Below are 288358 nucleotides of genomic sequence, written 5' to 3'. Positions count from 1 at the left end.
CTGCATTGCTACACAGCAGCAGCAACCCATTGCCTTGTGGCAGCAGACGGTACAATAGGACTGGTAGCCGTCATCGTCGTGTCCGAGGTGCTCCTGGCCACATTGTCCAAGAGCGCCTGGGCAGACATGGGTGCAGGGACTACATTAGAAGTGACTTGACCAGGTCATTCTCTTTAGTCCTGCAGTCAGTCCTATTGAACTATCTTATGGTGAGCAGGCAGGCGATATGGATTGCTAGCAGTCCTATTGTACCATCTTCTGCCGAGCAGCCATGAGATGTGGATGGCTTGCAGTCCTTCTGCACCGTCTGCTGCCAGCCAAAGATGTAAAAGATAGATGGAGTGGATCAAAACAAGAAATAGACCAGCTTTGTTTTGTACTCATTTGCTTTCCCCCCCTCCCACGTCTAGGGGACTCCTTCCTCTAGGTCACACTGCAGTCACTCACAGAGAAGGTGCAGTGAGGTAAATCTAGCCATGTATCAATCAGAGGCCAGACCAACCTGCTTGTTCCAATAAGAACAATTACTTAGGTGCACCATTTCTTATTTGCCAGTATCTGTCAGGGTGCATCAGAGTCCTTTATGGATTTTACCAACAGATTGCAGGAGGCTATCCTCCGACAGGTGGATAACCCTGCGGCAGCTCAGGAGATTCTGTTTAAAATGGCGGTTGAAAAAACGAACGAGGATTGCCGCCGTGCTCTCCAGGCGGCACAAGCCGCTGGCATTCTAGAGCTGCCGGACATGCTGCGGGCGTGCCAAAACATTGGCACACAAGCACATAAAGCTGGGGTTCTGGCTGCCGCCCTATGGAAAAGCGGGAAGGAGGGGAAGCGTTATCGCTGTGGTAAGGAGGGTCACTTTCAGTGGGAGTGCCGCTCATCGACGGCGCCCGCCCGCCCCTCAAAGAAGTGCCCCAAGTGTCAGAAGGGCTATCACTGGGCTAATCAGTGTCATAGCGGGTCGGGAAACCGCACGACGGGTCCCCCCCGAACCCAGGACCAAACGGGGGTGTTCCCCACTCAGACAACTGTTCCTCTGCCTTAAAATCCATAGACTCTATGAGGGCGGCGACTGCCGGAAGTGCAGGGCTTGATTTGATTATGCAGGAGGACGCTGATTTTCAGTTGCCGGGGGAGGTTTGCGCCATACCTACACAGGTGACGGGACCTCTCCCTGCCGGATTTGTGGGTCTGGTTCTCCCTCGCTCACACGCTGGGAAACAGGGTTTTTTTGTCATCCCAGGGGTCATTGACGCCGATTACACCGGCGTTATTAAGGTTCACGTGTGGACCCATCTTCCGCAGTCGCTCCCACGTGGACGGTCAATTGCACAATTGATTTTAGTCCCCTATCAGGTGCCAGCCACAGAGGATCAAGCCCGGGGCGGAGGCGGCTTTGGATCGACGCAGTCTCAGTCGCAGCCTCACGACACGTCCTCTCAACTTGTTCCTCTAACAATGTCGCTCAGCCCCTCAAAACCTCAGTTAACACTTCTCTTAAATAATGTTCCTTTTACAGGGCTGGTGGACACTGGAGCTGACGTTATGGTGATTCGTGATCAGGACTGGCCGGTCAGTTGGCCAACAGTTCCTTCTAAAGAGTTGTGGGGGATCGGGGGTAGCAAACCCGGGCGCCAAAGTTTGTCTTGGGTCACGGTCTCTAAACCAGGAGGCCGTGCCCTTGCTACAATCCGCCCTTTTGTGCTCCCTGTCCACCTCAATATTTGGGGCCGTGACTTACTTGTAAAGCTGGACACCACCGTCGATATTAATATATAATGGCCCAAAACCCTCCCCCACCCACCTTGCCCTCCGCATTACCATTGGTATGGCAATCCTTAGAGCCCGTATGGATTGACCAGTGGCCCCTCCCCCTAGAAAAGCTGAAAGCGCTTCATTCACTTGTGCAACAACATTTGCATGCACAGCGCTTGGAGAGCTCCACTCGTCCTTAGAACACCCCGGTGTTCATTATTAAGAAAAAATCTGGTGCATGGCGGCTGTTACATGATTTAAGGGAAATAAATAAACGCATCCAACCCACGGGCCCCTTGCAGTTTGGGTTGCCAAACCCAAATTTAATTCTTCAAACCAATCAGCTTTGTGTGTTAGATTTAAAAGATTGTTTTTTCACAATCCCCCTTTGCCCACAAGATCGCAAAAAATTCGCATTTACGGTGCCAGAATATAATAATCAGCGACCCTCTCAAAGGTATCAGTGGAAGGTCTTGCCCCAGGGAATGCAAAATAATCCAACCTTGTGTCAATTTTTTGTGGATCGGGCCCTTGCCCCTTTTCGTGCCCAATACCCCACACTAAAGGTCTACCATTATATGGATGATATTTTGCTTAGCGGTCCCCAGGTTACAGCACAACAGCTTGAATATTTGTCTCAGATTCTCGGCCAAAATGGCCTGTTAGTGGCACCAGAAAAAATCCAACGCTCTTATTCCTACCAATATCTCGGGCATAAGGTTTTACAAACCTATGCTGCCCCTGTTCGCCCGGAAGTGGTCCTACCCCAACCCCTAACCCTCGTTAAATTACAGCAAATTTTGGGTCATTTAAATTGGATTCAACCCTACTTCCGTCTCCCCACATCAATGCTGCAGCCACTGTTCGAGCTCCTACGTGGAGCTCGGGCACCGGGCTCAGTTATTGCCATCACTGAGGAGCACATTGCCTGCATTCGACAGATCAATGCAGTGTTGAGTCAGCAGTTTGTGGATAGACTCACTGAGGTTCGTCCCCTGCAGTTGGTTCTCCTTGCCACCCCTCATACGCCTACTGTGGCTCTGTTTGTACCTTGTACAGACATAGCCGTCTCTATTATAGAGTGGATATATTTGTCTTCCACTCCTCCTCGGAACATTTATCCTTATTTAGACGCCCTCTCCGACCTTGTTCGTAAAGCCCGCCACCGTGCAGTGCAACTTACGGGCACTGATTTAGTTGCCATTGTTTTCCCCTTATTATGTAGTGAATTTGATTCCTTGTATCACACCTCCTTGGCCTGGCAGGTTGCTCTTTGTGATTATGTGGGAGAGATCTCTTATAATCCCCCAAAAGATCCTCGGTTGGTGATCACACAAAAGGTGCCACTAATCGTACATCGTCTTAGCCGCTCTCGACCTATTGTTTCAGCTATCACTCTTTTTACTGATGGCTCTCCACATCGTGGTGTTGTCGCCTATCAATTAGGTGACCCCCCTCGTTGGCATTCTCGTTTTACGCTGCCTCAGCGTTCCGCGCAGCGCTCGGAACTAGCTGCTGTTATTTTGGCCTTTCAACTTTTTGCTGATTGTCCCTTTAATTTAATTGTGGACATCCATTACATTTATCAGGTAATTGATCATTTACCCCTTGCCCTCATTACCCCTCAGGTCGATGCGGACCTTCTTCGCCTGTTTTTGTCCTTACAGTATCTCATCACCACTTGTAATTTCCCTTATTTTGTTGCTCATATTCGCAGTCATACCCCTCTGCCTGGGATACTCACTGAGGGCAATGCGCGCGCTGATCGTACATTATGTGGTCAGGTAAATTCCCTTTTTTCTGACCCCATCGAAAGCCATTCCTTTTTTCATCACTCTGCCTCTGTTTTGGCCAGACAGTTTCACATTCCTGCTGATCATGCACGTTCTATTGTTTGTTCCTGCCCCCACTGTGCCACTGCTGCCCCTACCTTTTCTTATGCCATTAACCCCAGAGGTACTGCAGCGAATCAGCTGTGGCAAATGGATGTCACTCACATGCCACAATTCCGCCCCTATTCGTTGTTACATGTTTCCATTGATACCAATTCAGGATTCCTCTGGGCGACCCCACAGCGTGGGGAAGCCACTCCCAAAGTTATTCACCATTTGCTAGCGTGTTTTGCTGTTATGGGTCGCCCGAGCCAGATAAAAACGGATAATGCCCCAGCCTATTGCTCCACAGCCCTCTCCACCTTTTGTGCCCAATGAGATGTCCGTCTCAAACACGGGATCCCTTATAATTCCACAGGCCAAGCTATTGTTGAACGTGCAAATCGCACGCTAAAAACCTTGCTTGACAAACAATTAAAACAAGGGGAGCTGTGTCTCCGAACCTTAGGAGACATTCAGCAACAATTGCATGTCCTTTTGTTTACTTTAAATAATTTAACACTGAATACAGATCAGCAGACCCCCCCGGATTGGCATTTTCATAAGTCCGAGGTACTGGAAAGACCGTGTGTCTATTACCGTCAGCTGCCCGATCCGCAATGGTTGGGCCCAGTACCTTTAATTACTTGGGGTCGGGGATATGCTGCTGTGTCTCTCCCTGCAGGACCGTTGTGGGTTCCGGCCCGGTGTGTGCGACCGGCACTGAAACAGCATGGCGTGGCACCAAGGGCTGTCGAACCCCATACCGGAGTTTCAGCTGACCTTGGAGGAGAACGCGGTGCCTCCCGGGTCGACAATGGCAGGTCGGAGACAGAGGAGACGTAGCATCCCAAGCCAGCCCGTGACATGGGGAGCAGTGAAAGCATTGGTCGCCGCGACTCAACGAAGACTGGCAGCAAACCAACAGACAGAGAATCCTGAGACTCTGTTTGTGGCCATTCTCGCCCAAATCACTGCTAATTTTGTATTGATTGTGTGCCTTATGTGCCTGCTATTTCCTGTAGGGGTTAACTCGGGAGCGCCTCCTCTGTTATGGGCCCGAATGACATATAACCTATGGGAAAGATTAGCTTCAATAGCAAATGTTACCCACTTTTGTTTATCTGATTTTGTAGCAGCTGAAGAATTGTTAGGTACGTGCCTTATTCCAGTATGTCATCACCCTGAGGAAATAGGGAATGAGATGATGCTCGCTGCTTACGCGAACCTCTCTTCCCAGTACTCTAGCATGGCTAATTGGGGCCCGGCCAATTACACTTTACCTTCTTGGGCTTATTTTTTGCTGTTACTGTGTGCAATATATTTCCTTTTTGTTAAGGCTTTGTCGAGTCCCGCCCTGGCAGGCTCCACGAGTTATGACCTTGTCTATCCGGGAGTTAATTAGCTTGCAAAAGCAAATTGATGGCTACCATGAGATGGCCGAGCACAAATAAACAAAAAAGGAGGGGATGTAGCATTCGTGCAAGGTTCATGCACTTGACAACATTCAGGGCACACCCAGAGCGTTGTGTAGGAGCAGTGCACACACGGCTCCTCTCAAGGGCATGAACCTTGGAATCTTGCCCAGATTACATGAACCGTGGGAAGCCTCCCAGGACTGGGCTCAAGGCCCTAGAGCAAGGAATGCGGTAGATAGATATTGGTAAATAAGAATATTATACAAAGCCAGTGTATTCCTTTTATCTGTTGGAGTATGTAATGCGCGGGGGGAGAGAGAGAAATAAAAGAGGGGGTGAAAAGCTGACAGGCGGACCAGCCCGTCGGCAGACCAGCCTGCTTGCTTGCTTAAAGCCTTGTTCTGTCTTGTATTTGAACCGCAACACTTGTCCGTTTCAAAAGCTGCAGGAAGGGACTTTATTCCCAGACCAGAAAATAACCATTGGGGATGTTGAAATGCCTATAGTTATCCTTGGGGACCCAGCCTATCCCTTAATGCCATGGCTCATGAAGCCGTACACAGGCAGCCTGGACAGTAGTGAGGAGCTGTTCAACTACAGGCTGAGCAAGTGCAGAATGGTGGTAGAATGTGCATTTGGACGTTTAAAGGCGCGCTGGTGCAGTTTACTGACTCGCTTAGACCTCAGTGAAACCAATATTCCCACTGTTATTACTGCTTGCTGTGCGCTCCACAATATCTGTGAGAGTAAGGGGGAGATGTTTATGGCGGGGTGGGAGGTTGAGGCAAATCGCCTGGCCGCTGGTTACACACAGCCAGACACCAGGGCAGTTAGAAGGGCACAGGAGGGCGCGGTGCACATCAGAGAAGCTTTGGAAACCAGTTTCATGACTGGCCAGGCTACAGTGTGAAAGTTCTGTTTGTTTCTCCTTGATGAAACACCCCGCCCCTTAGTTCACTCTATTTCCCTGTAAGCTAACCACCCTCCCCTCCTCCCTTCGATCACCGCTTGCAGAGGCAATAAAGTCATTGTTGCTTCACATTCATGCATTCTTTATTCATTCATCACACAAATAGGGGGATGACTACCAAGGTAGCCCAGGAGGGGTGGTGGAGGAGGGAAGGAAAATGCCTCACAGCACCTTAAAAGTTTACAACTTTAAAATTTATTGAATGCCAGCCTTCTGTTTTTTGGGCAATCCTCTGTAGTGGAGTGGCTGGTTGGCCGGAGGCCCCCCCACCGCGTTCTTGGGCATCTGGGTGTGGAGGCTATGGAACTTGGGGAGGAGGGCGGTTGGTTACACAGGGGCTGTAGTGGCAGTCTGTGCTCCAGCTGCCTTTGCTGCAGCTCAACCATACACTGGAGCATACTGGTTTGATCCTCCAGCAGCCTGAGCATTGAATCCTGCCTCCTCTCATCATGCTGCCGCCACATTTGAGCTTCAGCCCTGTCTTCAGCCCGCCACTTACTCTCTTCAGCCCGCCACCTCTCCTCCCGGTCATTTTGTGCTTTCCTGCACTCATTATTTGCCTCCACACATTCATCTATGCTCTGTCAGTGTGGGAGGACAGCATGAGCTCAGAGAACATTTCATCACGAGTGCGTTTTTTTTCTTTCTAATCTTCACTAACCTCTGGAGGCAGGATTCAATGCTGAGGCTGCTGGAGGATCAAACTAATATGCTCCAGCATATGGCTGAGCTGCAGGAAAGGCAGCTGGAGCACAGACCGCTGCTACAGTCCCTGTGTAATCAACCACCCTCCTTCCCAAGTCCATAGCCTCCTCACCCAGACACCCAAGAATGCAGTGGGGGGCCTCCGGCCACCCAGCCACTCCACCCCAGAGGATTGCCCAAGCAACAGAAAGCTGGCATTCAATAAGTTTTGAAGTTTTGAAGTTTTAAACTTTTAAAGTGCTGTGTGGCCTTGTCCTTCCCTCCTCCAACACCCGTCCTGGTGCTTCTCTCCTCCACCACCCCTTCTGGGCTACCTTGGTAGTCATCCCCCTATTTGATAGGGTTCCTATGGGTAGGGTACTTGGAGTTACGATTATTGTTCCTATGGGTAGAGCTCAAAGAGTGAAAAGGGACAGGAGGACCTGGGGGAGAGGAGCACTGAGCATCCCCCTATTTGTGTGATGAATTAATAAAGAATGCATGAATGTGAAGCAACAATGACTTTATTGCCTCTGCAAGCAGTGATCGAAAGGAGGTGCGGAGGGTGGTTAGCTTACAGGGAAGTAGAGTGAACCAAGGGGCGGGGGGTTACATCAAGGAGAAACAAACAGAACTTTCACACTGTAGCCTGGCCAGTCATGAAACTGGTTTTCAAAGCTTCTCTGATGTGCACCACGCCCTCCTGTGCTCTTCTAACCACCCTGGTGTCTGGCTGTGTGTAACCAGTGGCCAGGTAATTTGCCTCAACCTCCCACCTCCCCGTGACTCTCCCCCATAAACGTCTCCCCCTTACTCTCACAGATATTGTGGCGCACACAGCAAGCAGTAATAACAGTGGGAATATTGGTTTTGCTGAGATCTAAGAGAGTCAGTAAGCTGCACCAGCGTGCTTTTATACATCCAAATGCACATTCTACCACCATTCTGCACTTGCTCAGCCTGTAGTTGAACAGCTCCTCACTACTGTCCAGGTCTGCCTGTGTAAGGCTTCATGAGCCATGGCATTAAGGGATAGGCTGGGTCCCCAAGGATAACTATAGGCATTTCAACATCCCCAATGGTTATTTTCTGGTCTGGGAATAAAGTCCCTTCCTGCAGCTTTTGGAACAGACCAGAGTTCCTGAAGATGCGAGCGTCATGTGTCTTTCCCGGCCATCCATCATTGATGTTGGTGAAACGTCCCTTGTGATCCACCAGTGCTTGCAGCACTATTGAAAAGTACCCCTTGTGGTTTATGTACTCGCCAGCTTGGTGCTCTGGTGCCAAGATAGGGATATGGGTTCCGTCTATGGCCCCACCACAGTTAGGGAATCCCATTGCAGCAAAGCCATCCACTATGACCTGCACATTTCCCAGGGTCACTATCCTTGATATCAGCAGATCTTTGATTGCGCTGGCTACTTGCATCACAGCAGCCCCCACAGTAGATTTGCCTACTCCAAATTGATTCCCGACTGACTGGTAGCTGTCTGGCGTTGCAAGCTTCCACAGGGCTATTGCCACTCGCTTCTCAACTGTGAGGGCTGCTCTCATCTTGGTATTCTGGCACCTCAGGGCAGGGGAAAGCAAGTCACAAAGTTCCATGAAAGTGCCCTTATGCATGTGAAAGTTTCCCAAGCCCAGAATCAGCGTTCCACCGCATGAACCTGCCCCATTAGCACCATGATGCCCACTTTGCCAGGGCCCGTGCTTTGAGAGAAGTCTGTGTCCATGTCCTCATCACTCTCGTCACCGCGCTGACATCGCCTACTCACCCAGTTTCGCCTTGCCAGGTTCTGGTGCTGCATATACTGCTGGATAATGCGTGTGGTGTTTAATGTGCTCCTAATTGCCAAAGTGATCTGAGCGGGCTCCATGCTTGCCGTGGTATGGCATCTGCACAGAAAAAAGGTGCGGAACGATTGTCTGCTGTTGCTCTGACAGAGGGAGGGGCGACTGATGACATGGCTTACAGGGAATTAAAATCAACAAAGGGGGTGGCTTTGTGAGAAACAGAATGGCCCCCTCAAGGATAGAACTCAAAACCTCAAGGATAGAACTAAAAACTGGGTTTAGCAGGCTGTTGATTTCACAGAGGGAGCGAGGAGAAAATGAATACAAAACAAATCTGGTCTATTTCTTGTTTTGATCCACTTCATCTATCTTTATACATCTTGCTGGCAGCAGACTGTGCAGTACGACTGCTAGCCATTGTCATCTCCTGGGTGCTCGGCAGAAGACGGTGCAGTATGACCGCTGGCCATCGTCTTCTGCTGGCTGCAGATTAAAAGACAGTGCACTGCTGGTAGGACTGAATTGCCATGAAATGAAACTTAAAAGGGAAATGACTTGGCTGAATCACTCCCATGTTTGCCCAGGCGCCCCTGACCTCATCGAGGTCGATTAAAAGAGCACCCTGGACTATGTCAACGATGGCTACCAGTCATACTGCACTGTCCGCTGCCAAAAGGCAATAAACTGTTGCTGTGTAGCAATGCAGTACCGTGTCTGCCAGCACCCAGGAGACATACAGTGATGGTTAGTTGAGCGGGCTCCATGCTTGCCGTGGTATGGCGTCTGCACAGGTAACTCAAGAAAAAAGGTGCAAAACAATTGTCGGCCCTTGCTTTCATAGAGGGAGGGAGGGAGGGAAGGGGGGCCTGACAATATGTACCCAGAACCACCCATGACAATGTTTTAGCTCGATTAGGCATTGGGATTTCTACCCAGAATTCAAATTGGCGGCAGAGACTGCGGGAACTGTGGAATAGCTACCCACAGTGCAACACTCCGGAAGTCGATGGTTGCCTCAGTTCTGTGGACACACTCTGCCGACTACATGCACTTAGAGCATTTGTGGGGACACACACACAATCGACTGTATAAAAATGCTTTCTACAAAACCGACTTCTATAAATTCGACCTAATTTCATAGTGTAGACATACCCTTAAAGACTAACAAATATAAAGGTATCATCTAGCCTCTCATTTCATGTTTTTGTGGAAGGTTTTGTTGCCATCTGGAGTTTTCTGACTAATTTTGACCATTTCCAGTATGGCTTTAACCCAAGATGTGGTGCAAAGAATTTGCTATTTTAATTTATCTGGGTAATAATTTCCTATTCACATACAAAGGTCAAATGTCCATGATAGTTCGTTTAGATCCATCAAATATCTTTCATGCCATTGACAGCAAGGTTGTGTTCACCTGCATGTAGATCCTGAAAGGGGGAGATAGAACTGTATTTGTTATACTTTTCTTTTCCCTTGGCAGATGTCCCACAGGCTGAGTTTGGGCAATTGTTCCTCTAGCCATAAGTACCATTCCTACAAGGTTCCAAGGGCTCTTTTCTGTCAGTCCTCCTGTTTTATACATATATGAAGCCACTGGGGAGAAAAGGTGGGGCAATTTGGGCAGGTGTTAGTGATAACAGCAATTTGCATTTCTCCAGCATCTGAGGATCGCTGAAGTACTTTGCAGACATTAATTACAGGAGTTTAGCTTTCAGTAGCAGAGACAGATCATGTGTAGGGGTAACTGCACCACCCACTTTGAAATGCAGCTGTGGTGGAGACAAAATGAATCCTCCTTTTAAGGGCACTCAGCAGCATTGCACAAAGGTGGGGAACAGGCTCAGCTGTCAGGAAAGGTTATTCCAGTTTGTCAGGTTTCAGAGTAACAGCCGTGTTAGTCTGTATTCGCAAAAAGAAAAAGAGTACTTGTGGCACCTTAGAGACTAACCAATTTATTTGAGCATAAGCTTTTGTGAGCTTTTCGAAAGCTTATGCTCAAATAAATTGGTTAGTCTCTAAGGTGCCACAAGTACTCCTTTTCTTTTTCCAGTTTGTCAGGTGCTACAAACAATCAAGGTAAAAAAGGAAGAACTAAAAAGATAATTGACAGATTCCTTTGAGTGTTGCATGAATGGGTTTATTTTTAGATGTCTGAGGCTCTTCCTCTCCCCCCTTCTTTTTGGAACCTCTGAGGAGTATTTACTGATTTACAGGAACAATATACACAATGTCCTAATGCTGTTTACTTCCTGAGAGCGCAAACACATGGATTCCAAGAAATCAGCTTGTAAAGTTTCAGAAACCTCTTGATGGTGTCAAAACAGAAACTGTATTTGTGAATGTATTAAAGGGTAGCAAAGTAATATGTTCAAAGTACTTATCTGACATAATTTGCTTACCTAAAATATTCAAAAGTACAATTTTAAAATAATATCCTGGGACCAATATGGCTACAACATCACTGAATACGGCTTTAAAACAGTGAGTTGAAATTGTTAGACTTAAGCCCTTGAGGCTGTCTCAGTATTTCTGGGCTAGGAAATTATAGCGGGGCTAATTTTCAGTATATTAAGAAGATTATTTAATATTACTTTGACTTTTTTTGCAGCAGTGACTATTAGAAATATATCAGGTTTTAGTTGCTCTTTTGCATCTTTAAAATTCTGACAATGTCATCTTAAAATATATTTTCAATATTTAGATCACAATCTGATCAAATTGCTTGTAGGCATTTCATAGAATCATAGAATCATAGAATATCAGGGTTGGAAGGGACCCCTGAAGGTCATCTAGTCCAACCCCCTGCTCAAAGCAGGACCAATTCCCAGTTAAATCATCCCAGCCAGGGCTTTGTCAAGCCTGACCTTAAAAACCTCTAAGGAAGGAGATTCTACCACCTCCCTAGGTAACGCATTCCAGTGTTTCACCACCCTCTTAGTGAAAAAGTTTTTCCTAATATCCAATCTAAACCTTCCCCACTGCAACTTGAGACCATTACTCCTCGTTCTGTCATCTGCTACCATTGAGAACAGTCTAGAGCCATCCTCTTTGGAACCCCCTTTCAGGTAGTTGAAAGCAGCTATCAAATCCCTCCTCATTCTTCTCTTCTGCAGGCTAAACAATCCCAGCTCCCTCAGCCTCTCCTCATAACTCATGTGTTCCAGTCCCCTAATCATTTTTGTTGCCCTTCGCTGGACTCTCTCCAATTTATCCACATCCTTCTTGAAGTGTGGGGCCCAAAACTGGACACAGTACTCCAGATGAGGCCTCACCAATGTCGAATAGAGGGGAACGATCACGTCCCTCGATCTGCTCGCTATGCCCCTACTTATACATCCCAAAATGCCATTGGCCTTCTTGGCAACAAGGGCACACTGCTGACTCATATCCAGCTTCTCGTCCACTGTCACCCCTAGGTCCTTTTCCGCAGAACTGCTGCCTAGCCATTCGGTCCCTAGTCTGTAGCTGTGCATTGGGTTCTTCCGTCCTAAGTGCAGGACCCTGCACTTATCCTTATTGAACCTCATCAGATTTCTTTTGGCCCAATCCTCCAATTTGTCTAGGTCTTTCTGTATCCTATCCCTCCCCTCCAGCGTATCTACCACTCCTCCCAGTTTAGTATCATCCGCAAATTTGCTGAGAGTGCAATCCACACCATCCTCCAGATCATTTATGAAGATATTGAACAAAACCTGCCCCAGGACCGACCCTTGGGGTACTCCACTTGATACCGGCTGCCAACTAGATATGGAGCCATTGATCACTACCCGTTGAGCCCGACAATCTAGCCAGCTTTCTACCCACCTTGTAGTGCATTCATCCAGCCCATACTTCTTTAACTTGCTGACAAGAATACTGTGGGAGACCGTGTCAAAAGCTTTGCTAAAGTCAAGAAACAGTACATCCACTGCTTTCCCTTCATCCACAGAACCAGTAATCTCATCATAAAAGGCAAATTTCAAAACATAAATTGTTAAATGCTCAAGCTATTACACTTTTGAAAAGTGGCTATTATCCAGAGGCTTTCATTTTTTTCTCTTGGTTTGCTTTAATGCATGTATGCAGATTTTGACAATTAAGAGAACGGAATAAAATTAAGTGTAGAAGTGAAGCTAAAACAACCTGAAACTTTAGCATTTGTGAAACACTGCTCTGTTCTGTAACAGAGGTGGATCCCCTTATAGTGCTTGGGTGTAAGTGTACCCTGTAAGTAGTCCTTTGGTCAGAGACAGTGAGTGAGAATGCTCCTGACCACCAGGCTATAGAATCACTTACCTAGGAGGCAGGATAACTAAGTTTAAATCTCTGCTCCTGTGACTATTTATTTATAGAGAGACAAGATGAGGGAGGTAATATCTTTGATTGGACCAACTTCTGCTGGTGAGAGTCACTGAAGAAGAGCTCTGTGTAGCTTGAAAACTTGTCTCTCTCACCAACAGAAGCTCATCCAAATAAAAGATATTACCTCACCCATCTTGTCTCTCTGGTATAATGGGACCAACATGGCTGTAACAACACTGTATATTTATTTATATACAGTGAAATTTCTTCAACTGGAGATGCTTCTGGAGCCCTTTCCCAGACTTTCCTATGGCTCAGTGGTTAGGGCACTCTCCTGCAAAGTAACAGACTCAACCTCAAATCCTGTTCCACATGAGGCAAAAGGGGGAACTGAAGCCGGGTCTGCCACATCTCAGGTGAGGGTGCTAGTCACCGGGCTAAGTTGTAAGATGGGCTCCTGCTGCTGCCATTTTGTGCCACCTAAGTTGGGGGGGGGGGGAATTTGCGGCCCAATTTTATGTTAAATTTGCAGATAATTTCAGAGTGACCAAAACAGCATTTTTTGGTGAATAAACTATTTGTCCAAAAAGTTTTGTCCCGCTCCCATCCCCACTTCCATTTGTCCGTTTCAAACTGATCTAAACCAAACCTGTGAGCTCTGTTCAGTACATATTCGTACAGTACTTGGCACAATGAGTCCTGGATACTGCAGTGAAGCCTCCAGGCACTAAGAATATTTTAAATACTAAATAACTTGCCATCGCACCAGAGCCCTATAAGCCCCAATTCAGCAAAGGACTTGAGCAGATGCCTAAGTTTAAAAATTGAAATCCAGGTTTTGTTTATGGTTCTTCAGACCATCCGCAGTTCGTATAGAAACTTTCATGCAGAAGCTGATTTAAGATAAATTTTAGATTAGGTTTTCATGAGACATTGTGTCAGGAATCAGGGCCTGCAGCAGAGCCAGTCCCTGGGGAACCTAACAATGCAGCTGGCCTGTAGCAGGCTGCCTGATGGGCTATACCGTCTGACTGGCAGAAGAGTCAGCAGAGCAGCTCTTAAGACCAGCAACAGCAGTTCAGTGGCTGCTCAAAGCATTTGCCCATGGTTACAACAGCGCCTGTGCCTCTACAGGTAACCTAGACCTGGCCCTCGGCTCCAATTTCTAACTTCAGTCTGACATTTGGCTCAAATTCCTGACTACTGACTCCTGCTCTAGCCACTGGGCATGACTGCCCATGTTCCAGTCACTGACACTATATTAAATTAATTACTCCAATAAAAAAAACACCTACAAGATCTCTATCAAGCATTCTTATAACTACAGTACCCACCTGCGGAAGTGAAGAAACAGACTGACAGAGACTGAAGAGTACCCAGAAGTCACCTACTACAGGACAGGCCTAACAAAGAAAATAACAGAACGCCACTAGCCGTCACCTTGAGCCCCTAACTAAAACCCCTCCAACGCATTATCAAGGATCTACAACCTATCCTGAAGGATGACCCAACACTCTCACAAATCTTGGGAGACAGGCCAGTCCTTGCCTACAGACAGCCCCCCAACCTGAAGCGAATACTCACCAGCAACCACATACCACACAACAGAACCACTAACCCAGGAACCTATTCTTGCAACAAAGCCCATTGCCAATTGTGCACACATATCTATTCAGGGGACACCATCACAGGGCCTAATAACATCAGCCACACTATCAGAGGCTCGTTCACCTGCACATCTACCAATGTGATATATGCCATCATGTGCCAGCAATGCCCCTCTGCCATGTACACTGGGCAAACTGGACAGTCTCTACGTAAAAGAATAAATGGACATAAATCAGATGTCAAGAATTATAACATTCATAAACCAGTCGGAAAACACTTCAATCTCTCTGGTCACGCGATTACAGACATGAAATTTGCGATATTACAACAAAAAAACTTCAAAACCAGACTCCAGCGAGAGACTGCTGAATTGGAATTCATTTGCAAATTGGATACAATTAACTTAGGCTTGAATAGAGACTGGGAGTGGCTAAGTCATTATGCAAGGTAACCTATTTCCCCTTGTTTTTTCCTACCCCCCCCCCACTTCCTCAGACGTTCTTGTTAAACCCTGGATTTGTGCTGGAAATGGCCCACCTTGATTATCACACACATTGTAAGGAGGGTGATCACTTTAGATAAGCTATTACCAACAGGAGAGTGGGTTTGTTGGGGAGGGTGGGGAGAAAACCTGGATTTGTGCTGGAAATGGCCCACCTTGATTATCATACACATTGTAAGGAGAGGTTTCAGAGTAACAGCCGTGTTAGTCTGTATTCGCAAAAAGAAAAGGAGTACTTGTGGCACCTTAGAGACTAACCAATTTATTTGAGCATAAGCTTTCGTGAGCTACAGCTCAGACCTGTAGCTCACGAAAGCTTATGCTCAAATAAATTGGTTAGTCTCTAAGGTGCCACAAGTACTCCTTTTCTTATTGTAAGGAGAGTGATCACTTTAGATAAGCTATTACCAGCAGGAGAGTGGGGTGGCGGGAGAGAAAACCTTTTGTAGTGATAAACACCCATTTTTTCATGGTTTGTGTGTATAAAAACATCTTCTGTATCTTCCACAGTATGCATCCGATGAAGTGAGCTATAGCTCACGAAAGCTTATGCTCAAATAAATTGGTTAGTCTCTAAGATGCCACAAGTACTCCTTTTCTTTTTGCGAATACAGACTAACACGGCTGTTACTCTGAAACCAATCAAAAAATATTGCTCTGACCCTAAGAGCATCCCAGTGCCAGAAGGCAAGGGGCTAACGGCATCAGGTAGAGAGTTTCAGCAGGCCTGACTAGTTCAGTGAACCCCAATTCACTTGTGTCATAATCTGTATCCAATATGTGTCATGTAAGGTATCATTGGAAAACCAATAACACACCGATGATTAATATTTTTGCATGTGTATGTATGGTAAATGCCTAAAGGACTGTATAAATGTAAAAGATATATGAGACTAAAATGTATTTGAACCAGACAAGTCTGGTGAATGCGTTAGCTGGTTTTTCTAGGCAAAGGAAAGGCTATCATCTCCATGTAGGTACAATCACAGTCAAGAAGCCATTCATTGGCATATAAGAGGCTGCAGGGACAGATCAATTTGCATTGTAGAAAGCAGAAACCAGAAAGGAACCTTCTCTATCAGAGTCCATGGCACCTTTCCTCACCACAGGGGCACTGGAATTTGAAAAGGTACATATCAAAAGTTCACTGGACTACAAAAGAGATGGGCAAAGAACCCCACATCATCTTTCACCTAAGACAACAAAGGAACTCCTCCAATCCTTTGGACTTTGTGGGAGAGCCTGACCATGGGGTGGTCAGTAGGCTTGCCAATCCTCCAGGATTGTCCTGGAGTCTCCAGAAATTAAAGATCAATCTTTAATTAAAGATTGTGTCATATGATGAAACCTCCAAGAATATATTCAACCAAAACTGGCAACCCTAGTCAACAGCCATCTTGCTGGAAGGAGGTTTAGTAAGAATCTTACCTTGAACCAAGGCTGTAGTTATGTTATGTCTTAGTCACTAAAAAGCATTTTCACTTTTATTGTTTGTAATCATTTGGGACTTTATTCCTCACACTTGAACTCACTTAAACCTGCTCTTTTTGAGCGAATAAACCTTTTACTTTTATTCTAAATCAGCCCAGTACTGTGTTTGACTTGAAGTGATTATTAACTCCAGTTAAAGTCACAAGTTACTGTGCTTTTGTGTTTTTAAAGGAGCAACAGACCTTGTTACTCCTCTGAATGTTTTGGGAGTGAGCTGGACCTCCCTCTCCTCCAGACTGGTTGTCAAAAATACATGTGAAGAATTACATAATTTATGAGCAGTTACCATACTAGGCATGCAAGTTGGATAGCTGGATGTGCAAATGATCAATTAAGTGTCTTAACTTGCTATTGGCATTTGCAAACACAATAAATGGTTGCAAGAAATTAGGTGCACTATTGCCCATATTTTAAAAAAAGGGGGCCCTTAATATAAATGTACAAGTTAAATAAAAAGAAAAGGAGTACTTGTGGCACCTTACAGACTAACCAACTTATCTGAGCATAAGCTTTCGTGAGCTACAGCTCACTTCATCGGATGCATCGGAAGCTGTAGCTCACTAAAGCTTATGCTCAAATAAATTGGTTAGTCTCTAAGGTGCCACAAGTACTCCTTTTCTTTTTGCGACTATAGACTAACACGGCTGCTACTCAAGTTAAATAGGCATTAATAGCAAGGATATACTTTACAACATCAATTTTGTTGGCATTTTTAACGACAGTAAAAATAAATATAACCAATGTAAGGGCACAATACTGATATAATTAAAGAAATAATACTATCTTTGTGAACAGGAAATCACATTCCTTAGGAAAATACCAGATCACATATATGCCAGCAACCTGTAAAGGAAAAGGAAATACTCTTAAATCCTTTGCTTAGTTTGTCTGAGTGTTGTAAGATAGACAAAGCTGATGCCCCGAATTCTCTTTAATTATATTCCTTGTTCCTTTACATGATAAATTCTATTGTGCTGTTATATGAACACCTGCTGGTGTGAGTGTTTAGTTTCCCAGACATCCACAAATGTAACATTGCATTGTTTGGATACACAAGATTCCGGGTTCCCAACATTCAGAGCATGTACTTCAATGGCTTGTAATAATGGATTGCCAAATCTCAGTCCTCCCACCCTCTTTTTCCCTGGCAGCTTTAATAACAGTGAAACTTCCTAATCAAGTTGTTGCTGATCAACCAACTGTGTAGACCACTATCTCTGTCACTGAGATTCTAAATCAGGAAAATTCCCTTCATAACCTCCTGTTTCTGAAGCTATAAGGAAAACATCTACTCCTTTTCATCTAATCCCACAACAGAAGAAGACATTTGTATTTTTAAATTTGGTCAACAATGCCAAGAACCTTGACAATTTTTTAATATATTACTATAAACTAATATTAAAATTAGAGTATTATAGCTAGAACCAATAAAATGCAGTACTACTTATGGAATATATAGGTAGCCTCTGCAGTGTATTGCTGCCGGTAGTCAGGTCAAACACAGTAGCTGGATTTTATTTTGAAAAGGGCTACATAGTTTTATTACCATAAACTTCTATTTTATTAATTTGGCTTTGTAAAACTGTGCCTATCCAGTGCTCTGGGCATACCTGTAGACACTGACTGTATAACAGTTCTATGGGAATAGTGCAGCCCTGGCTGAACTCTCCCTTGAGGTCAGACACCAGCAGCGGCATATTAACGCCTAGGCCGACAAATTTGCAGGGGCGGCAAATTTATAACAACAGCCAGAGGCTGCTTCTCCTGGCACCGGTTCGCGCCCTCTGCCCCCGGCCCTGCCCCAACTCCTCCCCTTCCCCGCCCCCCCTTGGTCGCTTCCCCAAATCCCTGGCCCTGCCTCCTCTCCTGAGCATAGAATCATAGAATCATAGAATATCAGGGTTGGAAGGGACCCCTGAAGGTCATCTAGTCCAACCCCCTGTTCGAAGCAGGACCCATTCCCAGTTAAATCATCCCAGCCAGGGCTTTGTCAAGCCTGACCTTAAAAACCTCTAAGGAAGGAGATTCTACCACCTCCCTAGGTAACGCATTCCAGTGTTTCACCACCCTCTTAGTGAAAAAGTTTTTCCTAATATCCAATCTAAACCTCCCCCACTGCAACTTGAGACCATTACTCCTCGTTCTGTCATCTGCTACCATTAAGAACAGTCTAGAGCCATCCTCTTTGGAACCCCATTTCAGGTAGTTGAAAGCAGCTATCAAATCCCCCCTCATTCTTCTCTTCTGCAGGCTAAACAATCCCAGCTCCCTCAGCCTCTCTTCATAACTCATGTGTTCTAGACCCCTAATCATTTTTGTTGCCCTTCGCTGGACTCTCTCCAATTTATCCACATCCTTCTTGTAGTGAGGGGCCCAAAACTGGACACAGTACTCCAGATGAGGCCTCACCAATGTCGAATAGAGGAGAACGATCACATCCCTCGATCTGCTCGCTATGCCCCTACTTATACATCCCAAAATGCCATTGGCCTTCTTGGCAACAAGGGCACACTGTTGACTCATATCCAGCTTCTTGTCCACTGTCACCCCTAGGTCCTTTTCCGCAGAACTGCTGCCTAGCCATTCGGTCCCTAGTCTGTAGTGGTGCATTGGATTCTTCCATCCTAAGTGCAGGACCCTGCACTTATCCTTATTGAACCTCATCAGATTTCTTTTGGCCCAATCCTCCAATTTGTCTAGGTCCTTCTGTATCCTATCCCTCCCCTCCAGCGTATCTACCACTCCTCCCAGTTTAGTATCATCCGCAAATTTGCTGAGAGTGCAATCCACACCATCCTCCAGATCATTTATGAAGATATTGAACAAAACCGGCCCGAGGACCGACCCTTGGGGCACTCCACTTGATACCGGCTGCCAACTAGACATGGAGCCATTGATCACTACCCATTGAGCCCGACAATCTAGCCAGCTTTCTACCCACCTTATAGTGCATTCATACAGCCCATACTTCCTTAACTTGCTGACAAGAATACTGTGGGAGACCGTGTCAAAAGCTTTGCTAAAGTCAAGAAACAATACATCCACTGCTTTCCCTTCATCCACAGAACCAGTAATCTCATCATAAAAGGCGATTAGATTAGTCAGGCATGACCTTCCCTTGGTGAATCCATGCTGGCTGTTCCTGATCACCTTCCTCTCATGCAAGTGCTTCAGGATTGATTCTTTGAGGACCTGCTCCATGATTTTTCCAGGGACTGAGGTGAGGCTGACTGGCCTGTAGTTCCCAGGATCCTCCTTCTTCCCTTTTTTAAAGATTGGCACTACATTAGCCTTTTTCCAGTCATCCGGGACTTCCCCGGTTCGCCACGAGTTTTCAAAGATAATGGCCAATGGCTCTGCAATCACAGCCGCCAATTCCTTCAGCACTCTCAGATGCAACTCGTCCGGCCCCATGGACTTGTGCACATCCAGCTTTTCTAAATAGTCCCTAACCACCTCTATCTCCACAGAGGGCTGGCCATCTCTTCCCCATTTTGTGATGCCCAGCACAGCAGTCTGGGAGCTGACCTTGTTAGTGAAGACAGAGGCAAAAAAAGCATTGAGTACATGCCGCATTACCCCCTTTCCCCCCTCCTTCGCACAGCTGTTTCGCACACAAGCACTGCCAGGAAACGGGGAGAAGCAGGACCCGGCAGCTTGCTCAGGGGAGGAGGCAGAGGCGGCAGAGCAGAGGTGAGCTGGGGCAGGGTGGAGGGGTGGCAATTATTTCAGGGCATAGGGGCGGCAAAATCTTTAATCCACCACTGGACACCAGCCTACCGTATTGCATCCAACCCTGGGGTTTCATGTACATTTCAATCTACTGAGGCCTTGTCTACACTACAGGGAAAAGTGGATCTAAGCTACGCAATTTGAGTTATGTGAATAGCGTAACTCAAGTCGACGTAGCTTAGATCTACTTACCGCGGGATCCATACAACGTGATGTCGACGGGAGACGCTCTTCCATCCACTGCCCTTACTCTTCTCAATCCAGTGGAGTACAGGAGTTGACGGGAGAGCGATCTGCAGTCAATTCAGTGGATGTTCACTAGACCTGCTAAATCGACTGCTGATGCATCGATCGCTGCGCGTCGATCCCCTGATAAGTGTGGACAAGCCCTGAGTCTGAGCAACTTCCAGACATTATCTCATAGTCCTATCTCTAACACACTCCAGGGAGTAGATCCCCTTCTTGGGCTGTGGGATCCCACTGTCCAGCTGCCTTAGGCCCCAAGACCAGTGGTGATACTTCATCTCACCAGTAGTTTAAGCACACTCTGCCCCCAAGCTGCATTCTCATCGGTTTCCCCAGTTTAACCTTTGGGGACCTCATCACAATTAAAATATGGAAACACACAGACTTTGCAAAGGAACTTGTGAACCAGACACACTTCACTTGTAGACAAAGCACAAGAGTTACAGATCTAGGCAAAAATAATGAGCATCTGCTTCCATTCTATGTGCTACCACAGCTATATCATAGCAACGTGAATTTGCTGCAACTTCCAAACCCTTCCCCAAAGTGTCATCAATACTTTAAGAGCCTTCTGGCTTGGGTTACTGTTCTTTCATGGTCTCAGGACCTTCCTGCACTCCACCCCTCCTGCTCAGTCTTCCTGTTCATGGTGATGGATGGCCAAAAAGAGAGCTTTCCAAGCTCAAGACGATCTGACCTTTAGAGTTCTAGACTCCTCTAGCAGGTGATCACTAAGCATCTTGAAACCCCCCCTCGGGTGATCAGCTACTTACCTGTAGCCCCTTCTGGGGTCCCAGCTGGGAAATTTGATTCCCCTGAACTGCAATCAGCCTACACTTCTAGGGTGGACCCATTTGAATAGAAGACCACCAACGCTGATGACTCCTGATAGCTTTCCAACATTGTTAGCACCTCTGCCAGGTCTGAGGATTTTCCTTACACCTTCTGAGTATCCCAGCTCGGGATGGAGGCTCAGTGCAAAAGTGAGGAGTAGAGGACAGTTTATAATCAAAATGGCATTCACAAAACAGAATGGAGTTTGCAGATTGATAAAGACATATACAGACCTGCAGTGCCTGTGTGAAGGATTTCTTCCTTATATACTATACAAGATTGTACAATTGGTTACATTTTTTCATGGCTGTCACCCTCCTCTGAAGCAGCAGCTAATATTAACCTTGGTAGGATTGGATGGGATATCAGTAGAGCCTGTATTTGTATCTGCAGAAAGAGAGGTGGAAAACGGTATTCGATGAGAATGTTGCCTGTTGTTGTTTAGCCTGCATAGGTTTGCACTGATGATTATCACAAAAGGTCAGGCTCCACAGCCAGAAATTACATAACAGGACAGAGAGAGAGACTCGTCTTCACAGTACATTAATATGGGTTTAATGGGTAGGCAGTCTTGTCCAGTGGTTAGTGCACCAGACTGGGAGACCTGGGTCTACTCTGAGCTCTGTGTGATCCTCCCACAGGTTTTACTTCTCTATGTCTCTGTTTCCTCTCTGAGCTTTAGGCTATGTCTATATTACAAACTTTTGCTGGTAGAGCGATGTTGGTCATGCGGCGTGATTTGTGACTGACAGAGCTGTGCTGGCAAAAGCCCCTTGTGTAGATGCAGCGATAAACTGAAAAACTGTGTTTTTGCCAGTGTAGCTTAGTTTGCTGGAGGGGATGGGGGTTGCTGGGCTGGAATAAGCTATGCCAGCAAAAGCAGTTTTCCCAGGATCAGATGCATTCACAGTAGGAGCCCATAATATACTGGTATAGCTATTCTGGCAAAGCATTCCTAGTGGGCCTGGCTTTAGTCTGTCGTGTCTATTTAGATTGTAAGCCCTATGAGGTAGGGACTGTCCCTCGCTAGAAAATTATGTAGCACAATGGGCCCCAATCTTGGCTAGTTACTACCGTAACCTACTGGTGTGTGTGTTACAGGTCCCCTCACCCTTCTGCCTGATCCACAGAGGATATGAGTGTGTTACAGCCCCAGCTAGAGCACTCTACCTCAAGCTGTAGCAGCTTATGCTTTTAGCTCTGGAGGTCCCTGATTCAATCCTCAGTATGTTGGCCAAAATGGCAGCCATCAAATTACTGTAATACAAATAATAATTAAAATCAAGAGGGCATGGCTGGTAGCACAGGATGTAGCTTATCAGGCACATTTGTCAGCAATCAGCTTGTTAAAGTTAATCTTCAACATTTCTGAACACAACAAGCTGCAGCAAGTTGTTATAGGTGCAACACTTTTTTACCAGTCACAGTACCAGCTGCAACAAGTAGCAAAAATTCTCTCACTATCTGTGGGTGGGCAACTACTGTCGATCATGTTCTCTGCCATTCACATGACTCTTGGATTATCTGGCACAATTCTGGTGTAAATCTGTTTAAAACAATGATGCCACACAGCTGACTTCCGCAGGATATAATAAAAGAGTTGTTTAAAATCAGCCCTCACTGGTCAAACTTGCGGTGCTGCAATCAGTTTGCTTCTCCTAATTGGGTTCATTTATGCTTACTTAGGACAGCTTCTCTCATCATCAAGTTCAGCAGAAATGGGAAGCAATCCAACCCTTACTAAAATTATTTATATAAAAGCAACCATATTAACTAAACAGCATTTCCCCTGCACTTGACATAGGTAGCTAACCTGAACTACAACAACCAATTATCAGCTAAGGCCCTAAATGGTAAGTATCCCTTGGAAGCAGGTTTCAGAGTAACAGCCGTGTTAGTCTGTATTCGCAAAAAGAAAAGGAGGACTTGTGGCACCTTAGAGACTAACCAATTTATTTGAGCATGAGCTTTCGTGAGCTACAGCTCACTTCATCGGATGCATGCCGTGGAAACTGCAGCAGACTTTATTTATACACAGAGAATATGAAAAAATACCTCCTCCCACCCCACTGTCCTGCTGGTAATAGCTTATCTAAAGTGATCATCAGGTGGGCCATTTCCAGCACAAATCCAGGTTTTCTCACCCTCCACCCCCCCACACAAATTCACTCTCCTGCTGGTGATAGCCCATCCAAAGTGACAACTCTTTACACAATGTGCATGATAATAAAGTTGGGCCATTTCCTGCACAAATCCAGGTTCTCTCACCCCCTCCCAAAAACCACACACACAAACTCTCATCCAAAGTGACCATTCTCCCTACAATGTGCATAATTAAGGTGGGCCATTTCCAGCACAAATCCAGGTTTTCTCACATCCCCCCCACCCCCATACACACACTAACTCACTCTCCTGCTGGTAATAGCTCATCCAAACTGACCACTCTCCAAGTTTAAATCCAAGTTAAACCAGAACATCTGGGGGGGGGGGTAGGAAAAAACAAGAGGAAATAGGCTACCTTGCATAATGACTTAGCCACTCCCAGTCTCTATTTAAGCCTAAATTAATAGTATCCAATTTGCAAATGAATTCCAATTCAGCAGTTTCTCGCTGGAGTCTGGATTTGAAGTTTTTTTGTTTTAAGATAAGATTTTGTTTTAAGATAAGATTGGAAGCAGTGTTTAATTTGTGCAGGGCTGAGCTCCAGCACCTCTAGGCGTGGCAGTTCCTAGTCCTGGCACCTCTGCTGCATCAGATATGAATGTAAAAAAAATTGCTTGAGCCCTTTCACCTAATTACTTGAGTCTTGTCACCTCTTTCATTACAAATTAAGCACTGCTTGGAAGGCCCATGAGGCATTGTGTGTGACATATATGGCACCAAGGTGTGATATCCTTGACAGTCAATGGAATGAGGGAAGATGAGATCAGAGCTTTGTAAGACTGTTGGCACAAAGGGAGGCTAGCAAATTCTCAACTGCTTAGCAGCACCACGTGGGTGTAAAAATTAATCAGATTTCACTCAAATTTATATACCATAGAAAAAGAAGCTTTTCTGGTTAACTCATTTTCCACCTTGTATTAAAGTTAAATAGGTTTTTGTCCTGAACCAAAAAACATGCACCCAAAAAAACAACCACCTGTAAAAAATCCAACCCATCAACCTCCATGTGTCCTTCTCCTCTCTGGGTAATAATCTATCTCCTGAGCCCCGATGGTATGATGTCTGTAGGTTCTGTTATGACAAGGATGTGCCAGCCACGTTAAACTTATGTTCGGCAAGAAAAAATATTTTTGAGAAAGGCCTTTTGTTTGTGGGACTGTTGCCAAATTAGCTTTGAGAATTTTTACATGCGCCATGTGTTGAAATCAGACAAAGGCTGTCCTCATTGTGACCTGGAAGACATGGTTATTATTGCATTGTAAGAAAACAAAGTTTGTGATGTACTTTAAACTGTGCATATAACTGTCACTCTCTTTCTTCATCTTGTTCTGCTCTTGCTTTGTTTTTCAAGTTCACTCACATTCTGTACACTGTTTGTATTTTCCTTTTCCCCCTCTTGCGAAAGAAACCAGTGACCTACACTGTTTATAACATTGTCTGATAGCTGTGGCTTTCAAATACGAATACTGGTATTAAGCTGAGAAACAATGCTAATACTTCTGGGATGAAATCCTGCCTCTACTGAAGTCAATGGCAAAGCTCCCATTGGCTTCAATAGGGCCAGCATTTCACCCCCGAAGCCTCTCATGGACTAACTTTGCAGTCTCTTATAACTTCCTGGCATAGATGCTGAAAAAAAGAATGGAAGTCAGGGTACGTCTACGTCTACTCAGCAATTAAATGCCCATGGCTGGCCTGTGTCAACTGGCTCGGGCTGCAGGGCTATAAAATTGCTGTGTAGATGTTTGAACTCAGGCTGGAACCCGGATTCTGTGACTCTTCCCACCTTGCAAGATCCTAAAGCTCAGGCTCCAGCCCGAGCCTGGACATCTAAACCACAATTTCACAGCCTGCAAGCCTAAGCCTGAGTCAGCTGACCCGGGCCAGCCACGGGTGTTTCATTGCTGTGTCGACATACCCTCAGTGGCCTGAAGAATAGTCTGCCAACTGCAGTCATAGTTTGTATCTTGATGGATGCCTCAAAGAAGGAAATAGAGTCCTGGCAACCAATAAGCAGAGATAAACCTCACTGAAATATACCTTCATTTATTACTTTTGTTTGTCTTTGTCCCAAAACTAATTGTTGTAATTGTGGTTTGAATGAAGTATGATTTACTCTAATTAAATTGGGAGGGTTGAGTCAGCGCTTGGTATGCTGGTGTAAATCAGGCATGACTCCTGAAGTCAGTTGATTTATTAGTGTGGAATTGGTCAAAGCGGGATCAGAACCAGGCCAGGAAAGTTATCTACTTATGTTTTCAATGTCCCTTAATGAGCAAAGACTCAAGGGTTTTCTTGAAACCTCAATAAGCTGCATGGTTAGAGTAGAATATGCAGCCAATCAACACAACAGACCTGACTGATTAATCTGTGGGATAGCCTCCAGCGTCCTTCCAGCTCATAGCCTGCTAAAGCCAGGACTGCATAGCATAGTACAAATCATTATGATGCCCATCGGAGTGCTGCAGCCTCTATAAACTTTGTTTAAGTTAGTTTAAAAGGGTTTGAGGCAATGCTCAGGCTTTTTCAAGCAAAACCAAATCTCTTCGAAGCTTTGAAAAGCAGCTGCAGAGATCTGCTACCTAAATAGCTCCTATAGCATTGCATTGTCTTTATGGACCTTTGCATGCCAAATCCTTTCCTCCTTCTTGAGGCTACAAGTCTTGTTAAATTTGGAAATAACGTGTAACATAAATAGCAAATGATTCCATGGCTCCTTCCACATCTGTCGAGTGCCAGGCTTTGGGATACATTACACCCTAAACATGTACGGAGGGGATGATTTGAAACAGCCAGGAAAGGGGAAAGTAGCACTGGTATTTTATTAGCAAACAAATGCGAGGGAGTCCGCGAGGTTGTGGTCTGTGAAAGGTGACTATTTGGCTTGAACTGCTGAGCAAGATTTTATTTTTTTTTTATCGGTATTAACATTCAAATAGCGCTTTCTATGTTCAAAGCACTATGCAGGCGCTGACTAATTAATCCTCAACTGTACTTGAAGCAGGTGGGGAAAATACCATTATCCCAATCTTACATATGGGCCAACGGAGTCAGAAAGGTGAACTGACTTGACAGACCACACAGTCAGTGGCACAGCTGGAACTAGAATGCATTAGACCAGAAGCCACCCATGCCTGCCAATAGTGGAGGGGATGTGGGGGGAGACTGAGTGAGGGCAGCCGGCTTCAGCCATGTTACTCAGCATGCTCAGTACAATCCAAGCAGCAACCCTGCCCGCCCCCAGCCCCACATGTTCCCTCTGCATTAGACTTCCCAGTTCCACGTTCATCCCCCAAGATCACACTGTCTGTCTTTTGTGGGGCAGAGTCTCACACTAAGAATCATGAGCATGAAGGACTGAAGGATTACAGGTAACTTTTTTGGAGTATTTTAAAATGAAGCATACCTGGTTTTCCTCTTTTATAGTTTTCCAGTGTTCTTCTTCTCACAGAATTGAATCAACTTCTAAAAATAGAACAATTTATCTTAGTATAGGAGGAAAAGATGGAAAATAATTTCAAGCCATTATGTGACTTCCTTCCTCTTTCATATTGGAATATTAGACAAATGTGGCTTCAAGGTAACGTTTTCCGTCCTTTGAGTTTCAGATGTGTCAGCCTGCCTGAACAGGAGGATGGTTTGGATAAATTGTTGCCCAAAATGCCTCTCATCTTGGCTGGCTGGGTATTTTTGGTGAAAACCCTGCTGTGCACCAGGTCTTAATGGTGAACAGCGCGGATCCTCCTCAGCGAAAGGGTCACTTGACACACAGCAAATCACTATCCATGGGCCCACCCAGCAGGGTATTCTCCACAGGTTCATTTTGCATAACAAATGGGAGGCCGCTAAAGAGCTTGCAGCCCATCCACTGCCTTCCCCGGAATGCCCCAAATCAGACCGCAAAACTACTTCCACATTTTTTTTAACTTGTGTTTCTTTCTTTTTCAGCACTGGCTTTTTTTCCCTGGCAGCATGAGACATAAAAATACTTCTCCCCGCTCAGGGCCGTCCTTAGGCGTACACAGCACACGCAGCTGCCTAGGGCACCGTGACATTTGGGACACCAAATTGCCCGAAATGTCACGGTGCCCCAGGCAGCTGCGCGCTGCATACGCGGCAGCCCCAGCCCAGCGACCAGCCCTATCCCTCGGCCGGCCCCCGCGCGGGCTGCGGCCACGGCAAGGGGCAGGGCCGTCCCTGGGGGGGCCCCAGACAACTCCCTCCGCCCTGCCTCTTCCCCCTGCGACCCCGCACTCACCGGCAGCGGCGGGAAGCGGGGCGCTGCGGCGGGGAGCTGGCGGAGTGGAGCGGGCTGGGGCCGGGCTGCTCCGCTTCCCGCCGCCGCTGCCGGTGCGTGCGGGAGGGGGGATCCCTTCCCCCAGCGACGCGGCTGGGGCCGGGGCGAGGGAAGCGGAGCCGGCTGCTTCCCGGCCCCCCGCTAATCCCCCGGGCCACTCTGGGCCTGTGGGGCCCCCAAAAGTGGCACCCCGCAGCTCTTACCTCCCAGACCTGCCCCCACCCCGCGGGGGGGGAGGGGAGGCTGCGTAGGGCACCCAAATGGCTAGGGACGGCCCTGTCCCCGCTACATTTTCTTTAGGCAGGCGGTGTTTTTTTTTTACAACGCACTCTTCATAGCAATGAGCCATACTAAGGTGCGTGTTGTTGGGCTGTTTGGGCAACTCTATTGGTAACTGAAGGAATGAAGACACAACCCATTGGCCAAAGACACTTAACAAGGTCCTGGGGGACTGATCCCACTCTCCCGGAAGTCAATCAGAGTTGTGAATTATTGTTGAAATTTATAATGTTGTGCTGTGATTGCATTTATTGCATCTATAAAGTTACCTGGTTTGCAGTGGTACATAAACTCATTCTGTTTTTGAATATCACTGGATTAAGAGACCTCTAAATTACAAGATGAAATCCTGGATCTGTTGGGAGTTTTGCCATTAGATTTATTTCACCCTTACTCTTTAGTACTGATAAGTAGAAGTGTTGATCACAAAATGCAGTAGAGGTTGTTTGTGAAGACAATGTCAACCAGGCCCATTTCTGTTAAAGTAAGATGTACAAAAGAAAGAAAGATGTGCGTAGCCAGTGAACAAATGTCTTTTTTTTTTTTGCGTTGCTCAATCTCCTAACACAACAGCCAGAGGACCTAGTAACGCTGCCACTAAAGCATTCAATGTAACTGATTATTCTGCAAGTCCCAATGTGCTTCTGCCATTCTTCCTCATTTCATTTTCATTAGGAGTTGAGTTTAAATGTCATTAGGAGCTGAGATTACATTTTCTTTAGAGTATTCTTGAAGAGAAACAGGATGGCACTATTCAGTTTACTGTGTATCATTCAGAAAAACAAGGGGTTTAGAAAACAAGTATCCCTGTACACAAAGACTAACACATTTTGAGCATTGTGCTAACAGTGCATAGCGCCTGGCAGGAGGAATCACAAGAAGAAGAATGGAATCTAGCAGTCCAGTGCAGCTGGCACTTTCCACATCATTGGCACTGACATTATTTGAGTCATTTTGCCAAGGAAAGATGGGTCCTTCTGAGAGATGGCAGCATATTGTAATTTGTGAGAAACATGGTGTTAGGAGTGAAAGTACCGACAGGTTGGAAGGTAATTCCAGAAATGCCAAGCAGTCTTCCTTGCCTTAGCATTTTTGAAACGTTCTGTAGTTGCATGTCTCATTAGCTCAGAGTGAGAGTGTATGGTTGCATCACTTCGCTGTTGCACAAGGGACTCAGTCACTTATAATTTGGGGCTAATTACTCCAAACATTCATGGGCTGTTAAACTCAGCTGCAGGGTTTGCAAGGAGCCTCCCAAATTTTTTCCCTAATTGGGGAAAATATGCTTTAGTTTTATGCCCTCAAAGTCTATTAAGTGATAAGTGCAAGATAAAAATAGCATCTGTAAGAGCTTTATGGATGCCGGTGAGTCACAGAGCAGGGCACCTGATACAGTTTGCATACATGGGTAGGTACTAGCAGAAAGCTTTATACACTTTGAATATCATGTACAAATGGTGGGGCAAGAGGAGGTTCTGGAAAAGGCTTTTAGCAGCTGTACTTTTTCAGTTGTGAAAAAGTAATGACTTTGGAGGTTGTCATATTTGGTACTGCATGTATAGAAGTTACGTGGAAAACTCAGAGGAATGCTTACTGATCTTTTGCAGTGTTACTGGGAAGTTACTTCATTCATACTTCATTAGCCTCTTACGTCCAAGGGTCTGATCCAAAGCCCACTGAAGTCTCTGGAAAGGCTCACGTTGACGTAACTGGGGTTTAGATGTTGCTCTCAAGGAACATATAGCCGCACAGGAAAGAGCTGCCTGCTTTGGTCAGTACAAGAGAACAGTAGGTTTTCTTACATCAGTAATATACTGTACAGTGCCTCTGGATGTTTAATTTTTCTTTAATTTGCTCATGTTTTGGCATTACTGTACAAATTTTCCTTGCTTTTAAAATACAAAGGTATGTAAAGTATAAATAACTACTCAGTAATCTCATCTGAGACTCATCATAAGCCAGGCTTGTCTGCAGTTACCTAATGCTGATATTTAAATGAACTTCTTTTAACACTTATGTCATTGCACATCAAACTCCAGACAAATGGATGCAAACAGATGAAGGGGCAGCCTTCAGCAACCTAGCACTCAGTGTTAACCTTGAATGTCAAGGAAACTGGCCATGAAAAGGCAGCATAGGGTCTCAGAAGCGTATATGTGCTTTCCTTGTATTTCATATCACTTGCCATTATTTCTTGACTTTTAAGCAAAAGCTCTGAAAAGCTATCAAGAGAAAGCTAATTCTTTAAGGGATTTATTTATCAAATCCATACGTAGGAGGAAAGGCACACAGGAGTCAGAAAGCTGTGGATTGTAGTAAATAAGATGTCATGATATATTTAGCAAGTGATAATGCAAACCATAGAAAAATATGCACAGGTGGAAAAGACTGGGAAGTTATCACATTTTTAGAGCAGAGTGATGGGAGGGCATTGGTCTGTTTTCCCCTTGCAAAGTAGTCAAGGTTGCCCCTACTTTGTTTTTCAATTTTTACCAGCATCACCATTACCAAGGTGCAGTACCTTACAGTGAAGCCTTGGCAGCATGATGCAGTTTGAAGCTTTCCAGAACTAGTGATACTTGGATTATTCTCATTTCATCCAAACTTGGACAGCCCTATTTCTGCTGCTACAACAGTGCCAACTCCACTTGTGCAGCTTGGATGCTCTGGCTCTCAGGGAGCTTGCATTGGCTGCTAGCCTATAAACATAAAAACATACACTGAAGATGTGCCACTAGATGAATACCCATTACCACTGAGCAGTGGCAAAATTCATGGGAGACACAAATTACTCAAGTGATTTCATTGTTTCATCATTTCAGAATAAGCGATAGATAAACTTTATATGTGGGCAAGTTATTTCGCTTACAAAGCCTTTAAACACACATGCCTGATCCTGAGACGCATGGGCATCAGTTTTGCATAATTTTTGGTGGTGCCTAGAAGGGGTCCAAGTCTGCTCTGCCCCCAACCTGCCTTGTAAGCCGATTTTTATATATATATATAACTTTAACCCTAACATATCAATTTTAAAATGTTACATTCTGCTTATTGGGTCAGATCCTCAGCTGATGTAAATCAATGGAACGACATCAAAATCAATGATGTTATACCAATTTATACCTGTTTAGGATCTGGTTCATTGATTAATTTAGTTGAACTCTTCAAACCTCTGAACTAAAGTGTGTAGAGGTTTATGTGTATATGGTACGGCAGATTAAGCTGCTTCTTGTTTTGTTACTTCATTGCTCCAATGTTTCCATTCTTTAACCTGCCCTGAAGAATTCCCCTCCCCCAAGGAACATCTGTTTCTTAAATCTCACTAGACCATAGGGAAGAGGTCTTATCTAATATACAGGAAAGGTGGTGGTTTTAATAAATGTTTCTATTTTATTTTTTGCATGCTCCTGCTGTTACGTTCAACACTTCATTCACTCCTGTACAGGCGTCCTGTTTAGCAGCACCTTCTAGTTTCCCATGTACAGTTGGAAATCTGTTAAATGTCAAGCAAAGTGAGTTTCATCAGGTTTTAAAACACAGTTTAAATCAGTTTGGGCCCAGTCCCTCTCCCTTTGAGCACAATGGGAAAACTCCCACTAACAGGTTCCTCAGTAAGATCTATGTTTGCAGGTTCCTATTTGATCTGTCTACCTCTCAGCTTCTCTCATTTTAATCCCCCAACCCCTCATGTTCCACACAAGTTTGGTGTCCCCAGGCGCAGGGCCAGCAGCGGAGCCCTGGGCAGTAGCCAGGACTCCCAGGCATAGGACCGGCAGCAGAGCCCCAAACATTGGTGGAGCCGGGCCCACATTCTGGAATATTGGTGGCGCACAGGCACCATGGGCCCATATAACTCACCACCTATGCTGAGAGGTGCTGAGCGTTGACGTTAGTGGGTGGTGTGACAACACACTAAGGAATCAGGCTGTACTTTTATTTCAATACAAGTCATTGCTACAGCTAGCAGTAAATATTTGCAGGTTACCTGGCTGTTCTCTCACAGGGCAGCTAGCCCAGATTTTCAGGCACACCACTACTGGAAGAGGAGCTGAAAGAGAGACCTGGGCAGAGGCAAACAGTTTCTGATGAAATAAGAGGCTAAGTTGAACAAGTGCATTCAGAATTTTAGATGCAGTGTGGCTAAGAAGCGAATACCCTGAAACTGCTGGTGTGACCGGCTCAGGGTGAGTTTCATGTTGAGATTTTGCCTCCCTTCAGAAGAGGAAACTAATAGATATGAACCCATGAAAAACAGAACTGGAAAAACAGATTCATGCATGAAGCTCTGAAATAAAGGTGTCTAGTTTCACCTAGCCCTTGTGCATTGCTCACAAGGCAATGCACAGATCCAGGACATCTGCTATATGATATAACCCAGATGCTGAATTGACTGAAGTCTCAACAAGTTTTCTTGACAATGTTAAATTCCTAATTTTGTCACCCAAACAGACAAGGGTTCAGTTATGGCAAGCATAGGCCCCGACACCATGGGTGCTCCGGGGCTGGAGCACCCATGGGGAAAAATTAGTGGGTGCTCTGCAACCACTGGCAGCCAAGCTCCCCTCCCTACGTCACCTCCACCTCCTCCCCTGAGCGCGGCATGTCCCTGCTTCTCCGCCTACCTCCTAGTGCTTGCCGCTGCAAAACAGCTGTTTCAGGCATACCAAGCTCCAGAAGGGAGAGGGGAGGAGCGGGAACGTGGCGCGCTCAGGGGAGGAGGCAGGGAAGAGGCAGGGCTAGGGCGGGGATTTGGGCAAGGGGTTGGAATTGGGGCAGGGACTTTGGGGAAGGGGTTGGAATGGGGGCAGAAGGGAGTCAAGCACCCACTGGCGCCTGCAGAAGTTGGCGCCTATGATGGCAAGTGAGTAAAGCATGACTCTGGAGCCTGTGTGCTCCAGCTCCCACCAGCTGAGCACCTACCCCCTGGTGCAGATCAGCCCTGGACTATGTGGCATTGTCTTAATTGACTCCACACTGGAATTGGCCAGTCTAGAGATGCAGTGATCAAATGGGATTACATCACTGGCCCCAATACCTGTGGCTATAGCAGAGCACTTCAAAATATGAAGCATCTCCTGGTATGCCAGATGCTTGAGTATGGATGGTCTTCCACTGACCTGGCAGAGTGCAATGACCTGGCAATCGCACGTGCGTGAAGGTGGCAGGAAGCATTCTGAGGACATGACAAGGGGACAACCCTCCAGTCCCATCTCTGTATGATCCATTAAGTTCATCTTTGGATTCTTTCATTCCATTCAAAACTGAGCACAACTTGATTACAAACACTCATAAGGGTTATACATTTTTCTGAGTGGTAGCCGTGTTAGTCTGTATCAGCAAAACCAATGAGGAGTACTTTAGAGACTCTAAGGTGCCACAAGTACTCCTCATTCTTTGATAATTTTCTGTTACCTGTAACTTATGATTGAACATTGCAGAGTTTCTAAACTAAAAGCTGTGAACTTCTGAGGAAGAAAAGCCTCTAGACCAAAATGCATTCAGGTATATTATGATTTCAAAAGTCCCCCACAACTACTGTGCCATAAATATCAGCCTCTGGGGACGAGATGAGCCAACCTGCAGAACTGGGATCCAGATTTCTACGTGCCTCCCATCCAAGCTCAGCAGCATTTAATGTAGGATTTTGAATCTGGCCCATCTTTAGTTATTAACTTTTAAAAATAAAACCGTTGAAAGAGGTTCAAGAGAGCTTGAGTATGATTTACAACCATTAAAAGCTTGTCATTTTAGAGTTAAGGAAAATACTTCAGACTTACTTTGCCCTGTAACATTAAAATCCACAAAATGAGGTGCTCCTTGCATTGCATTCTACATGATTGTTCTGGACTCTGTCCGGAGACAAATCCAGGACGCCAAGACTGGAATATGGGATCGAATATTTAATTTGTTCAGCATTTCCTTTGATGCCAAGTTTAACAGTGAAGGGAACCATCTGAGGCTACATAAGAAATGCATCTATCTTACTTTCCACTTCTGTTCCTTAAATTATTTTCAGCCTTGGCTCCATGAATTTGTGCAGGCCCTTTGAAACTAACATACTATAACTGAAGAATTAAAATCCACCATGGCCTTGGTTTCTGCCATGAATAGCCTACGAACAACCACTGCCCTAACATTCAGCTTCCAAACCAATCTAACCTAGGATTGTATGAAATGTAATTAGGGCTCACTTCCAGTTTTCAAAGTTAACACACACAGGGGCATCCACCTTTCCATGTGCTACTTGGGGTCTGGTGAAGGAGCCCTAGCAACTGACTGCCTGTGCAGAGAAACTAGATAGAGGGACAAGGGGAGAAAGTAAATGTGGATAAAAGAGAAAAGAGTAAGTACCTCTTTTCCATTATCCCCAAACCTCCTGTCTTTTTTTCATACAAGACCTGATCCAACACCCATTTGAAGTAATGGTGTCTTTCCATAGACTTAAATGAGTATTGGATCAGGCCTTTAGTTCCCCATTAACTTTTTTACTTCTCAGCTCCCCTTCCTTCTTCTGACTTGAAAAGGATTTTTATTCCTTTCCTTATTTCTTTTTTTCTTCCCACATCAATATTTTTCTGATTTAACTCCTGCCCACTTGCTTCTTTTCAGCTACTGTCTGTCCCTTAATACAAATACATTTTGTTTTATGTTTCACATTAAATATTCAACCAAGCTTTAGAAGAATCCTGAGACGTTGCTTTAGAACAGAAGGCTATTTTACAATGGAAAAATGAGGGACAGACAAGGTAGGTGGCTCAGAGACATAGATTCATAGATTCCAAGGCCAGAAGGGACCATTGTGATCATCTAGTCTGACCTCCTTCCCCCAAATAATTCTTTTAGAAAAACATCTCATCTGGATTTAAAAATTGTCACTGGGGGAGAATCTACCATGACCCTTGGTAAATAGTTTCAACGGTTAATTACTCTCACCGATAAAAATGTACACATTTCCAGTCTGAATTTTTCTTGGTTTAGCTTCCAGCCATTGTATTGTGTTATACCAGTCATTCTCAAACGTTTGTACTGGTGACTCCTTTCACATAGCAAGCCTGAGTGTGACCCCCCCTTAAAAATTAAAAACACATTTTTATACATTTAACCCCATTATAAATGCTGGATGCAAAGCGGGGTTAGGGGTGGAGGCTGACAGCTCCTGACCCCCCCATGTAATAACCTCGTGACCCCTGAGGGGTCCCAACCCCCAGTTTGAGAACCCCGTATTATACCTTTGTCTGCTAGATTGAAGAGCCCATTAGTAAATATTTGTTCCTGATGTAAGTACTTATAGATTGTTACGAAGTCTCCCCTTAACCTTCTCTTTGTTAAATAGATTGAGCTCTTTGTATTTATCACTATATATCATATTTTCTAGTTCTTTAATCATTTTTGTGGCTCTTTTCTGAACCCTCTCCAATTTATCAACATCTTTCTTGATGTTGATGTGGGCACCAGAGTTGGACACAGTGTTCCAGCAACTATTACCACAGTGCCAAACACAGAGGAAAAATAAACTTCTCTACTCCTACTTGAGAGTCCCGTTTATGCATCTGTTATGTTCTGGGGTGCAATGCACCCCATAAGTTGTCACCACTTATGCTGCACTCTTGGGTGCCATAAAATGCTTTACTGCTGTAACTTCCTGGCTGGGATTTTCAGTCAGCAACAAGCAAGCAGGTCACACACTGATTGTGCATAACTGCAGCCCTGGTCCAGCAACTCTGACCCTGCATCCTACTAGAAACACACCAGTCACACTACCAGGTCTCTACCAGCCTTGGTTACTACTTGCAGGGTGACGGCAACACATTCCCCATCCTGAATTTTCCCCAAAATGTGTGGTTTGTAATGTCCAGCCCTCTCCTAGACAGTTCAGAAAAACAATGTTAGTTTGTTCCTCTAAAGACATAAAAGCACATCACAGCTTATTAGCTTAACGGGTAAGCACGCCCTTCCATTTAAACCCAGCATTGAGTTGGTTAATAGTAACAATAGAACAAATTTATTAGAATCATAGAATATCAGGGTTGGAAGGGACCTCAGGAGGTCATCTAGTCCAATCCCCTGCTCAAAGCAGGACAAAGCCCTGGCTGGGATGATTTAGTTGGGGATTGGTCAAGCCTGACCTTAAAAACTTCAAAGGAAGGAGATTCCACCACCTCCCTAGGTAACACATACCAGTGCTTCACCACACTCTTAGTGAAAAAGTTTTTCCTAATATCCAACCTAAACCTCCCCACTGCAACTTAAGACCATTGCTCCTCGTTCTGTCATCTGCTACCATGGAGAACAGTCTAGATCCATCCTCTTTGGAACCCCCTTTCAGGTAGTTGAAAGCAGCTATCAAATCCCCCCTCATTCTTCTGTTCCACAGACTAAACAATCCCAGTTCCCTCAGCCTCTCCTCAGAAGTCATGTGTTCCAGTCCCCTAATCATTTTTGTTGCCCTCTGCTGGACTCTCTCCAATTTTTCCACATCCTTCTTGTAGTGTGGGGCCCAAAACTGGACACAGTACTCCAGATGAGGTCTCACCAATGTCGAATAGAGGGGAACGGTCACATCCCTCGATCTGCTGGCAGTGCCCCTACTTATACATCCTAAAATGCCATTGGCCTTCTTGGCAACAAGGACATACTGTTGACCCAAATCCAGCTGCTCATCCACTGTAACCCCTAGGTCCTTTTCTGCAGAACTGCTGCAGAGCCATTCAGTCCCTAGTCTGTAGCGGTGCATGGGATTCTTCCATCCTAAGTGCAGGACTCTGCACTTGTCCTTGTTGAACCTCATCAGATTTCTTTTGGCCCAATCCTCTAATTTGTCTAGGGCCCTCTGTATCCTATCCCTACCCTCCAGTGTATATACCTCTCCTCCCAGTTTAGTGTCATCTGCAAACTTGCTGAGGGTGCAATCCACACCATCCTCCAGATCATTAATGAAGATATTGAACAAAACCGGCCCCAGGACTGACCCTTGGGGTACTCCACTTGATACCGGCTGCCAAATAGACATGGAGCCATTGATCACTACCCATTGAGCCTGATGATCTAGCCAGCTTTCTATCCACCTTATAGTCCATTCATCCAGCCCATACTTCTTTAACTTGCTGGCAAGAACACTGTGGGAGACCATGTCAAAAGCTTTTTTTAAAGTCAAGGAATAACACGTCCACCGCTTTCCCCTCATCCACAGAGCCAGTTCTCATCATACAAAGCAATTAGATTAGTCAGGCATGACTTGTCCTTGGTGAATCCATGTTGACTGTTCCTGACCACTTTCCTCTCCTCTAAGTGCTTCAGAATAGATTCCTTGAGGACCTGCCCCATGATTTTTCCAGGGACTGAGGTGAGACTGACTGGCCTATAGTTCCCCGGATCCTCCTCCTTCCCTTTTTTAAAGATGGGCACTACATCAGCCTTTTTCCAGTCATCCGGTACCTCCCCCGATCACCATGAGTTTTCAAAGATAATGGACAATGGCTCTGCAATCACATCCGCCAACTCCTTTAGCACTCTCGGGTGCAGCGCATCTGGCCCCATGGACTTGTGCTCATCCAGCTTTTCTAAATAGTAGCAAACCACTTCTTTCTCCACAGAGGGCTGGTCACCTCCTCCCCATGCTGTTCCGCCCAGTGCAGTAGTCTGGGAGCTGACCTTGTTTGTGAAGACCGAGGCAAAAAAGCATTGAGTACTTCAGCTTTTTCCACATCCTCTGTCACTGGGTTGCCTCCCCCATTCAGTAAGGGGCCCACACTTTCCTTGACTTTCTTCTTGTTGCTAACATACCTGAAGAAACGCTTCTTGTTACTCTTAACATCTCTTGCTAGCTGCAACTCCAAGTGTTGTTTGGCCTTCCTGATTTCACTCCTGCATGCCTGAGCAATATTTTTATACTCTTCCCTGGTCATTTATCCGTTCTTTTTTGTGTTTAAGATCAGAACACATTGCTTATTAGCAGTAAGACATAAGTTAAGTGATGCCAGGTAAAAGGAATAAAGTTAGAAAGCGGTACAAGCAAATAAAAGTGAAAACACACATCTAAAAGTCTAAAACTTAATCTAGCAAAGTACAGGCTTTGTTCAATATGGTTTCTCACCAGTCATTATTCTTCCCAGCCATGGCTGACTTTCCCTCAGTCAGGACCTTCCACAGAAGTACAAAATGCTAGTTCCCTGTCTTAGGTGAAAGTTCTTTACCTAAGCAGGTTTCTCACCTGTATTCAGTTTCTAGAGACTTCAAATTCCCCACCACTACCCCTTGGTTGAAAGACCCATCTTTCTCAGCTTGCAAGAGTTCTGTTCCATTGTGTCTGTCTAGTGATGGGTGGCAAAGACGAGGTCTTTTCTGAAAAATAACGACACACTGGTGATTAATGTCATTGTGACATTATGTATTATTTCTATATGGGAAAACATAGATACTTAATATGATGCTTTAAAATCTGTGACCCAACTGGGAAGAAGCAGACAGAGGCAACCCCAAAGACTAGTTCTTTCATTTACTGGACATATTTAATTAATGTCATACATATGTGAAAGATTAATTTCTATCCAGAATCCATTTTAAAATTTGTGTAAAAACAGTTCAGTAGAAAGGTAGATCAATTTGATATTACAAATATGGATTTTAAAATAATTAACTTTTATGGCTATTAGTATAAATTAGTGCTTGGCTCATAAGAATGTATAAACATTAAAATATAATTTTTTATAAATGTATGACTTTTTTCAAGGCAAACAAAATGAATCCCTTTGTTAGTATCTAGAGTTAATTAAAAAAAGTGACAAGGTATGGGTTTTGGTTTTTGTTTTTTTACAAAAAAACGAATTTCAGAATTTTGACTAGCTCTATTAAGAGCATTCAGTACAATTTCTTTAACTACTACAAAATTAGAGGAACAGGGTTTGTTGCAGGGGGAGGGGAAATGAGAGAAACATACAGCCATATTGGTGGTTTAATACTGTGGCAGCAGCTCTTGTCAGCCCTGACATACTCACTATACAACACACTATTTCATAATCTATATCTAAAAGATGTCATGTAAGATATTGGAAAACTAATAATTCACTGATCATTAACATTCTTGCATTAGGTATATATGAGTTGTGTTCAAAGTTGTGAATGTGTGCTAGAATTATGTTCTTAAAATATGTGTGGCAGACAATGCACAAGTCCTGTCTGCCTTAGATAAAGGAATGTGTATTCATTTGTCTGACCAGTCTGGGCATCAGGCAGAGAAAAATGAAGGTACATTTATGTAAAAGGTAAACAAAGCCATCAACCTCGCAAGTGGGGAAGACAGCCTCTTGTGGGATCTGAACCTCCAGTGACAAGCAACTGAATCAACTGATTGTATATAATATTACTGTATTATAAAAGTGTCTCAATTAGGGTCTTTTATGAAAGTTAATGACACACTGGTGATTGATATCATTGTGAAATGTGTGTATTAACACTACTTGAGGAATTAGGTATACTTATTGATATTCTGCTTTAAAGTTTGCGACTAAACACAGGAAGAAACTGGTTTTTCCCCCAGACAGGAGAGAAGTCTCCAGTGAAATTAAGCAAGGTGTGACCAAAAACAATGGAAGCCCTATTTACATACAAATCATCAGAAGAATGGAAATCCCAGAGAAAGTGAAGAACAACATGACGTCATCCTGAGTCTGGGGAAAAAACAGTGGGTTTCAGAAGATAAAAGGAAGGAGAAGAAGCCATCTTGGCATCCATCACTGGACAGACAAGGGGCCACAGCTCCTGAAAGCTGAGAAAGATGGGCCCTTTAACCCAGGGGGCTGAAGTCTCTGGGAACTGACTAGGAGTGAAAAACTTGCTTAGGCAAAGATATTTTATCTAGGAAGACACAGAGAAACCAAAACCTTTACTTCTGTGGAAGGTCATACTGAGAGAAAGTCAGCCATGGCTTGTAAAGAAAAGGATTAGTAAGAAATCTACCTTGAACCAAGGCTATAGCTTGTTAAGTCTTAGCCACTAGAAAGCATATTTTACTTTTATCTGCTTGTAACCATTTGTCTTTATCCCTTGCACTTGAATTTACTTAAAACCTCTATCCTTTTTTTAAATTAACTTGTTTTAATCTAATCCAACACAGTGATGTGTTTCAACGGAAGTGATAGAAGGCTAACAAGCTCCTCTGGGTCTGTTCCTGGCTAACGAGGCACACCTGCAAGGCTTGCTCAGCTTGGAGGGAGAGGAGCTTAAAAGGGGGAAACTTACCCCAGGAAGGAGTGGTGAACAGGAAGAAGGTTGCTATGCTTGTGGCTGCTGGGAACAGAGTGAGTCCAACTGATGAGGAGACAGCTGGGGGGCACACCACACTTAACACTGCCCTGACCTATGGTAGAATAACACACCCCAGGAAGAGAGGTAGAATGTAAACCCCATAAAAGGGCAATAGACTCTGTTAAACTGAATCCTTAGAGCTAACTCTCTAGGGGCTGCCTGAAAGACTGGTCCTTGTTCCAGCTGGATCTTCCCTCTCTTGCGAAGAGGAAGGAGGAACAAGAGCCAAACCCTGTCCTGTGGGAGGTTGTCCATACAGAGATCCCACCCAAAGACTGCCAACTGGGGAAGAAAGGGTGGAGGGCAAATGAAGAACAGTGGAAACTGGGGGGCAGGCAGGTGTCCAGGGAGCCCATAATCCCCATATGTCCCCCTTCTGACAGTTGGTCACACTGCATTCCCCCTTGCTCTCCAGGATTTATGGTGCTCTATCTTTGCAACTTAACCCTTCAGCCTGCTCACTGTATAGTCCTCCCCTTCCAGGGTAGAAGAATCCCACGGGACCAGCAATCCACATGATGTTCCAGACAGTCTTCCACTCCCATAACAGATCCTGCACCAATTTCCTAGCAACTGGTAGGGGAACTTGGGTCAGCCCACTATTCTGGGTTCCAGCTGAGGACCCTATGCCCAATGATTACAGTCAGTTTGCTCCCAGATCCTGTTGCTATTTCCCTGGACTCCTTCCTATACCCATCTCTATCTTCTATCTCCTTTCCTCCCCTCGGTTTACCAGCGCAAACTTCCTCTTCCCAGGGAGTAATTGTAGACTACCTCACCTTTTTGACTTCTTGCCAGACTCTGTAGTCCCATACAAACCTCACTTCTCCCAGGGAGTGACAGACTACTTACCCTGCAGCCCTCTTCTGTTCTCCACTTCATCCCTTTACACCAGCCCAGCTCTGCTCCTTCCTATCTGAACTTCCTCCTCCATTAAGCTTTGTTGAGCCCAGATTCTCCTCCAGGTGCAGAATATAAGGTTAATTGACCTAATTTAACCAGCTCTGCCTTGTGTGGGGTGGATATGCCATTACACCATAAACAAAATATTTACTCAAAAATCATTTGGGGGCTGAGTAATTCCAAACCACTATTTACATAAATACTTTAAATCAAGAGCTCACATATGTAGATTTTCATGTAAACATAGAATATCAGCTGGAAATGCAGGAACAGTGCATTAGTTCAGTCAGAACACAGGTGTTTTGTCAGTGCTGATGTTGTGCAAGATAACTACATTTCTTTTTCACTAATCAAATATTTGCTTCTAAAGAGCATTTACGGCAACAAATAAAACCACTGTGATGGCCTAATGCCATGTCATTTGGATAAAATGAACATCTATCAAGTGATCTATGTTTCCAATGTTTCTGAAAACACCCTGCACTGTATGTGTGTGTGTGGTGGGGGGAACAAGATGGCACAGGAGAAATCTTGACATGAATGTGAAAGGTGTAGAACACCTCCTAGTGGGGCTATGAGAGATCTCAACACTGAAGCCAATGGGTTCTGAGGTTTCTCAGCACCACCAGGAAGTGTTTAGCCCCTTGTGGGATTGGGTTTATAATTTTCACCCGCTGCCCGTTCATACCATTCATTAAAGGCCTAATTCAAACCCCGCTGAAATTAATGGTAAGACTCCCACTGACTTCTCTGGGCTTTTGATCAGAACCTGAAGTATGTGCTACAGTTGCTCCTCTTAGAACTAAATAAGGCTTGAGAATGGGGGTTGTTAACAACTTGTTCGCATTTCGATTAGGTCAATGCTTCCTTGTTTGGAATCATTCTACTGTATTTAGATTGCAATTCTATCTCTTTGTACAAGACCTTAAATTGTGTCATGAAATATGTACTAGTTGACTGCAAACACACTGATCATAGAGATGCGTTATTTTACAAGTCTCAAGACTACCTTGGATTAGGCATAATTGGATTGTTCTAGAAAAAAGTAATGCTTTTACAATGCTAGCTAGGAAAGGGTAAAGCAAAATAGAGGCAAAATTATAGGAACAAATTCAACCTGTGCATAAGCAAGTACAATGAACTAATGGGATTTGTATCTATGTATGCCAAGATTCAATTTGTCCCATTCACCATAATCTTGGAAGCCAACATTATGTCTGGACGGGACTGTGTAACTTCTGGCCCTAAGTTTCAGAGAACCTTCAGTTTTTGTCTTCACTGCTAAAAAGTGTTGCTTTTTTTTTTTTTTTTTTAAAACAGTGAGATAAACAACACACTATACTTTTGCTGTGAAATCCAAGTGAAGACAAGGCACCTGTTTTTCCCACCTAGACCTCTCCTAGTTTACCTTGGGGTAAAACTATAGTGCCTTGTCGCCTCTAGAATTTTACAGCAAGAGAACTAGTCTGCTTCAGTTAGCTCACAATAAAAACATCCTTTTTAGCAGCAAAGACAAAGCCTCGGTGGCAAAAGGTAAAAATTAAAGCAAAACACAGTCCTCCTAACTTCTAAACTATTTGGTGTACATTCTGCATTTCCTCAAATATTTTCACATACCTTACTCAGACATGAATGCACATCATTTTAAGTAGCTATGAAATAAGGCAGCTGACATTTAAGAAGAACAGAATAAGAATGTATTAAATAAGAAATCTGGTATGTTAGGGTTATGCTGAGATAGCATCCACCTAATGTGTGATGGTAGGTACATTGGGAACCACAGGCTACAGTATATTGCAACCTATACTAACTTGGTAGCATTTTACATTGACTTTGTATTCACCTTATACAAGTGTCAATAACTATACAAGGTGTAACACAATGGGCATTCAGGCCCAAGTCTGTATAATTGGTGACAGGAAGTGTTATGAGATGCTCCAACTTCTCTTTTCAACTGGAACAGTGTGACCCAGGGACCTCTTGGTGCCAACTGGCAGAGAGGTATATTAGGGTTACAAGCACCACCACCCCGAGTCTGGTATCGACATATTAGTTTGCCAAAGAGTGCCATGTAAGGACTGTACTGAAAGACTGTCACACTGGTCATCATAATCATTGTTAAATGAATGTATGTGTGTATATACTGAAAATTATGTTCCTATGGCCTGTAACACGGGGCTGGTCCCCAGAAAGTGTTAAACAAGCTTCTTTTAGACAGGAGACGCTTGTCTACCTGGCTGGTACATACAGGTTGCATACTGAATACGTCACAATGAATGTCTATTTACAACTGGCTCTAACTGCTAATCAAGTGATTGCAAAATCTCCAGGAGAGATTCTAGACAGGGGGGAAAAAAACAAGCTGCAGGGCTTATGGGGGTTACCCTTTTTATAAGTGAAGACTATGGATTAGGGGAACTATATCTGGGGTGTGCAGTTATCTTTCACTTAGGGGACAAGCTGCCAGCATGTTTGCCCTATGAAGGGATGATCACAGCTGTTCTGACTGTCTGATGCTGGGAGAGACACTCTAGGTGAGCTCACCTTTGTGACAGAAGAATGTCTCGTTAGTGAAGTTTAGGCTCTTATATTGGGTGTAATGATTTTATTTTATATGTAACCCCTTGTTTCAATGTTTCTGCTTGCTATCATTCAAATCTCTGTTCTTTTGTTAAATAAACTTCTTGTTTGTACTCTAAACATACCTATGTGCTGTGTGTTAAGCAGAGCTATGTCCTGTGGTGTAACTAGTAAGCTGTGGTGTCCTGTTCCTTTCAGGATGAGAATCTGGAGGAGTCCCCTGGACCAGAGGCTGGACACTGCAGGCAGACGCTTGGAGGGCTCAAGGATTGGAGGGTCTCTGTTGCTAACTGGCTAGCTGAGCCTGCATAGACCGAGAGGAGGATGTTGTGCTGCCTGTTAGTGTCAGGGAGATGGCCCCAGGCAGGCAGAGAGGAGGCTTCCTCATGCTAAGGGCAGGTGGTAGTGAGGTGCCTCACTATCCTGGTCACAGGTAGTGAGGATATGGCATCCCAACCTACCCCCAACCGACTGTCACTACTGCCCCATGGCATCTGTTCCTGTAAAACACAGCTGTCACAACTCATTGAAGGTAACAAAGGCAGATAACACCAGCTACTTGTGTTAGGCTTGGGAGGGGAAAAAAAATCAAGACTTTAGCAAAGACTATCAGGACACATTGGCAGCGGCTCAAAAAGTGTCTGTCAGTTTTTGCAACTTTTAACGAAAGATTCAAATGGATTTTTAGTGGAATCTTTTAAGAGCCAATTCATTTTAGACCTACAAAATGGTGTTTTATAAGCCAGGAGCATTTGTTTAGGTCCTTAAAACTTTGCATAATTAACTGTATTTGCATTTATTTTAAACAGCTTGCTCAACACCACTTGTGTCGCTCTAATTATTTTTTTTACCCAGATTGCATTCCCTACATGTACATTTGGAGGCAGCCAAGTTCAGATGTAAACCCCTTATTTCCTTTTACTGATTTTGACTAAATTGTCCACAGTCATATGATTGCCCTACAGTTCTGGGGTTGGTCCTGTTTTGAGCAGGGGGGTGGTCTAGATGACTTCCTGAGGTCTCTTCCAACCCTAATCTTCTATGATTCAAATCAGATTTCTCTCTGCCTATAGCAGTTATTTACAACTGATTTACAGACTACTCCTTTGGGGAAATAGCCCATTTTCCTTCAGAGTGGCTGTAAAGATTTCTGGGGACAAAAGCATAATGGTGATACTCAGGAGCTGCAAAAGGCCCTTAAAAGGGGGAGAGGGCCACTGGCGCCAGACCCTCACGCCGCGGGCTCCCTTGATGCCTCTTCCCCCCAGACCTCGCCTCCCACTTGCACCTTTTTGCCCTCTCCCCTCATCCACTCACCCTTAGGGCCCGAAAAGCGTGTTCCTTGGTCCCTGGTGGTACTTGTCACCACTTGACTTCCCCTTGCATAATTTGTTTGCCTATCAGGGTTCCACTGGACTGCACTGAGTTCTACTGACATAACCAGATTTTATTATCAAACCAAGCACTTCTGTCCCCTCCCACTTCTTATTCGATGTGACACTGAATACTTTTACTACACTCGCCTGCTTAATCTTTTCAGCGGTCTGTAAAGTTTTTAACATCTGCATAAATGCTCCTTTTAACTCCTCACTCTGTTTCCTTAATTCACTTATCTCTCAAAGTGACACATTTCTCAGCTGATTTTTTCCCTCCATGTCTGAGCTTATCTTTATACTCATTCTTTAGTTACAATTACTGTTCTCTCCATGATCACCCATGGGTCTTCTTCTTTAAAGTTTCAGTGGTATTCAACAGACCTTTTCTGAGCTCTGCCTAACATTCTTTTACATAGGTATCCAAAGTACCTCCCTGTATTTTCCCTGCTACTGAACTTCTGTTTAGGAGAGACTTCTAGGGTATAATTTTAATAACATAGTTTTCTGTTTCTTTTTCTTGCAATTTTTGTCTAACACTATTTGCTGGATTTCCTTTTCCAACCGGTTCCAGTCTCTCCCCTTCCTCCCTCCCCCCATCATTTCCCAGGAGAGTACATAGGGACCTTCTTTAGATCTAACCCACTCCTCTACCACCCTGGAAACCTCCCCAAATTTAAGCCCTTCCAATGCCATTGCTAAAATGCTGGGTTGCAATCCTTGGCAGTTTATTATGCATATAGCTTTACTATGTGTTACCTGCTCCAGATAAATGGATCCGGGTCAAGTCACATCACCACTAATGTTGACATTCCCTTGGAGACCTTGGTTTATCCAGAACGCCTTTTCCAGTTCTGGGAGAGAGCTTCAGCCAGTTCCCTGGGATCCAAAAAACTCAGGTTGATTCCAGATTTCATCACTCAGGTTCCTTTATTTGGCATACAGCAAAGCTACACTGGGCTGAAAGGATGCAAGCCTCTGGAGGGGTATAGGGCAGCATACCACACATGCAAAGTTCTACAGAAAACCTCTTCCTTCATATACACTTACATTGCATCACCTGTTTTTGGATTGGATTGGTTACTTTGCAGGAACCAATCCCTGGGCAGCATGCTCTGTCCATGATTGCTTATGACAGTCTTTACCTCCTCTCTACATTCCTAATGTAACTTGTCCATTGTCAATAAGTGGTTCCCTGGGTGTTCTCTCTCTTATCTTAGCTGGCTCAGACATTCTGTCTTTTTAGCCTACTGACCTATTTACTTATCTTAATTAGCACAAACGTTCTGTTTTTAGCCTAATTATCTGTTTACCTCCCTAATTCTGTCCTCCAAGATATGAGGCCTCCCTACAGGTGTTAATTACTCATGTCAGGGCAGGCCTCAGCTACAACTTTGACAGGACGATATGCTGAAGGTGCGATTAAAGAGGTAGGAGAAGAACCAGGAGAGGACAGTGTCATGGAAGCCAAGGGAGGACAGTATTTCAAGAAGAGCATGGTCAAATGGGTCAAAGGTGGCTGACAGGTCAAGAAGGATGAGGATGGAGTACTAACTTTGGCTAAGAAGAGGTTATTAGAAACTTTGGCAGCAATAGTTTTGGTTGAGTGCAAGGGGTGGAAGTGGACTGGGGAGGGTCTAGGATGGAGTTGGAAGAGAGCAGCTCCAGACAACGATTGTGAATAGTGCATTCAAAGAGCTTAGAGATGAAAGGGAGAAGAGAAAGGAATATGAAAGTGCCAAATTGATCTAGGTCAAGAAGTGTTGCCAGAAAGATCTGAGTGCCTTCTTCACTATAATTAAATAAAAACACTGACAAGGCTTTACAATGGCTGGTATGCTGTGCTATGGGAAAATAGTTTATACTTGGCGAAGCGAGGGCTTGGAAGCAATTTCTAAAGGGATTGCTGACAGAGGTGAAGCAGTCTGGAGTAGGTATTTGTCAGGCCTACTGGTCCGAGTCCAAATTCCAGAGCCAAGGTTTGAGTCAGGAGTCAGAACCAAGGGTTGGAACCGGATTACCAGAAGTCAGGAGAGGCAGGAGCAGGGCTGGAACAGGATGGGAACGAGACTGGGTGCAGGGCAGGTTGGAGTGGTGGAGGAGCCGGGCTTGGAGATATGAACACAGACAGGCAGAGCGTCTCTGGGCATGTGTGTTGAGCAGCCAGTGAGATGCTGCTGCTAGGGTTAAGAACCAACTTGTTGACTTCCTCAGTCAATCAGGCAGGGTGGTCCATCAAGCAGCCTAACTGGCTCGTTAGGACATTAGACTATTGAGCAGGTGCAGCTGAGGGCCTTACTCCTGACAGTATCAAATACAGTTGTGGTTCTCAAATGCTATGCTAAAGCTAAGTTTTCTACACCAAAAAAGTGACACTAGAAGCCATTCCCCCATAGTTCATAATTGCAGTCGAGCTCTAAAGCCTGAGAACCAGATTTCACTTATTCTCTGTGATCATGAAATATTAATGAAAAACAAAGAGCCATGTCCTGCCTTTTGATATTTTTGCAGAGCTCATATTGACATCACTGGGAGTTTTATTTCAGATCAAGACAAAGGTAGAGCTCCATGGTCTGTGTTCCAAGAGGAGCCAAAAGGCTAATGTGACATGGCATATTCCTATACCAGCAAACTGAATCTTTAAACAAGTTGTCACAATATCTGCTATATCCTGATAAAGTAATGCTCAAACCTGAGCTACAATTGCCATGGCGTCCCTCCCTCTGTTTGCCAGAAGCTGGGAATGGGTGACAGGGGATGGATCACTTGATGATTCCCTGTTCTGTTCATTCCCTCTGAAGCACCTGGCATTGGCCACTGTTGGAAGACAGGATACTGGGATAGATGGACCTTTGGTCTGACCCAGTATGGCCGTTCTTATGCTATGTTATAACATTCTTGAAATTACCTGCAAATCATTTTCAGTCCGGTTTTGCAGGTATATTATAAAACTGACCCAGAATTTTTACAAAAGCATACTCTTAGACTGGGACCTGATCCTCCTCCACTGAACTCAGTGGGAGCTTAGCCATTGATTTGTGCATGATCAAGTTCTTAGTGATTAACTGCTTTTTTGGAGGTACTTAGCTTTCTGTCAACCCATTGTCTATATTTCCCTAAGCATTTGTAGTTTATAGATTACGGGATGTAATGGAATTCTAAATGGATGGCTAAATGAGTTAATCAAAGTGCTCTCTGCTGACCAAAGTTTCCCAGAAACTAGCTTATTATTCTACCATTACTTATTATTAGTCCAAAAAAGTAAAGGCTTAATTTCTCTTTAAACTTTCTCTCTCTTGCAGTTGTAAATAACATTTCAAAGTATCTGGAAGAGTGCTATTAGTTTTTCTTCCCAGAATCTCCAAGAGGAGTTGTGGATAACCACAAAAGTATCATCCACATTCCATCATGGTAGTACATGGGGATATGATTTATTCAAAATCAAAGAACTTTAAACACATGCCAGGTCTAAGTGTGCATATATCCAAAATGTTCCCCGGGAGATTCCACCTAGACTGTTTACAAACCCGAATCTGAAAAGCAACATTTGTGCAGTCCAAGATTAACAGAGTATATAACAGTGCTGTAAAATACCTACAATGCTAATGTGCAAAAGAGACCATCTGGGGATGTTTAACTGTTCTGACTGCGTGATACTATAACTTGGCCCAGAGAACTGGGGCCTCTTGAACAAAATCAAACATAACCAAATCTGCTAAACTCAGTCATAAATAATAATTATTCTGTTGCAATGAAGCAGAAATTATCCATGATAGCATCTGTGACAACAGTTTGAAATGTTGTGAGGTCTGCTGACCAGCAATGATTTTTTAATATCAAGCATATTGGGTTGTGTTACTGAAGACAGGCATTCTGAGGAAAAATAGCCTCCATGGGCCCCATTGCATTTAAAGCTAATGTACAGCAATAGGGTTGCCAACTTTCTAATGTCTGAAAACCGGACTCACTCTGCCCCACCTCTTCCCCCCCCAGGGCTCAGCCTTTGTCTCGCCTCTTCCCCCAAGGCCCCGCCCCCCACTCACTCCTCTCCCCTCCCCCCTCAACTCCAGCATGAACGGCCCCAAGGGACTTGCAAACCTCAGCTCCAGCAGGCTGCCTGGGAGTGCAGGTCACAAGAGAGCTGTGGCCACAGGGGAGCAGCCAGGCAGCCCTGCTGGAGAGCTAGGACATGGCCCTCCTGCCCAACAACCCCCTGCCTCCCTTTGCACTGCCTGCCCGGCAACCCCCTTCCCTGCCTGCTCAAGCCCTCCCTGTCCCGGAGCTGCTTGAGTGCACGGCCAGGGGAAGCGCTGGCAGCTAGGGCAGTTCATGTTCCATGCCCTCTGGGAGCCTCTTACCCTGCTTGGCATGGGCCCCCACACTGTCCTCCACCGCAGCCCTGAAAACCGTGCTCCTCAAAGGGTCCACCCGCTGCCCAAGCTGGTGCATGTGTGCTGCCGCGGGAGCTGCCATGTAAGGGCTGGGCAGCAGGCTACCATTCGCCCCTCCCCCCACCCCCCAGGATAACCAGACTTTTAATGTCTGGCTCATGTTTGCAGATGGGGTCATATATCGCTAGTAACAATGTTCTTGTTATACAGAATCTGATATTGAATGAGTGATCAGCAACTGTGTTCTTAGGGCTTGATCCTGCATATTTTGAAGTCAATGGTAAAATTGTCATCAAGGTCAATGGTATTCGAGAGGGCTGTCAAGCAGGAGGGCCCTGGAGGCTATCTTTAGATATAGGCAGCCCCAAACAGGTCTAATCTTTCCAGAGCTCACGCTACTGCAGAAGAAGCTGGCAAAAATGAGAATTTGCCCTGTGAAACAAAACTCACATGCACTCCAGCTAGGCATGACTTTCTGGTGCTAGCATAAAGGATCCATAATACGCAATATCCCCTAAGAATGAACTTTCCTGCGCTATAGCTATGTCCAAGTTATTAACTGAGCAACCTAGGTGGGCATCTTGCATAATTGTTTCTACATTAATTTCTTTTGTAATCCATTCTTAATAAATGGTATAGTTTAAGAGTGTACAACCTTAAGACGTTACTTGGAAACAGGTTACCAGAAAAAATTTTCACATTAGGCGCAAATCTTGGCTCTCTTTGGGGAAGTTCAAATCTAGGGCCTGATTCTTCTTGTACCTTATGGAGTCACTTATACCTGTTCACAGTGGTATAATGATAACATTCTGATTTGGGAGCATTTTGCATCCACTGTACACAGGCGTCAATGACTGCAGAACATGCAATTCAATGAAGAATCAAGCTCATTAATTTTGCATCAGGCTTCTAATGGAACAAACCAAACCTCCAGATCCAAATATGCCTAAACTTTGAGAAAGTTCAAATCTTGATTCAAACTTTGTGGCTTGGAACCATCTCTAGTTCCAAAAAGAGGAAACCGTGAGAAAACAAGCCAGTAAGAAAACAATCCAGTGACTATATCACTGTGCGCGGGTGTGCGCACACACAGATCCTAAACCCCGTGTACACACAAATTTGCACAGAAGCACAAAAATTTGCACAAAAGAAATTTTTTGCGCACACGGCCTGTCAAAAATTAGAGGGAACATTGATCACGGGTACAGTTCAGGCAGCATAACATGGGAACTGACCCTATATTAGAAGGCCTATGGGAAAAGTACATGACATGCTTCTGTGATTGTGTATCTTCAGAGTTATGATCAACCAAAATCATTTACTGTTTTACATTTCTAAACAGAAATAGATTAAAATCTAGTTTGTTCCTTCAAATCCATTAGATGAGCTGTTTGAAATTTTAGCTGCTAGAAGAGAATGGAAAATATAAGAAACTTGCTATTTTTGCTTGTTAGCGTAGCTATATCTATACATGATTGTTAACTTCTAGCTGGTTCTGGGTTACCTCTGACTGTTTAATTGGAGTTGTAGGATTTTGGTTTTTTTGTTCTTTTGCTTAATAAGTTTTGTTGTACTTCATATGAACATAGGTATGTTTTGGGACAATTAGAGAGCGCTTCTGCAAGAGAGGTCTGTGTATTGAATCATTTTAAATCCTTTGTAATATCAACTAACAAAATAAATACTCCTCTAAGGCTGAACTGTTGAATTTAGGCAAGACCTGGACTGCTATAGGGAAAACTCAAGGAAGAATTAATTAAGGAAGAATTTCTCCCCAAGGCTGTCTGGTACATGGCCACTGCTGAAATTACAGATGGCGGGAGGTCAAATTAAACTGCTATCTCAATTCATATAAACCATGGAATCATGACAGGGATGAATCTGGTCCATTCTGAGCTAGAGAACGATGTTCAGTGAGGTGCCAGAATGTATATAATATCTTTATTAATGAGCTGGAAGAATGTATAAACATTACATTACTTAAACAGAGGATGCTACAATATGGAGGTGTTGGAAACACAAATGAGGACACACAACAAATAGATGGGCACAGAGAATATAGATACAGCCTCCACTGAAATCGGTAAAAGCAGGATTAGACTATTAGATTGGAAACACAGCGCCTGGATTCAGCCCGAAAAACTGAAAGTAAACACCAAAGAGGAAAAAATAATTACAAACACAGATAGCAAGAACAGCTGGGAAACAGTAATGCCAAAACACCTGGAACACAAGGGAAAGCAAATTAGAGATGATCTTGTAATACAATGTGGTAGCAAAAAATATCCAGGGTGGAGCAGTAATGCCCTGTGGGAACTCTCAGACATTAGTGAGATAGCTGTCCCGCTCTATATGGCACTGAGACCAGACATACAATAGCATGCCCCGTTCAGAGCTTCCCACTACTCTCACTGCCAAGGCTACACATTTATAGCATGCTAACTCGATCAGGGCTAGCACAGGTATGTATCCTCAAGATGGAAATTACACCTTCCACTTGAAGAGCAGACATACTGCAATTTAAAGGGTGAAAACTCAGGGCAAGGGCTTCTCAAGAGAGGCACTCGGATGCTATAGTATTGAGGACCATCTAAGCACCTGGGTGGATAAAAAGATAAATAGATGCACTAATTAGCGCATCCCTCAGCCAACCTGGACACGCTCCCTCCCCCTGACAGGAATGTCCACTCTGGAGGCATAAATCACCAATAGAGCGAGAGGTTGTAGCTACTTTCTGCTGACACAAAATCCTCTTCTTCTTCTAGTAGGCTACCCATTAATTTAAGCCCCTGTGGAGAGCTCTGTTAACTTCTGCTGGCATAAATATTATGATGAACCTACATCTATATTTGATCTCAGAGGAAAAAGAGAAACAATTAATATCCCTATCTGGCTACAAGGACTTCTGTTCCTATTCCAAGACCTTGTACAACCAACAGTGGAATCAGTCACCCAGACCTTGAGATGCCAGTATTACACACGGAGAATATGGGAAAGCAATGCATCCAGGAAGCAAGCAACATGGAGAAATAATGTATCTTCTGTTTCCAACACAAAATTTGTTACCCAAAAGTTGTGTGACCTTCAACTATGCATTAACCTAAAGTATAAGGTTCAATATAGCTGTTACTCTAATAACTATCTTCTATGCACAGTAAAAGAGCTCCCTATTCTTTTTAAAACTTCAGGCCAAGATTTTCAAAAGTAACAAATGATTTTGGATGCCCAAGTTGAAACACCATAAAAGCTCTTTATTTTAAGACAGTGGGTGCTCAGCGCTTTCTGAAAATCTAGGCTTTTAATGTTGGACACTCTAAAAACATACTAGTCACTTCTGGAAAATCTTGGGTCTTAGCGCTTTTAGAACCTTAAGAAGTGCCAGGAACTTTACTCTCTGAACAGAGAGTCAGCCACGTAACATTAGATCCCATCAGAGATCTGACCACATCTGTCATTCATAAGAGTGCCTTTCAGTTCAAACAATGTAGTTTGGACTGTGTTCTGCAACTAGTGGTTTCCAGAAAATCCTGTTCTTCATTCCAATGAACTGTTTTGGGTGGTAATTGCCCAGCTTTACTTTTTAAAGTTCGGGAAGTTTATCCTCTGGGAACATTCATGGCTGAACAGGGTAAAATGTTTTGCAATCCTGTTGTTTCTCGTTAGGACCTTGAGAGGGGGGAGGGAGGGACAGAAATTTAATGGAATATAATTTAAGGCTGTACTCCTCTCCCTTTCTCTTCATATCAGGATGAAGCAACTTATTCAGACTCTGATACATTATCATTTGCCATCCAATGACATGCTTTTTCAGGCATGCAGTACTTCAAAGGTCTTTTACAGTAGAACCCTGCTTTGATGAACAATGATCTGATGAATGCCCGGTTATATCAACCATTGCTGTCCCTTGACCAACAAGGTTCCCATCTGTGGATGTAAGCAGAGGTCATATACACTCAGAATAGGGGTACTGACCTTCCCACACTCTGATGAAAGTACCTCAGTATCAGATAAGGTATGCCTCAGAGAGGTTGCCAGTGTTCTTTTTCACAATGGGAGAGAAATGTAAGACAACCATGCTTAATGTTTTTTGGTTTTTTTGAAAGTAAGATTGTTGAAAGGCTGGACAGAGATGAAACAACAACTGAGTTGGTACAGGAGTCAGGTGTAGCGAAATCAATTTTAGAACCAAAGAAACTCTTAAATTTTTGTTTCATCAATGGATGGTGAATGATTAATAAATAGTTTTATGCACCATACTTACTGTAATTTAGAGATGTTCAATTTTATGAACTCCTCAATCCCCTGTTAGTTTGTAAAATAGGCATTTGACTCTATAAGATTAAATATTGTGATGAACTCTCTTCCTCTATTGGACAGCCATGCAACCAGTGGACAGGGATTTCTCTTGCTTGTCATCTGTTTAGACTATTATGCAATTCTCATACAATGGATCATCTACTGCTCTCCTCCCCTGCACCTCACCTTTTTCCCCAGCTTAGACCATCAGCAAGTGTTGATGATGTAAGGCTTGCTTACATAGTGCATAACCCCTGCCTTCTCCTCTACTTAAGTTTGTGTTCATTAAGGTGACCTGCATCCACACACGTCTTAAAGCATACTAACTGGCTAGTTATACATATCCCTTAATCCCCTGAGGGTGGAATAAATTCTTTTCATATTGAGTTAGGTGGACTAATGTTCTTGTGCACTGTAGATAGCATCCTGTGACAGCACCTGCCTCATGGCCTGGGATGGCCCTGCAGACACTCTGCTTTACTTTCCCTCTGAGTTCTCTAAATAATCCAATCACAGCCAAGGTCTTTGAAACAATATTTCCCTCCCTCCTGGGATCTAATTCATTAACTATCAGTCAGCTCCCCAAAAGTCCCCTTTCCACTCACCCCTCAGGTTTTGTGTTCACAGTGCTCCTTCTGGGGGTGGTGTTCTGACTGACTTCTCCCTCTTGGATACACTCTCAGCAACATCTCTTCCAGCCCCTCCCTTCTCTGACTGGGCTTGGAGCCTCCTTTTTTTTTTTTTAGTTACTCGCTGTCAACTAATTACCTACTCTCTTGATCCTCCCCAACCTGCCTTTGCTGACTGGGAGAGAGGGGAGTCTTGGACCCCCTGTCCCCTCTTTACAAGGCTCCTGGGCCCTTAAAGGAACTATGGGCTGGGGTGGCCCTATGCCTTCCTTCTCCCAGACACGAACTGCTTCCGAGGACCATCTTCCTCTCTCCCACTGACTGCTTCCATTATTTTTTGGCCACCCACTTTCCCTGGACATGTGGAGTGGGGTAACTGGTCTCTCAAAGTCACTCCCCTTGTATCCCTTTACATGCTGTCAAGGTTCCTTCCCCACTCTGAACTCTAGGGTACAGATGTGGGGACCTGCCTGAAAACCTCTTAAGCTTACTTTTACCAGCTTAGGTTAAAACTTCCCCAAGATACAAACTATTTTACCTTTTGCCCTTGTACTTTATCTCTGCCACCACCAAACGTCTAATAGGTATATAACCGGGAAAGAGCCTGTTTGGAAACGTCTTTCCCCCAAAATCCTCCCAAGCCCTACACCCCCTTTCCTGGGGAAAATTTGATAAAAATCCTCACCAATTTGCATAGGTGAACACAGACCCAAACCCTTGGATCTTAAGAAGAATGAAAAAAAAAATTAGATTGTTAAAAGAAGAATTTTAATAGAAGAAAAAATAAAAGAATCACCTCTGTAAAATCAGGATGGTAATTAGATTAAAAACATAGAGAATCCCTCTAGGCAAAACCTTAAGTTACAAAAAGACACAAAAACAGGAATATCTATTCCATTCAGCACAGCTTATTTTCTCAGCCATTTAAAGAAAACAGAATCTGACGTATATCTAGCTAGATTACTTACTAAGTTCTAAGACTCCATTCCTGTTCTGTCCCCAGCAAAAGCATCACACAGACAGAAACAGAGGCTTTGTTTCTCCCCCACTTCAGCTTTTGAAAGTATCTTGTCTCCTCATTGGTCATTTTGGTCAGGTGCCAGTGAGGTTATCCTAGCTTCTTAACCCTTTACAGGTGAAAGGGTTTTTCCTCTGGCCAGGAGGGATTTTAAAGGTGTTTACCCTTCCCTTTATATGCACACATGTACACATCTCTCATTCACACCAGCATGGCAGTCCACAAACTGCTGTCTCACACTGCTTTGTATGGTGCCAGGACCAGCCTGTCTGTTTATCAGTGGGCTCTTCCTGGCTCTGGGGTCATGTTGGCCAAATGTCACCTGCCTATTTAAATGTTGGTGCAAAACCAGGATGGGTCCACTTGATCCTGAAGTCGCATCCCTCAGCATTCTAGCAGTGTTATACAATGCCTTGTTCAGCCACATGGAGCCATGCAGAGGCCCTGGATCTTCTCACCCACTGGAGCTGGCAGCCCTGTCCAAAGATCACCAGAATAAAGAGGTGTACAAAGCCATCTTTAGGGACATGGCCAAGAAGGGTCACTACTGGGAACCTTTGCTTTTCAGCTCCTTGTTCTTGTGGTAATGCATCTGCAAGAAATCCAAGGACAAAAGCAGGATCACATCTTTGTAGTCCACATCTTGTTCAGCGAGATGAGGAATCCTAAATAGGTTTGCATAAAATACTTTCCTAGGGTGCCATACTATTCTTGTTTGCCCATTGAGGACACACAACGTCATACAGAACCTTTCTGACTGCTTATTGTGCTTGTTCCTATACAGAAAACAACTTGGTATCGGGCACAGACTGCATGATGAAGTTGTTACACAGGGATTCTCCACCTCTCTGCAAGTGTTTTCAGTCCTGTCACTGCTAGTATATTTCAAGAATTCATGTGGTGAGCACTGGGGCAGAAAAAAAGGTGGGAATGTTCTGTCTAGACAGGCAGTTGATCATATTATTTGGCTCACCATGTTATACTGTCATATTCATAAAGGACTGGCAGGATTCTGCATTGTGGTTTTATAATATTCAAAGTTCAAGTAGGAGGCATTAAACCTAAGCGTTTCTTTCTTGCCCATCATTTGGTTTGTTTACCAAAACATAGCCAAATAGCCAATTCCTGAATCCTTTTCAGTGTCTTCCTCCATCCATTTAACAAATATTCTCAAAATACCACAATCCATTTTTAAATCATGACACTGGAAAAAGTTTCCAATTTTTACATTTCTAGCATTTTGCCTTTTGTATTGAATAGCAAAACAGAAAGTTTACCTGCATCATGCAAAAATAAATAAATCTTGATACTCAACCTCAATCTATTGCCTTTTATAATACAATGCATGAAAAAATTCAACATGTTCACAGGCCCCTGGGTTCCCAGGAAATGCAGTTTCAGCATCCACACCATATTGTTTCTGAACAGTCTGAATTCTATATGCAGATCAGTGCAGTGATGTTTTTTAAAATGCTGCATGCTCTTTGAAATAACCCCATTCTCAAATGGATGAAGATGGAGGAAAGTAACTCCAAGCAGAATCACAAATTCTCCAGTTGCACAATTCATCAAGTCTGATTGTCCTCTTGATTTGTCCAGTGCATAAAGATCTGATGCAACTGTCCTGAAATCCACCATGCATGTAATTGAAACCTGCTGTAAAACTGGGCTTTACTAACAAAGCACTTGATGACTGGAACTGTGAAGTTTTCAAAATGTTACAAGTATGTTTTATTGCTTGTCCTGTATACTAAATAGGTTGAAAGAATTTGGCTTTCTCCTCAGGTTTGTTATTTCTGTAATGGTTCCAGTAACTACCACATCAGTAAATGTCTCTTAATAATGCTTGCATGGTCATGAAAACGTATGATAAACAGATGAGTTTGGAAAAAAATCTTTCTAAAGATAATCATGCTAGCTCACAGCCTTGTCTCCTGCTTTTTGGTTTTGGCTATATCCATGCTTTTTTAAAATTATTTTTCTCCCCTGTACACTTTTTCCAGCCATGTAATTACAAGATGCATCCAATGAAGTGAGCTGTAGCTCACGAAAGCTTATGCTCTAATAAATTTGTTAGTCTCCAAGGTGCCACAAGTCCTCCTGTTCTTTTTAAGTTCCTAATGAAAAACACACTTTTTCTTTTCTTTTCTTTTTGACAACTTGGAAGTATGATAACTGTTAAAAGGAACTCAATACGAACATATAGGTCACAATATTACAAAACCTGTAAAACTCTGACTTCAGTGATTTGTTGTGGGTTTTTTTGTTTGTTTTGTTTTACACTATTTATTTAGGAAGTTTTAACACATTCACAAATCCTTCCCAAGTAAATATCAAATAAAACAATCATTACAACAGTTAGCTTTTGTTTAAAGAGATATAATATAGGAATATAGTCATCAGATCTTTCTATTTAGCGGGGTACTACCATATCACAGAGTGAGCGTTACTACAATTCTTATGTTGTTTAAAGTGATTTTTATTAAAATGAGTGTAATCTCTACATGCACCTAGTTAACAGACCAGGCGTGTCTATCAAATGTCAATAGTAAAAACAAAAAAAAATTGGACGGGTGTCTTTATGGGTTTTTTAACTTCCTCAGCACCATTAGCCTCTGGTGCAGAAGGAGCTAAAAGGAATACAAATGAATATGCTTTAAAATAATGTGAGAACTTTTTTCATAACTTAAATATCTATGTTTAGGTTTATTTTTAATATATTTCTATTATTCTTCATAAGGAAAATGTCATTTGAAATCATTTTTATCACTTACTATTAAGGGGAGCATTTTCTACATTGAAGTCAGACCGACACTTGGTAATAACTGCAGAACAGATTACAAAATAAGCTCACAGTACTGTTAACACTGACCCCCTATGAGTGGAGTAAAGTGATATGGGTTTCCCTCTTTGCAGGTTCAAGCCCTTAGACAATAATGGCTAGAATGTATCAATACAGTCCCATTTTAATACAAGATAGAAGGTTGCTGTGAAACGGATTGAGAGGGCTGATTTTGGGCATTGGAGATAGCCCAGTTACTTTTGGCTTGAGTCAGCTGGGGTATAGGGTTATGGCTAGGAGTCAAAGTTTTATTGTGTGGTTAAATTTTACTTTATAAAAAATTGTTCTTGTATGTGAAATTAATGAGTCTGGTGTTGTCAATGAGCATGAAACAGGCCTTTTCCATAGGTACAGCTTTCTTAGATTTGCAATCCAGTCACTGGTCTATTGGGATCCAGGACGTGGGCGGGCAGAGCTCGTCCACTACAAAAGGATCCCCCCCCAGCCTAAGGGGGAGATCCACAGGGCCTGGAGAGCCAACTAATTACAGGGGACAACTAATGAAAAACAGGGACGGGAGTGCGGTCAAAGGGTCAAACGAAGGGAACCGGACGGGGACACCGAGCAGAGAACCCCGGACAGTGCCCACCGCTCCTCAACAGTCACTGGTCATAGGTAGGGATACACATGCTTTACACATTGATTTAGTTGGGGATTGGTGATTTAGTTGGGGATTGGTCCTGCTTTGAGCAGGGGGTTGGACTAGATGACCTCCTGAGGTCCCTTCCAACCCTGATATTCTCTTATTCTATGAAGGGCTGGATTGTGCTGTGCTTGCGTGCAAGACGAATTTCCTTCCATTGCACTGCTCTAGAATAGCCATCCTCTATCTCAAGCTTTGTGCCAGTCTAGCTATGCTAGACTCCCTCCTGGGAGATTATAAGAGCAGGGCCCCACCCTCCTTTATACCAGCCAACAGAGCAGGTCCAGCATGTGAGAAGGGCACCCTTGTATTTTTAAGAACAAATGCTCCCTATTGACCTAATTCTGCTCTCGTTGAAGTCAATGGGAGTTTTACCACTGACTTTACTGGAGCAAAGTTAGGCAACTACTGAGGGCTTCTGAAAATCCCATCCATAAAATGTACCTTCTTACCTCACTTACCATGGACTGTGGCTTGTAATAGTAATAATAATACCTAGCTCTTATATAGCACTTTTCATCAATAGATCTCAAAGGCTCTGTGACAAGCTACATGCACCCCACTTGGCAGTGACCATTAAGGAGTTAATAAACAGAGCAATCCCTCTCCCAGCTGTGGCTGAGTGGCTGTTTAGCAACAACTGGGATATAAAGCTGCGACCGACGGGACAGAGCTGAGTGGCTATGAGAGATGGTGGAAATCACCATGAAGTAGCTCTATGGCACCGAACAGAGAAAAGCTGTTTGGAGAGACCAATTTCCTGAGGGGAAGGATTCAGGGAAAGTTGCCTTATAACAGATGCCTACAAATACCATAGATAGGAAGCAGTCTGGTAGGCTAACACAGGGTTCTTGGGATAGGATCCCCTACCATGTCCGTTCCCATCCCGCCAGCCCCACTCACACTGATGAGACTGCTGAAACCCAACTTTGGGGGTCCTAGCATAAGCCTACTGGACTCTATTTTTGTCCCTGTGTTGATTTGCCTTTTGTTACTTCCCTGATAAAGAAGGGAAAGGGAGCTATCAGATCTTGAGCCTAGTGATCAGCTGCCCATTAGAGGGCCCTTATGACCTTCATGTGTGAACCCTTACTACCTGAAAGGGGAGAAACTCAAATGACCCTGCTGGAGCCATAAAGAGAGGCCAAGTGCTATTGGCCACACTTCTGAACTAATACAAAAAGGGAAACTGAGGCAAGGTGGCTCCTATCAAACACTTGGCTAGGCTGGGGCACACTGAAAAGCAAGAAGCTTGATCACAGACACAAAGTTCAATTAGCTTCAAGCCCATAGGAATTCAGATCTTTTGTAAATATAGAAGACCATATTGTGACCTCAAGGAAGAAACTTCAGAGAAAGAGGAATCTTACAAAGTGACCAATTTCAGAGGCAACATGTAAGATGGTTTAACTTGTACTCCTTTGATTTCGGTGAGACTCCTGTGGATCTACTTACACCCATGGTACCAATGAGTAAGGGAGTCTAATTTTTATTGTAAGGAGCAAGAACAAGGTGTAATTTAAGCTAGGCAGGGTCTACTTTAACTTACAACTTCTTAGACCACGTGCAGCTTCTTCTAGCTCCTCAGCATGTAACCAATCTAGACCCTATGTCCTGTCTATGCACAAACTTGACTTCCCTAAATGTGTCTCTCTCAGTCCTTGACTTTTCTACTGAGAGTACCAAAAAAGGTCAAATGTGATGGTGGTTTTAGGATATGGACACCTGTTTATTGGAAAATGTACTGAGACCACCAAATTGCAATCAGATGGTAATAGTTTTCACATAATGGCTTTGCACCAAGAACCTTGACATGAAAGGCTTCGTATAGTGATACCAACTCCTGAGGGTCGTCAAATACCCATGAGAGAGAACACCACTTCAGATGAAGTATAAATAGAAAGACAGGGAAATAAATTTTTTGAAAGAGAAGAGAAGAGGTCAAAATAAAAGTTCTTAAAAAGAACTGATCAAAGGCAAAACCAGAATTCACTGCAAAAAGGAGAGAAACAGGAAAACCAGTGGGAATTTATTTCATCAGAGGTCTTCAATGGAGTATAAAGTTTCACTAGAAGATATTCAAATATATCGTGAGTGCCTTAAAACAAATTAGTCATGTAAATTTCAATGAAAGTAATAATGGGCATATTCCTTGAGGAAAAAATGCCAAACCTGGAAGAAATCAGGTGAGTCTTGATTCTGTCTTTGTTTAGCAAAAGGTCTAGTAAAAACTTAGTTTGACTTCTCAATATGCTTTAATACTGAGAGAATTACTTGTGACCTTGGAGAGAAGGGCACCTTTATTCCTCATTGTTTCTTTTGGAAAGCAAGTCAATGGGGGGGAAAAGTTATCCAAAGGTGAAATGGTGGATTTAAACTGCATTACTACATTTGGGTGGAGCCAAACATCCCAACTCTCTGTCTCAGAGGCTGTCTTCAACCCCTGACTCAACTTCTGTCCACACTAGGGTGACCAGATGCCCCGATTTTATATGGACAGTCCCGATTTCTGGGTCTTTTTCTTATATAGGCTCCTATTACCTCTCCGCTCCCTGTCCCGATTTTTCACATTTGCTGTCTGGTCACCCTAGTCCACATGCAAGTCTCTAGCTCAAGGTAAGTAGTGCTTTAAACTCCAGCTAGCTGCCCTGTCATGGTGTGTGAGTAAGAGATTGAGGGGTGCTGGTGATAGTAATGCAGTGGGGACTCAGCTACTCTGCTCATACAAACACTGTGCTGCTCGAGTGTTTTGCAGTGTGACCGTCCTCACTCAAGCTAGACTAACGTGAGAGGCAGTGAGCACAAGCCCTTAGAGGCAATAATTTATATATGGGAGGGAGTCCAGGCCATGACACTTGTCCTATCCTGTCTGAAATTCCGTAGTAGTCAAGTAGAGTCTTGTAAAGAAGTTGAGCACTGTCTTGTAAAGAAGTTGAGCACTGCTATAGTGGCTGTAAGGTGTTTGGAAACCATCCATTTCATTTAACACACGCTTTGATTAACCCCAAGGCTAAACTACCTCACAAAATTTATCAAACTTTATCATTTAAAAAATAAATAAAACTGTCGTAACAACACCGAACTTCCCCAAAGACTAAGAAAGGGATTTCTCAGTGGCTAAAGAAATATATGTTGAGCTCTTTTTCTTCAGGAAAGAACTATCATCGAGAACTGGATGTAAAAGATCTAAGAGTGTTCTCCAATAATCCTTGTCTGCCCTCCCTGAGATATCCTAAGTGATTTAGGTTTATTTTCAAATTTGCTGCAGTAACTTACAAAAATAGCTTTCTAGCAGGATAAATGTGTATGGTATAAGCAGGGTTGCAGAGAGCTTTAAGTGACATCTATAATTGCAAACAACCATAAGTTCCTGTGATTCAAGTTAGCATTGGCTGCATGATTCATAAGCCCACACAGAAGTCATCCTAGGCATGTTAAAATTATTGGCTCTACTAAGATCTTTCCTTGATGCAGTAAACTGGTTCTGGGTACATCTTTACATATCAGTCTTCCTCTACCCACTTTCAGCTATCACCATACTGCACTAGTCCTAAATTTAAAAACCATTAGAAAAAATTATCCTTCTAAACAAGCAAGCTTGGCACCCCTCAAATCACGTAGCTTTCCTTGTGACAGTTTGTTTTGTTTTGGGGGAGAGAAATTGCAACCCCTTTGGCTTTAACCAGTGGCCCTCTGCATGATTCTGTCTCATTGTTCTGAAGCTCTCTGGGGCAGGGGCTGTCTTTAATGCTGACAGTGACACTGCACAGTACCCAAAATAAACAATAGACAGCGGTGGTAATATCACACATTGCTGCTGCTTGGTTAGTCCAAGACACCAGTGACATAATTCAAATCATTAACAGGAAGCAAAACTTCTAATACAAGACAGACTCAAAGAAAAGAGGGTGTAAATTTTAGGATACCCGGTTATAGGAACTAGGCTTTGAAAACAGTGATCATGATTTAAACCTGAGCCAGTGGCAGCTCTAGGTATGGACCTTTCCAATTCACCAGAAGCTGCACATAGTACTGTGGCTCAGCAATACCCCAAACCTGAACAAAGGAGCAAAATACTGAGCTGTGATGATCTGCTGCGTGTTGCAACTAGATCAGCAAGCTAGCTTTCGTCAACCAACATTAACTGTGGCAAAACAAACTAGTTACAAGTAATATAACACTGCAGCTGGAGTAAATTCTTCATGCTCTCTTCCAATTTCACTGATTGCTTTAACTGGCAAAAGCTAGGAAGAGCACACTTCTGCTGGGTAGTTCAGCTTGGATGCAGCTGATCTATCTAGCTTGCAAGTGCATGTGCGCACATACACATTCCTATTGTTGTACTCACCAAGCATGTTGTTTCAGGTGGTGATTATGCCCTAAAAAAGAAAACTGTGTGAAATGACAGAGTTTGACAGATTGGAATGACCAATCTCTGTGTGGGAGTAATTGCCATGCCCTTACAAAATTGATGAATAACTTTCCTCGTGCAATGCAGTGTGTAACGTTCTGTTTCATTTTATTTCAGTTTTGTTCAGCTCCACAGCAGCATTTATGTTCATATGTTTCAATTTTAAATGATCTGTAATCACACTTGCACTATGAAAATGATGACCCAGTTCAAGGAATGGTTATGCATGCACTGTTACCGTTTACACTTGATCCCAGCTGTGAAAGTGTCTGAAAGAACTACATGGGGGAGATAGGAGAACTCAATCACATGAGAGACCCAGGAGAGAGGAGGCAGGGAAGTGCCTGCTGAACAGGACTTACAGCGGGGAAGTAACCTACCGTGTAAGAAGCAGGGAGGTCCCTGGGAGAAGTTGCTGACATTCCGACAGAGGGGATCCATCGAGAAAACCTGCTAGGAAGAAGGCCCTGCAGGGGAGAAGCCCAGGGAGGCTTGAGAAGCCTGGAAGGACTCTGCAGGGTTTGCGATTAGGGATGAAGAGCAGGGAACCTCAGTGTAGCCCAAGAGGGGCAGAAAGATTATTTGTTAGATGACTATTTGGCTTTTTAGTTGGACTCTTGTTACCTGGAAGGGAACTACATTTAAAAAGGGACCTGCGTGAACGGCTGGACTATGCAAGTTGTAGACAGAGACAAGCCATTGCAGGGCCACAGACAGGGGTGAAAGTAAGGCAGTACGGGCTGGTACGATGTACCGGTAAAAAGTAGCCCCCAGTCCCAGCCCGTACCGCGGACTTTAAAGTGCTGCCATCGCTGCCCCTTTTGCGCCCCCCATTGGCGACCCCGCTGGGGGCATGGCTGCTGATGGGGAGCACAAAAGGGGCAGTGACGTTAAAACGCTGCCACGGCAGTGCTTTAAAGTCAGTGGTACAGGCTGGGACTGGCGGCTACTTTTTACTGCGGCAAAGGACCCTGCTTAAAGTGCCGTCACAGCATTGCTTTAATGTCATTGCCCCTTTTGCCCCCCAGCCCCGCCCCTTCTGCCTGAGGCCCCGTCTCTTCGGGGAACCGGGGGGGAGGAGCGCAGAGCCATCCCCATACTGATAAGAGCTCAATTTTCCTTTCACCCCTGGCCACAGAAGTGGTCAGCGGGGTGCTAGGGATGACAACCCTTTCAAATCCTTGCTCTGATTGCAGGGCTGCTATGGTGGTGAAGGGAACCCCTTACAGGCCCCTTACTTATTTCAGTTCATAGAATTCCCCTATCCATCAAGCTCTAGGCCTATAAACATCCAGTTTTTAAAATCATATAGCATAGAAGCCACTATTCCACTGTTACCATAGGTATATTCTATTTCTACGTACAGGCAAATACTCTGATATTTCAGATGCAACTTATGGTTACTGGTAGCAAAAGCTGTTTAATGGCAACTACTGTATGAAAGCTTAATGTTGACCAGTGTCAGCAACAAGATCTTCCCAAACCATAAAAACCAGAACCTGCCCCACTCACTGTGTACCCTCAGAAAGCTGATGGCTAGTAGCTAGGCTTTGCAACGTCTTCAAAGCGTGGGCTCTGTAAGAGTATTTGAATTCTAAACAGATAATGCATAAATGTCTTGAACTCTTGACTTATTTTTGCTTATTCCTTTTGTATTAGTAATCTCCACTGCAGAGGGCTTTACTAAGGCTCTTCAACAAGAGTTTTATTTAATGCTAACAGCAGAAAATTAAATAAAGAAATGTTTGGGGCATGGCTGCATGCAGTGTTTTAACAATGCTCTCACTTGCTCGTACATTTAACAGAGGAAATTAGTTGTTTTGACAAAATATAGCTCCATGCTGGTAAGATCAGATAAACAAAGCTAGACAAAAATATTTATTTAGCCAACATTCCGCTTTCTTTAATTTGGCCAGTACACCAATCTTACTTCTGAAAGGCTAAAGGCCTTAGTTGCATTTTGATTGTTGTCTAAGAGTTTCACAATCTTGCTTGTAAATGTCCTTGTTAGACAAGAATGAAAATCATGTGAGCTTTTTTTCACTTTAATAGTTGTGTGGTCCCTGGCAAAAATACAATTTTGCCGATAAGCAGCATACTGCACATATCAGAAAACCAACATGCTGAACAACATGTAAAAGGAAAACATGTATAATCTGCAGTACCTTCTGCCCTTTCAGGGTTTTGTTTTGTTTTTTGTTTTTTTGCTGTGGAAATTACTCATTTGCAAGTTGGAAGCTACGTGATGTTATAGCTTAACCATGTATCTTTGAAATTTAAGAATAATATTGAGAAGAAAAAACTAATGTTAAGAAAACGTGGAGGTTATACTAGTCTGCTTTTGGATTAAGATTTTATTAGTGTTCCCATAATGTGCTCTGGGTTCTGTCAAAACAGAGAACCTTGAATTTGACAGACCTGAAATACGGTTGTGATGGGTTCCACTGAGCAGCCGGGGCTCCCTCTCAGGACTCTGCTGCTCTGACAAGCTATAGACTGCACTTGGTCCTACACTCCCACCAGCATTCACACAGGCAGGGACACATCCAGCTGCAGTTGCATGCAGGCTGTTGCCAGCCACTGCATGAACCAACAATAGAGAGGCTACAGGCAAAAGAATCCCCAGCCAGGACCCCAGAGTTGTAATGTCCCGCCCTGGTCGAAATCCGGACCAGTATGACTTTATTACCCAGTTTGTCTCTCCCTCAATGTGGAGAGGAGTATGCAACAAACTTGTTGTGTTAACCAAGCTGAGATTTTTCCCCAGACACTTCACTCAAAGGCACACTGGTTTAGATTAAGTAAAAACAAGTTAGATTATAAGTGATAGCAGACAGATCAAAGCAGATTACCTGGTAAATAAACAAAACCACAAACTAAGCCTAAAATACTAGAAGGACAGAATATGAATTAGCAATTTCTCACCCTGACTGATGATACAAGCAGACTTGCAGATTCTCAAGGCACAAGCTGCAAAGCAAGTACAGCTTGGGCTTCCCACCCCTATTCCAAGTCCTTTTCTTCCAGAGCTTCTCTCAGGTGTTGAGTTGTGGGGGAGTGAAGATGATGATGTCACTCCCTGCCTTATACAGCTTTTCCAAAGGGCAGGAACCCTTTGTTTCAAATGTGGTTCCCATACCAGTCTGTGGAAAAATACACGTACTCAAGATGGAGTTCAGAGTCATGTGGTCTGGTCACTTGCCCTTGCAGAGTCATAGCCGCCATTACTTACAGGCTGGCCGAAATGTTTACAGAAGGCTAAGCTATTCCACAGCCCATTGTCTTTGTTGATAAGCCATTAGTACTGTCTGGCTTCTTCATTTTTGTACCTGAAAGGCTGGCTGTGGGTGTTTTCCAGAGCAAGCCAATTTGAAAAGCAGATTCATAGTCAATATTTATAACTTCAGTTACAAATAGGATACATGCATACAAATAGGATAATCATATTCAGCAAATCATAACTTTTCCAATGACACCTTACATGACCCATCTTGTACAAAATGAATCATAATTATGCCATAATCATGTCATAATATCACTATGATGAACATGGGGTGCAGCGTCACAGCCGTATATAACTATTCCAATAAGATAAACTGTTAATATCTTATGAATAAGGCCAAATTCACGGCCATGAAAAATGCATCACGGACCGTGAAATCTGGTCTCCCCCTGTGAAATCTGGTCTTATGTGTGCTTTTACCCTATACTATACATATTTCACAGTGGAGACCATCCCAGTCTTTCTTCTGTGCTGCTGCCTTCAGAGCTGGGCAGCCAGAGAGTGGTGGCTGCTGATTGAGGGCCCAGCTCTGCAGGTAGCAGCGCAGAAGTAAGGGTGGCAATACCCTACCAGGCCATCCTTACTTCTGCACTGCTGCTGGCGGCGGCTCTGCCTTCAGAGCTGGGATACCGGCCAGCAGCTGCTGCTGTCCAGGTGCTCAGCTATGAAGGCAGAGCCGCCGCCAGCAGCGGCGCAGAAGTAAGAGTGGCAGTACCGCAACCCCCGCCCCCTGCCAATAACTTTGCAACCCCACCACAACTCCTTTTTGGATCAGGACCCCTACAATTACAACACTGTGAAATTTCAGATTTAAATAGCTGAAATCATGAAATTTATTATTTTTAAAATCTTATTGTGGTTAGATGTTGATAGATATTTGGCGTGTGTGTGTGTATGTATGCTGGCCTAGTCCTGCGCAGATAGCTGGCATGGCAGACTTCAAGTGAACTACCCAATGACTACAAGATCTGTTAAGGGACAAAGGCACCCAGGTAGGTTTATTGTTGACAAAGCATGGTACTAGTATCCCGCAGACTCTACTGGACCACTAATACATGTAAGCCCGTAACAATGGACCAGCTCAGTGAATGGTGGGACTTTCTGTTCCTCCTTAAGGTGAGACAAAGATACTCCCTCTGAGATACATCTTTATACCCCGATACAAACAAGTTAGTACTTGACAACCCCTTTGACACAGTTATTGCCCCTGATGTCGCTAGTTATCTCCCATCATTTTGTACATGTTGGTTCAATCAAAACATCTCTATTATGTACTGTCCTCCTGATCTTATCTTTTAGGAGGGGTCAGTGTGTTCCTGTTATCATTGGGTAATGTTTTTGTACCATCTTTGATATCGGGATGTTCTGGTAATACTTGATATCGGGATGTGTTTGCGTGAGCACTTTGTGACTAGCATTTCTTAGGAATGTGTATTTTTGCAGTATCAGCCCTGTTCTTGCCAAATTTTGTGAGCAGGTCCTGCCTCATACCAGGTCTCTGATACAAGGGCTTATGTCTCAGGCTGTCTTCCTACTACACCTATGACCGTGAAATTGACCAAAATGGACTGTGAATTTTGGTAGGGCCCTAATTATGAACAAATTTACTGCATTAGTAGACTATTAAATTAACAGATTTAAAGCATAAGAAGTCACAAAGCTAAAGTTAGGCAACAGTACATATGTCATGAGGCACAGCTGTGTATTTTGTCATAAAACTGAAACCAAATCTGGGTCCCATTATCCTCAGAATACAGCGTTTCTCTGTAGAAGCTAGAGGGATGGTATCATTTCCCAGAAACCTCAGAGCACCCACAGAGTTGCTATTAGAGTCCAGGGGCTGCGTCTTCTGCCCTTCGTAGCTTCCACAGAGCACTATGCCACAGGAGCAAAGGTGTTCCGAATGGCTTCTCCACAATCTGCCACCACTGTGCAATGGAACTGTGGCAGCTCATCTGTGTATGAGATTTCCTGAGGGAATGGAGGTGAGATTTGGCCTTTATGATATTAAGAGAAATATATGAAGTTACACACTATTTAACAATAAAAACAGGAATTAAAAAATAACGGAGAATGGCTGCTGAATTAAAACTGCCACTGGAACTTAATTTTCATATTTCTTGACATTTTGTGATATAAATCCTAATCCCACAAATACTTACACACATGCTTGAATTTTTGCATGTGAGCTGCGCATTGAGACTAATCACATGCATAAGTGTTTGTAGGATCAAGGCCAGTTTTTGGCATTTAGGGCCTGATCAAAAGCACTGAAGCCAATGCGGGGATGGGCATTCTGGACCTGCTGAAGTCAGTGGAAGATTTGCTATTGACTTAAATGGGACCAGAATTTCATCTGCAGTCTTTCCATTGACTTCAGTGGGCTTTCAGTTAAACCCTAAAAATCAAAGTGTTTAGGAAGAAAAATAAAAGGAGGGAAAATTTAAAAAAGGAAAGAAGGAAAAAACAACAAAAAATCTACAGTGCTACTCATTGTGCACATACCGTAAATTTATGAAATTTATTTTCATAGAATTATCAATCTGAACATGCTACTTCCATGAATTGCAGCTATTTGATTATTTTTTACATAAATTATATTGCCCATAATAATGAGAATCAGATTTTTCATTAGTTTCCCACAATGAAAATTGTGATATTAAATATGAAAATATATAGCATTTAAATTCAGTATTTAAATTAAATAGTTTTTCCCCTCAAATTTCTATGTAATTCATAGGAATTTGTGGAATTTCTATAGTAGCCACAATATTATTTATAAATTCCCCAAGGGGATGTTACAATTTTTCAGACAAATGGATATTACTTCACATTTTCCTTTTCCTTTCCAAGTCCTTTAATTGCACAGTTGGATTACTCTGTGTGCACGTGTGCTTCACACCCACATTTGCTATGTGGCATAACTGAACCATGTTGTGAGAATTTCTCTTGTGGAGTATATAGGGCCTGGCAGCTTTAAATAACCTTCATTAATGTGGTTTCTTCCCTGCCCCTTTGTCAACTAAAAACATAATAAAAATAGTTTTTAGAGTGAGATTTATAAACAATACATCTCTAAAAACAATTAAAATGAGAACTGGAAAGGTTTCATGCTGTTAAACAGCTGAATTTTTGTCTTCCAGCCAGATGATAATTGAACATTATTTCACAGAATCATAGAATCATAGAACTGGAAGGGACCTCGAGAAATCTTTTAGTCCAGTCCCCTGCACTGAAGGCAGGACTAAGTATTACCTAGACCAGGGGTGGCCAAACTGTGGCTTGTGAGCCGCATGTGACTCTTTCACAGTTAAAGTGCAGCTCACAAAGCGCCCCATGCCCTGCTTACCAGATTGGGGACTAGGGAGCTCAAGGCTTCTGTCCTGTGGTGGGGTTAGGGGCTTCTGCCAGAGATGACTAGGAGGGGGACAGATTGGAAGGGGGGGCATAATTTAAAGGTTCATCCCCCCCCAACAGCCTGAGTCAGGCCCCCCCAGGCACACACACCCTTTTACCCTCCGTGGCCTCTCCCTGCAGCTCCCAGGTGTTAGCTGTGCCTGGAGAGGCAATGACAAACTGCTGGGAACTGCAGGGAAGGGCCGCTGGTTTAGGTCCTTGGGGAGAGGCAGCAGAAAAAGCAGTGGCTCTCTCTGCAGCTCCCATCTGTTTGCCGCTGCCTCTCCCCAGGGCCACAGCTCCCAGCTTACAGATTCCAGCACCTGCTGTGCAGGAAGGGGGCCTGGTGGTACCATGTGACCAAGAAGGGCCAGCAAACCCTGGCAAAGATTGGGGGGGGCACATGACCCCACTTGCCCACCCTACGTGTTGCCTCTGGTTTCTGCCCAGCAGGGAGGGGGTCTCCGGACTTCAGACCTTCAGGGCATGCCTGCTGGGCCTCAGTGCTTCGGCAGGAGAGGGGCTGAAGCCCTAAGCCTGGACAGGTGCATCCTACAGGGCTAAAACTCTGAAACCCCTCTCCCCACAGAGCTGAAGCCCCGAGCCCTGGCAGGTGCCTCCTGTGGGAAGCCCCAAGACCCTGTCATTGCAGGGCTGAAGCCCCGGCAGGCGCCTCTCCCAGAGTTGAAGTCCTGAGCCCCAGCAGGTGCGCCCCAGCTCTTGAACTTCTGAAGATTGTTGTATGCGGCTTGGAGGGTCAGTAAGTTTGGCCACCCCTGATCTAGACCATCCCTGAAGTGTTTGTTTAACCTGCTTTTAAAAACTCCCGTGATGGAGATTCCACAGCCTTCCTAGGCAACTTATTCCAGTGCTTAACCACCCTGACAGTTAGGAAGCTTTTCCTAATGTCCAACCTAAACAGCCCTTGCTGCAATTTAAGCCCATTTCTTCTTGTCCTATCCTCAGAGATTAACGAGAACAATTTTTCTCCCTCCTCCTTGTAACAAGCTTTTATGTACTTGAAAACTGGTATAATGTTCACTCAGTCTTCTCTTCTTCAAGCAACAATTTTTTTCAATCTCCCCTCACAGGTCATGTTTTCTAGACCTTTAATAATTTTTGTTGGTCTTTTCTGGACTTTCTCCAGTTTGTCCACATCTTTCCTGAAATGTGTCGCCCAGAACTGGACACAATACTTCAGTTGAGGCCTAATCAGCGCAAAGTAGAGCGGAAGAAAAACGTCTTATATCTTGCTTATTCCACTCCTGCTAATACATCTCAGAATGATATTTGCTTTTTTTTTGCAACAGCTTTACACTGTTGAATCATATTTAGCTTGTGATCCACTATGACCCCTGATCCCTTTCTGCAGTACTCCTTCCTAGGCAATCATTTCCCATTTTGTATGTGTGCAATTGATTGTTCCTTTCTAAGTGGGGTACTTTGCATTTGTCTTTATTGAATGTCATCCTATTTACTTCATACCCTTTCTTCAGTTTGTCCAGATCATTTTGAATTTTAATCCTATCTTCCAAAGTACTTGCAACCCCTCCCAGCTTAGTATCATCCACAAACTTTGTAAGTATACCCTGTATGCCATTATCTAAATCATTGGTGGAGATATTGAACAGAACTGGATCCTGATGCTAAGGCACTGTCCAAACATCTCAATCATGATCGTAATCTAACTTTTATTCTCTGACATTTGATTTGACATTGGCTCCTTAAAATATAGTTGAAACTCTCCTTAATAAAAATCAATCTTTGATGTTTGGGACCCATAGCTAAAGTTTCTGGTTCAATTATTTTAAAATTAGATTATAATTAATGACAGGTTTCAGAGTAACAGCCGTGTTAGTCTGTATTCGCAAAAAGAAAAGGAGTACTTGTGGCACCTTAGAGACTAACCAATTTATTAGAGCATAAGCTTTCGTGAGCTACAGCTCACTTCCTCAGATGCTGAGGAAGTGAGCTGTAGCTCACGAAAGCTTATGCTCTAATAAATTGGTTAGTCTCTAAGGTGCCACAAGTACTCCTTTTCTTTTTATTATAATTAATGAGTCCTGTTTTTTTTTTCTCCAGTTTCAGTTGTTGCCTGCAGTAGAGCAAGAAGGTTATACATAAGAGAAGAATCACTGACTGGGCGAAATTGGCCCCTGTGTAGCAGACCAGCACAAGACCACTTAAATCCTCAAAATAGGGATTAAATGGAACGTAGCTGATGCACAGGCATTGTGCTGGGTCTCTCCATTGGGGTCAGTGTTACCCTGTGAGTATAAACGTAGCATGTGCAGTCTTTCCCCATGGTGACGCTATGGGCCCAATCATCTTTTCCTATCAGAAAGCCCACAGACTGGGACTAAAGGAGAGGAAACCTCAGCGAGGCTCTTCTCACAGAGAGTTCTCCCCATTTATTCCGTCTGGAGGAGAGTTTGACTCCCTTCCAACTGAACAGATTGCAGGAACCTCCCACAAAGCCTGTGGATTCAACAGATCCCAAAGGATTGGGGTGGGGGAGGGAGGTCCTGGGACTTCTACATGGAGGCTACGTGCCTCTATAGCAGCTCTGGCCTATGCCTTGACTGTATTGTCTCACAAATGGAGCTGTGCTGCCAGGCTGTCCCCTGCCATGGCTTCCCCCCAGGGATCTCTCTTTAAAAGGGAATGTCCCCTGCAAAAAGTAATCAAGCTCCAGGCATTCGTACATTCCCATTCTGAGCTCCTCAAGGCTGCTGCAGGGACCAAACACATCCCACTCCAGTTTGCCTACCCTCTCTGCCTGTGGAGATCTCTAGGCCACCAATGTGTGGGAACAGAAAATCCATGCGTGCATTAATATAAGGCAGTGGTTCCCAAACTTGTTCTGCCGCTTGTGCAGGGAAAGCCCCTGGCGGGCCGGGCCAGTTTGTTTACCTGCTGCGTCCGCATGTTCGGCCCATGGCGGCTCCCAGTGGCCGTGGTTCGCTGCTCCAGGCCAATGGGGGCTGTGGGAAGCGACGGCCAGTACTTCCCTCAGCCCATGCTGCTTCCTGCAGTTCCCATTGGCCTGGAGCAGCAAACCGCGGCCACTGGGAGCTGCGATCGGCCAAACCTGCGGACGCGGCAGGTAAACAAACAGGCCCAGCCCACCAAGGGCTTTCCCTGCACAAGTGGCGGAACAAGTTTGGGAACCACTAATATAAGGGCATGTTCAAGCCCTATGTTTTCCTATGCTCACATTATGGGCCTGAAGCTGCAGATCTTACTCAGGCAAAACTCCTATTGACATCAGTGGGCTATTTTGCTTGATTAAGGGCTACAGGAACTGGTCCAATAGAAGCAACATTTTTTAGACTTACAGTTAAAGATACAGTATTCATCTAGTACACAGTATACATGGCTATGTAGTATTAATTCTTAGGGTAATATCTGGTTTATCTCTCTCCTTTATAAAGTCCCTATATAACATTATAAAAAAATCACATTAGAAAAAGAAGCCAATAGTGATTATCCTAAAGCATGGGCCTTACAATGAAAAAACAAAAGAGGAAAGCACATAAAAATAAGATACAGACATGCTTTTTTTTTTTTTTTTTTGTACAAGAACAAGAATTTATTTCAAATATCTCCATGGGTAAGGGCAATTGCCAGGAGAAACGTGTTGTTCATAGCCCTTTCTGTGATGCTCATCAACATGGTGTCTGAGTTACTCTTAATGTGAATAACTTTATCACAAGAGCACTGTGGATTAGTAATCATTATCATCCACATTATACAGAGGGAGAACCTGAAGCATGGGAAAGCTAAGTGTCATGACTTGCCTAGGTAGCTTGTGGCAGGGCCAGGAATCAGAACCAGTGTCCTGAATTCTAGTCTTAACTTATGGCATAAGTGTAACTGTAGTACATGTTTCAAGTCAAAGAGGAGAGATTAACATCTGAAGTCTTGAAATAGGCCCACTTTGAAGTTTGAGGATTCCCCAATCATCATCATTTTTCCACCAGTAATTTAGGCCACTCCTGCCCCATTCCACATTATTTTCCATAACAGCTGAATCCATTAGACCCAGATCTTCAAAGGTATTTAGGTGCATAGCTCCTACTGATTTCAATGACAATTCAGTCAGTAAATACCTTTGAACTATGGCCCAGCTCTTTATATTCCAGCTCTCCACAGACTTCAGTCTGTTCTTCATCAACTCAGGACTTCAGCTTTCTATTTGTAAATGGATATCATACTTCCCTGTTCCCAGAACCTTAATTAATTAATGTTTGTAAAAATGATTATATGGAAGATGCTGTATACCTGTCACATTTGTGTATGCTTCTCATGTTCTGTTTTTGAATGTTGCTATATTCATAAACAAATTTATTTTTACCAGAGAGTCAAGCTTGATAGTATATTTCAGTGGAATCCAGCTTACACCCAAAACAATATTAATTTCTTTAAATCAATTTTACTCTTGAAAAACCCAAATATTAGAAAGCCATAGCATTTTAAAACTTTAGCTATAGATCACTTTTTGACAATATGCTTTCAGAGGCAATATACTGTTGCTCACTAATGTATCTCCATGTCCTTTACTGCAAAAACACCTAGACAAGTTGTCTGAAACTGGGAAAGTAAAGCCACATCTCTTAGAAACTACCTTCTTCCTAATTTTACTGAGGTACAAAAAAGCAGAATCTTATAACCTGTTGCTAAAATGTAATTTTGGGGATTCAAATATCAATGGCCTCCATTTTCTCCCTTCCTTGCTATATCTGATTCCAGGAGTTGTTTGTACCAGTAGCTATCAGAATGCTCATATAGTGGATCACTTTGTTAAAAACCTATATGGTCCTTCATCAGAGAGTCCAGTGAATGCTACTTATTGTTCCAATGGCTAGTGTGCTAATTCTGTTTCTCAGAGGTTCTTTTTCTAGGCATTTCCCCTTTCAACTGGTTTTTGTGAGACTTGAAAAATGCATGGCAGTCAATAACAAGGTTCAATTTGATTAGCAGCCTTACCTCTAGAAACTAATTCTTCAACAGTTATAGGCTTGCCTTATAGCATGCTGATTCTCTGCCGTAACCTAATCTCAACTTCCATTTTTCTTTGTCTCCTACAGTAAAACTTAAGGCCTGATTCATCTTATCATTTACTCTAGATATCAGGCTATTTGAATATAATTATTTCCCTTCTGGGAAAAAAACAAGCCCAAATCCCACACCTTAAAAATTCAGCTTGAACAATCATAGTTTACCTAACCAGAAGAATTTATAATTAAAGAAAAAAATTATATAAATGAATTGCTATTTGGGGCAATCAGCACATAAAATAAAATTAGTTTATTCAGAAAGTAAATTGCAAGCGAAAGAGAAATGCATCACACAACTAATTTAAAATGAATTTTCAGCTCTCCACTGTTATATCCATGGGCTCTTGCTCTGCTGTGATACCCCAGGATGTTGTGACATCACAGCTATAATAGACCCTTGCTGGAGGAAGTAGCTGGCCCATATAAGGTGTAGAGCAGGCCCATTTCCATTTTGCAGCCTGCCCCTACTGGAACTCTCCTGCAAATATTCTTTGGCCAGTGAGCAAAACATTCTATTTATCAAACGTAGGAAATATATTTTTGGCCACAATTAACAAATGTAACTCTCAGGATATATATCTAAAATGGAAATTAACTGGGTTTTTTTTCCATTAAATTTCTCCAACTAGAATCCACAATCATGGGCCTTTTTCGGTATTATTTTTGTTTACCTTTATCTTCAAGGCAAAATGTATCATCAGGCAGAAGTGCTGATCACAGTAGATATTAAAGATTTTGCTTATTTAGAAAACTAGATATGTTTTCTAGATATGTCGTTTGCTAGATATGTCGTTTTGAAAAACTATTTAGAGTTGGGATGCCATTATGCCTATTTAATTATAGTAAGGGTGGTGTTTAAACTGGCAAATAAACTATAAGGCACATTCTCAATATGTCCATATCTTCTCCTTACTTTCCCCTTTCCTTTCTCTGTTGACGCCATTATGAGAGTGGTTTGCTAAGTCTTTCATAGCATGGAACACATCTCAACAGAGAGATCGTCCTGCGGACCATGTCTCCTTCCATTTATGATTGCATAGGCCACCTCCACTCCCACAGGCAACTAACTGCCATCCCTCTGACAATTAAAGCAATAGTTTACATGAGAAAGTATTATTAGGAAGACATCTAATGTATTTTTAGCTCCTTTTAGTGCAGTTTAGCAGCTGAAAACAAGGGGAGTGCCAGTGCCATGTGACCAGCCAGCTCTGAGGACCATGAGAAAGTGCTACACGGACCAGCATTTGGGAACTACTGTGTTATGACAACTATTTCCTTGTCACCAAAACCAGTGGAAGGCAAGATGGCGCCTGTTTCAAGTGTACATATTTTAAGACATCTTTAGAAAAATGGAAAGTTTGCAAGTTTGAGGGGGAGGGGGACAAATGGGGTCTCATCTGCTCTAAGTTGCAAGGGTTTAAATTGTCCAAAATGCTATGGGTGATATTCTGGCTCCGCTGAAGTCAATGGGAGTTTTGCTATTGGCTTCAGTGGATCCAGAATTTCACTGCACCTAAGCAATTTCTTGTTTGATTACTTATTAAACCTAATGAGTACTATAAGCAGGTGAGGGGTCAGGGCCGCATTTTAGAGGCAATGGTGGAAATGCCATTATGGTGTGTGTGTGTGTCTCACTATGCTCTTATATCATGCATCCCAAAGAAAATTCAGCTAGCCTCTGGACTAATCTACTCACCACTTTGGGACTAATACGTTACACACTAGAGGGGTTTATATTAATAATTATAGTTTTGCTACAATTTTTTCCTATTTTTTAAATTTCTCTTGACAGTTTTTTCTTCTTTTCTTGAACTTCTCAGTAGTAATATATGGAGAAGTGACATTAGCATTTAGGGGAGGGTATGATGGACACATTATTCTCCATCAAGAAATAAATTATGCATTTTCTTGTAAAATACTATAGATGAATTTTGCTTAGGGCTGGATAATTTTATGACTCATATTTGTTATAATAAAACTTTGACTTATATGGCACTGATTATGCTCAGCTCCATAATACCTGACCCAGTCCAACTGACTGATTGCCCAAGCTGTGTTTGGATTGCAGTTGCCGAGGAATATGTGGGTTGTTTTCCAAGAGTCAAGGGGGGAAGTTGGGGAAAGCAGGCTGGGCTGCTACATTTTTCATGAGAGGGAAAGGAAGAGAAGGGAGTGGAACTTTCCAATTTGTGAAGAGCCGAGCAGCTCCAGCCTGTTCCATTTCCTTCTCCACCTCTCCATTCTCCTCCCCTCCCCAGCTATGAAAAAGTAGCAGTCCATTCTGCTTCCTTCCTCCTAATTGCTCACTAGTGGTAAGATCATGGTAGTTGGTCCATGCATAATGTAGATCCACTGGTCCAAAATTCTGGATTGAGGAGAGCCGTGGGTCACATCCACTAATCCCATCCTTCAACCATAGTAGTATCAAATTAGGTGTCTGCAGGCTGGGACTAAGGATTCTGTACTTCAGCACTAGTTTTGGCCTCAGTAATCAGCCCAGGGGCTGATCCCATCGCACGATGCACTCTAATTCAGGATTTGGCCCTAAAATTGCCTGCACATTTGTAATAGCTGGGGTGACCTTGCCTAGAGGGCAAGTGTGTCACAGAATTAACATCTCGTTTTGCTAATGCCTGCAGCCACTTTTGAATTTTAGTTACTATTTCGACCTCTAATTAAAGGAAATCACACTGAGCTGAATCCAAGACAGTCACAGTGGGGACAACTTTAGAGCTTCCTGTCCTTGAAAACTATGGTTTATTTCCCGGCATCAGACTGGGAACTGCAGTTCATAACAGTAAGCAGCAAATTCCAGATCTTAATGTGCTAAGTATATTTTGGCACATTCCCAGCTGGTAGTGTGATTAGGTCAAGAATCCTGAATTCTATCTGCTTCATTATAAGGATTTTCACATTTAAGTACGCTATTTTCCATTACCTTTACACTTTAAAAATATTCTGATGTAATTTCATATTTTTTGCTATATAGAATGTAGAAAATTTTGCAGCTGTAATTTACACAGTTTTGGTAGAGACCAAAGGCTGAAGGAGGAAGGAGACTGAACAATCCTATCATTCAGGGGTACTGGAACTATTTTTATAGTGGGGGTGCTGAGAGCCATTGAACCAAACTGTAAACCCTGTATATAATGGAAACCACTTCAAGCCAGGGGGTGGTGCAGCACCCTCCCCTCTGCACCCTTAGTTCCAGCACCTATGCTATCATTAGGCTTGGAAGGATTAGATATTCATTGGTGTAAATGTTGATTTCATCATACATAAACAAACCAGCACAATATTTCCATTGCTAATTGAAATTTACAGATAGGCAAAATAAGAAAAATGCTTCTTGAGAACTTATTAGAGTTTGATATAAGGATATTAATTCATATATTTTGACATGTGATGTTGCCAATTTGTGGGTTTCTTTAACCATTATAAAGCTTTAACTTTTTTTGAGTCTCAGCATTTACTGCCATTAAATAATTACTGTTTGACGTTCCCCAAAAATTTCTCACAATTGTGAAAATTTATATAAAAATTGAAAAAAAGCTTAAAAATTAACTTCAATATTATCTGTCAAAATTATATATATATATATAAAAAATCTAAGTCTGCCAAGCCTACCCATCATCTCTAATATGCCAGGTCAGTGGCATTTTGGCCATGTGAGGAAACTGGACCACGCATAGGATAAAGATCTTCAGTCTCCAATGAGGTCAGGCTAGCATTTTTCTTGAGCAACACAATACTTCATAGGATGGTAAAGAGTCCCTGTCGTGCACCTAGCTGATGGAGTGTTGTACCTGGGAGAATAATTCCTTCCTGACCACCACAGTTGACCATCTTTTATCCTGAAGCATGATTTCTGATCACCCATATACTCTTATCAGTATCTTATCTTGCATTTTACAGCTACATTCTGCAATTACAAATGTTATCACAAAGTTAACCAATTTTTAAAATATCCAGTTACAGCATTTGACTGAATGATGCCCTGTAGCAGCGATTTTTTCATAGACCGAGAATACATGGCATAAAGATGAGATATCTGTAATTTGTTCAAAATGTAAATATTCCTTTGTTTTTTTGGTAAGGGACCAGGTAAAGAAGAGTGACTGACCAATACTTTTCAGAATTTTGAATACGTTACTCAAATCCCCTCTAAGTCTTTTCCTTACCAGTCTAAATAATACTAAAATTTGTAGTCTCTTATCAAAGACAACCATTTGTATATTCCTAGCCATCTGTGTTGTCCTCAGCACCTTTGTCTTCTCTGCTATATATTTCTTAATGTGCAGTGACCTACAAACTCATACATGCAACTGAAGACCTCTGTGCCCATACAGAACCTCTTTAAAGTCAATCACGGCATAAAAAAGTGGATACACTGGCAGAATATCATTGTTCAATATAGTGTCATTTTAATATTTTATGCATTACTTTTCTATCCTTTTTCATGCCCTTGGAACTAATATAATGTTTTAACTGCTACTGTGTTCTAGGCAGGAAAGTATATGCATATTAAAATATCTTATTGTATTTAAAATATTAAAACATCATGTATTGATCAACAAGTGTGGGGAAATGTTTCTGCCTATTTACATAAGCCTGGAAACTGCAGGTATTTTGAAGCACTTACAGCATCACTGGGCTATCCGTCATACTGTAACTGCTGCTGAGTCATAAGTGATTGGCAGATGTGGGAATACACCATTTTGGTTAAACCAACATCTAAGCAATCTCCAGGTTTTCCCCTTGGAGGGCATTAGCTGAAAATATAAAACTGAAAAGTGGAACCTTTATTTGTGAAGAAAAATATATAGGGGGGAAATAATCTAAGCACCCTATTTCAACTAGAATGGGGTTTGGTTTGACCTCTGATTCGCTTTATTCCCACTAATAGTTGTAATCAGTTTACATTTCATCTGATACCCCCCCCCCAACTTTTTGGGTAAACTTTTAGCTTATCAATATATCTTCCTTTTAGGTATATGAACAATATGCTGCTCACTTAGCTCTTCTAAATCAGTTTAATCTCAACCCTACAAATATTTACACACGTGCTTGATTTATGCACAATCCCTAGTCCCACTGAAGTAAACCCTCAATGCTGAGCCTTAAACCGGCGAGCAAAAGTTGAGTTCAGTGGGATTGCCGACGTGCATACAGCGGAGCAGATGCCTCAGTGTTTGCAGAATCGGGGCCGTAGCTTTCCAGGGCTCAGGCACTACCGTGACGAATGCAAAACAAGGCGGCGAGTCGAGCGAGAGCTGGGATGTAAAGGGTGAGCCCTTGCCCAGCGCGTGAGCCAGGGATGTTTTTAAAGGAGTCACCGGGCTGGGTTAGTCACCTTGAGGGCCCCGGCAGCTCAGTCCCCGCTGGACTTTCCCTGCGTGCAGCCTTGTCTCTATGCGCCCCCCGTCTCCCGCGGCGCAGCTGCACCGAGCCGGAGGGCGATAGGTGTGTCCCCGCGGCCCGGCCTGGGGGGAGGACGGGGGGGGGCCGCGCTCTGGAAATGATTGGGCGAGAGGAGCGCGAGCGACACCCCTGCTGGGCTCCGCCGCAGCTTGCTCGCGCGCGCGCTCGCCGGGCTCCCACAGTAGCCGCGCTCTCCCCGCTCGCGCCGGACCGCCCCGCTCCTGCTGCTCCCGCCGCCGCCGGGCACGGCCGCAGCATGCCGCAGTCCGCGGCCCCCGCCGCCCTCGGGGCTGCCCTCCTGCTCGTCCTGCTGGCTACAGACTCCTCGCCGAGTGAGTGCCAACCCAGGGGGGAGAACAACGTCCTTCGCCGCCTCCCCCCCCCTGCCGGGACCCCCCCCCCACCCGCACCCTCAGGCGCAGCAATGCACCAGCCCAGCCTTTGCGACGGTGTGCAGGGGAAAGCAGCAGCAGCAGCAGCTCCCCCGTTTTCTCCCAAGGACGCCCAGAGAGCGTTTGGCGGGACGGCGGAGGGGATGACTGTGGCGTTTGCTGGGGCAGGGGGTGATGGGGGGTGGGACACTGGCGTTGTTGTGTGGGCAGAAGGAGTCGTGAGTGGGGGCATGGCTGGGGCATTCCTCTGGGGGTGTCCGTGGGGTGCACGCGTGTGGCGTTGTTCGGGGGGGGGGCGGAGGGGCAGTGCCTTTTGGGTGCAGGCAGGGTGTGAGCGCACCCCTCTGGCATTGGATGGCTAGGGGGCACAGGGGGTGCACGGTGCAATGCCCTGGCTGCCCAGTGTTTGGGGAGGGGGGCGCATGCTTTGGGGTGCGGGCTGGGGAGAGTACGTGCTAGGGCAGTGCTTTGTGCGGGTGACTTGGTGTCTGTGCAGCGGAGGGGTGCGTGTCGCTAGGTGTCTAGAGCCGGGCCGGGGGGGTGCACGCTCGTGCCGTTGTTCTCCTGCTCCGTGCAATGCCCAGCCGGCGGCTCGGATTTGATTCCTGTGTTGACCGCTGCTTTCCCCCTCCCCGGTGTTTGTCTGCGGCCGCAGCCGTGCTGCTGAGTGCCCCGGAGGCTGCCCAGTTCTTGCGGCAGAGGCAGCGCCGAGCCTACCAGATCTTCGAGGAGACCAAGCAAGGCCATCTGGAGCGGGAATGCGTAGAGGAGCTGTGCAGCAAGGAAGAAGCCAGGGAAGTGTTTGAAAACGATCCCGAGACGGTAAGAGTGATGAGCGGAGCTGCCGATCAATTTGGGGTTTTGGGATTGTGTCAATCTCTCGCTCCCCGGCCACAGCTGGAATGAGGGCGCCAGCTGTCTGCACAGCTGGGGAAGTTGTTTGGGGGAGGAGGCGAACCATTAGATAAATAACTGAAACCACAGCATAACCAGCGCTCCCCTCGGCAGGCTTGTGTTAGTGTTGTCAGGATCAAGCAAATACAGGTTTTTTTTTTTAAAAAGTCTGGATACATTTACTGGGCTGACATTTTACATGAGATTCCTATTTAAAATATCTGTATTCTGCGTTCAAACTTAAAGGGCTAAATTCACCCCGGTGTAACTCCAGCAAGTCAGGGGAGTTACACCAAGATGACAGTGTTACAGCATTTTTGTCTGGACACCTTTGTCTCCCCCCCCCACCCCCAATCCCTTGAAACCCAGGACATTTAAAATCGTTTTAGCTATGTCCCAAAACAACGTCATAAAAGACATTTCAGGAAGAAATACATCAATAAACACGCTTAAAAACTTTCAAGCCTTTTTTAAGTGAGTATTTTGAGTTTGTGGTTTAGGTTTGGGATTGCTCTAAATCAGAAGAGGGGAGACCAGAAAGAACGACTTTTATAGCATTTTAAATTACATGGTATTGCTGTAAATCTGCAGGGCATCTAGCTTCACACTCAGTCACAACCTACAAAAACAACTTAAAGTCCTCATGAATCTTGAGTATTCTGTTTCTGTGGCACTTTGTGTGGCTGTAGTTGTCTTGTTTTACTAAAGTTTGCTTATTTTCTTTTCCAGTTAGCGTGCACCTTCTGGGTGTGCTGTTTTGAATAGGTTGTCCCCTTTCAGGGATTATCTGGGATTAGTTTAGTGGTGGGGAGTGAATTTCTTGGAGATCACATTGAGGCTTGGTATTGCACAATGTGTTCATGTTAGTGGTTTGATGCTTTTTGAGTGGTAGGAGATACATAGTTCAGGAGTGGGGGCAGGGAGAGAGGGCAGGACTTGGCTTTTCCTCTTCAGTTAATGTTTTATATTTAAGTGAAAACATGTCTTGACATGTTAGCCTATTAAGATATACAGTGCATTGAATGCACTACATCACAGTGCAATGGATAGTTACAAAGCAAAAGTAAAAGGGCAGCAATATGCAAACAGATTCTAATGCTGGTTTTTCTTCTTTCTGCAGTTCAGAGTTTAAGATCAAACTCCTGTTTAGTTAGGTCCACTAATGTCTGTTACACTCCTGCCTGTGTACATACTCTTGCACCTAGATACAATACTGTTTGGTGCTCTGTAAAATACATAGATTGAATGCATTATAAACCCCTGTAATGGGGTGTCAGATTGGCTGACACAATTATTTTCCATATTCCCGTTGAGCTAAAATGTTTTAGTAGAATTTTACACTCAGTGTAGGTGCGCAGAAAAGAAAAATCCAAAATGTGAACTTTGACCTTTCATAAATAAAGTTAATCTGAGGTCACCACTTGTATTTATTGGATTTTAGCCAAGAAAATTGGCAAGGGTGAGCAAGTGTATGACGTACTCACAGGCTTGTTCACTGGAAGAGTAGGCTGCTGTAAACATATGTAATGATTATGAATAATAATACTGGGCACTTATTTCACACTTTGGAAAATTGTAAAACTTTATTCCTATTATGAAGACATTGAAGTTATTTAGGTTTTACATCTTATCTATAGCTATAAACAAATTCCCTGAGACATAGCCATGTTATTTAAGCACCTTTGAATAACAAATATTTTGCAGTTGATAACGCTTTGTTTTCTATTTGTGGATTTATTTTATTTTATTGCAGCTGTTTGGTCTCTTTCTAATTTTGAAAAAAAAAACAACTTAAGGGAATATTGTCAAGGTTACAGGCCTCTAATATTTGTGTCCACTTGCATATTCTACATGCACCCAAAATGTTACATTTTAAAATGCCCCAAGCTCTGCAGGTCCTCTTCTGAGACAGCCACCAGCCTACCCAGAATGCTTAATTTGTTAGCAGTTTGCACATGTGGTTCTTGCCTAAGACAAATCTTATGCCCCTTCCAGTTGAGTTGCAGATCAGTGTGTGGCATGGAGATAGCACTTGCTGTGCTGCTGGACAGTCAGCTAAGGGTTATGGACAGAGGTAAAACACCTATGCTATTATTACTACATCTGTTGGGAGCCTACAGTGCTGTTAATCATAAAGTAGCATGGATGGATGAAGTCCCATTCAGGGAACACTGCTGCTTCTTTGACAGAGCCTAGAAGATTTTGATGGACAGTTGTTCCTCATCATTTAGTACTCTCATCTGTAGAACCACATGTGGCTTAATCTTGTCACCTCTCCTTGTTTACTTTTATATGAGGCAACTGAGGGGGTTTGCTAGGTGCCATGATCTGTGGTGCTATTAATACACAGGTGACAGTCCTATCCTGTTGACAGAGAGAATCAGGGACCCAACAGCTGGCTCAGACTCAATTCAGGAAAGATGGAAATGAAGTTAGCAGTGTGTTGCAGTTTGAGGAATAACGCTAGCTGTGACCTCATCTCTCAGTAGAGGAAGTCTGTCCTCCTTTTCTCTCCCTTTGTATTTACCCCTTCTTGTCAACGGTTGAGAATAGGCCAGTTCCTCCTTAATTGAATTGGCTCTTTAGCACTGACCCCCCACTTGGTGAGGCAACTCCCATATTTTCATGAGCTGTGTATTTATACCTGCCTGCTGTATTTTTCACTCCATGCATCTGATGAAGTGGGTTTTAGTCCATGAAAGCTTATGCCCAAATAAATTTGTTAGTCTCTAAGGTACTACAAGGACTTCTCATTTTTGCTGATATACACTAACACGGCTACCACTCTGAAACCTGTCCTCAAGTTGTTCAGGTGGCTGGAGATTGCATCTTTACTTCTTGGATGTGGGCCTAACCACAGTGATCTATGCTTTTGTCATATCAAAAAGAGACTACTGTAGTGCATTCTAGGGCTGATTCTGAAGGCTAACCAGAAAGTTTAACTGGTTCAACAGACCCATCTATAAATTGTCAGGACTATATTATTCCAACACTCTGATTTATGCACTGGGGCTTATCCAGCCCCAGGTCTGTTCCAAGCTCCTGGTCCGTAATTTTAAAGCACTAGATGAGCATGAATGACTGCATCTCATTACATTTCTCATATGGCAGCTGTGCTTTGTAAGAAGTCTAAGGTCTGGTCTACACTACAGAGTTAGGTCAATGCACGATAGCTTACATCGACCTAACTATGAAAGTGTCTACACCTACATTTTCCTCCTGCAGATGTAACTGCCCCGCTATGCTGACTTAATAACTCCACTTCTATGAGTGGTGTAGTGTCAAGGTTGATGTAGTTAGGTTGACACAGTATCAGTATAGATACCATGTTGCTTATGTCGACTATTACTGGCTTTCAGTGCCCCACACTGACTGTACAATCGATGCAAGCATTCCTGATGAGGACACACACTGCTAACACAAGGAGCAAAATGCAGACACGCATAAGCGATGTAATTACTGCAGCGGTCGTATGCCGATATAGGTTAGGTCTTGTTAATATTGTAGTGTAGACACGGCCTAAGGTTTAGTCTAAACCAAGGGCTTGTCTACACAAGGTAGCTAGAGCATAGTAAACAAGGGTGTGAATTAGTGCAGAGTAGCTAGTATGCTTTAACTCCCCATATGGATATTCTTACTGTACACTAAACGTTGGGCAGGTTAGTTTAATTAATTTCCAACGTGTAAGCTAATGCCCACAGAGGCACTCTTAGCACTCGGTAAGAGACCGCAGGGGGAGTTGGTGCAGAACAGCTAACTACTGCAGGCTCTTTCCTTATGTAGACGAAATCTTAGATTTAAAGATATGATATGAAATCATATTAGCTAGTTCAGTTTAACTAATGCCTTCAAAAACATCTAGTCAAGAAAAGGCAAGTTTACTTTAGTATGTGCTAAGCTGGTCAAGTAAAACGCCTAGATTTCCTCCTAATCCTATAAAGTTTACTCCAGAGCCAATTTTGGATTTTCTCCTTGTGGAAAGATAGCTCTGTTGACCCAATAAACAGAAATGAAACATTTTGACTTGCACCTACAGTAGGTAGGATGACTACAACTACATGGTTGTCATTTTGGTGTCTTGCATGCATTGTTTTATTGACCAACTTTTTGGAAACACGCCTGCAAACAGATATTAACAAAAACATAAATGCTCTTAAACCTGAATGACGGTGTTGTCACATTTGTGATTACTTGTATCAATTGCTAGTCATATTATACCAAGTAGGGTTAAATAACCATATATTTGCAAGTAAATATAGCTTTTTGTTTTATATTAGGGAGAATATTGACTAGTCCCAGACCGGGAGAGGGAAGATCATTTGTTACATTTCTAGTTTGAAATTTTTCCCTACCCTTAAAAGAAAACAAGATTGTAGTATCTGTATGACTATAAATGGTAAAAACAAATACATGCTACCCTGGTATAGTCTTGCAGCCTATCTTTTAGATGAAGCCCATAGTAGAATCTTTATATACTGCTGCAGAACTCCTGGATAGGCTGAAATCTTTTGGCAGGTAAGAATGCCAGTAAAATAATGGGAGAGAATTTCAACAGATAATATTGATGGAGGAAAAATAAGAAAGGGAGCATGTTAATAGAGGAGGATTGCTTCCTAGCACAACATTTTAAATGAATGAGCTAGGTGTGATAAATAAGTTTGAAGTTGCAAAACATCTTGGACATAGAGATAAGAATGTTATCTTATTTAACATGTTGATGAGGGCCTTTATGAAGGCAGTAATACACAAATATTTGCCTGTAGTATTTAGTCAGCTACTATTAGCTTGTTAGCTTACTGATAAACAGCTCTGGAATTTGGCTGACCTATTCCTAAAATGGAATTTACACAATTGTATGAATAGAATGAAGAGTGCAAGGGAAAGTAACTAGCAATTTTTTAGTGAGCATGGATTTCACTTTTTTTAAAAAGTGTGATAGGTCAGTTAGGTATATGGGGGGGTTAGGATGTAGTCTCTTGTTTTCATAAATTGTTACTGCTACTGAGCTGCGAGCTCAGATACATGCGACCCCCGAGCATGCTCAAATAAATTTGTTAGTCTCTAAGGCACCACAAGTACTCCTTTTCTTTTTGTGTATCAAAGATGTGTATTCACATCTTTACAGCCTTTGGCACTTGTGTTTTGGCAGAGATCTAGACAAGAGAACTGGTATAGTTACACAAGGTATGTAGCATAATTCACTGATTGCCTGATGGTTACCTCTAGTGATCGAAAACATAAAGTGGTATCTGAGATAAGAAAACATGAGTTGTCTTTGTCTTCTGACTTTTTCTCCATGCAGAATTTTTTGACATGGATGCAAATTTGGCATTGTTCTAAATTTCTGTCTTCAGGATAGATGTCTGGCAGCAGAGAGCACTAGATATAGTACCAGATAGACTGGATTAGAAGCAAGGTTTCAGTTATGAATTTAGCTATAGAGTGGACACATGAAGACTTGCAAGGAAATTGAAAATTTAACTCTTCTAGGAAAAGTATGAATTGCAGTGGGTGCCTCGTCATATTTTTAAAAAACCTTCAACATTCTTTGTACTCAGCTGAGCTTACCAAGAATTTGTATTTACAAAGCAGGAGTAGTGGCCAGTGTATAGTAAAGGTCAGATGTATAGTTAACTGATTGGTCTTGTTAAGTATGAATGTTTGTTATTGTCCCATCGCATGATGTGTACAATACAACACAGTTAAGTTACAAACATAGACTACAGTTTTTGAAACTTGACTCCCCTTCCTTCTAGGAAGGATGTTGGAAGCTGAAATATTTAGGTCACACTTCTAATAATAGAGATGTAAATATAGCTATCTAAATATTAATATCACATTAGAAAAGTAGGAAGGGATGTAATGGTAGAAGGAGGGAAGGGGAGCTAAGTGGAGGGATGAGAGGTGTAAAATGTCTTCAGGTTCTGTTAGTGGATATATGTAGTCGAAACATGAATAATATTCATATTATCCTTCAGCCTAGAAGTCTTCATCCCTGTATAGAATATTACTATCTCAATCAAGGCAAAATCTTGCAAGATTTGCTCTAGAAAATCTTTTTTAACATTTTATATTCTTATAGTATTTTGCTACATTGTAAATGAAGGGCCAAATTTACTGCTGGCATAAAGGGGCCAGCTCAGTTAAAGTCATTAGAGTGGTATTTGTTTATGTTAATGCTAAATTTATCCAAGAGAGCATGAGAGTTAGAGGAGAGTTTTGTTCTAATGTCCTAAGCTAAGTATACTACAAAATGGAATCCCAGACACAACTGTATGAGATTTATAGATTTCAAGAAAGGAAATTTTTGGGAAATTAAGAGATGTTGTGAACACAGTGCAGAAGGAAACTGTATTGGAAGAGATGAGCCAGATTTGCCACTGACTCTACTGGAGTTGTGCTTGTTTGAGCTGCGCCCACTTTCACAAGTGTGGAAGAAAGCTGGGAATCCTGAAACACGTCATAACTAACACACAATGGACCACAGTTCCTCTGTGAGAAAAAACTTGAGAAACCAGAAGCGCCTAATATGGCGTTATGAGAGGCTGTTCAAATATATGATGGAAAAAGAAAATTTAAATTGGAGAATTCTGAGGGAGTGGGAATATACAGGGCTGGAGCAAAGGAAAAAGCACAGGAAAATCAGAATGAGATAGTGTGATAGTGTGAGCCAAAGAACTCTAAGGATAAAAGGAACTTTTATAAAATGGAAGAACAGCTTTCTTTTTAAATAAAGAAAAGGGGAATGGACTACTGGGAATTAAGGCAGACACTTAGTACATCTGTTTGATGAAAATCAGGTAAAGGATTACATTGGAAACATTGAATATGTACAAATTGGCGGTTTATGTGCTCTCCAGGGTCTTAAATGAACATAATGAACCATTGACAGTTACTTTTAAATAGTTATGAAGAACCTGGGAAGCACCAGAGGATTGGAAGGAAACCAGAAAATGTGGTACTGATCTCCTTTAAAATGGAAAACTGTAATCCTGGTTACTGTCATCCAACACACCCAACTTCAAACCCTGGTAAGATAATTGAACAAATATTCAAGCCACTTGAAACCAGGATTCATCATCTCTTTCCATCACTCCTTTTCTCTCATATCTGGTGTAATTATTGAACAGATCTCTCCTCTTCCCTGTCTGCTCCCTTCATGGCTGTTTTACTGTGGCAGTCTGTTCCCAAGGCTCTCTGCTTCAGAAACATCCATGTTAGTGAGGTTCCTATTTTCTGATTCCTTGATTATAAACAGTGAGACCCAAAGAGGGAGAGGCTTGTGAAGCTGAGGAAAAAGAGCAAGTCTTGGTGTCCTGCCCACATTAAGGTGCCTTGTGCTGCCTGCCAGTGTGGGACAAAGGGAACCTAGCTGAAGAGAAGGAGGGAAAAATGAATGGCAGACTGTAACTGGACTGACCATCATAGTTCTGAATGACACCTGGTGGTGGTGCTTTTCATGACAGCACACATCAGATTTACTCCTGGAAGAGTGTTCCAGTGAGTTCCAGAACAGTTCATGAGCATTGAACAGGGAAGGAAGGATGGCTTTGTCATTGAGAGGCTGGACTGGGAACCAGGAGATCTAGGTTTAATTCTTGGCTTCGCCACAGACTTCCAGTGTGATCTTGGGCATGTTGCCAAACTTCCCTATTCCTCAGTTGCCTGTCTGCTCTGAGACTAAGGCTATGTCCACATTAGTACTTTTGTCTGTAAAACTTTTGTTGGTCAGGGGTGTGAAAAAACACACCCCTGACTGACATAAGTTTCACCAACAGCAGCACCAGTGTGGGCACCGCTGTGTTGGTGGGAGACGCTTTTCTGCTGACATAGCTACCGTCGCTTGTTGTGGTGGTCTAATGATGCCAACAGGAGAGAGCTCTGCTGTCGGCAAAGAGTGGCTATATACAGCAGTGCAGCTGCGGCGGTAAAGCTGTGCCACTGTAAGGTCTGTAGTGTAGACGTAGCCTAAGTCTATTCCTGTAGTGAAGTGCTCAGGTTCTGCAGTAATGAAGGTTTAAATTAAAAAAAATCTGTGTGTAAATAATTTAAATAAGAGCAAAACAATAGAAGATATTAACTCACCTTCCTTATCTTTCCAATATTTTGGGACCCACACAGCTACATCAATACTGTACACAACAATGGAATAAAATCAATAGACTAAGGGAATGTGATAGATGTAGTTTAATTTATCTGTACTTCAGTAAAGGATTAATAGTGTTCTCTGTGATCTGACTTGAACATTTAATTCAGGATGGATGGGATATGTGTCTTGTCATTCTGTTTGAAGTATGACTGAATGATCCCAAAGAGTAACGATAAACGGTAATATATCAAGTTGAGGGGAAATGTCCTTTTTGATTACACCAGGGATTGTTATGGCCAGTTTTATTTAACATCATTATTAATGATCCAAAGAGGGGTAAACAATAGATTTGTTAAATTTACAAATAATACAAATTGGGATGTGTTGCAATTAGAGAGGATGCAACGTGGTACTAGGGATAATTTGTAAAGAGGTTAGGTAAATATAGACTGGAGAACAAATTCAATTCATCCTTTTAAAATTGTAGGTTATTACAGCTGAGGAAAAATAAGGTACCAGTGGGTGGTAGGTGGACTCCCCATGGAAGTGACAGAGAAATCCTCATGGCATGAGTAATTTAAAAACTGGACTGGATTAGCATAGTTTATAACCAACCCAGTGGAGACAGACTGCAATCCAAAATCATTAACAAATATCCTAACATTTGGACAGGAGGATCATTCTAATCCAATTCAAATAATTATTGCCCAATCAAGAGCGGTCTCAGACTGCCAGTAGAAACCCTCATTGTTTGCTGTTTGCCTTCTGTTCAACAATGAGCCATATGGTTGTTTTTCTTTTCTTTCCTTTTGTTACTGTCTTGATATTATTTTCTTTAATTCATGCAAAGTTGGTTTTATGGTGGTTCTATTTTTTATTTTTATTTTAATTTTTGACCACAAAAATCCTTGACTGGATTGAGCGCTCAAGAATATGCTGTTTGGAAACAGTCCTGGGTCTCCGTGAGAGAAAAGATGTTTTTAAACTTTGGTTTCCAGATTCTCTGGTTCTGTAGCGACACCTTGTATTCCTTTAGAATAGAAACACAACTGCTGGTGCTAGAAATCCCTTTCTTAAATGTATGTTATAGTAAAGGTGAGTGGTTTATTGGGCAAAATCAGCAACCCAGTGAAAGGGACAGTCATACTATTTGTGCTATGGGATAGTTGTGCAGTGTGGAATGGATATTTAAGAAACAGACACTGTGCCCAAGGGCCACCCAAAGAAGATATACATTTGTGTTCTGGTGGCAGTGCTGAAGATTGATAGAAACTCTCGTTGGCTGTTGAGATGACTTGCTAGGTGCTGTAAAGTGTTCGGTCAAAAATTACACAAAGAAATGCTGTGAACTATTTATGGGCCTGATTCTGCAATATGCAGAATATCTCTCACAAATTTCTGAATATCCTCAACTCCTACTGAAGTTAATAGGAGTTAATAAGGCTCAGCAGCTTGCTGGAGAGGCTCAACACTTTGCAGGGCTGAGCCCTTTGTGACCATAATCCATGACTGGTTTGACAAACCATTTATGAGAAAGAAGGCTTGGGCACTCAACAAGGTATTGGCTCAAGCTGAATTTACATGTTTGGTTGGAAATTATTAGTTATAGCACAGTGCTATTTAATTATGTTAGATTTCAAGCAAATCTTCTCCTTTTCCCTCTATGCACGAGAATTTTAGGGTTATAGTGCTGAATTTGCACCCTTAAAATTTATGCAATAATTTGCTGACAGAAATCTCAGTAGTTAAATGATTACTGGTATCATTGCAGGCAAAAGTAAGCCAGTTGGACTTGTAGCTAGACATAATGACTTGCAATGAATAGCCAGTGCAAATGTAAGCGAAAAACAAACATGCAAGCACGTAGTTTGGAGGCGCAAATTACATTTGTAAACCAGGAGGCTATGCCACGTGTGTTTTTCTAAAATGTATGTTGTGGAAATTATTTTGGGGAAGTTCTATGGCCTGTGTTGTACAATAAATTGGATTAAATTATCACAGTGGTCCCTTCTGGTTTTGGAATCTATGAATCCTAGATGAAAACCTACTTGATAAAGTGGAAGGCAAGATCCATGTAAGGTTTTGAATAACAGTAAATGGTGCAGGGGTTGTCACTTAATTGTAAGATGTTGCATGTAGATAAGAAAACCAAATGAATTCAGTTTCAAGTTGTTGTGCTGATTCCATGGGTCTACAGAGTACCTATCCTGATGAAGGCAGATAAGATGGTTCTCCTCTTCTGCTAGGGAAAGTTCAGTATTCTGATGCAGGTTTTGTTATGCTGCATTTTGTTTCCTGAGGGTAAAAAAAAGCTAGGCTATTAAAATGGAGCTGCAAAGAAAAAGTAAATTGGCCTTTATGTCCTTTTATGCTTGGTTTGTGCAGCCTAAAGAAGGCCTCAGAAGATTCTCCTCCCCACCCCCTTGCTTTTTGTTGTTGTTGTTCTAATATTAGAAATTCAGATGTTGTTTCGCTTGAAGGACTGTGTCTCTGTCTACATTGGGAAAATGTTCATAAAATGGCCCACTTTTGCCAACTCTGGTTTAGTAGACCCACTGGTGTTAACAACTTTGGAAGCCCTAGTGTAGATGAACTCTCACCAGCTGTCCCCAGTGTTTAAGCACTGTGTTGATTAGACCCGGCTCTGATAAGGGTTACATGACATGATGTTAAAACAAAACAGACAACTGAGAGACAGTCTACTCTAGGGCTCCCAATATTGCTGAATTAGTTTTAGCCACAGTGGGGAAAATGTCCCCGTTGTAGGCAAGGTCTTGGTTATGCTTTCAGAAGAGCTATTTATATACTGTGACTCACCTAAGGACTGCTTTCTGAGTTGATGTTCTTCCATCTTCTCTAAAAATGTGGTGGGACAAATATGACACTGGTGTAACTTCACTAGTTTTGGGGTGGTAATGCCAGAGATGAGTTTCATGCAGTGGATTTAAAAATAACTGAAGTAAAAGTACCAAATACCTTTAAACATTGTTCTACCGTGGAATGATGGAAACAGAAAGTGGAAAAGAAATTGTATTCATCACACTGAAAGACTCCTCTTTTAAAAAGTATTTAAATCTCCTGAGTTAAAAATGAGTCTATATCTCTTGAACTCAATGGAAGAAGGCAAGCAAGAGCCCGTCTGGAGAGACTGGCCCTCTGCCATAGTTTCCACTTCAGTGGAGGGGAGGGGACTTGGATCATGTGAGACTCTCCTGGTCCTTCTCTTCTCCTCTTTTTCTGTTCTTACCTGAGTTCTGTGCTGAATCAGTGCAGAGGCACATGTCACATTGTAAACTGCTTATTTACATATGACATAGGCAACACTGGATACTGCAGGTTATGCAACACCATCCTTGGAAGTTGAGGCTTCCCTAGGTACAAAAGTAGGTTGATTGACAAGTAGGATACAAACAAAATGAGACATTATATTGAGCCACAAGTAAGAGGCATTAACATTTTGTCTGTTTTGATGGGAGCACACAGAGTTTGGAATTGTTCATACCTGCACTGATGGAGGACATTCTCTGATGGAAGTTAACAGTTCCATTACACAGGGCTGGAGTGTGCTTGCCTTCCCCTCATTTGGAGTGGGATGATATTGATGGATGGGATAGTTATGCTGATTGGTGAGGTAGACTGTAAAGAAATAAGAAGTGATGGAATGGATAAGACAGCGTCTGTCTGGGCAAAAATCACACTGGAGAAGAAAGCTACTAGAGCCTCCCCTGGGATAGTGTTTGGGGTGTGCTATAGACCGCCGGGATCAGATTTGGATATGGATAGAGACCTCTTTAATGTTTTTAATGAAGTAAATACTAATGGGAATTGTGTGATCATGGGAGACTTTAACTTCCCAGATATAGACTGGAGGACAAGTGCTAGTAATAATAACAGGGCTCAGATTTTCCTGTATGCGATAGCTGATGGATTCCTTCACCAAGTAGTTGCTGAACCAAGAAGAGGGGATGCAATTTTAGGTTTGGTTTTGGTGAGTAGTGAGGATGTCATAGAAGAGGTGGTTGTAGGGGACAACCTTGGATTGACTGATCATGAGCTAATTCAGTTCAAACTAAATGGAAGGATAAACAAAAATGGATCTGTGACTAGGGTTTTTGATTTCAAAAGGGCTAACTTAAAAAAGTTAAGGAAATTAGTCAGTTAGGGAAGTGGATTGGACTGAAGAACTTGTGGATCTGAAGGCGGAGGAGGCTTGGAATTACTTCAAGTCAAAATTGATTAAGGATTTATAAATATATCAGAGGGATAAATACCACAGAGGGAGAAGAATTATTTAAGCTTAATACCAGTGTGGACACAAGAACAAATGGATATAAACTGGCCATCAGGAAGTTTAGGCTTGAAATTAGACCAAAGTTTCTAACCATCAGAGAGGTGAAGTTCTGGAACAGCCTTCCAAGGGAAGCAGTGGGGGCAAAAAACATATCTGGCTTCAAGACTAAGCTTGATAAGTTTATGGAAGGGATGATATGATGGGAAAACCTAATTTTGGCAATTAATTGATCTTCAACTACTAGCAGTAGATATGCCCAATGGCCTGTGATGGGGTGTTAGATGCGGTGGGATCTGAGTTACTACAGAGAATTCTTTCCTGGATGTCTGGCTGGTGAGTCTTGCCCACATGCTCAGGGTTTAGCTGATAGCCATATTTGGGGTCGGGAAGAAATTTTCCTCCAGGGCAAATTGGCAGAGGCCCCCATGGGGGTTTTTCGCCTTCCTCTACAGCGTAGGGCACGGGTCACTTGTTGGAGGATTCTCTGCACCTCAAAGTCTTTAAACCATGATTTGACGACTTCAGTAGCTCAGACATAGGTTAAGGGTTTGTTACAGGAGTGGGTGGGTGAGATTCTGTGGCCTGCGTTGTGCAGGAGGTCCGACTAGACGATCATAATGGTCCCTTCTGACCTTAAAGTCTATGATTCTATATGAGTTGTGGTCTGGAAAATGTTTGTCTAATCCATGTTTGTGTATAATTTTTGGTAAATAAAGCATGTGCCTTGTATTTTTTTTATTCCAACAGTTACTGTAAAAACAAATCCAAGGGAAAGGGGTGACAATATGCGAGTGTTAATTCCTTTTTTTAGAGCCCTAGCTGGAAACTAACGTTGACAGTAATTATGTGGTTAGTTTTTCCACTGGAGTGGCCACAAAAAGGATCAGCTAATAAATTGTTGCCTTTTGATGCTATAGATACTATGTGGCTTTCTGGATCCTCAGCTGTCAACTGGCTAGTGTTTAACTCAGCTAGTTCAAAACTAAACAATGCATCGAGTGCATCTCTTACCACACTTTTTAATATTACGGATATATTAGCAAGCCACAAAATATTTCTTTGTATTATTTTTTATTCTTATAAGAGCCTTCTTATTTTGCATACTTTTTGAGGTGTGTGTGACTATTTAGTAGGGGCTTGATCCTGCAAGGAGCTCAGGGCCCTCAACTCCCACTGAAATCCATGGGAATTGAGGGTTCAGAGCACTTTTCAGGTTTGGGCCAGCGGAATCTATGAAATGGGGATATAGAGCTCCGTGCTCATGCTAGAAAAGAGGTAAGTCTCACTGTATTGTTCTACAGACTAGAAACATTTCAAAGCTTTAATAATACAAAGTGCTAACCAGTGCTCCTGCAAAACAATACCACCTTGATGTTAAGTCATTTTCTGTTCTAACGATCGGCAGTAATACAGCATTCCTTCTGGGTTAATCCTTTGGTTTTAGCCAACCAGAAACACAGAACCACCAGGTCTTTGGAAACCTGCAGCAGTGGAAATTCACCCAGGCATGATGGATGGGGAAGTCATTTTCAGCTCAGCTCTTATTACTTTAATTCATTGTTCTTACATCTCAGAACTAAGCCCATTAAATAAAAAGTTAAACCATCATGAGCAAATGATATTAAAACCCATAGTCAGTCTCATTTTTATTTAAAATGTGTGGCAGAGTGAACCATTCAAAGAGGTCTTCTGCAGTCTGAGAGGTAATATTCATCTTTATTCTTGATAATGGAGGAGTTTGGTAATAAATAAATAGGCCATTGAAGGAAGGGAGAAAAGAGTTTAAAATTATATTGTAGACTTCAGTTGAAAATACTTACTTAACATGTGTGTTTCTGTACCACAGCTTGTAGTGGACAAACATCTGGTCAGTTTCATTTTGTTGCTGTTTGGAAAGCCATGAGCAGTAGCAGAGGCACAGTTCTGTGTACAGACTCAGTAAACTAGCATTGCATTAGTATGTGCTGAATTTGTGTTTAGAAGGTTATGTTTGCAACCCAAACAGCTAATAATTTTTAAATGGAAGTTTAGATTCTGAACAAGTCGATGGTACTTTCCCAATATTCTTCTTACTCCTCACAAGTAAGTAGGTTAGTGGATTTTTCTGCCCTGCTTCTTCTTGTAGCAGAGCTCCAACAATCGTAATAGCAGCCAACTTAGATGAATGTACATGAAACATGCCATTTCTGTCCCTTCTGATTCACTTCAAATGTTTGTTTTTGCCGGTAACTGATTTGGGCTGTGGTTGTGCTACATCCCCTTTTTCACAGCTGTAGGTTGACAAAGGGGAAAGATTTAATAAAATTTCCAATCATTCCATCACATGCATACATCTTTTACAATTCAAGTACTGACTGTGGCTCAGTATGTTAGATGCACATCCTGGTGCTCTTTGAAGTACTTAAACTGTTTGTATTTACTTTTATTTCCACACTATGTTTGCTCCATGTTTTTCAAAGCTTTGATTTCTTACTGTGGCTGAAAAACAGTAAAAGTAGCCAAAAAACAAGGAAACCTGGTCTAAATGTTATGCTAACAACCAGATTCTGAGGGCCTCACTGGGTCCTTAGTGACCTACATTTTTAGTGTTTTCATTGAGGGTGCATGTGCTCAGCAATTCTTGGCCGTGTATGTCCTTTTGAGCTAAATGTGCTGCAGCTTTAACTACTCTTTACTGAAGCTTCTTTGCTTTTAGGTTACGAGATCATGTGGCTGTGTTTCAGCAAATGGAGTTTGTTCACCAAAAGCTTTTGATCTTCTAGAGGAAGACAGTCATGCAAAATTATTCTAGATTTCATGACCTAATTGGTCAATTGGATTGCAGTTAGCAGTCCAGGGGTGTTGTATCAAAGTGTGTGTGTGTGTATAATGCATGTGTGATGCGCACATGCGTGTGTAATAGAAGTTGAGTAGTTTCAGAATCTTGGGGATTCTGATACCTAAACGGATCTTGTGGTACACAAGATAATTACAAAACATGTAGTCAAACCCATCCCAATCTCACTGTAGATACTGGAATTGCACTGAAGTCTTTCAAGTGACCTCACAAAGACCAACAGTTATATGTAGGATGTCTGCTTAATTCAAGCAACAAAATTAAAATCCCTGAAATTGTCAGTACTTTATCCTGAGTCGTCCGACTCCCGTTAACCTTAGTTTTAACAATATTTTAAACTAACAATCTAAAGTAAAACTATTAAGGGTGATGTAACATTGGAAAGAGATCTTTTCCATGGCTACATATTAACCCTTCTAAACCAGCGTTTCTCAATAACTGGTCCATGGACGGTGCTGGTCCCTGAGATCTCCCTGACACAGTTTAGGAAGGCAGCAAGCCAGTCCCTGGTATCAAAAAGGTTGAGGAAACACTGTTCTAAACCATGCTGCTGTGGTGAGTCTTGATTTCCCCATATTTACATGTCTAGAGTGTTCTTTTCTTTCAACAGATATTGTTAGTTATATACGTTATGGTGCAGTTTTATAAGGGAAGCTCTTCAGAGTAATAGTGTGCACCTTGTTCTAGAGGCAAAGGCAAAATTTAGGCTTTTACTCTAATGGTTAAGGTATTGTCAGAGTTCTGTTGGTGCAGAGCAACTCCAAAGAGGGGGCAGTGGGTGACTAAATGATTCTGTACTTTTCCCTCTGGTTTTTATCCCCAGATTCCTCTTACTTCCTCTACCTCATTCCATGGTCAGCATCTTTACTTCTTGGATAGTGGGTAAGTGGCTTCCTGTTCAGTCACTGCCAGTGCCACTTCATAGGTCAACTGTCAAAAAATTATTGGAGAAAAACCATTTTTTCCCCTTCCCCTTCAGATCAGAGTAATCAGTTCCATGATCTTTTGTCTCCATTGGCCCAGGGCAAAAGAAGTTGAGAGTCCTACGTGTGGACCCCGTTGTGCCACCACCAGGCTAGACCATCAAACTAGTAGCAGCAGTTAAAAATTAATAAAATTGATAATAAAAACTAATATTATTCCAATAAATCTTTGCTTTTTTTCTTTCTCCCACAGGACTATTTTTACCCGAAATACTTGGGTGAGTTACAGTTATTACTTTTACTTTTTGGCAGTGCTGGTATGTGTGCCTAACATTGGAACATGGGACAGCCAGTCTGTCCCAAAGAATGTAATAGAGATCCTCTATTCCATCCTGAAATAGAACCAATTGCTCCTCATATGATTTTAAAGTGGGTATATGTTATTTATATGTATAGAATGACATACACAAACACTTTACCTTATTTAAAGTGTATGTTTAATGTTGCATTTATTTCTGTAACTTACATCAAGAGTAAACAGTTTGCGGTCTTCTACAGTGCATACACTTTTTAATAGTTTAGTTTTGAAAGTATTTTTTAAATAAGAGGATTAGCTTGCAGACCTATTGCTTTTTACATTGTATGTATCATTGTCATGCCACCACATTGCTTTACATTTGCATTGAACATTTAGTATTTAACATTACATATATCAACAGTTTTAGAAAACTGCTTTTTGGATTTGAGAGAAATCTTTTCTATTTAGTAGATCAGCCTTTAGTAGCTACTAATATCCTTTTAGCACCATAGTAGCATCTGGTAGAACGATCATATTGTGCAGTAGAATTATAAACTGTTCAACTGAATATCAGAGCTGAAATATTTATATGAACTGAGAAGAATTTTTAAGGCATCTGGAGGGCTGCAGTTTAACATGGATTTTGTACCTACCCTCCAGAACCTTGCTTAACGAAACATCAGCATGCCAGATATCAATTTACACACTGTGACAGCTGGCGCATAATAATAATAATTTCATTTTCTGTTCTTCAGCTTGTATTGAGAAATTTGGGTCACCGTATACAAGAAGTCCAGATTTCCTTACATGCGTTCATAGTAAGCATTTTTCATATTGTATATTACAACTAAACATAACAGCCATTTTGTTTGAGGTGGGGAGGCACCTCAGTCATCTCCATTCTGATAGAATTTTGGCACCTCTCCTACCCGTTTGCTTTCTTGAGGACCTTATGTCATGTGTGGCACCCTTCTAGCTGAAGGACCAGTTGAGACTCTATTCCTTTCAGAATCCATTAATGCTGCTCCTTTGTCTTCCAAAGGGTGATGCCGGGCATTCTTTCTCCCCTGCTTTCTCAAGGGCTGAGCAATCTGGGAAACAAGAGACAAGAACTAGGATTTACAATTACGTCTTTCACTGGGCTTGGCTTGTCACTTTCTTTTTCTTTCCTTAGAAAAAATAAGTAAAAGTTTGGTTCTTCTCTGTTAAGCCTGAATTTCACCTTAAGTCATTTTGGAGTCACTTAAGAGGGACTTTGGTGACTTTCTGCACAGGGTGAATTTCATCCATCACATGACAAATTTCTGTGTTGTATGAAAAGCTGCCAAATCACATTTATTCAGGGCATAAATAAAAAGATGGGTTTGCCAACCATGCAAACTCAACTTGGAATCATGTTGAAAGTCAAGCTGGGTTCTTTCTGGCCTGTGAATTTATTAATGGTAAAGATTCTGCAGTTGGAATTTAGTTAACCATTATGTTAACTATCCCGTTCCCTCTCCCATAGCTATGTTGGCACCATAATGCTAAGAATATAAAGTAGTAAAAATATTTTTTTCACTCATGTAAGCAGATACAATTCTAAATATACCCAGAAAGCAAATCAACTGAATAAACAGGCATTATTTATACCTAATCACTTTTTAATTTTTCCTCTGTACTTCAGTGTCTTATCATGGTCCAGTTTGATTGGTCATGAAATCCTACCAATGTTAGAGAGTTATTCACAAAAGGAGGGATACAATTACCACTTCACTAAGTTTTCAAGGTTAAAATCCATTAGCACTTCAGCAGCTTCCCTAAACTGTTGACAGAGTTGGCTGTATTTGAACTCCAAGAATAATAAGCAAAAATTTAAGACCTGAATTTACAAAATGCAGCAACATGACTTACAAAATATGAAAGAATCATCTGAATAATTCATAAATGTTTTAGAAATACTGGGCCAAAGGGCATTTACCTGTGTAAGGATGAATAAAAGCTGAGGAAGGGGCTAAGAATTTGGCCAATTGTAGGTGCAGAGGTTTAGCACTATAATCATATATTCTTTCCAGTTTAAAATCCAGAAATGTTTAAAACAGAGGGCATACAAATGTAATGAACTGATGGCTGGACTGTGGCCAGCTTGAGTACACAGGGGTAGGGGAAAGAGGGTGTGGAAGGAGCCCCCCCATATTACATCTACTCACAGAATTTGCTATCGTTTCAGTCCTTATGTTCACCTGACCAAAAGGACTCCATGAGTCTGACACTTCTTAATGATCTCATTTCTGTGTTCAAACAAGATGGTAGAGGGTCTCTTCAACATAGCAGACAAATGTGTAACAGGATCCAATGGCTGGAGGTTGATGCTAGACAAATTCAGGCTGGAAATAAGGTGCACACTTTTAACAGTGATGGTAATTTAGCCATTGGACCAAGCATACCAAGGGATGTGAAGATTCTCTGTCATGTAAAATCTTTATATCTAAAAGATGCTGTAATTCAAACAAATTATAAGATTGATGATGGAATTACTGGGTAAATTCTATGACTTGTGTTATGCAGGAGGTCAGACTAGATGATGTAATGGTTCTTTCTGGCCTTAAAATGTATGATTAGGCTTGCTTTTTTTTTTTTTTTTAATGAGGCAAGTAGATGGTGTCATTTTTGTAACTTGACAAATTCCCAGTGCAGTTTTAATCCAACAAATTGGTAAATCTCAGAGGATAAATTTAGAAGTCATAAGTGGCAATTACTATGTTCAGACTTTCAAGCTAAGGTCTCGTTTTGATGTCAATTTTGAAAAAACTAGAAATTTTATAAATTAAGGTGTGATATCTGGATATGAGAAAAGAGAATACTTGTGCTAGGAGATCTAAAGGAATAGAGACAAAGGCCTACAGAGCCTGATTCTGTTTCCTGTTACTTTGATGTAAATCAGGAATAATTCCAATTAAATTATTGGAATTACACTGTTGTAAAACTAGTGAGAGAGCATAATCAGACCCTGTGTTATAAACTAACCAATCTGGAAAAAGGGACAAAGCATCCAGCACAATGCTGGCACTGTACAAAAAATAAAATAGTTAATTCTTCCATTGCCAGTGGGTTTGGACATATTTTATTGTCACACTGTATTTCTCCCATTTTGCTCTGCAGAACAGGTAGGGATGGAGTGTGTAGGAAAAGATGCAGAGGCCGGAGATCCTCTGAAAATTTGGGCACCAACCCTGTCTGTTCATTTTGTCTACTAGGCTCCTCTGAATAGCATCACAAAGTGTACAAAGATAGTTAATGCTGCTTTGAACAATGTTAAGCTTACTGTACATAAGCTTTGGTCTGCATAGGGAAAGGAACATGCTCAGAGCTGCTGTTTCTTGGCTTGTTTCCCTGCTCCCTGACCCTCCTTACCCCTTCCCCGTCCTCCCCGCTTTGGTATGACCTGTCAGCTGTGCAGAGACTTTCTAGAGGGGACATTGGCATGTGTGGTGGACAGCCTGTATAGCAGCCTTTTCCTACTGTGTAGCCTTCCTCATGCCCTTTCAATAGGTTTGCTCTGCTCTGCAGAGCTGGGGGAGGGAAGACATTTAGACCTTGTTTGTGATTGAGTGTTCTTGATTATCACTGTGAGCCGTTCAAGGAGGGCTAGGTGCAAAGGCTTTGGCTAGTGATTCTCAGACATTCTCAGCATTTCAAGACAAACTATTACAAACATGTATTCCTATGGCAGCAGGCTAACCACATTCCATTCCCTAACAGTTCTCTAGTGCCTTCCTCCCTCTCCCGCAACAGAAGTATTACTGAGCCTAAGATAAGTTCTTATCTTCTCTATAGCTTGGTCATGACTGGAAATTCTTGATGTTACTTTAATTGCAGAGCTGCTAAGGTGGCTGTAGCCTTATCACATTTTGATAGAAATGGACAGAATTATGGGTGGGAATGTAAATACCATCAAATGTAGGCATTTTAGCCCTTTGGGCCTATTTTAAGAATTCCTTTTTCCTTCTCCTCCCCTCCCCCCCCCCCCCACCAACACACCATATACAGCAACAGAAACCACCACCAATTACGTTTTCCCTTTGTCCTTCAGTTCACTTCAGAAATGATTGAGTCTTTATCATAAGCAGGATCACAGTTGACAGGTATTTTTGTGAGAGTGTCTGAACTTGTACCATACCATCCTTTAATCCAGTTACTATTACTAGGCCCTATTAAGCATTCAGCAGGAAGGGGAGGGGGGAAATTTTCATGCCATCCATTGAATTAATTCAAAAATAAATACAAAACTATTGCTACAGGGAAACTGGATAATTTGCAGCAGCAAAAATGGCTACACTTATTTTTTGAGTCTTCGTAAAGTTTAAAAACACTGTAGGTATACATGATTTAAGAGGGGTGCTAAGATGATAGGCACATGTCTTTCGTGGGCAGTGAAAACTTAGGGCTTGTCTACATGGGGAAGCTCTTCTAGAATAATCTAGACTGAATTCAAAGTGCAGTAGCTATTCCACACTAAGGGCAAGTCTACACTACAAAATTAAGTCTACCTAAATTTCATTAATTTGTAAATCAGTTTTGCAGGTCCACGCTACGCTCCTTGTGTCAGCGGTACATGTCCTCACCAGCAGCGCTTCCATCAATGCAGAGCCAAGTGCACCATGGGTAGCTACCCCACAATTCGCCTCCATCTAGTACAGAGTGTTTTGGGAAGGGTTTGCAGTGCCTTATGGGGTAAACGAGTTGTGCAGGGATGACTGGGAACATGGTTTCAGCGTTCCAGGATGCAGTTTTATCCATCCCATAATTTTATCTGCATCCCATAATGTTTCATGCCTCTTTTCAAAGCCCCCCAAACCTGCTTGTCCGCCATCTATGTGAGAAGCATGGATCCTGCACAGCTCTGCACTATTGTGATGAGTGTTGTGAGTACAACGCCCCGATCCTGCTCTATAATAGCACTATTTGCAGAGCTGCCAGAGGAGTTGTGGGGAACATGACGATTCCTTGGAGGCTAGATTGCTGTAGGACAAAGAAACAATTCAAGGTTGTTGTTGGTATTCATGGAGCAGCTGCAGACGATGGAGCACAACTTCTAAGCCTTTGAAACAAGCACTGACTGGAGGGATCACATCATTATGTAGGTATGGGATGATGAGCAGTGGCTGCAGAACTTTCAGATGCGCAAAGCCACATTCCTGGATGGGTGGGCGGAGCTCGCCCCAGCACTCTGGTGTAGTGATATCAAAATGAGAGCTACACTGACAGTGGAGAAGTGAGTGATGATCGCTGTGTGGAAGCTTGCAATGCCAGATTGCTACTGGTGAGCCAGGAATCAATTTGGAGTTGGGAAATCCACTGTGATGGTTGCTGTGATGCAAATGTGCAGGGCCACTAATCGCGTCCTGCTACAAAGGACTGTGATTCTGGGCAATGTGCAGGACATAGTGGATGGTTTTGCGGCAGTCAGGTTCCCGAACTCTGGTGGGGCAATAGATGGCATGCATATCCCTATTTTGTCTCCAGACCACCTTGTCACATAGAAAAGTAACCCTTTCTGCTGATGTACCATGGTATTGCAAGCGCTGGTGGATCACTGAGGATGTTTTACCAACATCAATGTGGGATGGTCAGGGAAGGTGCATGACACACGCATCTTTAAGAACACAGGCTTGTTCAGAAAGCTGCAAGCAGGGCCTTTCTTTCCAGACCAGAGGATTACCATTGGGGATGTTGAAATGCCACTAGTGATTCTGGGAGACTCTGCTTACCCCTTACTCCTGTGGCTCATGAAGCCATGCACCGGCCACTTCAACAGCAGCAAGGAGCACTTCAACTACAGGCTCAGCAGGTGCAGAATGACAGTTGAATGTACCTTTGGCTATTTGAAAGGCTGTTTGCGCTGTCTACTCACGAAATTAAACCTCGGTGAAAAAAAATCCCAATGATTATAGCTGCCTGCTGTGTCCTTCATAATATCAGAAACAAATGGAGAAAAATTTCTGCCAGGGTGGAGGGTGGAGGTAGAACAGCTGTCTGCTGATTTTGAGCAGCCAGATACCAGGGCTATAAGAAGTTCTCAACAGGGAGCTATTTGACTCAGCGAGGCTGTGAAAGACCATTTTAAGAGTGAGCCACAGTAATTTGTGTTGCTGTAGTGTGCTCTGCCTGGCATTGGTTTTATGCACCCTAGTATGAATTTTGTAGTGTGTGTGTGTGTAATAATATAACATTGCAAATACAACTATTGCTATTATCTGTGAATGATTTCAGCCCCAGCCAGTATATGTTGTGAACTAATAAAGATGACTTAAGTTTCCATAAATAGACTTTCATTCCAAACCCAGACAAAACAGACATATTTATAACTGAATGAAACTTTATAAATACAGGGAAAAGAACCTTTGAAGGGGAAAGAACAGTCATTCCCATTTCACAAACACATTCATCAGCCTTGTCTCTCACAGGTCAGTGTATATGTGGCTGCGATTGCCTGAACTCTTCCCCGGAAGTGATAGGGATAGTGCAGCGGCCTTGGACGCCACCTGGAATATGGCAGGGGTGTGAAGGGAGGTCTTGGAATGCAATTCTAAATGGGCTGCAGAGGGAGGCGAGCACGGGTCTGTTCAACCTTGAAGGTCAGCAAGAGTCTCCAGCATTTCTGTCTGACACTTGAGAAGCACTAGCATCTCCTGCTGCACATCTCTCTCCTTTTCCTGTGTCTTTCTCCTCTCTGCTCGATCCCTGCCCATGCTGTCTGTGAGGGTGATCCTCCAAGCCCTGTGTTTATCTGAAGCACCAGAGGCTTGCAGTATCTCTTGGAACATGTCATCCTGCCTCCTCTCCTTCCCCTCCTCCTTATCTGGCTGAGCTGCTCCACTGATGTAGATGGAGAGACCCCCAAGGCCACATTTCCAGATACAAAGATGCACAGAAGTCCTCTTGTGATTGTATTCACAAGATAAATGGAAACTTGCTATCCTGAACTCTCTCCCCTTGATGCACACAAGTTCAAAGCACTACATTTGCATTTCTCCTTGGGATTCATAGAGCATGGTGGCATTCCCAGCTATGGTGAGTACGGTTGCGGGGGGGAATGTAGCTGAACAGAGTATATGTGGATAGGGCAACTGAACTGAATACTGGCACCGTTTTCCATAGGCAGTGGTGATTTTAGCTGATCTCTCACTCCTGAGGGTAATGGAGGCTGAAAGGAAACAGCTCGTGCATGCATCCAGCTGCAGACTGGGTCCGTATGCTGCTAGCCTGTGTGCTGCATTGGTGACTGTTGAAGTAATTGCTGAGTGCCATGGGAAAGTGTCCTACCATGGTGGAAGAACTAACTGAGACCTCCCCAGAAACCTTTGGCAGAAGATTGCAGACTTATCTCCAGGAAAGTTTCCTTGAGATCTCTACGGAGGATTCACAGGACATCCGAGTGCACATAAACTTTTCTGCAGGGCCCCCCTCTGCCTAACTGTATAGCCAGGGGAATGAGAAGCAGATAGTAACTCTTCCTCTATTGGTTATTTCACTGCTGCTTCTAGCATGAATATAAAAGAGTAAATGAACAGATGTGTCCCTGCAATATCAAAGCAAACTGCATACTTGCCAGAGGTTCCTTCCTCTGTATCAGCCTCACCCACACTGGACTGTAGGGACTGGCTCGACTGCTCTGGAGTCAAAAACAGGTCCTGGCTCGCTGGGCCACTGGATCCCCCTGTTGCCTGTCCCCTGTACTCCTCCTCCTTCTCTTCCTCATCCAACACCTCCTCACTGTTCATTGTGGGGGCCTGTGACTGAGTTCTTCAAAGTATCAACAGGGCTCTTAGGGGTGGTGGTGGGGTCTCCACTGAGGATGGCATGCAGCTCTTTGTAAAAGCGGCATGTCTGCAGCTCTCCACCAGAGCAACTGTTAGCCTCCCTTGCCTTCTGCTATGCTTGCCACAGCTCCTTGGCTTTCACGGGGTGCTGCTGCGGGTCCCTCTTTTAGCCCTTCTCCATGCCTCGCGCGATCTGCTCGGAGATATCAACGTTTCTATGGCTGGATTGGAGCTGTGCCTACACAGCCTCTTCTCCCCACAGTCCCAGGAGATCCTCCACCTCCCATGTACTCCAGGCAGGAGCGTGTCTGCAGCGTATAGCCAGCAGGTCAGCTGGGCAGTTGCTAGGTGAGCGCAGAAATGCTGACCAAACAGGAAATGGAATTTCAAAAATGTGCAGGGATTTAAAGGGGAGGGGCATATATACCTGTGTACCTGTCTGCCAAGCAGTGGAGTTCAAAATGGTGACCAGAGAAGTTATGGTGAGGCATTGTGGGACACCTCCTGGAGACCACTAAAATTGATGTAACTAACCTAAGATGCTATACCTCTCACTGAGGTGGAGTTACTAAGTTGGCATAGTGAGCGAGTTACATCAGTGGCAGCTGCGTTTTAGTGTAGACACTTACAGAGTTAGGTTGACACAAGCTGCTGTACATAGGCCTAACTCTGCAGTGTGGACCAGGCCTAACTCTGCATGTGGATACTCTTATTCCCCTCCAGTAGTGCCTTGTATGGTTTGCTTAATCCACTTCCAGAGCGGATTAAGATCATACAAAAGCACTCTTAGCCCTGGTCTACATTACGAATTTATGTCAGTATAACTACATCGCCCAGGTGTGTGGAAAATCCATATTCCTGAGTGACATAGTTATACCAACCTAACCCACGGTGTAGACAGTGCTCTAATGATAGGAGGGCTTCTCCTGTTGACATAGCTACTGCCTCTCGGGGAGGTGGAATACCTGTGCTGATGGGAGAAGCTCTCCTGTCAATGTAGGCGATGTCTTCACTAAGTGCTACAGTGGAAGCGGTGGCATTGAAAGTATAGCCACTCCCTTACTGTGGAGTAAGAGTACCCACATGGGGTGCTAGTGCAGAATAGCTGTTCTGCAGTAGTTGTCCCATGCTCTGTTCCCCCTGTAGACAATCCCTGGGAATCTTTCTAAAATGTTCATTGAGCAGTAACCAAATACCACTGTGCTGTAAATGCTTCCAAAATATGGCAAAGGGATTTGCTTTGTCTGCATCATTAAAAGTATGTTTTTTAAAAAGTTTTTCAAAGTAAACTGTTTCAAAGGCATGCCTTCAAGATCAAAGAGAGTAAGATGAGAGAAATGCAGTTCCCATTATTCTGACAAAGGAAAACATTCACTTAGTTGTGAAATACCTAACCCAAAATCTTATGTCCTCTGTAGCTGAGCAGTCTGACCGGACTTGTCATCAAATTAGGAAAATGATGAGGTAACACTATCCATCCCCGCATAATACACATACGCATGCACACAGAGCATGTTTAAGAAAATAATTGTCAAGGGATGTCCCAATCATTAGTCTCATCAGAACCAGTGGATGAAGAATCCTTCCGGTTTTCCCCTTAATTTATACACACTCTTGCTGGACATAGAAGACATTTTGTAACTGTACTCGAGGTGAGAGAGGAAAGTGAAGTCAGTGATATTTGACCTAAACGTGCTGCCTGGGAACATCCTGGCAGTGATCTTGATTTACAGTGGGTAAAAATAAGGTGTGTCTCCTGATAGGTTTTCAGCAGTCTGGCTGTAATGGTAGAAGTATTCAGCAATATTATCAACCTTTACTGGAGACAATATCAAACAGTGATTAGTGCAGAGAATAAAGTCAGGGGAGAATTTTTATTTTTTTTTATTCCCCCACTGTGCTACTAATTTGCTATATTATTATGGTCAAGTAACTAAGGCCAGGTTTTTCAAAAATGGCCATTAATGTAGTGTGTCCAACTTGAGACATCTAGGGTCTGATGTTAAGATGTGCTTACCTTCAGCTGGAGTTCAGCAACTCTGAAAGGAAAGCCATAGATCTCTCAAGCTGAGCACCCAAAATCAATTGGCCATTTTGAAAATGTTGGCCTTTACCTCGGTGCCTCACTTTTTTGATATGTAAAATAGTCGTAATGATACTTAGCTTTGTAAAAGGACTTTGGGATCCTCTGACAAAAAGCACATTGTTATTTATTGTTATTGCATGTAGTGCACCAGTCCAATTGCCTCCTACTCCAAAAATAATAATATGTTTACATAGGTTTTTGGCTCCCAGTAAGCATAACTGTTTTTGTTCTAAGCTGACTTATCTGCAATTCATGGCACAGGCCAGTTTCTACTTGGGGGATGAGGGAAGGAAGGGACGAGTGAACAATTATAAAGCATTTTACAAGGAAACATTGCCAGTGGTGCTTGCAGTAATACTAAAAAAGCAAACAAGTAAACAACAACAAAAACCATCCCCTAACGCTTTGCTCTTACTTTTAAAGTACTTTTTATCAAAGGTTCTCAAATTACTTTACAAAGGAGGGGGTAAGTATTAGCACTATGAGTATTTTTGTCATTTAAACCAGTAGATTTTTGGCTGAACAAGGCTTTGGCCCTATGTGGAGGGCATTTATTGTCACAGCATAGGCTCTGATCCTGGTGGGTCGTTGATCTGTTTGGAACTCTGTTTGCTTCACTGGGGTTCTGCTCAGTTATAAGAGTCCATCCTCCCTGATTGCAGGATGGGGCCAGAGTGGGCATTGTGAAACTACTTACGTTGTTTTTTCTAAGCACTGTTGGCTACAGTTTGTCGAGGCCTTGAACAGATATGCAGTGTGGGGTGTTCGCTAGTGTCCTGGGGGCATAAGGTACCCCAAAGGGGAAGCAGGGAATCCTAGCTCTGCAACCCTGCTACTGCCAAGCACTAGCTACCTGGCCATGCATGGGACACCTCAAGCATTGTAAATTGCAAGATTGGGACCATGAATTGTAAGTTCTCTGGGGCAAGGACTGTCTCTTCTTGTGTGTTTGTACAATGTCCTGCAGTGTGGGCACCCAATCCTGATTGGAGCCTTTATAATAGTGCTAATGCTTGCAGCGGCACCGTAAAGATTCCAACATTTTTGTTCACTGAAATAATTACCTTTTGTCCCATCATTTGTGATATTGTTTCCACTTAGAATGGGGAATGTCTCAAACCCATCATTGTGCATTTATATACTGCAGGAGGTTAATGTCCAGATTTTAATGGCACCCCTTTTACATACATTTGTTATGCATTGCTTGTCCTGATTGTATTTGAACTTTTTTTATAGACTCCTCCTTGTTGCATTAAATTGAAGTGAACCAACAGTAATAGAAATTCCAGCACTTTTAGGACTGCAAATCCAAGTTGAGGTCTGAAACTACTTTAAAAAAAAAAAAAAAGCAATCCAGCTCAAAGTGAAGAGGGAGTCAATGAATAATTATAATATGCAACAGTATTTTAATAGTTTTTGCCAAGTCTGATGGTCCTGCAGATTGTACTGTGGCTAAAATTCATGTAGAAAACCCTCTCTGTGTGTGGGCCTTTCTACTGTCTGGATGGGAATGGATGGTCTCTACACCTGTTCCAGATATGCTGATGCGAAGGGGCAGGTTTCGAAAAGATCCCATGGGATGTGTATTTATGAAGATCCAGTAGCCCAAAGCACCTGCATAAGGGGCATTATTCTTTGGGCCCTACCAAATTCCTGTTCCATTTTGGTCAATTTCACAGCCAGGAGGTTTTAAAATTAGTCAGTTTCACATTTTCAGATGTTCACATCGGAAATTTCATGGTGTTGTAACACTGGGGGGTCATAGAATATCAGGGTTGGAAGGGACCTCAGGAGGTCATCTAGTCCAACCCTCTGCTCAAAGCAGGACCGATCCCCAAATAAATCATCCCAGCCAGGGCTTTGTCAAGCCTGAGCTTAAAAACTTCTAAGGAAGGAGATTCCACCACCTCCCTAGGTAATGCATTCCAGTGTTTCACCACCCTCCTGGTGAAAAAGTTTTTCCTAATATCCAACCTAAATCTCCCCCACTGCAACTTGAGACCATTACTCCTTGTCCTGTCATCCGCTACCACTGAGAATAGTCTAGATCCATCCTCTTTGGAACCCCATTTCAGGTAGTTGAAAGCAGCTATCAAATCCCCCCTCATTCTTCTCTTCCGCAGACTAAACAATCCCAGTTCCCTCAGCCTCTCCTCATAAGTCATGTGTTCCAGTCCCCTAATCTTTTTTGTTGCCCTCCGCTGGACTCTCTCCAATTTTTCCACATCCTTCTTGTAGTGTGGGGCCCAAAACTGGACACAGTACTCCAGATGAGGCCTCACCAATGTCGAATAGAGGAGAACAATCACGTCCCTCGATCTGCTGGCAATGCCCCTACTTATACATCCCAAAATGCCATTGGCCTTCTTGGCTACAAGGGCACACTGTTGACTCATATCCAGCTTCTCGTCCACTGTCACCCCTAGGTCCTTTTCTGCAGAACTGCTGCCGAGCCATTCGGTCCCTAGTCTGTAGTGGTGCATTGGATTCTTCCGTCCTGAGTGCAGGACTCTGCACTTGTCCTTGTTGAACCTCATCAGATTTCTTTTGGCCCAATCCTCCAATTTGTCTAGGTCCCTCTGTATCCTATCCCTACCCTCCACCGTATCTACCACTTCTCCCAGTTTAGTGTCGTCTGCAAACTTGCTGAGGGTGCAATCCATACCATCCTCCAGATCATTTATGAAGATATTGAACAAAACCAGCCCCAGGACTGACCCCTGGGGCACTCCACTTGATACTGGCTGCCAACTAGACATGGAGCCATTGATCACTACCCGTTGAGCCCGACAATCTAGCCAATTTTCTACCCACCTTATAGTGCATTCATCCAGCCCATACTTCTTTAACTTGCTGACAAGAATACTGTGGGAGACTGTGTCAAAAGCTTTGCTAAAATCAAGGAACACCATGTCCACTGCTTTCCCTTCATCCACAGAACCAGTTATCTTGTCATAGAAGGCAATTAGATTAGTCAGGCATGACTTGCCCTTGGTGAATCCATGCTGACTGTTCCTGATCACTTTTCTCTCATCTAAGTGCTTCAGAATTGATTCCTTGAGGACCTACTCCATGATTTTTCTGGGGACTGAGGTGAGGCTGACTGGTCTGTAGTTCCCAGGATCCTCCTTCTTCCCTTTTTTAAAGATGGGAACTACATTAGCCTTTTTCCAGTCGTCCGGGACCTCCCCCAGTCGCCATGAGTTTTCAAAGATAATGGACAATGGCTCTGCAATCACATCCGCCAACTCCTTTAGCACTCTCGGATGCAACGCATCCGGCCCCATGGACTTGTGCACATCCAGCTTTTCTAAATAGTCCCAAACCACTTCTTTCTCCACAGAGGGCTGGTCACCTCCTCCCCATGCTGTGCTGCCTAGTGCAGTAGTCTGGGGGCTGACCTTGTTCGTGAAGACAGAGGCAAAAAAAGCATTGAGTACATTAGGTTTTTCCACATCCTCTCTCACTAGGTTGCCTCCCTCATTCAGTAAGGGGCCCATACTTTCCTTGACTTTCTTCTTGTTGCTAACATACCTGACGAAACCCTTCTTGTTACTCTTAACATCTCTTACTAGCTGCAACTCCAGGTGTGATTTGGCCTTCCTGATTTTACTCCTGCATGCCCGAGCAATATTTTTATACTCTTCCCTGATCATTTGTCCAATCTTCCACTTCTTGTAAGCTTCTTTTTTGTGTTTAAGATCAGCAAGGATTTCACCGTTAAGCCAAGCTGGTCGCCTGCCATATTTACTATTCTTTCTACACATCGGGATGGTTTGCCCCTGTAACCTTAATAAGGATTCTTTAAAATACAGCCAGCTCTCCTGGACTCCTTTCCCCCTCATGTTATTCTCCCAGGGGATCCTGCCCATCAGTTCCCTGAAGGAGTCAAAGTCTGCTTTTCTGAAGTCCAGGGTCCGTATTCTGCTGCTCTCCTTTCTTCCCTATGTCAGGATCCTGAACTCGACCATCTCATGGTCACTGCCTCCCAGGTTCCCATCCACTTTTGCTTCCCCTACTAATTCTTCCCAAAAGGCGATCAGGGTGGGAGGGTCGCAAGGCTACTGTAGGGGGGTTCTGGGATTGTCACCCTTACTTCTGCTCTGCTGCGGCCTTCAGAGCTGGGGAGCCGGAGAGGAAGGCGGCTGGCCCGGCGCCCAGCTCTGACGCTAGCAGCACCTCCGGCAGCAGCACAGAAGTGAGTGTTGCAGGGTATGGGGCGGGGGGGTTACCATATGTCCAGTTCTGCCGGCAGGCTACTGCACGAGTTGGGGGCTGACAGCTAGTGCCACAGCCTGTGTGTGTGTGTGTGAGAGAGAGTCAGCAGGTGACAGCTGGAGTCACCCGAGCTTTCTGCAGCAAGGGGAGATTTTGGAGGTGGGTCTGACCCACCCCGGGAGCAGTCCCTGTAGGGGAAGAGGAAGTCTCGTCCCTGCCCATCCCCAGCAGGGACTAGCAGCTGGAGCCCTGCACAGGCTAGGAGCCACCTGCTGTGTGCAAGATTTCATGGGGGAGATAAGATTTCATGGTCCGTGATGCATTTTTCATGACCATGAATTTGGTAGGATCCCACTTATTGTGTATTACAACATTTGCAGAGGGGCTGTCAATGGATTTTATAGGGGCCTATTCCACCTCCACTTAGTTCCTGGTATGCAGCCTTATAACTTTTTGGTTTTGTGCCTGAATGGGTGAATTTCACCTTGTGAGAACAGTCAAGTTAACAGTTTGGTTTTTGATTTAAAAATCCATCCTGAACTGGTTGACTGCTGTCTTGTGCGGAAATATTGCTGATGTGTACAATAGTATCAGCTATAAAGGCTATATGTGATGTCATTTCACATATAGAGCTCCCACTGACATCAACTGGAGTTCTGCTTGAAAAACAGTGGTAGAATCGGCTGACATTCGACTTTATTCAGCCTTGTCTGGTTAGGAACATTTTACGGTCTATAGACTAGAGGTTTGAAGTTATTTTATTAGTAGTACATCAGTCTTTTTTTTTCTTCCTTTTTTCCTTATGATTTCTACAAAAGTGTGTACTCATGGCAGTTTTGATAGCTATGTAAAATACAGCCTTTACTAAAACAAACCTATCAGTCTGATAACCTCACCCCAACAGCCAACCACCAATCCCCCCCTCTTTCCTCCAACACTGACCCTCTTCATGCCCCCCTTTCCCTCAAAAGCCTGGGAGAGTAGATGGGCTTTTCTGTGTTCCCTAAAAGTCAGCAAATTTGGGCTATTTTTGCCAAGCTGGGGGTCATCGGTTCCAAAATGTAGGGACCCTTGCCCATCATGGAAGAAACTTCCTCCCATTTTTAATAAGGTACGCTTCAACTTCAGTGCTTTTGCTGATTGTTACTAAGGTGGCATTGCATAAATCCTGACACAGAAGGATAATTCAGTACAGTAGCACTATGAAGCCTCTCTCTGTTGCGCCAATCACCTGTATTTCTGATAGTAATTCCAGTATTCCTAAAATGTCTTGATTTTGACAGAGGCAGGAAAACAAGCTGAGAGTTCAATGTGGTGTTTTGTTCTTTTTTTTTTAACCAGATTTACCAAATCAGTGTTCTCCTTACCCTTGCCAGAAAGAGGGGACTGAAATATGTGAAGATCTAAAGGGTGACTTCTTTTGTCATTGCAGACGTGGTTGGCGTGGGCGAAAATGTGAACAAGGTAATTATATTTGGTTTATTTCTTAATGACTTCTGATGACCAGGTAATACAGGATTGTCTGTCATGTACAATGTTTTTATACCTCATACATTTACTTGAACTGTTATTCAGTGCACTTGTAAATAGTCATTGATGCCAAACTCCAGTATTTATCCCTTCCCCACTGTTACATAATTCACAGTTGCCATAGCATTGAACTTTGGTTTACACATCATTCAGGGACACCGCCCCCACCTACAAAAAAAAAAAAGTCCTGTATGAAGCACATAACTGTATAAAATGACATTTTAAAAAAGAAAGCTAATTGTGTATAGGGTTGATCCTGGATACCCTTATTTATAGAGGACCTGATACCAAGACTACTGAAATCCCAGTGAGGATTCACATTGACTTTATTGGGGCTACTCACATAAGAACTACTTGCTTGAATAAGGGTTTGCTGGTCGTATAAATGGGAGGTTTTCCTGTGAGGTTTGCCATGTCCTTTGTAGCATACAGAGGTTTCCCCAGCTCTCTCTGATTACTGGTTTCTGCTCCTTTCAGGCCTTTCATCAGAGCCATCACTTTACTGGCTGCAAGGATTAATTAAGATTCATTTGAGATCATATGCTGCTAGCTCACAATCATGCTGGCCCAGGCAGCAGGAGATCTCATAAGGGAACTGAACCTGAGCTTCCTGTAGAGCTGTGGGAATATTGTGCAGAGTGGTGGAATTATTCACAAATATTTTATTTTAAAAATGTTGTGAAATTTGTTCGTGAATTGATTTGTGCAGCTCTGTAAGCTCAGCAACTGCAATAATGTTTTGTTTTTTTACTCAATGTCTCTTCCATTGTCTTGATCATCTAGAGACACAAGTTGGGTGAGGTAATACCTTTGACTAGACCAACTTCTGCTGGTGAAAGAGACAAGATTTTGAGCTTACATAGAGCTTTTCCTTGGGTCTGGGTAATGTACTCAGTGTCACAGCTAAGGGGACTGCCTACAACCTCATCCCACATGAACCCACCGCAAGGACTTTCTATATGCTTCTCAAGATACACAAACAAGGGAACCTGGGCAGACCCATCATGTCTGGCCACAACACCTTACTGAAGGAATATCTGGATTCATAAAAACCATCCTCAAATCACTCCAAAGGGCCAGCTTCTTCCAGAACACAACCGATTTCCACCAGAAACTCAGCAACATTAATAACCTCCCTCAGAACATCATCCTTGCCACCATGGACGTCACCTCCCTGTATCCCAATAACCCTCACAATGACCGCATCGCTGCCTGTCCCAGATATCTACAAGACAATGGACAACACTCAGCCATGCACCCCAGACACATCACCAAACTCCTCTATTTCATCTTCACCCATGACAATTTTACATTCAACAGCAAACACTGTTCTAAACCATGGGAACAGCTGTGGGTACTAGGATGGCTCCCCGATATGCCAACCTCTTCATGGGCCACCTTGAAAAAGAATTTCTGAACAAATGTACCACAGAACCAATGATATTCCTGAGATACAGCAATGATGTTTTCATCCTCTGGACAGACAACCTAAACTCACTCATAGATTTCTACCACAACTTCAACAATCACCACCCATCCATTCAACTCTCTCTAGAACACTCTCACTTACTAGCATCAACTTTCTGGACACCACAATTAGCTTCAACAATGGAACCCTGCAGACAGCTATATACAAGAAACCCACAGATCACCACACCCTTCACAGATCTAGTAACCATCCCAAACACACCAAGACATTTGCTTTCTGCAACCATCCCAAACACACCAAGACATTTGCTTTCTGCAGCGAGGCGTTCAGATACCACAGAATATGCTCTGAGGAGAAAGTCCAGGATATACACCTTAACACACTTAAAACTGCCTTCACCAAACAAGCACACTCCACCAGATAAGTAGATTGCATCATGGAATGGTCCACCTTAATACCTCAAGAGAACTGGCTTCAATACAGAGATAAAATCCCCTCTGACTGTACACCCATAGTTGTCGCCTACTACTCCACATTGGAACCTGTACGGGGTATCATTAAAGAGTTACAACCCATACTCGATGGGATTACACCCTGAAAGAATTTTTTCCGGAACCCCCTCTTCTGGCCTTCAAACAACCCGCTGAGCCTCTCCAAGCTCCCCACAGGCCAGTATACACCAACTCAGAGGCACCAGATCCTGTCAGAATATATGCAAAATCTGTAGACCTTTCTCCACTGCTATGATGACCAACGCTCCTTACAACACACCTTTCAAGGTTCATAGGTCTTACACATGCCTATCACAACGTGTGGTGTACCTCATCCAGTGTCCTAAATGTGCCCATAAATATGTGGGTGAAACGAGACAGTCACTACACTCTCTCAAATGAACTCACACAGAACAGTGACAAAAGACAAAAACATCGTATCACCTGTGCGTGAACACTTTACAGAGTGATCACTCTATATCTGACCTATCATTCCTCATTCTCAAAGGAAATCTGCACACCTTCCAAAGACCATTCTGGGAGCTTAACCTCAGAACTTTGCTAGACACTAAAGATCATGGACTGAATAGACACACTGGTTTTATGGCTTAGTACTACAATCTGTAACCCACTAACAACCCCTCCCCCTCCTTATCTTTTTTCCCCTCTCCTTTCCTTTCCCCCTATGACTGGAGGGGAGTTAAGAGGCCATTTCACCTTGAATGGTTCCTTGAAATATGTGTTAACTATTTATGCTGCACAATCCGTTCCACGTTGTATTTAGCTTTGACACTCTGAGTACATTTCCCAGACCCCAAGAAGAGCTCTGTGTAACTGGAAAGCCTGTCTCTCTCACCAGCAGAAATTAGTCCAGTAAAAGATATTATCTCACCCACCTTGTCTGTACTATCCTGGGACCAGTACGGCTACAACAACACTGCATTGATCATACTGTTGTTTAAATTTTGAGTATAAAGATCCCTTCCCAGATGTGGCTCAGGATGCTATATGAACATCAGGTCTGCTCCTGCAAACACATATGGGAGTTACTTTACTTGTGGCGATAGTACCATCAGCTTCATTAGGATGATTCCCAGGAGTAAAGACACACATACCTGTTTGCATACATTTCAGTAGTGGTTGTCGAAGATCCTAGGTGCAATAAATAAGTAAGTGTGTGTGTGTATTTGAGTTGGTATGTACGTTTTTGAAGCTGTTTCTACACATAACAATTGTTCTTCCATCTCTTGCCTTTCTTCCCTCCTTCCTACTTCCCATCCCTACCCTCACTTACACAGTGCTGAATAGCTGAAAAGCCTAACATAACTTTTTATTGATATCTAGATATTAATGAATGCAGTGTGCAGAATGGTGGCTGTAACCAAGTCTGTCTCAACAACCCAGGCAGTTACCGCTGTTCATGCTATAGTGGCTATGCTCTTCTTAAAAACAATAAAATATGTGAAGGTAAGATCAATGTATACCTTTAATTTCAGGTTAGCTGTTACATTAAAGTCAATGATTAGCAGTTCTCGATCACGGTGGACAACATTAGGGTATGTGTTATGTTTATATTATTTTGGATATAAGGTAGGTGGGAGGTAAAATGTGTGGGTGGAAGTGAGATAGTGGTTTGAAACTTAAGGACTTGGTAAGGGTCCCCTGGCTTGCTAGGAGCCACCCTAGAATATTTATTCAAGTCCATAGGCACTGTCTTCCCCTCTGTCCGGTGAGTGCTCGGCCCAGTCCCTGCCCTGCCTCTTGTCTGCCTCCTCCCCTGAGTGCGCAGTGTCCCCACTCCTCCCCCTCCCGCCCGGAAAGTCCTAAGCACTGCCAAACAGCTGTTAGGCGGTGGCAGGGTGGGAAGCACTGGGTGGGATAGGGAGGAGTGGGGACACGGCGTGCTTGGGGGGAAGGAGAGGAGGGGAGCTTGGCTGCCGGTGTGTGCAGGGCACCCGCGAATTGTTCCCTGTGGGTGCTCCAGCCCCGGAGCATCCACGGAGTTGGCACCTATGTGTTCGACAGTCAGCAGTGGGAGGGGGCCATTGGAGGAATGGGTGGAGATTTGCTGGCTGTAGGCAGTTTGGTCCAAGCTGGCTGAGGATGTCAAAAACGGTTTCTTCAAACACTGATCTATCAGGGATGATCGAGGCCTGGGCTCCTTAAAGAGTGATGGTAAGACCAGACTGGGAGAACATCAGACTTTGTGGCTTATGAAGAGGAAGCCTGAACTGTGGGGGGGTGAAATTGTTCTTTCCAGGGCTGGAAAAGGACTGTGATCCAGCTGATCAGTACTGGAGTTCATTCACAGATATATGTTGTAAATAATAAATCGCAGATCTCTTAATTCAGTCCTGAGTGGAGCTGTGGTGAATGGGGATTTATGCAGTGGCCTTCAGAGAACACCTACCGTAGCTATCGGGACCACTCTCCTGCTCCTGGGGTCCTTGTAAGAAGGGAGCAGAGGGAGGGGTGTCCAGAGGTAAAATTGCTAAATGAGAAGCTTGATGGTGGTAGCAGTATACAAGACCAAGTCCTGGGAAACTTGGAGTTGTGACAATTGCGTTTTATACTGTTAGTTTACACCAAATGTTGTGTTTTAATCGTTAGGCCAAAAGAAACTCTTAATAATTGGGTTTTTATTTTGTTTTTTTCCCCCAAGTAACTGCAGCCTATTAGGATTTTATTCAGTAGTGCAAGTTTGGAATACATGCCTAGGCATGCCAGTAGTCACACCATACTTTTCTGCAACATCATAACATGGGAGTGATTCACGGAAGATTTGTGGGTTGGATTGTACTAAATTGGTCCAGCTGATCAGCCCTCACATCCTGACAACACTAAGAGGAAGAAGGGTTGGCAAGAAGAGTTGTTATGATTATTCCCAGTCTCATTGCATTGCAATATAAGAGCCTGTTGGTTTTCTTTTCTTTTTTTGTGGTGTTTGTTAAACTTAATATTATTTTTTCTTAATCTGGGTATGTACAGCAGCTAATAAATTCAGAAGGTGAAAGTGCAAAGAATGGAGCTTTCAGTCTTCCTTGCATAATCTCATTTAAGATTAACGGTTGAAATGCCCTGGTGAGGGCAGACAGCAATGTCACAAAGCAGTTTAGGACAGAAAGTGAAGCAGAACATCATGTCCAGTTGAAGCTACAGGGTGAACGTTATGTCAGCAGAATTTAACTAATCCAGATTTCAAATCCCCTTCTTTTGCAAGCTGTGCCATGGGATCATTAATGACCACAAGTGGCCAAGCCCTCAGCTCTATTTATCTCCATTCAAAAGACAAATTATGTATAAACCTTTTAATGTGCTGGCACAGAATTTATTTCATAACAGTTCAGTCATCCCTGCTTATAAGAACCTTGGTCGACACACACAGTACAGGAAATAGAGCCAGGCATATGCAGAAGCTTCAGCACAATAACTTTATCAACCAAACATAAATACAAGATATGGAAATTTCCTGCAATATTTTGGGGAGCTCTCACTGTATTAAGTTTATGTATGTAATTCCATCGGGGCGGGTGACACAGCTCCTACAGAAACTAAGAACAGTGGGGGGTGATTAGGCAAATTCACTAAGGTTGTAACACCTCTAGAGAAGTACCACCACCTGGAGATGCTCATATGCTAGTTCGAACTGGTTTCTGCAGAGAAAAACAGACAAAGAAGGACTTTTGATAAATAGCATGAGTTTAAACACACTCACGGTTACGCACCTGTGGGGATCATCCCACTCCCCCATCGGGACATGGATGTTTGCTGTTTTCTGATCCAGCAAACACACAGGAGTTTCTGTCAAAGCGGGGGCCCCAATCCTTGGGAAGGTTTTTGGAAGGACCTTGGCCTACTGAGGCCCCGTAAGACTGATGGGTGACCTCTGGTAAACTTCTAGCAGGCGTATAAGAACTCGTGATTGTTTTTATATGTTTTTTCTAGAATTTTCACCTTGAGAATCAAGGTGCTTGCTTATAGAGAACTATATGGTACCTTGTGACGGCAGGCAAAGCAGTTGTAGTTTTAATATGTTAGCAGGTCGAGGTAGACAATAAACTCTTCCCTAGTATTTACCTTGACCTGCTAGCACACGTTAAAACAACAATTTTGTCCACATTCGCCAGCACCTGCTGAAAAGTGACTTATTTTCCTCACCCCACCCCTGGACCTAAGGGGAGTATGCCTCCCTATAGCAGAACCACCCAGTACTCTTAAACTGATGCCTAATTTGGTGCTTAGATTATAGACATGCACTCCTTTGGGCCCAATTCACAATAGTGCAAAGGGACACATTGACTTTGATGAGTTGTACCTATTATTCCAGCTGTGAAGTTCGCCTTGTGTCGAAAAGAAAATGTTCTGTTTAATGTTGGTTTATTAATCCAACACAACGACAATAGAACAAAAAACCTTGCTATTAAAGACAGATGTTTAATAATAATAATAATAATTAATATGTGCCACAGGTATCATAAATTTTAAAATAATAATATGCTTTAGGTGAAATTTGAGAGATGGTGTTTGAAAGAGATGTGGGAATTTTATAAAGTAATTGAAATTGAATTACAAATGGTTAAAGGCTGAAAATTTTAAAAAATTACATGCATTTTATGAAATTGTGTGTGTTAAAAAGAGGAAGAGCAGGGGAGAGGAGAAACCTGTATTTGTTAAAATAACGTTTCTTTGATTTTGGGTTTCAAATCTGTATTTGTGTCACCAAAAATAAAACTGGTCCTCCACTTCCTGACTGTGTGCTTCTTATTGTTCCACAGTTTGTAGCCCTGTCAAACTTGGCAACTGGGTCTATTTTTTCAGTGTTTTCCCTCTGGGTCACTTTGCATTCCTCTTCCAAAGATAGCCAATGGCTTGAAGAGAAACCAACAGCTGTTCTTGGGAAGCCTGTAATCACTTCCTTACTGGCACTGAACAGCTTTAATATTTATCAGACCAACACTGTAGACAGATTCTCAAGGATATTAGTAAACATCTCAATTAGCTAAATAACTGAGAAGACAGTTGACCCTGCCATACTCAAAACTTGCAAACATTGAAATGATACTGATGTGAAATAGCCCTGTGTGTTTGACTGTTTGTTTTGCAGACATAGATGAATGCACAGTATCAACAGGCATCTGTGGAGAAGCTCTTTGTAAAAATTTAATAAGCTCGTATGCATGTCTGTGTGATACAGGCTACAGATATGATAATTTAAGCAAGTCTTGTCAAGGTAAGTGCATGGAAATAATGGGATTAATTACATGGTAACATTTATAAAGTTCTGTGATGATGTAAAGCACTATGGGATTGTACAGTACATTTTATTAATCTCCCGTTCTTTTTAGTTCATCATTTAACCACTGTAGGTCAGTTGCCTTTCAGTGCCTGTGAGCAACTACAGAATAACTAAGACTTCTTGTATTGACAGGCAGAGATCTGGTTGGGATCCAGACAAATCTGTTCATAGTGTTGTTTCCATCTGTGGTGGCAGAACACTACAGAGCAGTAGTTGTTGTTTAAAAATCTCTCGTAGTATTTAGCTGCGCTTGGAGTCCTGTGTAAATAGGACTGTGTACAGCTCTGTAAGTGTTCCAGGACCAGTGTTGCCTCCAGCATTATGTCTGAGTAGTGTAAGGACATGAATTTCACATGAGCCTTTATGCACTGGAATGGGTTACCTAGGGAGGTGGTGGAATCTCCATCCTTAGAGGTTTTTAAGGCCTGGCTTGACAAAGCCTTGGCTGGGATGATTTAGTGGGTGTTGGTCCTGCTTTGAGCAGGGGATTGGACCTCCTGAGGTCTCTTCAACCCTAATATTCTATGATTTATAAAGTGCGAGGGCTTCTTTTTCCTTCTTTCCTTTCTTTCTTTCTTTCTTTCTTTTTAAAATAGCTACCTATATCCTTGGGCCACAAATGTGACTTTTTCCCCCCTGGATTTCTGAAGTGAATGAGAAAATGCAAAAGGAGGAAAGAAATTAATGGAGACCTCTCATTAGTATTGTCAGCTCCTTGTTGTTTATTAAGGACCCAATTCTGCAGTCATTACACTGAGTAGCAATTATGCAAATTGTCATGCTGATCACAGCTGGGCTACCAAAACAAGTAAGATCTACTCAGTGCACGAGTACCAGCATTGGCCTTATGAGGAAGCATTGTCTAGCAGTTAGAGCACAGGGCTATGAATCAGGAGACCAGGTCAGACCAGGAGTCAGGGTTCTGTTCTCAGCCTTTCCAGGACTCACTATGTAACTTTGGGCGGCCAGAACTTATTTGTAAATCAGATTCCTTACCTGTAAAATGGGGATAATAATAGTTCTGTACCTTGGAGGGATGTTGAGGGATAATTACTGAGTGTTAAGCACTTTGAGATCATCAAATGATGGGCACTATAGAAGGGCAAAAATATTATACAGTTTGTAGACCATTTGCTTAAAAAATTAATCACTATTTTTCATTGTCCCCCCTTTCCCTTTGCTGGTGGTGTGTAGATGTGAATGAATGTGAAGAGAAACTTTGTGAGCAAACCTGTGTCAATTCACCAGGGAGTTACACCTGTCACTGTGATGGCAAAGGGAGAGTTAAGCTTTCCCAGGACATGAACACTTGTGAGGTATCTTATCTCTCATTTCAGTAACTGAAAAACGAAAAGCTTTGAAATAATTATGCTTGGATTAAATAACTCAGAGGGGAGAGTCCAACTGTCCAGGCTTACTTGAGCTGGGTAGTAGATACCATAAGAGGCCAGTGTCCTGTCTCTTCCACCTCTGTAGGAAAGGGGTCTTGCTAGGGTGATGAGAGAATAGCTTATGCAAGTCTCATCTTCCCAGGATCCCACTGGCTAAGCATCTGTTGCCCCATTCCACAAAGAGGATGGCAGTGGAAGCACTGTGTGTCCTCTACTTAGCTGTAATTTACATCTGTCTGCATAAGCTTTTCTGAATTAGGTCCACTGAGGATGGTGTAGAAATTTAATGGCGTGATTTAAGTTATAGAGTAGTACTTTCACTTTTTGTTGCGCGCCACGATCCCTTTATGATTTTTTTCCCTTTGGCTGAGGCAGGAAGGAGTCTCTGATACTTGGCGTGAATGCAAAAAGCATCCATTAGCAAGGTTTTTATAGTGGACTTTTTTCTGAGGATGTAGGATTACAATGGAAATTGTTCTTTAATGTGTAAATTTTTTTTTTTTGCTATAGAAAAATATGCCCTCAGGGGAAGCAAGGGGAAATGAACTTTAAGCGTCCTCATTACTAAAATTACAGTACTGTAGTCTTAGGACTTATCAACAGTTGTTTCATAATTGGTACCCTGATCAACAACTATATCCATGTCATGAGTGTTTGAGATTAGAAAATAGCAAAGGAAATTCCATTTGATTGTCGTCTTCTTTCGTTAATGTATGAGCAAATAATTAGTCTACAAATATGTTTCGATTATAGGATATTATACCTTGTGTGTCTTTTGCTGTTGCGAAAAGTGTTAAATCTCTATACCTGGGGAGAATGTTCAGTGGTACGCCTGTTATCAGACTACGCTTTAAAAGGAAACAGCCCACAAGGTGAGAATGCTTTTAGAACTGCAGCTGAACATTGCGTCCCTTCAGTACATGTATGGAATTAAAAAGCCACTTGGAACTAAAATTATTATTATTAATTTGTATGTATTATGGTACACTTGGGAACACTGATCAAGGATCAGACCCCAATTATGTGAGGCACTGTACAGACAAGTAACCAGGAGGGAGTCCTTGCTCCAGAGAATCTGATGATCTCTGAAATATGTCAGCGTGTTCTCTACTACTGTTTTCATAATATATCCTCCATCTAGTTTAGTCTTAGAATTGAGTTAAAAGCTAATACTTTTTAATACTTGGTTCTTAACTGTCTGAACTGATGCTCTCTGTATGGAAAGCACACAGTGGTTTTTGAATTCTGCATAACTGATTTGTTTCTTGACACCCATGTGGTCAGACTTGTGGCTGAATTCGACTTTAGAACCTTTGATCCTGAAGGTATCCTTTTCTTTGCTGGAGGCCATCAAGACAGCACGTGGATAGTCTTAGCTTTGCGCAACGGACGGTTAGAATTGCAGTTGAAGTACAACGGAATAGGCCGTGTGACCAGCAGTGGGCCAGTTATCAACCATGGCATGTGGCAAACAGTGAGTATAAGCGGCTTGTTTCATGGATGTTATTGTCCCATTGTTTGATTCTTGGACTGCATCTAAAATGCACTTAGGCTTTTTGCTTTCTTTGTATTTTGAAGGGATATTGTTTGGACATAGCCTCATGTTTAACATGCTGTTATATTTTATATTTAAAGGTGGAAATGAAACTATTGGGGTTTTTTAAATCTGGTGTTCCAGGACTCAGCATAAATACAGCACTTTAGGGCACATTCTTCATCTAGACAGAGCATTGCTTGCAATCTGTGATTGCAGACACAGTACAGAATATGCACAGCCTTCTTTCCATTTTTCACTACAATAGCGTGGTGGTGGGTGAATGGGGGCTTTATGTCACTTCTCATTTTAAGTTACTTTTAAGAAAAGAAAATAAACTTGGGTGTAAGAACAACATTTCAACTATAGAATTCAAGTGTAGCAATAAGCTGATCCCTGGAGCAGGGTGCCCATGGAGAGATGTGCATGGCCTGAGTCAGAGCTCTAGGAGGCATTGTGCCTGTGCAGGAATGATACCTCCAAAGGCACTAGAGAAGTTTTGCTGCCACACCTCCTTGAAGAGGATGCAGTATATCCTCAAACCACATGGCACATTTGGCAGAGTTGGCGTTATGCCACCTTTCCTTCTTCCCTGCTCCTGTGCACAATCCTCAGGCTGAGCCATCCTCTAGAGTAAATTAGAGCAGCCTCTGTGGCTAGGGGGCCCAACTGTAGAACTAGCTTTGCGATAGCAGAGGACTACCTCAGCTGGTGTGTGTGTGGTGGTGATAGTGGTGGGGAGTAGGGGGTGGAATCTTCAGCTGGCTCTGAAAAGCAGCTTTAAGTCACCTTTGTACCTCTGGAGCAGCACAAGATACGGCTGAGCTCTACGGCTTTGTCCTTTTTAAACTACGAAGAATGCTTATTTTAAATACAAAATGGTCTGTTTCCTCCGTAAATATATGGGGCAGCCTTTTTAAAAAACATTTTGATGTCTGCTTACTTATCTTCATAATAATGTAATTCCCAAGAATATTGCAAGAAGATGCAATCTGTTTTGGAGTTGGTGTGGGTTCATATTCTTCACAATCACAGCAATGTCTTCTAATTTCTGTTGATGTTGGAAATTTCATATTCTTGGGCATTATTATATGTGACCAAATCAACAAGAAAGGTTGCAATATGAATTTGTGAAATATTTGTCATTTTATGTATTCATTTTCTCTCTTATTCCTTTCTTTTTCCTTTCCCTTTAATTTTCATTCATTTGGTTTTCCTGTTGAGCCCTTTGACCTTAAATCCATTAAGTTACTTGTTTCGTAGAGACTGGGTGGGTAAAAATTCCTGGTTAATTTTAGTACTCTAAAGTCAAGGATATTAATATTTGTGGAGGAAGAGGGGCAGATTTGAAATTACAGAATATTATTTATAAATGTCCATTCAGATTTCATGTGTTTACGAGAAATTGGGTGGAGGATTTTTTTCCCCTAAAGAATAGTTGGAAAAACCATACCCTGTAGTGTATTCATATTAACCAATAGACATTTGGTAATACTTCCAGCACATCAAATAACGTCTCATTCAGTTCTCTTACTCTCACTGAAACAAATAATTTTCTATCTCCAAGACAACAGTGGTGGAGATTCAGTGAAGCTGTAGATAAAGTGTGCGACATGCAGTAGCTTCATATTTATGAGCTTCTTCAAGCCAGGTCTTGCAAAACTAAAGATTTATCACCATAATTTGAAATTCTGTGCTGCATGCAGTGATGTCTCTAATTGGGTGTATGGAGTGGTGTGATGGCCTACTGGTTAAACTTGTGATGGAAAATGTGTTTTTATTTATTTTAAAAAAAAAGTGTAATTGATACTGCTAAGGCTGGTGTGTTAGTCACAGCAGCTGCAATCAACCAGTTAAACTGTTTAACTTGGGAACATAACAGGCGTATAAGCAGCAGACCTCACAGTGTGGTAATGTGAACTTTCACAAATCAGTGTAGGAGGAAAAGTGTGGAAGAGATTTTCTTTCTAAGTGTTGGGTAATGGAGCTAGGTGAGTGAAGAATGTAGAGTCTTGTTTCGGCTATGTTCGTTTGCTGTTGAACTAAGGCGGTGGTAGGAAGGGGAATTATCAGTGTAATTATTCTGTAATTAACATAATTGTCATTCCCCTGCCAACAGACTGTTGAGCACTCCTATCCCCATATTTTCCCCCAGAAACTATTCTTAGTCACTGCTTTTCTTGTTGAGGTCTGCATGCCCACAGTGCACTGCAGGGATCACTGTGGTGTCTGGTATTACTAATATCTCTGTTACAGACCTGGAAGTGGAGGCAAACAGCATCTGAAATGAAATTTGCAAATAATACTAAACTGGTAGATTTGTAATAACCAGTGAGGAATGTGAATGCCAAGGAACTTGGAGCTACTAGAAATATGGGGAAAAAATAACAAATTGAGGTACAATGCAAGTTAGTTTTTCCACAGATGTATAATAGTGATGCAGAACATAGATAGCCAACAGGAGGGAGAAATGTGGAAAACAGGAATGCCAGCAGCTGACAGTTGGAAACTGCTTAGGCTTTAGATCTTGCCACTACATGGAAAAGTCTGTGTAAGGACTCCATGGCATTTCCCCTCTGTATTCTGCCCTGGGTCTGGGTTTCTCAATTCCGCTGCCAAAGAAGCTTCCCTGCCCCCAAGATCTGCCAGGTCTCAGTCTAGGGATTGGCTAGATTAAGGCCATCACTATGGAGGCCCTGCATGCCAACACTAACACTGGAGGCTGTCTTACTCTCCACAAGTCTGGCATCGAGTCTTTAACCCCTCATTCCACAAGTGCTCCTGGAATCCCCGCAAAGGGTGGGATGGAATAAGGGACTGATCAGTAAACTTTCAAAAGTACCTAAGGTGCTGATCTTCAAAGGTATTTAGGCACCTAACTTCAATGGGAATTAGCTGTCTAAACACCTTTGAAGATCTGGGCCTATGTGACTGAGGCCTAAATGCCAGTTGCAGAAGTGATTTAGGTGCTTAGGAGCCAAACTCTAATGGGATTTAGGTTCCTAAGTGTCTGAATCACTTTTGAAAATGAGATTTAGCCCTTCCTCCCCACTACCATTATGGCCAATAGCACAGTGGTTAGAGCACTCATCTGGGATGTGGGAGACCTGTTTTCAGATTCTTGCTCTGCCTGATTTGAAGCGGGGGCTTGAATTTGGGTCTCTCATATCCCAAGTGAGTGTCTGAACAATGGGGTGATTGGGTATTCTGGGTGGGGTTCTTTCAATCTCTCCTTTTGGAGCTGTTCCACTCTGTATAAATAATTAAATATTTAGTGCGCCAAAATATCCCCTCACCTTAAAACTTACCTCCTTAAAACTCTCCTCTGCTCTGATGCCTACAGAAATCTTGATGAGCAAAACATCACAGGAAAGGAAAGGTTTAAGAAGGGCAGCTGAAGCTAGGCAAATTCAGACTTGAAATAAGGCATACATTTTTAATGGTGAGTAATTAACCATTGGAACAATTTACCGAGGTTTGTGGTGGATACGCCATCACTGATCATTTTTAAATTCGGATTGGATGTCCTAGATCTGCTCTGGGAATTATTTTGGGGAAATTCTAGGGCCTGTGCTATATAGGAGGTCAGCCTAGATGATCAGGACGGTCCATTCTGGCCTTGGAATCGATGAATAATGAATAGCATGTTCATGTGCACTGCTGATACCACAACCTATCATGCCAATCAACATTATCTCATTGTTTCCTTGTTTCCTTGTACTGTCCCCATCTCTCTGTTTCCATCTGTTGTCTCTTGTCTTGTAATTAGAATGCAATTTCTCTGGGGTAGGGACCACCTTTTGGTTCTGTGTTTGTACAGTGCCTTGCACAGTGGTGTTGTGGTCTGTGACTGGGGTTTATAGATACTACCATTTTACAAACAATAGTGATGGTTAGGGTAATCAACCTGGGTTCAAGTCCCTTGCTCCAAATCAGGTGGGAATTTGAAAATGGGTCACCCACATCCTAGATGATTGGCCTTCTGGGTATTCTGACACAATCCCCTGCCCCCAAAATTCCTGATATGGTTGCCCTGGCTGCCTTGTGCCAGACCCAATCCAGTAAGTATACTTTGAAAACCCCTACTGGATCGGTGCCTGTTACAGAGATAGGCAGGGAATCCTGAGTTTGACAATCCCATCAGGGCTTAGGTATGAGCGAGGATGTTGAGCAGCACAGTGACGTCAGGGCTTAGGCAGTTTTGTGCATGCCAGCAGTGGGAACTTAGGCACCATGATGGACTTTACAGGGAGAAACTTAAGCACCTAGGGAATTTAGGCACCTCCAGAATTAGGTGGCAGGTCAGCAGGAGTTTTGAGGATCTAACTGGTGCTTAAAAGTTGGGTCTTAGGCTCCTAAAATGGCAGTTGGGCACCTACATTTCATTGTGTATCAAGCCCTTAGGCAATTCTGAAAATTTTAGCCCTAAGCATCAAGTTTGACACACCTGTATTTGTCAGAACCACAGGGTCAAATCCCAGTAGGATCAACTCAGCCCTTCAACCTTCTGAAAGAGGGGGGTGTGGATATGGGTGTGTCAGAGAGACATATAGATGAGAATTTAAAGTGAGATGACTGAGGTCCTTTCTGTTCTGAGTACATGTTAAAAACATGACAAATCCCTTGCCACTTCTCAAAGGAATAGCATTTTCCCTAGTTTTCTTGGCCACAGTTTTCCCCAGCCCCATTTTTGTTGTGTGTGTGGCATGTCAGTTTTGTGCTTGACTGCCTCCCTTTATTCCTGGAGGTGGCTACATTTCAATGGTACTTTATGTATGTGGGCCCTGATTCTGCAGTGAGATGCATGTAGGGAAATCCTTGTGCCTACCTGGTGCCCCACTGAAGTCAGTTGGGTTTTGCCTGGACACAAGGATCTGCCTGGACATATATCAGTGGAGGATCAGAGCCATAGTTTGTAAAGCTCCTTTTGGAATGAAAAGCACTGTATAAATATACAACTCTTTAAATACTTCCTCAGATATGAAACCTTTCTTCTTTTGTTCTTTATTAAGCTGTCACTGCTCCAAGATGGGACCCATTTCTGTCCTGAAAGCATCTGTGTTTTTCATTAATTACAGGTCCAATAAGAAACCCTCCCTTATCTGTCCTTTCAGCTTTTCTTTTCATATATGGCTGTACTAGGAGGAGGATAATAAATAACTTGGTATTGCAGTTAGACTGTTACATCTCCAAAACACTGTATCAACATTAAATGATTGATCCACTCATATTATAGACTGTGTTCTCTGCCTTTTGCAATGTTGGTTTCAACTTGAAACATACGTGGGTTTTCTTCTATTTGTTATAAAACAGGTGCGTAGAATCTACTGTTCTTCTTTGAGTGGTGTTCCTGTGGGTGCTTCACTCTAGGTGTCGGTGCGTCCCTGCGCTGGAGATGGGAGATTTCTCGCAGCAGTACTCGGTCGGGGGAAGGGCGCACACAGGAGTCATCTCGTGCAGCTGTTGGCACCTCCTGTAGCGTGTGCTCCCCCGACCGTGCCTCAGTTCCTTCTCAACCATCCTCGGCTGCAGACGGAGGTCTGCGGCAGTGCTCTCTTTGATACTTTCTGGGAGAAAAAAAAAAGTTACAAGTTACATAGGAACTTCTTTTTAGTCTATGCTTAGTTACATTGTTTCGTTAGTCTTAGAATATCAGGGTTGGAAGGGGCCTCAGGAGGTCATCTAGTCCAACCCCCTCCTCAAAGCAGGACCAATCCCCAATTTTTGCCCCAGATCCCTAATGGCCCCCTCAAGGATTGAACTCACAACCCTGGGTTTAGCAGACCAATGCTCAAACCACTATAGTTTCCTTAGTTCCTCGTAGAGGTTTTTCTTCCAAAAAAACCCAACCAAACAAACAAACGGAAAAGAGAAGAAAGAAGAAGACTTTTTCTCTCCTTAACTCCCTGTTTGGGAACAGTTTCTACAGTTTACCATTTCAATTAACTCCCACCCTTATCTCTCAAGAGGCGGGAGAGGCTTAACTGCAGTCATGCCCGGCTTATCAGGATTTAGAAAGTGTGACTCCTGCCGTGAACCGCTGGTGACGGCCACACCTCCTGCATTCCCTGTCTGGGAGAAACTCATATCTCCCAGAACTGCATACATTGCACCAACTTAACAACAAGGGCAAGATGTGACAGGGATCTCCACTTGAAAAAGCTTTTGCTGGAGAAATCCCTCCAACCTCCGCAAGAGACATCCTCCGGGGAGTCTCATAAACCGAGATCCCCGAGCTCTGATAAGGCTCTGACTTCCAAAACTGTCAGGAAGCGAGCTTCGACTTCTCCAGCAAGGGTGTCTCAGAAAAAGGGAACTTCCCCAGCGAGGTCGTTACCCTCAGTGCTCCACTCATCCAGAGTGAGCACTTACGAGGCACCGGGCTCCTCTGGCACCGTCCTTCAGCGGACCACTGCTGAGCCCCAATGCACAGCACCGAAGTTGAGACGTCAAGTCTCCTCCATGGCACCGAGTACCCCAGTGCAGAGCGTGGTACAGACAGCGGCACTGTGATCAATGCTGCCTCCACCAGCACCGATCCAAGACTTGCTGCCGCCTAACAAGCCGAATCGGGCACTGGTCAGTGCTCCAACGGTCGACCGCAACCCCAAGGCAGGACCAGTGCAACTCCTGCGTCCTGCTGACATAGCAGTTTCTTCGGCACCGCAGTCACCACTGCTCGGCACTGAACACTCCTCGAGCTATATAGTGCAACACCATCTCCTGCACCAATCTCCATGCATAATGGTGAGGAAGGAGACATGCAGGACAACCGCTTCTCCTCTCAACATTCATCCCCATCACAGATGAGACCTACATGGAACACTGTGAAGCCTAAGCCTCATCTCTCCGAGCATTCACAGCCCTGATATGCACAGCACTGGCCTTACCCATTACCACCTTACCCCATGCAATGGCGTCCTTGGCCCATATACCAGAACCCCTATTCTGGTCCCCCTTCCCCAGCAACAAGAGGTTCCAGAGTACACCCATCCTTACCACACAGAGAAATCTCTAACCCCCCGCTGAGACAGAGATGGCAGAGGAAGAGATACTATCGCAGGTAGACCTGGATGATTCACCACCTGCCCCACACTCATCTTCTGCACCAGACAAAGCAGTGAAGCCGTCTACCCCTACAACACCAGATGACTTGAAACAGTTCCAAGAACTCTTCAAAAGAGTAGCAAACAGCCAAGAAATTGCCTTACATGATGTGCAGGAGAAACAACATAAGTTAAAAATCTTACAACCAGCATCATCAACCAAGATCCCCCTCCCCATGGATGAGGCTATAATGGAGCCTGCAGAGGTAATATGGCAAACACCGGCATCGGCACCACCCACCAGCAAAAGGGCTGATAGAAAATACTTCGTTCCAGCCAAAGGCATGGAATTTTTGTTTTCGCACCCTCAAGCCTGCTCTCTGGTAGTAGAAGCTGCTAATCAGCACAGTAAACCACCTCATTTCCGCTCCTCACTGCAAGATAAAGAACACAAGAGACTGGACGTCTTTGGGTGGAAACTTTACTCGTCAGCCACACTTCTGCTTAGAGTTGCCAACTGTTCTGCCCTACTAGCAAATTATGACTACTGTAGTAAAATACAAGAGCTCGTGGAGGACCTCCCTGAGCATAAACATCCTCAACTCAATGCCATTATCAATGAGGGTCAGTTAATAGCCCACACAGCGCTGCAAGCCTCAATAGATGTAGCGGGGACAGCTGCCCAAACAACCGCAACAGCTGCGGTTATGAGAAGAACATCATGGTTGCAGGCTTCGGGAATTCCTAAAGAACTACAGCTAAAAGTGGAAGACCTCCTCTTCAATAGGGATAAACTATTCTTGTCTCAAACCTCCATACCAAACGTCCTCCATACCATGAAGACCTCCCGAGCGACGCTGTGTACACTAGGCATACACCCACCTCCTGACAAACGCCCTCGCTTTTAACCATACCAGAGGTCACGAAACACCTTGTTTAACCGTCAACAACCATGATACTTCACTCAGAACAGACCCAAACAACGGGCTTAGAGCTCCACAGAACCAGGCCTCGTCCACCCGTCCATCTGCATCTAAGCCACAATTTTGAAGTCTTGGTCGAGGGTATGCACGACCTCCCCACACCTCTAACGCGAACAGATACCACATCCCACAATTTTGGTCACTGCTTACGCCCATTTTACCATGCCTGGGCTGCGATAACCACAGATCAATGGGTTTTGGAGATCATACAATCTGGCTACACCATTCCTTTCACAGCCGTCTCCCTACCTTCTCCCCTTCCCCGTCCCTCTTCAGGGATCCTTCTCACGTACACCTTCTGCAACAGGAAGTAGACCACCTCCTGCTGCTGGGTGCTGTACAACCAGTACCACATCAATACCGAGGGAGGGGTTTTTATTCCAAATATTTCCTGACAGAGAAGAAAGGAGGGGGATGGAGGCCAATCTTAGATCTCTGAAAACTCAACAGGTTCGTACGCAGCCACAGGTTCAAAATGGTCACTCTGGGCACAATAATCCCAGTGCTAGACGGCGGGGACTGGTTTGCAGCTCTCAACCTCCAAGATGCATACTTCCGTATTACAATACATCCTGCCCACAGACGGTTCCTGAGGTTCACAGCAGGACCCAACCACAGCCAATACAGGGTCCTTCCCTTCAGACTGTCCACTGCTCCCCGCGTAGTCCCCAAAACGCTTGCGGTAGTAGCAGCACATTTATGATGCAAAGGAGTCATCATCTTCCCCTATTTGGATGATTGCCTTCTCAAGGGTACCAACCGACAAGAAGCGGCAGGCATGCTGAAGACCACAGTAGACCTGTTTCACCAGCTAGGTCTACAGATAAACGAAAGGAAATCCACCCTGGAACCAACCCAGCGATTGGAGTTTATCAGAGCCGACCTCGACTCCATACAAGCCAAGGCAATATTGCCAAACCACAGATTCACTACATTGACCAATGTTATTTCCACGGTGACCATCAGCTCACAAACTTCAGTGAGGACATGCCTTCAGATTCTGGGACATATGGCAGCTACGACTTTCTTAGTAAAGTATGCCAGACTCCATATGTGCTGTCTGCAGCACTGGTTAAGCACGGTCTGTGCAGCCAGCAAACACTCTCTCAACAGACATGCGACACTACCACCAAGGATTATCCTCTCCCTACAATGGTGGACACAGCCAGGGAATGTATGCTCCAGGATTCCCTTTCAACAAGACCCCCCATCAGTGACTATTACAACAGATGCCTCCCTGATAGCTTGGGGCACCCACTTGGGTCACCACAATCTACAAGGTAAGTGGTCTGTAATGGAAACCTGACTACATATGAATTTCCTGGAACTCTGCATGGTACACAATGCATGCCAACACTTCCTCCCTCTCATACGAGAAACCTTAATCACTATTCTCACAGACAATGTGGCGTGCATGTTTTACATCAATCGCCAAGGAGGAGCCAGGTCTCACTCGTTATGTGTAGAAGTCATGAATTTATGGAACTTTTGCATCCGCAACAATATAAGCATCACAGCATCATGCCTACCAGGGTGCCAAAACACTACAGCCGACAGCCTCAGCAGGCACTTCTCACAGGAACACAAGTGGGAAATCCACGACAGTGTTCGTGACACAATATTCCAAAAATGGGGTCACCCAGTGATCGACCTTTTTGCTTCAGCGACAAATCACAAATGTCCACATTTTGCTCCAGGGCAGGACTGGCACTGGGATCGCTAGGAGATGCCTTCCTCATCCCGTGGAATGCGTCACTCACGTACGCCTTCCTGCCGATACCACTGATCCCATGGGTCATCCGCAAGATACAACTCGACAGAGCATACATCATTCTCATTGTTCCCACATGGCCCAGACAGACTTGCTTTCCATACTTCTCACATCTAGCAGTCTGTGCCCCACAACAGCTGCCTTTCTGGATGGACCTCCTGTCCCAGAACAAGGGCCGGATGCTCCATCCAGACCCAGCGAAACTCCGTCTCAAAGCATAGCTCCTCTCTGGTTCCAACATGGGGAACTGAACTGTTTGGAAAAAGTAAAACAGGTATTACTAAATAGCCGTCGCCTCACCACTAGAAATACTTACCGCCACAAGTGGAGAAGATTCTCCCTTAGTATCAGCAAAAAAAGCTGGATGCAACCATGGAGCCTCTATCTATGATCCTAGACTACCTAGGGGTTAACCATAAGATCTATTAAAGTACACCTTGCTACCATCACGGCCCTCCACGAACAGATAGAAGGGGCTTCAATATTCACTCACCCAATTACACGGCGCTTTCTAGCAGGTATACAGAACATATGCCCAGAAGTACGACAACTTGCACCACCATGGGATCTCAGTCTTGTGCTCAAATGTCTCACAAGACACCCTTCGAGCCTCTAGCAACCTGCTCGCTCCTTCATATGTCAATGAAGGTTGCATTTCTAGTGGCAAACACATCTGCCAGACATGTCAGTGAAATAGGAGCATTGATGGCTGAACCACCCACCGTATGCTGTATTTACCAAAGACAAAATCATGTTACGTCCTAACCCCAAATTCTTGCCCAAAGTGGCTACAAATTTTCATATTAACCAAACCATACACTTACCTGCCTTCTATCCCAAGCCACATAATGACTCTCGAGAAACAACGTTGCACATGCTAGATGTCAGACTGGCTGTAGCCTTTTACTTGGACAGAACTAAACCACACCGCAAGTCACCAAGACTGTTTGTCTTTACAGCAGAGTGCTCCAAGAGCTCTACAATATCAACCCAGAGACTTTCCAAATGGGTCTCTACCTGTATTCAAACTTGCTACCACCTGCATCACAAAGAACCCCCCGTGGGCATCAGATCCCACTCAACGCGAGCCATGGCGACATCATTTGCATTCTTGAACAATGTCCCCTTAATAGACATTTGTAGAGCTGCAGCCTGGACATTAGAGCACACTTTTGCGAAGCATTACTCTATCACCCAAGGCCATGTCTCAGACTCTGTCATTGGCTTTACAGTGCTCTCATCGCACACTTATACATAACTCTGAACCCCTACCGCCCCGGTGGGGTACTGCTCTACAAGCACCTAGAGTGGAGCACCCACAGGGACACCACTCAAAGAAGTTACTCACCTTGTACAGTAACAATGGTTATTCGAGATGTGTCCCTCTGTGGGTGCTCCACCACCCACCCTCCTCCCCTCTACTTCGGAGTTCACACAACTGAGCTCTGTGGTGGAGAAGGAACGGAGGGACGGTCAGGGGAGCATGTGCTACAGGAGGTACCAACGGCTGCATGAGATGACTCCTGCGCGCACCCTTCCCCCGACCGAGAAGTGCTGCTAGAAATCTCTGGCGCAGGGATGCACTGACACCTAGAGTGGAGCACCCACATGGACACACATCTCGAAGAACCATCGTTACTGCACAAGGTGAGTAACTTCTTCTTATGACAGCACAAGTTATCAAGTGGTTTTTTTTGTTTTTTTGTTTTTAATCAAAAGACAACATAAAATTGTAAAAAGTTAATGAAGTGGGCTTGGCACAATAAATATTTTCTTAGCTTGAGGATTTTATTAATTGTGGCTGTATTTTGTGACTTTGCAGATACTAAACCTCTCTATCTCTGAATATTCTTATTTACAATTTTATTTCTTCAGATCTCTGTTGAAGAACTGGAGAGAAGTTTGTTTATAAAGGTCAACAAGGATGCAGTTATGAAAATAGCTGTTGCAGGAGATCTGTTTACTTCGGACAAAGGACTGTATCAGCTGAACTTAACAGTGGGAGGCATTCCTTTTAAAACTAAAGACCTTATTCAACCCGTGAGTACTGCTTTAATCTTCAATCACGTTGGTACACAGAGTGTAGTGGGCTTGACTTTTAGCTTCACTTACAATAGGCTAACTTTATAGACCCCAGTGGAGTAAGTCCTGATTTACGCCCGGCTAAGTGAGAGACAAATCAGGCCCAGTGTGTTTTTGAAGCTGGGAGCAATGTAGGGGGAACTTTCCTTCCGTACACCAGCAGAGTGCTTAATGTTGAAGTATGTATCATGCCAAGCTTTTATTTCTGCTAACTTTTTAGCATTTATTTTTAGTAGTGAGCCCGAGGCATGGTAGCACGGGCGGTTTCTCACCCTATAAAAGGCTTTTTGCTGGCTTGTATGTGGTTTTGGGGTTTTTTTTTTTTTTTTGCCCCCCATGCTCCATCTTCATGAAAGTCAGTTACAGCTAAGAAACCAATAAATTTTTTTTTCTAATTAAGATACTTCTATAGGAATGAAAGTTAAGACGCTCCTTGGAGATGTTTAATTGAGGCTTGGGGCTATTTTTGGAAGCTTTTAAATTATTGTAGCCAGAATTTCCATGGAGGCCAACAGTGCAAGGAGGTTTATATGAGTTATTGTTCAAACAGCTGCTGTTCTACCTCTCTTTTGACTGACTTTCCACCTTGAACAATGGGGCTGGGTTTTATTTGTTTTTAAATAAGGTGACAACCCTGTGGCCTCAAGACTGGAAATATAGCAACCTAAGGATATGTCGTTCAGGGTGTTTGCCACTCTGAATGTGTTTCAACTAGAGGTGTGGTCTGAACATGGGCCTGGGAGCCAGAAACCCCTGGGTTTTTATTCTGTATCTGACACTTACCCTCTCTCTGTCTATATATATCTTCTTACTATATGTTCCATTCTATGCATCAGATGAAGTGGGCTGTAGCCCATGAAAGCCTATGCTCAAATAAATTTGTTAGTCTCTAAGGTGCCACAAGTACTTCTGTTCTTTTTGCGGATACAGACTAACATGGCTGCTACTCTGAAACCAACCATTACTAATCTAGCAGCTTCAAGGGAGCCTTTGGTCTACTTGCTTTCTCCCATTTTAATGCTAGAGTTTAAAATATATATAAAAGCTGGAATTAACAAGGTGTGTGTGTGTGTAAGGTTGCACCCAACTTCTGGCTCTTTGCCATACATCTTTTACATCTGTGTCTGGTCACAGTGCATACCACTTGGTCGTTTCTCATTTCACACATTGTGTGACGTGAGCTTTTTATGGTGAAATGTGTTATAATTCATGTCCTCTCTTTGTAAAGAGTTTCACATGGATTTATACATGGCAAATCTCGAGGGGATTCTTAGAAATAAATGGCACTAAAGATGTACAGCATGTAGAAGTGGGTAACACAGTTACGAAAGCAGATTTAGTCCCTGCATGAGCCATACCCCGTGGAGCATTACTGACTTCAGTGGATTTCTGCATGGGCACAGAGCATAGGTGCTGACTTTCTAATTTCCCTGGCGCAGCTCGACCCCCTCTCCGTCTCAGGACCCACTGCACCCCTTTCCCCCAGGCCCCACCCCCACCCCGCCTCTTCCCGTCCCAGCTCCATCCCTGTTCCACATCCGCTTTGCCCTCACTCCGCCTCCTCCCCCCAATACCTTCTGCGCATGGCTGAACAGCCCTGGAGCACCGACAGAGTCGGTGCTAATGGCACAGAGGTCTGCACGTATGGATGTCATTGCAGGATTGGGGCTTGAGTCTGTTCTGGTGTGATTGTATGTTGGTAAATGTGGTGAGATTTTCCCCACACCATTATATAGTTTGATCTTGTGGGACCCTCTGTGCCCATAGTCCTCTCTCCGTTTAACACAGAATAGCAACTAAAGGTAAGATTATTTCTCTGTCTTACAAGATAAATCCTCGGCTGGATGGTTGCATGCGGGCATGGAACTGGTTGAATGGTGAAGATACTACTATCCAAGAAACAATAAAGCTGAATGACAAGATGCAGTGCTTCTCGGTGGCAGGACGAGGATCATTCTATCCTGGCAGTGGTTTTGCTATATTTAATTTCAATTATAGTAAGTGCTTTTTTTTTATCATTGTCATAGTATGTTGTCCATACCTATGTATTCAAATAGAACAGAAATAACAATTGTAAAAGTGCATGTATTCCTGACTTCTCAGGTAAGCCTTCGTTTTTTTTTTTAAAGACACATACACACATGCTCTGAAATGATTTAAATGGGTAGGGAGAAATCATCATGTGTACTAAAATAATAAAGCAGTTGGAATTAGCTCTTTCCCAATTAAGAAAGCTAGCAGCTGTAGTGAGAAGCTGAATTTGGGATTCATGAAAAGGAAGATCTAATAATGCTGGCTAGAACCCAACATTATATGGGCAACTCTCATTAGGTTCCCTCTGTGTGGTTTTGACAATGCATTTATCTCTGATGTGTGTGTACCCTTCTCTGCTATTGCAGCTCTGACTTTTCTTAAGACCATGTCAGTCATAGTAATGTATATTAGATTTATGTCTTAGGCTATGTACACACTTCAGGTTACATTGGTATAAGTTACGTCGCTCAGGGGTCTGCATAAGTCCCTCCCTTTCTCCGAGCGACATAAGTTGCATCAATCTAAGCGCTGACGTGAACAGTGTTATGTCGGCGGGAGAGCTTCTCCCACCAACATGGTTACCTCCGCTTGGGGAGGCTGGAGTGATTAAGTCGACAGGAGTGCTCTTTTCCGTCAGCTTAGAGCATCTGCACTAGCAGTGATGCATCGGTGCAGCTGCACCGCTGTAAACTCTGTAGTGTAGCCATGGCATTAGATAGAAGTTCACTGTTGCTTAAAATGAAATGCCCATACTGAATTTCACTTGTGATTTAAGTTGATATTTATTAGATTCAGATCAGTCATGGTAACTATATCAATGATATAGCGAGGACATCAACACAGGCTATGTGAAATTGGCCTGGATTTAGTTCCAACCCTCTCTTAATCATAATAATTTAGGAATTAGAAGGATGGCTTTGCCTTTGTTTCAGATTCTTCCATTTATACCTGTCCACTGAAGAACTAAATAGACCATTGACATTGGTAAAAGTTTTAAATGCTGACAGGCCTGATTACAAGTTCTCCTCTCCCGTTATCTCTTGTGCAGCATTATGTGGATTTTTCTGTTCTGCTAGTATAAATTAGAGAATATCTTACCAGGTGACTGTCATGCTGTTTACAACATAGATGCAAGAACTACCAAATAGAGTCTGGCATCTGAAGTGCAAATGAGACCACATTCTTAACAGAGCTGTATTCTCAGAATTTACATTTTTATATTCATTTATTATAAACAATTATACTTATTTTTTTGTTTAGTAACAGTAAAAGGATGTAAAGACACCATTTATCCTATTTACAGCAGTAATAAATCAGTATTGTCTATGATCTTGTCTAGACAGGCCAGGGACAGGCCACATCTTGAATACTGTGTGCAGATCTGGTTGCCCATCTCAAAAAAGATATATTGGAACTGGAAAAGGTACAAAAAAGGGCAACAAAAATTATTAGGGGTATGGAACAGCTTCCATATGAGGAGAGATTAATAAGACTGGGACTTTCCAGCTTGGAAAAGAGACAACTAAGGGGGGATATGATAGAGGTCTATAAAATCACGACTCTTGTGGAGATAAGGGGGGATATGATAGAGGTCTATAAAATCATGACTCTTGTGGAGAAAGTAAATAAGGAAGTGTTATTTACTCCTTCTCATTAGACAAGAACTAGAGGTCACCAAATGAAATTAATAGGCAGCAGGTTTAAAACAAACAAGAAATATTTTTTTCACACAACGCATAGTCAACATGTGGAATATTTTGCCAGAGGATGTTGTAAAGGCCAAGACTATAACAGGGCTCAAAAAAGAACTAGACAAGTTCATGGAGTATAGGTACATCTATTTCTGAGTTCAGCATGTGACCGTTTATTGCAAGCTAAAAGGGCTTCAGAACCTCTGATTGGCTTGTGGAGGGATAGTGCTCGAAGTGTTCTATTCTGTTTTGTTTTGACACATTTGTGTGAAAGTGTTCAATTCCTCAATCATTTTGTAAAGTTCAAGACTGATACAAAAATTGGATTCCACATCTTGCAACAGCTCTGAGAATGTGATGGATTGATAGCATGTGCGGCGGGTGAACCATGGGCTGGGGGAGGCTAGACCCTGGCTTGGCCTGCCCCTTCTGCCTCAGGTCCTGTCCCTCCTGCCCACCGGCTCCCCAGCCCTAGGCCACTGGAGAGCCTGCAGCCCTGGAGCACCAGGTGGCACGTGCCGCCTCCTCCCCCAACCCTAGAGTGCTGGGCGGCGCAGCTCCAGCACCAGGGCCCCAGCCACCCCAATTCCTGGCCATAGGCTGGCTGCCCTAGCCCCACCCAGCAGGCTTCCCGGAAGAGGAGGTAGTCCACCTGGGGTGGGGCAACTATCAGCAAGCAGGAGGGGGCCTTGGGATGGAACGTGGATGGAGCCACATGAGGCTGTTTGGGGAGGCACATCCTTCCTCAGCCTATGCTACGCGCCGCACATGATTGATAGCCCTTAGCAATTGAATGTCTGTCCTTGATTTAAAAAACCAAAACCCTCAGTCTTGACTTTTGACTTTCTGAAAGGCAGCGGCCCTTTCTGTGGAGTGTAACAAGGCAGAGCTGTTACCATTTTCCTTTCTGATTTTCCGCATTAATGCTTGTGTTTTTTTCTGGGTTAAAGAGATGTGGCAATCTGTCCATATGCTCATCCATCCATAGTTGTCTTCTCTTGTCTGCCACTTGGTCAATCATTTTGTTTTTCTGACATGCATCTCTCTCTGTAGTGCAACCATCTGCTGGAAATGAAGCTGAAAGGAATTGGGAAGTAGAAGTAAACACTGTAATTCGGCCAGCAGCAGACACCGGGGTACTGTTTGCTCTGGTTGGTGAAGAAGCTTCAGTCCCTTTATCATTGTCTCTTATTGACTATCACTCTACAAAGAAACTTAAACAACAGGTACGAGCTTTAATCTTCTACTGGTGTAAAACAAAAAGATCCCTTAATATTTCATCAGAATTTCTAGGGCCATTTTCAAAAAATCTCAAAATTTGTTCCTGCCATTTTGTGTATACATTTACATTCACCAGTTCAGAATTTTATATGCAAATCAGATGTTTGAATGTCATCAGAGTACAGGAATTCTGCTTTTTGTGGAAATCGTTTTAGAAGGAGGGTAAACACTTCTTTGAACATTTGGCCCTTATAAAGGATATTGATTCAGTAGCAAATATCTCCACACTGACAATATGGCTCAACCTCTTGAATTTTAGCCACTTTGTTACACTAGTCTGAATTATACTATAAACTCCTTTGTACGGAAACTTTGTGTTCTATAGTGTAAACGAATAATAACTCCACTGTAGTCAAGGGAGTAACACAGGCCTAACTCCAGAGTGTCTGCAAAGTGCCATGTACGGTATAAACAATATAATTAGTTATATTCATAATATAGGGTTAGATTTTGCTGTCACAGTTCAGAAGTAACTCCACTGAAGTCAGTGAGACTACTTCTCATTTACACTTAGGGCTTGCCCTCAGTACATGGAGATCGATGCTGCTGCAATCGATGCAGCAGATGTCGATTTAGTGGGTGTAGCGAAGACTCGCTAAATCGATGGCAGAGCGCACTCTGGTACTCCAGCTCCCTGGGAAGAATAAAGGAGGTCAACCGGAGAGAGCATCTCCCGTTGACACAGTGCAGTGAAGACACCGGGGTAAGGAGACCTAAGTTGCATCGACTCCAGCTACGTTAGTCACGTAACTGGAGTAGCGTAACTTAGGTCGATTTACTGCGGTAGTGCAGACAAGCCCTTAAGCTGCTCAACACCACTTTGGCAGTGAGGCGACTCATGGGAGGGACACGAAGGGTCAAATGCCCCTCAAGCAGCTGGCCCAGGCGGGGAGAGGAAGGGGCGGGGCCAGAGCCTCCTCCAGTCACGTTGTCTGGGATGCTGCCTGTTGCAGTGCAGCGGCTGTCTGGGAGAGTGCATGGCTGCGGTAGTGGGATAGCTTCTGGGGATAGCGGCCAAACGAGTCTTCCCCCTGCTCTCCCTGGGATGCTCAGAGTTGGCTCCTGTCCCCAGAAGTCAAGCCGGAGCAGGCTGCCACTGCTCCCTGCCCTGGCTCAGCTTTTGGGGACAGAGCCGACTCTAAGCATCTCAGGGAGAGCGGGGGGCTCCGACTCACTCAGCTGCTGTCCTGGAAGCCAAGCCCAGGCGGAATCCCGCTGCTACTGCAGCCAGATGTTCTCCCAGGCAGCTTCTGTGCTACACCGGGTAGCATCCAGGAGTGGCTCTGACGCCTGGCTGCTAGGAACAGCAGCCAAATATGCCAGGGGGAGCCAGCCGTGTGGGAGGACAGAGCTGCTGGTGCCCCCCCCCCCCGTAATGTGGGGTGGGGACAGGGAGAGCACAGGGGCCCCGGACTGGGGGCAGGATGGGGAGGAGTCACCTGGGGAGGTTACGTGTCCTCCCCTTTAGCTGGCGTCCCCCTCCACCCCCAGTATGGGGAGGCACCAGTCATCTATCCTTAAGGCTCCTTTGAACTGCCAGAGTGGTGGTGTTTACAGTGCTGTTGTAGCTGTGTTGGTCCCAGGATATTAGAGAGACAAGGTGCGGGGGTAATATCTTTTGATGGACCAACTTTTGTTGGTGAGAGAGACAGGCTTTTCATCTGCACAGAGTTCTTCAGGTGTGCTGTTAGTGTAAATGAGAATCAGACCCAGACAATGGAGTTACGCAGGGTATAAATCTAGTGTAAGTGAGCTCAGAACCTGACTTTCAGTAATAATAATATCATCCGTTCTTTGCTGGCTCTGAAAAAGCCTTCTAAACAGCTGCAGTTACGAGCATTATGAAATGGGAAATGTGTAAGTTTCAGTTTGTGTCTGTGCCTTCACTTATTGCACTTTTTTGCTTTTCAGTTCATTATCTTGGCCACAGAGAACACGGTTGTGTCCAGATTGGCAATAAACGTTTGTGATGATCAGGAACACTCCGTGGACATCTTCATCAGCAAGGGGCAGTTATCGCTCACCGTGGATGGGACTGCAGGACAGACTGAATTAAGCCATTCCCAGCTACAGGACAGTCTATTTCTCTTGGAGGGCTACCTGCAGTCATCTGTGAAGACATATGTGGGAGGACTGCCAGGTGATTATCAAATTCTGCAAAGCAGAATGCAGGTTCTAACAACAAATAATGGTACTGGTGACTGGAAAAGGGATCAAATGTGTTCGTTAGACCCTGGTGTCAAACACTCTATTTCTGCCCAAGTGAGTTTTGTTGTGCATGGGTGGGTGCAAGGAGGGCATTTAGCATTGATATCCTTTAACTTGTTTTTGTTGAATGACTATATCAGCCTTTTCGGAGAGGCGGAAGCAAGAATAGGAATCTTGGTTGGGTTTCTTTTTGGTCAGCAAATGGGGTTACCTGGTCAAAGAAGAGCTATGAGGAGGGTCACTATCCGTCTGGCATAATCTGTGGAGGTTATTACCTCAGATGTGTGGAGCCCTGAATTAGCATCACATTCAACCCATGTACAAGTCTGAGATCAGTATCAGATAAGGACCAAAACACTTGAGGGTGTAGTCCGACCTTTTGAGGTTCTCACTCCCTTTGTCTCCCCAGCCTAGCAGACTGACTTCAGGCTCTATGCAGGCTCTTGGTACCTCTAGCCCTGAGTGGGTGACCCATTCACCTCACCTCTGTTGGAAGTCTTAGGGGCTCATTGCTGTGGTTCTGTAGCTTCTCTGCTGATGTTGCCATCCAGAGAGCACTATGTGTAAGAGCTCATGACATTTCCAGTCAGGGACACCCAGGGGGCACAGCACAGAGGCTGCCACAACTTCTGGCTTTTGCAGCAAAAATAGAGCCTCTGCTGGAGTCACTTCTGTTCTCTGCCTGGAACCTGACAGATTGACCTTCGATTTGAATCAAAGATTTGGCTGTTGGGGGTTGTTTCTCATTCTAGCTGAACTGGTTCACTACTCCCTATTGCTGAGAAATGCGAATGAGGAAGCATATGAAAAGCATGTCTCTCTGCATAATAGTAGTTACTATCTGCAGTACTCACAGCAAGACAAAGTCCTGGTCTTGCTTGTCTAATCCATGTAATATGGGGAAGAGAGGCTGGAGCAGTGCTGGCCTTGTGGTAGGTGCCGCAGCAGTTAAGCCAGCATAGGGCAGGATAGTACAGGGCAGCTGAGGGGTAACATAGCAGGGTGCTTCTTTACTGCTGTTCCTAGAAGGAGTAATGTGAGCTTCCCCATAGCTCATGCTGCATAACAGTATTTATACTAGCAGGCCTGGCTCCTAGGCGTGCCAGAAGATGGGAGACCACACCCTCCTGGGACTCTGGTGTGTTGGCAGGTGCAGTAGCCAGTCCCTCAATATAGCACTTAGTGGAGTGCCATAATGTACTGCAATTTTGCCCAGCTGTTGCGCCAGTAGGAGGTAGCCAATGCTCTCTTTCACCACTAGTGCAGCAGAGGGCAGGATTTTCTCCTGAAAATTAGGAAGTGTCTGTCACACACTTAGAATGGAGGTAGCTTTCTCTGCTATAGCGCTTTAGAGTAATTTATTTTTAGGCTGGCCTTTCAGTGCAGTATAAGGTACATTTTCATTAGTCTCTAACTGGAGTAGGTACATATCCTAGAGCTGATTTAAAAAAAAAATGGACGAAAAAAAATCATGAACATTTTGTCATTTCCCACTCAACATTTCCCATTTTTTTCTTTGAAATTTGGAACATGTTGACTTGCTGTATCGAGCTGGCTGAACACAGGGCGCGAAGCAGGGGAATGTTAGGTGTTTTTTTTTCCCAGTCAATGTTTTTATGAACATTTTCATCGAAAAATCAGCATTTGAAAATTTCTGATTAGCTCTAACATGCATATATTATTCCTAACATCAATAATAGGGCTCTTCTCTTGATCTGTGTACATGGCATCTTTAATTGGTCTCTCTTCCATGGACTGTCTGAGCATTAGCTTGCAGTGCAGAAAGAGCTTTAATCCATGGAAGCTCATCCTTGGTCATGAGAAGTGGAATTTGTTTCTTTGCTTGCAGGGAAACACTATTTACACTGCATAAATCCCACTAACAGAAATATCTCTGAACATCTGTGTCGCTGCAGCTGCATATCTTGCCCCACTGCATCAAGAACACTTTCTATTTATAATTAAGTGGTGTGACAGCTATTTTTCAAATTGTTAAAGGCTGTATCAGCTGGAAACTTCTTCCTGAGTCATCTATTAATCCCTGTATGCCCTGAAGCAGGAGGATTAAATGCTTATTTTGTCTAGTGTAACAGTAGGTCATTATGGCAAAGGATACATTTTGTAGATCTTTTAAAATCTGAGCTGTGGCAACCATTTGTTTTTCATAAATTCCAAGGCCAGAAGGAACCATTGTTAACCTCTAGTCTGACCTCCTGTGTAACACAGGCCATAGAACTTCCCCAAAATAATTCCTAGAGCAGATCTTTTTAAAAAAAATCCAATATTGATTTAAAAATGGTCAGTGATGGAGAATCCACCACAACCCTTGGTAAATTGTCCCAATGGTGAATTACTCTCTCTGTTAAAAAATGTATGCTTTATTGCCAGTCTGAATTTGTCTAGCTTCAACTTCCAGCGTTGGCTCTTGTAAAGTAAATCCAGTTGCACTCTAAATCTACAAGAATTACAGCTAGGTTAGCTGCCTTCTTCCTTCTGTGATGTGATCTGATCTGCTCAGCAAGTTGCTTGTTTCTTTTATTGAGTCCAGAGGTGGAGCCTTAACATTTGGGTTAAAACAGTTTAACAAATGAGAAGATTATAAACATTTAAACATTAGGGATGGGTTAACTAACCTGGACTAAATAAACTGAACCAAATGTTCAACCGGAAGTTTCACTGAACTGAATTTTTTTCATCATTTGTTAGTTGGGGCTGACGCTGGGTTGTTTTCATTTTTTTCCCTGTCCTCCTGTTTCTTTATTTCAGCCAGAAATGGGAAAACCCCAAAACAGCAGTCACTCTTTGTATGTTTTTTAAGGCAAATGAAAAAATATTATTTGGCCTCCATATTAGCAGTATCCCCCATATTAAGTAAAGACCATGATGCAGATATGGAAGAAGCATTATTGGATTGCAAGGGGAAAAGGCAACAATTTATTGATGATCACCATACTTCAATAAAATTGTTTTCTATGGTATATTAAATTCTGCTGAATCCCTGATTACTTCAAATTTTGTACAAACAAATGTTCTTAAACTTTTCATCAGTGTAGAGACTAAACAGTTTATGTGAAGAGACTGAATCTTTGGATTCATAACCAACTTCTGTTTTTTGAGTGCTGTCCATTCCACATTAAGGGGGTGTGTGTGCGCGTGCGTGCGTGCTCGCTACATGCACCGGTGCCGGAAGTTTTTCCCTCAGCAGTATCCATACGGGAGCGGCTCTGGTGCCCTCTGGATTGGCGCCTGCATGGTGTGGTGTAAGGGGCGCTGCCGACTCCCCCCACATTCAGTTCCTTCTTGCTGCCAGTGACGGTGCATGGAACGTTCGCCGCTCTTACAAGCGTTGCTTAGGCTTCTTTTGTACGAACTAGAGTTTTTATAAAGTTAGTTAGCCCTTACCAGTAGTTAGTTTTACTTAGTCGGGGGATGGGGCATGCGCCTATCCCCAGGCTTTAAGCCCTGCCATCGCTGCAAATGGCCCATGCCTGTGAGCGAGCCACATAGTAGCTGTCTCAGGTGCCTTGGTGAAGGGTACATAAGTGAGAAGTGTCGAATCTGCAGGTCCTTTAAACCTAGGACTAAAAGAATGTGAGATCAGACTCAAAGCGCTCCTGATGGAGTTGGCACTCACTCCAGCCCCGGAACAAAGGTCTGACTAGGTTCCCAGCGCCGCAGCATCGGTGCGTAGTGCCCCGCCATTGATGAGCTGGCACCGATCCCTGTCCACGGCCCCAGCCAAGAAGTCCAAGGAGGCCAGTAGGGGATGGTCTCCTACTCCCCGCAAGGGGAAGGACAGGGCTGGGGGTGAGCTAAGACCCGTGCAGGGTGGCTCATCTGCCCCGTCAGGAAGTCAGGCCTCAGCTCATGTCGAGCGATGCAGCCCACCCTGTTCCTTGCCTGGAAGCCCGGACGCAGAGGCAGGCCTTCATCAGCTTCAGGTGCTGTCGATGCCTCATGTGCTCCAGACTGCGCTGGAGGTCCTGATGCTCCCAGCGCTGCTCAACCAGCCCTGGCGGTGTCCAGATCTCAGGGTAAGCCCACCTTGGGACTTTTCTGTCTGCCCTCGCCCTATCATTACCTCTCCCCATAGTGCCACCGTTCACCCGCTTGAAGCCGTCATGCCTTGGAGTTAGGGAGGCAGATGCATCGGAGCCCTCTACAGTTACCGGACTGTGGACACCAGCAGCAGGATTTGAGGTGGGCATTGCCAGTTACCTGGTGCAGACCCACAGAGACATGCACTCCCCGGCAGGAATGTCAGGACCGGCCCTGTGCATCACCAGAACACCGTTACAGATTCCAGGAACAATCGGAGGACCGGAGCCACAGGCCCCACCAAAGATCCCCGAGACGGGTGTCACCGTATTCGGGGAGATCCCCCTGGCACCTGGACCGCGATACCTCCAAGTCCTGCTCCTCATTTAGGTAGCATTCTCGAAACGCGAGGCGTGGATTGCCAGTCCCCCATTGCAGATCCACTGAGCGCCGCTGGTCACCGAGGTCCCCATGAAGGCACACGTCCCGCTTAGACCAGTCCTCCTCTAGACGCGACCACGATTATCGCCAGGCACAGAGTCGCTGCTCCAGTGGATCCAGGTCACCAGGTAGCAATCACTCTAGGTATAGCTCCGGTGTGGAGTAAGGCTCCACATCAGCAGGGCAGCCTCCCAGATCCTCAGGGCCCCCTGCATCATCAGTACCGAAGCCGGCCCTGTGGTACCCCTGGAACCTGTGGGGGTTCACCCAGCCCTCCCAGACTGCCTGCTCGGTGTCAGGAGCCTCGAACAGGCCTGTGGCCTCGATGACCCAACTCCCTTTAGTACTTGAGGCCTCAGGGGATAAGACCCCGCAAGTCCATGTGGACCAAGGGGAACAGCCAGCTGGACCACCAATGGGTGCCATGGAACCCGCGGTAATGGCCTCCTCGTCATCACCGGACATGGCTATCATGGAGCCCCCTTACCCGGTTCCCCAGGATGATGCTAAAATGGACCAGGATCTGTTGAAGAGGGTCATGTCCAACCTTGGCCTGCAGGCAGAGGAGTTGGAGGAGCAAGTGGGCTCCCTGTTCAACATCTCCTACTCGACAGCCCCTGCTAGGGTGGCCTTTCCCCTTCATGAAGGGGTATTGAAGATATCCAGTGCTTTGTGGCAAACCCACTCCTCTCTTCCCCCCATTTCCAAGTGGGCAGGGTGTAAGTACTTTGTCCCAACTAAGGGGCACGAATACTTTTACTCCTATCCTTCTCCAAATTCCCTGGTGGTCGAGGCAGTTAACCACAGGGAATGCCAGGGGCAACCCAGAACTACCCCAAAAATAAAGACACCAGGAGACTGGACTTGTTCGGATGGAAAATTTATTCCTCGTCTAGCTTATAGTTGAAGGTGGCCAACCACTGGGTCCTCCTTGGCCCCTACGACTTTAATATGTGGCAGACCGCAGCCAAGTTCAAGAATGCCCTCCCGGAAAGTTCACATAAAAAATTATAGGCGATCCTCGACGAGGGCACGGTCGCTTCCAGGGCAGCCCTTCAAGTGGCATCTGACACGGCAGACTCCGCTGCCCACACCATAGCGTCCGCCATCTCCATGCGACAAGCATCCTGGCTGCTCCTCTCTGGGTTGTTCGCCGAGGCTCAGAAGTTGATTCAGGACCTCCCTTTCAATGGCCAGGCTCTGTATGCGGAGCAGACGGACAACAAATTACATGGGCTGAAGGACCCCCAAACCACCTTAAAAAACCTGGGGCTCTATGTTCCAGGCCCAGCATGTAAGTGGTTCAAACTGCAACTTCCCCAGGGGCCAGGGAGCCAATCCCGGCAGGACCTGCTGCACAAAAAGCCCAAGGGCTACAGGCTGCTCACGAGCCACCAGCCCCCACCCTCTGCCCAGTTGGGCTTGACCCACTCCAAGCAAGTAGCTAAAAAGTCGTTTTGAGGGTACACCTGAGGGCAGCCTACAGTCTGTTTCCTGGATCCGATTTTTTCCCAGTTTTTTGCAACCAACTTTCCTTTTTCCTCCTGGCACCCTCCAATTTATTTCCACCCCCCCACTTCCACTCCCCATCTCTCTTCAGGGACCCTTCTCACAAGAGTCTTCTCGAGCAGGAAGTTCAGGGGCTCTTACAGCTGGGCCTCCTTACTGGAACAAGGGTTTCTATTCCCCGTATTTTCTGATCCCAAAGGCCAAGGGTGATCTGCGTCCCATCCTGGACCTGCAAGATCTCAACAGATACCTAAAGAAGCTAAAGTTTCACGTGGTCTCCCTGGCCTCCATTATCCCCTCCCTGGATCCAGGAAACTGATATGTGACCCTTGACCTGAAAGACGCACTTTCACATAGCAATCTGCCCAGGACACAGATGCTTTCTCCATTTTACAGTTGGTTCAGCCCACTACCAGTTTGCAGTCCTTCTCTTTGGCCTGGCTACAGCACCAAGGGTGTTTACCAAGTGCATGGTGGTAGTCGTGGCCTACCTCAAGCATTGGGGTAACCAGATTTACCAGTGCCTCGACGACTGGCTGGTCAAAGGCAACTCCAAGGCTCAGGTCCAATGCTGTGTCACTGTACTACAAGCCACGTGCCACTCCTTGGGACTACTAGTCAACCACAAAAAGTCCACGTTAGTTTAAGTTCAAAGGATAGAATTCATCGGAGCCGTGCTCGACTCGACCCAGGCAATAGCGTTCTTGCTGTTAGACAGGTTTCAGGCCCTGACGGACCTCATTGCAGAAGTGTCTGTGTTTCCCCTGACAGTGGCCAGGGTGTGCCTGCACCTGTTAGGCCACATGGCAGCTTGCACATACGTCGTCCGCCATCCCAGGCTCCGCATGCGCTCCCTGCAGCAATGGCTGGCTTCAACCTATTCCCAATCCAGGGACCTCCTGGAAAAGATCATAACCATTCCTCTGGTGGGTCTTACCTTGCTGCAATGGTTGGACTGTCACAAGAAGGTCCTGGAAGGAGTCCCGTTCGACAGTTCCGCTCCATCCGTCGAGCTAGTGTCAGAGGCTTCGGACCTCAGTTTGGAGGCGTACCTTGGACATCTCCAGACCCAGAAGATGTGGATCCTGGAGGAGACAACGTTACACATAAATGTCAAGGAGCTCAGAGTGGTCTGGTTGGCCTGCGAGGTCTTCCTGACACACCTGTCTGGCAAAGTGGTGAGAATCCTGATGGACAATACGGCCTCGATGTTGTGCATCAACAGGCAAGGAGGAGTGTGCTTATTGGCTCTCTGCCAAGAGGTTCTCCATCTCTGGGACTTCTGCATCTTCCACGGCATTCATCTGGAAGTTTGTTACCTCCACGGTATCAGGAATGCCCCAGCAGATCACCTCAGCAGGGACTTCTCTCACCACGAGTGGTCACTCCACCTGGAGGTGGCCTGCATGATCTTCCAGAGGTGGGGAACTCCCCAAGTAGATCTGTTTGCCACCAGGCGAAACAGAAAGTGCCATTGGTTTTGCTCCCGGCAGGGCCTGAGCAAGGGCTCCCTCTCCGATGCCTTCCTCCTGTCATGGGCCGAGGGTCTGATGTACGAGTTCCCTCCGATCCCTCTGCTCAGCCAGGTCCTAGTAAAGATCAAGAGGGACAAAGCACAGGTTATCATGATCGCCCCTGTGTGGCCTTGCCAGCACTGGTTTGGCATGCTCATGAACAAGGCGGTTGCCCTTCCCTGGCCCCTTCCCTACCATCCGGACCTGCTGTCACAGGATCACGGTTGGCTCCTACACCCCTACCTTGAGTCTCGGAGGAGGTCCAGCAGGTCCTCCTGGGAAATAGGAAGCCATCCACGAGACTAATTTACCTGGCCAAGTGGATGAGGCCAAGCTGGCTGTCAGAGCACAGCATTTCTACTTCACGTTCTTCAGTGCATTCCATCTTGGACTACTTACTGCAGCTCAGGAACCAGGGTCTGGTGCATTCTTCCATCAGAATGCACCTTGCAGTCATCTCTGCGTTCCACCAGCCGATCCAAGGTCAGATGGTCTTTCCTCACGACATGACTGTCAGGTTCCTGAGGGGCCTCGAGAGGCTTTACCCACAGGTATGGGCCCTGTCCTGCAGTAGGACCTTAACCTGGTCCTCTCCAGGCTCACCAGCACACACAGTCCTGCTCCCTTTCCTACTTGTCCTGGAAGGTCAGTTTCCTGGTGGCAGTGATGTCAGCGAGAAGAGTCTCAGAGATTAAGGCCTTGACCTCGGAACCACCTTACACAGTCTTTTATAAGGACAAGGTCCAGCTGCGGCCCTCCTAGCCTTCTTGCTGAAGGTGGTATCTTTCTTCCATGGGTGAGTCTGGATGTATTTCTGCTAGTGTTCTGTCCCAAGCCGCACAAGACTTCTGAGGAGAGGTGTCTGCATGCACTGGACATCTGGAGGACCTTGGCTTTTTACTTGGAGCGTACCAAGCCTTTCGGTAAATTGATCCAGCTCTTCATTGCTACGGCAGATAGGATCAAGGGCCTTCTGGTTTCTTCAGAGAGGATTTCCAACTAGATCACCTCTTGCATAAAGACCTGGATCAACTCTTGCATAAAGAGCTAGCAAGGTCCCACCATTGCCAATCATCAGGGCTCATTCAACTAGAGTGCAGGTGTCTTCAGCGGCCTTCCTGGCATGCGCCCCAATCCGGGACATCTGTAGAGCCGCGACGTGGTCCTTGGTCCACATGTTCACGTCTCTGTACGCCATCACTCAGCAGGCCAGAGGTGATGCTGGGTTCGGCAGAGCTGTGTTACAGTCTGCACAGCCGTGAACTCCTACCTGCCTCCATGGGAACTGCTGGGAGCCATCTAATGTGGAATGGACATGAGCAAGCACTTGAAGAAGAAAAGACAATTACCTGTACTGTAACTGGTGTTCTTCGAGATGTGTTGCTCATGTCCATTCCACAACCTGCCCTCCTGCCCCACTGTCGGAGTTTCTGGCAAGAAGGAACTGAGGGTTGGGGGAGCCGGCAGTGCTCCTTATACCGCACCATGCAAGCGCCACTCCAGATGGCACCAGAGCTGCTCCCCTACGGATACTACTGAGGGGAAAACTTCCAGCACTGGTGCATGTGGCAAGCACACACACCTAATGTGGGATGGACATGAGCAACACATCTTGAAGAACACCAGGTACAGAACTGGTAATGGTCTTTTCTGAGCTTCATCCATCACAATTTATAAAAGATCTATTGTGGAAGTACTAGAAATTCTTTACTAATGAGCTGCATATATAATACTAATGCAATGAAATTAATTCATTTTTATATACCATCTTAGAAGTCCTAGCACCCTTCATGTCACTCAGCTGATCCTGTGCCTACACCGCCCATCGCCCCTTTCCCCCTTACCTTTGTTACCCTAGATCAGGTATTCAATCAGTTTCTCCTGAGGTTAGAGTTTAGTTTAGTTTCCTACGACACACCCCAATGGTGATTTATCCCCCAGCCTAAGAAGCTGTTGTTTTAAATATGGCAAATGGGGAAAAGCATGAAGTAAAGTTGGTTATGCTAATTTAGCTGGTCACTGTAGAAAATACCCTGTAGCTAGGGCTTGGGGCATTGTTTAAAGAACTAAACAAGATATGTAAAAGTAAACCCATTTCATGACTGACAGGTGGGCACCACATGCTTCTCTATCTGCTCTGAAGCCCAAAAGTCTGTGGACCAAATTTAAAGCTGCCAAATTCAGTAGAGTTATGCCAGTATACACGAACCTTGAATTTGGCCCTGTGTGTCTCCAAGCAGAACATGTTTGGATTTTGTGTAGTCTCCAGGGAAGTAGTGTTAATGTCATAGGAGAATCTTGTAGATCTAATCCTTGCTTTGATGTGGAGATGAGGGGTTTACCCAGATTCCCATGCCATTGTGAGATTAAATCATTCTTGAGCAATTCATCACTTTGTTACACAACCAACTTGATTAGCTAGTGGCCTTTAGGGCATGAAAGAGGACACTTATCTCAGTAAGCTTTCATTTAACAGTTTTATTGCCTTTTAATCTCTGTGTTTAAGGAGGCTAGGTGATAGAATTATAGAAATTAGTAGTAGTAATATCAAAATTTTCTTCTAATCTATTGGCATGTACTAAATTTCTGTCTTTTTTCCGGTTTCAGTATTTATATGGCCACTAGTGAGCATTGAATAAAAGGTTTTCTGTGTGCCCATTTGTCATAAAAATAAAGGGAAGGGTAAACCCCTTTGAAATCCCTCCTGGCCAGGGGAAAGCTCCTCTCACCTGTAAAGGGTTAAGAAGCTAAAGGTAACCTCGCTGGCACCTGACCAAAATGACCAATGAGGAGACAAGATACTTTCAAAAGCTGGGAGGAGGGAGAGAAACAAAGGGTCTGTGTCTGTCTGTAGTCGTCTTGGCCGGGGATAGACCAGGAATGGAGTCTTAGAACTTTTAGTAGGTAATCTAGCTAGGTATGTGTTAGATTATGATTTCTTTAAATGGCTGAGAAAAGAATTGTGCTGAATAGAATAACTATTTCTGACTGTGTATCTTTTTTGTAACTTAAGGTTTTGCCTAGAGGGGTTCTCTATGTTTTTGAATCTAATTACCCTGTAAGATATCTACCATCCTGATTTTACAGGGGGGATTTCTTTATTTCTATTTACTTCTGTTTTTTATTAAAAGTCTTCTTGTAAAACACTGAATGCTTTTTCATTGTTCTCAGATCCATTACCAAACCTTGTCCAGGAAGTGGGGTGCAAGGTTTTGGGAAGTATTTTGGGGGGAGGGACGCGTCCAAACAGCTCTTCCCCAGTAACCAGTATTAGTTTGGTGGTGGTAGTGGCCAGTCCAAGGATAACGGGTGTAATATTTTGTACCTTGGGGAAGTTTTGACCTAAGCTGGTAAAGATAAGCTTCGGAGGTTTTTCATGCAGGTCCCCACATCTGTACCCTAGAGTTCAGAGTGGGGGAGGAACCTTGACACCATTAAAGCTCTCTTAGGGTGTGATAATCATGTTAATTTAGGAAGCATTATTGTCTTCAGCTCCTTTCCAGAGAATGTTATTAACTTCTTTATATGCAGTGTAAAAAGAAAAGGAGTACTTGTGGCACCTTAGAGACTAACCAATTTATTTGAGCATAAGCTTTTGTGAGCTACAGCTCACTTCATTGGATGCATCTGATGAAGTGAGCTGTAGCTCACGAAAGCTTATGCTCAGATAAATTGGTTAGCCTCTAAGGTGCCACAAGTACTCCTTTTTTTTTTTTGTGAATACAGACTAACACGGCTGCTACTCTGAAATATACAGTATAGTTATAGCACTGTCTGTCCCAGGACATTAAAGAGACAAGGTGGGTGAGATAATATTTTTTTATTGGACCAACTTTTCTGTTGGTGAGAGAGACAAGCTTTTGAGCCCTGCAGAGATCTTCTTCCGGTCTGGGAAAGGTACTTCCAGCATCACAGCTCAGTGCAGGGTGGAACAGATTGTTTAGCATAACTAGACAGCACATTTTAAGGGACCATTCAAGGTAGAGTTGAACTCTGGTTCGCAGATCCCCACAGCTGCCCGCGTGGCTCTTACGCCGACCTGCTCCGGCTGGGGGACGGGGCCTCAGCGCCGCAGCCCAGCCATGCTAAAAGATGCGCAGCTAGGCAGCTGTGAGGCACTGTGGAACTTCCACCTGCCCTGGGTGGTGGGCCCAGGGATGGGGACCTGGGCTGGGGGCTGTTCTCAGGCCTCCTACCCTGGGCAGGTAGAAGGTCTGTGGTGCGGCATCCCCTGCTGCCTGGGCTACAGCTGCTGGCCTGGCGGGGGACCCATGGCGAAAAGTGGAAGGGCCCTAGTCCCCCCATTCCAGTGCCACTGCTGCCAGAATAACAGATGCAAAATCTGCATCTGTTGTTAGAGCAGGGGCTGTGGGTCTGGTACAGCAGTGGGTGGGTGAGGCTTTGTGGCCTGTGGTATGCAGGGGGTCAGACTAAATGATCACAATGATCTCTTCTGGCCTTAAAGTCTGAGTCTAAGTTGAAATGGAAAAGCAATGAGGGTCTAATGTTCAAAATGTGGGACCAGACCCTCAGCTGATGTAAACTGGCATACCTCTATTGAAGTCAGTGGACCTACGCTGATTTACACCAGCTGGGGATCTGGCCTGTGACCTCTTTCTGTGTGTGTAGAAATGGAAGCTTATGTGAGGTCCCTTCAGAAAAAGGCCCTTAACATGAAACAAAGTGTTCTTGCATTCTGCTTACCGTGAGGGTGGAAAGGAAGGGTACAGAATGGGGGAGAGGAAATGGGAATGTATTAGAATTAATCCAAGTACCAGTCATCTAAACTTGGTAGGGATGGTGTTTATTGAAATTTAAGGAAGTTAAAGAAATGTTCTTCTGCTTTTACACAGATGTTCCTGTCACTTCCACTCCAGTCACTGCATTCTACCATGGTTGCATGACTGTGAAGATGAATAATAAGGCACTGGACTTAGATGAGGCTTTTTACAAGCACAGTGACATCACATCACATTCTTGTCCTCCAACTGAGACTGGTCAATAGGTACCACTGCAATGTAAAAGTTTTATATAAAAAACTTTCCATGCTTTTTTTAAGACATAAATTATTCAGACTTCCTGCACTATGTGTATAGTTTCTCTCCAACACTGAAGTTATGTAGGCGCTACTGATCCTCACGAGTCAAATTGATTATTGAAATATTTCTTTGCTTTGAGGTTTAGAGTTTGTAATATATTTGTAAATAGTTCAGAAGACTAAGATTAATCATCCAAAACTGAAGATGATACCTAAAGTGAATGTTAAGACTGTAAAAAGACTGATGGATAGCTGTAATGCAGAAAACCTGGTAATATGTCAGTGTGAACTGGAAGAAAAATAATATTGCTGTATTATTTTTATTACCAATCATTGCTTTCTGATTTACAAAATATGAAAATAAAATATTTACATAAAACTTCTTAACTGCACTGAGATTGTCTCTTGGGGCTATGATTTCAGACTGTGGATGATTTGCAGAGCTGATGACATTTTATTAATATTTCAGTGACTAGTGTGTTCATTGGCCTCTGAAAAACTGTAAGTGGGCTCTAGACTAGCGAGCAAGCTCATTTTTAGGTGGCGGGGGAGATGTGTGGGTGTGGTTTTTAGGATTTGTTTTGTAACATGCTCTCTCCAGAGATGACAGGTTCAGTCACAACCTTTAGAAAAAGCTCTACATCAATGGAGAACTTGAAAGTGAGAGGAAAAATTGGGTCAGCAGGAAACAATTAAAAGGAAAGCCTAGCTCAGGTAGAAGCCAAAGTGTCTTATGTCAGTAATCAGTGAAGCAAGTGATGAAAAATATATCAAGAACAGGGAATATCATGCAGTGATGTAACTTTTGCTACTTAATTTTTAGGCTGGCTCACTCACCATGAGCCTATAGGAGCACTGAGGCTTTGTGATTAAGTGTGAACTACCCAGGCTGAATAGCGGTGTGGCTGAGAATGTGTATGGGCTTATTCACCAGAGTGTTGAGTGCCAAGAGAACAAAGTGTGTGAATTTCCATGCTTACCAGTAAGGGCTCTTCAGGATAGACACGGTAGGCTTTGCCAACACTGTTTGAGGCAGATCAGACTATCTTTCTCACTGCTGCACACTGGCTCTGTGCAAATTTTAGTGTCCGTTTTGCCTACTCACTTTCAGCTATTGCTAGTCTCCAGAGAGGTTACTAGCATGGGGACAGCTCCTGCAAGGTGCTGAGCATCTCTTGAGATGATGTCATCCAGGGGATTTTAGGATGATTGGAATTTCTCCAGAGACACTTGAAAGCATGCAGCACTTGGCCCATATTTTGCATCAAATTAGAGTAACAAATTGAGAGTGATTAATATCTTGTTATGGTTAGAATTCAAACATTTTATGGATAAGGATATCTTGGAGTACAGCTAGAATTTCATGCATAGTGCAAATAACACTGGGTATGCCAGTATTTTGATATGAGATTTTCTTTTTGTTCAAGGAATTTTTTTTAATAAACTCTAGATTCATTAGGTGACAAATTATTTTACAAATAGAGTCAGAAAAATGACTTCTGGGGCTTGCAAGGGTCAGTATGGCACAGATCCAAGTTTACTAATATTTTTATAGATATTCTGTAGCACTTGTATACAGTGTTTTACCTGGTCAAAGCTAGAGAGAGAGTCAACAGATTAACCTAATAACCTCCAACTTTGCCCACAGTTGTAGTCCAAGTATTCAGATAGAACTTTCCCCAGAAAAGGATGGGCAACCAGATAAAGTATCCCATGGGGAAAAAAATCCTTACTGCTAAATGTGTTTGGAAGAGGGCTATGGCAACTGTACTGTATATAGCCACTAGATAATGCAACATCAAGACTGACTGGTTCTCTGAGCCAGACGGTCAAGGGTGATGCAGCAAGACTGAAGAGGTCAGGTCTGCTGCTTTAGAGTCAGGCATCAAGCCTTTTGTGCTTTAAAGAAGGCCAAATAGCAGAAGTCCATGCACATTCAAAGGGGACCAGATGAAAGTTCTGAAGGATATTTATTCACTAAAAGTAAATGAAAAAGGAGACTTGCTTACAGGAGGAAGGTGAATAGGTCATGTATACCAGTAATAATTTAATTTGTCTTACCTTTTGAGGAATGGGGGGAGGGAAATCCAAATACTCCGGATGCTGCTTCTGTTAGGAGATGATGATGGATCAACTGGTGACATGATTAGGACCTAGGAAAGGTTTTATTCAGGTTTCTCATTTTCAGCCTTACTGGGGAATGCTACAGGTATCGTAGCCTATGGTGATTCTCTATTGTATTGTTTTTCTGGTCATTTCAGGTCTTTTCCTACATCAATATCCCATCCTTGCAACTTGAAGTAGCTCTAAAGAAAACAGCACACGCTTGGAAGACATCTGACACTTCTTACTCATTGGAGGAACAAAACCCAGTTTAAGCACTGTTCTTTTCAAAGAGCACCTGCTAGCAAAATAGTTTCACCTCTAGCATTTGTGTTATTCCTGCAGTACTTCCCAAACAAATAGCTGTGTGGCATATGTGAGTCACAAATCTGTGTAACCTTTGTTAATGCCAATGGTTATATTTATAGTGCCAGAAATATCTTGGATACTGGAAATAAGAATTTTGTGGTATGAGGTGGTGCTTTAATTCCACATTCGATATTATGTGAAAGGGACTGTAACAGCGTACTGTGCTTAAAAAAGTTAATTGAAATAATTGACATACATGGGAAATGCATCATTTTGATGCAAAAATTGCTCCAATTATTTGTGTGTGAAAAGACTTTATACACCTATTTTGTGTGGACAAAACGTTATGATTTACAGTATAAAAATATGGAGAATATAGGAATGTGTATTATTTCTAAACTGATGACATCTGTAATGCTATACAGTGGTGCGCAGACTGGGGGAGAAGGTGATAGGTTGGTTTCTTCCACATACCTTTGTTTTCTAACTGGCAGCAGTGAGAAGTCAGAATAGGAGACATACCTTCCTCCTCAATCAATTATACAGAAAAAGTGAAATCTCCATTTCCCCCCACCCTCCCTTTTGAAGCAGTTCATATAGTTCACTAAACCACTGAAGTTAATGGTGTTGGTCCATTCTAAATCTTAAGGTTCACACCGTGTGTCTTCTATCCTTCTAACCAGCCAAAATTCACATTATACAAAACTGGATATATGTGCAGTTTATTTTGTGACTGAGGAACTGAACTGTTTGTTGTCTTTGTTATACAGTCATGGAAATCCAAGCACTTAGATAAACTAAAATCATTAGCTCATGTGTTTTGAAAGTAACTTACCCTTCTTTCCGCCTTGCTTAAAATTTTTTTTTTTTTTTTTTTTTTTAGCTTGAGTGCCAAAATTCTGCTTGCCTTGCTCCTGCAAGTTATTTCCCTGGGCCTTCTTCAATGGGGTAAAATCTAGCCCTGATCCTTTTAAGAAACCATTCTGAACTGAATAGGTAGGTTTCTCTGGTGCATTTTGAATAACGTTTCATATTTTGTATTGAATTCCTTTTTTTTGTACATCAGTACATCAATAGAAAACTCATTGATGGATGGAAACTTACTACATAATTTTATGATCTTTTGGTGTGACTTCAGCTGTTCAAATGTTCACATCCTGTGAAGGAAAGCAATCTAATATTCTTAATAGATTTTTTTTTAATTGTAACAACTGCTTAAAAGCTTAAGGATAAAATATGTCTCCCTTCCCATTTTGCACTTTGACTGTTGGGGAAACTTTTTTTTTAAGTTTCCAGTGTGGCACTGGATTAATTGCTGCCCAATGAGGTAGGTCCATGGAGCAAACTACATTTCCTGTGCTGTTCCATAGTCCTGGTGTGGCAAAGAACACTGAGGCCCTAGGGGTGCTGCAGGAGGAATCAGCAACTCGGGGTCATGAATTAATATTTTCATCCTTGTTTAAGCACTGTCATCACTGATTATGGCAGCATAGAGCTAAGAATAGTGCTTGCTACTTATCCAGTAGAGGGAGTACAAGATCATGTCTTTCCTTTGGATGCTACCTCCACAGGAGTTACTGTGTGTATATGTATTTTTAAATTCTCTGTAGTGGGAGGTTGGCTAGGAAACCCCCCCCCCCCAAAAAAGGAATACTCTGAGTATTCACTAATGCATTGCAGCAGCTTCAAAACTACTGGACAAGTCTCTTTTTATATAATAATTTAGGTCAACGTACAGCATTTTAGTTTCCATTTTTACTAGAAAAGGAATCATTTGCCACCATCTCATCTGCCTTTTACAGTATATGGAAAAATACAGAGTTCAATACTGTACTAAGTAGTATATACATGTTAAATATTTAGCTAAAGGTGCAATTTCCAGCTCACTGATATGACATTTTATCATTATTAGCATTAGCTGGACTGGTACACATTTCAAACAATTAAAACAGCCCTGTTCAAATAAAATTTTATATTTGTACCTTACTTTTCAGAATAGGACAATACTAAGTGGCATCTTGACCTCTGAATTTTGCTTCCCCTTTCTTGTGATGTGTACACCAACTTAGGTTCAGTAAAAATATGCAAACACAGCATATTTTATTGTCAATAACTGTCACACAGTATTTATTGGAACAACATTTTTACCAAAAAGGGGCTATTAACTGAATAGTATAAGGGAAAGAAAATCTGGTTTCTTTCAATCCAGACTACCCACTTGTATCCACCAGACTATAATAGTTCTAAATCACTCTGTACTGGTTTATGAAAATGGAACCACGTATCCAAAGTGTTTTTTATTTGTTTCTTCTAGTGGAAAAAAAAGTCATCCTGTATTATGCTAAGACAGAAAATCATGCTCATGTTAGCCAGACAATAATGTCCCAATTGACTACATGCAAACTGTGTGGTGACAGATACCTTCCTCTGGTGACACGGTTTCCAGGATTCCGGTTAGCTCACAGTGAGTTGGGGTTAAAAGTAGAACAATCATAGAACACAAAATGGTTTCCTTAATAGTCTGCTGCCTGTGCAGCTCAGTGTTTCCAAAGATGTCTTTTTTTTAAAAAAAAATCAGTTACAATGTAATTCTATGTTCTAGGGTGCATAGGGTGGAGGCTTTTCTTCTGGCAGGAAGTAAGTTGGTGTGTATAGTGGCGGGGCATTGGGTGGGAGACCATAGTTTGAGCTGGACTGAGATGGAGGCTGAGTATCATCCGATAAAGAAATATCAGTAGATGATGATGCTGGAAAATGGCTTGCAGGCTGTAATTAAACAAAGAAAAAATTCAATCTTCAGTAAGGGATTACAGACATGTTTGCAGATATACTGTGTTACATGTGTATGGTATGTACCATTAAACCTCTCAGGCATCTGTAAGGTGCACATCCCTGTGGTGGTGGTAACACACACATTATCACTGTGACTGTGAGACCGTTGACACTTATCACTTAAGTTAGTCTTCATATAAGTTTTATGCCTGCATTTCACCCTCTATCAAGGCAACTTAATAAAACACTATTTTTGTGAGAGAGGATGCTCTAGTCCCCCTGGTAAGTCAGTATAGCTGAGTGGGCTTTAAGGGATATGCAGCTGTTTATTTAAAATTCATATTGCTACCTGGAAATGATCCTAGGGCTGTAGGCATTTGAGATCAAGAGAGGGTAATAATAATAATATATATAAGTTAGTCAAAAGTTCAGAGCTCTGTGTATTGTTGCAGTTGTGAGGAGAAACGGGTGGTAGAGTCTGGTATCTTTGATGCACTCTTGTTTGTCTACAAACAATGTACAAAATTCTATTTCCATGAACAGAGGACCAACCAAACACCAGGACAGCATCCTTGTTCTCAATACCAAAACCTCTTTCAGCCAGCAACCTCCCCACCCCCAAAAAAGCGCTCTCTAGACTTTATCCAGGCTTGTGCTCCCAGCTCTGTCTGCATGTCGCTCTTGTGCTTCTTCACTCACCCCCACCCCCCCGCCGCCACCCCACCATGGAATCCTCTGCCCACACACTCCAAATTACTGGGCAGGCTCACATGCCCCTTGTGTCTTAGACAGCCAAACACCTCCACCTTACAGCTATTTTAAATGAGGGGTAGAAGTCATAAGAGTTTAAGTAAGGTTCAACCTGACCCACAATATCTTATTTCAGTATAGGATGCCTATTCTCTGATCCATTTTATGGCCCCTGTGTGTGTGACGTATGACTGACTGGACTGTAATTCTCCAGCTCCTTTAGACTTGGGCTGGAGTGAGGAAAGCAGCCCATCTTCAACAATTAATGCTTCACCCACTTTTTTAAAAACAAAATGGCACATTGACACTATTTTAAATAGGAGTTTTGCCATTGATTTCATCCTTGACCCTCAGATGTTAATCACCTGCCATTCGAAGGGTATCAGCTGAAGTGTTGAGTGCTCAGCTCTGAAGTGCTCAGATTCAAAGACCCTGAAATTTTTCAATTAAAAAAAAAAGAAGCTATTTTCAAGATAAGGGAAATGCAAAATCTGACAAGTAAATGCCACTGTCCCAGCTACTTAACATTTTAAAAAGCATCCATAATTTTCTAGAATAGTGGTATACCGGTAACCATTGCACCTAGGTAAGTTTTTCCTTTGAGCAGCACCATGGATCTCAGATCTGGTATTCTACTCTCTACGTGGGGGTGGGCAAACTAGGGCCTGTGGGCTGGATCCGGCCCACGGGATTGCCCCCTTTAGTGCTGCAGGCCCCGTGCTGCTCTCAGAAGCAGCTGGCACCATGTCCCTGGGGCTGGGGGGGAGGGCTCTGTGTGTTGTCTTTGCCTGCAGGCACAGCTCCCATTGGCCGGGAACAGGGAACCACGGCCAATGGGAGAAGTACCTGGAGGTGTGGGGCCCCAGGGGCTGTGCAGGGATGTGGTGCCGGCCACTTCCTGGAGAGGCGCTGCATGGGGCCAGGGCAGGTAGGCACGCTGCCACCCCGGAGCTGCTTTCGGAAAGTGGCACCAGGCCGGAGCCCAAATCCCTCCTCCATCCTGCCCCCCAACTCTCTGCCCTAAGCCCCCTGCCTGTACCTCGCAACCCTCCTGCACCCCTGCCACACCCAGCACCCCAACCCACTTCCCTGAGCTCCCTCATACATCTCCTCTGTCCCAATCCCTTGCCCTGAACCAGTTTCTGCATCCCGTACGCCAACCCCCTGCCCTGCATACAATTTCCCCATCCCTCTGTGGCCCTTGGCCCAAAAAGTTTGCCCGCCTCTGCTGTAGCATTAGCACAGGGGTGGGCAAACTTTTTGGCCTGAGGGCCCCATCAGGAGTTGGAAACTATTGAGGGCCAGATGTAGTGTATTAAACTGCTCCCCAGAGGAATGTGCTACTCATGGCTGCCAGTCCTTGTTCTCTGAGCACCATGGTAAGAGTCTGGATAAGGGGCGGGGGGGGGGTCGTTGGATAGGTGTGGGAGTCCTAGGAAGCCTGTCAGGGTCGGGGGTGTGGATAGGGGTTGCGGCTGTCAGAGGACAGGGAGCGGGGGGGTTGGATGGGTGGAGATTTCTCAGGGGGCAGGAGCTGGCTGTTGGGAGACACAGCCTTCCCTACCCGAGTGTAGTGTATTAAATTGCCCTATACAGTGTACTACTTACAGCTGCCAGTCCTTGTGCGCCATAAGTAGCCCATGCTTACAGGGAGAAATTTAATACAGTACACCTGGCTGTTCACACTGCCCAGCAGGAGCGTACAGCCCCTCTGCCCAGAGCGCTGGCGGCATGGCAAGCTGAGGCTGCGGGGGAGAGGCCGGGAGCTCAAGGGCCAGGCAGGACAGTCCCATGGACCGGATATGGCCTGCGGGCTGTAGTTTGCCCACCTCTGCATTAGAGAGTAAACTGTGCTCTAAGCCAATTTTAGAAATAGCTCTAACATAGTAAATAAAAAAACTCTGGCTTATAGCTGTGTAAAATATAAACTTCCCCTGTCACCATTTTTTTTTTTTTACTGGTCTCTGCTTGTGGATATGGAAATAAGAGGCAAAACAAGGAGCTTTTATTGACAGTTTAACAGTTTGTTTTCAAAAATAACATTCTACCTTTTTATAACAATATGATTCTCCTCTAGCTCTTCCACGGTTGAGATTAGCGCAGTGTAGACTGAGGTCTAGTCCCTGAATTTTTAGCTGTTACTTAACCAACCAGAGACAGGCACTTTTAATAATTTAACCCCATGTCAAAATCCCATTTTCCAGAGTTAGGAACTTAGGCCCAGATCCTCAAATGTATTTAGGCCTCTAGAAGTCAATGGGAGTTAGGTGCCTAAATACCTTTGAGGATCCCTTGTGAGTCTAGGTCTCATAGAGACTCACTGGGACTTACTTAAGCTCCCAAGGGCTAAGTCCACAAACCACTCCACCTAGTGCTTAGGTGGCTTTGCATATACCTACCCATGGAAACTCTGTCTCTTTCGGCCTCTAACTCTGAGCACACCCACAGAGTCTGGCCCCACACAAAAGACAGGTGTGTGTGTCTCGACTTAGCGGTTAGGGCACTCAGCTAAGATGTGTGAGACCCAACTTCAGATCCCTGCTCTGCCTGAATGCGTGTCTCCCACATTAGTGCCCTAACCCCTGGGTGGCAGCATCACTGTTAGGCTCCAAACTCTGCAGCAGGTACTCCTGGAAAGTCTGGGTGGCTTCAGGGCTTCAAGGGTATCTGCATGAGCTGGGAGCCTTGGCCCTGTAGCAAGGAGCCTGGAAGCCTTGAGAATGCCAGCAGGATCCATGACTCTCCGGGCTACTAGACTCCTGCTGTGGAGCCAGCTTCCAACTCAGCTCTCTGAAGATCCCTTTCTGAGGTAGAAAACTCCCCTTTCATTGCATGGGAGCCTGGGCACCTCAAGTGGAGGTGAGGAGTTAGACACTGCAATGCTCAGCATTGCAACTTCCACATCCCTTTGTACATCTCGCCCTACGTCACTTTTGAAAATGGGACTGAGAACATGAGCAAAATTGTCAGAACTGCCTATACAAATAACTAACATGGCACCCTCAATTTGATTAGGTTTATATGTAAAAGGAGACCAGTAGGTGGTAACTGTCATTTTTGCTTTCTGGAAATGTGAGCTAAGCTTTGGGTTAGGACTAAAGATTTACTCAGTAGTGGAGGTGGGTAATGTCTAAGAATTTGGCCATTTCAGAACAGATTATTTATAAAATGTCCCAAAATGGAAATGATTATTAGAGAGCCTGCTCTGAACATCTTCACCAATCGTGAGTTTGCTCACATACATAAGCCTTTATACTAGTGCTGTAACTAATTCCCTCCACACAGCAATTTGATTATCTCATACATGGAGCAAGGTTGTTTTTTTCCAGAAGGATTAATAGCTTTCATCTGTGGAGGCTAAAGCTTGTATCTGATCTCTCCTGGTGTGCAGGTGGTTCCTGCCTCTGATTGTCATGAAAAGGCAAATGAACACACTTCCAAAAATATTTAACAATATAGGAAAAATATAAAGTAGTTTTTTTTTAAAACATTGAAGAATTTTGGATAAAATAGTGACATTTATTTTTGAAAGGTGAGGGGGTTTTTATGTGGCAGAACACTAAATACTTAATATGCATCTCTTCAGTTTAGTTATTTTCTTTGTCATATCTTTTAGTTGTTCCTCACACCAGCTCATACTGATTTGAACTTAATGATAATCTTTAGAAAGTCATAGGTCCATTGCCAGCTGAAAATGAGCCCTGATTACTAGACTCTCGCTAGCACATTACAGTCTATAATACACACAAGAGTAATTGTGGTGAATTAAATGACCATATTCAGTTTTCAGAATCTGAAGTTCTAAGATTGTAGGGTATCATTTTCAGGCATGCAGGCTTTTATGTGGTGCTTATTACTTTACTTTCCTGGCCTTCATCATTGTAGTATCTGAGCACTTCACCAACATTAGTTAATTTTTATCTGCACAACACCCCTGCGAGGAACAGAGTTATTAATTGGTTCCTCATCTGTAGAAAGGAAATAAGGTACAGAAATTAAGTGATGTGCCTAAGGTCAGTGGCAGAGCTAGGAGCTGACTTCAGGGCCCCAAGACCAGTCCTGAGCTTTACCCACAAGATCTTCCTTTCCATTAGGCCTTTGCTGACTTTACACTGTACTGCTCTGCTGTTGCCCCATGCAGCAGTTAATCTATCATTTAAAGGAAGGGCTAGATCACCAGAGAAACACCAGCAGGACAGCAAACTCAAGGGCATTTGTTTTTTAAACCCTGCTCTTGTCAAAGGCCAATGGCACGGAAATGCAGAAAGGTGAGGGAGCCAGTAGTCACAGATGGAGCAGGGAATGTCGAGGATTTCAGGGCAGCAGCAAAGGATCAAACATTAGCTTTTCAAGTAGATGCAGCTGTGAATTCTCTGTGCGTGTGCGCATGCCCTCTGCACCAGAGACGAAGAACTTTGCCTAGCAGTACCCGCAGGGGCGGCGCTTATGCCCTGTGGCCATAGCCCCTCCCCTGGTTGCGTAAGGGCAGCACCAGCCCGACCCCTCAGTTCCTTCTCACTGATCGTGACTAGAGTCAGAGCTTTATGGTGTCTTCACCTCCCACTTTCACTCTCAGTTTTCTGACTAGTACCTTAGGCTTAGTTTAAGTGTTGTTTGGCAGCCTTGCGTGATGCCCTCACCAGGGTTCAAGCATTTTTCATCTTGGAGGGGGGCCATCCCCAAGAGCAACCCCCACAGCAGGTCCTTGTTGAAGGACACATTAAAGAGAGTGGCTCCCTCTGCAAGTCAGTCACAAAGAGGACTTGTGGTTGAAGCAGCATCTTCTGGAACAGGCCATGAGGCCCACTTTGGCTCTGAGACCCTCATCTGATAGGTGGTCACCTTCAGATCTGGCAAATGATGCCACTCTGCGCTTAGTCTCTGGCGTCTCCCCCAAGAGGAAAAGGGGTCATTCACTCCCCTCTGGCCAGGAAGAGATCTCATAAAATGAGCCAGAACCATTCCAGGGCTCAATGAGATTCCTCCTCCTCTTCCAGGAGGAGTGCTGACCAGCACTGCACTCCCTCTGGCATGTGGGATGGAGCAGGTCCATTCACCTGCTCCTCGGTACCATGTGGTGAGCAGCAAGGCCCTGTACTGTTGACTCGGTTCTGGCCATGGGACATCCATTGAGTCTGGTACCAATGAAGTTGGCACCAGTACTGATGGTCTCCATACTGATGGCATATGAGCTGGCATTGGACCTGCTTTGCCTCTCCATCCTGGACTCTCTGCTAGTTCATGAGTTCTCCAGTGCTATGGCGTCTACCAGCTCATCCTCCATTGTGCCCCTGGCACCCTCTAGCTATGTGTCAGAGATGCTGGGTACGCTGACCCTGCAGCTCCTACCACCTGAGCCGTGGACTGTGGATTTGAGGTTGGGACTGGCACAGAAGGCCTACTTGAAGTTGGTGCATCCTTCAGCACCATCATTGTCTTGGCAGCAGATCCCATCATTAAGTGCAGTGCCTTAATCAGTGCCGATGCCTCTGCCAGTACCAAGTGTGAGCATGTCCCATTCGGTGCCACTGGTGCTGATTCCCCACCCCTCTTTGGCACTGATGCTCCCTCCCGACTGGGCTTCAAATGAGTCTGAGTGGTTGTTTGCCCCATCGGGGCTGGCTCTCCTTTGTTGCCACAGAACCTCCGGGATTCCTCAAGGTCAGGGTTGTCCTCGTCGGATACACACCAGAGCTCACCCTTGGATCATTATTCACACTGAGATCAGCATCTGCTCCACAGTTGGGACAGTGGTTCTTGGCCCAATGCCTGCTGGCCACCAATGCCTTATGCATTTGTCCAGTGGCTTCCTTGGAATCTCTGGGATGTGCCTCGGTTCCTGAAGTCACTCTCAAGAGCGTGATCACTGGTCGCGACAGTAACTCCTGCTCCCATATCGTCTCAGCTGCAATTGACAGCTGAGTCCATTCCCCTGGGACCTATATAGCTCTTCCAACCAGATCCTGTGATGCAAGAATAGAATCCATCATTGGCACAGCAAACTGCCTCCTCGTCCTCCCCGGATGAATCTATTGTGCTGGAATCTTCCTCTTCCTCAGTGCCCAAGGACTTAGTTTAAGGCATACCAGGGACTCCCAAGGTAGCGGCTATACACCTCAGGTATCCAGGCAGAAGTCCTGCTGGAGAGCACACATAAGCTGCTGGGTATTCTCCAACCATCAGCTCCAGGGAGAGTAGCCTTCCTACTAAATGAGGCTCTCAAGGAGCCTGCAAAGGCCCTCTGAAAGACCCCACCTTCCATTGGTCACCTATGGCGAAGAGATCAGAGAAAAAGTACCTCATTCCAACGCGCCCAATGTGCGGCAGACTATTGAGGTATCCCGAGATACTTTGCATGCTTTGGGAGTATATATTCCAGCTGTTAAGAGACGCCACTATAACAGTAAGTGGCTGCAACAGCAATACAGCTCTCAGCGTTTTTTTGGACTATCGTCCCTTCCTGTGCAGCAGCAGGACAATGCCATAAAGAGCCACAGATCCCAAAAGAGAAGGTCCTGTGGTTCAGGGTTTAACCAGCTGGACCTCTCACTCCTGGTGCCTAGCGAACACCCATTTTGATTTGTGTGTCCAGGACAGCTGTCCAGTGGGAATCTCTCCCCCATCTCCCCTGTTCGGGGACAGGTTGGACAGGTTCGGGGACAGGTTTACAGTGTTTGGAACTCTGTCACAACAGACATCTACATCCTAGGCACCTTCAGGTCAGGTTATGCCAATGGTTCTCAAATTTTTGCATTGGTGACCCCTTTCACACAGCAAGCCTCTGAGTATGACCCCCCTTTTACATTAAAAACACATTTTTATATCTAACTCTATTATAAATGTTGGAGGAGAAGCGGGGTTTAGGGGTGGAGGGTGACCTCGTGACACCCTACATAATAACCTTGTGACTCCCTCAGGGGTCATGACCCCATTTAAGAACCCCTGGGTTATGCCGTACAGTTCCTCTCCATCCCTTCTTCCCACCCACTACCACATCCCCTTTCAGGGACTCCCTCATGAGACACTGCTCCTTGAGCAGGTTCACTTTTTACTGGCTTTGGGAGCCATACAGGAGGTCCCCCTGTAACATCAGGGGCAGGGGTTCTACTCCTGGTATTTCCTGGTCCCAAAGCCCAAGGGAGAGATGAGACTTATCCTCAATCTCCTGTTCGGCCAAATGGAAGCAATTCTCGGTATGATCATTAGCCTGTGGAGTTCAACCGATGCTACCTTGTGTCCAGGACAATTTGGAGTACCTGTTACACCTTCAGCCTTCTGGTCTTGCATTTAGTTAATTGGGACTCCACCTGGCTGCAATTCCAGCATTTCATCTGCCCATCAATGGGAAGTCCGTGTTTTCAAACCCCATGCAGTGAGGTGCTTGAAAGGAGTCACTCATCTCCACCCACCAGTTAAAGAGCAGTTTCCTTTGTGGGACTTAATACTCTTAGTAGCTCTTACGGGACCTCCGTTTGAGCCTCTTGACACTTCTTCCTTCCCTCTTCTGTGTCAGAAATCTGCCTTCCTTGGGGTGATAAGGAGGGGGAGGGATAGCTCAGTGATTTGAGCATTGGCCTGCTAGACCCAGGGTTTTGAGTTCAATCCTTGAGGGGACCATTTAGGGATCTGGGGCAAAAATTGGGGATTGGCCCTGCTTTGAGCAGGGGGTTGGACCAGATGACCTCCTGAGGTCCCGTCCAACCCTGATAGTCTATGATTCTATGATAACATCTGCAAAGAGTCTGTGAGTTGCAGGATTTGATGGCAGAACCTCCTTATGGGTCATTTTCCAGAAACAAAGTAACCCTGCAGCTAGACCCTAAGTTTTTATCTCAGGTGGTTTCCCAGTTTTACTTGAACCAAGTTAGATATCTACCAGTGTTCTTCCGTAAGCTGCATTGAACCCCAGAGAAGCAGCATCTTCACACACTGGATGTCAGGAGATGTCTAGCTTTTTATCTGGATAGAACGAAACCTTTCTGTTCCTCACCTCATCTGTTTGTTTCACATGTGGACAGCTGAAGAGTCAAGCAGTCTCGTCACAGACCATCTCCAGGTGGATAACTTCCTGTAGCATGACAGGATATGAAGTAGCCCAGGCTATGCCTCCTCAAGAGCTATGAGCTCATTCCACAAGAGCTCAGACAACGTCAACAGAATTTCTAAATGACATCCTTACATTCAACACTTGCAGGGCAGCCACTTGGTCCTCTGTGCATAGTTTTGCAAACCACTATGCCTGCATTCAGATCAGATGCAAACTTCAGGAAGGCAATCCTGCAGTCCTCCTTTAGATAGACTCTTGAGCCCCACCTCCTACGAGCACTGCTTGGGAAGCCCCTCACATGGAATACTCAGCTGCATCTACTTGAAGAAGAAAGAATGGTCATCTACCCATAAATGTTGCTCTTCGCGATGCGAGGCAGATGTCTATTCTATTCTTCCCTCCATCTCCTCTGCATTGGAGGCTGTACTCCTGACATGGGGGGGGTGAAGGAACTCAAGGGGTCAGGGTGGCGCTGCCCTTCTACAGCCTGGGGAGGGGCTGTGGCCACAGGGAGCAAGTGCTGCCACAACAGGCACTGCTATGCAAAGTTCTTCAGCCCTGGTGGCTGAGGTGCACACCCCTGGACACAGCTCACAGCTCTGCATCACATCTCAAAGAACAACAGTTACAGAGCGGTGACCGGTTGTTTTGTGGAGCCAGAGGGTAGCAGCGGAAAGATGGAGGAGCAGATTAGATTTCTTTGGCTAATTTTGCTAGTCCAGGTGCCAAAGCGAATTCCTCACTCCATGCTTGTTCAAAATTCAAATTATGCTCCGGCAATTGCCATTTTATGATTCAGTTTGTTTCAACGAGTAGAGGATTAGTGACCATGAGAACCGTGCTTCAAAATTAATACCCCATATAGAGAGCCATGGCCCTTCATGCTGCTATTGATGCTATTATTAACCCAGGCTGTTCCCTATGCGTGGGGAAAAATGTATGCTTTCACCTTATCATCCTTCCTTAAGACCTACCTCTGTTGCCATGCTTACAAATCACTCCTATCTGGCACTGAGTAGGCAACGTGGGGAGTTTTGCTTTTCTGCTAAACCAGTCTCATTTATGCTTCTCATCCTCCCAGCCTTCCCCACTCCTCTGTTTTGTCCAACTACTGTCCTGTCTGCTCTAAAGTGAGTTTCCAGGGCAAGGATTGTCTTTGTTTATCAATGCAGCACCTAACACCGTGAGACCTTGATCGGGGTTCCTAGGCACTACCAAGGAACAAATAATAAAGATCAATGAAGGACCCTGGGGGGAAGATCTAAAAACAGACCTTTGCTGTAAGAATAGAGGAGAGTCTGTGTTTTAGGCAACCAATCCATCTTCCCTTCCATCTCCAACTCCCCCAAAACCCCACAGCAGACAGATTTAGCAGTGCAGGATTTATACCAAAGAGAAGCATCTGGCTTTCAAGAGGATTAACAAGAAAAATATCATTTTGTACTCTACCTGGAAAGGTAAAGGATAGGATGGATATGCAGGAATAGCGGCCGCAGAGGGACAAAAACTGGCATATGTCAGGATCTGCTGGGCTGGATTGTACAAGATCTGAGGAGGAGGGGCAGAACTAAAGGCAATTTGGGACAGAGGTGCCTGCTGAACACAAAAGACAACAACATATTAGCAAAATGCAACCCTAGAGTAGGAAAAAGGAAAACTATTTTGACTACATCAAACTGACAGATTACATCATTTGACAGCGTTTGATTTCTCTATTTTCTTATTTCCCCAGCATAAGAAATACAAGTTGTTTTTCCCTTCATACTAATAAAAATGTTATTTTCTGCTTTGATTGTACCAGCCATCCAAGAATCTCAAATATTAATACATTAACCTTCACAATACCACTGTACCCTCTAGAGAAGTAAGTTGGGAAACCAAAGAACTTTGAAATTAAAGCCTCTCTCACACACACACACTTTTACTTTACTCTCTAGAAATAGGGTGTGCTGGGGCTTTTTGGTCTGAAGTTACACAGCTGCATTCTTTTTTGCCTTAAGAAGTGTCCAGCGCTTCCTTGTGCCTAGCTGACGATGCTATGGGCAGGACTCCAGCCCAAGAAGCAACAAGCCTAGAACCCATGAAGAGTGTGGTGGGGGGGGGCAGCCTTGACCTCTTCCCCTGAAAGCACCCCTACCCCACAATTTTCCACTCCGCCAGGCACATAACATCCCTACTTCTTGCCATCATTAAGCAAGCATGCTGCTGCACTCCCTGCAGTAGCAGAAATTGGACTGATCCTATAAGGCTTTTCCCCTTGTGCTCTTGAGACATGTGGCACATACCCTACCTAGCATTTGCTATTCCAGGCCTGGCCTCCCACCACCTTTGTTCCATCAGGGAAGACACTGTTGCAGCACTCCTTACTCCACAACCCTTTTGTTGTCGACGTACCCCATGGGCCTGATCCAATGAGTAGCCAGTGTTTTTCTGGAGGTTCTTTTAAGATTAACCCGGCAAATCATCACATCTTGCAAAGGTGACATATGGGTCACGATTCAGCTGCTGCTTTACTAATAGTTTCTGTACATGTAAAACAATCCCCTGAGGCACCCAGTGTCTTATTTGTATTTTTGGCCACGTAGGCCCCGACCCTGCAGAGCAACTTGAAGGATTGGGGGCTGTTGTGGCAAGCCATGTGGGACAGAGACCATGTCTTCCAGGCTCAGAGCTACTTAATGAGGAGTAGGGAAGCTTCACAAAATGTAAGTGGAGACAATCTGGATCCTCCCTAGGAATCATAGAATATCAGGGTTGGAAGGGACCTCAGTAGGTCATCTAGTCCAACCCCCTGCTCAAAGCAGGACCAATCCCCAACTAAATCATCCCAGCCAGTTTTGTCAAGCCTGACCTTAAAAATATCTAAGGAAGGAGATTCCACCATCTCCCTAGGTAACACATTCCAGTGTTTCACCACCCTCCTAGTGAAAAAGTTTTTCCTAATATCCAACCTAAACCTCCCCCACTGCAACTTGAGACCATTACTCCTTGTTCTGTCATCAGCTACCACTGAGAACAGTCTAGATCCATCCTCTTTGGAATCCCCTTTCAGGTAGTTGAAAGCAGCGATCAAATCCCCCCTCATTCTTCTCTTCCGCAGACTAAACAATCCCAGTTCCCTCAGCTTCTCCTCAGAAGTCATGTGTGCCAGTCCCCTAATCATTTTTGTTGCCCTCCGCTGGACTCTTTCCAATTTTTCCACATCCTCCTTGTAGTGTGGGGTCCAAAACTGGACAAAGTACTCCAGATGAGGCCTCACCAATGTCCAATAGAGGGGAACGATCATGTCCCTCGATCTGTTGGCAACGCCCCTACATATACATCCCAAAATGCCATTGGCCTTCTTGGCAACAAGGGCACACTGTTGACTCATATCCAGCTTCTCGTCCACTGTAACCCCTAGGTCCTTTTCTGCAGAACTGCTGCCGAGCCATTTGGTCCCTAGTCTGTAGCGGTGCATGGGATTCTTCCGTCCTAAATGCAGGACTCTGCACTTGTCCTTGTTGAACCTCATCAGATTTCTTTTGGCCCAATCCTCTAATTTGTCTAGGTTCCTCTGTATCCTATCCCTACCCTCCACTGTATCTATCTCTCTTCCCAGTTTAGTGTCATCTGCAGACTTTCTGAAGATGCAATCCACACCATCCTCCAGATCATTAATGAAGATATTGAACAAAACCGGCCTGAGGACCGACCCTTGGGGCACTCAACTTGATACCGGCTGCCAGCTAGACAAGGAGCCATTGATCACTACCCATTGAGCCCGTCAATCTAGCCAACTTTCTATCCACCTTATAGTCCATTCATCCAGCCCATACTTCTTTAACTTGCTGGCAAGAATACTGTGGGAGACCGTGCCAAAAGCTTTGCTAAAGTCAAGGAACAACACGTCCACCGCTTTCCCCTCATCCACAGAGCCAGTTATCTTGTCATAGAAGGCAATTAGATTAGTCAGGCATGACTTGCCCTTGGTGAATCCATGCTGACTGTTCCTGATCACTTTCCTCTCCTCTAAGTGTTTCAGAATTGATTCCTTGAGGACCTGCTCCATGATTTTTCCAGGGACTGAGGTGAGGCTGACTGGCCTGTAGTTCCCAAGATCCTCCTCCTTCCCTTTTTTAAAGATGGGCACTACACTAGCCTTTTTCCAGTCATCCGGGACCTCCCCCGATAGCTATGAGTTTTCAAAGATAATGGCCAGTGGCTCTGCAATCACTTCCGCCAACTCCTTTAGCACTCTCTGATGCAACGCATCCGGCCCCATGGACTTGTGCTCGTCCAGCTTTTCTAAATAGTCCTGAACCACTTCTTTCTCCACAGAGGGCTGGTCACCTCCTCCCCATGCTGTGCTGCCCAGTGCAGTAGTCTGGGGGCTGACCTTGTTTGTGAAGACAGAGGCAAAAAAGCATTGAGTACATTAGCTTTTTCCACATCCTCTCTCAATAGGTTGCCTCCCTCATTCAGTAAGGGGCCCATACTTTCCTTGACTTTCTTCTTGTTGCTAACATACCTGACGAAACCCTTCTTGTTACTCTTAACATCTCTTACTAGCTGCAACTCCAGGTGTGATTTGGCCTTCCTGATTTCACTCCTGCATGCCCGAGCAATATTTTTATATTTTTCCCTGGTCATTTGTCCAATCTTCCACTTCTTGTAAGCTTCTTTTTTGTGTTTAAGATCAGCAAGGATTTCACTGTTAAGCCAAGCTGGTTGCCTGCCATATTTACTCTTCTTTCTACACATCAGGATGGTTTGTCCCTGTAACCTCAATAAGGATTCTTTAAAATACAGCCAACTCTCCTGGACTCCTTTCCCCCTCATGTTATTCTCCCAGGGGATCCTGTCCATCAGTTCCCTAAGGGAGTCAAAGTCTGCTTTTCTGAAGTCCAGGGTCCATATTCTGCTGCTCTCCTTTCTTCCCTGTGTCAGGATCCTGAACTCGACCATTTCATGGTCACTGCCTCCCAGGTTCCCATCCACTTTTGCTTCCCCTACTAATTCTTCCCAGTTTGTGAGCTGCAAGTCAAGAAGAGCTCTGCCCCTAGTTGGTTCCTGCAGCACTTGCACCAGGAAATTGTCCCCTACACTTTCCAAAAAGGATTCTCTGTGCACTGCTGTATTGCTCTCACAGCAGGTATCAGGGTGATTGAAGTCTCCCATGAGAACCAGCGCCTGCGATCTAGTAACTTCCGTGAGTTGCCGAAAGAAAGCCTCGTCCACTTCATCCCCCTGGTCCGGTGGTCTATAGCAGATTCCTACCACGACATCACCCTTGTTGCTCACACTTCTAAACTTAATCCAGAGACACTCAGGTTTTTCTGCAGTTTCATACTTGAGCTTCATACTAGGAAAATGTTGAAAAACCAGTTGTAACACTCTGCCATTCAAAAGGTTATAAGGCAACTCTTTTTCCATTGCCACTCCTTTCTCCCATACTCTGTAGCCATTCATGCTGCCCCTTCCTAAAACTCCATTCTGTCCATGAAGCCTAAGTGAGGAAACGTCGGCAGATTCACATCCATGCTGATCTGGGAAGGTGGCAGTTACAGACATTTCCATGCTGATGGGGCTGAGGGCTTCCTTTTGGTTTTGTGTAACACCAAGGACCAGGTCAGCGCTGAACACATAACATGGGACATAATAAGAATGATTTTCTATCAAATGTTGGATTGATACATAATTATATAGAAATAATAAATATACATCAATACAATTACAGTAATAACTTTACTGGGTGTTTCTATGGAAGGGGCTGACTCTGAGCTTATTGCACAGAGGTAGCCATGTCCCTTGGAAATCGCTTTACTGAAATGGAAAGGATTGTCCTCCCATTGGTTTCAACAGAAAAAACAGTCGACGTAGCCCCGTTCTAGGTAAATTTCAACATGTATCTAAGCTGTAGGGGGTGCTTTTTTCTAATGAACATGAGTTTTATAGACATCTAATACGAACGTGTACATTAAGACAGAACTGCTCCTCCCTTCCCCCCAGTACTTCTGGCCCAGTCCCTAAATATCTTTGTGGAGCTGGGCCTCTCTCCCTCCATGGCTGGAGAAAGGAAAGTGTGGAACACAGAGACATCCCCTACTCCAGAGAAATAGGGAGAACAAGCTAATGAGAGTAAGGCCTTTCAAGCTGAAGAAATACATGAGTTACTCATGCCAGAATGTGGCTCAGCCCTGAGTCAGAATGAAACATAAAATGCAGACTGAGACTTATCTATCCATTGATATAAACCAAGAGACAGACATGTTTTTTCAACAACAACATGAAACACTGGTATTATATTTGTATCTTTGCAGTTAGCCAATTTCTTTGCTTGTTACATGCTACGTACGTCGGTCCTTCTCACCACAATCTCTGTGAAAACTTTTAAAACCACTGTGCCAGAAACTCATGCACCAGAAGCAACTATGTTCCAGTTTTTGGAAGACAAAATAATATTTTCTTTGCAGGAAAATCTGATGGGCTTCAAAGCAATTGCACTTTGTTTTTCAACTCATTCTCACACCACTATAGCTATAACTGGTAGCTATAACTCCCAAAAGCTACACGTGATTTTTAGTAGACATCCTAGCTGTCTCTTTTAGGTTTCATCCTTAAAGAAATGCCCTCAGTAGCTGTAAAGGACAATGTCTAAATAAACCTTCACACAGCCTGTGGGCATTTCTGAGAATACCACATCATGAAAAAACAGATTATGATTCTCTCACACCAAATTTTATTTTTTTATATCAATCAGCCTCATGCCCTTTTGCATGCCTCTCCTTAGTGTTTTCCCAGTCTCCAGTTTCCTAACAGCTGTTCACTGATACACAGCTACTGAAATAAAGTAGCAAATCAGTAAACCAGATAGTGTAGGTTGCCTAAAAGGAGACTGGAAAATAATTTGCTGCAGTGGATAACAGCAATTCTATTATTGATTTTTGTAACATTTGACACTATTGTGGGGTTTCTCTGTTTAACACATGCTTGTGGTGATTTACACAAATTCAGCTTTAGTTGTAAGCAGATAAAGTGCTCACTCCCACCCCTCCACTCCTGCTGCAGAGGAAATGTAAGCAGCTCTCCGATTTCCTCAGCATTGTTGGGAGCTGAATGAACTTGCTCCGCACTGAGATAATGGTGCATGACTGCTGCTGTAGTTTCATTCCATTGCTTTTTGCTGCTTGGATGCTTGCTTGGCCTGAGTGCTCAAATCTGTAAATGCAAGCTCAGCCTTTCCAGCACGTTGTGATGTGTGAGGGTATGAAACTTGGTCACAATTATTCCGTTTCATGTAGGAACATTTCAATAGGTTTGCATCCCTCATGAACAATGCGATTAAATCAATGCTTGCAGAGGGATGAGTTTCACCCCAATGAGTATTTCTGGAGCAAAAGATCAGTCCAAGGTCTGTGCAACACCTAAGTTCCCATTTAAGCCTTAGCTTAAGTAAAAGTGGGATGTATGTGTTGTATAAGCCTTGTGTTGGCCCTCTGCACAGGGGTGGATTTCACCATTATAACCTAATCCTCAGAGGAGCATTCACAACTCCTGTTGGTTTTGGTAAAGCATAATTTAATTTAATTACCTTTTAACCTGCCTTGTAAGCTTTATAAGCCACCTTCCCATTACTTATCTGCATCTGTCTCCTAATGCACGTTGTGCCTCTGCCCACAGCAGCCCTGCTAGCCTGGATAAACTTTTTAGCATTTAGCAATGCAGCCATTGTCCTTTAGAGCACCTACAGCAGATGTTACAGAAACAAATTTGAGATTTCCAGTGCTGGGTAGAAGACTAAGGTGATGTCTCAGTCTTCAAAGAGATGGAAATGTAATTCTTGATGTAGCAGTGGTGCTCACAAATTGATCCAGTGAGGGCTTCAGAAGAGAAAAACACTTCACAACAATCTGTCACTAGCCACATCATCACCCAATGGGAAGTACCGAAAAGGCTTCCTCCTTTCACCTCTTTGCCCTAGCCAATGTATCCCAAGCAGTAGAAGCTGACAACAGCTGAAATGGGTAGTCAAACCTGACACACCCAGAGCAGGACATTTTAAATGGTTCCAATGTGGTTGATGTTCACTATGTTTCAGATAAATCTTAACCAATGCAGGAGACTGGCCTGAACAAAGCTAGTGGCCCAGGGACCCAGGAAAAGCAACATCTCAATCATTTCCAAAGTAAGAGGGAGAAGTAGAGACAAAGAAGGGAAGACAAGGAGAAAGAATGAAGCAGAAGGGCTGCGTCAGCATTGGTTGAAACTGGCTCTGTAATTCTCCCCTCTGCTCAGGAATCTCCCGATTCTTCTCCTTCCTGTTCTAACCTGCTTGTTTTTACATGTGACCTTTCCCCGTGCGCCTCTATGGAACACACAGGGAGAACATAAAGTAACACTGGAAAGCAGCTTTTTCTCCCTTCAGCAAAGGAGGCACAGGCTGTTCATTACTAGATTGCTGTGTTTCCTCACCGGCACTATGGGAACACTCCTCATACCACTTCCCCTTGAGTCACCAAGTCCCCCTCACGCCTCAGAGTAAACGATACTCTGCTGCATGTTTATACATTGCTTGCACAAATGGCTGAGTGTGGTTGTTTACCGAATGTAGGAGGACAGTTGTGTACTGGTGTACATTGTACAGCCTCTTAACAGTGGTTTTTTTTTTTAAATAACTCCCATGACCCTGCTATAATAAAATATTTCTAAAAGCCCTGAATCACGACACAGAGTTAGTTACTGATAGCTTGTTTTCCTGTGTGTGTTTTGCTGAAGGAAGCACACTGGGGTGGTTGTGTCTGAATAGGAGGAATATATTTTATAAGCAGTGGTCCCCAAACTGTGGAGCGTGCTCCCCTAGGGTGATGTGGAGGAACATTCGGGGGGGGGGGGAAGGCATGCAGCTCTTCCCTCAACTCCATTTAGCCCCAAGTGCTGCTCCATCTCCAGACCCTCTCTGCCCCCAGACCAGCTCCACCCCCAGCCAGCCCTCATTCCATCTCTGCCCCCAGCCAGCTCCCTAGCCTCAGCTCCTCCCCGATCCCCAGCTCCTCCATCAGCCCAAGCTCAGCTGCCGAGGCAGCCTCGGCTGTGCAGTAATGGAGAGGGAGGCACAGACAGATTCTGTCACTGATCAGAGGAGGCATGACTGAAAAAGTTTGAGCACCACTGTTATACAGGAATGTCTCCAAGTGTCAGTGTTATGTTCATATGTACTTTGAATCACCTTTGCTGTCAGCTCCTAGCTCCTGTAAATACAGCCTGCCATCTTACATTTACACACAGCCTTTCATCCCAAAGGTCCTGAAGTGCTTGACAAACGAGGGGCCAGATCATCCCCTCCTGAAAAAACCCTCTGAGGACCGCTTCATGTCCTCCCCAGTTAAAGGAAGGATTAACACCATTGGAGGAATGGCAGACATGACCTGCTGACCACAAAGAGCCAAAATATCAGTGGGAAATGCTAGCCCCAACCAGGGGTAGCAAGTTGTATGGGCCCGTGGTGCCTGGGCTCCAGCAAATTCAGGGCCCGGGGGGCCTGGCTCCACCAACCTTTGGAGCCAGGTCTCTCCCCTGGCCTTGCCTGCCGCTCCTGCATACCTCCCCCGGAGTGTCCCCTGGTGTCACCTGCTGCCCCCACATGCCTCCCCCGAGCATCCCTGCCTGCCCTGGGCAGTGGGTGGCTGCCCCCTGCAGCTCTCCTCCCTTGCCGGCCGCTGCCACAGCCATCTACAAGGGAGTGGTGCTGTGGGCAGGCTGAGCTGGCTGCTGTGCCTGCGGAGAGAGGAGGGGAGGAGGTGCATGGCAGCCTGCCCTCTCCCCGCCCGCCCAGCTGATGACGCTGAGTCGACTCCAGGGGGCAGGGCTTATCCTGGCTGGACCTCCTGAGCAGCAGCCTGGCGGGGCTTGGGTGAGTGTCCCCTGGAGCTTGCTGTTGCTGACAGGGAGAGGGCTGGCCTCTCTGGCCCCAAGCCCTGGGGCAACCGGCATGCTGCACCCTGAACTCCTCATCCCCGGCCCAGCTCCGTGCCCCACACCACCTCCCACATCCCAATCCTCTGTCCTAGCCCAGAGCCTGCACCCAGCACCCAACCCCCCCGTCCCAACCCAGCACTCCAACCCCCCTGCACTCCCCATCCTGTGCCCCAACCCCCTGTCCCAGCCCAGAGCCTGCCAACATTCCAAACCCCCTCCCAGAGCCTTAGGCAGGTGTGTGTGTGTGGGGGGGGGGTGCGGCGGATTTGAACCCATTCTGGGCACCACCAAAAATTATACAAACCTGCCACCTCTGGCCCCAACCTGATGGATCTCAGGGTATTTGTGCAGAGCAGCAGCTTTTCTGTGTTCCATGCCTACCCCCACCTCATCCCTGCAGCCTGGTTAGTGATCCACGCTGCATTAACTCCCCACCGCAGCTGTATGCTACCCATTCCTCCGACAGAAGCAGTTCAAGCAAATCTTGAGCCCCGTGCAAACACATCAGCTTGGGCATGGGAGCTGCAAGGCCCAAGATTCAGTGTGTAACATTATCCAACCCTACCCCCTTCCTACTCAAACTTATCTGACCTGCCAGCTTTGTCGGGAGGGGAGGGTAGCTTGTGACATGCGCCTACCAGAGTAGCAATAAAGGGGGAGAAATCACAATTCATCAGGGGCCTTAAGTTATCATCACTGCTGAGCTCTCAGGCAGCACAAAATAGCTTACACTCCCTATCACGCAGCAAAGGCAAACATCACATCACTGTTTCAACCTGCCCTTTAGGCAGGGACCTCTGTAGCTATAGGTTGACCAGCTTTGTCTGAATCAGTCCTGGTCCCTGCTGAACCACAGAAGATGCACACCAGGAATTAATGTAGCGACAAGCAACATTAACTTATGCATGGACTTCTGCAGCTAAATGAAGGCAGCTTTGCTGGAGACAATGCTCCCTGGTCCCTCCACCCTCCTCTTGCTTTTGGCAAGTGATACCCCAAAGATTTCTGAATATTGTAAAGGAAACACTGCTGTGGTGCTGACTGCTCCTCAGGGGAAGGGAGGAAGCATGCCTTTTCCATCTGTGCTGCTTCCCTAACCCGGTGTAATCACAGTAACCTAGGTTTGATCTGCTATCCGTTGCAGAACAGCCAGCAACATACAGCCATGTATTTTGGAATCATTTTATCCACCACTTAAGCACAGCCACCTCTACGACACAGCAGCTACTTAGTATCCCCACACACCACCACTGCACAGCCGGTTAGGGCAGGCAGGGAAGAAGAACAGTACCTCTTATGGAAACCAAAAAGGCGATTTAGGTTAGCAGAATGTGACAGTTCACATCAGAACCTGGCTGATACCCCAGAGCTAATCCCTGCTCTTTGGAACACTATCACACAATCTTTAATATTCACAAGTGGTTAGGACCTCAGTTTCACATATCTATTAAACTGGCACCTTCTAGCACCAAGCTGGGCCAATGGTTCAGTGCTTACTCAGATAAAAAGAGGCCACTTACTGAACCACCAACAGGACTGCTACAGATGCCAGTTTCTGACCTACACGTGTGTATTACCCCGCCCTGACCCTACTTAGCTATAACACCTGGCCAGAGCACAGGCCAAGGACTCAAAGTTCATGCAGGAAACATTTTGTGAGCACTTGCTGTGTATGGTTCTGTTGTCTGTTTTTTTTAACACATTAGGTAACAGGATAATTAGCAACATACAGAAATCACCACTGATGAAAAGCTGCAGGAATTGCAAGTCTTACCATGTCTTTAAAGGCCCCAAGTATGGCTGCCGTGACTATCCCAAGAAATAAGCCAATGATGTTCAGGACTGTGGAGGCCCACAGCAGCCGATACAAGTGAACCACATCCTGACAGCTGTTCACTCCAAGAAACTCGTAGTAGCTGGTTGACTGTTCTGAACTGCAATGGGATAGAAATGGTGTCACCACTATATCAATGATTTACAGCGCACCAGCCCAGCTGAATCCTAAAATGTTTAATGGGGGTGGGAGGGGGCAAAATAGCTGAAACAAGAGCAAGTAGTCCAGCCTTGTCTGAATGAGCAAATTGTACACAAACATTCCCACAGGAGCTAAAACCCTGGGAGCTCTGGTCTAGATTCTCTGCAGCCTGACCTGTTTTTTTAAAATCCCTATGTCAAATTAAACTGGTTTAACAAAAAATAAAGCTACCAATGGCCATGCTAGGGGCCCCCCAGTGCTACCCCTCATTCAGCTGACTAGCATTAGCACATGTGGGGATTTGTTGGTACCATTTTCTAGGATAGCTATGGCACTAATAGGTGATGCTACATTACTAAGAGTGCTCGCAAATTAGAAATGTGTTTGAGAGCAGCTACCAGCTAAAACATGCCTAGCACAACCTCCTCCTCAGTTCACCTGTAAGCATTGCTTCAAAGATCCTTGTTGAATGTGCATGGTGCTTAAGAAGTGAATCCAACCATAGGGAAGGGAGATTTTACTAACTGGCTACATTTGCATATAGGGTCTGTGGTTTCAAACTGACAGAGGCAACACAATTCAGGACCTAATGGATATCATAAAGATGTTCCTTTAAATTGCAGATTGTACAATCTAGAAATAATATTTTTACATTCATACATAGCAACTGCTATTACAAATCAGGCAAATTATGAACCCAAATTTTGTTTGCTGCAGACTCTGTGTACTGTGTGGTATTTGGAGAAATCAAATCCCATGTTTTGAAATACCCTGCTATTCTATTGGCAAACACAACTGCCAAGTAGTAACACTTTCCCACTCACCCACTTCATAACAGCTACCTAAGCTGGAGAGAGTTTTTCCCTGTTTGCTCTAGAGATATGTGTGCTATGTCCAAAGCCCTTCCCCTCACCATGAACTCTTTTTAAAGATGGAAGGGAAATTTCCATCAACATTTTGATGAAAGGCAGAGAAGAGTGGCCTGTGAAATTTTTGTTCTGAGTTCCAGTCAGGCTCATGGAGTGCAGTTGGGGATGCTGGGTAGGGAAAATGCTAAGGAGAAAGAAGGCAGGGAGAAACCTAAAGTGGTCCTGTGCAGAGCCACGCCAGCCCTGAGTATTTTTATAAATATCAAACCTGTTGCTGCAGTGCATGGTTGTGGGAGCACAGCACCTGTTGCTGTGGTGCATGGTTGTGGCAGTACACCAGCTGTTGCTGTGGTCAGCCACACCCCATCGTAGACATCAATCATCTCAGCAGATAAAGCCAGTGGTCCCCCTAGCACTGGTCACATTCACAAAGGTACTTAGGTGCTCTGCTGCCTAATGGCATCCCTAGTCACTGGGTTAGAGAAAGATTGTCTCTATGGCCTGGTGGCTGGGGCACTCCCCTGGGGGTGGGAGGCTTAAATCCCTGCTTCAGTAAATATTTAATTGACTCTACAAAGTGGAACAGTTCCAACAGGAGAGCCTGAGAGACCCGCTCCAGAATACCCAGCACCCCAGCAGTCAGAGCACTCACCTGGGGGGTGAGAGTCCTGGGTTCAAGCTCCTGTTCTCAAGCAGGGATTTGACCTGAGATGTTCCACCTCCAGGTGAGTTTCTGAACCACCAGCCTATTGGGCATTCTGGGACACCCCTCCCCTCTGCACCCCCCACAGACTGGCCTTTGTGCAAAGCCCTAGCCCATAGGCATTGTCTGAGCATTGGGACTAAAATGGCTTTGCACATGCCTGCTGGCAGAAATGTAGGTGCTTTGGGGACTTTGGGATGAGATGGCAGCTGAGCCATGGCTTTGAGAATATCCATGGTGCCTAAATGTTGAACCCAAGCGCCTAAGCACCTCTGTGAATCTAGCCTTCACCTCTCTGTGCCTGTTTTCCCTCACACCTTGTACAATCTACACAGACAAAACAGCTAAAGCCTTTAGGGCAGAGATAGTCTCTCAGTCTATGTTTGTTCATTGATTAGCCAATGGGGCCTTGATCTTGGCTGGAGTCTCTCGGCGCTATCACCATATAAATACATAATAAAATCATATCCTGTCTTGGACAGTGACCAGTATCAGGTGCTTCAGAGGAAGATGCAAGAAGCCCCATAATGTACAGGCTCCATGGACTGCCTACAGGGGAGTTTCTTCCAAGCCTCTGTCAGTTAGCAGTTCATGCCAAGAAGCAAAAGGGTTAACCTTCAATCCCTTATATTTTTCACTCTATCCGATAACTTTGGATGTTCTATTTATCCATTTAAGGATCAGTTCTGTGTTGTACCCTGCTAAACTCTTGGAGTCAATGTTACCTTGCAGCAGTGAGATCCACCATTAATTATGTCTTGTTAAGAAAATATTCCCAGTTTCAATGTATCACTTTTCAATTCAGATGGATTTCCCTTTGTTTTTATACTATAAAAAAGGATAAACAGGAGGGTCTGCTTTACTTTTGCTATGCCATGCATTATTTTGTGCACCTCTATTGTTACCCTCTTATTTCTCGCCTCTCTAACCAAGCCAAACCACTTCCTGAAAACCCTACAACTGAAGTTAAATGTTAGTTATAAGCTAGGGACACATCAATTAGAAGTAACAGAGGAGGAAAAGGACCTTGGAGTATTGGTTGATCATGGGATGACTATGAGGCGCCAATGTGATATGGCTGTGAAAAAAGCTAATGCAGTCTTGGGATGCATAAGGAGAGGTATTTCCAGTAGGGATAAGAAGGATTTAGTACCATTATATAAGGCACTGGTGAGACCTCACGTGGAATACTTTGTGCAGTTCTGGTCTCCCATGTTTAAGAAGGATGAATTCAAACTGGAACAGGTACAGAGAAGGGCTACTAGGATGATCCGAGGAATGGAAAACTTGTCTTATGAAAGGAGACTCAGGGAGCTTGGCTTGTTTAGCCTAACTAAAAGAACGTTGAGGGGAGATATGATTGCTCTCTATAAATATATCAGAGGTATAAATACCGGAGAGGGAGAGGAATTATTTAAGCTCAGTACCAATGTGGACACAAGAACAAATGGATATAAACTGGCCACTAGGAAATTTAGACTAGAAATTAGATGAAGGTTTTTAACCATCAGAGGAGTGAAGTTTTGGAATAGCCTTCCAAGGGAAGCAGTGGGGGCAAAAGATCTATCTGGCTTTAAAATTAAACTCGATAAGTTTATGGAGGAGATGGTATGATGGGATAACATGGTTTTGGTAATTAAATATTCATGGTAAATAGGCCCAATGGCCTGTGATGGGCTATTAGATGGGGTAAGATCCGAGTTACCCAGGAAAGAATTTTCTGTAGTATCTGGCTGATGAATCTTGCCCATATGCTCAGGGTTTAGCTGATCGCCATATTTGGGGTCGGGAAGGAATTTTCCTCCAGGGCGGATTGGAAGAGGCCCTGGAGGTTTTTCACCTTCCTCTGTAGCGTGGGGCACAGGTCACTTGCTGGAGGATTCTCTGCTCCTTTAAGTCTTTAAACTACAATTTGAGGACTTCAATAGCACAGATATAGGTGTGAGGTTTTTTTGTAGGAGTGGTGCGTGAAATTCTGTGGCCTGTGTTGTGCAGGAGGTCAGACTAGATGATCATAATGGTCCCGTCTGACCTAAATATTTATGAATCTATGAATCTATAAATATAACACACACACACTAGGATGAGTGAATAAATTGCTTTCACAAAAATTACAAAAGTACAGATGGCACTAACCTGATCAGTAGCAGACATACCATGGCAATTCGATTTAGCATCTCGTAGGCAAGGAAAGAAAAGCATTCATCCAGGCTTTGACTTTGTCAAATTGGTTCCATAAATCTGAACCCCAGAAACTCATCCATTGCTCTAGCATTCTGGGGAAACTCCTACCTCTCTCTAGTCCCAAACTTCACTTTAATCCTTCAGGGAAGTAAGGCTTGACAAAATGTTTTTTTGTTTTTTTGCAGAAGCAAAAGATACTTGTCCGTTTCTCTGCCAGTTTCACTGAAAACCTCCTTCTCCCAAACTTGTATGACTTTTGGAATTCCCGTATGTAGCAACCTAGGTTTGAAATGGGCTGGGTCATTCAGGGTTGCAGGCATGGGTAAAAACAAAAAATGCGAGCGCTGATGTGAGCCAGGAGGGTGGGGGGTTCAGGAGGTCAATCTAGGGTGTGTAACACTCAAATGTGAACTAGCACTTTCCTGCTGGTACACAGAGAGCACAAGAGCCAGCATCCCACCCCCTCCCCACATTCCCTACCCACCCCACCGCAGGAGATTTTCCTGAAAGTTTCCTGCTCCTTACACAACATGCTCTCCTACTGCCATGGATGAGCAGTTTCGGATACTCCTTTCCTCCCATTCCCCGGGTTCCCAAGGTCCTGAGAATGACATGTTGTGACAGAACCAATGTCATTCTCCTAGCACTCTACTGACCCAGGCAGTTTTGGTTCCCAAAAACCAACAGGAAAAAATGTAAGTGTGTTAGAAGCAGGAAACCTGCCCAACAATCGGTGGGGTCACTGGACAACTGAAGTGCTGAAGGAACACTCAAGGAAGACAAGGCCATTGCAGACAAGCTAAATGAATTCTCTGCATCGATCTTCACTGCAGAGGATGTGAGGGAGATTCCCACACCTGAACCATTCTTTTAGGTGACAAATCTGAGGAACTGTCCCAGATTTGGTGTCAACAGAGGAGATTTAGGAACAAATTGATAGATTTAACAGTAATATGTGTCATCAGAACCAGATGAGATTCACCCAGGAGTTCTGAAAGAACTAAGATGTGAAATTGCAGAACTACGAAATTAGGTATATAACCTATCGCTGAAATCAGCTTCCATGTCAGGTGACTTGGAGAATAACTCACGTGACACCAATTTTTTAAAAAGGCTCCAGAAGCGATCCTGGCAATTACAGATCGTTAAGCCTAACTTTAGTACCAAGCACATTGGTTGAAACTATAGTAAAGAACAGAATTATCAGAGACACAAATGAACATGACTTGTTGGGGAAGGTCAACATGGATTTTGTAAAGGGAAATCATGCCTCACCAGTCTATTAGAATTCTTTGTGGGGGTCAACAAACATGTGGACAAGGGAGATCCAGTGGATATAGTGTACTTGGACTTTCAGAAAGCCTTTGACAAGGTCTTTCACCAAGACTTTTAAGGAAAGTAAGTAGTCATGGGATAAGAGGGAAGGTCCTCTCATGGATCTCTATTTGGTTAAAAGAAAGGAAACAAAGGGGAGGAATAAATGGTCAGTTTTCAGAATGGAGAGAGGTAAATAGTGGTGTCCCCCAAGGATCTGTCCTGGGACCAGTGCTGTTCAACATATTCATAAGTGATCTGGAAAAAGGGATGAATGGTGAGCTGACAAAATTTGCAGATGATACAAAATTATTTAGGATAGTTACGTCCGAAGCAGACTGCAAGGAATTACAAAGAGATCTCACAAAACTCAGTGACTGGCCAACAAAATGGCAGATTAAATTAAGTGTTGATAAATGCAGAATAATGCCTATTGGAAAACAAACTGTTGCAAAACGATGGGATCTAAATTAGTTGTTACCTCTCAAGAAAGAGATCTTGGAGTCATTGTGGATAGTTCCCTGAAAACATCCACTCAATGTGCAGCGACAGTTCAAAAAACTAACAGAATGTTTGGAACCATTAGGAAAGGGATAGACAGTAAGAAAGTAAATATCATAATGCCATTAGATGACCCTTGTGGTCCTTCCTAACCCTCTGATTCTATACAAATTCATGGTACCCTGATACCTTAAATACTGCATGCAGTTCTAGTTATCCCATCTCAAAAAAGATACGTTAGAACTGGAAAAGGTATCGAGAAGGGCAACAAAAATGATGAAGGGTATGGAACAGCTTCCGTATGGACAACAGGGGATGGATCACTCAATAATTGCCATGTTCTGTTCGTTCCCTCTGAAGCGTCTGACATGGGCCACTGTCAGAAGATCAGATACTGGTCTAGATGGACCGTTGGTCTGACCCAGTATGGTTGTTCTTGTGTTTTATGTCAATGATGCTGCTTGCAATGGTACTGATGTACACATGTGCAATAAGGAAGGCACTGGGAAGGGACTTCAGTCTGGAAATAAATCTCGTGTTTATTTTGTTTGGCAATTGTGTTATCTGGCAGGTAGGGGAGGCCACGTCAGCCTGCTGCACCACGATTCTGAGCCCATCTGCGCTAGCCTCTCTCTAAGGGCCGATGTAGTCACCTACTGTTACTTGACTAGCATATTCAGGCACTTCCACTGTTATATCTTCTCAGCCTCTGTTTTGGTAAGATTGACTTAAAGTGGAAATCTTTAGGAAATAGGATCAACATTCTCCTTTATACCATACCTATCTTCATGGCCATTGAGTAAAATCCCTTGAGCGCATAAATGCTTGTGAAAACGCCAAGGCCCTGCCTATGATGTAAAGTTTTGACATGGAAATGATATTTCCTTTAATTTTGCTTCCCAGAGATCAGTGAACACATGAAAAATTTTGAAAATTGTAATGCAAGCTCCCCAAAGAATCTTTACAAGGTTGTGCTTTATTTATTTTGGTGGCCACATAACAAAATCCTACGGACAATTTTTAAAGAAAACCTACTAAAATAATAAGAGCACTGAGGGGCAAACCATGTGAGCAGGGCCCCCAAAGACAGTTTATCCTACAAGTCTGTGGGGAGGGGAGAACAGGATCTGGGAAGTGCACACTCTGGTGCAGTACAGACCTCACCATAGGGAACTACTGTGCGGCTGAATGCCATATTTGTATAATGTGAATCCATTGGCCCATTTCCTCTCAGAATGGTGCTGCAGGCAGTGTGGGTGCTATTGTGGCTTTTGGCCATGCACTGGCTCTGCAGTTTGGGGCGTGGAGTATTCCTGTGCCTTCACACAGGGTTATCACCTGCTAGCCAGCTGTGTGCTGATTCCTGGGATACTGGCCTAAATGCAAAGGGTCTGTACTCTGGAATACACATACTGTACAAACAAACATAAACATTCTGATAGAGCAGATGAGTATTGCTTACATGTACTTACTTTTCACAATTGTACAGGTCACAGCAATAGCATGTATTGCTCTTTACTCTCAGCTGGCACTTGCTGTTTAAGGTGTAACACGTTACCTGGGAATAAGAGAAGGGACCATTCTTTAGTCTAAGTACTGTAGCTACAGGACCTGGCCACCATTTTGCAATTCATCCCACTGACCACATAGAAGTAACACATTTGGTTTACTCTCAGGTGCTTGTACTGGTACAAAAATTGTCTTTCACCCAAAGGGGAGGAAGCAAGCAAAGAGGCCACAGTAGGACTACAGCATTATACAATAACTGATAGGTATCTAAACATTCCTTTTGGATTGGAAACTGGAGAGTAACTGTACAAACGACCTGATGCCAGAGTGTCTTCAGCATTCAAACACATATAACTCCAGAAAAAGTTCTTGCATTTTTGTTTAAAGCACCATAAAAATACTGAAAATATTTTCCCCCAGAAGTTATAAGGCTTTGCTGTCATGAACTTGTTTGATCAAATCTGTTCACCATTTTTATTTTTTGTAATCTAAACGTGATATCATGGGCCTGATTCTCATTTACATTAAGACCCCCTTCTGCTGCCAGAGATATGAATAATAATATTCTCTAGTAAATTATATTAAGTCTTTCTGTCTACCTATTAGAACCCTCTGCATCTCCTGAAGTCTCACTCCTTCCCCCTTCAGCTTTTATTACACCAGAATAAAAAAAATTAGAACAAAAAACAAAATATAATAGGAAAAAAGTCCAAGCAATTAAGCAAATGAGTACCATTTCCAGCAAGCTCTGGAATACATTTGTGAGACTATGGACTCTAGAGAACAGACATATAAATGCAGACATATGCAAGTCACCCTCTATTCAGACAAGAGATCATTTTAATGACCCTTACAATGTAATATGCATACATCATTTCTATTTGACATAGCAGGCTCATTGTAATATTTTATAGGCAAGTTTCTTTTTGCGGTCTTTAGCTTTATTAATAGAATTTCAAAATATTGGAACTGCTGTCAGTGTTAAACTGGCTAATGGTATGGAAAATACAATATTGCTACCTTCTTTCTTAAAAGTATTCTGTGACCATTCAGAAAGGTTCTGTTTGTACCATGAAAAAAGCATTTACTAGTGAATGGAGCCTTTCTCCTCATGAAAGAGATGGTAGCAACATGCTTAGGAATAAATTGCTGCCTTTGAAAAGCACTTGTGAAATGACCTCTGTCACACATGCCCATCCAATAAGGTATTATTCCATGAGAGAATATGGTGACTCTGGAAGACATGAACAGCTCAAATTAAAAAAATCAGAGAAGATGGGGGAGGAAGAAAATGGAGAGGGCTTCACAAAGACTAAGGAGAGAACAAAGAAAGTCGGTGACAGAAACAGATGGAATTTGATGTTTTTCCCTCACAGTAAATGCAAGAATCTCTCTTAAATTGGTGCTAAGAGGAGGTCAAGGCACAACAGCCAAAACTTGAAAAAGGTTACTGAAGTGTGGTCACTGAAATGCAGATGTAGGACTTGATATGCAGAGCAAACACAAATGGTTTAGCACATGGTTTAGGATCTGATTCTACCACCCTAGCTCACATTAAGTAATATCTTACTCCTACTGAAACCAATGGATTTTGTGCAGGGCCCACAACTGATGAGGCTAGTGAAGAAAAGAAAAAGAAAAGCAGCGTGCCTTTGGCGTAGGCCAAGACACCATACAATGGATACAAGCGAACTGAGAGAACATCATAACATGATATAGGTCCCAGACTCAGCAAAGTACTTAAGCACATGCTTCACTTTAAGTATGAACCTACATCCCATTGAAGTCAATGAGTTTGCTCGATGAGTCCTGTCACAACCTGGCCTAGTCCCGCTTTGCGAGGACTGGTTTGTGTGGACCCAACCACTGGATCTCACATGCTGCTAAGCCACCTGAGTCTGGAAAGAGCTTGGTCACTGTTCCCACCTCTGGGTCTCTGGGACCCACTCCCAGGGGCAGACTTCATGGCTGCTCCCCTTCTTTGGGATGTGGGGTCCCACAGACTGTCTGCCTTAGACCCTGAAGCCAACGCCTCAGCCCTCTTGAGCCCCCTGCTCCCACATTTGCTTATACATTCCCCCTCAGAGTTCCACCTTCCTGTGGGCACTTTGAGGGTTTCAATTAACCCCTTCAGGAAAAATGTGGCAGGCAAGTATGGAATACAGGCTTAGCAAAGGAATTTCTTAACCACAGGACTTTACTCATAAGAAACCACTAGAGAATTAGAAATCTTTGCAAAATAATCGAAAGCCTGAGATCTGGTCAGCGTTTCAGGCAAGGGAGAGTCTCCCCTGCCTTTTCTCCCTTTCCAAGCTTGTTTTCTGGCACATGGTGATGGTCGGCCCTCCTGATCAAAGAAGCCCACCCTTGAATACAGTCTGTCCCTATTTTGCCCATGTGCTCCCAGCTGGGAAATTCTAGACCCTTCCCCCAGCCTGGCTTATGTGCAGAGTCCACTGTCCCATGAAGATGGTCTAGTAGTTGACAGACAATCAAAGGTTGATTGCTCTGTGCTAACTTAACTATCACACTCATTCAACCAGGTGTCAAGCCTCTTTGCTGGGTAAGATGTGTGTCTCGTATATATCACAATAACCCTCCCCTGGGCAAGGTATACATGTGTTCAGTCTGTAATACAAAATGGATGCTCTAATCCAAAGTGGAGGTTACACTATGAAATGAAGGTCACAATGAAGGTTACAATCCAAGATGGAAGCTGCAATGCATAAAGGAATTCACAATTTGATACAGCTATATCTTACTCCATCACAAGCCCACTGAGTTATGGTGTGTTTTGTTTACCTCTGTCTTTTTTACTTCAAGTCAATGGGACTTCAGTACGTGCATAAATGCTTTCCTGAACTGAAGGCATAAATCACCAAGGGCCTGATTCTGCTACACTTCCTCACACTGAATAGTAACTTACTTTACGAGGAGACCCACTAGTTTCAGTAACTACTGCAGTCTAATCAAGTGCCACTATACTGCATGACATGTGGCAGCATCTTACATCTATCTGTAAACTAAAGTTTGTGCAGAACTTAGCCACTTGCTTGTTACAGAGGGCATCTACCTGGCACCACATGACACGAGTGCTTTTGGATGTGTGCTGGCTACCTATTGGCAACTAGGTAAAATTTAAGCTGCTGGTTGGTTTTATCCTATCATATATGTTTGTGTTGGCCTGGGACCTATGTATCTCAAAGACTACCTCTCTCCTTATGCCATGCTGCCAGAGTCGAGATCAGGAGGGACTCCAGAGTTGATGCCCCATTTGTACAAGAGAGTTGTGGTACCTGGGAGGCCACTCTCTGCAATCACCCCGTGGCTTTGGGACTCACTCTTGGTTTGAAATTGTCCTAGTTTGTCAACATTCAAGGCATGCTGCAAGGCCTTTACAATTGCCCTGTCTGAAAGAGTTTGGGTGTATATTAGAGGAAGATATCAGCTTCTGTGTTATGATATATGCTAATTATTGGATGAGACGGTTACAGGAGTTGTCTATTTTAAAACTGCATTTCTAAAATGTGCTTGGAGTGCCAAGAACAGGCATTCCTTTTTATGAGAGTAGTGAATAAATCCAAACAAATAAATACTCAATGTGAGCAAAAGGGACAGAATCAGGCATTAAATCATGTGCCACTTGTGGTTATTCTGCATGTCAAGTCCCATTCCTTCATTTCAGAGACCAGATTATTATCTTTTTCATGTTTTGCCTGGTTGTGCCTCTCCATGCCCTCAACACCAATTTAAGAGATGTTCTCACATCAGAGTAATTGCAAGAAAATCAAATTCCATCTGTTTCTGCCAAAGGAAGAAAATGAAACGAGAAAACTCCACCAGTTATGTTTCATTTGCACGCTATCAATGGCTTTTCTAAGGAAACTTGTGCTCAGGAGAATTGCATCAAGCAAATAATCTGTCTTCTTGGTGAGAAATTTGCATGGAACATGGGTCATGCCAGCTGGTAACCAGTTGGCTAAAATAAAAAAAACAAAAGCTAAACTTGACAGCTGTGGATCAATATCTCTGGATTAGTGTACAGAAATCCAGATCAATTCAATTGGAAAAAACATGTCAGTGGACAACCAGACAAGAATTTATTACAAGGGCATTAAACTAAACATGCTATAAACCCATATTACTTTTTTTTGCCAGAAGAGGGCAAAGATCTCAAAGCTGCTCAAATTTATACATTCCTAGGAGCTCAAGACATTGGCTAATATCTCTGATGCTTTTTAGAATCAAGTGGTCTGCTTGAGAAAATCCACAGGGAAGCTTAATCAACTTCACTTTAGCAGAGAAATAGTTCTGTTTACTTGGTAGACATATCACTGGTATTTTTTATTTTGTGGGGAGAAGAGGGAATTAAAATTATGGGAAAAGATGCTGACACAGGTCCTATGTCTTATTTACATAGGTCAGCAAGAAGATCAGTAAAATATTCCTTTAATATATTTTCTTAAATAAACTACGGAATGCTCTGATTCCAACTGCATTACTCATTTACACTTGTAAAAGACTTGACTTGACTTGTCTAATATTATTAACAGTAACATTTCCCATAAGCTTATTCAGAGCTGTGGAAAGAACTGTGATTATGGATATCTGGCTTCCTATAAACCCTAGTACTGTGTCTATTTTCAGTTCTGCTCTGCTTTATTTCCTTCTTGCTACCACCAGTTTGGAATCCCACATTTGAGGGAAAAAACACAGAATGAATAGCAATACTAAGGAACATAGGTGGGAAAAAAACTAAGTCTAGATTTTTCAGGAGGCAATCTATTTGGGCACGGTTATTCTTCCTGCCATTTTAATATGGTTGAGATAATAAAGGGAAGCTGAATACAGAATATGGACATTCTTGGCTTATATTAGATGATTACAGTAGAGATTTGAAGTTTTCTGGCTAATGCAAATTTATTAATTTAGATATTTACTACAATAGTCCAGGCAGCAAAACCTCCTCAGAGGATTATGTAATAAAGATGGAATGGCTATACGTGATATAAATATTATAGTCAACTCAAAAAGATCTTCTGAGAAATAAATTATTGAGGGTGCTATTGGGGAAAAAAAAAGAACATTTGGGCTTCTAATGAACCCCTCAGAACATCACAAAGGAAATGAATGAGCTATGATATCGTTTTGTTTACCTCTGTCTGGTAGGCATCGTATAAGAATCCTATTCCACTTGAATAAAACTGACACCTTCTAGTGTACAAAGGTCTAGGGTCCTGCAAGGAGAAAAAATATTAATGAAAGTATCTAAGCCAGAATAACTGTGCCGTCATAATATCATCCCCCACTGCCAAAGGAACATGTTAGGTGACCAGTCAAAGTGCACTGCAATGCCGTCTGCTTTCCAATCTGTATTTGCTCAGAAATCTGTTGCAAAGGGTTACATTTCCCTTGCCTGCTCTACCTCTAGGCTGTGCACGGATAATTTATTTTTCTCTGACCCAATGGCCTCCTTTGACAGAACAGCATCTCAATCACTTAATACCTTTTTTTTCCTCCCTACTGCCTTCTTCCACACAGAGGTCAGATGAATAACATACTCTTCTGAGAACAGTATGGCCACTATTTTCCCACGTATAAAATCTAATCCAATTAATTTTAGAATTAACAAAGTATTTGGTAGTTTATTTTAAAATACAATGCCTTACTTTTAAAGATTTTAAGAGTCTTTTGCCATAGAGAAAACAGAGAAAATAAAATAGGATCTTTAAATATACCACTCAATTTTTCATACTATGGGACCCCAAAGCACTAACTCTTCTCATAAACTAACTAACTAACTAAATAAATTGAAGAAAAGACAGTAGTGATATGAAGGAGAAAATCTAGAGCTGAGCTCATAATTCACAGTGAATAAATATTTGCCTCTTTTTCTGTTCATGAATATCTGCAAAATGATTGTGATTTTCTCAAATATATTCACTACAAAAATTTACAACATTTTCTTGATGCAAAAATCTCCTCAGTGATAACACAAAGGGAAAGCCTCAGAGGAATATCCACCGGCTGGCAGGGAGGGGCATGCTTTCAAGCAGCAAATGACCACTTGAAGGCTACTGATGTATGCCATTGCTAAATTCAGGACTATGAGTGGGATCCACAAAAGTACTAGGCACCTAAATCCCATTTTAGGCACCACTGCAAGCCACAAAACACCTGTTCAGCTGCCATCTAACCCTGTGGGTGCCTAAAGTCCTTCAGCACCTACGTTTTTGCAATACAAGTTCCCTACTGCCTATATTTCTGCCTCTGAGCATGTACTCTGTTGCCTTCCTCGAGGTGTCCAGGCACCCATCTCCTGCCTCTGACCCAGAGCGATACGCACATTGGGGAAGATAGGTGTTTGGCCACCTAAATGGCACGTGGGGCCCACTCCGGTAGGTATGCTCAGAGGCTGCCTATCAGACTGGGCCCCTTGGTGAGTTCACACAAAATAGCTCAGAGGAGGACAACTTCCCTTATAACCTGTAGCCCAATGGTTAGAGTACTCATGTGGGGATGTGGGAGAGCCCCAATTCAAGCCCCTCCGCCTGATGAGGAGAAATGAGTTGAACAGGGATCTGCTACCCCTCAGGTGAGTGCTGAGACCACTGGGATATAGAGTCATTCAAACACTATCTCTGGCCTATTTAATTATATAATTGAAGTGGAACAGCTTCTACAGGAGAGATTGAGGAAGCCCCGCCTCTGACTATCCCATAGCCTAGTGGTTAGATCATTCACCTGCGAGCTGGCTGATTCCTGTTCAAATCCATCTTCTATTCATCAGGCAGAAGGGGTACTTGAGCCCGGGGTCTCCTACATCCCAGGTGAGTATCTGAACCACCAGGCTAAAGGTTTTCAGAGGGGCCCTCCTCCCCCTGCTTTGTGTAGAATTAGCAAGACTTTGAGCACACCTACTGGACTGGGCCCTGCACATGACTTAGGCAGCTGAATGCCTGACTTCCCCTGGTGTGGGACTCACAAGCAGAAATAAGTTCTTCCCTCCAGCCTGGACTGAGGTGCCAAACTCCAAGAGGGGCGCTCGCTGTTCAGGACACACCCCTCTTGTTGACATCTTTCATTGGATAGCTTAGGCAGCTCCTGCCTAGAGTGCTGCTGTGTGGATCCCATTCTAAGGCCCCTCTCTCTCCCCCCATTCATGGTATGGGGAGCCTCCATGCCAAACTCAGGCTTTGTGGATCACAGCGTTGTTCCTGTGAGGTTTCTAGGCACCTAAAAGCTAGGCATTGTGACAATGAGTGTTGTAATCCCTAAATCCCTTTTGTGGATTGTGTGTGCAGGGGAGGGATTTATTGACTGCACAGATCTCTCTTACCAGTTGTATTTCACAAAGCAAAGCAGAGTGTGGGAGGAGTAGGTCTGAATGAAGCTGGCACACACAAAAAATTCCAGCATTTTGCCATGCAGGTTTTTAAATATGTTGCTGAACCCTAGTCCAGACAACTGAAAAGCTCTGAGACAGCTTTATCACAGAGAGAAAAGCAACAGCACCTCAAGTAAAGGGGTGTGAACACCATTATCCACCCAAACCCTCTTTTCCTGCAAATGTACAGGCAAAGGACTCGTAACCCATTAGAGGAAACTCAACCCTCCCTCACCTGTCCTTTACTGTAGCAGCTTTGGTTTCAAAACCTGTTGAAACCAGGTGTAAACTGGCAGCTGAAGCTAGGGCTGTGCTAGTTAAGATCTGCTCTCATTATTTTATAATGAACTGCATAAATCTATAAAACCCAACAAGGCAATCAGAGAAAATGCAGAGCCCTGCAGGAACCAGACAGGTAGATTAATACAGCTCATTCGTCATGTTACTTGCTTTGACCTTCTGATTACCCTGACAAACTAAAGTAATAGCTTGAAGACAACTGGCCTAAGGGTTGGGTGAAGCCTAACATTGCATCCAATAATATTTGTTTATACCACACAAGTAGAGAATGAATCGCTTCAATAACTCCTACTCTTTGGAGGAACAGGAAATACCAGAGTGATGGAAATAACATGTTGTTTCTAGTATTTGTAAAACTTGAAGGGTATTTTTCTACTCTGGGAAAACACTGGGCTTTAGCAGTAACTTCTTTCACTGCTTGGGGGTGGGAGGGGGGGGGAGAGAGAGAGAGAGAGGACTAGTGAGCAGAGCTGAAAAGGAGCACAACACCAAGAGAAATGACGCTTGCTCCCAATATAGACATCGGTAACTTAATTAAAAATTGCCATTCATTATGTCCACAGCAGAAGCAAGCTTCATATGTGATAATGGAAGTGCTGGAGGTAATCTTTCTTTGTGCTAATATCCTGCACTGTCAGAAGGCTTCCAAGAGATGCTCAGTGCTAATGTTGTCAAACACAGCTGATCTTACATATTTTTAGAGGAAGTGAGAGAATTCCCCCTTTTCCAGCACCAAACATAGGAAGAGGCCTCTGACTCTATTCTCCCAGGTCACATGATGTTCCTACCCTTTACGTCTCTTTCCTATTTAACAACAAACAAATTATTGCTAATCTCCTCCCTATTGCTTTGGCCATGGGGGGGGCACTTGATGTGACCACACTGCTTGGTTGTGCCGGTGAGGAGCAGAAGGGGGGTGATTAACCAAACTGTTCAAAATAATCATTGTTTTACTGGAATGTTGTGTGGGGGAAACGATCAGGCCTTTGACTTGTAGTGACCACTGTAAGTACAATTAATTCATTTGGTGCAACAGTATGGTAACCCCATATGTTTTTGTATGCAGCTAATTTTGAAAATGAAGTCATCTGAATATAGAGGGCAAATTTTCTGATCATAATCAATGCCTCTCAATGTGTACATTAGCCTAAATTTAGTTGCTGAACTACGTTTTTATTTGGGGGATGGGTTCAGATTTAACAGCTCAATGACCCACAACGATACTAAAGATTATTTAATATTTAATTTATTCAGATACCCAAATAAATCAATAAACCAGGGATGCAGTCATCAAGGTTTGATTGCGCAGTATATTAAGGCTGCTGAAAAGTAAAATCAAAAAGAACCATGATTTAACTTTTTTTTTTTCTTTTACTTGCTCATATACAATGCGGTCTGCCTGAAGATTAAGAGGCACATAGAATATAACCACAGAGACATTAAAAAGTGTTTAAAAATTATCCTACAGTATGTCATACTTTATTAACGCTTAAATGATTTTATTACTCCATGTAATGACAAAGGAAAATGAACCATGTTTTAAAGCCGTGAAAGTATTCCTGCTGGACTGCTCATAAAATGCTGTCTGACTTCTTTATATTGCTATCTGCAGACTGCATATGCATATGAGATAACTACCACTCCTTGACACTAATATGTATAGCAACACTTGCAGAAATACAGTATGTGTACTCTTATACTCTAATACGGATTATTTAACTTATTAACATTAACTCTAACATTTCCCACCAAGAATATCCTGTTGTTACATGCCCAAAATAGTACTGAAGACAAATTAAAGAGGTTCTATTAAAATCACCTTAAAACAGACTGATGTCATTTTTAGTGTGTGCACATTATAGACACGCAGTAAAAATGCCATTGGCATATTATAAAAAGACATTCTTTAATTTACCCACAGAGAGATGAAGAGATGGCTAGGGCAGCTAGATGCTATGGTGATACAAATAACAACATGTATATTTAGCATGAGCTAAGAACTTCTCTTTTCCAGTCCCCTGGAGTACTGGGGAAAATGACAATTTTTCTTAAAAATGAATTCATTGTGGCACATAACTAAATTGCTAGACAAAATTCAGCTTCATTTTGTAAGTAAATCAGGGTTTCACCTGTGCACTCCTCAGCAGGTCTATGACTAGTGGTGCTTTCCAGTCTTCCCACTCTGAACCATCTCCTGTTAAAAGGGCATTACCCCAACAATGTTGTTTGCTGTTTGAAAAGCAGCGGGGAGGGAAAGAATAGCACTGTGTGTGTACCCTATTACATGATCCTGCAAAGATGGAATGACGCAGTTCGCTATGGGGCCTGATCCTGCAAGGTGCTGAGCGTATTTACATTCCCGCTGATATTATTTTCAACACAGGGCACTCAGAGTGAAATCCTTGCCCCAGGGAAGTCAAGAGGAGTTTTGTCACTGAGCTCAGTGGGACGAGATTTTGCCTTAGCACTTTACAAGATGAGGCAGCTGAAAAGCACCTGTGAACTTCTGGGGTTTCACTGGCCTGGATCCTGCAGGGACCTCTTAGGATTTACATTTTAGGCCGAGATTTCCATAACCATATAATGGATTTGGATGCTCAATTCCTATTAATTTCTGCCAAATCACATAAGTCTCAGCCTTTGTGAACAATAATTTCAGACACAAAGGGACTGAACTGTAGCCCTCTTCCATCTTGGTTTTGGAGTTTGGCGCACATATTAGGACATAGGTCTGACAAACAGAAGGCTCGGAGAGGAGAGTTAACCCCAGAAAGAGAAGATTCTGGCCCAAGTGCATAGGGTTCTGGTTTGGTTGATCTGCTGTTTTTAAAAGCACATGGCACAAAACCCACATTCTCCTAGATGCTGGCAGCCTCCCATTGCAATTTTTGAAGGATAAAATAGCCTTTGAACAACATCTCCAGCAGATTTGGCACAGCTGGTTTTTGGGTTTGTTTGTTTTTTTAGCTCAGGTATGGAATGCAGGTTTTCTTATCCCAATTTTTGTTTCCTTAGGGAAAAAACATATATATAGTAGATAATACAAAGAATATTCCATGTTCTCTCCATCTGAGCCCCATCTTACAGTTTCTGAAGGCTGTAACAAGCATAAACCTTCGTAAGTAATGCTTATGCAGCATGTTGCAGATGAGAAACATTATTAATTAAAATAATTATACACTAAGTTCTACTTTTTATTTTTCTATTTTTTTTATCCTTCAATACTGGATTAATGGCTATAGAAGCTCTCATTTGTTTCTTGCTGATAAGTTAGGTCTTTGCACTGAGTACTTCTTGAGTTTAGTTGTGAGCTCATTACAGATAGTAGCCAAGATTTTTCAAGATGATCTAAATCTAAAACCACACATGATAAGACAAGACTTCTCCAGAGATAGTTTTCCTGTGTAACAACTAAACTCTGGTTCCAAAACACATATCTGTATGTTTCTAGTTATTCTAATTCTCTTTAAGATCAGGCTATCCGTTGCCTTTTTGGAAACGGACATGCAAATGCACAGCTGTATGTTACCTCATCATTACTGCAGCAGGGCAAATGTAAGTGTGAATTCCAAAATCATCTGTCTGCCAACCAAAATGGGCAGGATGCTTTTGTGTTCAGTTACTATAAAAACTACATTAATATGAAGGGAAGTGTTCTGGAGCTGCTGCCAGTCCTAAATCTCTCTGATCAAAAACTGTTTCTTTAGCAAGAGGACATTAAATCATTTGGACAAAGCTCAAAGGAAGATGTGTGGCTGCTAAGTAAAGTAACTTCTAGAAAATCCCAGTGACTTATGAATGATCAATTCCCTAATTTTTCTGGATTCATATATAAATAAAAATCTTGTGTTTTTTAAAATGTTACAAGAAACTTCTCTTCCCTATGACCAGCAGGACATTAATGAATATCTGGGTTGAATATGTAGGGTAGAATTTTCAGTGTTGTTGTAAAGAGGGTATAATTCATAGGAATAGAATATTCTACCCCCCCTTTGTACACCTAGCCCCAGCAACCACTAATTTAAGCATAAAATTGTACATTGTGGAACCATGAACAAGTTGTTCTCTCTGACAGTTATTTTCAGTTTCCACTTCCTGAAGTTCTGTGTAGAGGTGTACAAAATTCAGTCTGCAGTTTGCAATTTTTTTCAGTAAAAACAGACCCTTTCATGTACTCTTGTAAAAAAAATTATTTTGCATAATTTCACCACTGGGGAAATAAGTCATACTGTGAACCCCTGAACTCTCCCTCCCATTCCATGCCACCAGAACGTTATAGGATTTAGCCCTTGTAGGGCCCAAGAAAATAAAATACACAACAAACAACAATAGCGGTCGCTCATCTTCTAGAAAGAAACCTTGGCCGCCTGGTGGATTAACAGAAAGAATGCCCTGCCAGTAATAGAATCCTAGCACTGGAAGGGACCTCCAGAGGTCTTCTAGTCCAGTCCCCTGCCCTCAAGGCATGACTAAGTATTATCTAGACCATCCCCGACAGGTGTCTGTCCAACCTGCTCTGAAAATGGTAGTGCAGAAAACTATATTTTCAAATGTACTATTAACTTGTAGTAGCAACCATGGGTGCTGCTACAACTGAACTTTATTTAAATAAACAAATGAAATCAAATTAACCAAGTAACCATTTTACATAGCATTTAAAAATAGGGTTGTGTTACTCTAAAATATTGTTGCAGTTTCAATACTAGGCAGAGCATGTTTGCCCTCTAGAGGAAAATATATGCATCATCTCCAGTACAGTAAAGTTCAACCAAAGGTTAGAAGCCACAGAATATTAACTCTGGGCTTTTCTTTCTGTTCATGCTCCCCTTCATTTTGTGCCATACTGGGGACTAACTAAGTTAGTGAGTGAGGGAAACGTCTCAAAAAGAGGTTGTCACGACATAATCCCACTTCTCACCTAATCCCACAGAACCATTTCGCCTTGAGCTCTGTGCATTAGCTGAGAAGCAGCTTCTCTGTGGGTCATACTCACTTTACCCCAATGGTTTTCCAGGCAGGAATCCATGTGGCAGTTAACACTGGTTGAACCACCATCATGTCTCCTTCATGCCCCTCAAAAAGTAGGCAAGGTGCAAGTCTAGGGGAGGGTGGAAACAGAGGAACAGGGCTGTCTCTTCTTACTGATGTCCCAGAATCCATGATTTGCATCCATAATTCTCTGCAGAGTCAGCAGCCTGGCATTTATTGGTACAGTAATGGGGGGGGGGCATAAAAATGACATGAAGCCACCTTTATTTTGCTTCTCCCTAGAGCTGTTAGGAAAAAAAATAATTTCTTAAAATGTCAATGAAAACTTTTTACAATATAAACCCCCCCCCCCTTTTCTTTTTAATTTGCTGATTTTGGCCAGCTTAAAGGGTCAACATTTTTTAAAAATGTGAATTTTTGCTGAACATTTTTTTAAAGATTTCCATGATATTTTTGCTGCATTTTTTTTTTTAAAGTCGGCTCTGTTTTTCCCTCCCCATTCCCAGTCTTGGTCTGCACAGACCAGAGGATCTAGCCCTTTTACTTTGCGTTAGATGCAAATGCAAATTAAAACTGAAGTGTCATGCAAGGATTCTGCACCTGTTGTGAAGGAGGCTCTCTGTAGAACTGCATCCAGTAGCTACTAGCAAATGGCAGAGAAAGAAGAGATAGATAGAACACCAACAACATAGCGGAGGGAAGAATGAAGATACTGCTAATAAAAATGCTGTTGATTTTCAAAAGTGATGAGTACCAGCACCTCCTTTTGACTCCAGCAGAAGGTGGGACTGCTCAGACCAAAAGCGTATAGTGTGTTAAAGTGCACACACATATGCACTGCATGTTATTGTTTAAATTGGTCAATGAAGATGAACAATTTAATGCAAATTACTTCCACAACATTCTTTTAAATGGAAGCAAAAGCCTGGAAGAAATGTTTAATCAAACAGTCAACCCCAAGTCCATTCCAACACTCTTAAAATACTGTGCACTCACTCTCTTTAAGTGCCAAATGATTAGAAAGCACTTAAAAGATTATTTAATAGTCTAAAGTGTCAAGAGAAGAGAAGGACCCAGCCTGTCAAGTTAAATAGGAATTGTAAAAAGAGGCCCTTGAAAGTGCAGCATGGAAGATGAATCATTCCTAGGAATGATGGGGAAATAAATCTATTTTATGAGGAAATGAGGTTACTAAAACCACAGCATTGGTTCTGCTTTCAGCACTGCAACTAGTCCAGTTCAGAATAGCAAAAATGACAGGCTCGCTTTTTCGAATGTAGTACAGGCACCAACACGTATAGTGGTATGCGATGGGCAGAGAAGCACAATAAAGTACTTAAATATATTGTGATGGTTTCTGAATCTCTTGTAAGTTAAAATGAAACCCACACACTCACACTGTTCCTCTCCTACCTCTCTATCTACCCATCTATCTTACCTCCATCACTATAGTACCAGAGTGCCTCTGTAGTAAAAGGTGGCCTTTTAATAGGTCAATCTCTACCCTCAGATGCGTGCAGTATCAGACTAGAAAAATCTGTTACTTATGAGAGTGAGAAGCATAGGTGGTCCCATGAGTAGCAGGAAAGTTTCAGAAAATGGCTTGCCAATAGAATCTCACTCATTGTTTAGAAATCAGACCTTTCCTATTCCCTTTTCTATTTTAAGAGATATAACGTGTGGGGAAAGTTTTGCAATACGTCTCAAGACAGCACGTGCTCAGTTTTAATTCCAAAGGGGTAGGGAATCTTATTATTGTGCTAATGATCAGCCTCTCTCAACTGATCAATATCATGTTTACATTTTTTTGCACAAATATTGGTCAAACAGATTGAAAAATTTAGGCCCTGATTCTAAGGCTCTTTGCAGCACCTTTGCAATGACTTAGCTTTGGGGTTACTCTGATTGATGCCTTTGGGGGGGCCCGTCCTATGCACAGCAGCAGGATTTTGGGAATGCAAATATATGCTGTATGCTGTTTTTGCACACACCCCTTTGCTGACCTCCACCCAGCCTGTGCAGTACACTCCTTAACCATAGCCAGAGACTGGCCCATAACTTTGTAGCCTGTCAGCAGAGATAACATTGACAAGCAGGGCAAAATATGAAGAAAAAGTTTTGGGGAACAAGAACAGAGGCCTGTGGGATACTAATTTAGAGAAAAAAGAATTACTATCCTTGAGTAACCTGAGAGAGTAGTCATGTTAAGTAGGGAAGAAAACCATTGCACTGTGGAGTTAGCAAGATGTAGGTGCCCAGGCAATGAAGGAGAAGAGTGATGCTCAGACTCAAAAGCAACTGATATGTCAGGTAGGGTAAGAACAGCAGTGAGAACTTTGGTATTAGCCAGAATAAAATAATAACTAGAGAGAGAGCTGGTAGAATGGCCAGAACAAAAACAAGGTATGAGTTATCAGAGAAGTTAATTTTTCCTCTCACACCCAGCCTTACTCTGTTTTTTTTCTCCCTTTGGGCAGATTTTTCACAATTATTTTCTTTCAAACTTCTCCACACAATCCTAGTGACCTTATCCTTTAATGTTCATGGACTTCCACACTTTCCTTTCAGTTGCATATTTCACTTTCAGGGCTTTTGGTTTTGTAGCATCACAGTGTCCCAATTTATTGTCAGTCACAAACACACAGCCAGTTCATTGGGTATTTTGTGCTTTTAGAGAATAGGAGAACATAAAAATAACAGAGACAGAGTTCAGTCCAAATAACTGCACTTTTACCAGCTATGGACCATAATTTCCCCTCCCAGAGACAAATCCCTGGGAAAGAAAAAAGAATTCAGAACGTTCATCATAGAACTCATCATGATCACCTTGTGCTCCTGAAGGGACAGGAAATTATATCCCAGTGAAGGAGGCAAGGACATAACCTGTAAGAAACCTTGCCAAGTAGTAGCAGAGCTAGGCTTTGCAACTGGGGGGGTGGGGAGTGGGTGTGTGTGATGTATGGTGGTGCCATCTCAGAAACATAAGAACGGCCATACTGGGTCAGACCAAAGGTCTATCTAGCCCAGTGTCCTGTCTTCCGACAGTGGCCAATGCCACCAGGTGCCCCAGAGGGAATGAAAACAGCAGGGCATTTTACTGAGTGATCCATCCCTTGTCATCTAGTCCCAGTATCTGGCAGTCAGAGGTTAAGGGACACCCAGAGCATGGGGTTGCATCCCTGTCCATCTTAGCTAATAGCCATTGATGGACCTATCCTCTGTGAACTTATTTAATTTCTTTTTTTAACCCAGTTATACTTCTGGCCTTCACAACATCCCCAGCAATGAATTTTACAGGTTGATTGTTTATTGTGTGAAGAATTATTTCCTTATGTTAGTTTTATACCTGCTGCCTATTAATTTAATTGAGTGATCTCTGGATCTTGTGTTATGTGAAAGGGTAAATAACACTCCCTTATTTACTTTCTCCAAACCACTCATTTTATAGACCTCTATCATGTCCCCCATTAAGTCCTCTCTTTTCTAAGCTCAATAGTCCCAGTCTTTTAAATCTCTCTTCATACAGAAGCTGTTCCATACTCCCAATCATTTTTGTTTCCCTTCTCTGTGCTTCTTCCAATTCTAATATATCTTTTCAGAGGTGGGGCCAATTACTCTATTGGTTTGTTAATTTCATACATTATCATGCCTGTGTATTTTACATGTTATTATGCCTGCTGCACCCTCCACACCAGCATTGCCACTCTAATCCCAGCCTGGTATGGAGGGGAGGTCCTAGAAGAGGGTTGGGGCTGGAGAGCGAGCTCACCCAATGACGGCTCCCACAGGCGCTGGCTTCCTCAGCGCCTAGGGAGTGCTCAAACCCCGGCTCTGCCATTGAAAGTCTGGTCCGTGGCGCAGTGGGGCTAAGGCAGGCTCCCTGCCTGCTCTGGCTCCGCGTGGCTCCTGGAAGCAGCCAGTGTGTCCAGCCCATAGGTGCATGGACCTGTGCACTGTGCACTCTCTGTGCACTGCCCGCCCCCGAGTGCCAGCTCCACAGCTCCTATTGGCCAGGAACCGTGGCCAATAGGAGCTGCAGAACGCGGCGCCGGCAGGGGTGGGCAGTGTGTACCACACAGAGCCGCCTGGTTGCACCTCCAGCTAGGGCCAGGACATGCTGGTCTCTTCAGGCTGGGAGCCTGCCCACAGTGCTGGGAGCCTGCCTTAGCCCCGCTGCACCGCTGACCGGGAGCTGCCTGAGGAAAGTGCCGCCTGGCTGGAACCCTTGCCCTGAACCCCCTGCCCCAGGTCAGAAGCCCCTCCTGTACCCTAACTCCTTCCGTGAGGATCCTCATGGAGCCAGAGCTGCCACATTTCCGGCTGCTTTGCACTGCCATGGTAGTCGCCAGGATCTTCCCCCAAACGTGCATATGTGTATCAGCTGGTCCAGTCCTCTCAAGAGACCTCAAAACAACATGTGGCCAGATTCTGACCAGCGTGAAGCCTAGGGAGACTCTTACCCGGATACAGAGTGTCGGGGAGGCAGAGGGAGCTTGCAGAGACTGCCCCCAACCCTTAATACAGCGCATTCCCCTACTGCCTGCATTCAGGGGGGCCTCTGCTAAATGCAGGGATGTCAGGGAGTCTAGAGGGAAAGTGCAATGGAGCTACTTTTTCTCCTCCAGTTTGGCTACTAATGCTGCCAATTGTGTTACCTTCCACATTGCACAGCAACAGGCAGCTCTGGCTTCTTAGCCCTGGTCTACACGACAAACTTATGTCATTATAACTACGTTGCTCGGGGGTGTGAAAAACCCCTGAGAGACACAGTTATACCACATAACCCCCAGTGCAGACAGCCCCATGTTGACGGGACGGCTTCACCCATCAACATAGCAACCGCCTCTTGGGGAGATGGGGGTACCTACACTGACGGGCGAAGCTCTCCTGACAGCGTCGGATGAGTCTTCACTAAACACTCCAGTGGTGCAGCTGTGTCACTGCAGCACTGTAAGTGTAGACAAGCCCTCAGGGTTGCACTGGAAATACTGTTTTTAATTTTCTGAGCATTAGCACCTAGATATTCTAGTCAGGGGAAGGAGAGGGGGGCCTTAGAACTGCCAATAATAAATAATAATTTTGTATATTTGAGCTCTTTACTTTGGCTTTAGTGTAGTATTTTAACTAAACAGTTGATTGATATTACTCAGAGCTGTGATTTTAGTTGTTGCTTCATGCAATTATACATTTAATTGCTTATTATATTTGATTACTTACTTTGCTTGATTATAGGGTTCACTCTGTGAACTGACTGCTGTGTCTTGATTATAACTTCATTGTGTCATTTGAGCAATCACCCAATCACATGAACTACTCAAACTATTTAATCTATTGCTGGCAACATAACACAGAGCTATATTAAGTAAAAAAACACAAAAACCTCCTCCTAATACTACAATAACTCAGTCTTTAAAAACAAAAATCAGGAAAATCAAAGTTATGGTTGTTGTGGGAACCACAACTCTGGAAGTTCCTAACTTTGATATTTTAATCATATAAAACTTCTTGTTGCATTAAGGTAGGTTTTTTACATTTATAATTCCTTTTTGCTTTTATTTCACGTTAAAGAAAAGGAAAGAGGAAGATACGAGTGCAGTGGTGGGAAACCTGCAGACCATGGCCCGTCAGGGTAATCTGCTGGCTGTCCACGAGACAGTTTGTTTACATTGACCATCTACAGGCACTGCCGCCCGCAGCTCCAAGTGGCTGCAGTTCGCCGTTCCCGGCCAATGGGAGCTGCAGGAAGCTGCGAGCCACAGGAACGTGCTGGCCGGCATTTCCCACAGTTCCATTTGCTGGGAACAGCAAATCATGGCCACTGTCTTGCGGCCGACCAGTGGATTACCCTGACGGGCTGCATGCAGCCTGTGGGCCACAGGCTGCTCACCACTGCACTAGTGAGTGCATTTACTTGAATGATCATATATCCAAATAAAATGCTCCAAGTCCCCCCTTATTATTTTATAGGGCCTGTAAATGTGCAAGGTGCTTAGAAAACAAATGGAAGCCGGGTGCCTGCTCCAAGACACACTCAATCAAAGGCCCGGATCTTGCAAACGTATCCACATTTGAGGTAAACCCTCAAATTCACAGAGTGCCGCAATGAAGTCAATAGGTCTCAGTAGTAAGGGTGAAAGGATCTGCCTACATGGATGGGATTGCAAGACTAGGGCCTGAACATAGCCCAACAGACAAGCAAGAAGACAATATACATCGAAGCTGAAGGAGGAAGGATGTGGGTTTTACAAGTAGGGAAGGGAAGTGGGGGAATAGTCAGGATGGGAAATAGATAATTCTCCATCTCTTGATGTCTTTAAATCATAACTGAATGCCTTTCTGGAAGATGTGCTTTAGCCAAACACAAGTTATGCTTTAGTAAAAGACTAGTTATTGTGCTCCATATAGTGTGAACAGGGTGAAGTTACTGGCCTGTGATATACTTGAGGTCATACCAGATGATCTAATGGTCCCTTCTGGCCTTAACTCTATGAATCCATGTTACCATGAATTAAGATGGCCCAAATTGAGTAATCAGTTCATCAATTCATATGTGTGTCTTGATTGTTCAGATGTTGTGAGTTTTTTCCTGTCTCCTCAGAATCATCACTGCACATTTCAAAGTTCAAGTACATCTCAGAAGTTCATGAATATTTAAATATACCATGTCAATGCTCAACAATAAGCACCCGTGGGCTGGTGTGTGGGTGCATCTACATAACTGCACCACGACACACACAAACCAGTAAGGAAAATGTATCATGCATAATCAGTATACTATTTTCATTAATTTATGCCGCCTTCATTTTGTACTTAACTTTTCTAAACTTGGCAAAGCATATATTTCTCAATGAAGACTAAATACATGACAAATATGAACATTTAAAATAAATATATGTTGAAGTTACTCAAGTACCAAAAAACAAAGTGGAAAATTTGTTTAAAGGATGAATTTTGAAGGAAGCTGCCCTCCCTCCAACCCCTCTCCTTCCCTCCCGTGCAGAGCATTCCCCCCCACCCCTTCTCCTTCCCTCCTCCCTCTCGCACAGAGCTGCCTCCCGCCCACACCTCTCCTTCCCCCCCCCATGTGGAGCTGCCCCCTCCTAGCCCCTTTCCTTCCCCGCATTTTACACGAGTATAGTGAAACACACAGAGGTTAAGCGAATTGCCTACAGTCAAGCACAAAGTGAATCAAGTATCACTGCTAGTTAGAGAACTCAAGAGTCCTGACTCCCAGTCTCCAACACTTACCAAAAGACAATACTGTTTTAATAATAAACCTCATGTCTCAGCTATTACAATATTTGGCACTTAGGCAGAGTTCTCTAGCATAATGCTGTATTATGTGAACAGCTGCAGCTGTCCACACTCACCTAAAACTACAGGCTCCAAAACTACTGTCACAAGTATCAGCAGGGTTATTAATTCATAAGAACGGCCATACTGGGTCAGACCAAAGGTCTATCTAGCCCAGTATCCTGTCTTCCAGCAGTGGCCAATGCCAGGTACCCCAAAGGGAATGAACAGAAGAGGTAATCATCATCAAGTGATCCATCCCGGTCACCCATTCCCACCTTCTGGCAAACAGAGCCTTGGGACATCATACCCTGCCCATCCTGGCTAATAGCCATGGCTGTACCTATCCTCCATAAACTTATCTAGTTATTTTTTGAACCCTGTTATAATCTTGGCCTTCAAAACCAAACAATTTATTGACAAGATGACAACTTTAATATAGCCACATTTTTAGTGCATTGAACCATTTACTTTCATTCATAACTATTTCCATGCTGCCACTATTTTATATTAGTGTTTGATTCTTTAACATATAAAGAGACAAGGCTCCCGCCCTGAGCAGCTTACAATCCTGTATTTTTCCAATAAATATGTAGCTTATATTTAGTGGTTTTAAACTTCAAGCTGCTTTACAAAAGCTAAATAATTAATCCTTACTCCCTGGTGGGAGGTAAGTAAAAATCATTTAATGATGTGGAAACTCAGGCAATGCAAAGTTATGCAATCAGCAAACATCACCTAGCGAGGAAGAGAACTCATTTTCCTGGCTCCACAGCCTGTGCGCAGACACTCTGACTACATCAGCTTCTCAAACCACTTAAAAAGGAACATTTATATATTGTTTCTAAGTTACACAGGAATAATTGAAGTATTTTAAATCGTTACATGTTTTTCTTTATTAAACCTGTTGCAATAAGATAGGGAGATCTAACTAATTTAAAACAATAAAGGCAGTAAAATAAAGTTCACCAACTATACACGATTCCTTTGTTGTCTTCAATAAATAGTTGGTTTTCCCCCATAGCTATTTTTTTAAAAAGACTTTTCCGGCCAGCCCAGTACATTATATATAAGCTATCTAGGCTTTTCTCTTCTCCCCTCTCACGCTCATTCATTCCTTCCCTATTTGAATGGGCCTTTTAGACAGCCAAAATTCCCCCTCTCTTTTGAATATATATACACACACTGCTCCTTTGCTCCCTGTATTTGTAAACAGACCTTCCCTTCTAGGGGCCCCCCGGATCCCCTCTCCCCTGCCCCAAGTTTCTTATTGGCAAAACTTGGCATTTGTCCCATTTGCTCTTGCCAACTGATGATGAACAAATGCCCAATTTTGCCAAAAAAGTTGGGACGTCTGGGACAGGGCTCACAAAGGGGACTGTCCTGGCCAAAACAGGATGTATGGTCACCCTAGACTGTAGGGAGCCCAAGCAGCTGGGGGAGCCCAGGGCCCTCCACCTGCCCTGGGCGAGGAGTCAGGGCCCAAAAGCAGCCCCCAACCTGTGTCCCTGCCCCCCAGGGTGCACCATCCAGGATAGGTGAAGGGTCCAGGACTCCCCATAACAGCCCAGGCTTCCTGAGCAGCTCTTACCACAGCCCGCCTTCTGGCCAGGCCGTAGAATTTCACTCAGTGATTCCTGCGTTGAGTCTGTAACTTCTGGCTGAAGTAAGACAATCTTGCTTTAAAGATTTCACATGATGGACAATCCACTACATCCCTAAAAAAGTTGTTTCAATAGTTAACTATAATTACTGTTAAAATCTTGTGTCTGCTTTTCCAGTTTGTTTTTAGCATCAACTTCCAGCCATTGAATCTCATTATGCCTTTGTCTGCTAGACTAAAGGGATCTCTGCTAAATCCTCTCCTTACGATGGTACTAAAACACCATGATCAAATCACCTTTTAACCTTTTCTCTGATAAAGTAAATAGACTGAGCATAAGTCTCTCACTATAAGCCATGTTTTCCAGACCTCAAATCATTCTTGTAGCTGTTTTCTAAGCACTTTCCAGTTTGTCAGCATCCTTTCTGAAGCATGGACAGACACATAAACTGGACACAGTATTCCAATAATGGTCTCACTAATGCTGTAAACAGTGGTAATACCACCTTCCTACTCCTAACTGACATTCCCCTGCTTATACGTCCAATGACCATGTAAGCTATGTTAGCCCCAGCCATGTACGGGAACACATGTTCAATTTTTCATACTCTCCCTCCATCCTATAACCATGGTCCCTTCTTTGGATGAGATCCTCCCTGCTCCTCTAGCTCCTTCACTGCAGATAAAAGGGCCAGAGTGGTGTAAAAGGGCCTTAAAAAACCCATATCAGCTGAGAGGATTTCCCCACTGCAGGCACTATGGAAGACAGATATTGGGCTGAGCTCAGAAGCCCCAGTCCAGCGAGTGTGCCAGGATAGGACTGTGAGAAGAAGGGTCATATCGGGGTGGGACCACAACACACAGCACTATGGAGATTCCTATAGGGCAGCCCAAGAAGGCTGCTGTAACTTAGAGAGGCTTCCAGGGATGTCTAAATTATACCAGGGCCCTCTCCTGGGTCAGAAGGGCATAAAAGTTGCTGAAAGCCTCCCTAGCCCCTTTTTCTTCCTGACCTGTGAATTCTATGCTGTACCTCTTAGAGGTGCAGAACTGAACCTCACCCTTTGTTCCTAGGTGCACAACTGCACTTGGCCGTATTAAAATGATTATTGGAATGGGCTCAGCACCTGTCCTGCTAGAAAGGCTTCCACTGATTGGAACAGCCTTGCTGGCAGCATTAAGAGCCGGATTCTGCGGTCATTTAAGTCAGTGGGAACAGGTGCATAATATATAGTATCCTTCCCAGACTGCTGCACAAATTCGAGGGCACTGTCTAATTTGTGCAGTAGCCTGGGAAGGACACTATATGTTTTCCATTGTACTATAAGGTATGAAATCCAGTACCGTACTCTATGTAGCAAGAGCATCAGCTTCAAAATGCAGTGTATCCTAAATTATCACACTTCATTTTAAAGTTATTTACTAAAACATTCTCCTACACTGATTTTTCTTTTAAGAACGTCACTTTTTAGTAAAAAAAAAAAAGCACCTGTAAGTGCCTACTTCAAAAAATAAAAAGCATATGTCTGAAAATAAAGGCTTTTAATAGGAGCTAAACATCACAAGTGAGCAAGTGTTAATCTTCAATTAGGAATAATTAGTTCTGATTCCATTGAAAAAATCTTACAGTATATGCCATGTCATTATATTAATGAGTCATACAGGATGGAAACTAAATTAAAAGTAATTAGCTATAATTTTGCATCATGTATCAGCATAGAGAAAGTAAAATGCATTTATGGTTTTCCTTCAGGGAAGCTTAATAATTTAATTGAGGCTAGAAATTACATATGACTTGAGTTCAGTTTTCTATTACCAGTCGTCAAGGTAACAACTTCTTTAGAAATGAAATAAAGCTATTTGTTTTTCCTTTGGATGAAAGGTGAATATTATAATATTTTCAAATGGGTTCTTAAAAGATTGTACAAAATTATTTTAAAATTTGAAGGATATGTCTGTATGAACTTAATACTCATAAACAGTGCTGAGAGAGAACCCAGGAGATTGGTGCACAACTAGGTGACTTCAATGTGGTGACCAATGCTAAACTCCCCAAGTTACATACCCATGCCTTGGCTTTGGTTCAGCTTCTATAATGTGTGTGAGAGAAAACCTTAGGGGGAAAAAGTTGGAAATTCCCTGCCATTCCAAGCATAACCACCCAATGGTGTCAAGAAATCCATCAGTTCCTGGGCTTCAGAATACACACACAATGGCTAAAAGATAGGCCAGTAGCACATTCCCCTCCTACTTATCACATCATATAGGTAAACTGCAAAGAGCTTCCGCCTGTTCAGTGTGCATGAATTTCTTTGTTGAGTCCTTCCAAAATGTTGCTGACAGCGATATCTTAGCTTCACTATCATGGAACTTTCATTGTACCTGAGACTTCCAATGTGTGTCTTGCATTAAACTTATGCCCTGGGTACGGGGCTGACAGTGTCTGATTATTTCAATCATTGTTGGATGTAACTTAGTCACCTGTAGCCCATCACAGACTGCAGTTTTCTGGGCCCCAGTGTTTGAGAAGAATGGTAGGCTGGTAACATACCTCAGCTATCACCAGCAGTCTTTGATTCTGAGGCAAGCTACGGCACAGTTTGATTCAGTGTCTCACAGGGGGCTGAAGGAAAACTTTCACTATAGGCTTTGATCTTCTTGTCAGTTTCCATCACTTCCATAAATCTCCAGTCTAAAAACTCGTTCAACTTTGCCCTCACATTCCTGGAATGTCCCTCTCTCCCTTTAGTACTATCGACGTTCACTTTTACCCAGCAGTTCTAGGTTTCACTGGAAATAAATTATTTCATCCGCTATAAAATGCAATTCCTGCCAGATGATCTGAACATCATGTGGTGGTTAAGATCCTCGTTTAAAATGCTCACATCTGGCAGCAGCCCAGCTGCAGCAGCTCTGGGACCCACAGCCAAGACACTGAAATTCATCTTGTGTCCCATCCCTCCCAGCTGGGCATGTAACGCTCCGGATGTCATGGAGAATTATGGGGCACCTCTCTCAGTTCTCATGACAGCACCTGGCCCTATCCTACTCTCTTCTGTTGCCTAGGTTGGAGAGTCCCTGGCCTACCTGATACTTTAAAGAGATATAACTACTTACAGGCAAAACAATAAGTAAATCCAGATTAACTGGCTATCAAATCCCCCACTCTGCAAAATCATTTGCCATGATGATTTCTCAGCTTCTCAGTCTAAAGGAATAAAAACACCACATGGCTGATATTTCCACAAGCTCTTTTTGAGAAAAATTGTTGTATTCAAAATACGTATCTCCCAAAGTTGTCTATGTAAAATACGACGAGCTGCAGGACAATAAGCTCAGAAAACATGGTGGCAGGTAGCCCCTCCACTGTGTTCAAACTAAGTCATCTTAGCCAAACTTAGTCTAAGTCAAATACTAAGTCATCACAGCAAAACCATCTGCAGTTAGAACTCAGATACTTGCATCATCCCAGGTTGCTCACGTGCTGATGCTGGGTGTGCATAGGGTACATATGGCTGCAAATTCAAAAACCAGTTAGTGGTATCAGAGTTGCACAGCTGTAGAAATGCAGGCATTTCACAGGGTGGCAGTGTTATACTTACTGCATTTCTAGTGTCACCCACTACATAGGACAAGAGGTAACAATGCAAGTTTAACAACACTGGCCCAAATACCGCTGAATAACTGGAAGGAACACTTCTAAACATGACCACATCTAAACGTCACATTGGCTTTCACCGCTCCTGCCAACATAGGCTGTGGTTTTGTGATATAAATACGTGTCCCCTCAGAACTCTACAGACACCAGATAGCCATACGAGTATAACAACTTTTGATCATTTCCAAACTGGACTTGATTCAGACTGGAAACCAGAGATGAAAGACTCCATATCCCCATCATCAAGTCTCTGAGCTACCCAGTTCCCCACATAGCCTGTTTCAGTACTTCTCCTTTTCTTATTAATTATTCTTTTAATATAACATGTATAGAGAGAAGACAAACAGGTCAAGCTTAGGTTTTAAATCCTCAAAATTCTGTTATACTTTATAAGCAATTGTACAATTGTTCTGATTCAGCAGTTTACAAACTATGCTTTAATTATTTAAGAGTTCATTTTTATGGATATGCATTTTATAGCTTTTTTTTCCCCTTTGATGTCCACCTTGCTGTGAGTTCAGTAATATTTAAGGTGTATATTCATTTCAATGCAAACATTACATAATGCCATGTTCAGTTTTAATTCCTTCCCCTTACCTACTTCCTACCAAAAAAAGAGAGAAAGAAATCAGGACATTTGAAGTTAAGAAAATAAACTTTTAATTTTGTTACAAAACTGAAAGTTTTGATAACTTCAAAAATAATGTAATGTGACAGCAAATTTAAATCAATCACATAAACATTATTGTCAGAGAAAGGCCAAAACCAGAGGTCCAGATATGTACTTATTTTCCTGTCACAGTCCTAATGCACTTGAAGTCTTTAGAACAGCTCAAGCGAGTTTACCTCTGTAATCAAAACCTGAATCTTGGTATGTGGCGCTGGCCAGCATGGAAACTGAACCTAATCTGGAGACAAGTGATACCAAGTCTGGGTCTTCAGAAGCTTCCCGCCGCCCATCCACCCGCAGTGAGATTAAAATGTGTCAGACAAACAAGGTCACTGATATTTACAGCATATGATTTCAGATGTCATACAACCTCCTCTCAAAGAACAGGAGGACTTGTGGCACCTTAGAGACTAACAAATTTATTTGAAAGCTTATGCTCAAATAAATTGGTTAGTCTCTAAGGTACCACAAGTCCTCCTGTTCCTTTTGCGGATACAGACTAACACGGCTGCTACTCTGCAGCGTCCTCTCAGAGGCTCTACAGTTCAAGCTCTAGACTCTATGACAACTAACTTTAGAAGAAACCCGTATCCAAGCCTCCACAGCCATTCCCTTATTTAGCCATCACTTCCCGCTAGTGACTCATGAGAGTCCATGTAGCAGAAAGTAAATAAGTTCCTAGATCTCAAAAACAAAGTAAAATTTGTGCTTCTATTATCTAAATGGAACAGACAACATCCTCCCCTGACCGTGGACAGGCAGATCTTGCAGGGGAAGGCATTTTATCCTCTCTGTGGCCAGTTTCCTTGACATTTGTGCACTTCTTCCTCAGGCTCAGACGAAGGATTCTTAAGAAGAAAATCAGGGAATGTTTTAAAGGGATCTAGTCTCCTGTAAGTAGAAAACACAATTCTGAAGTTTCTAAGAAACGGAGCAAAAAGTTCTTCTCCTCAGATCTTTATAATGTGATTTTCCTTCAAATGGTTTGCTTCTGGCTTTACTCCATAATGCAATGCCATCACTTTAATGTTCACCATTATTATTAGAGGACCGAGACATATTTTATTGTTGGCTGCCCATGAAAACCCACCATTGACTGCCTCCAATTATTTGGATCCCTCTTTCATGTAATATGCTCTTTCAGCATCTCTCAATTCATAAATAGAGGTTTTAAGCAGCAGTTAACTTTAATAATGTTGTCATCCACTGCAGTTCCTTGAAAAGATTATCCACTTAACTCACACAAGTCAGGACTCCCAAGTTTCAGAAACTCGGAAGGTGATGTTTGGGGTTATGGGATAAAAGAGACAAAAATCACAAAAAAAATATAGGTTTCAGAGTAACAGCCGTGTTAGTCTGTATTCGCAAAAAGAAAAGGAGGACTTGTGGCACCTTAGAGACTAACCAATTTATTTGAGCATGAGCTTTCGTGAGCTACAGCTCACTTCATCGGATGCATACCGTGGAAACTGCAGCAGACTTTATATATACACAGAGAATATGAAACAATACCTCCTCCCACCCCACTGTCCTGCTGGTAATAGCTTATCTAAAGTGATCATCAGGTTGGGCCATTTCCAGCACAAATCCAGGTTCTCTCACATTAAGGGTAAATTTTCAAAACATTGTAAGAGGCTTTAGCTGCACAACTCCTGGCCAAGCTACCCTAACTTAGCCTTTTCAATAAACTTTTAAGGCTGTCTTTGGAAGAGGGACAGGTCACCAGGACAGAAACACCAGCCAATCAGCAAGTGGACAGGGCAGCAAGCAACCACAACTATCCATTCGGTAGATTTATACTGTCCCTCCATTTCTTTACAGAGAGCCTACCTAAAGTCAAACCCCCTTAAAATCACTTCTGTTTAAAGCACCTTTTATCAATTCCTAGACAAAAACCACATTAAGATGGAGTTAAGGTTGAGAGGAGAGCTGGGCAAATAATTAATTTTTTTGGTTCACTGGCAGCTGCAAAAAAAAGAAACACAAAATTTCGTTTTGGGTGAAACCAAACATTATATTTGTCAAAAAAATTTCAGCAAATCAAAATGTCAAAAAAAAAAAAGTCAAAATCAAAATATTTCAATATGACTGAAAAGAAAATTTTCAAATCAAAACATTTCAGTAATGTCAAAAGGTAACGTTTCATTCCAACCTGAAATAATTGCATTTACACTTTCAAGCATTTTCACCCACACAAGCAAAAGACAAAATGGCCATGGGAGGAGGCGGTGCCAGCAGCAGCTCCCTTCTAAGCGGTCACTCATTCTTAGTGACACTTTGTAGGCATTTGCGATGAACAGCCATTGGGCCAGAGAAAATAGTGTGAATGACTGTCCTGGTGGTTAGGGCACTCACCTAGGATGTGGAAGACTCAAGTCCCTGCTCCAGTGACTCCTTAATTATTTATAAAAAAGTGGAATAACTTCAAGAGGAGAGACTGAAAAAAACCCATACTAGAATATCACATAACCCAGTGCTTAGGACATTTTCCTGTAATGGGGGAGACCCAAGTTCAAATCTTCTCTACATCAGGTGTTGGGAAGAGAATTGAACCTCGGTCTCCCACATGCCAGGGGAGTTCCCTTACCACTGGGATACAGCTTACAAATGAGGAGGAGATGGTAGCACACCTCCACGTCCATCCCCCCATTTGGGAACTACTTTACTTGCTTTTGTTAAAATGCCTGAAAGTCAAAATGCAATTTTTAAGGTCAAAACAAAATGAAACATTTTGTTTCAACACTACAGAAAATCTTTGACTTTTTCTATTTTGTCAAAACTATTCAGAGAACTCAACACAAATTCACAAATAGTTTCAGCTGACCTGAAACTGAATTTTTTAGTAAATAAACTAAGTCCAAAAACATTTCACCCATCTCTAGTTAAAAATACATGTCAGTAATTTAGGATAAAATATATTACAGGGACTCAAGCTTTATTAACCCAGTAAATTCACTTAAGGTTACATTTAAAAGAAAACCAGACATGATAAGGGATGGAAATTGACAGTTTGGGCACCCAAACAACCTTAACTCTGCTCTGTAGTGACATAATAAGGGGAAATTGAAAAAAAAATTCGAATGTGTCTTTCAAAATCAGTGTACTCTAATCTGGATCCACAAAACACTAAAATGCCTAAACTATATTTGCATGGTTTTTGCAGTGTCACTACAGAGCAGAGTTGGAGGATAAACATTGTCATGAAGAATAATAAGAAAAAATTACCAATAATCATAAAACATATATTCAACTGTATCCTATGCACAAGATTTCAGAGCTTTAACTATACAGGAAGTCTGACAAGGCAAAACTAAGGTTGTTTGGGTGTTCTAAATCTGCATTTTCAGTGCAAATATTCAGAAAATTCATTCTGAACTCAGAGTAAATTCTGTAATCTTGAAGTGGATATGATATATTCCAGACATAATGCAGGATTCAACTTCTTTGTTAAGTGCAAAATTCAACTCAGCCTTAACTATGGAGTCTGAACCAATGCCTCCACAACAAGTCAGTGAGTCATGAACACCATTATTTAAATTCTTTCCTTGTCAATTAATATCACATTATTTCTAATGACCCTCAGATGTAACACTGAACTGTAACACCATTCTGATGTTTGCAGAATCAGTGTTCCAGTCCACTCCTAGGTAACAACATGCCTCAAGCAAACATGATTGGCAGAAAATGGATTCCTGTAGTCTCCATATTTTTCTGAAATAACATCACTGCACATTACTTGTAGCTTTGATTTGTTTCATTTGATTCTAGTCTTTTTTTCTTTTCTTTTTTTAAAGGTGAAGAGTGCAGTTGAATGGATCAGTGCTGAAATGAACCCTACATGGTAAATTACCTCTGCACTATTATTTCTCAAATGAGCTAGCGCCACTTTATATCAAGCTACTTTTACTTCAGTGTCTTTAATTTTATAAGTGCTTTGCTCCAGAGCTTTCTATTGAGTGAAATGTTTTTTAAATGAGTCTTAAATAATTTAAATATATCTTTTCTGAAGAATATCCCCTTCTAAGCAGGATTTCGTCAACTTTATGTCTTTTAAGAAAAAGAAAAAACAAACAGAGAAAGTACTTTATGATTTCATCCACAGCATTATAAAAGCAAGAGAAACTGGGTTAAAAAAAAAAAGGCCTCAACATTAAGAAGCAGGCACGAACTGGCAAGGATTATAATGTGGGGATTTATTTGCCTTGTTTCCATCTCTTCCTACTTTAATGAAGTCACGAATGAAAGACAAATAAGGGACGTTTCTTATTTTTAATTGGTGTGAAGGGTTGTGTTGTATTTATTGGAGTTCTGAACCAGGCTACTTTATCATCTTAATTCTACCCTTCCCCACACTCATGCCCCTACAGCTCTCAGACTCGTACTGTTTCACAATTTTGGATCATTTAAAAAAATGGTTTGAATGCCCTGACTTTCTGCCAGGTCATTCCTGCATAGGTGACTGGAAATGCCAGGTTTCTGCTTGTGGTGCTCCCTCCTGTGGCTTCGTTGTGAGGAGGAAATGCCTGTTCTGTGCTGCAACCCCTCTATATGGAACTGGAAAGGGATTCAGCCTGCCTAACCAGAAGATCTTGATGGAGATGTGTGGAAACCCTGTACCTCTCTAAACTGCCTTCCTGGCTTCAACTAGTGCCTTTCTCCCTCTTGGAGCAATGCTGCCAGGGGCTCCTCCACCAGCCCCAGACTCCTCCTCAAGACAGATTTAGAACTTGACAAGTTAATGCAGACAAAAGTTTTGTTAAACTTAGGTTGGAATCCTCATGAGTTGGCGGGGATGAGTAAAGAGCTACATAGATTGGCTGTCTTACCTGCCCTGATCCGTCTCCCACAGCCCAGCTTCCTCCACACCCCTGGAGGAACATCTGGGGAGGGAAGGGACCAATGCCACAGAAACAGCAGTCCCTTATGTAGGCCAGGATTTTGGCCTCTCCTTGCAGAGAGGGCAGCTTGGACCAAAAATCCATAAATGATTCCTAAACGGTAGCAGCCAAACCACATCATATATTAGTGAGTAGCATGATACAGGTACAGTACAAGAGCTACTGGCAATATCCTGTGAGGAATTAAAACACTGTTACTACCCCCATCAAGAAGAAATTATGTGGGTAAAATGGGGAAAGGTAAAGAATTATTAACACAACAGTGACAAAGGTGGGCTATCTGATATGCCTTCCTTCAATATGTGCTAACTAGTTCATTAGACAACATAGGAGTGAGTAGCAACTCCCCCTCCACCTGTTTGGTGGTCAGTAAAGTTAGGTGACCTGTCACCTTATTTCACTCTTCCTTATTAAGTTCTTGCACTTCTCTGTTAGGCAGCTAAGAATGGAATAAGTTGGATGGTGACTATGATAAGTTTTGCATGATCTCTAATTTTCTAGCAATATCGCTAAATAAGTCTTTGTACTGTACTACTGAAGAAAGATGTATGGATCAAACTCAGAGTAAATAGGTAAACAGTGTAAACTTCACTGGATTTACCCGATGGCCCTCGTGACAGGTCTGAATTTGCCTTGTTTCTTTTTAGAGTAAATCTCAAGGACAAACGTCTGTATTTTGTCCAGCACTGAGCAGATGACAACTGCAATTTAATGGGCTTAGTCGCTGACTTGCTGGATTCTGAACTACATCCAAGACTGCTATGGGCCTTCTCTTTGGGGCAATGCAACACCCTTGTGTCTTGAAATTGCATTGTGACAAGCCTTTGAATGTCTAGGCCCAGAACTCCCCTTTCAACTTCACAGCTCTGTACGAATAAGGCCACTCCAAGGGCATGCCATGACAGAAAGAGGCGTGCAGATATTTGTACTCTGATATACATGGGAAGAATATAAATGGTGGGTATTACTGAGACATTTTTCTTCAGATATGAGAGTATACACATATACTAACATGATATTACTATTTGCCCAAGATAAGGGAGAAATGTCGTTTCTGGAGCAGATGTGTAAAGTAAGTGCAGGGAACTGAAAGGCAAGAGAGTGAAGAATGACTAAGCAAGTCCCTAGAAATATTAAAGGGCTGTTATTTGTCTCTGTGTTTGAGATTTTTTCCTACACAGTGCCCTCAGACGTAATACCATGCATCAGAGAAGGTGACATTCTTTGTCTAACCCTTTAGTATTTTGATGGATTGCACACACTTTTGGATACATACACAATGGTCACTTGTTCATAGTGAGGGTTGAATCAGGGAATGAACCCTAAAAATACACACCTTACCATACTAAAAAGGTTCTCTGATACCATGGTGCTGATGAATTCTACACTATTCCTACTGGCAGATTTCACAAATCTGCCTCACTAACATATTTGTAGATCTCACTCCACACATTAATGTGAATATGATATTTATATTAATAACAGCATTATTCCTCTGAATGAGTTGCAAAGAAATCAGAGATGATAAAGAAGCCACACCATAAATAAGATAGAGCCAAAAATATATGGAAGGGCAAAGAGGTTACAAAAAGCTGAACTGATGCTCAGTTTAGGCCAGACCCTGTTCTGTTCTGTCCTGTACACAGACACATGGGAGTAACCACGTATAAAGTGCTTCCTTGTGCCAGCAACCCACACCAGCATTCACAGGGCAAGAGAGGAAGCAACTCTGCACAGCATCTACATTCCCAGACTGAACAAGAGAAGGGAGGACAGCCTTCCCCTCTACAACTCACAGGTCAGCATAGCTGTCCTGACTCCTGATGCATCAGTAACTGTATGCTGCACCTGATACTGACTTGGAGTACTTTACTACTTCCCCAGAGCAGTAAGGAAACCAGGAGGGAGACTGTGATTCCTGGAGTTCCAGTATTTCCTAGGCAGCTCCAGGAAAACACAACAGCATGCAGCCTCATTGCTCAGAGCAGACTGAAAGCTCATCATCATCACATATTTATAATCATAAAAATCACAATAATTAATCAATATAAATCACCTTCAACTGAGATACTAAGGGTTTTGCACAGCTGAAATATAAAACCTACCAGTCACAAGAGAAGGAGATTAAACCAGATCATGTAATAACCATAAAACAATTTTTTTTAAAAAGTAACAAAATCACTAAAGTTCCTCTTCCTCTCCAAGTATAATTTTTATTTATAATAATAATAACCAGACTGGGGGGGGCTCTATAGCCCGTGCTCATGGCGTTCACCTGAGGAGGGAAGGGGGCGGGGGGGAACAGCCAGGTTCCAGTCCCTGCTCCAATGAAAATGTAATTATGTATACAAAATAGAACAGCTTCAACAGAGGAGACAGAGAAACCCACCCCAGAATACCAAATATCCCAGTGGTTAGGCACTCACCTGGGATGAGAGAATTGGGTTCAAGTCCCTACTCCAGAGCAGGGATTCGAACCACATCCCAGGTAAGTGCCTTGGGCCATTGAGTACAAAGGGGTTACTACCACCATCGCCTCCTCAGTTTGGTGAAAACTGAAACATGTCAAAGCAAACTATTTCAATGTTCCCAAATTTTTTCTCTTTTTCTTTCCAACCAAAACAATTCACCAGAATGGACCCGAGTTCACTAAATGTTTCAGCGGACCCAAATCTGCATTTTTCAGAAAAAAGATTCAGTCAAAAAAAAAAAAAATCACCCAGCTGTAGTCTCCACATTGTTTTGGAGGGGAAAATAATGACAAAGAAAAAAGCATCCGGGTCCTAGCCTCCACTTGCTCCACCACTACACATCAGGAATCATCAATTAAGTCACACCAGTGTAAGTCTGATGTAGTAGTGTGTGTGATGTGTGTATTTTTAGTTAATATGTGATGTTGTGTGCAATGTATCTGAGTTACAATTCTGTTAAAAACTTAACTTTGCATTTGTTGACATTTATACAAAATCTCAATCAAAAGGATGCATTAATGTAGATTTCTGCACTTGATTTCCTTGTTTTTAAGGGAATTAAAAAAAATACAAAGGAAAAAGAAACAGGATTGATAAAAATCTGAATGTCAGCTGAGATATTCAAATAACCCCACATTCAAATCTGTCTGTCTGCATCATCCATCTGTTGTCTTTGGTCTTATTCTTAGATTGCAAGTTCTTCGGGGCAGGGACTGTCTTTTTGCTTTGTTTGTGTACAGCACCTAGCACAATGAGATCCTGGTCTATGACTGGGGCTTCCAGATGCTACAGTAATACAAATAATAAATGTTCTATGACCTAATAAATAAATGGACTAGTGAAGTAAACACAGTTGTGAGGTCTTTTTGGTCAGAAGGAGGACAAGGTCATTGCAGAGTGAGGAACAAGGGGCTGCATGGGGCTTTTGGAAGATAGACCGAAGATGCTTGTCACTCTGGTGGGTTGAGCATTAGGCAGCTGGGAGATGGTCAGGTTGGGGTTGTTTGTCACTTGGTAGGAGTTCCCAAAGAACTTTCCATCCTCTCTATCTCTAACCATAGCCTTACCATCTCTCTATCTTCTTCTCCATCAAAATGATCTCTCTTCCTCTGTTGTACCCCACTCCCTTTCTTGAAAGGACCTGGGGCAAAGCCACCCCTGTGCTGGGCCATGGTGTAGTGTGACTGCTTTGAACAATATGTACCCTGAACAATATGAATTTGGAGCGTTCCACATCCTGACTGGCCATGCTTAGGGCTTCTGTATGTCTGGAGTTCTGAATAATGAAAAAGCTTTGTGGGGAGCCTGAAATATCCTCACTTTCCTAAGCAGGCAGTAGTCTGTGAGCTCCTGTCATTGTATCATTTAACTTTTTGCAGTAGCTGAAACTCACATAGACATGAACATATTCTTGGCAACATCTCTAAGTTTTGACATGAATAGGAAACCGCAATCAGTTTTCTGCCAACAGGAATGGCATAATCTTCAACGAATAAATCATTTCTCTAACTAGAAGGGCTACCAAGTAACTAAAACATTGCTTATCATAACTCAGAAGAAAATATTTTCTACTGAAAGCGCCATGAGCGTTCTGAACCAAAAGAAAAAATATTAAGGACCATACTTACTATATGTCGTGCGGCAAAGACTCCATCAACTATTGCACAACAGAATGCTGCTACCACTCCAAAGCTGATAAACACGATGGATGCTACCAACTAGAAAGAGAAAAGCGGATTTAACAACTTGTTCCGTGCAATTCTTGAGACACAATTATAAAAAAAAATTGCTCTGACAAACTAGAATGAGACGTTTCACTTGTGTCATCAAATGTAATCCCTCACTTTGCACCACTGCAATGCGAATACCAGTCGCACAAGGCAACAAGGTAGAAATTCTTGCAGCTACCAGTTCCTCTGAATTGATGTACAGCCCAGTCTGCTGGAAAAGCTTAAATCTTTCCACTAAAAATGAAAAAAGCTGTAAGAGCTATTAAATTCAATGGTGATTTCTCCTAAATCAAGTGTACCAAATAAACCAGCAGTGATCTCTGTAGGGAGCATGGCAAAGACAAGAGGCACTTCTCCATTGGCTCAAATAAATCTGTAAAGCTTTGTTACAGCAGTAGCAATTCACGCACACAAATAAGGACCTTGCAACAAACTAATAACCAGCCAAATGCACATCCGTCAACTGTAAGAAAGCTTTTCCTACCCCAACCAGCTTATTGATTCTTTTTCCCCTTAGAAAAATTTGAGGACTGATATTATATTCCATGTTTAGCTCCTCCACATTGTTTATAAGATTTTTCCAAAACTGCCTGGAATCACCTCATTTCTCCTGGAGTTTGTTTAAACATTTCCCAACATTTAAGATGAAGCATTTTATTTTATTTAAAATCAAAACAAGAGCAGAAATACCATCAAAATATCCCAACTTGAAGTGCCCTAGTATGTTACAATTAAATATTATAGCACATCATTCACACATACACACTATATTATAATACTCATCAGCTACAATAATGGAAATGTAGCTAAGTACAGTAGACAGAGATATATCAATGCTCGGTAAGAAGTGCTGGAGTGGCAGGGAAACAGAGAGTATAAGAAAAGGAGCTATGGTAATTTGTGCACTTACAGATGCCCTCTCAACCTTTTAAGCCACCTAAGTCAATTAATATATCTTAAATAATTATTTGCCCTGAAAATCTTCTCACCTTGACCCTGATCCTATTTACCTCTATGTACTGAGAGGAGTCCCACTGATCTCAACAGGACTTCTCGTAGAATATAAACTTAAGCATTTACATAAGTCTTTGCAGGATCAGAACCTTTATTCCTAAGGTGCAGTGCAGGAGGTTTAAGGTTTATTTTATTATTTAACATTAGCTCTCCCCCACATTGACTCCAACAGAGGCCAACTTCCCCCTTACAGGAGCGGCTGCCAGTAACCACAGGAGGCAGGTGAAGCTATACAGATCCTTAGTGCTTGTCTACACTTACCAGGGGATTGACAAGCAGTGATCGACGCATCAGCGGTCGATTTAGCGGGTCTAGTGAAGTCCTGCTAAATTGACCGCAGATTGCTCTCCCGTGGACTCCTGTACTCCACCGGATGGAGAAGAGTAAGGGGAGTTGACAGGAGAGCGCTTCCCGTCGACATCCCGCGGTAAGTAGATCTAACCTACATTGATTTGAGTTACGCTATTTACGTAACTCAAATTGCGTAGCTTAGATCGAATTTCCCCTGTCGTGTAGACAAGGTCTTATTCACACCATCATGGAATCCTCCATTTTTAAAGACTTACATTGAAATGGGCATCCTTGAAGTGGTTATGGGTTTTTACCCTCTGCTTTCTCCCAAGTCTCTTCCTCAGTCTGAATCTAAACCATAGAGATGGAAGGAGAACACATTGGAGCAGCAACAGGGGAGTCGTTTGTCTTCCTGTGTATCTTATAGTCCCTAGCACATTTGGTTGCTATCACAATAACAATAATCTACAACTGCTGGTTTTCGCCTTACAAGTCTACTAGTGACAGTTCTGAACTTGATTTCAATTATCTCATTCAGATTGTAATTAAAATCAATTAAGGACATATTATTCATGGAACAGAAGGGCCAGTGTTACCCTTCTCTTAACAGATAGAGACCAATTCTTATGCCAGCCATACTCTCTCAATAACAGTTGCTTATTCTTAGTTAAGTATTGGGTTCAGTAGGCTTGTGGTTTGCCTGTGACCCAACGAGCACTCTATCACTGTAACATCATCCTCCAAGCACATAATTCATCACTTAAAAACAAATTACAAAAATATTACACAGCTGACATGTCAACCACACTAAGACAATAGGTAATGCCCAGAACTCCAAGCATGCATTACATTGATACACAGGACCAATAAAGGCCAGAGCAGCCTCGTTGGCAGAAGCTTATTAAGGAGACATGTGCTCAGAGTATTTCACAACTGCCCTGGCCATAACTATTTCCAGGCCATTGCCACCACTCATTTTTGGGACTTCGCTGGCCACCATGTTCCTTTTGGTGGAGGAGAGGTTTTGGATACTTTCTAATACTGCAACCTCCCTCCACTCAGAAAACTTATTTCTCTGGAGACTCTGTACCTGGGTTTGTATCAGCAGAATTCAGCATACACAAACTGAACCTGGCTCACAGTTCCCACCTGAAACTTCAACCTTAGCTATGACTCCCCTTGCATTTGTGAGTTTAAGTCACAAGTTAGATCTCTAAAACCTTACTTCATGATGGTTTAGTTTTCACTTACAATAGAGTTAAGTTATTAAGAAGGAAATAAAGAAAGGATTGGAGGATTGGGCCAGAAGAAATCTGATGAGGTTCAACAAGGACAAGTGCAGAGTCCTATACTTAGGAAGGAAGAATCCCATGCACCGCTACAGGCTGGGGACCAAGTGGCTAAGCAGCAGTTCTGCAGAAGAGGACATGGGGATTACAGTGGATGAGAAGCTGGATACGAGTCAGCAGTGTACCCTTGTTGCCAAGAAGGCAAATGGCATATTGGGCTGTATTAGTAGGAGCATTGCCAGCAGATCGAGGGAAGTGATTATTCCCCTCTATTCAGCACTGGTGAAGCCACACCTGGAGTATTGCGTCCAGTTTTGGTCCCCACACTGCAGAAGGGATGTGGACAAATTGGAGAGAGTCCAGCGGAGGGCAACAAAAATTATTAGGGGGCTGGGGCACATGATTTACGAGGAGAGGCCGAGGGAACTGGGATTATTTAGTCTGCAGAAGAGAAGAGTAAGGGGGGATTTGATAGCAGCCTTCAACTACCTGAAGGGGGATTCCAAAGAGGATGGAGCTAGGCTGTTCTCAGTGGTGGCAGATGACAGAACAAGAAGCAATGGTCTCAAGTTGCAGTGGAGGAGGTTTAGGTTGGATATTAGGAAACACTATTTCACAAGGAGGATGGTGAAGCACTAGAATGGGTTACCTAGGGAGGTGGTGGAATCTCCATCCTTAGAGGTTTCAAGGCTCCGCTTGACAAAGCCCTGGCTGGGATGATTTAGTTGGGGTTGGTCCTGCTTTGAGCAGAGGGTTGGACTAGATGACCTCCTGAGGTCTCTTCCAACCCTGATATTCTATGATGCTATGATTCTAAAGAAGGAAAAAAAGAAAGAAAGAAAATAGATACATGTGGGAGAGCTGATAGAACAGACAACAACAGTACCTCTAACACATAGTTCCATTAGAGAATTTTGAAAATGTCTGTTATTTGCTACTTTGACAGTAATTTCTCCTTTAAAAGCACAGGATGTACCCAAGAAAAATCTAGGTCTGAATTATCAAACTGGCCCCTAAAACAGCACCCACACATTCCACACAATACATTCATTTGCAGGCAAAAGCCCCATAATTGCATTTCAAAATGCTGGTTTCACACAGAGAAAATTTGCTGGTATGACATCAGAGACCCACTGAAAAATTTGGCCCTCTTTATTTCTGTTTAAGCCTCTATTTTTAAATGTGTTATTTGCTTGATGTAGAGCCATTATTCTCCATCATATTCTGTCACTGTCATTATGTTAATACATATGGGCTAATTTTAAAAATTTAAGACAGTGGATAGGTAGGGAGAGAATCTTATAGCACATCCTTGTGTAATAGCAAATTTTTAGGCATACACACATCAATTCAATTTAAGATTGAGGTGACTCATTCACTGAATTTGACAAACTAGAGAGAAGCCAGGCTCCCAAACCAAATTGACTGCCTATGCTATCATTTAAGCTATGCTGTGCAGAAAGGCAGTTTGTGCAAACATTATGCAGACTTTCCCACTTTCCCTGTACTTTCTTTCTGTTCCTCAATGGTTTTCTAGCATATCCCTTCCTGCTCTCTCTCTACCGTCCTTCTCTCTTCTGGCCTCTTTTGGAAACCCTGATAACCATTATAAACACTCACTGGGAAAGACAGACTTTGTTTTGATCCATCCATCTTAAGAACACAAGAACATCCATACTGGGTCAGACCAAAGGTCCATCTAGCCCAGTGTCCTGTCTTCAGACAGTGGCCAATGCCAGGTGTCCCAGAGAGAATGAACAGAACAGGTAATCAAGTGATCCATCCCCTGTTGCCTATTCCCAGCTTCTGGCAAACAGAGGCTAGGGACACCATCCCTGCCCATCCTGGCTAATAGCCATTGAATTTATCTAGTTCTTTTTTGAACCCTGTTATAGTCTTGGCCTTCACAACACCCTCTGGCAAGGAGTTCCACAGGTTGACTGTACGTTATGTGAAAAAAAGACTTCCTTTTGTTTGTTTTAAACCTGCTGCTTAATTACATTTGGTGGCCCCTAGTTCTTGTGTTATGAGAAGGAGTAAATAACATTTCCTTATTTACTTTCTCCACACCAGTCATGACTTTATAGACCTCTATCATATCCCCCCTTAGTCATCTCTTTTACAAGCTGAAAAGTCCCAGTCTTATTAATTTCTCCTCATACGGCAGCCATTCCATACCCCAATCATTTTTGTTGCCCTTTTCTGAACCTCTTCCAAGTCTAATATATCTTTTTCGAGATGGGGCGACCACATCTGCACACAGTATTCAAGATGTGGGCGTACCATGAATTTATATAAAGGCAATATGATACTGCTGTTATAAGTAACTGCTGTAACTTGGCGCTTTAATTTAAAAACAAAACAGAAGAATCCAGTTCACAATCAACTAATCATATACAAATATTCACTTTTAACTATTATCTAATATTTATACAAAGCTTTTCATCCTGAAGAATAAAACTGAATACAGCACTGCAGAATTAGAATTTTAACAAAGCAGCTGTTTTGAATTAACAGGTGAATAAAAGTAAATCATTGGTTTTTTGGACACCTATAATTTCATAATAATTTCCCTCTAGCTGATACCTTATATAGAGTACCATGTTTCACCACAGCGCAAATCACTACATATTCATTCTGAAGCCCTGAAAGAGTGAAGTTAGACTTTAAAACTTCACATCCCATAACTACAGCAGCATTGGTGGACACTAGTGTCTTCAAGCAGAAAAATGTATAGTGTGTCAGTACCAAATTATGATCTTGCAATCCTGCATCATGTGATATATATATATATATATATATATATATATATGGGGTAATATTGTACCACCCACTTTGAAATAAAATACGTCAATGAAATCAATAGAAATTCTGCTTAAAAACTGATGGCACAATATGGCCCACATCTTTCAAATGACATAATTCATGGGTGCTTTTTTAATATATCCTTTCATCTCTTCATGCACACAGAGCTATCATTAAAGTTACTTATGGGAAGTTGGACTGTGATATCACAGTGTAAGTACAGTTGCTAAGACTTATGATCTCTTTATCTGAAAGACAGTGGACATACAAAAACCCTAAATCAGGCCAATCTACATGAAGCTCAAATATATCTCTATCTTGTTTTTCAAGCCATAGCAGTTACTCAAATAATTAGTGTACTCATCCGGGTGCTACCAAATTGCCTATCTGACCTGAGAATGAATTACTGGAAACTGACCCAGAGTTGCCTTTCCTATTTCACACATGAGCAACTTATTGATGATTTACACTCCAAAAATCAATGTTTTCCCCTCACAAGAATCACTTAAATCATCTAACAAGATTTTGCTAACTTTCAGTCTCACAATTCCTATACTGAGTACATCTATAAGAAATGCCTACATAAAGGTACAGAGTAAACTGTGGTTTTGTAAGAAATTGTGGGGTTGATTCTGCTGCCCTCCTTCACGTTAATGATCATTTACCCATGCAAACACTTTCATGGACTTCAAAAAGATGGACTCTGGGCTAGATTCGGCCACCCTTACTCAGATTGAATAGTAATTTAGGGTAGCTTTCTTACTTAGGCACCTAACTCCCATTAAAACAAAAGGGGGAAGGAGTTAGGCATCTAAATACCTTTGTGAATCCCACCCTTACCCTGAGAGATCTCCTATTGAAATTAATAGAACAACTTGTGGAGTAAGGTAATATGTGGTGTGAGTGAAGATGACAGAATGAGGCCTTACTTCAGCTGGGTTCTTTTGGTTCATTCAAAATTTATGTAAAATATCTCCAGATACAAAAAAGATAAAAAGAAACAAATAGAAAACAGAACAAAGAATATCTTAAAATAAAATTACAGACTAATATGGTCTCTCCAACCGTGTTTTTCTTAGTGAGAGACAAATCAAACTACAAAATGAGAGACTTCACAAAAAATGCAGCTAAGACAGCAAAGTGAAGAAATCTTGTAAATTCAAAAGCTTATTCTCATGACTAGTCTGACTGCTGGAGTCGTTACATTACTAAACATTCCAACTGCTGGTCACTGACAGGGAAAGAAGAGCAGTAGTAAATAAACTGCAACGGATAATTTTACTAAGTGGCAGCCAGTGAAAAATAGGGGTCAATTTAAAAAAAATAACCCAGGTTCAGATCAATGACAGACTCTCACACGCATTTTAATATTGACTATCATGTTTTATATGGTAAATACTTTTATTAATAAGAATTCCTTTTAACATTGATTCAGTAAAAATCTCTGCTTTAACGGTTATATTGCTATGCAACTGAACTTTTCCACCTCTATTATTATTGGAACATATTATTGGCACTGGTACAGAATACAATAATTTGGTTGTTTCCAGGGGAAACATGTACAGTCAATTAATAGACAGTGAAAACCGTCTTAAGTGAATAATCAAAAGAAAAACATAAATCAGCTGTTTAACAGAGATATTTTTGAAAAAAAGGACTGGACTAGCGCTCTGAAGGAACAGTCCCTCAAGCATTTATTACTGGATAGAGAGTACACTATCATGATTAGCCCCGCTGAAATATAAAATACTGAAATGGGAAAAGCTAAAGAAAGAGTGGATTAGGGAACATAACTGCCTTCTAAAAGAACAGAACAGATGTGTAGGTTTCACTGTGTCAGACTCCATCCGTATTAAAAATCGCAAGTCTTATTATTAGTCATAGTACTCTGGTTGTACATGACTTAATTAAGAGACATCATCAAAGTATCCCCAAATTTTGAACACCCATTTTTGAAGTTTTGGATGCTGTCAACTCTGAGTTCTCGTGCAATTAATAAGAGTGCTGCACCTTCTGTTCAGCCCACCTGACTACTAGGGGCACAAGTGGTCACGATGTTGCCCCAACTCCGTCTCTCTGGAAGCAGTGGAACCTGAAATGTTTCCTTCCTGCTCACTATTGCAGACATTGCTGTTGTTCTCGTGCGACGTGAGACACCCTAGAATGCAATGGGCCAATCTCGAACCCATACACATACTCCTCAATCTCTCAGTAACATGCAATGCCATTGACCATGAAGTCTAACTAATGAGATTGTTCACCCCCCTATCTGATTGCACCTAAACTGTTGCAAAAGACAACTGTTGATGTATCTCAAAAGTTCTCATCTGTGGAGTTCTACAGGACTCAATACCCTCCTCTAGCCATTTATATAAATGGCTAGATGAGATTTTGTCCTGCCACGGGCTTAAAAGCCGTCAGCACGCAGACAATACCCAGTTTTACCTATGGTTCATGTCAAACGCAAAAGCCATCAGCATACAGGTTTCCCCAATGCCTGAATGAAATTAGCAGCTGGACAAAGGGAAGCTAGCTGAAGTTAAACTTTGGAAAGACAGGATATGAAATTTTAGGAAGTTTGGCCACGCCAGTTGGTTCCCCCCTACACATATAGACGGGTATATAAGACCATTGGGTCTCTTCACAATGGCAGCTCAAGACAGTGGGTGGTAGTGAGTGGGCCTGTTCAGTGAGAGGGAGAAAGATGAATAGCCTGTAGTGGGGAAGAAGGTGGCAGGGAGTAGCATGTTTTGGCGTGAGATGGTGCTTTACAAGTTTTGGAGACATTTATAAAGTGCACCCAAATTCTGAACCTTAGAAGTTTGCCTTTGCTGACATGACTTTCATATTTTAGATCAATGTGTAGTGTCTCTCAGCGTATGATTTTGTTGTATGCTGGTACCCCACCATCTGCCTTCAGGGCAAAGTACATCCCTATAAGACCTGCTAGGCTCAAGATTGTGGCTCTGATACATACCTGGCTCCTTTATGGCTCTGAATCAACCCTTCCTCGCCTTCACTCAAAGGCAATATCTAAATTAAGATTGTTGTTATAATCACTTGTGAGTGCTGGATGTTTCTCAAGATACATCACCCTCTGCATTTAGGCTAATAGCTCAATCTCTAGAAAAATATATGGATTTTTTTGTTTTCTAAATCACTACTGCATAAGATGTAACTAACAAGAATATTTTACTCATGGTAAATGGTTGCTTTTGCATTAAACAGGCTCTGGAGTCTCTGTGTATTGTGGTCCTCATCAAATCTCCGTTTTTTTCCCCCCAAGTAGAGGCAGTCGCAATTATCTGCATCAATGTAAATTGAGAAACACTGTCATCTGATGCCTTTTGGTTTGAAAGGAGACGCCACTGAAATAGCTGCATAAATGTTACACCACAGGTTTTCAAAGCACTTTATATAGTCAAAGGGGGCACAGCAAATTAATTTAGTAAAGAAATACAGGAGGCAGTTTGTTGTAGCTGTTCCTAAAACTAATTTATCAGATGCATACTTGGGTTCTGTGGAGCTTTTACTATTTGTGTTTCCATGTATCTCTAAGCTTAGTGCTCAAGATGTAGTCAAATAAGTTCATTGCACTTTTTCAGCACACCAATTAATACTTATAAGAGCAGAAGTTTACAAATGGGTTGCATACTATATCACCATCTGCAACATACAAGGACTTTTAATACCTGGCACAATCCTCACCAGGAACTGCACCTGTTGCTATGGCAGCTTCATAACCTGTAAAACTAAGAATAAATCTCATTGCATTCTGCTTGAGGTGCTGCTCCCAGTAGAGAGCCGCCTGTGTTGTCAGATACTTTTTATTTTTTCCTATCTTCAATTGTTAATTAACATACTCTGATTTGGGGCCTCTGCCTCCTCTTTTGCGCAGACTTCTTCACAACAGCAGCTTTTGCCCCCATCATTGACTGAAACCATTGCTCTGCCTCTATGGAGAGAATTAACACAGGCCAGGCTCTTATACCAGTGCTCACTCTTGGGCTATTAAGGTGGCTTATCGCTGCACTAGGTAATGTGCCTCACAATTTATGGCCTGTCAGCCCATTCTTTCCAAAGGTCAGTTCTTCAGTAATAGCATCGCTGTAATGGAGACTTTGCTCGAGAGCTGTCAGACCACAGGAGATATGATTAGGTCATGTGCTGGAGCTTCATTATTCATTAATGTCAATTCTAGCTGTAACACTGAGTACAATTACTGGAATTTCTAACGATGAAAGAATTTTGCGATTGTCCATCCAGTGCCTGTGGGATTGTTTCTTAGACTGCCCTCCAGATCAGGGAGGGAAAAAAATCCAAATTAAATTACAGCACTGGGAACAACTGAAAGAACCAGAGGTAGAAAACTGAGTTCTTATCTTCACAAATTACAGCTGTATCAACACGTTTTTACCTTAAGGAAAGTCCTGCATAACTAAATATGGGACTTTCAGTACTGATTTCAACTTTCAAATTTAAACATTACATATTGAAAAATGCATACAGTCCTCTCCAGAAGGAAATTGACATGGCCTTCTGAACGGCACAAGTGGGGGAGCATTTTTGGCCACTTGCATAATGCCACAATTAATATTATTTAGCTGATTCAAAGGAGGACATGCTTGGAAGCAACCCAGGCAAATTTGGCCTAGCTAGACCCTAAAAACCTATTTATAATATGGCTAGAACAAATTGGTAGGCAAGGGCGTCTAACCGTCAGATAAGGTGATGGAGTCAGGAGAGCTGGGTCTTCTTGCTAACATCATCATAGTATGTCTGCTTGGGCAACTCCTTTACCCTTTTCGGTGCCTTAATTTCTCCATCTATGAACTGGAAATAACATTCACACTTTTGAAAAGAGCTGTCAGACACTTAAATGAAAAGTGTCATATAAGTGCAAAGTATTTTAGATGTTTAGGCAATGAAATAAGTTTGTATAAAACATCATGGGCTTGGTTCCCCATTATCTGGCAGTTTGATTAGTCATTTACCTCTGTACAATGTGAGGATGAAGTGGGTGTAGAAACACTACTTACTCTTTGGATTTAGTAGCATTGTACACTCATTTTGCCTAAAGGTCTGGCTACATCATGTATAAGGCAACAGAGAATCAGATCCAACACCTTGCACCTCTGCAAACAGCACACCAACCTCACAGAAGAGGTAGCTGATACCTTGCAAAGTGCTTTTCACAGAGTTAACTAGTAAGAGGTATCTTAAAAACCTGAGGACTTCCTTCCACTTCCCTGACTCTGAAGGTTTTCTTGGGTGTTTTAGGAGTTTATGATATTGGATTAACAAAACGTTTGAAAGAGTGGAACTGAGTCAGTTAGGGATCTTGAAAACAAAGAAATGTCTTATCATGGTTGTGATAGACTGACAATTTCCTGCAATATCCTGAATGAACTTATTGAATTAAGTTAAACCTTACTGAATGAGTTTTAAAACCTTTGAAGTCCATTGTATTAAGAATGCAATTGTAAAAAGTGTTATTAGGGAAATGTGTGTATTTGCATGGGAAGGACAAATAGGAGAATAGCAGTGGGTGAGTACGTAAATTTACTCAGGCTGTAACATCTAAAGAGAAGCACCTCCCTCCCCGCAAAGTGGTAAACAGACAACACCACTGCTCCATGGAGGGCTCCAGTCCAAAGGAAGAGTCAGAATGACCAGGCCTGCCAGAATCCAAAACTTCTTAGCCTACATGTAGGTTCTTTTATTGTTTGTAATATGTATTCTCTCTGTAATGCTTTTTACCTTGAGAATAAAATAAGCTTGCATAGGAAGAAATGATATCTTATAACTGTTGACAATCTCTCCCATACCAGCCTCTGAAGGCAAAGCAAGCAGATGTCCTTGGGCAACCTGTCTCTGCTGGAAGATACATAGTGAAGGCAAGGAACTGTGCAGCTGGAAATACCTCGGTCAGAAAGGAGAGGTGCGGGTCTCCACCCAAGACAAGCAACAACAGGGCAGCTGCAAGACTGGAAGTGGGTGCCCTTGCTGAACCACTGAAGGGAAATACAGGTGTAGTTACCCTGAACTGTGAAAAGGAAGAAGTTTACAGCAAAGATGCAAATAATCAAAGCCCATCAGAGAAAGCTGTACTCCCTTCCATCACGCTTTGAGTTCTGCCACTTCTTTTATATCTGCAGAACCAGAAAGCAAAAAAATTGCATGAGAGTGATAGTACTGTCTGGAGCCAAAAAGCACATAATTGGGAGGCACGATGTCCTGAGCTCTAGTTTTGGCTCCACCACTGACATTATGTGTGGCTTTGAGCAGGTTCATTTACCTCAGTTTTCCCCATCTGCAAAATGAGGATAATAATGGTGGCCTTACAAAGATGTTGTGTGGATAAAAAGTTAAATATTTGTGAAGAACTTTGCAAATGTAGGACCAAATTCTGCTTTTGATTTTCCTAGTGTAAATCTGAGTGACTTCACCAAAGTTAATGGAGTTATTTAGATGTACATTTGTGTAACTAAGAGAAGAGACTGACCCATAAAGCACAATATGCCAAGTATTATTACAAGTGCTATAGTGATGTAATTAGAAACATATGTAATAACATGAATGTATAATTCTAGTTCCAGTGGAGTTAAATCAATTTACATCAGCTGAGGATCTGGTCCAATAACTTCTTTCAGAGGAGAATGTAACAACACAAAAAAGTGTGAATACTGTTTAATTTGTTTGTTGAGTATGTAAACTATAAAATATATATATAGGAAAGATGTTGTGATAAACTATACCATCCTTCCAGTCACAGCTTTTCCTCTATAGCTTTTATGTTAGAATCTCGGTGACTACAAAAATAAAATATAGTTTTTAGTTACAACAAATAAATGATGAGAATTGGCTTTTGGTTTGCACTATTTCGTTCTTTGGTGTCAAGGGACACTTTTGTTTTCCTCTCTGTGAAGAAGTCCACTGTTTGGTAAAATGTCAGGACTAATTAGGCAAAACAGTGACATGAAAATCCCAATGGAAATAACAGAGACAGGGAAGAACTCCCAAGAGAAATCTTGAGAAAACGGACATAAATCAAAATGCTCAACTGCTTAGATAAACTAAAGGTGTGGGGAAAGGATATGAAGACCACACCAGAGATATCAATTATTTTGCTGGATGAAAAAAATAATTTAATCCTCTTTCATATTGTGGACTACATTTTCCCCTCAAAAAATTCCTTCCATAATATTGCACATGCTGGAGGGCTCAATGGTCACAGGCACGATATACAAGGGTCCTTTTCAGACACTAAAATATGCTCTTATTTATCTCTACTCTTTTCTTCCAGTGATATTGATGGAAACCAGTCAACTTTCTCAGACACTCATTTAGCAGCAACAATTTCCACTCAGGGCTACACTCCCACATAATGACAATGGGAGTCTAGCACTGCCGGGAATATCTAACACTGTGGTCAGGAGATGAGGATCAAGAGTGAGCTATAACACCAACCCTCCAGCTGCACTGGCTAGGAGAACTGAGCCAGCAAAGTGGGTACACCCTATAAAGGGGGGCAGCAAAGGATGATCAAGCCTGCTTACCTCCTGCATTCACAGAGGCATGGCCAATTCTTTGCGAAAGGGACTGTATCTTTACTAGCTATGTAAAGTGCCATTCACACCTGTGGCACTATATGCAAATGTTTAATGCTAATAATGCCTCTGGGAGTGACTGCCTGTAAGCTGTTTCCTCATTTGGAAACAGAAATAGTACTTCCTTACCTACCTCGGTGGGGCATTTTGAAGTTTAGCGAGGGTTTGTAGAGCATTTTGAAGATGTAAAGTACTACAGAACTGCTAAGACTATTATTTATTATGGAGTACAAGCCAGTGTGGTTCTGCTTCATTTACTTCTCTGTTTTTATACAAGCATCAATGATGTTTGCAAAGTCCTGGATATTGTTTGTCAACTTATGATCTGTCTTCTGACAGAGCAGCGCATAAAAGTATTACCAGTTCTCTATAAACAGAGGCAGAGGCTGTATTTTGTTTTCTAAATTATTGCTGATGGGAGGGTGAAGGAAGATTATTCACCATCAAATTAGGTTATGATAAATTGAATTTGGGGCTTAACATACTTGATGCAGCATCCATTGGGCTTGCAAACTCTGTAGCTGCATATGCAAATTAGGCAATTGCACAGGCATGCAAATGCCCATTTCTATTTTCAAGTGCTCTTAAAAGAAGCCTTCTTTCATCTCTCCATTCATCTCTTGCATAGCAGCATCACTGACTGACTTCAGTCTAGGTTTCATTCTGACAATAGCAAAGAAACCATTTTCCAGAAGCATTAAAGTCTTCCCTCTTCCACGGATACTGCCTCTTTCGCCCTCATTTCAGCACAGTCTTTCCTGGACTTGCATAGCTATTGCAGGCATATCTAGTTCCTTCTGGTCATGGTTCTATTCTTAAGGGTTCTCGCTTTCTATTTGGAATGGCTCCTCTTCTGCTTCTTTAGGAAGATACCTCTTACATGGAGTTCCACCAGTGCTCTTTGCTCTTTTCTCGTCGGCCCTCTCAGTCATCTCTATTTTTAACTTCAGGACCAGCCCACAATATTTTGTCACCTGAGGTGGGAAGCTCAAACGACGCCTCCATGCCCACTCGCTTGGGCCAAAACTTTGAAAGGTCTCAATTCTGCCTTCTTCCTATTCTACTCCTCTCATGGTACTGCTCTGCTACCTACCCCAATAAAAGAGAACAACTTAAAATGCCTTGTTCAAAAATTGTAAGTAACACTTAACTTTCAAACGCCTGAACAGCAAATGTAACTTTTCTTGTCTGCATACTGAACACTGGCATTTTTATCTGTTTGAATAATCAAAGTGGTCCTTTCCGTGCCTTCTTGCTTGCAGAGATTTGAACTGCTTCCTGAAGGTCCAGTCTGGGCCAACTCATGATCTATGGAGATGGTTGCAAGGCCAACCAGCCTCTCCTGTATCATTGTGGAGCGTAGATGTGTTTTGATTAACTTCAGCTTGGAGAAGCTGCATTCTCCACTGGCAATTGTTACAAGAAATGTTAGAAGTATGCGCAGAGCGACAAAAGCATTTGGAAAGAGGGTGGTCATCTTCTTTGTGCACATATATTCCAGAACAGTCTTTGGAGTTGATCCTGCTGACATGTATCTTGAAAGGGCTTTCAGTTCATCACCTAAATCACTCGCATCAATATCGCGCATGTCATCATGTGTCAACGCTGTCTCTAGTGCCCTGCTGGTGTAGGTCTTCTTCAGGTATAGCGAGGAGTTTTGGAATATCATACAACATCCCAAATACACTGCTGTGTTCCTTGAGCTGCATGAAATGTTCTCCAACTGACTGTAAGGCACAAACTAGCACCTGGTTAAAGAATTCAACTTTGAATTGTTGTTCGGGGTCTCTTACGGGATTATCCCATGCCTCGTAATCAAAATGCCTCCTTCGGTGACTCATATTCTTGAATGGGTAGGAAAATAGCTTCAGTGTGAAGTTCCTCTGCCAACTTCTGTGCACTCTTCAGAATGTTTTGAAATCCCTCTCTGACCGATAAGACTGTAGGTATGACTTTGCTTTGTCCGGTTGTTCCATTGCTCCAGATATATCAAGGTCAATACCTTGGATTCTCTTGCTTACAACATTTATTTCAAACAGTATGTCATGCCACAATACTAAAGCTACACAGAAATTTGAAGTTATGTATGTTTCTTGTGATTCCATTTCCCTCTGCCACTGTTCTCCCACAAACAATTCCTGTCATAGCATTATCCTCCATAATGGCAACTATGGCATCATCTATCTTCCCAATTTGGTGTTTGATAGACTTTATCACCTCCACTTGACTTTCCCGTCGTGTGGCACTCAGTAGTTTCAGTGTCAGAGAGGATGTTCCCAGATGTTTCTTCAAAATTTGCCATCGATGAGTTGATGCAGAGAAAAATACATAGATGCTCTGAATTACATTAAAAAATTCAGCAGCCTCACTAGAAGCTGATGCTGCATCACTGACCACCAAGTTCAAAGAATGAGAACTGCATGGGACAAAAAAGCTCGATGGTTAAACTCTCGGATCCGTGTCTGCACTCCTCTGTTCTTTCCTCTAATGTGGCACCATTATCGTAGCCCTGACCTCTCATGTCAGCTATCGCAATTCCTGTATCTTCCAGCTTTTTAAGAAGCACATTTGTTATACCAGCTCCTGTAGAATCATCAATGTTAATAAATTCTAGGAAAATGCTCTCTGACAGTCACCATTGCAGGGACAATTTCGCTAGGTTCTGTTACAAAACGCACCTTTAAAGTCATTTATTCCATATGGCTGATGTCGGGTGTGTGGTCCAGAACAAAGTAATATCTTGCTGACTTCAGATCTGCCACAATCTTCTGTTTGACTTTTGTTGCCAGTAACTGTATGAGCTCATTTTGAATGGTTTTTCCAAGGTAGTGGTGTGTGTACATTTCTTGGGTGGTGACTCTTAGATGCTCCTGGAGTACAGCATCAAACTCAGCCATCAGCTCCACAATTGTAAGGAAGTTTCCATTGTTTGGCACATACAGCTGATCTGAAGCGCCACGCAGTGCTAGGTTTTGGGTAGCAAGCATTCTCACATTGGCAATGAGCCTTTTCAGAACATTTTGCCAGTAAAGAGACTCTGATGCAATCTTCTTTTGATGATCATCATCTATGGTGGCCTTTAACCTTAGTCTCATCTCAAGCTCTTTCCACCTATGGAATGCTCTCTGGTGATTTGCTGCCTTCTCATGGCATGTTAGATTTCTAGCCAGATTTTTCCAGTCATTTGTTCCTGTAGAACCCAATATGGCTGGAACATTAGACTGGAAGAGTTTGCAACAAAAACAGTAGGCAGCATTCTGGGTTTTTGAGTACATAAGCCATGGCCTCTCCACTTTGTCACCATTGGGGATTTCACGCCAGTAATGTGGCGGTTGGAAACTTCTATTTTCATTGTCTTTGAGGAACATGAAGTTTTTCACTTGCTGTGGTCCATGCAGTACAAGGAAGTCCCCCAGGCTACTGCTCAAGTGGGTCCACAGTCCTGGATCATCTAGACTTAAGGAACTAAACTCAGCAGCAGCTGTTTCTTGTGCCTCCACCACACTCTTCTCTGATCTACACTTTTCTTCAGGAATGTGCATTGTTACATGGAGATGGAGATATGGATGCTGCAGTAGCTGCCAAGTCACCTGCACTCTGACTAACTGGAAGATCAGGCATCTCCTCACCACTCACATTCTCTCTGGGGCTGGAAGGCTCACTGTGAACATTTGTGTCTATGTATCTCAGGAGAGTTCCTTCCTGCTTAGATAGAAAAGCTTCCTTTGATTGCTTTCTTTTTCTGAATGCTGCCCCAGGGGGGCGTTTTCTTCTTTCACTCATGACTGCTGTTCCCTGCCAGTTATAGTGGCTCTCAACCCTCGATTGAAGGGGACAACTAAGCAGGCTGGTAGCAGGGCCTGAGTGAGGGAAGATATCAGCGTCTTAAGGGCGTAACTGGCTCCTACTACTTCTGTTGGCTGCCTGTTCTCCTTAAGTGGGTTCAGGGAAGTAGCAGGAAACAGGAAGCTCCCTGAGAAGCTGGTGTTAATCAATCCAGGCTCCTGGGGGTGCTAGAGAGGTACATAAGAGGCTCCTCCTCCTCTCTCTCCCTGCAGCTCCTGCTGCTTTCTGTTATTCCTCTCACCTTTTCTCCTGCCTGCCTGTTATGTCTCTTGTGCCCTCCTTCCTCTAGCACAGCACTCCACCATCTATGTGCATCTAGAGCAGAGAGAATACATATGCACCAGCAGCAGACACAATTTTCTACACTCTGGGTCCTAGTGGTGCCCCCCCCCACAGTCTGGCACCTAAGGTGGCCGCCTCAGTTCGCCTTACCACTGTTGTGTCGCCTTACCACTGTTGTGTTGAAGATATTCTGCTGTAGATATCTTTTGATACTCTGCTTCTTTTGAATAAGGAAATGTGGGGCTTCAGTTTCCTTCAGCTAAATGCTTCAACTACAGAAGTTCTTTTCTTAAAGAGGAGCACCCTCAACCACATCTTCATTCCCTTCACCTTCCTCTATGATTTATGCATCTTGCTTGCTTCCACTGTCCATCATCTTGAACTTTCCATCTGCTCCCACTTCTGTCTGCACCTAGTATCTTAAAAACTGTAACTCCCTTCACACACACACACACACACAGTTACAGCAGCTCTAAGTAACCACACCAGTGATTCTTAAACAACCACACTACCTCCCAGGAATTCAGTTCAAGATTGTCCTGGTTTTTAAAATTCTCCAAGGACTTGTTCCAGTCTACATCATATACCTTCTCTCTCTTTATTCTCCTTCCCCTTCTCTCTGCATTTTAGCACTGGCCTTGCCATTTTGAGCACAAGAGCCTCCTTCTCTGAAGTTCCAACTTATCAACGCCCTTGCTGAATTGTGAACACTAGAATCAGACACAGTATTTCAGCAGTGGTTGCACCACTGCCAAATACAGAAGTAAAATAAACTGTCTATTCCTACTTGAGATTCCCCTGCTTATGCATCCAAAGATGACATTAGCCTTTTGGACACAGTGTCACACTAGAAGATCACGTTCAGCTGATTATCCAAGATGATTCCCAAATCGTTTTCAGAATAATTGAAGACTCAAAAAACACATTCATTTTCCCTAGAGGTATATACTTACATTTAGCTGTAGTAAAATGCATATTGTTTACTTGCAACCAGTTTATCAAGTGAACTAGATTGCTCTGTACCAGTGACCTGTCCTCTTCGTTATTTATTGCTCCCCCAATGATTTATGGTTTCTTCCAGATCATTGATAAAAATGTTAAGTTGTGTAGGGCCAAAAACCAATCTCTGTGGGACCCTGTTAAAACTCTTGCTTGATGATGATTCCACATTTACAACTTCATTTTGAGACCTATCATTTAATCAGCTTTTAACACATTTAATGTATGTCATGTTAACTGTATATTGTTCTAGTTTTTTTAATCAAAATGTTATGCAGTTCAAAGTCAAAAACTTACAGAAGTTTAAGTATATTACATTATCAATATTACCTTTATCAACCAAACATGTAATTTCTTTAAAAAAAAAAAAAAAAAAAGGTTGCCGATCCCATTAGAAGCGGTGGGGAACACAATGTGTGTGTATTAGGAAGGTGCCCAAAAAGTTTAACCACTGTGAAAACTTCAATTATCAATGTATGATCATAGCACTCCCTTTTGTATATGCCTTACATCATCATGTTTTTCCCAAACATAGAACAGAAATATTTACTGAACACTTATGCCTTCCCTGCAGAATTCTGCTCGAGGGAGTATAGAGGCAGAGGGGATTTTACTTATATCTGGTTGAGCATCTCCACAATTTGCTCATAAAAAGACTAAGGAAACGTTCCCTGTAGAGATGTCTTTCTGACTATTGGGCTAGGATTGCCTTCATTCTAGGGCAAACAAAGAAATACACGAACTCATGTGGCTTCATCTGCTGGAAGGGAGAATTGTTTAAAATGCTCATTGGAAAAAGTGTTGTGTTCCATACTCTAGATGTCATAGGGATGGGCCCACCAGAGATAGACAGAAAGATGGTTTACGAATCTCTGAATAGAGAAACATACTGCTAAAGCAAGACTGTTGCAGTAGTTACTATACCATCCTATTCCTTTGCTAAACTTTTCTGAGAAGATTTCTATAGTTGCCAAGCCAGCAACTCTTCAATTCTTTTCTTTTGTTAATATTTGTCCATTCAATATACTGTAATTCATTGATAAACCCAGTCTTGGGTCTCAGATTGCAATACCTATAATAGCCCTGTTTGCTACTGTCAGTGCCTCTCCAGAGTGTCTCAACATTGTGTGGGATATCACGCCCAGAATTATGTTATACTGTTCACTATTCTATTTTATGCTTCATTTTTGTATTAAAATATTTTTGTTATATAGTAAATACACTTCAAGAATAAAAATTAAATAGAAATAAATGTCAACAACATTATCTAGAATTAAAAGCAGTCCTGCCTTAGTACTCATATTAAAGAAAGTTACATAATCTTTTTCTCCTTTAATATGGAGATATACCTATCTCATAGAACTGGAAGGGACCTTGAAAGGTCATCGAGGCCAGTCCTCTGCCTTCGCAGCAGGACCAAGTACCGTCCCTTATTTTTGCCCCAGATCCTTAATACTGTTCAACTTTTGTGATTAAACCAGGCATTTTATTTATTTATTAAAGTATGTAGAGAGGAAAATAACAGTATCATGCTGTGAAAGGAAAGAAGATCAAGTGACTTTCTGGACTGGACAAACATTTAGGATTCAGGAGCCAGTATTAGCAAGCAGCAGTCTACTGGGCACTTAGAACTGCTAAAACTCCCTTGGTGAGTATCAACAAAAACCACCTGTTTAAGAATGATTACAGGATGGCTGGGTAACAGAAATATAAAAAAGAAGCAAAAATTAATGACCGCATTAAAGGAAAGGCAATAAAAATTAAAAATATATCTAGGTCTACAGATCAACAGCTATGGCATTACAGGGACCAGCCAAGAACTTTCATTCACAGACGCTCCTTTATTGATTAAAATGTGAAAGTACATTTTATTGCTTTAACAGGAGTTTCTGTTCAGAGCAATAAAAGAGAACAATACAAATGAAATAAGTGGCATGCTCGATGTCGTAAAGGTTTAGCATTTCCTGGTAAAGAAAGGTGAAATTTTCAACAGATCAAGATTATTATTACATCCAATATTGTTTTAAACAGCAGAAAAACCTCTAATGGATCTGTTAACCTGCAAAATTGTGTCTCAGACTGACACCACTGATGTCTCAAAATACACACACGTTAGCATAAATGCTAAATGCACGCCACCCCCCTACACACACACACACACCCCCGATTAATTTCTAATGCTGTGTTTATCCTCTAATTTGCATCTGATGAGCACAGTAATTTATTTCCACAAACACATTTCACAGGTCATAAAGTTTACTTTTGTTTTCAATCCTGTGACAATAAAGTACCCAATGCTGTCATTCCATAAACAGATTAACAAAACATTGTAAATTAGGATTTTTTTCCACAATTAGTCCTGTGCTGTTATTTCTAAAAGCACCGAACTTCACTTTTCAGGGACCATACTCTGTAGCTCATCTACTCTATTAAGGATATAAAGATTTACACTGCATTGCAATTGTCTTAGACTTTAGCACCAAAGAATAGTGCTAATCCTCAAGGGTTAAACTGAACTGGTATGAAGGAGGTAAGTGATGATGTCCCTCTCTTTTAGTACCTAATTTCTACGTAATTTAAATATTCATTTACAAAAGAAAATTAAAGACCTTCTGGTTGCAAAAGAAGCCCTCAAAATGTAAAACAGTGCACTGCTGTCTTATTGGCCTTGTCTGCACTAAATTTTCAGCACTTCCCATGTTGACCTGGTGCCTGCTGGTAGAAATGGTGAAAACATGACTAGTACAGGTGATGGCCAGTAAAAAGCAGTAGTGAAAATATCTATGCCTGGACTGTCCTAGCGCTTGTGTAAACAGGTTCTGAATGAACTCTCCCCGACAGCTAGTTGGGGAGGGGGAGAGACTTCAGGAGCAAACTGCATTTACATGAATACGCCTACTCTATGTAGGTATCCAGCAGACAGGAGCTGTATAGCTCCCAGTGATCAGCTTTTGCTGGTGATGGATTACAAATCACGTTAGTACTGAATGCAGGGATAGTGAAATGTTATCATCAATGTTGTTGTCTTTATTTATGAGTAAAGGGGAGCAGAATTGTGCTTAACCTGTCCCAAATGAGGTGGTCACCCTCAGCTGAAAGGACCCCGTTAAGTCAGGGGCTCGAATACCAGACCTTTGTGAAAGCAGAGAGGGGTGGTGACAGGTGTCCCAGCCACGAAGTGTGGACACTCCCTAAGGGTCCCCAGTCTGGTTTAACCTGTTCCTCCGTACTGTTCAGAGCTAAATAGGCTTCATTAGGAGCCTTTTGTTATTGTAAGTGCTGAAATCACTTATGGTAGGACAGTGTTTCTGCCCAGCCTGATGAGAGCTAAAAATCACTAAAAGCTGACAATTACTAAGGGGCTGACCTATAGAGGTCACAGCAGAGAGGCACGTGGCAGCAGAAGATGACCGGTGGGAGCAGCGAGCAGGTGGCCGGATGGCGGAGTGAGCAAGGTGGCTTTTACTCCTTCCCCAACCACCATGGTGGGAGGAGAATTCATGCAGATGCACCTCTGAACTCTGGGTCTTCACTGACCAGGGACAACAACTGTGAGTGGGGTGTTAAGGGGGGGGGGCACACTACAAGAACTTTGGTGTTGGATTCAAGAACCTGAGGCAAAAGACACTGCCCAGGGTACTTTGGGGTGGGTGTTTTGCTCCTTGCTTTTATGTTTATGAATCCTGCTTGTGCTGTTTTCCCTGATTAATGCTAGGTTACTTTTATTAAAGAAAAGTCTTTCCACCTCGGACTCTGTGCTTGCTTGTCAGAGGGTGGAGATGGATGGCAGGAGAGAGATTACTTGATCATTATCTGTGAGGTTCACTCCCTCTGGGGCACTTGCCTTTGGCTTTGGTCTATCCTTTCGGTAGACAGGATACTGGGCTGGATGGACCTTTGGTCTCACCCAGTATGGCCATTCTTATGAAGTATTGCCTCTTAGAGGCGCCCAGAGGGTAGCGTGTAATTTTCACAAGTTACTGGGTGGGAGGTCAAGCCAGTTCTGTCTTATATTGTTGAAAAGGTACCCCTAGATATTGAACCTGGCCCTTCTTGCTTCGCACTTCAGCTGGCAGAAGGGTTACACTTGTACCATTGCTAACCCTGTTGGAGCTATATTTAAATTTTCAGGAGTGCTGAAAATTCCGATGGGAAACACAGTCTTTGGATCTGCAGATAGATAGACTGAAACAACAGCTTTAAGAGGAATAATCTGCTCTTGGGGACCTATGTACTGTACATAAGATGGCAGACAGGAAGCAAGAGAATGGATAGATAGTGGATATATAAGGATCACTAGGGCCTTATTCTACACTTAAAAGCTTTTCCCAGTAAATCTATAACTGGCTTAACCCGCCTAGTGTAGACACAGTTATACTTCCAAAGAAATGCTTCTGAAGGTATAGCTTATTCCAATTTGGCAAGCAAAATAAGCCATATTGACAAAAGTACTTTTGAGCTGGTAAAACTATCTGTGCTAGAGCCTTTGCTGGCATAGCTATGTCAGAACAGAATAGAAATAAAAATAAAATATCACTCCCCTAACTGACATAGGTATGCTGGTAAAATATTTACGTATAGATCAGGCTCACATGTCTGACATACAATCTAAACTTTGATCCACAGGAAAATATGTAGAGAACAGAGAAGATTAGATTCACAATATGAATGACAAAAGGAGAGTGTAAGCATTTACTTATGCCTTTGAGTCCCTGAACTTCCAGGATCTCAAAACACTTTACAAACATTAATTAAGCAAGCCTCACAGCACCCCTGTGACCAACAGAGAAGAGGCACAGAGTGGTTAGTTGACTTGCCCAAGGTCATAGTGTGTCCTCAATGACAGAGCTGTGAACAGAAAGCAATTCTCCTAGATCCTGATCTATGCTCTTGCCATTAGATCACATATCATAAAATATTAAACATAATTTCTCTCTATGAAGGTAAGAGGAATATAGCTACTCTGAGTCCAAAATAAGAGACATTACCAATCCAATCCCAACATTCAGATAAGATGTACTTTTAATAATATTATTTATCAAGCAGAACAGAATGGGGATCATGAAATTCTGAAATATCCATTAAGTATGACTAATATTCTCAGATGTTATACACCGATACAACATTTTAATATTTCATCTTTAAGGTGCAGATATTTCAAGTAATTGTATCTCAACCCAGAAATATTCTAGTAAATGCTGAAGTCTTAAAATATAGGAATACTGTGTAAAACCAAAAAGTCTCAACATTTTAGCTGACTGAAAGAGTCAATAACGATAGACTTTCAGTTTCCTTGATTTTATTACTGTCTGTATAGTATTTCCCACTGATGATAGCAATAAAATATAAAATGTCACTTGCCTTTATTGTGGAAGGTTCTTTTCTTATTGGCTATTCCTCTCTCCACCTCAGCACCTTTCCACCACTGATAACTGCCAGATTGGCCTTTTTCTTGTCACAATCCATACTAACATTCATAAACCAGTCGGAGAACACTTCAATCTCTCTGGTAACGCAATCACAGACATGAAGGTCGCTATCTTAAAACAAAAAAAACTTCAAATCCAGACTCCAGCGAGAAACTGCTGAATTGGAATTCATTTGCAAATTGGATACTATTAATTTAGGCTTAAATAGAGACTGGGAGTGGCTAAGTCATTATGCAAGGTAGCCTATTTCCTCTTGTTTTTTCTCCCCCCCCCCCCCCAGATGTTCTGGTTTAACTTGGATTTAAACTTAGAGAGTGGCCAGTTTGGATGAGCTATTACCAGCAGGAGAGTGAGTGTGTGTGTGTGTGTGTGTGTGTGTGTATTGGGGTTGGGGGGGGATGTGAGAAAACCTGGATTTGTGCTGGAAATGGCCCACCTTGATTATCATGCACATTGTGTAAAGAGTTGTCACTTTGGATGGGCTATCACCAGCAGGAGAGTGAATTTGTATGGGGGGGTGGAGGGTGAGAAAACCTGGATTTGTGCTGGAAATGGCCCAACCTGATGATCACTTTAGATAAGCTATTACCAGCAGGACAGTGGGGTGGGAGGAGGTATTGTTTCATATTCTCTGTGTATATATAAAGTCTGCTGCAGTTTCCACGGTATGCATCCGATGAAGTGAGCTGTAGCTCACGAAAGCTCATGCTCAAATAAATTGGTTAGTCTCTAAGGTGCCACAAGTACTCCTTTTCTTTTTACTAAGAAGGATATGATCATCCTGGTGCATGGTAGCAAAGGGAGGTGGGAAAGGTACCAGGACTTAATTGAGCTTTCACCAAAAGATTGAACTTTTCCCCCTCTACTTACGCCTATACCTTCCTTTGACCCAGAACACTCCTGTGTCCTGCTACACAAATCTCTAGGCCCCTAAATCAACGAACCACCCTCAGACGACGCTTCAAACAAGCACAGAAGTGAAGTCAGAAAGCTGACTCATCCTCATCCTGCCAAGAGAGACAACCAGTGCAAAGGATTCCACCCCATGTCTTCCAGCGCTGCAAACATGTGACAGTCCAAACATCTGCTGACCCAGTAACAAGAATCTAAATTCAAAAATATGCAAAGATATCAGCAAGGATGTGCCATCTCCTCAGCAACATGAAAGGGGAAACCTAACAGACACTTAACAATTGGAAGATGGAAAGATGCAACCATCAGCAAACAGTTGCAGAAAGGCTGCATTAGGGCAATAGCTACTTGGTTCTGTAGAATTTAAAGCCACTCTGGGACAGCACCACCACTAGGCATTTTATGTCCAAGGTGAGCAAGCATATTTGCATCCTCTAATGTTTTGGTTTGTTTTTTTGTCAGAGGGTAAACATATTTCCCTAAACTGAAAACAGGACAGTGAGTAAGCGGCGACCCCAGGCTGCCTGGCATCACCACTGGCCCAAGCTCTGCCATCTCATTTTTCCACCCCCGCAGCTTTGCTCCCTTGGCAGCTGCCCCGCTCACTCTGTCATAGTTATGGCCCTGCTCTGCAGGGGGAAGTGCTTATAACCCTACACTGAGGAGAATAGGGACCGAGAAGTCAACAAGGAAGGTGCTCCCAGGGAATAAGTTGCTTAGGTATTATGCCCTTCACGGCTTTATCACATCATTTTTAGGGTATATCTCACAAATTTTAAAAAGCCATATTTGAGCTAGGACACCGTCAGCATCCTTAAACCTCCTTGTTTGTTTTCAGCTTATGCAATTAATTTATATTACAATCACTACCTCACATATATGGTGGCAACAAAGTATGATAATGGATTGCTTGGGTTTTCATTTTTAAAAATGGAGCTAAACAATATAAGAATGGTTACTAATCACATATATTTTGTTCCATTCGTATTGATATTTTTTACATTAGCATTAATTGTTTCTTTCTTTCCTGAGTCAGAATATGAAGTATGGATTGGCAGTGGCAAAAAACCAAAACACACACAGGAGTGCTGTTCACCTCATAGTAAGTGTGAGTTCAAGAGTGGAAATAATACCATAGTAATGACAATGATTATCTTCACGGGATTGGTTTTTTCTCCTTGAAATATGAAACAAAACTCTTCATTTATTCATGTAAGAGTGGCAGAGACCTATCCTCAGGAATACAAAGAAAGTTAAACCAATTTCTCTTCATGCAAATAAGATGCTTTCATTAGTCTAATATATGATATGGGTGACCAGGTGTCTGGTTTTCTATCAGAACAGCCGGTCAAAAAAAGGGACTCTAGGGGCTCCAGCCAGCACTGCCAACTGGGCAGTTAAAAGTCCGGTCGGTGGTGCTGCGGCGCTAAAGCAGGCTGTCCTGTCTGGCACCGTGCTGTGCCCCAGAAGCAGCCAGTAGGTCTGGCTCCTAAGCGAGGGGGCCATGGTTCTCCACGTGCTGACCCTCCCCGCCCCCGAGCACCAGCTCCACATTCCCATTGGCCAGGAACCAGTCAATGGGAGCTGGGGAGGTGGTGCCTGTGGGCAAGAGCAGCACATGTAACCTCCTGGCCTCCCTGCCTAGGACTTGGACCTGCTGACTGCTTCTGGGGCACACACAGCATGGTGCCAGGACAGGCAGGCAGCCTGCCTTAGCCCCCTCACTGCGCCACTGACCGGGAGCCGCCCAAGGTAAGCCCATGTCCCAACCTCAAGTCCCAACTCCCTCCCCAGCCCTGAGCCCCCTCTTACACCCCAAACCCCTCAACCCCAGCCCCACCCCAGAGCCTGCACCCCCAACACAGAGCCCTCACCTCCCCTGCACCCCAACCCCCAGAGCCCCCTTCCACACCCTGAACCCCTCACCCCCTCCCACACCCCAACCCCCACCTCAACCCGCAGCCCCCTCCTGCACTCCAAATCCCTCGGCCCCAGCCTGGAGTCCCCTTCTGTACCCCAAACCCCTCTTCCCCAGAGCCTGTACCTCCAGATGGAGCCCTCATCCCCTCCTGCACCCCAACTCCCTGCCTGAGCCCAGAGCCCCCTCCCGCACCCTGAACCCCTCATTTCTGGCCCCACCCTGGAGCCCGCACCCCCTCCCGCACTTCAACCCCCTACCCCAGCCCAGTGAAAGTGAGTGAGGGTGGGGGAGAACAAGCCACTGAGGGAGAGGGAATGTAGTGAGCAGCGGGCAGGGCCTCGGGTGTTCGGTTTTGTGCGACTAGAAAGTTGGCAACCCTATATATGATAAGGTGTCTGTCAGCAACTTAAACCTTTATCTAAAACTCCCACTCAAATTCCTTTCCTCTAGGATGTTCTGTTTGCATCTGAACAGCAGACAAAATGCAATTCACTGCACTGATCCTGATAGGCATTAGTCTCAATAACTCTTGTGGGAAGTTTAATAACTGCCATCTTCACAATACATATCAAACACGCAGCTTCTGATGGTTGTAAACTATTTATAAAATGTAATCAGTGTCAGAAATTGGAAGAGGTTTGGCTCTGAATACTCTTTCCACATGTAACTGCACTGGAACAGCAACAGCTTCAGAAAGAAACGTGCAGTACCGAATACCAAACTGGAGTTGCTGTTGAATCATTGCCACAAAATGCACCACAGTACCTCATAAGCACTGCACAGGACCATTAGTACTAGCACGTGACTCTAAACAACCAAACACAGAGACAAATAAATGTGATCATTGCTTCATTTCTCCAAAGTCTGTAATAGTTGCTTTTTCAACATTCCATTTGAAATTTAACCCCCATGACACAGCTCTTAAAACCAGCCATCTGTTGGTGCCCTATCTAACTACCTTTTGATAAATCTGAAGAATGGAAAAATCTTTGAGATTATTTTTGCAGATCCCCAAGATTTACTGGGGAAAACCTGAAATTTAAACGCTGCATATGTGAGAAACCAATTTCTGAACACTGACAGGCTCTCTTTAAAGAAACATACAACATGATTTAACTACAGATAAACACCAACCTCAGAATTGCTGTAGGCAGCTCTCTTTACTATAATCACAAACTAAAACACGATCAGTAACAATCTGGTAGCTCATCCTAGCCTGGGAATGATTGGTGCTGCTCTGTCCTTTCCTCTCTCACACTTCTTGTCTACTCCTAGTCCCTCTGCTGCTGCTCTCTTGTATTCTCACTACTGAATCGCAGGCTTGTGACTTCGGTGGTAGCTGAACCTCTTCCATCACTGCTACCCTCCTGCTAGCTATTGTTGGCTGGTGGGATTGTGACACTAAAGGTACCTGTAAGTCTGCCAGTTACTACTCTCCCCTCCTTCAGCACCACCATTGGTAGGCACCACCACTGGAGAAACTTTATTTTCAGCCACGTAAACAGTACAGCTTTCTCCAGGCTAGATTTTAAAAGGTGCGTGGTAAGTATATGTTAGCTAACATTAGGATTAGCTAAAGGACAGCCCATGCTTTAACCCAACCAGTTTATCATATGTTCAAGTGTATACTGCCTTGTCTACAGTATACTTTTAGAAAGTGTTAGGTGTTCACTGATGCATTCTAACACCACACCTTTACATCCTACTTTAGACAAAGCCTAGGAGAGAGTTTTCATGGAGCTACCAATTCCCCTTCCTGAAACAAAATGGTAGTACTGCTGAAAAAGGCATCCACTGTCACCCCTTTGTGTCAGTCCGACTCTAAATTCAAATCTCATACTCTGCTGTCATAGATACCCTCTCTTATTCTCAGCCTCTCAGACCCCTGTATTTAATTCCAGCATCAAATTTTCTAATGGCAAATACTCTGTTGTCACCTTAGAGTAGACAGCAAGCAAGGTTGCCTCATGTGCTTCAATCAAATCTACTAGATTTTAGAGTGATTGTATTTTCCAGGCACCAAACTGGACTAAGTAGCCACTCTGACTATAACAGAGTTTTACTTCTCCTCTTTTTCAATTTTACTCTGTTCTGTTATCAGCGACACCAGCTGTACGCTTTTTTCGAGGGGGGTGGAAACACCATTTTTTGCTTCAGTCATTTTCTTGCTGTCCTGTTCCAAGCATTCCAAATTATCTCTTCCAGCGGGAGATCATCCCCTGACTGGCTGATAGCCAATTTTTTGTTTTGTTGGTGGAAATGCAGCACAACATAGAGAGGGGAGCAGATTAACAGCAGTAGAGAAATAATGTTAAATAGCCAGTGAGATAACAAGCCTGATCCTACAGCTACTAAGCACTCCCAATTCCCTCTGAATTCGGGTTATACCAAAAAGTCAGTCTATTGAAGTCAATGGGAATTGAGGGTACTCAGTATCTCACAGAATCAAGTTTAAAATTCTTGCCTATATCTGGTAAGGGTTTGAATTAGTGGAGCATCTGATCACTTTACTCTCTCTATGGTGATCATCAATGTTATACTTTAAGCACAACCAAACTGTTGTCCATTCTAGCAGACAGAACTTGCACCTTCTTTCATGTTCAATCAGCGCTGGATTTCTTCTGACCTAACCATAGCATACATACACATACATTACTACTCCTGAAGGAATTCTGTGCCACTGCGCAATGCAGAATTTGTGCAGAAATTAATGTTGTGTGCGCAGAATTTCCTTCCCACCGCCACACCCCCAGAAATGGCCTGCAGAGCTGCTGGCTGCCACTAGGGGCTGCTGGAGCCCAGCTCGCACATAGAAGACATTGCCAGGGGAGAGAACTGGAGGGTTGGCAGCAGCTGCAGTTCCTCGCACACCCTGAAGGAAGGAGGCGGCGTGCAGGAAACTCCACACAAGCCCAGAATCGAGCATCAGGCTGTTTCTGCCTCTGGATCCCTGGGCTCTGGGGGGTTTGTGGGGGTGTATCCCGCAGCTGGCCTCTGGAGGGGAGGGGACAGAGAAACAGCAACTTTGTTGTCATATGGGTTTCTTTAACTTTCTGTTCCTGGGGGAATTTTTTGTGTGTCTGTATTGTTTACAGACATACTTGCTGACAGGTATTTTGAAATAAATTATCAAAATAATTGAAATGGCATGATTATATAGTGTTATTTTGACAAATAAAATATTCAAATGTTGCAGAATTTTAAAATATCATACACAGAATTTTTAATTTTTTGATGCAGAATTTTAAATTTTTCACACAGAATTCCCCCAGGAGTAACATTATAAATATCAATCATAAGGAAGTTATTAACAGCAATGAACAAATTTGAACTTGCAGCTGTAGACTGAAAACAAATGCAACTTGTAGGGAAAAAATAGGTTTACCAAGAAAAGTAAGTTAATAAAATATGTATCTCTGCTTGGCTGAATCATGATTTTTCATGTTAAGATTATTTGAAACAACAAAAATGAATCACGTCATTAGACAGGGCTATATCATTATCAGTTCTGCATTGGGTTAGTCTCAAATTACACTGAAGGTCTATTTCAAACTAAGTTCAATTAAACTTAGAGCCACTGATACATCATTTGCCTTCCCTACTGGATTGAATTCATAAAGCATTTTTACATTATAGTAACATGATACATCTGTAAAATTTCCATACTTATCTGGGCTTTTGTACTTGCTTTGTTAATGATGGCTGAAAACCCATTTCAGCTACTCCCAAGCCTTTCAACAGAACATACTAAATTAAACTCAAGAGAATAATTAGAGCCCTGGATCTTACAACCTATGATATAATCCCTCTTGTTTTAGAAGCTGTTTCTGTAATATTTAAAAACAAGCTACTGACTCATCCTTACCTTTGATAATGTTTAATGTTTTTGCACATCATGTGATCTACTGATGGATGACAAGTTTAACTGAACTTCTAATTATTTTCTTACCCAGTTCTTCATCTGTCAAACTTTTTTCCTTCTATTCCCCCACTGCATATTTCACACCAAAAGCCTGCTTTTTTACTATTTCACGTTGGGATACGCAAACAGACACTGATACTAAGCAATTATGACATGCATTTCCCACAGTCCTTATTGCATGAATGTTACAAACATACCACGCAGTCTACCACTGTTTCATTCAACTCATTTTTTTATAGCATTTTGGCTGCCTGTTGTGCATAAAAAAAGAAGATGGAAAACAGAGGTGAATTAAAGAAAAATTGAGAGGTAACACTATTGTCAAGAGTGATGACAACTAGAAAACTATCCTGATTACATTGGAAAACAAAATCCTATTCTCATCTGGCAAGCATTCTTTTGCCTTTAGATGAGGAGTCAAAACTAGTCCCATTAGCAGCTCTGAACTCTGATATAGAAATCAGGGGCAACAGTTGTTTAAAATGCAAAACAAAAGTTCAAAGTTAGCGGAATACTTGAAAATGTGTTATGAAAACTACCATGCAATGGAAAAATGTCCTGAAATTATTTTCCTGTTTATAAATAGCAAAAGCAATTCAGTGTTTATGGACAAAAACAGAAAACCGCAAAAAAAAAAAAAAAAAAACCACCTGCTCTAAAATACATAGCAAAGTAATTGGCCAGTTCCTCAGCTATGTAGGTCCACTGAAGTCATAGTATTTCGTGAAGTTTAACTATGATTTTTCTAGTGTAAAATGCATACAGGACAAAGGTGATATTCATCCACCACACAACCACTTTTTGCACCGAGTAAGGATGCTGTATTACACTATCTACAGACCCAATCCTGCAAAACTTTATTCACCCAAATCGTCTCAATTGCCTAAATAACTATGCACACAAGTAAAAGCAACTCATTTATGTAAGGATCTTACAAACCTAATTTAGCAAATGCCTACATAAATGTAATGGTCAGGCCACGTCTAATCTAGCCAGAGAAACTCTGCTATCACCTTGCTAATAAGAGCTATAGGTTGTTTTTTTGAGACTACACAGTTTTGCAGAAGGCATTGCTAACATGGCTTCCATGCTCAGTGGAGACTAGGCTACAATGCATTCTATAGTTCCCAAAATCTTGACAGAAAAAGAACTGAACAACTACATTTAGGGGACAAATGCTGTAGTTTTTATTCAGGCAAAAACTTCCTTTAAAGGACTAAGGAGGGTAGATAAAAATTAGGGCTATTAAACTGTGATTAATCACAGTTAACTCATGTGAGTATTCAGAACACTTCAAATATACTGATTTCAATTACAACACAGAATACAAAGTGCACAGTGCTCACTTTATTATTGTTGTTTACAAATATTTACACTGTAAAAATTATAAATAAAAGTAACAGTATTTTTCAATTCATCTCATACAAGTACTGTAGTGCAATCTCTTTATTGTGAAAGTGCAATTTACAAATGCCAATTTTTTTATTACATAATTGCACTCAAAAAACAAACCAATGTAAAATTTTAGAGTCTTCAAGTACACTCAGTCCTACTTCTTGTTCAGCCAGTCGCTAAGAGAAACAAGTTTATTTACATTTACAGGAGATAATGCTGCCCTCACTTTCTGGTAACATTGTAAATAAGAAACGAACAGGCATTTGCATGGCACTTTTGTAGGCTGCATTGCAAGATATTTATGTGCCAGATATGCTAAACATTCGTATACCCCTTTGTGCTTCGGTCACCATTCCAGAAGACATGCTTCCAAGCTGATGACGCTCATTAAAAAAATAAGGCGTTAATTAAATTTGTGACTGAACTCCTTCGGGGGAAACTGTACATCTCCTGCTCTGTTTTACCGGCATTCTGCCATGTATTTCAGGTTATAGGAGTCTCGAATGATGACCCAGCACATGTTCGTTTTAAGAACACCTTCACAGCAGGTTTGACAAAATGCAAAGAAGATACCAATGTGAAATTTCTAAAGATAGCTACAGCACTCGACCCAAGATTTAAGATAGGTTTATTTAATTAAAAAAATTAAAATGCCATTTCTGCATTTTAATTGAATTTGAATTTCCATCCAAATAGAGCTGGACACAAACCACAAGTAAAAAATTAATCTAGTAAATTAGAAATGCATCATTCACCATTTTCTAATATAATTAATGTAAAATATGTAAAAATTAAAGATCTGAATAAATTTAAGTCAAGCAATATAATTGCTTAAATTGATGTATATAGATATAGCGTATCTTCCTGATCAGCAAAAGAAAGGCCCCTTCCAGTTCACCCATTTTGAAGCTGGGTATCAGATCCATTGGGTTAGGGCAGTCAGATATGATGCTGGCCACATCACTCCCTTGTGTACCATTGGCTATGAAAATGACATGCCTTAACAATGTCAGCCCGGTGAACCGTTGGCTTGGGGGAAAACTTTGATTCTGACTATATTTAGTTGCAAATCAACATGTTTTAATGGTTGTCAGTTTTCTTTAGAAAAATAACTAAAGTACAAATGTAAAACACGATAAAAAATCAAGGTGTCCTGCTTGCAGATTTAAAATCATGATTAAAAGCAGGGATTTAAATCAATTGACCCTGGGACTAAGAACTGCAGGAGTCAGTCATGGCAACTACAGATAGTAAATCTGTTCTTTTTCTTCAATTAAGCCTTTAACACATTTTAATATTAAAAGAAAAAGAAAAAAAAAGTGTTGTTGCTTACCATTTGCCTTCTGTTCTCTACCAGGTTGATTCCAATAATCCCTAGGAAAGATCCGAAGCCAAGCTAAGGCAAAGAACAAACCAACAGAAACACACCAGGTCAGCTTATTTGGCAACATAAATATTGTAACATCCTTGTAAGGTGAGATGTTGGGCAGATAAACCAACTAAAACAATTTGTGAGAAACAGCAAAATATTTAGTATAAAATTATTACTGGCCAGAAATTATGTGATGCAACAGGGAACAATCAGAATGGGAATTTTCTTATATTTTAGCAGTTCCAGTGTGGCCAACTTTGCTTTCTTTATTCAAGGCAAATCTTCCCATTGGTGTCAATGTGGAGTTTGGACCAAGAATACACAAACAGTAGTCAATGTTCAATAACATAAGTAATTTTTATGTCTATTTTAAAGCAACAATAAATTATACAGAAAAATATGACACTTCACATTTGTTCTACCCATGGTTGTATTATAAAAGTATACATATTTAGGACACCTTCTTTGAAATGACATTATGAAACTGCAAGAGACAATGGCAACTTCTTCAGAAAATAGATGTTTTATTTTAATGCAAGTCCCCAAAATCCTAACGTTTACTTTTTTTTAAAAATTGCAAAATATTGCAGGTCCTAAGAAAAAGATGTTTTTAAAATCGCTAAAGAGTACAGTGTTTCTCATACCGTACATCCCACAGCACACACAGCCACACCTGCGGTAGCTGCACCACAAGCAGGACGAGAGGGAGAATGAAGTTCAGCTGGAGTTTCCCCTTCCTCACAGAATACATCTACACTGCAGTGGGAAGATTTGATTCAAAGCACTGGGGGACAAACTAGCACTAGCTCAGGTTGAGCTAGCATCCTAAAAATAGCAGCATAGGCATTGTGGCACTGGTCACAGCCTGGGCTAGCCATCCAAGCTCAGACCAAGCGGTGGGCAGGATTGAACTCGGGTGGTTACCCTGAGTCTCTGTCAGTCGAAACATCCACACTGCCATTTTTAGGCACTAGCTCAAGCTGAGCTAGCATAAGTCTTCCTACTTGTGCTGGGAATCACATCTCCCAGCTGCAGTGGAGAAATACCCTCAAAGTCAGAATTGCATGGGACAGCCCCCACTCCTGGGAGGAACCAGCTGGAAGCAAACAAAGAGGCAGCTGAACAATGAGGGGAGGGAGGACGGGGAAATAAGACTCAGCCATGGTTACCCCTTCCAACCAGACCCCATCTTGAACCAGACCTATACCAGGGCCCACGTGAGATTGGGGGAAAAAAAAGAGAATTTCCTGGGATGAGCCAACCAGAGACTAGACAGCAACAAATACTGAAGCAGCTGCAACAGGAACCTCTAGAGGCTAATAAGGTCATCAAACTCTGTCCCCAGATTTTACTCTGGGCATCCTTTCCCTTCTGCTGGTTGGCTGCTTACTTCGACATGGTCACTTAACCTCATCCGCATGCCACCTTTCCTCCATGCCTTCTTTTCTTACTCCCCCACTTCAGTGTCTCCTCTCCCCACCTTTCGGTTCATCTAATCCCTTTTTAACAGCCCCTACCCCATCATGGGACGAAACAGGATGGATGGATGGATAAACAAACAAACGAATAAATAAATGCCACCAAAAAAAAAAAAATCACGGCACAGACATTGGGGAGTTTGTAAGCCATCACAATGTTCCCGCTGTTTGTATGTCAAATCCCACATCTGCCTTGTCTAATCAGATAGTAAGCTCTCTGGGGCAGGAGCCGTCTCTGTCTCCCCAGTGCCAGGCACAATGGAGCTCCCATCTCAGTGAGTCTCTAGGTCCTATTGTAATAAACAAAATAATAATTACCACCACCACACACAGCATTTACAGAAGGTGAGAGGGGATGCTGTCAGGGGTTCCTTTGGTTGGTTGTTTGGCTGGCTGATGGGGTTGTTCGTTTGTTTGTTTTTTGAACAAGCTCTGGGTCTGATCCTACAAGCTGCTTGACACAGGTGGAAGCCGGAGCCCATGCAGAGCTCCATAAACTTCAGTGGAACTCCATGTGGGCACAGAGGTCTTCCTACATGCAGTCATTTGTAGAATCAGGGCCACTAAAATTGATAATTAATATAAACTAAAGATGTAGATAAAGGGATTTTTTTCAATAATGGAATAAATTACTAAATCCCTAGTCCTATAAATATTTATGCACACAAGTAATTTTATGCAAGTTAGAAGTAGTTTTGGTAGTGTTAAGAGAACTGGGAGCTTAAGTCATTTTGCATAATATTCTTTTAAAAGACCAAAGTCACTTGAGCTAAGCCTAATGCACCTTTGGTGCCCTATCCTGTCCCACTGAAGTAAGAGCATTGTTACTGAATTCCATGGGAGTAAGCCACCACCACCCTTTTTTTAAATTCCAATTTAAATTTCTCTCTTCACAAGCAGTCTTATTTTTTCATTGCTCCATAAAAACAAACATTTAGTTTATCACATCAAGAATGAAAAACCATAATCTTACCTTACAAATGTTTGCATTGGCAGCTGCTCAGATACTTCCTAAGCTAATGCACCATAAATCTATGTATTGTATGCTGCATTCACACAGCAGGAAAGGAACAGTCAGTCAGACTTTGTGAATGAAATGTTACTAGTAAAGGAAAAATGGAACCAGAATAGGTATGTTAATACTCCTCTTAGATAATGCTTTCCGCAAGATGCTCAGCTTCTTCAGCTCTCACGGAAGTGAACGGGAGTTGAAGCTCACAATATCAGAAGCTGTAATTGTACCAATACGGGTGACATTGATGTATCACGAATGCTTATACCCAAATGAATTTGTTAGTCTCTAAGGTGCCACAAGGACTCCTCGTTATTTTTGCTCTCTCGGCTACTACAATGATTGCCCACAAATGTGCAAAATATAACCATGCTTTTACAAAATGTCGTCAGCTCTAACAGCCTTAAAACGAAATAGAGAGAAAAAATTATTATTAAAAGGTTTTCATTTGCAAATCATTCTGAACATTTCTAGCTATTCTATCAGCCTATTAAATAAAAACCTATAGCACTTAATTTTTAAAAAAATGCTCTAGAGCAATATATTTTTTGTTTAGTACACAGACGTTTTCTCCCTAAAATAAACTAATTGCTATAATTAACTGCTTTGTGCACATGAACTTTATTAGTTATTACCCATTAAATTTCCTCTAAGGGAATGACTGCAGAAAGTTTATTCTTTTAAATGTTTTAATTTCAATTACAACTATTTAAAAGACTATGCCATTGTATTAGTCTACATATTTTAATCTGATCCAAGGACAATGCATTCTTTTAAAATTTTATTCCTGGAACTAATTTTAATTCCATTTTTAAACACCACTTATTATAGATTATTACCCTAAAATTAATCCTTCCAACAAATAAATTCTCAGCATGACTTTAACATATTAGAGAACTTAGTTAGAAAGACTAATTGTAATTTACAAATAACAATTGGCAATGCAAAATTTATACATAGTTTTAACAGATACTCATCCCTCTTCTTAAAATGTATGATTATATTATGAACAAGAGCAAATAGTACACAAAGTCATTCTGGTCCCAATTCAGCAGTGTACTTCAGCATGTGCTTAACTTTAAGCAAGTGAATGATCCATCCTATTGAAGTCAATGAAATTAAAGTCAATGCTAAACTATCTTTTGAAGTCGTTAAAAGCAGAGTATTTATTGGTACTTATATTCGTTCTTTTACTAAATGACGATTTAAAAGTCCAGTTAAGAATCAAGGTTGTGATAATGCATTAAGTGGTTTGAAAGTCATTACTAACATACAGTAGAAAATTATGGCCCATTCTTGAAATTGAGTCCATGTGCCTGTCCAGAAAGCTATTAAATTCAATGAGGTTCCACACAGGCACAGTGGTCAGCTCTCATGCACACGTTGCAGGATTAGGTCCTACATCTGAATTACAAACATAACAGAACTAGATCTAAACATTATGGTGGTTTTCCCTCACCAGTAATGCAAGAGGATTTGAAATTTCCCTCATCAATTGTGGTTGCTTGTGTCTATGCCATAATAGTGTATTGGTAATAATGGATAATCTAAAATACATTTCTCTACGCACAATGATTCCTGGGTAATAGCCTCCAACGGTAACATTTTCTGTTCTTGTAGTAGCTGCAAGTCCTATGGTCAGTACGAACACAGACACGACCAGCAGAGAAACTGTGAACCAAAACGAAGTCTTCTTTCGTTTTGCAAACTGTCCTGTTGGGGGAAACAAATATAAAATAGCTTTTCATTGCAATCTTAGCAGTACAAGTATGAAATAAAAGCTCATTCCAGCTATTTCATTTTTAACCCTTTCCCCCAACAAGGGAGAATATTTTGCAGCAGAGAGAGGATCTTAAATTATATCAAGATTAGCTGGAACTTAGTGAACTTTAATACATTGTGCACACATACAAGATGAGGTTTTACTAAGCTGAAGTGACAATAATATTTTCAGTTATCTGTGGTAAATCTTGTAATGAAGTAGTTGTTCACATCTGCAGGCCAATTCTGCAGACCTCAAACTATCCTTACCTAGGCAAAATTCCCATTTGGCTCTATATGGACAACACATAAATATGTACATTTTAAAGAAGATTAGCAGAAGCTCTGCTGTGTTATGAAATATTTTTTCTCTTTATATTTATCAGGTAAGCAAACCAGTTGGTATCTTCTGAAGTAAAGAAGTACAGCAGATAATGAATTTGTGATAGATTATACATATACTATTTTATTTAACAGGAGCTGCTCTGTGGAATTTATTTAATCCCATTTCAATTTGGACTCAAGTACACAGGAGTAGAAGATTGCAGATAATCCTACTGTAGTCAGCCTGCTCTAAGGCATTTAACCTTATTTTTTTGTTGTTGTTTTAATTTTGAGGCAGAAGTGTATCTTTTAGTTGCAACTCTAGGTTTCTAAAATTATTATTATAGAGCTCCTGCCCATAGCTCAACAAAATTCTGTAAAAACATATTTTTAAAAAATACAATAAATCACTATAGCCATCTAAAAATACACCCTCTTAACATTCAAAATGAACAAAAGAGAAGGAGTCCACTGTGGGAAAATGTGAAAAAAAAAGGAACCAGAGGGAGAAATAGCAAACAAGGAGCCTATCAAGGAACAGAAGCAATACAATGTGACCAAATAAAACTGAGGAACACAGCTCTATTTTTGAATTTCAAATCCCACACCACAGAACAGATTAAGTTTGCAAACCAATTCATCAATGATTTTTTATGAACACATATATAAAAACTGAGATATGTTTGTTGACATTCTTCAAACAGAACCAGCAAACACGTCAAATATTTTCTTTGGTATGAAGTGTGCTCTGCTTTACTGAAGGAAACAGACAATTAGAAATTAATCCAGGTGACTCCAGTCATCTCCTCCCCAATCTGTGCCCCAGCTGATTCAGCTTTTGGCAATAACATTTAATCTATGGTGGTCCATTGGTGGTAAGGAAGGAGAGAAGCGTGGAATAACCCATGCACCGAAATACTGATCTACAAATCCGTGACACTAAAGCTGATCCAGTATGGCCATCCTCAAGAATTCAAAAACCATGAGTCAGGTTGCCACCCAAAGTCAAAAACTATCTTAAAAACAATGAGATTTTTAAAAATATTTTTTGGAGGATATGGTTATCTGCCTTCCTGTTTTTGAGCTCTTAGATTTCACATTTTCAATGAAAATATAAAGCCTTCAAACTTTTTTTAAAAAATGAAAGCTGAGATTCTCACATAATCCCATGACTCCAGGATCTGGGACTTTAAGAAAAACACCAAATATTGAGAGAGTTGTAGACCCAATTTAAGCATATGGCCGATCCTGTTAGAGCACTCCTCAAGTCTCAGAGGGGTGGGGGGGAAAAAAAATCAAGAAAATCCATTACTTCAAGGAGCACACAGACCAGACTATTCAATCTGATGTCCAAATGTACATTGAAAATTCCCAAGGATTCTAATCCAGGACGACTTCAACTGTATTGCCAGCAACAGTTTACCATACTCATCTATGAGGCCTACTGTGTAACCAGAACCACAAAACTTAGTAAACTTGATACAGCCCCATGGATACAGGAAACAGCCATATGCTTGAACAAACTCATCTCCATGGTTAACTACCTCCTTCATTACAAGGAGCATGAAAATATCACAGCTATTGGCCCACATCTTTATTCTGCTTGAGGCTAGTGACCACTGAATATCTGTATAGAAACAGCCAGGCATCTTCATCCAACCACATGTCAAATTTGCATGATGGCACTTCAGAATCATCAACTGTCAGCCTTAGTCACAACAGATCAGGCATTAACCAACCAAACCCGCTTGCAAAAGGTTTCTAAATTAGTCATTCCATCTATGCTGCTCAAGTATTTTTCAGTGGAAGCCAAAGGGATTTTCTGATATTTCACCCTGAGAGTCTTCAGTAACCTCAGTGCCTTTGCTCACCATAACCTTCCACACACAGTGTCATCTTCGAACCTACACTAACAAAAAAACACTCTCTCACAAAAAGATAAACAGAAAAGGGTTCTCAGCCCCACTTCTGCCCTCCTTCCACCACCTCAGCAGCACCAAGGGGACATAATCTGGCCACAGTTGGCCGGAGGAGAATTCTCAACTATTTTAAAGAGAGCCAGGCACTATGCCAGTCCCCCCTTATCCCCAGAATAGGATGCATGTTGTGGTGGAAGAGGGCATGACAGGGCCAAGGAGAGAGCAGAGCTCCTATAGCAGTTCTCATCTGGCATGTGACCATTCCCCTCCTTAAGCCTCCCTCCAACTCCCTTCCAACCTCTCCCCAGTGCCGAGTGTATATTGGTGCAGAACTGGGAACTTTTATTCCCCTGCCCTCAAGCTAACACATCACATAAAAACAAAGAACAAACCAAGAGAGAAAAGAAATCTCCCACTAACCTCCATCCCAAAGACATACACACACCAATCCTCAAGCAAACTGCCCAGATAAGGAAGAGAAGGTAAAAGGAACTAAAGAGGGAGATACACATTTTATAAGGAATTAATTTAAATATTTATGTAAGAACTTGACAAAGCTACTAACACATGTAGATGTGAATGTGTAATGTACACAAACTACATAAGAAATACTGGTTTCAGAGTAACAGCCGCGTTAGTCTGTATTCGCAAAAAGAAAAGAAAAGGAGGACTTGTGGCACCTTAGAGACTAACCAATTTATTTGAGCATAAGCTTTCGTGAGCTACAGCTCACTTCATCGGATGCATACTGTGGAAAGTGTAGAAGATATTATATACACACAAAGCATGAAAAAATACCTCCTCCCACCCCACTCTCCTGCTGGTAATAGCTTATCTAAAGTGATCACTCTCCTTACAATGTGTATGATAATCAAGGTGGGCCACTTCCAACACATTCAAAGGACAAAATTAGGATAGTCACATTTTTTTTTCCTCTCCTGCTGGAAACAGCTCACCTTACCTGATCACTCTCGTTACAGTGTGTATGGTAACACCCATTGTTTCATGTTCTCTGTGTATATAAATCTCCCCACTGTATTTTCCACTGCATGCAGCTGCTGAAGTGAGCTGTAGCTCACGAAAGCTTATGCTCAAATAAATTTGCTAGTCTCTAAGGTGCCACAAGTCCTCCTTTTCTTATTACCCTGAAACAGCTCTCTTATCTTAGAAGTCTGCTACCTTTATAGGCACATCTCTAGCAAAGTATTTTCAATGAATGCTACTGTTCAAGAACAACATTTCATTTCAAAGAAGAAAGAGAACTGGAGCACAACTCCAATGTGACCAGCATTCTTGAGGGTCAGACTAATGTTCTGAATTTTGAATCTTCATTCCAATGACACTTCAAAGCCAGCAAAATCACACCAGAAAATAAAATGAAGTCTCAATCATTTGGTCTCCTCAGAATCAGTAGTTTCCAAAAAGAACTAATATAGAAATGTTTTATGTTCAAAATGGACCTTAGTATGTAATCTACCAAACAATTTATATACTTCCTCAAAATTCTGTGCATGTTTGTAAAATTCCCAGTCATGAAAAATTACTTATAAAACTTATACTACAGACAGTTTTGAAAAATTTCTGTATAATTTTACATCAGTGAGACATGCATGCATAAGTTTAAGGCAGCACATATGGCCTTGCCTTAAACAAAAAACATGAAGACTTTTTACAATCTCAACAATACCAAGTGCCTTGATAAACACTGCAGGGAAAAGAACACTATCCAATTCACCTGTGAGACTCAGCATTTCCAATGCTCTAATGGCCTGGGCTGTAATGCATATTGGCAACTCTGGTGTTTACTGAGATCATTTAAATATTGTCTTAACAGAATATTAATATTTTAAATGTACGTAATGCTTATCCTGAACTACATACACAGAGAATGTTAAACTATTTGTGCGGTTTAGAGCCTCAACTGGGTACTTTGCCTGATAAACGTTTATTCGGCTTATTTGTAAAGCAGTTTGAGATCTTCAAATGAACAGCGCTACAAGAACAAAGCTTTATTATTTCCCTTCTGCTATATTTTACTGACAGCAGCACTGCTGCTATTTTCAAAAAAAATGTCCATAGCTTTTGTTTGCTTTTTAGAGGGCAGATAAAAGAAAATCCCAAACATATTGTAATATAGCTACCCATTGTGGGACAGGAAGGGTTCAGCTACAGTTACCTGCAGCCAAAAACAATTCAAAATTGTTCAGTCAGAAGTATTCCTGTGGTACTGAGGGAGAAGACTGTTAGGGTCTGATTCAGCATACACCTCAATCAGTCTCCATTGGCAATGGCTGTTAGAGTGTCAGCCATGAAGTAAAGTGACCTTTGGAACAACTAGGTAACGAATGAGATAGTACTGCTGCCAATCCTTTCTAAGGGCAAATTCTTCTTCAGTGCAGCTGCCCCTGCAAGGACAGGAGATTGTTCATCAAACCCATTAACTGTCCAACCTGTTATTGCTGAAGTCACTCTCAGTAGCAATTAGTCAGTCCCTGTTAACTGATGCATAGTGACTCAAGATGGAATGGTAAAATATTAAATTGTCCCCCACTGGAATGCCCCAATTTTCTATTAGTATCTCACCATTCCAAGAATCAAGCAAATTAAAGGAAAGTCTTCTCAGTAGACAGGTTTCAGAGTAGCAGCCGTGCTAGTCTGTATTCGCAAAAAGAAAAGGAGTACTTGTGGCACCTTAGAGACTAACCAATTTATTTGAGCATAAGCTTTCGTGATCTACAGCTCACTTCATCAGATGCATAAAGTGGAAAGTACAGTGAGGAGATTTTTATATATACATACAGACCATGAAAAAAAATATACATTGTAAGGAGAGTGATCACTTAAGATGAGCTATTACCAGCAGGAGAGTGGGGTGGGGGGAGAGAAAACCTTTTGAAGTGATAATCAAGGTAGGCCATTTCCAGCACATTTCCAGGAGTTAACAAGAACGTCTGAGGAACGGGGTCGGGGGGTGGAATAAACAAGGCGAAATAGTTTCACTTAGTATAATGACTCAACCACGCCCAGTCTCTATTCAAGCCTAAGTTAATTGTATCCAATTTGCAAATTAATTCCAATTCATCAGTCTCTCATTGGAGTCTGTTTTTGAAGTTTTTTTGTTGAAGGATACTCACTTTGAGATCAGAAATCGAATGACCACAGAGATTGAAGTGTTCTCCAACTGGTTTATGAATGTTATAATTCTTGACATCTGATTTGTGGCCATTTATTCTTTTACGTAGAGACTGTCCAGTTTGCCCAATGTACATGGCAGGGGGCATTGCTGGCACATGATGGCATATATCACATTGGTAGATGTGCAGGTGAACGAGCCTCTGATAGTGTGGCTGATGTGATTAGGCCCTGTGATGGTGTCCCCTGAATAGAGTCATCTTTACTAGAGCCCCTGCTCTAATCAAGGATCAAATGAGGACGGTCACAAATTACCACCAGCATTACATTGTGATGGCAATGTTCATCAACAATCTTGGCTGGCAGTGTGATAACAATGCATAGATACCACAGCGATACTATAAAAAAAATCCAAGAGATAGATTAGATACACAGAAAATGCTAACCTTCACATCACTGATCCGTGCTCCACCAGGTATGGTCTTAAACTGCCCAAGAAAAGCATTAACCCAGTATTACTGGTAGTAGTACTCTCTCCTCTGCTCAATAAACATTTATCAGGCTAAGTACCTATTTGAGGACCTAAACCACACTAATCCCACCTCCATCAAAGGAGAAAGAAAGCCATCAGGACACACAGAAGAGAAAACAGAATCTCCTCTTCCAAGCAGGTCAGAGACAGGAGGAGAAAGGCATGTAGAGCTCACATACACATACAGCAGTTGGGTTGGATAAGAAGTACAGATCATCATTCCTAGAGTCAACAGAGGGAACACAGTGATGTTCAAACCCTTCCCAGCACCCTAAAGATGGGGAGTCAGAGAACCCCCTGTCAATCAATCAGGAATTGAGGAAAATATATTGGAGAACCCCTTTTCACAACAGCCAGCAGAAGTATATTTGGGGAAGCGTCTCCCCGCATTGACAAAAGACGTATGATTTGGTGGGAAGACCTTAGTTCAGTTTCTGCCAGAGTGAAATGATGCAACCCTAGAGGTGGAGGCATGGGTTTGGAAAAGGGAAAGGTGAGGCTTGCAAAGGGGGAGGTATAACTTTAGGATACAGTGGGTCTGTGATGGAAGGTGTGGGGAAAGAAAGATCTGTGATGCATAATTTGTCAGAGCTAGAAAAGCCATCTATAATCTACAGTCCAACTCCAAAAGGTCTAAATCCACCTTGCTTTGCTAATGCACGTACTCCTGTTAAAACCAATGAACAGTCTCCTGCAAGCAGACCCTTTGGAAGCCTATGGGAAAAATAAGAGGGAATGAATTTGGCAACGGAGGAAATGCAGAGGACAAATCACACTTACTGGGAGATCAACACCACACCATTTTGTCGCCTTGCTCTAGTCAAGGAGATGTAGATGTGAAGAGACTTGTCTCTAATTAATATTGAACGCAATGTATATTAACATCCTTGATCTATAGGAGAAAGATTTGTAAGGGGAAAAGGTTACATTTTCAATGTTTTATATTACATGATGTTACAAAGAATCATGCAATACAAGTTAACCCTGTGTAACATAACATATAATATGAAAGGGCTTATACAGGCTTTGCATCTAATATTTTGTAGCTATGAAGCTCATATTTAAGGAATGAGATTTGTATGTCTTTGGGGCTAAATTAATAATGTTTCATTATTCCAGTCTTCCCTTCAATGCCATATCTTCCTTGGCTATATTTTTCCATTGTAAAAAGAAAAGGAGACTAACCAATTTATTTTCACATCCGATGAAGTGAGCTGTAACTCACGAAAGCTTATGCTCAAATAAATTGGTTAGTCTCTAAGGTGCCACAAGTCCTCCTTTTCTTTTTGCGAATACAGACTAACACGGCTGTTACTCTGAAACCCATTTTTCATTGTGTATTTTAAAAAATGTGCTATACTAATGACATTGAACTAATCCTACATTGCCTCCTAAAACTAAATGTGATGGGCTGAGAGGTTTTAAAAAAGATATCAGCCCTGCTTTTGCTGATTACTTCCTCTTTTCTGATTAAATGCTTGACTTGTCCAGTGTGCTAAAACCATATGCAACTGCATTTGTTTCCAGGCACAAGCTAGCAGCTTTTATCAGTGCTGACACTTGTCTCCGTTATGTAGTTGTGTTGTAGAACCCATGAGTATATTGTATAGTCTAGTCCTTAAAAAATGTTGCTGAGTTTTTGAGCAGACCTTAAGAAAAAACTACCTAAATACTGTAAATAGTTTAGCTATAGTAAGTGATCTTGTGCAGTATCACTATGACTTCATTGCTTTGGCAACAATTGTTTCACCTATAAATAATTAAATGACTAGCTAATCAATGGTTAAAATGACAGTTTAACTGAATAAATACTTACATCACATAGAGAATATCCTAAACAAATCTTTGCTATTACCATTTATTCCCTGTTTTGTTTTTTTCAAAACTGCCACATAAAAATATAAAGGTCTAATACATTTTTTTTGACTGCTGTCCTGATGTTTGGGTAAAGGCAAAGTCTCCCTATACCATATTGAATGCCATACACAAGAACTACCACTGATAAAGTCAAGATAATCTAGAAAGTAAGGAACTTTGGGGGAATAATCAAATATTTAACTTCTCTTTTACATGTCATTTATATTTTCCAGGACACACACTGTACATTTAGGAACAGAAAACAACCCTTTTCAGAGACAGACTAGTTTAGCAATGAGGCACTCAATTACAATTGTAATGTAAAAATGTAAAAAAGTAAAGCCAATTGTCATGTGGATATTACAACAGCACCAGTCAAAAGTTTGAGTGGAATTGCTTCTACTACTGAATACGGTATAGTCCCATCACAGCCATAAACCATCCGTAAGTGGAAAAGAGCCAAAACTAACTCTACCCTGATCTGCTGACACTCCAAACTGCTCAGCCATAGCAACTGTTAATTTTCAGCAAAGAGAGAAAAGGATATTTTTCCACATTAGCTATATGCATGCATACATACACGCACAAAGTTTATTTCTATGTTACATTATCCTCACAGCAATTCCATGAAAATAATGCAACAGCAAAATGGAAAATGTTTTTAAATGTCCTAATGTGATAAATGAGAGTGACAAGAAAGAGCAGAATGATAACATTGACAATGGGATTATTACGACCCACCAATACCCGTAGTACTGTACTATACCATATACAATAGGTTCCTTTTTTAACCTTAAGAGTATTAACTAAAATAGTAAAAGACAAACTCTATCTGTCAAACTCAATTACCTATCTCTGCATTCTTTCCATATTGCTCTTTTAGTTGTTAGGCACTCTGTGGTATGTTTTTAGATTGCTATTTAAGAAGGTGATCAACTGGGCTTCATCTGAGCAGAAAATGATATCCTTCATTGCAAGTGCAAGTATTTATAAATGAATAGGCAAATCAGTAGTAGTGCATCCCATAGAGATTACCAGAGAATAGATCTTTCCCTGTGAAAAATTAAGATTTGCAATATTGGGTAGGGGGTCGGAGGGGAAATAGTACTTTCATGCTATCCTCACAATGTTGCAATCAGAAATCTCAAATCCAGAACTTAATAATACTCATCAAGTTTATTGCTTTCAGTGTACCAGCTACATAGGTGAGTCCTAGCATCTCTGTCCATGGCTGGTTAAACAAACAACGAATAGCCGTAACAGTAACTATAACTACCTAGATTACATTTAAAAACGGTTTTCGAGCCAAATTTAAAAGAAAAAGAAAGAAAGAAAGCCTGGTTACGTGTCTGAACTCTCCGAGCAGCGTGAGACTCCTTGCACAGCTACAGGGTTTGGGGGAGAGGGAGCTGGGGAGCCTTCCCAGTGAATTTCCCCCCAGTAGACGAATGTGCACTGCAGTGCTCCCAGGGCAGGGAAGTTGGCTTGACTGCACGTTGGAGAAAGCAGGGAACCTGGTGAAGCAGCAGCGGGTCAGGCGAAGGCGCGGCGCGGTCACAGCTGAGAAGCCCCCCAGCAAATCCGCGTGCGCTGCCAGGGGCTTTCCGGCCACGGGCCGCCACCTCCGGGCGAACCGAGCCGCCCCCGGAACTTCAGCGCCCCGCTGGGCTCCTGGCGCCCGCAGCTGCCCGCCCTCTGCCCCGCAGCCCAGCCCCGCAGGTACCTCTGGGCACGGGCCGGGGGCGCCCGCTGCTGCTGTCGGTGCCCAGCGCCGGGACCTACCTGTGGGATCCAACACGGCTAACGGAGCCGCCCCCGGGGGAGCGGGAGGAGGCGGCTGCATCCTCTTTGCTCCCTGCTGCCCGGCTGCTCTCCAACCCCTGCCCCGCGGCACCGAGCCAGCCGCCGGCGAACCCCCCAGCGCCGGACTGGCGGGCAGCGCGGAGGAGCAGCCGGAGGGAGGCCGCCGCCGCCGAAGCAGAGGGAGGAGCGAGGGAGGGAGCCGCACTGACCTCGGGCTCCTCAGTGCTGTGGAGCCTGTGCGGGGGGGATAACACCACGCCCCACCCCACCCCGCCCCGCCGCTCGCTCGGCCTCTTCCCTCCCCCCGCCGCCTTCCTGTACCCTCCAGGGACCCCCTCCCCGCCCTGCTCGGCTCCTCCTTTGCCCCCTGCAGGGCTGGGGGCTGCTGAGAGAAATGGGCGTGAACGTCCCCTGGGGTGTTACCCTATTTTTGCTGCCCGGCGCTAAGGGGATTCTCCCCGCCGTCGCAAAACAGTGTTAAAGCGTCATGGGGGTGTTACAAAGTCAAGCAGTGGAAAGTTAGGAAATGCTGATATTATGGTTCCCTGGGGAACCTTCATTCACCATCCCCCATAATTCACCTACGTATTATATGATCCTCTTTAATTACCTGCTCACTCATCCAGCTCAGTAAGAGTAAGGTCAAAAGTATCCACTATTGGTGGGTGCTGAATTTGAGACACCTGGGACCTGATTTTTCGGCATATATAGCATTCCCTACGTTTAAAGCACAGCTCCTATTGACTTCAGTGCATGTAGGAATGCCTGGCGTTTCCACAGATCAGAAGCCCGGGTCTCAAATGAAGCACCCAGAAAAATGAGGACCACAACCATTAATGGCCACCTGTGAAATGTTTGGTTTAAGTGTCTTTCCTGGCTCCTATAGGAACTATGTGGCTGCATACAATGGCTTTTCCCCTGAGATTGTCCTTCAATCCCATACCTCATTCACAACGCCCCTGCCAACCTCTACAGGAAATGAGGCAGGGGTCCTACAGATAGCAGCTTCATTCACTACGCAGCCCTGATTCATTCCCAGAGCTGATCCATCCTGCACCCTGAATGTGGCAGGGGTCCTAGGGAATACACAGCATGAGATCATGTAATTAAAGACTGTATTCTAATGAATAAGCACAATGGTGGTGAATTAAGGTTGCACACACTTTAAGGTACTTTCCACTTTATGCATCTGATGAAGTGAGCTGTAGCTCACAAAAGCTTATGCTCAAATAAATTGGTTAGTCTCTAAGGTGCCACAAGTACTCCTTTTCTTTTTGCAAATACAGACTAACACAGCTGCTACTCTGAAACACACAGAAAAGTTGCATAAACTAGAGCTAATACATCTCCTGTGGGACCCATTTTTTAAAATCAATTGCAAAGAAAACATATCAACCAAAAACAATAAAAATAAACAGAATCCACTAATAAAACACACAATTAGAAATATGTACAATGGATGTCAAGGTAAACAACCTGAATGCCCTTGACAAATGAAAGTGGTACTCTGTCTTTTATATTGGACATATGTCAAGAACTGTAGTCTTTGGACCTCTATGGCTTTCTGATCACATTTGCTTCAAGTTCCCAAAACAGATCCTTCTGCCTTGCTCTTTTCAGCTGCTGAAGTAGATCTGCCAACTGGAGCCTATAATTACGCTCTTGGTGTTTTCTACTTACTGGGTATACACATGTTACATCTGGCAGTAACATTATGTACATCCTCAATAAACAGTTAGTGTCCTCCTTGGCTTTGTTTACATGTCTTCTGTTCCTTCTGTAAGACTTATCCTGAGGGTAATGGTTATGACATATGACCTTGATATAGTATGATACAGTGACAGAATGCCAACCACACTTTGCTTGAACTAATATGCTCTTCCACTTGCAATAACTTTTTGGAATTTTTATTGTAGTATTTCTTCTGTTCCAGTTTCCTGGAATATAACTTTTTTACAGCTGTTCAGTGTTAATTTTCCTTGGCTCAGGAAGCTGGTTAGATGACAGGAGACAAAGCTTTTTGTGGGCCAGCCCAAGATTATGCAATGAACTCCCAAGGGAACTAAGTATCATCCCAAACCTCACGACCTTCTGATCTAAATGCAGGGCTCTAACCTACTCTAACAAACATATAGCAACATATCTATCTATACATTGTATACACACACACACACACTGTATGCCAAGTAAATATATTATAAAAAAAATCCAAAACAAAACACTCCACTGCATACACTTCTCCCGGGGGGGGGGGGGGCGGGCATGAGAGAAACACATGACTTCCATGGAAGTTAGGAGCCTAAATACTTCTGTGGATCTGGGCCTTAGACACTATGACGATGAGCCTGGTATAAGAACCTATATATAATAGAAATGTTGGCACTAAAGATTTTGTCCTTCTGCTCATAAGTCTCTAAATTGGTGATCACCATAAATCACTGAGAAATATATTGTCATATTCTAGGAGTGCTAAATATGAATCCTTTGACTGCACCATGTTTGTTTTTTTAATCAAGTTCTTTTCTACTTACTGAGTTAGCAGAAAAATCACTGTAAGTTGTGCATAGCAAAGGCCTGAAATGGTGTTTTTGAACTGATAGTGTAAGGTTGTGTCATTTTGTGCTCTTTATTTCAGCTAAATGTGTCAGTCCTAAAGGCAATAAAATCTACAAGCTATTCCAGTGGGAGCAAGAAAAAAGCTGAAATTGCTAGTAATTCAAAAAAGTCAAGAATATTTAGATCCATGGGAAAAGTACATTTTCTTTACATGAAACTAGCTGTCAGGTGAGATTACTGACCATTATGTTACCAACCGCTGTAATAAATCAAATTATTTGCAGTTAACTAATGTACTATATTAGAGAGTGAATTATTTACGGTATAATCAATAACCACATCAAAGCTAGGCTATTGTGAGAAATGAACTTGACTTTTCAAAAGACAGTGGGCAGTTGCTGGGCTAGTGAAAACTATGCTTCCCAAATTAAAAGTGTTTGCAAATAGTAAAAAAAAAAAAAAACTGAAGTTAATTGCATAAAAAAAAATACATGCTAAGAAATAAAGACAGAATGCAAGAAGGTTAACAACAGGCAGAGGTCAGATTTGTTTGCAATATATGCGGAGGCAATCATGACAGTACAAATATGTCAAACACAAAGGGTATAGAGTAGCGGCCGTGTTAGTCTGTATGCGCAAAAAGAAAAGGAGTACACTTGTGGCACCTTAGAGACTAACAAATTTATTTGAGCATAAGTGACTAGGATGGTGTTTTCAGGAAGATCACCGATGGATTGTAGTTACCTCAGGAAGTCAGTGGTGTCTCGAAGATAGCTTGGAGTGCTGGTAGTGTAGAGCCTGAGGTGGGAGTCTACATAGCCAGACAATCCTGCTGTCAGGGTGCCAATGCCTGAGATGATGGGGCGTCCAGGATTTCCAGGTTTATGGATCTTGGGTAGCAGATAGAATACCCCTGCTCCAGGTCCTAGGGGTGTGTGTGTGCGGATTTGTTCTTGTGCTTTTTCAGGAAGTTTCTTGAGCAGATGGTGTAGTTTCTTTTGCTGAAGTGAAGAAACAGATTGACAGAGCCAGAAGAGTACCCAGAAGTTACCTACTACAGGACAGGCCCAACAAAGAAAATAACAGAACACCACCAGCCATCACCTTCAGCCCCCAACTAAAACCTCTCCAACGCATCATCAAGGATCTACAACCTATCCTGAAGGACGACCCATCACTCTCACAGATCTTGGGAGACAGGCCAGTCCTTGCTCACAGACAGCCCCCCAACCTGAAGCAAATACTCACCCAGGAACCTATCCTTGCAACAAAGCCCGTTGCCAACTGTGTCCACATATCTATTCAGGGGACACCATCATAGGGCCTAATCACATCAGCCACACTATCAGAGGCTCATTCACCTTCACATCTACCAATGTGATATATGCCATCATGTGCCAGCAATGCCACTCTGCCATGTACATTGGCCAAACCGGACAGTCTCTACGTAAAAGAATAAATGGACACAAATCAGACATCAAGAATTATAACATTCAAACACCAGTCGGAGAACACTTGAATCTCTCTGGTCACTCGATTACAGACCTAAAAGTGGTAATATTACAACAAAAAAACTTCAAAAACAGACTCCAACAAGAGACTGCTGAATTGGAATTAATTTGCAAACTGCACACCATTACTTTAGGCTTGAATAAAGACTGGGAGTGGATATGTCGTTACACAAAGTAAAACTATTTCCCCATGTTTATTTTCGCCCCCTACTGTTCCTCACACGTTCTTGTCAACTGCTGGAAATGGCCCACCTTGATTATCACTACAAAAGGTTTTTTTTCTCTCCTGCTGGTAATAGCTCACCTTACCCGATCACTCTTGTTACAGTGTGTATGGTAACACCCATTGATTCATGTTCTCTGTGTATATAAAATCTCCCCACGTATTTTCCACTGCATGCATCCGATGAAGTGAGCTGTAGCTCATGAAAGCTTATGCTCAAATAAATTTGTTAGTCTCTAAGGTGCCACAAGTACTCCTTTTCTTTTTACAAAGGATATAATGTCCTTAATAAAAGCAACCGAATATTTATTAAAAGTGAAATACATGAACAACAAAGAGCTTCTTAGGGTGGGTACACTTAGATTCAAGAGTACCTATTAATAGTAAAAGCAAAATTTGACAAGCAAACTTGCCCACCTCAAGGAACCTTAAATCCTTTAAAAAAATAGTGAATTATGTTATCTGCTTAGGCTAGGGTTTTGAAAGCACCTGAGAGGTAAACATCTAACTCCTACTGATTTTCTTTGGGAGCGCCGTGCCTAACTCCCTTAGGTGCTTTTGAAATTCCCTCCATAAAAACACTGTTAAGGTTGAAGAAAATTAATAATCACGTAAATTAGATATGGAAAATACCTGTTAGTCCCTGTAATCTCCCTGCTAATGCAAGATTTCTCCCTACAGTATATTCTCAAAAGCGTTGTTCAGTTTAGTTTTAAAGTCTCAAGGGAAGATGTTTCCACCGCTTCCCCTGGGAGGCTGTTTCACCGTCTAATTGAAATGAGGAATGTTAAGAACTGAGTTGCATCTCAAAAACACCCAGGAGGGTTGTTGTAATCTGCTCTGAAATTTGTCAAACTGTTCTCATAATTGTTTTAGTGATGTACACTTATACAGTACATAGCGTCTTCCAGACTCTTTGGACAGTAAAATGTAAGATTAGTATAATCATAGAATCAGACTTTAAGGTCAGAAGGGACCATTATAATCGTCTAGTCCAGTGTTTCCCAAACTTGGGAAGCCACTTGTTCAGGGAAAGCGCGCCAGGCCGGTTTGTTTACCTGCCGTGTCCGCAGGTTCGGCCGATCGCAGCTCCCACTGGCCGCGTTCGCTGTGCCAGGCCAATGGGGGCTGTGGGAAGTGGTGCAGGCCGAGGGATGTGCTGGCCGTCCTTCCTGCAGCCCCCATTGGCCCGGCACAGCGAACCGCAGCTAGTGGGAGCCGCGATCGGCCGAACCTGCGGACGCGGCAAGTAAACAAACCGGCCCAGCCTGCCAGGGGCTTTCCCTGAACAAGCGGCATCCCAAGTTTGGGAAACAGTGGTCTAGTCAGACCTCCTGCACAACACAGGCCATGGAATCTCACCCACCAACTCCAGTTACAAACCCCTAACTTATGTCTGAGCTATTGAAGTCCTCAAATCTTGGTTTAAAGACTTCAAGGTGCAGAGAATCATCCAACAAGTGACCCGTGCCCCACGCTGCAGAGGAAGGTGAAAAACCCCCAGAACCTCTGCCAATCTGCGCTGGGGGGGAAATTCCTCCCTGACCCCAAATATGGCAATCAGCTAAACCCTGAGCATGTGGGCAAGACTCAGCAGCCAGATACCCAGGAAAGAATTCTTTGTAGTAACTCAGATCCCACCGCATCTAACATCCCATCACAGGCCATTGGGCATATCTACCACTAGTAGTTGAAGATCAATTAATTGCCAAAATTAGGCTATCCCATCATATCATCTCCTCCATAAACTTATCAAGCTTTGTCTTGAATCCAGATATGTCTTTTGCCCCCACTGCTCCCCTTGGAAGGCTGTTCCAGAACTTCACTCCTCTAATGGTTAGAAACCTTGGTCTAATTTCAAGTCTAAACTTCCTGATGGCCAGTTTATATCCATTTGTTCTTGTGTCCACATTGGTACTGAGCTTAAATAATTCTTCTCCCTCCATGGTATTTTCCCTCTGATATATTTATAGAGAGCAATCATATCTCCTCTCAGCCTTCTTTTAGTTGGGCTGAACAAGCCAAACTCATTGAGTCTCCTTTCATAAGACAGGTTTTCCATTCCTCAGATCATCCTAGTAGCCCTTCTCTGTACCTGTTCCAATTTGAATTCATCTTTCTTAAACATGGGAGACTAGAACTGCACACAGTATTCCAGGTGACGTCTCACCAGTGCCTTGTATAATGGTACTAACACCTCCTTATCTCTACTGGAAATACTTCGCCTGATGCATCCCAAGACCGCATTAGCTTTTTTCACAGCCATATCACATTGGTGGCTCACAGTCATCCTGTGATCAACCAATATTCCGAGGTCCTTTTCCTCCTCTGTTACTTCCAATACTCTCATATCCACTGTAGTTTCTCCCATATTAAAATTACTTGATAAAGATAACAACAAAAGTTTGAAAATAATAAGATACTGGATAAGTGAGGAAGACCAGGGCAGGAAGCCAGGGTGGGGTGAGGGAAGCCGGGATTCAAGAGCAAGTGGGTTTTGTGGGGATCAGACTAAGATTCTGATTATAAAAGCAGATCTGTTAGTTGCAGAGACATATTCAGAATAACATAGACAATGGATCTCTTCCTTCCTCTCTTCCACTAGAGCTACTGCTCACTCCAGCTGCATACTACAACTGACAAGAACTACCCCCACTTCTTGTGGGAAATAAACATCGGTTTTAAAAATTAATTATTAAATAAAAATGGAAAGCTCTTCTGAAATTATGTTGGCGATACTTTTCTTTGTATAATTCAAATAAGGGTGAACCATAAAGATAACTTGAATAAAAACCCACTTAAAGAGAGTGCTAAGGAGGCAAAGTGTCTATAAAGCTGACTTAGTGAGAGAGGTTAGGATTCCTCTGGTTTGGGGGAATTCTGGGCTGGCATAAAGCCCATGCAGGGATGTGCCAGAGCTGGCTAGGGAAATGTGCAGAGGCCCAGAGGCAGGTCCAGAATGTGATACTCACTAGCAATCCCTGGCCAGCAGAATTGTCCTTAAGGGACCAGCTAGCTAGTGTAAATTAGAGCAGCTACTGTTCTAACCTGGCTGATTGTTTCAGCCTCCATTCCACACCAGGATCCAAGTCACCATTAGGTCTCTCCCCTCCCCACCTCACCCCCATCTCAGCTGCATCATACAAGAGCACAACACAGTTGAGGATTATGGTCTTTAATTTTTAAGTCAAGAGTGACACCACATCCTCAACTAATACCCAGGTGGGAAAAAAGATAATCAATTATATGTTAAAATATCAGCTTTATCTTTGAAGTTCCTAGTTTTTGTTCATTATAGCAGCACAAACAAAGGGTTCCAGACTGGCCTCCTTCAACCATTTGACTTGAAACATACCAGTTTTAATGGATCATAAAGGTAACAGAGGCTACTTGGAGAGATAAAAGCTAGCGGGAGGAGTTGAGAGGGAAAAGGTAACCACTTTAAACTGTGCCCTCTTCCCATAGTGCCAAGACATCCTTTCAACAGCTGTTTGGGGATCTTCCAGTCACACTGTATTATAAAAAATTAAATAGTGAATAATAGAAAGTGAGTTAAAAATGGCTGTTGGACCACAGACTGCTGCTGAAAGTTTACCCTGGGCACCTGGGTACAGGCAGAGCAAGATGGAGGAAAATAGTCCAAGAACTTTTACAGAAAGAAAAAATGTCTGAAGAAGAAAAATAGTCAGCCTAGTAAGGAAAAGGCATTTACAATTTTTTTCAATTACTAGAAACTAATTTTCATAGTGGAAGAATAAATTGCACATACCCCATTCCTTCCCTTTCCACACAAACCCCAGTTGTTTCAGTGAAATGGAGAAGGAAGGAGACATTCTAATAGCAATAATGGAGGTAGGCTAATGTGATGCTAGTCCACTGCGAGTATTCCTGCGTCCCTGTTCCTCCACTCACTCCCTGTCTTCTGCTGTTGCCAGTTAAAGACTTTGGTCCTGATCTTCAAAGTCATCAGTGGGTGGTGTCTCTCTGTCCATGACCCAGTTAGACAGCTATGTTCCTCTGGGACAATGAACCTTTCAAAGCCCATGACAGAGCACATGAGAGCCAGAGACAAATCTCTCCTGGTCATAAAGATCCAACTGTAAAATGAACTTCCATAGGAGATTAGCATGATCCAGAGACTGACTATTGTTAAGGCATACTAGGGCCCTCCTCTATGATAAAGTTTTCCCACTATAACTGAATTATAATTTTTAAAAGATTAGCTACTAAATAGAGCCTTCCATAGACAAGGGAAAGAGAAGAGCAGAAGAGTCTGTGAAGCCCATTTTGTTGTGCAGATCTCATTTACATGGTGCTAGGAACCACAGGAAGCTCTGAGATGTATAGGCTGATGCATTTCTCAGGTGTTTCCAGGCTCACCACACAATGAGGCATATATTAATGTGTGTGTCCTGCGTTGTGGCTTGTTGCTTTAGCAGGTCACTCACAATATTCAGTGATGCTGGAACTTGCTGCCTTCTATTCCTGCCCAGCTCTGAGATGTTAGGGCAACAGAATCCAGGTAGGGGGACCAGACATCAAATGTGAAAAAATCAAGACGGGGGTAGGGGGTAATAGGCGCCTATATAAGACAAAGCCCCAAATATTAGGATGATCTCTATAAAAATCAGGACAGCTGGTCACCCTAAATCCCGGTCTCCCACTCAGTGCAGTGGAGATATGTTTTCTCTGCAAACTTTCCAGCCCCTACCCCAGGATTCCCTGAACACTATCATCCTGACCATCGCCATAATCCTGTCTCAAGAATACTTCAGCTCAGGCAGCAAAACTTCCTTCTCTGTGTCACTGGAACCCTCCAGGCTTCCCTAGTGCCTAAGGCTCTGGATTCAGTTCCGTGCTCAAAGGGCATTTGTGGAGATGAAGATGGTGTTGACAGAATAACCTGCAGACCCCAATAAAGTGAAGCACAACAGAAGGCTAAATTGAAAGTTTGCCTTGTCCTCTGTTTTCCTTTCTGCAATTAAGCAGCATTGCCCATTAGACCAGGAGAAAGGCCCGCCTATAATGTAAAAATTAAAGAGGAAATAAAGGGAGACAGGCTAGAGAGGTAATACTAAAGGTTACTAAATTACTAGAGATCATACTTTTGCTCAAAAATAGCCTCACATATTTTTAAAGTGCAGTAATTGAAAGTAGCCAACATTAAACCAGCTTCATTATTCCTCTGCAAACAAGCTGAAGCGTTCAACACAGTGAAACCAGAAATGATTTAGCGTCTATGCACTGATGAAGGCAGATAGATAAGAGAACCAGACAGATAATGGGAAACCAGGCTCATTCTACATCATGTGTTTTTCCAATGCTACTGAGAGAAAGTATTGTTGGAATAAGAGTGAAGAAAAACAGAGAGAGAGAAATTGCGTGAATTTAGTTGCTTTGGTTGTGCTCATTAAAATGCTGATGGAGGTAAATGTGAAAATATTGATGCACAAAAGCCATTCCAGCCTTTTGGTTAAATATATAATTATGATTTTTTTAAAAGACGAAACCTATTAATTTCCCTAAGAGACAACAGTGGCTTTTTTTCAGCCATTCTATTTGATCTGATAATTATATACTTTCATCACCTTTTCTGTGTTGCAAAAATCCTGTTACAGTTTGCTATATATGCCAGGGGTTCTCAAACTTTTGTACTGGTGACCCCTTTCACACAGAAAGCCCCTAAATGCAACCCCCTTTATAAATTAAAAACACGTTTTTATATATTTAACACCATTATAAATACTGGAGGTGAAGAGAGGTTTAGGGTGGAGGCTGACAGCTTGTGACCCCCCACGTAATAACCTTGCGACCCCCTGAGGGGTCACGACCCCCAGTTTGAGAACCCCTGAGGTATGCATAATAAACAATTTTTAAACTCAGTTTTTGTAAACTTAATTTTCTTGTAAAATAGTAAAAATAGTAAAGCTATTACAGACAGTTTTCATGTTTTCTGGAAAGTAGCTTTGCAGATATAATTAAAAACCCATAATCAACCATTTTCTCTTTTTTAAATCCTTGTATGTTGAATCAATTCCATTTTTTAAATTATTTTTAATTAGCTTTGCAGTCAGACCTCAAATACTATGCACTAGTCTGGAGTGGGCTGAGGTTTCTTCCTGAGCGGATACATTCTCAGAAAAAAAATAGGTGTTCAAATGGGCAGGGAAAGGGACAGAAAGATCGTCTTGGGTTTAAAACCACGGACTGAGGTTCAGGAAATGTGGCACAGATCTTGTGTGTGACCTTGGGCAAAGATCTTCAGTTAAAGCTCCTGGGAGTTAAAAGTTCACATTAATGGAAGAACAGACCCCCAATGAAAGTATTTTCTTTTTCAGATCCATGACATCCAGACCCTCAACTAGCTTCTGTTCTATAAATATTAAAACTTTGCACAATTTTTACAATATAGTTAAAATTAAAGGTACTTATCTGGTCCCTGTGACTCGGCTCTAGTATTCAGCAGCTATCTATGTCAGTATGACATTACCAGGATGTGCTGAGTGATAACTCAGACTGGGAACCAGCAGTTCACAATGTGTCTGGATTTCATGGACCTAGAAAGAAAGTTAAATTTAGAGCTGGTCAAGCTGCACACAGCGAACAGTTAATTTGATAAGTATAACCCTCTTTTTGGGTCACAATTTACTTGAGAATGAGTTGTAATTTTTTATAAATGTGTCCATTCACATGATTTGTGCAAATAAATCTTAAGCTACCGATTAGTTGCTAAATGGTCACTATGGGCCTGATCCAAAGTCCATTGAAGTCAATGAGGGCGTTTGCACTGATTTCAATGAGCTTTTAAATCAAGTCCTATCTAAGCTATGAGTTTTATATTGCTGCCCATCACCATAGTATCTAAGTGGATTCCAAGTACAACCAATAGCAATAACACAGCCCTAAGTGAACTTCATGGAATCTCTTGACACTTCTTCCTCAGGTCCTATGAACATTTTGCTGTTTCTGCAATGTGATTGATCATCTATGACCATGGTATTTCTGTTGCCTGAATAGAGAACCTGATCTGTATAAACAGGACATTGCATTTTTTGATTCATAAATTATCCATAGACATTTGTATTTGTTCATTGAATCTATTATGCAAAGAACTTTTTTAAATGGATGCTGGCCCAATTTCAGCATAAATACTCGTGAATATTTATTCATGTTACTTATTCCTGGCCCTCTTCCTTCAAATTAACATTCTTGTGAGTATAACCTTGCTCACCTAAATATTTGTAATTACGGCACAAATACCAGTAAAGTGTGAGACATCAGCTTTTATTTACAAGAATATTCTGAGAATACAGCAAAAATGTATCTTCCCAGCTCTAAGTAAGTTTTAAGATGATAATGCCCTCAAGGTTTCTCTTATTTTGATATTTGGGGCATTCAGCATACAATTCTGAAGTTGCTTGATTTTAAGGTATTTTTCCAGGTCACCATTAAAAAGAGGTGTTTTTAAAACTGTCTGTTTTTACCACACAGTTAAATTGTGGCAATAGTTACACAAATAAAAATCCTTATTTTAAGGACTTATAATTCTGACATTAAAATGTATCTAGAGATGGTCAACATGGTCTCCAACTGGTTTTAAAGTATTTTTGCCAATTTGCAAAGAAAAAATTCCTTTAATTTATTATTTTTCTACTGATTTTATATCAAACAAAAGTACAGTGAAACAACTGAAAACTAAGGCCTTGATCCTGCAAAGACCTATGTATGTGCTTAATTTTACACATTGTGATTAATCCCATGGGTTTCAATGGGATTCCTCACACAGTACTTTGGATCTTAGGGCCCTGATTGTACAATGCAGTGCAATATAGGCAAACTCCTACCCCTATATAGAGACCCACTGACGTTAGTGGGGCTCTGTGTAAGTACATGGGTTTCTTTTTCATGCTTCTCACTGCAGGATCTGGAGCCCATAAACTAGTATACACCTTGCATATGGATAAAATCTATAATGGTGTGCTGTGATATAAAGGTTTAATGGTTTGAGTTGGGATGACCACATTACTCATGAATGGCAAAGACACAAATGATTTATACAGGTCATCCCAAACAAGTGCCGATAAAAGCTGTACATAGTATATGATGGTGTGGTGTATATGCCACGTATTTCATAGACAAATTATTTCTGAAATGTTTTAGAAAGATATTTTAAAATTATATTGGCACTATTTTTCACATCATTCTGCCTTTATAGCCAGGTGTCATGAGTACAATACCACCAGACTCAGAGGAAAATGAAAAGTGTAACTAATAAGTTTCAGAATTCTCTGACAGTTATCTAAAATTGCTTTTCCATACACCATATCATCTCAATTTTAAGGACTGATATCTTGGAAGCATCTATGATAGAAGTAAGTGCCATGAGACACCTTGAAAAGCTGGGAATCTCCTCTTTCCAATTATAAAAAGCTCTCCGTTCTAGCCTTGATGGGTCTTGAGATAAAAGGCCTTAAATCTGTCATAGTTCGAGTACTGACTATTACCCTTTCTACACTGCCAGTGTCATTGGAGGAATTTGCAGTAGAGGGGTTCCATACTTGTGGGGGAAATGAAGGAAATGTTTCAGGTTGGTTGGTTTGTGGCAGCTGTTTGAAAGTTTCAGGAGTTTGAAATATGAGAATAAGAACCAAAAGGAGAGGGATTAATGGAGTAGAGTGCAGATGAGGTAGTCAAAAGTTCATGATAAATATAATTATAATGTCTCTGCAATCCATCAAACAGCTATTACAACCTTATATAGGCATAGCTATTTCTATCTGTTTAACTATTTATAAAAACATGCTCATACAACCATTAACACACACAGTTGGATTCACAAAATATGTGAGCCAAACCTGGGAGTCCTCACTCAGGCTTAGAGCTTGTTCAATTGCTCATCACACATACTGTAGATCATCTGATCAGTTTAGCTCCTCTGTCATTCATAAATCTGTCCTGATTTCTATTAATGTATTTATTTGCAAATACTCTCCGAATAATTCCTGAGAATACATTTCAGACTATGAAATATTAGTAAATTGTTCACCTCAATTATGTGTTCCTCATTGTTTCTTTTTGGCTGTGTGTGTTCGGTCACCTAAATCAGAGTCAAATTCAAAATTTTCTACAAACATTCTGAGTCAGATCAGCGTGTTTTTTATGGACATAGACTCTGAGCACATCAGAACCATTAATTAATAGCTTAACGACCTAAACATATGAATATGGGCGGGGCCCTACCAAATTCACTGTCCATTTTGGTCAATTCCACGGTCATAGGATTTTAAAAATCATAAATGTCATGACTTCAGCTACTTAAATCTGAAATTTCACAGTGTTGTAAGTGTAGGGGTCTGACCCAAAAAGGAGTCTGGGGGGGGGTGTCGCAAGGTTATTGTAGGAGGGTGTGGTATTGCTACCCTTACTGCGCTGCTGCTAGAGGCGGCGTTGCTTTCAGAGCGGGGCAGCTGGAGTGCGGGGGCTGCTGGCCGGGAACCCACTTCTGAAGGCAGAGCTGCTGCCTGCCGAGCTGGGCTCTCAGTCAGCAGCTGCACTCTCCAGCTGCCCAGCTCAGAAGGCAACAGCGCAGAAGTAAGGATGGCACAGTATGGCATTGCCACCCTTACTTCTGTGCTGCTGTTGGCGGGGCGCTGCCTTCAGAGCTGTAAACCTGGCCAACAGCCACCGCGCTCCAGCCGCCCAGCTCTGAAGGCAGTGCAGAAGTAACCTTGTGACCTCCCTGCAACTCTCTTTTGGGTCAGGACCCCCAATTTGAGAAACTCTGGTCTCCCCCATGAAATCCGTATAGTATAGGGTAAAAGCACACAAAAGACCAGATTTCCCGGGAGGGAGAGGGTGGAGGGAGACCAGATTTCATGGTCCATGATGCATTTTTCATGGCTGTGAATTTGGTAGGGCCCTAAATATGGGTATTCACACAGAGAATAGCCATTTCTCAAACATTCATGCAAACCAAATACATTCACATAAAGGTTTGTGAATAACATAAGAAGTTACAAATTTGGTTGACCAAACAGTCATTTAAACGGAAGCAATGTTTCTGAATACTGATTTTGCAGTATAGGGCAAGTTCTACTTAGAAGGTAACCTTCACTGAAATCAGTGGGAGTTTTGTTTAGACAGTGACTGCATCAAAACTCCAGGTGAATTCCTGACACTAGTGAAGTCAATGGCAAAACTCACATTGAGTGAAATGGGGCAGAATTTCACTTTCAGTATTTGGCTGTCTGCGGAAATAAGACAAAAAGAAAAAAAATAAAAGTAGTTCCCTCCCCAATTTAATAATCATCTGTCCATGTGTTATTCCTTTTATTTGAACTTACACTTACCTTAATAAAAATGTGCTAAGTTTTACTAAATTTTTATTGTTTTCCCCCATAATTAAAAATAGGTTTCGTATCTTATCAAACTGTTCCATTTTGCCTAGAATCTATACCTTCCTTTTTCTTATGAGACCCTGACTGCAAGATTTATTAGAAATTATTTTATGGGGAAATCATTTTTATCCATATTATAACTCTTTTTAGCACTAATTAAGCTTATTGATCCACTGAAACATTGCCTTTGAGACTCCCTCTGTTCTTGAACTAATGCACAGGTTGCAAACATATGGTTCCAAAAGTTACTCTTTTGTCACTGAGGAACATTTGTCTCTTAAATCATGTTTGTTTTTTATGAGATTAGATATTGCATTCCTTTGTGCATCCCACATTCCCAATGAACCTAATGAGAGTTTGGAAGTAGAATCATACCCACAGGCTTCTCTATCTTGTCAATACACTTATGATAAAATAAAGATTCTGGGGGGCCAGATCTTCAGCTGATGTAAATCTGCACTGCTCCATTGAATTAAATGGAGCTATGCCAATTTGAACCAGCTGACGATCTATCCCTTCAATATCTAAAAGCTTCATATATATGTCAGAATTTGGCGCAATCTAAGTTTGCTAAGTCAAATTAGCTATTTTTGATGTCTTGCCTGTTCACAATCTTAGGACAATGGATATTCACACTGATCGGAAAAATCAAGTAAAATACCTGAGGATCAAATGTAAGACAGGGTTTCCAGAACATGAGCAAAGATAAATGACTAGGAGTATTGACAGAAATATCCAACAACCTACAGTATGAAGATCAGAATAACAGTCTCAACATATGGGGAAGAATTATTAGAAGTTTTAAGAGCCTGATTTTGAAAAAAGACCTCTGTTTCACCAGGCATAATTCCACACTCGCAGACAATTGCAAATTAATTGTTGGTGCAGTTGTTGACACTTAAACAAATGATTACTGTACCTGATTGGTGTGTGCATCTGATAGCTACATATTTAAGTGCAAGCATTTGAAACCACAATTAACTGGGCAAAATGGTTCCTGTAAAATTAGAAACCATACTGAGCCCCTTGCAAAACCAGATTCAGGTAGCATTTAAATACAATCATTAAATAAATAGAACCTTATTTCCATAGGGTGATTTTTGGCACTTGTTCCAGTCAAAGTTTCAATTTAAAAAATGCTGTTTGGAGAACTATTAATTTAGGGTCAGAACAGAACAGACCCTTTCTTTAATCCATTTGCCTATATCTCATTTGAAAACAAAATTAAAACAAAATTGAAATGAATGGGACAAACTTTCTGCTGGTATAATTCCACTGAAGTTAATGGAGTTAGCCCAGCAGATAATTTGTCCAATGATTAATTTGTAATGAAAGAGGTGCTGGGGTGCAAGAAACTGTTTTACATTCAGAACTGAGACAGCAAGCCCAGAAGTGGAGGAACTGCCAAGCCTAGAGGTACCAGGGCTCAGCCCTGGCAAGCCCTGGCACAAATTAAGCACTACATTTGGCCCAATAGCTCTAGGCCAAAGGCCAAGATCTGGTATTCTCCTCTTATGACAACCTGAGAGATCTGAGTCTGAGTTTCCCTGCTCATCCTGTGCTCACAAGAGGTGTAGAGGCAGTGCACTTAGCACTGAAAATAAAGGGCAAAGGAAACAGAGTGCCTCCCAGATCATTCAACAATAACCCATCAGGTGAATTAGGAAACTGTGTAAATGGCCCCCAAAGACAGTTGCATCTAGCCATTTTCAGCTAGAAGGATGACTTGTAATATAGGTAGGAGACAGGGCTTGATTCTCCTCTCACACCAATTTTTTTTTATCATTTACCTTAATGGAATTACTCCTGATTTATAGCAGAATAAGTCTAAGCACAATCAGGCCCATGAAATGCAGGGACAAGGATAAAATGAAGGAATCTTTTGAGCTTAAATGGAAATGTGGATGATCATTGAAGTCTGGGTCTGTGAATGAATTTACAAATATGCATTTTTGTCTTATATTTGTAAAAAGGGACATAAAGGCAGAACAACAAAATAAAACAATACAAGAACTGAGAGCAAGATTTCAGCTGTACTATAACCAGCTTTCTAAAGTCAATCAAATGAAAATACACACATACCAAATTCCAGTTCTATTTAGATTCTCTTTTTCATGGACCCATAACATTTTTCTTTAATGACTACAAAGTCCTTTTGTGTTCAGATGATACCCACAGAAGCAGTATTATTATATGCAACTAACCAGAGACTTAAACTACACCATTTAACCAAACTAGCTTTAATAGCGTTTTGAAGATTATGGCCACCTGTTGACAATAGCGAATGATATAACACAGTCTGTTAGGGAACTTGTGCTACCTAATAAAACCAGGTATGTGAATTTCCTCCCCACCCCCTTTTCTGCTTTCTTGCCCTCAATATCCCCCATCTCCTCTGTCCATTTTAATTATCATGCAACCCACTGGCATCCAACTTTTACCGTTTACAAATTTATTTCATTTCTTCCCTTTATTTAGCTCTTACTAAAACTAACAGCTAACTGCTGATTTGCTTGCTGTAATTTTCCTACTTCATTTCAAATGTCATACAAAGGCCTCCTGCCATTGGGAAATATTTTACCTTCAATTAAAGGGGTTGATGTCTTCAGTATTAATGTTATCTTTTATACTGCAGTCTACTTATATCTCTCTGTGGTTCCTGGAAGCCACTATTCTTCTCACTCTGATGAATGCTGCAACACAGCAAGGCCACCATCCAGTCTCAGAATAATTTGCAACCTTTAAGAAAATTTGTATTATTATTTGTTTCCACAATGCATTGGGCACTATACAAACATAAAGGAAGGCCTGGTTCTTGCCCGAGAGCGCTTAAAGCCTAAAAAAAGACAGACAAAAGGAGGGGAGAAGAGGTCCAACATACAAGTTAAGTAGTCAAGGTGATGACTGGCCATGTTTTGATAGTACAAATATATTCTGTTTTGGGGTGTTTCTTTATAGAACTATACAATGCCCGTCAGCCAAGCCATTGTTGGTGTGCTAATTTCTCAAAGGCTTCCCAGTAGATGTAGGTTTTGAGAAGGGGTTTGGCTAGGGAGAGATTTGCGGACAAGCCAGTCGGGTAGGTTTGTGTGTGGAAGAAAGCATAGAGACATTTATGGGAGAAATGGACAAATGGCACGTAAGGTTGGTATCGTTAGTAG

General features: G+C 42.9%; 2 protein-coding genes across 7 annotated transcripts; one reads left to right on the top strand and one right to left on the bottom strand.

Annotated features, from left to right (window-relative positions):
• The first annotated feature begins 80662 nt into the window (after window positions 1-80662).
• GAS6 (growth arrest specific 6) lies at window positions 80663-155992 on the top strand. Of its 2 annotated transcripts, XM_084610099.1 has the most exons (15): window positions 80663-80809; window positions 81525-81691; window positions 98156-98180; window positions 98956-99018; window positions 113648-113770; window positions 117101-117223; window positions 120861-120986; window positions 122247-122368; window positions 123197-123315; window positions 123728-123917; window positions 135653-135817; window positions 137688-137856; window positions 140638-140810; window positions 142777-143005; window positions 155429-155992. In XM_084610099.1, the coding sequence occupies exons 1-15, from the start codon at window positions 80734-80736 to the stop codon at window positions 155578-155580; spliced, it is 2022 nt and encodes a 673-aa protein (XP_084466225.1). In that variant the 5' UTR covers window positions 80663-80733; the 3' UTR covers window positions 155581-155992. The 2 variants fall into 2 exon arrangements, with proteins under 2 accessions (XP_084466225.1, XP_084466226.1); XM_084610100.1 differs by lacking the exon at window positions 98956-99018.
• A 4312-nt stretch (window positions 155993-160304) lies between these two features.
• On the bottom strand, window positions 160305-270728 carry TMEM255B (transmembrane protein 255B). 5 transcript variants are annotated; one of them, XR_014713640.1, is made up of 10 exons: window positions 270490-270726; window positions 260753-260895; window positions 256654-256716; window positions 223504-223593; window positions 193763-193843; window positions 188570-188655; window positions 181326-181485; window positions 171044-171190; window positions 161913-161979; window positions 160669-160791 (listed from the first exon to the last, which is right to left on the bottom strand). XR_014713640.1 is itself a non-coding variant. In XM_084643805.1 (9 exons), exons 1-9 carry the CDS (start codon window positions 270548-270550, stop codon window positions 160624-160626), a joined length of 996 nt encoding a protein of 331 aa, XP_084499931.1. In that variant the 5' UTR covers window positions 270551-270728; the 3' UTR covers window positions 160305-160623. The 5 variants fall into 5 exon arrangements, 4 of the variants coding, with proteins under 4 accessions (XP_084499931.1, XP_084499930.1, XP_084499933.1 ...); XM_084643805.1 differs by lacking the exon at window positions 161913-161979 and having other exon boundaries at window positions 160305-160791; window positions 171044-171187; window positions 270490-270728; XM_084643804.1 differs by lacking the exon at window positions 161913-161979 and having other exon boundaries at window positions 160305-160791; window positions 270490-270725.
• Between the last annotated feature and the right edge of the window lie 17630 nt (window positions 270729-288358).

Source organism: Lepidochelys olivacea, assembly GCF_965140295.1.
Source record: "Lepidochelys olivacea isolate rLepOli2 genome assembly, chromosome: 1".
NCBI lineage: Eukaryota > Metazoa > Chordata > Testudines > Cheloniidae > Lepidochelys > Lepidochelys olivacea.
Note: the sequence above shows the minus strand (reverse complement) of the source record. Positions and strands in the feature narration are given on the sequence as shown.

Coding starts and splice junctions, on each gene's coding strand:
- GAS6 (XM_084610099.1), top strand. CDS start 80,734: ATGCCGCAGTCCGCGGCCCCCGCCGCCCTCGGGGCTGCCCTCCTGCTC. Junction 117,224..120,860: donor AAACAATAAAATATGTGAAG/GTAAGATCAATG, acceptor TTTGTTTTGCAG/ACATAGATGAATGCACAGTA. Junction 120,987..122,246: donor TTTAAGCAAGTCTTGTCAAG/GTAAGTGCATGG, acceptor GGTGGTGTGTAG/ATGTGAATGAATGTGAAGAG.
- TMEM255B (XM_084643804.1), bottom strand. CDS start 270,550: ATGCAGCCGCCTCCTCCCGCTCCCCCGGGGGCGGCTCCGTTAGCCGTG. Junction 193,844..223,503: donor TCTTTGCCGCACGACATATA/GTAAGTATGGTC, acceptor TTCTCCTTGCAG/GACCCTAGACCTTTGTACAC. Junction 188,656..193,762: donor ACGATGCCTACCAGACAGAG/GTAAACAAAACG, acceptor TCTTATTCCCAG/GTAACGTGTTACACCTTAAA.